This window comes from Gouania willdenowi, chromosome 13 (genome assembly GCF_900634775.1).
Source record: "Gouania willdenowi chromosome 13, fGouWil2.1, whole genome shotgun sequence".
NCBI lineage: Eukaryota > Metazoa > Chordata > Actinopteri > Blenniiformes > Gobiesocidae > Gouania > Gouania willdenowi.
This window is the reverse complement of record NC_041056.1, coordinates 39429789-39718146: the sequence shown is the minus strand read 5'-3', so window position 1 is coordinate 39718146 and position 288358 is coordinate 39429789. Positions and strand designations below refer to the sequence as shown.

The window sequence follows — 288358 nt, the reverse complement described above, 5'->3', positions numbered from 1 at the left end:
ACAGCTCCAGGTGGTCACACACAGCTTCTATTCTATGGTTGAATGGGTGAACAGACCGGTGTTCGTGTTGACGGCCTGACTTCATCGTCAACAAACGCACTTGACGTGCGGATCGGACCGCACTGCCGCACTGGAAAGATTTAGCATCTGTGACGCATCTGTCCATTGACCTTGTATGTAATCTAGACGTACAAACATTTTGTGACGCATCCGGTGTGAACGCTGCATTACACCTTATTCATGCTCATGACAGGTGTCATGTCAAAATAATGTGCAAACGTAAAACTTGAAGTAAAGTGTTACTAATGATCCTTAGACTAAATATATCCTTACATAAAATAGTTCAGACCAGTCAGTTCTAAGTTTTCGAGACCTACTTTCTGGGACAAGGAAAAAAAGTTTCAAAACATCTGATTTCGACCAAATCTAAGAAAACAAAACAAGCTTTACGTAAGAAACGAGACAAGTCACATATAACAACCTCAGATTAACACTACAAAAACAGTTTGAATCCAAGTGCAAAAATGAAAAAAAAATTAACAAATAAAAAGTCTGCCTTCTTTCCTAATACGTATATACTTAATACTCATTAAACCACTCATATACATACAGTATCAAATACATAAAATAAGCACACACCTTAGACCCCCATAATGATGAATAATTATAACTGATTAATCAATAAATATTGTACAGTCCATGATTGGTATTGCTTTAATCAGCAGTAAATGTCATCTTTAATTAATGTAATAACTGATTGTTTTATGTAAAGTTTTCTAATGATCTCTTCCTCCTCAATGTAAGACAGCTAATGCTTTGACTCTGCCAATCAGAATGTATCGTGTAACAGGGCTGGAGGTGACCGACCCGGGACCTGTGGGGTGGGACAATGTCTTTGCACGTTTAGAAAGGGTATCGTCTCCAGACCACAGCTGTATTAGATGTGTCTGTTTATCTATTGACTTGATTTTCTTGTTGATTCATGTTCTGTTTGTTTAAAATCTGTTATTAAACGAATGATTGATTCAAACAAAGCAAAACCTCTGAATGTGTCTCTCTGATGCTTCTCAGGTTTGAGCGTTTTACATTTAGTCCAAAAAGTTTCATTTAGGTCTTATCTACAAGAGCTTTATGTTCCACATGTTTGCTGTGTCCAACATGGCGTGGGTCAAACTACTAATGGGACTTCCTTCAACAATGGCTTTTCTTCATGCTACTCTTCATTTATGGAGCACAAGACTGAGAGTTAACTTATACAACAAAAAGCCCAAAGGCAATGTTTTCAAAATAATATGTTACAAATTTCAACCACTAATAATTGGAGTTCACGATTCAAGTCAAAATTTTGAAAAGTGGTTAGTGTGTTAAAAGATTTACACATGACAATGTTCAATAAGTCTTAACTTTGAATCAGAGCGACACATTTCTTTATATTATTCATGCAAAAATCCTACAAAAGTTATTCCTGACTTGTCCTGGAGGGCTGCTGTTGAGACACCTGAAACCAGGAGGATTCCTGCCCTATAGAGCAGGGGTTCTCAACCTTGTGGTCAGGACCCCATTTGTGGTCGTGAGACACTGGGAGGGGGTTGCCAGATATCTTCAAGAAACTAAGAATATTTTTTTAAACAATTTGAGCCAATTTTTGCTTAGTTTTACCTTTTTCTTGCCACATTTTTGCTACTTCATCAAATTTCAATGCCTTTTCCGTGCATTTTTCCACTTTCAAGACATTTCCGGCACTTGTAAACCCTTTCCACCACTTTTCCACCTAATGTTGCATATGTTGACCCGTTATTGTCACATTTTACCTCTTTTCACCACATTTTTATTTATTTTAGTCAACTTAATCCCAAGACTGTCATGCCCATTATTTGCCAGTTGAAACTAATTCTTCCTACTTTTAAAATTACATCTTCCACATTTCTGCCTCTTTTAGGCCAATATTGACACTTTGAACCCTTTTTACCACTTTTTTGGCCACTCTAATTTGCAACTTTTATTTATTTTTGTAGTTTTTAAAAATCCATTTCACCACCTTTTCCACCGTTTTTGGTCACTAACCATTTTATTTCAGATTAAAACAAAGATTTACATCTTTAAGATGACTATATACTACGGCCCAAATAATAATAAACGTTCCTGGATAACAGTGGATATTATTCAGATGAATAAATAAATGTGGTTATCACAGATTCATAGAACAATGGACCATCATTTTGCTGACTTCATGAATGGACCCCAAAAATCTCTCCCCATTATTCCATTTATAGATGGTCCTGTCTCCACATGACTGTTCTTCAATGTTCATGTCTGTGTTCAACCACCTTTGGGTACAGTTTTTGGGGGTTGTGGGCTGAAATGGTTGAGAACCCCTGCCCTAGAAGACTGTAACATCTCACTAACCAATACATGTGAGGGATCATAAAGCCATTGAGAGGTTGTTGTCTTCGAATCCTTAGATTTCCACTTTTATCAACGGGACGCATCTCCAAAGAACTTCTCAGATGGTGTGAGAGCCAGATGATCCATTAGGACTTTTTCCATCAGCTTGTAGCTTTTTTACAGTTCACCACCTGCTGTTTTCTGCTTCTCTGAGCTCCTCCTCCCTGCTGGGGGCCCTGTGGTCTCATAAGGGCCAGAAAGCATCCCATGGATGTTCCTGCCTGTCCCTGTGGCTCTGTGTCAACACTGCAGGTGTTGCTGCACTCATGCCTCAGTATCTCATCCCACACACACACTTTCAGAATTAGGGGTGTTACTGATGTAGGACCCCCTACTGGCCCACTACTGTCCCCCTGGGACAGATCTGGAGGTCCTGCTGCTAACAGCCCACCCTTAACTTACACTTCACACAGCAGATAAGTCCTTCTGGTATAAGAGCAAAGTAGCAGGGGGCGTTGTGGAAAGAGAAAAGGGTCAATTACAGGTCCTGGGTCATGCAGGGAATGAAAGGGGCAGCAATAAGTCTTTCAAGATGGAAAATTAGCCTTTCTAATGGCCTCCTACCTCCAAACCGAACAAGGAAGCCATGGGGCTTTTATGATGCGACAGAAGGGAAAGTTTAGAATACACTATGGCCTGATTCTCTTCTAGGAGAATTTGGGGCTAAAAGTGGGGAACCAAGCTTATTTGACATGTGGGTATATAAGCTGATTCAGAAGATCAATGTTCCCAAGCTGTAACTTGAGCCCTTTACTTCAAATTAAAAATCTAAATCGCTGCCAAAACAGCAGATTTTGTCCAATCTTTAGCATTTAAATAAATTTAGCAAATAAATGTGGAATTATAACAATACATGACCACCCTCTACAGCCGTTATATAATATCCAGGTAAAAAGTGAAGTGAATTATTTGGGAATTATCATATCTGAGGATAAAACAGCAACTGAAAAAAGATTATTTGTAATAGTGTAAATAAATGTAATTGACTTTAATGTGATGAATGGAGTTATAAAGCTCAAATGGTTAAAAAGTTTTCTTAGCAATCAAAAGTTTTCTCTGTGTTTTTCAGTGACTAGACTTATCTTTGATAAAGTGGGAGGTATAGATTTTTTACTTTTTTGTGATTTTGAGTAAAATAAGTTACCCATAATGCTCTGTGATTTCTATCAGCAAGTTCTTTTCTACTGGAAGTTGATTTTTTAAAACAACTTTACTCCTCATAACACACCCATATGGAACAATCGATACACTGATCAACAGAAAATCTGTTTACGTTGAAAATATTTTTTCAAAAAGTATTTGGACATCTGTACACTTCTTTAATAATTCAGGAAATATATTGTCTTGTGAAAAATTAACAGAAGCAATCCCCGTACCTGTTAAAATAATGGTGAGAGAGGACTTATTATATTCTAAAACTTCCCCTGAACCTAGGCAGCTCCACATTGATAATATTTATTTTTATGATTTAAAATAACTAACAAATGAATCAGACAATTACGAACAAAATATGTTTTCTCTAATCTGACTAAAATCATATATTGAGAAATTTTAAAGCTGGCCATGTAACTATAAGAACTAAATTTAACATTTCCACTCTGTCCAAAAGGTAAAGAATTAAATTTTAAATTAAATTTATCCAACTAATAATTTTACCAGACTTAAATTGAATGGAGAGGTGGAGGGCTGTACCTTCTGTGTCAGTGAAATAGAAGATTTGGAGCATCTTTTTTTTTTTTTTATTGTATTGTGGTTTGTATATTTTGAGAGGAATTGTGGAGCTGGCTGCGACTAAAGGGAATAAACTTATCCACACTAACGGTTGATTGTATTCAATTTGGTTACTTTTCTAAAGATATAAATATAGACTTTGCTGTTAATAATTTCATATGGACAGCCAAATTCTCCATACATAAATGCCGAATTTTTTTTTTTTTTTTAAACATAATTACTTTATGTGGAAAAACGACTTTATTCTGATTGTGAAATCCATGAAAACTTTGATAAATGAGTCTGCACTGAAACTCTGTACACTGTTAGAGCAATTTATGTTAATATAATTTAATTTATGTCCTGACCCCTGTACGCTTTTGTTGATACTATTTTATTTCACGTTCTTTTATTATAATTAGTATTTATTTTATCTTATTTATTTCTCTTCCTCTTTTCAATAATGTGTTTAACCTGTGAAGATGGAATGTTTAAATTGTTTATGAATATGTGCCTATGTTTGTTTGTGTATAATGTTCATTAATAAAAATAAATAAAGAAAATAAAATTATCGAACGCTGGGTTGTCATGACACCGCATCATCACTTCCGGGCGTTAAAGGACAGATATAAAAGGAGACGTGACGTACTATTCAAACTTCGACGCTCAGTTATCTCCATTTATTGGTCAGACGCTACAAATACGTTCGTAGGACAGCTTGTGTCTGAGAAGGAATATTTGGTAAATTCAAGCCAGCTAACGGAGATTAATCATCTAGATGTCCTTAGAGTTAATGAGCACAAGTCAGGGCTACGAGCACACAGGAATACTACAGAAAAACACAGATAAATATGACATAAAGTCACCTGTGAGAGCACAAACACGTCCTTTTAGATTAAAATAAAATTATTACATTTAGTGGATCTCCTTAAAAAGAGCAGAAACGACCACTTTAGATCGTTTTAAAGCAGCTCGGCCTAGTTTTGACGGAGTCTATCATCTCGACTGCATAGGCAGAGTTTGAGATTCTTGCCAGTATATATATATATTAATATATATATACTGTCTAGAGATTTGCGCCAACCACAATGTGTGTAACATATACAATAAAGCACAAATTATTAGTAACATAATTGGTAATGTTGGCTACAAAAATTAGCGACGACGCGTTGTTTTATGTTGTAAATTCATGATAAAATCAGGTCGCTTTGTGCTTCATTTCTGATGCAGTACCATACATGACCTGCTGGTGCAGTGTCGCTTTATCATTTACATTGAAAACAAGAATTGCGCAGCAGAAGAAGAACCATATAGCGTTTAAAAAAAATATTGAAAAAAATAGTTATTTTCTCACAGAAGCTATTAATGATTAATGACAAACAAAAACATAATATAACAATTTGTAAACCTAAAAATAAATCATATTATGCAATGACTCGGCCACCTTACTACTTCACCTCCTGCAACATCTACAGACCATCAACTTTCCTTACACCTGTGGCTAACCTTAAGTTTTACATTGTTTCTATTTCCCATCATGCACTGCGCGCTCCCGGTCCAGCTGTGACTCCTGTTTGAGAACTGACAGAACCAAACTACCGACACACTGACCCATTGACCAACTGACACCACTGTTTGATGTTTATTTAGTTGTTTGTTTGTTTACATAGCTGGTTATTGACCTGTGAGTTTGTTCACCTCTTTATTTGTTTGTGTAGAAGTGTGTGCGCTACATGCTAATGCTGAATGATTGGTTATATACAGACTGATATTGTCTGATGCTAATGTTAAGGCTGATGCTCGGTGCTTTCTAATGTAATACTGAGTCATGAGCTATGTCCAATGCTAACAGGCAATTAGTTGAAGCTAATGCTGACTCATGGTGGTCACAGTGACGTTACCTTATTGCTTCCTCCCATCCAGATGATGGCGCCCACACGAGTGTCGCTGCTCTCGAGTCACAGTGAAAATGCAGCTGACGACCTTCCGTCAGAAGGCGCTACCCCTCAGGACTTGGGGAGGCGGATCCTGCCCTGGAGGGCCTCGACGATGGCGGCAGAAGACGTGTCACCGACCTCCAAGTGTGTAATCTGCCTGGACCACCTCAACAACATGGCGTACCTGGACTACTGCCTGCACCGCTTCTGCTTCCCGTGCATCAAGGAGTGGGCCAACCAGAAGGCCCAGTGCCCGGTCTGCAGGCGGCCCTTTGCCGCCATCCTGCATTCGGTGTGCGGCGATGACGACTACAAGGAGTACACGCCGCACCCAGCGCCCACGCTCACACCCTACGAGGAAGTGCGCCTACGGATAGCGGCTATACAACAAGAGATGGTAGTTTTGTACAACCAGGTCATCCTCACCGTATCAGAGCATATAGATGAGATGTTTGGCCCCTCCTATTCCACCTCCGAGCCTTCCTCTTCGCACACACTCATCTCCGCCCCTCTGCAGCCGACCCATCAGGAGGGGCACCCGGAGGAGGAGGAGGAGTGTCTGATCGTAGGCTACTGGAAGCCAGAGATCATTCAGATCTCCTCTGACTCTGAGGATGAGCAACCGCGGCCCACCGCCGAAGTCCCACCCACCATCCTGCCCTCTACGTCAGCGACATTCACGGAGCAGCCAGACAGGCACTGCTCACATAAACGCCCCTGGTCAGCGGGCACACCTTTCCCCGAGGAGGATCGGCAGCAAAGCAAGAGGAAGAGGAGGAGGAGGGAGTCAAAGAGCACCTTCAGTCTCTCGCCGCTAGGCTCCAACATCTCTGATTCTAAATCTTCACCCACCCTGACCGATGTCCTCAGGAGAAGAAGCTCCACGTACTTCTCCTCCTTCGCCTCCTCTTCCTCGCCCTACCTCCACCACTCTCCTATGACTCTGCCCCTCTCGCTGCCCTTAGCCCCGCCCATCGACAGCCTGGGTGACACACTCCGACCTGAGAAATCCGGAGGAAAGAGGAAGTCCAAGAGCCGCCATCTGGACAGCAATGACCAGGTGCGACGGAAGATGGAGAGCAAAGAAAGGCGGAGCCAAGCAATGCAAAAGTCAGATGAGCAGCCGCCGCCCGCCGCCGAAGGCCCGCCCCCACCATCCCCCCCTCCACATCAGCGGCGTTCACGGAGCAGCCAGACAGGCGCTGCTCACATAAACGCCCCTGGTCAGCGGGCACACCTCTCCCCGAGGAGGATTGGCAACAGAGCAGGAGGAAGAGGAGGAGGAGGGAGTCGAAGAGCACCTTCAGCCTCTCGCCGTTAGGCTCCGCCTCCTCTGAGAATAAATCTCTGCCCACCCTCACCGGCGTCCTCTGGAGAAGAAGCTCCCCGTACTTCTCCTCATTCGCCTCCACTTCCTCCCCCTACCTCCACCACTCTCCTGTGACTCTGCCCCTCTCGTCGCCCTTAACCCCGCCCATCGACAGCCTGGGTGACGTACTCCGAGCGGAGAAACCTGGAGGAAAGAGGAAGATCAAGAGCCGTCACCTGGACATCAATGACCAGGAACGAAGGTAGATAGAAAGCAACGAAAGCGGAGCCAAACAACGCAAAGGTCAGAGGTCACAGCATGACGTAGATCAGTGATCAATAACAAATCAATAACTGATTGATAATACTCTCTGTGTGTGTGTGTGTGTGTGTGGCAGGGAGCAGTGTCGCCCCAGTGTGGTGCACATCTATGAAGGCTCCGCTCACAAACATCACTGCAAACGCCAGCGTGGGAGGAGCGCAGCCCCTGGATTCAGGAGGAGGAGAACCTCTGTATCAAGGATCAACCGTAGCAGTGGAGGCAGTCAATAAGGAAACCAGGCTCCAGGTTTTGATGCATCAGTTTTATCTGTTTATTTTTTAGTTTGCACCACAAGCACCATGTACTTCAATCTCCATTCCACTCTCTACTGAACAGAATGAATGTCCTTATATACAGGTGTACCACTAATTAGCCTGTACCAAGCATGGGGTGACATATAATGTGCATATTAAAAGTACAACATAAATATTTACACAAACACTTCCTAGCAGACATTATCACAAACACTAACCCTGTATTAATATCATTAATCTTATTTACATCTCCTAAATTATTAAACTACATATTTACATTGAGCTACACACATCCAGCTCCCCTGTTCCTAGTCTCTGCTTGGTCTCTCCCACCTGGAACTATAAAAAGGTGTCCAAAAGCCCCGGGGAATTCTTTTACCCGAACACCTCAGGAAAGAGGAAGAGAGCATGCACAGGTAAGCTTTGTTGAAGATCACATTTCAATCACATGCAAAATACCAGAACATATTTAATTGTTTTATCTTTCATGTCACTGCTAAGTTATTTATCAATTAACTGAAATGTATTTTCTGTGTTTATCACTAGATGAATCCTGTGGCCTGAACCATGTGCTTCACCATTTGACCAATAAATTAATTAAACCAATACAACAAAATGTCTCATAATTTCATTAAGCACTGCAGTTTGTCACAGTATTACAATTGACTCTTTTTTAAATTACAACAGTTCACAAGTGTAACAGTCCATAAGTAACGTCACCTCGTCATTACACTCTGTATCAAGGTTTTCACTGAATGAAAGCCAACATTGGTGTTCCTCCAACCTCTGCAGCTACTGCCAGGCTCTCTATACCCTGAGTTGTTGTAGAAAAACACACAGCAAGGAATAGGGAGGCCGGAGCGTAGCCACAGCCGGCCTTGACCCAGACCCACAGCTGGGACTACTCCAGCAGAACCAAAACCAGTGGGCAGTGTAGCTAAATGCTGCTCGGTCAAGGAGTTGTGAAAGCTCAGAGTTCCAGCGCCAATGCAGAGGAAGAGCCCGACTACATGTAGTAAAATGTAGACATATTTACAGTAAATATCTATATTTTTACTGATTTTCTTTCTTTTGTCTGATTTATATTTCTTTATTTTCATTACTTTATTTGCTGTTGTTTCAACATGTAAAGTGTTTTTGAGTTAATTATTATTCCAAAAAAAAAAAAAAAAGGAAAATCCTTACAGTATCATTAGGGTCTTCCCACCCTATTTGGTGCTCGGGCCCTTAATATGTGTAATTATTTAATATTTAGAATGGGATTTTGTTCATTGTTCTAAAAAGAATGTTGGGAATTCCTCATTACCAGAATGGGAAATCCATCAACAGATGTAAGATAAACCAGTGTAAAATGTTTTATTTTTTTTAAATATTTTGCCAAAATGTGTGAATTTGCGAATGTACTTTTGTTTTTTGTAAGAAGACACTGACTTGTTGATACTCTGACTATTATTATTATCATTATTATTATTATTAGTAGTAGTAGTAGTAGTAATAAAAAGCAAATGACAAGTAATCACAGTATTTTTACTTAGTTTTTTTTTTAATTTTTAATTTTTTACAGTTCGAAGAAAAAAGTAATCAACTGTAATTAACAAGAGGCATAGATGAAAAAAGTGACAATGCAAACAATTGAGGGCTAAAACCTACACAAAATTAGTTTTTCTGTGGACAACAAAAACAAAGTACCAAAAGAAATGCACAAAATTAGCCAAAAACAGACAACGTCACTTAAAGTACACAAAAATTACTGGAAAATTTACAAAATAACAAAACAGAATAACTCCAAAAACACACAAATGACTACAAAAATAAGAAGAAAGTAACTAAAACTACAAAACAAAATGACTTTAAAAACAAAACTGTGTTAATGCTCAGACTGGTCTTTATTCTAAATGCTGACATGAATGTTAATCATGTGACCTTCAGACACAATCACACACTTTTGTAGCCCCCACTGTGATAAAAGTCTCATCTCTACAGCAAACGTTTCAGTATAAGCCCCACGCTGGTGGGACTCTAGCCCCATCTTGTGGTCTAAATCAATACTGCAAGTCCTGATGAACTTTAGTTGGTGGTTTTTGTTCTGATTCCAGTAAATATCTACGGAGTACAATCCAGTGGTTTGTTGTCTATGACATTGTGAAATAATGTCAAACAAAATACACATTGTACACATGTGATCTAGCCTAGACATGGATGAAGGGAGGCCTGGGGCCACACAAGGCCCTCGGTCTATTTTAAAATACCCAAAACAACAACAAGAATACACAACATGGTTCTAAAATATACATAAAAACACAAAATAAAATAGAAAATGCACAAAGAGAGAACAAAAACACAGAAAATTACTTCAAAAATACAGAAAATTACTTCAAAAATACACAAAAGCAACAAAAATGTACAAAACAACACTAAATACACAAAAAGGACTCCAAAATCCGTACAGGAGTTTTGAGGAATAAACATAACATGCAACAACAACGACAAAACAACATAAAAGACTGTTAACATATACAAAATTACAAAAATACACAAAACAAAAGGTAAAAACCATAACAAAAAATGCAAAACACTAAAACGACTAAAAAAATATAAATGACTGAAAAATAAACAAAAAATAAAATACACAAAACTTGATACAAAAACAACAACAAATGAGACAAAAACGATTCCATAAAATAGAAAAATACACAGAAAAAACATTTAAAAATTAGGCACTGATGTTGGATGAAAATGACTTGCTCTTCTCACATATGGGACAGGAGAAGGAAAACCTCCTAAAACAAAGCAGCTTTCTTTTATCTCCAAACCAGTGACGTGTGGAGAGGATCATGATTGATTCATTACAAAATTATATGAGATATTTATGATTATTTTTTTTTTTAATATTGTGTATGATCTTACCTTTATTTGTGAATAAAAACCATATGCCTATCCTGTTTATATCAGTGTACTGATACAGACTTGTCAGTGCAACACTCCCATCCTCTGTGTTGCAGAACAGCACTCAGCAATGTGATCCTGTTCACTCTTTAATTAATAATAATCAGATAAACGTTATTTTTTGAGATTATATTTGGCCATATCAATAAAATAATGTAAACAACTCCAGGATGGCCAATCTTATGGAAGCCCATTTAGGCAAGTTAAAAAAAGAAGACGCTAGGAATAGTAAAATAATGATTCTTAAGTCATAATTATCGAATACTGTCTCATAAATAGGACCAAGTATGATACCTAATTATGGCTATCTCAGAATTATAACCCATTTTATTTTTGATTAAAACAAAGATTTACATCTTTCAGATGACTATACACTATGGTGTAAATAATAAACATCCTGGATAACAGTGGAAATTATTCATATAAATAAATTAATGTGGTTATCACAGATTCATAAAACAATGGACCATCATTTTGCTGATGTTTTGGCAATTATATTCATCATCATATCATCAATTTGTCATGTGTGTATACACAATGACTGCATTATATCATTGTACTTTTGAACAGAGACGTTGCTCCTTTGCTGAGTCATAGATTAGATTACCTGCAGTGCCAGTAACAAACAGTCTCTGCTGAAGGCCTCATACCAAAAACTCACCTACGCACACAGATAAGCTGCAATCTGACCAAGGCCAAACTCAAACTCACATGTGGACTGACATGCAGATACACACACACACACACACACACACACACACGCACACACACACACACACACACACACACACACACACACACACACACACACACACACACACACACACACACCAACTGACGCACATGCATTATCAAGACAGATATCAATGCTCCAACATCTCCACTGTTGGGGCATCTGACTCTGTCCTTTTCTTTCATCAGGGTGGGACTTTTCTCTATCTGTATAAAGTTTAAGCTGTGGAACTTTCCAGGACTTGCTGGCCACCTTTCCTTCCTACAGGATGGAACACTCTTTTTTGTACTCTTTTTCATTTAGTTTATAATAAATCCTTTTTATAAAATCATCATGCTTTGATTGGATTTCATCATTCAACCAGAGCACAAATCATGTCTCCAAATGAGGGCAACCGCAAATTTGCCTTTATGGATGGGCCCCAAAAAGCGCTCCCCTGTACCCCCCCTTATAGATGGCCCTGTCTCCACATGACTGTTCTTCAATGTTCATGGTTAGGGTTGGCGCTGTGCCCCATGAACTCTTTTGGACTGCTTTCAGGTTCTTCCATATCCCGAACACCATCAAGTGGGCTTTATAGTTAAAGCCCACTTTCAAGCCCACTTTCAAGACTTACAATTCTGCTTCTCAACCCCCGAGTTCACCACCTCATGGCAGTACCTGGAAGTAGGCATCATGGCCGGATGTACTGTCTCTCCTCTGGCGTTCACCATGGGGTTGGAGATCATCATTCAAGCCTCAAAATGGGTTGTAGGTGGACAGCGGGTCGGCTCTTGTCTGCGCCATTCTCCCCTCAGAGCCTACATGGATGACATCACCACCCTGACCACCACCATCCCATGCACCAAGAGGTTGCTCAGGAAACTGGAGGAGAACATCAGTTGGGTCCGTATGAAGATCAAGCCATCTAAGTCACTCAGCATCTCAGTGGTGAACGGAGTGCTTGCTGACTTGAAGTTTTTCATTGGTGGTGATCCAATCCCCACATTATCTGAACAGCCAATCAAAAGCCTCGGAAGGTATTAAGATGCAAGCCTGAAGGACAGGTACAAGGTGCAACAGCTGCGCAAAGACATCAGCGCTGGCCTACAGTCCATCGATAATACCCAGCTACCTGGGAAGTTTAAGATTTGGTGCCTTCAATTTGGGCTCCTACCCCGGGTGCTGTGGCCCCTTGCAATGTATGAAGTCCCCATCTCAACAGTAGAGAAGCTGGAAAGAGGAGTCACAGCGTACATCAAAAAGTGTCTTGGACTTCCGCAATGCCTCACCAACATAGGCCTTTATGAAGATGGTGTGCTCAAGTTGCCCCTCCCCAGTCTCACAGAGGAGTTCAAATGTACTAAAACACGACTACAGACAACACTGAATGAATCCAAAGACAAAGTGGTGAGAAACAACGCACCAACCTTAGCTACTTGGCACAAATGGACTATAGCAACAGCAGTGGAGGAGGCAACATCAGCTCTCAGATATGCTGACATTATGGGGAATGTCCAGCATGGAAGAGGAGGCCTTGGCCTTAATACCAGCCAACCAGCATGGAGCAAGACAACTGCACCAACACAGAGGAAGATGGTGGTGGAAGAAGTATGCCGTCAGGAGGAGGCTGCAAGGTGAGCCAAGGCGGTCTCCCTTGGCAAACAAGGACAGTGGACACGGTGGGACAATGTGGAGAGGAGGAGGCTCAGCTGCAGAGAGGTGTGGGCCATGGAAGCACAGAGTCTGCGCTTTACCATCAGGGCTAATTTTGACGTCCTTCCAACACCTGCCAATCTCCACTAGTGGTTTGGGAAGAATCCAGCTTGTACCCTTTGCTCCAGGCCAGCCTCCCTCCGGTACATTCTAACTCGTGTAAAGCCAGTCTCACCCAAGGACGTACACGGCGCCACAACCGAGTTCTAAAGAGCCTTGCGGCTGCCTTGGAGGGCAAAGGATTTGTCATCAACTCCCTACCACCAATATCCAACCCCCCATGGACAACTGCCTTTGTTGGTGAAGGGGTGAAAGCAACCAGGAGCAGCTCTGCACCATCAGAGAGAGGCCAGCTGTGCCTAGCACGTGACTGGGCAATGCTGGTAGATATTGGCCAACAACTGGTGTTTCCTGTAGTGTTTTAGAATCTATGTCTGTGTTCAACCACCTTTAGGTATAATGGGGGTCAATCCCCAGTCTCTGGAACCTTTATTTTGGGGGTCTTGGGCTGAAAAGGTTGAGAACCACTGCATTTAAAGTGATCAGTGTTTCCTGAGCAGATCAGCGCCTTCGGACTGAGGATGTAATTCAAATGAACACGTCTGTCAATGTTTAACAAACTGTTCCTCTCAAACCAACGGATTGATGTCCACTTCATTAACAGTTTTTGAGGATGCCAATTATTAAATGTAGTGTGTAGTTGCTGATGTACGCTGTACAGGAGGAGATTGTTAGATAATGAATAAAAAAACTGCACACAATAAAAATCATCTTCATCAGTTTTAATAAAATACAAAACACAAGGCAGATACAAAAAACAATGTAGCTTAATGGACCTTTACAAAAACATTTGCATCATTTTGACAGCTGACAGGTTTTTATATAATCTAGTATTTGATTTATCAAAGGGTGAATTCTGATTCATTTTATGTATCTTAGTTTTGTAACATGGGGTTTCTTCCTTCTGTTCATTTCTTTATAGATGTTGGTGTCACCAACATTTGCTGTGTCAGTTTTCAGATTCACCACTATTGCTTCATATTGTGATGAAAAGGTAAAAAAAGGTAACGACATCTTTTCCCAAATTACGTCTTGTGTCAAAGCAATGACTTGTGATGTACAAGAGATGGCTGTGGACCAGTGAGATCAAAGTGAGCTGAGTTTATTTATTGACTTGATTGGAAAAGACAATGAGAAATAAAGTTCCACAGTGACAGTGAGTTAGTATGTACAACAGGGAGATAGTCAACCCTGTTTAAATGAGACTAGTTTTTAAAACAACAAGAACTAAAAGGCTTCAAGGGAATAAAATGATCAGACCATGAACAGAAAATGCCACTCGGGAGCTCCTTGTTAAACATCCCCTCAAAGACGAGCTCCCTGTTCACCAGGTCCTCCTCTACGTTCTCCAGCGCTCACTGGTGGTCGGTGAGTTCAAGTACCTCCCACTCAGCCTGAAATACAATGGAGGAAGATCATTTTATAAGAAAACTACTGCGGACATTCCAGGAGCTCCTGCATGATCCTAGACTGGTCTTCCCCTGTGGACATTTGATTAGAAAGTTCATTTGAATGAAACCGGAAAAAAAAATACTCTTAAAGGGGACATATCATACTAAATCCACTTTTTTAGCCCTTAAATGCATTTTGTTGTATATTTAGAGTGCTTAAAAGTACAGAAAAAATCAAATTAGTCTCTTCAGGTGCTCCGTAGATATCTTTATATTCTGTTTTGCTCATATTTTTCAATCTGTTTCGATTTTTCTATTCTCTATTACGTTTTTTGAACTATTACATCACAGTATTTGCAGCGGAACTGCCAAATTAGTACATCAAGTCCAGGTCCAACACTTCGAGCAATCGGCCATTTTTATTTCTCGCTTTTATTTTGTAGTTCAGGTGTACTTCATTACACTGTCTCCCAGCATCAGAACCTTTTCAAAGTGCCTGGTTGAGTTTTATTTTTCACGGAAATGTACCCACATCTGTGGGTAAGATCATTTTTGTGTGCGCGAAGCACTTCAAGGATGACTGCTTCATCAACCTCCACCAGTATAAAGAAGGATTTGCCGAAAGACTTTGTCTGATTGAGGGTTCAATTCCTTCTATCTTTGGAGACGATGAACAGAGCACTTCGGTAAGCTGTAAATAACGCTAAAAAGTGTGATAAGACGTCCCTGTCATTGTTTTGTTAGCATTAGCAGTTGCACCGTCTTCATATGTTAGCGCTGTGCGCTCGTTTTAGATCCTTGATGATATAGCCTACATGATTTAATTTAAGTCTAAAGTTTTCATTAGTCATTTCATTTTGTAAATAACCTCTGAATAAAAAGTTTATGCGCCGCTACATAGCCGTATCTCTTCTATCAAACTACAAAAATGGCCGAGCAGGGTGACGTTGAACCGAGAGGGGGCGGGGTATGAAGTGTCTTATTTGCATTTAAAGAGACAGCACCAAAACGAGTTGCTCTCAGAAGCACATCAGAAAAGGGGTAGAAAAGGGGTGGAGCTATAATAATGAGGAATTCAGACCCAAGCATTGCAGTTCCGCTTTATATTGACCATAACTGTATGATTTATATGTAAAAAGGAAGGATTTAAAACCATTATATGTCCCCTTTAAAGGCCGACTGAAAACATCAATCACAGTATTATAACAGTAATGAAAATTAATAAATTTTACAGTAAAATAACGGTAGGTAAACACATTTATAGAGACACTGCTGCCTGTAATTTACTGTTAATTTACATGACAATTTCTTCCAGTGATAGACAGGGTGCGTCTCACGGTACTTGGAGGGATTGGATTTTGAGCAGAAAAGCTCTCTATATTCTGAGGAATTGTTGTGGTGTGGAATTACAATCTCTGGTCTCCAAACTTACTCAAGAGTTATCTGGATTCAGTGAAGGTGTTTGTTGTATGCATCTGTATAGGGACTTCACTAAAAATGAAATCACAGACATCAGCATGTGTGTACAGTATGTTTCACTGGTTAGCTATTTGAGCATTTCCTGTCTCTTAAGAACCAGTATTTGTGTGTAAACAATGAGAATAAACGGTACTGTGCAATGCATGTTTTTGAAGACGAGTGCTTTTATTTTGAAGCGCAGAAACAGCTTTGCTGAAATGGGCGGGGCGTCATGAGCAGCTACTGTAAGACGTCACACACAGCTTTACACACTGTAAACCTCCAAAACAAGAAGAAAAAACACCAGTAAAGTGATACTACGTAAACACAACAGGTAGTGTACAGTAACTTCTGACTCTTCATTAAAGTATGGACTGTTTTACTAAATGTTCGACGGTAAGCTGAGGCTGTTTGTTTACATCGTGTCAGTAGGTAAACCATAGACTGTAAAAAGAATGCACGGGACAAACTCCTGGGTAGATGAAGCTTTTAGTTTTAGAGCTCCCCCTGCTGACTGGCTGCAGTATAGGTTAAAAAACCCGCCTCCTCAATGAAAAAAAAACTGTTCAAAAGTTAAAATACTCGTCACATGATTTTTTAAAAAAAAAATCTAAACTCTGCTGTGATCATTAGTTAGTATCACCCTACATTGTGTTGACGTGCTCGTTTTCCGGTGACGTTTGTTTTAAATAAGTTATTTGAGGTTGAAAAACGGGATATTTTCCTATTTTCCTTTTATTATTATTATATTTTATTATTATCTTTCTTTTCTACTATTGTCCTTCTTTTTACCTTAATTTTTTTTTATTTATTTATTTTAATTTTTATTTATTTATTTATTTTTTATATTATTATTATTATTATTATTATTATTATTATTATTATTATTATTATTATTATTATTATCTTGTTATTTTATTGAGTTTGCACATTCTAGTCTAACTACTGTTTATATTTATACTTATTATCATCTTTTCTAGTTGATTGTTTATTATTGAATGTTTTCACTATTGGAGAGAGCACAGTTGACCGAGTCAAATTCCTCGTGTGTACAACATACACTTGGCGAATAAAGATGATTCTGATTCTGATATTACGTCCAATATGACGATGATTGACAGCTGCAGATCTTGCGTAGCTCTCTTTGTGAATAGCAGTTACGTCATGAAGGAAAGCAGAGACGCCATTTAACTAGATATTTGAGTTGAAATCTATCGTGGTTTTGTACTAACCTTTGTGATCTGAACAAGACGTTGGTAGATATTTCAGCGGAAAGATATTTATGTTTTTTTGGCGTAGCTGGGCTATAGCGTAAGACAACAGGGCAGTACGCTAAACGGGCGGGCCGTGTTACCAGGGCTCCTCCCACCGGATCCCACTGCGCAGACTCTGGCTCCAAATGACGTCAAATTTGCAAGATGGAATCGTGTGTTACATTCTCGTGCAAACGGGGTTAATGAACAGGTTTTAGGAGTTAATAGTGGGCGGTAATGCTCCTTGCCTTGGTTGCCAACTGCCGTAAAACTACACAGAAGAAGAAGAAGCAGCTACAGCGCGCGTTCACTGAGATAAACAGGTTAGCTTCTCTGTAGCTTGATGAAGTTTTATATTGTGTGTGTGTGTGTGTGTCTGTGTCTGTGTCTGTGTCTGTGTGTGTGTGTCTGTGTGTTGTGAATGGATGTTTGTTGTGTTATTTATTTACTGTGTTTATTGTGATGAATCCTTTCAGAAGTGTGTGTGTGTGTGTGTGTGTGTGTGTGTGTGTGTGTGTGTGTGTGTGTGTGTGTGTGTGTGTGTGTGTGTGTGTGTGTGTGTGTGTGTGTGTTGTGAATGGATGTTTGTTGTGTTATTTATTTACTGTGTGTATTGTGATGAATCCTTTCAGAAGTGTGTGTGTGTGTGATGGAGGAGGAAGAGGAGCAGCCATCAGAAGTTGAGCTGAAAAAGGGACGCGATGAGGGACATAAGTTCAGGTTTGACTCTTTTATTTTTTTATCTGTTTGTTTGTTTTTCAGAAAATCTGCACGTTTATGTCTTATGTTTAGCCATCTTTATTTATTTTATTTTGCAACATTTGTACAAGACAATGACAAAGACAACAGTGTGAGATGCTGAAATTGTAATATAAATATGTATATTGCGTGCGTGTAAGTGAAGGGGAGGTAGAAGAAGAAATAATAAAAATTAATAACTGAATTGGAATAAGAAATAAAATAAAATTCAAAGAAGAAAAATAAGGGTTAGGGTCAAATAATTGACGACGGAGAAAAAAAAAAAAAAAAGCAGATACAGATAAATAACAACCATGAAAGGTGTAATTATTAAATATCAATAAGAGAGAAAGAGGGGCCCAACTGAGCAGGCACTTGGAGGACTCAAGAGGGGTACAGGGCAAACTCCCCCCAGACCTCCTCTTCTCCCTGTTCCACCTTTTTTTTTCTTTCGTTTTTCTGTCCTCCTCCTCCTTCCCTCCATCTTTTTTAAAATTCATAACCTATCTCTATCCAGGCCTTCTTGGATACTCTGGCCTGCTACTAGACCCTGTCACAAGACGGCCAACCCAGAGCTGCCAGAACCCCATAAGGAGGGCAGCTTTCAGTCCAGACCCTATTGGGAGGGATTCTGCCTTTTTGTGTTCTAATAGTTCACCTGACAAGGAAGGGCACAAAATTCATGGGAGGTGAAAAAGTGCTGGAAAAGAAGGATCACGTTTATCCAAAGCAGGGGTTCTCACACTTTTTAAATCCAGGAAGCATTTAAGATTAATATTAATAATAATTATGGTTTGGATTTATGTAGCGCTCTTTTCGTGGAGACTCAAAGCGCGTACAAACCATTATTCATTCACACCAGTCACCCACATCAGTCATACAGTTGGTGGTAAGCTACACTGTAGCCACAGCTGCCCAAGACAGAGGTTTCATTTTTTTCAAGGATGCCCTCATAATTCTCACGTCTATTAAACCCAATTTTTTTCGAATTTTGATTGTAATCACGATTTTGGTTGAAACGATTAAATAAATTTGATCGTCGGCACAATGTACATTTAACTCTGTAGTAATGTTTTTATTTTGTTATTTTAAATTATTGGGTTGATTTAAAAAAAAAAAAAAATGTTTAGTATAATTCTTATTTAAAGCTTAATTTTTTCATATTGCACTGCAATAAAAACAGATTTTTTTCTTAACATGATATATTATTGTGACAATATTGATCTAAAATAATCGTGATTGTCATTTTGGCCCTAATTGTGCAGCCCTACCCTGAATTCTATTGGAATAATCTACTCTTAAAATGTTTTACTTTCTAATTAAATATTTATTATCTTTGTAGTAGAAATGAACTAGTCTGTATATAATCTAAGATGTGTTTAATGCAGGGTTTTCAACCTTGGGGTCGCCTGAAATGTCTAGTATTAACAAAATAAAATAATTGATTAATATTGTATTTTTTAATTTGTATAATTATTTTATCTATTATGCACAATTGAAAAAAAAACACATCACAGAAATAGACATACAGTAAAAGAAGAGGCAGAAAGCTCAGCGACCTTAAATGATCTTATAATATTATGATTATTCTTTTTTCAAATTTAAACACTACACATTTTCAAACAAATGTATTGTCTCAATACTCTCACTTTCTCAAATATAAATCCAATTTGTATTATAAAAATGGGGTCGTGGCTGCCTCTCGGCTTGGGATCTTGGGGGCGTTCGGGGGGCTGCTTGGCCGTGGGGTGGTCGCTGGGGGCCCCTAGATTTCCCGCTCTTTCTACTGGCCCGACTGCTTCTTCGGGCCCGGGGGCGGCTCATGGGTTTTGCAGTAGCGGTTCTTGGAATCACATTTGTCATGGACGCACCGGCCTTGGGCTGTGGGATAACACTCATACTGGGCTCAACCATAGACACGTTGTTCCCAAATACCTGTTTTATGGAATTTCCACTCACTTCCTCCTCTGCTCACAGCCACCACCATTATTCCTAAGCCGCACACTGGTCACCAGACTGGCTTGATAACACAACAATAAGCACAATATACACAACCACAATTTCACATCGCATCACTTGAAACTTATTGACTACTCCCCACCCATTCGTTTTCCTATCTTGTATCCCTCCTCCCTGTTAACTCCCCCCCCCCACCCCCCTCACCCTGGTGTAACACTGCCCTCTCTTTTTTACATCCTCCCTTTAATAAAGTATTTACCCTTCCCTAGGGAGGGCTGGTGATGGTCACAATTATGCAATGAAATAAATTCATTTATTTAATTGCAATAATAAAATATGCATTGCTGTTAAAAGATTGCATTTCTTGTAGTGTTAACCTTCAACAGCATGTGCAGACAAGGTGAAAAAAAAAATAAAATAAAGAATGGGGTCGTGACCCGAAAAAGTTTGGGAACCACTGGTTTACTGTTTCATCAATAAACAAAATATGTGTACATCCATTTGCAAAGATATTTGCACGATTTCATAGCCATTCAGAAAGCCATCGCACTTCAGTGATACAACAGTGTGTCGTGTCCATTATGTATCATTTATACTGTACACTACATGTACCACATATGGAGACATAGTAAAATGCTTTAAATATGTATATATATATTCTGGGAAGAAATAGTCATTTTAATATTGTCACAAAAAAAATTTGTATTGTAAAACAATATTTATTTTCCACCTTTATCATTTAGCTGAACTTACAGTGAAATGTAGATGAACTCCAATCATGTGGGGGCACTGCTTACTGAAATTTTGATTTTAACAATTAAAAAGAAGGAACAATTTATAAATGCACTTTATTCATTGCCCAGTCCGAGGAGTAAATCGTTATGATTACTTTTTGGACGGAGTGAAATACCACATGGTCATGGATTTTCAGTAACTTAGATTGAATAAAGAGATTAATATTGTGTGCTGAATATTCAGTCTTACGTATAATTCTTATTGCTCGTTTTTGTAATAGCAATAATTGATGTATGAAAATTTGATAATCATTTCCCCACACTTCAATACAATAGGTGAGATAAGGAAGTACTAAGGAACAATATAACATTCAGAGAGCATCATGGTCCAGAAAATGTTTAGCTTTGTTCATCATTGAGATTATTTTTGAAATGTTACTTTTTATGTCTGATGTGGGCTTTCTATGTCAGTTTATTTTCATTTTCTCATTGGATATTTTCTATTTTTATTTGTATTTCTGGGTTACAATTAATTTATTATGATCCATTCAATTTTTTTATTTTGTTAAAGGTATTGTGGAGGATGCTATTTTGGCGTCAAATTCCAGGTGGATAATCAAGACTATTGGTCCTCCAAATTGTCAATCATTCTGGTGATATGTTTACGTAAGGCCATCGTACGTGCTCGTCCCTAGCTAATTTTCACTTGCTGCGCATGCACACTTTTCACTTACCGATGGCGAAGTGTGACATTGTGGGAAAAGTGCAAATATTTTTTTGGAAAGTAAGCTTGTATGAGCGATGCCGACACCAACTTGTAAACAAAGCTGTGCATGAAGAAAACTAGGCTCGTACACGCTCTCTCGCACACGTTTAATAGGTGCTCCCTCTTGGGAGTGTTGCGCATGTGCATTTTTTCCAAAAGTGGAGAGGGCTTTTCTTTTCTAATCTTCGGGAAAATCTTCCTCTATACCTTTAAGTTCTCCATTTAATGTACTTATAAGTTCATTATAATTATTACTACTGTAGAATATATTTGTGTCATCGGCAAACAAAATTATTTTTCGTCATTTAATTACATTGAATAAATCATTAATATAAAAATGAAACAGTTGGGGACCCAATACTGACCCTTGGGGGAGACCACAAGCAATACCAAGTTCATCCGCTATATGATCACCTATTTTTACATACTGTGTTTGTTCCTGACAAGTCCCAGCCATTCCTCCTATTCCATAATTCTGTAGTTTATTCAGTAAATTTACGTGATTTATTCTATCAAATGATTTCTTTAAATTCCAAGTGCATATTTAAGTTTATGGTGAAGAGAGAATACTTTTTGTTTTTAGCATTTTCACTTCATGTTTGATCCTTTTTACTCCTTTATTTACCGACGGCTTAAAATTAATTCATGCTCTCCATGGTATTATTGAAACTTATTTAATCATTGTTAGTAATTTCCAGAGATGGCTTCATTGTTGAGCTTGTAGACAAAGTAATTTCTTTACATACAAGAATATTTCATCCTTTGGTATTTGAAAGAACTGAAAGTAAGCAGCATAAAGGCTGTTTTCGAAGCCCAATTGTTTGACTCATTTGGGGCTGATTTTTGCTCCAGGAATAAAACCCTGTGTCATGTTTTCCTCCCAGTCAACAGATCAGTCCACATTCTAGTAGGTGGATTAGGTTGCTCAACAATACACATTTCATTCGGATTTAAGCAAAACAATGAGAAAGAACCCTTTGTTGCTCAGCAGCTTGTGAAGGAAAATAGGCCTTTTTTAATACAACGCATGGTTTCCACATTTTTAATTGGCCTAATGTTGAAATGTTTTATACAAGGAGTGAAAGAACATTATTGTGGAACAAAGAGCACTTTTATACAAACTAAGTAGCCATAACCACAGCCAGGCATTGCTCACTTCACTTTGGTTTTTGGTCTGGAGAAAGAAGGACGACCACTCCTCAACTGGGAGCTTTTACTTTTTAAACTCTTTCCCTCCTTCAACACACACGGTTGGTTTTATTTTTTGATCTGAGTGGGGATGGATGAAATCGGTGAGCTTTTTGGCACGCAATGGCGTGGTCGCACAGATAGCATTTCCAGTGATGCCACCCAGTCCACTGGGTCCAGACTAGCCCTGCGTCATCGCCTCCACCAGCTGATGACCTGCGTGGAGGACCTGGACCCCACCCATGAGCTGCATGATAAGATGGTCAAGACCCTTGAAAACGCCTTCTTCATTTGTGGCAGGACGGCTACTAGACCCAAAAAGGACAGCTTTAGGTGGAGAACCATGAAGCCCAGATGTTTATTTTTCTTCTTTTCCTCAACAGAAACAAAGTCTCTCTATGTTTTTTAATGTCTTCCCCCTAGGGTTCAGCATTCTGCTGTATTACTAAGAAACAATAGTCACTTCTGACTTTTGGCCTGAGAAATTTTCCATGAGAACTGTCACCGTTTAGTTCTGAGAGAACTGGAGAAGGAAGACTGATTTACGTTATGTGTAAACTGTCAGTGATGAGTTAGCTTAAGGCGCTACAGCCATGCCTAGAACTCCGTTATGAACAGAACTTGAAGAAGGCCTTTTAGAGTGAAGTTTGTAATCTGTCTTGTGATGCAGTTGGTTTGTTGGTTGGTAGAAGAGGATTCCTATAATATGTTAAGGTTTCATTTATTCAGTTAACTTTTTTCAGGAAATGTGGTGTCTGTTGATCACTTTGATGTGTCCTTATGAGCACAGGCAAAACGGGCTCCTCGGCACACATGGTTTTTAGGATAAACAGGGAAAAAAACCAACTACGATCTGTCACTAGCAATAGCACCAATTTGTGCATTATTAAAAACAAATTGTAGTTTATGGGTTTTATGATGAAGAAATTTGTGAAACAAATGTTGCCACAATACAAACAGTTATAGCTGCAGTATATAATTTTTTTGTGTGTTATTTCGTCAAAAATCCATAATTACCTTTGAGCATATTGTAATCCAAAGTGTTCTGAGTGGACAGTGAATATTTGCTTCTTCTCCTGGTTCTGTAAATGAGCTTTAGGAATCCAGGAGCGTGACGCTGGAATTCTACCAACAGGCCGATCCCATGATCTGTTTTAAGCATTACTATTGGCTGCTCTAGCTGCTCGTTAAAGGTCTATGCGCGTTTACGATCTGAGAGTAGGGAAAGTCCCATGGCATTATATTCCAGCAGAAGCCTCCATCGCGGCTTTTGGAACAGCGGTTATGTGGCAAAGCAAGAGGAAAAAAGAAGACCGAGGTGGAGAAGCCACAGAATAAAGGCACAAACGTGTTCAGTTGGAACAGACTCTGGAGGTCCCTCTGACTCGGTATGTGGGGGACTGCTCGCGATCCGCTTTCAGTCCGTGCGCAGTCTGCCCCACATAGCGAGTCAGAGAGAGTGATAACAGACGGGATAAATAGCTTGTAAACCTAAGAGAAACATCACTAAGTTGGAGAAAACAGATTCATTCATCTGCAGTGTGGATGTGGGGTGTGTCTGCTCTGATCAGTGTGTGAGGAGCAGCTGTGGCTGTGAGCCTCTTACTGTTCTCACAGCAGCGAGTGAATTGTATTTTCATTAGAAAACTCACCAATAACACAAGATAAAGTCCCTACATTTGTTACTAGTTTCTATTAAGAAAAAAGTTGTTAAGCGCTCCATATTTGTGCACATTTGCGCAAGCAATAACAGGACCAGTAAGTTTCATTCAGGAGGGGAGGGGGAGTGTGGAGCCCCTCACAATTCTACAAATTGCAGCTTTAAGGCTCAACCATACTCAGGCGGACACCCGCGAAGCGGAATCCGTCAGGCCAATTAAATGCAAAGCTCAGATTTTACGACCGTGCGTTGGTAGTTGGTGTCACACAAAACACTGCTCGGCACTGTATCAACCTTAATTAAATGTAACACCGTCCTGTATTTTACCGCCTGGTAAAACAGAGCAGGAGCGATGAACACCAGTTTAGAGGAGAGACTGGCAGATGAGCTAAGACAGTAGCAATACCTTTAAAACACGTTCCAGGAATACAAAGACTTCAGATAAGCGCTAAGAATCATGGGACATGTAGGATTTTAATGGAACTACTACGTGGCAGTGCGCCCTAGTATGTAAGCTCTGAGGAGAGCGGACAGTTCACGCAGAGTCCGTTATGTGCGCGGGGTATGCCCAAGTAAGTTTCAGCCTTTAGATGTTGGTTTGAGATATTTGTTAATATAATCATTATTATTATGAGAAATAAATATGGTAAATTAGATTAGATTTTATTATTTGTCATTTATTACCACACAAAAGTACAGAAAATTGGTACCGATTCACAGGTACCGAGTATCAGTTAAAAATGTGAAAGGTACCCATTGCTATCAGGAGATCAAAGTACATTTCCTAAAAAAAGTTGTCTGAATAAATGATACCATAACATATGTTGTTTATTCAGACAAGGTTTGTCAGGAAATGTTTATCTCCTGACGTGTTTCAACTGTTGACTGCCAGTCTTCCTCAGAGGTGATTGCTTTGATGTATCCTACAAGGATCTCATAAGGAAAGCATCAAAGCATCTTCTGATAGCTTCCATGTGTCCCTTTCAGTTCTTTCTGGGCATGGCCATGAAATACCTTGTCTGCATAAACCAAACCTTAACATTTATTTCTTAAAAAGGAGACATGAACTTACTGGAAGATTCTTATCGTTTTAAAGCATATGGTCCTGCACCCAACAGCTTGTTTTTTTTTGTTCTGGACCCTTAGGTTACACATGGTGACATGGAATGTAGCCACGGCTGATCCTCCAAACGATGTGACCTCCCTTCTCCACCTGGACTCCCCAAAGAGCCCAGACCTCTATGTTATTGGGTAAGCAGGAGCACAGACCGTGTAATGACTGCAGGCCTCAGTAAGAGGATGTGTAGCTGATTGATAATCTGTGTGTTTGTGTAAGGCTGCAGGAAGTGTCCGCCGCTCCGTTAAGATTCTTGTCGGACATCACATTCGACGACTCATGGAGCCAGATGTTCATGTCTGTCCTAGCACCACGGAAATATGTCATGGTACAAACTGCCTAGATACAAAAAGAGCACATTAAATTGCCTTTTGTATGAAATGTGCTATACACAGAAATCTGCCTTGCCGTACAGCACCCTCACTATCACCTTCAAAGTTAATGAGACCAGAGAAAGTCAAATGGTGGCCTCAGGCCACATGTACCAGTAGTGGCCCAGTATGGTCAGTGTATGTTGGTGTCATTGGTTTTTTTTTTCTTCAAAAAGGAATATTTAAAAAAAAAAAAAGAAGTGGTTTTTTTGATTCTCATTTTAAAATGTAAAATTAAAGCATTTTTTCTTTATCAGGTTCAAGAAAGGATGAACTAAACTTTAAAAAACAGTTTAAACTAATTCAGTTTTTTCTAAAATAAAAAAATAAAATGTTGGAACTTTCAAAGTAAGAGCGCGTTTGAGGATGGTGTTGTGTAGGAGAGGGAAATAATTTTTGCGCTGCTGTGTAACATTAGTTGATGGACATGGATGAGAAATTATTTTTCCAAAGCAATTAAAGAGTGTCTCAGTGAAGAGGACAGAAAAAACCTCTTCTATAACAAAAATACAAGCCATGATTTTCAAAAATCATGTCATAGTACGGTTTCAACGACATTGTTTTGTTTCTGTCTTCTAACATTTTTATTTTAAGAAACAGAAAATGGAAAATCAACCGTCTTTTTTTAAATATTTGTTTATCCTTTCTCGACCCTGATTTTAAAAAATGCCTTAATTTGAACCATAATTTTTCATTTTAAAATGAAAATCACGACTACATTTTTTTTGGTTTTTAAGGTTATTTTCTGAGTGGAAAATCTAATGACCGAAACATGCACTAACGCAGTATGGAGGTAAAATCAAAAACCTCACAAACCCACACGTTTTACTAATGCTTGTGACAAATAACTTTCACTTTTTAGCGCTATAGCTTTGTGCCATGTGCAGTAGATCCACACACAAATGCGAGTAAACTTTATTAGAAACGTATGTTAGCTTTGCATGAGTAAAACGTGTGAGTTGATGCGGTTTTGGCATGAATTTACCTCCATATCCCAGCTCCAAGCTTGTGAAAAGAAAAAACAAAAATAGAACGCTTTACTTGAAGCACAGGTGTCAAACTCATGGCCTGGGGGCCAAATCCGGCCCTTTGAAGCATCCAATTCGGCCCGCAGGAGAAAGTAAAAATGACAGAGAAAACGTGTCAATGTGTAAATAAAACTCACCAATACATGCAGGGCCTCACAGTTTTCCCGGTGCTTACATTGCATGATTACAGTAATTTTTAATGTTAAACCTTTGAAAAAACCTTAAAATTCTTACAAAATCCTGGAATTTTCCCTGAATGGTTACAATATATTTCCCTTCATTAAAAAGGAATTTGTCACAAAATCTAGGAACTTGAAGGTGAAGATCCTGTTGGGACTGATATCAGTCACTTTTCTGATCTGTGTTTATGTATTCTAGGTGTCCTCCATAAGGATGCAGGGTCTCCTGTTGCTCTTCTTCTCTAAGCTGGAGCACATTGCTTTCATCAGAGACATTCAGACTATGTACACACGCACAGGCCTTTTTGGCTACTGGGTGAGTGGGTAATACACCATTATACTGAAAGGACACCGAAATCATGAATTTATTTTTGGTCAAAAACAATATCATTACCCACAATTCATAGAAAGCACTAGTTCCACACATTGTTGCAGTTATGATAAATGAATGTCCCAGTGACATTTTCACTGGCTTCCTTTAAGGCATGGTTTCTGAACCTTGGGGTCAGGACCCCATCGCAAGACACTGGGAGGGGGTCCCCAGATGCCTTTTCGCACCTAAAGTCTGTGGCCCACTTAAGATCAAACTGCTCCATATTTGGTGTTCTTACCAGAGGTATAAAGAGTACTGATATATCCAACTCAAGTAGAAGCACCGTTACTCCCCCCCCCCTTTATTGTTGGTAATAAATCTTGCCATGGTTCCCTTGCATACATTAAACATCTCATGTATAAACTTAAAAAGGAAGTGACCAAAACTATCACAATTAATTTATATTCCACAAAGGCATCTGTATAAAATAAAAGGTTTGTCAAAAAATATTTTTTGAATAAAATAACACCAATGGATTCAATAAAAAAAAAAAAAAAAGAAATTCTCAGGGTACATTTATGAACTCTAAAACTAAGAAAATAAATGCCATTTAATGCTGTTTTGGTGCTGTGCATTACGTTTAATCTGATTGGTCGTCTATGATGTGATGTATTTGATTGTTGTCTGGTTATTTATTGATGTATTTGTAGTTTCACAATGTCCATTGATCATTTCAAAACAAAAAATATGAATCTGAATGTAACAAATGACTTTACGTCTTTTAAAATGTTCCTAAAAAATTCCCTTGCTTTAAGCACAAGTAAAACTTAAGAATATTTGCATTTCCTGAAGAAAATTAGATTAAATTAGATAGACTTTATTAATTCCTTGGGAAGGCTCCGTCAGGGAAATTACATTTAGAGCAGCATTACAGAAAGAAAAGCTAAGCAGCACACATGGTTGAAATAATATATAAATACAGAATATACGAGAAGAAACCAGAATGTATATAAATAAATGATAAAAAAATAAACAAACAAAAATTGCAATTGAGAATGAAGGTGCTGGCCCTCGTCGCACTGCATTAGTTTAGCATTAGCTAGCATTTGCATTAGCATTAATTGGCATTAACTAGCATTAGCATTACCATTAGCTAGCATTAGCCTTGCATTAGCATCCTCACTTATTACTGATTTAGAAATGTACTGAACAAAGTACCCATAAAAGCTACTCAATTCCAGTAACGTGAGTACTTGTAATCCATTACTTTCACCCCTGGTTCTTACATAGTAAATAATTCATCATTTTTGACGTGTGATTTGTCAAGTTAAAGTTTTTCATCCTTCAGGGCAACAAAGGGGGTGTGTCCATCCATCTGTCTCTCTACGGCCACGTTCTCTGTTTCCTCAACTGTCACCTGGCTGCTCACATGAACTACGCCTCAGAGAGAGTGGATGAGTTCGAGTACATCATGGACTCACAAACATTTGATGGCAAAAAGGCTCAGAGAATAGTCGATCACAGGTGAGAAGATGCACTGAGGAAAAAAATCCACTAAGTCCTGCACTTTTTAAGATTCTCTCTCTCTATCTTCTTTTTTTTTCTTTCTCCGGCAACCTGGTTCTGCTCCTGGTCCAGACTGGTTTTCTGGTTTGGAGACCTAAACTTCAGGATTCAAGATCATGGGATGCACTTTGTTCGCAACTGTATAAACAGTCAAAACTTTAAATTACTGTGGAGTAAAGACCAGGTGAGATCCCTGAGGGGTCTGTGCACGTCATGTGGTTTAACTAACAAAGCAAAAGCCTGACTCTGTGTGTGTGTGTGTGTGCGTGCGTGCGTGCGTGCTTGCGTGCGTGCGTGTGTTTTTCCAGTTGAACATGATGAAGCAAAAAGAGCAGATCCTGCAGGAGTTTGAGGAAGGCCCTTTGGACTTCCCGCCCACTTATAAGTTTGATCTAAACTCCGACACGTATGATAGCAGGTAAATGTTTTATCAATGAGTTCATGAATAAATCACAATCATTTGTCGTTTTTCTGTTTCCAGTAGATTCTATGTTTCACCCCCTCCTTTGTTAAACTTCACAGGTTCTACAGGACATGGTTTGACTTTAAGTAAGAGGCCAAAGCATTTTTTTTTCCACATGTAATTATGTTTAACTGCTCACTCCTATGCTTACTTTACCTCATATCTAACGTATCTAAACTCTTTCACTCACCTTTCCATAAATGAAGTCCCAACGTATTTTAAATAGGGTTGGGCATCGTTTGATTTTGAACGATTACGGTTTTGATTCCGATTCCTAACGATTCCCGATTCTGATTCTTTTAAGAGGCAATTGTACAATGTATATTGGATGTATATACATTAGGGATGGGCGATATAAACAACAAATAAATAAAGCAATTCCAAATTAAAGTGAAAACAGGTTCCTTACAAACACAAATTAAATTGAATACATCAACACTGGAATCTGCTTCAGTAACAGCATTTACCGCTACACATTTAAAAATATGCTGACTCAAACAGCTCATGGCCTAATATTTTATGGAATATATTTGTGCATATGGTTCCCTCCATTAGTGTTAGTTTGTAAGCATATCATTTCCTCATTTATAATGAATTTATTTTCTAAAAGAAGCACATGGAAAGAAAAAATAACTTGAATAGTGTTTTTACTGTTTAATATAAACCACTACTACTGAAACTTATATCTGATAATTTACCATTTACCATTAATTACAGAGAGCAGTGCTAACAGGATACTTTGGTGTAACAGTTAATTAATTGTTACATTAATGTCTTATGGACCAGCTTAGTCTTGTTAATCTTGTTAAATTTACATAAAAAAATATTGCGTTTCACAAGTTGGGACAGATGAATAGTGACGTTAGTATAATGCTAAGTTTTATTTCACACGATGTTTGACATGTTAGCTTTTATCCTTCCATACAAGTGTAAAATCTGACCATGAAGAAATCAGTGGCTCTTTGTGGTTTGATGACAGTAATGATGCGCACTTACATACAGTATGTCATTAATGGGAATTTAACGGTGGGAATGTTTTTGACGATATATCATAAATGATAACATATTGCACATTCTTAATATACATGTATATATTGTATACAGTGTACAATGATCATGTTGGTCGTGCACAACACATCTGGAGATTAATCGATACGATTCGGTATTTAGATATAAATGTGCGTGATGCGAGTGTATCAATTCAGTGTGCATTGGTACAATTTACGGGTGAAATCGAGATGCATCGGTCACTGCGTGCCTGCATTAGTAAAATCCATGGTTGCATCGATTTTTTTTCATCCATCTATCATCCATCCATTTTCTGACCCGCTTGTTCCTGTTTTCAGGGTCGCGGGGTGATTTTTTTCATGTTGTTTTTCATTCTATCCTGTGTTTCCGAGGCACATTGAATGCACCACGTACTTTGTGTTTTGTTTTGAACACGGACTAGCCGGGAAGCACGTTGGTACTGCTGTCACGGTCTGAGTTTACCTTGTGCTGAGATCAATAAGAAAATGAATTCATGCTACTTCCGCTTAGCTTTTTTCTACTTCCGCCGAGCTGATTAAAAATTTAACTTCAAAGCTAAGGTTCAAAGCTAATGTTTCTTGGGGAAAAATGTACAACTGCTCATTATACGAGGCAGGAGAAATATGTTTTATATGCAGTTTTTTATTAATACATGTATTGAGTTTGTATTAAAAAATTGTTTTATAATTTATTAAATGCAGTTTTTTTTTATTTCTTGTATTCTGTTTGGATAAAAAATAAAGCACATGTTGGAAAAAAGATGATTATAATAAAACTTCATACGAAAACATATAATTTTTTTCCCCTAAAAACATGATTATATACATTGCAGTAAATAACAGTTAACCTAATGTAACTTTTATTTTTTTTAAATCAGTATAATCCAGCATGGGTACATCTCAGTACGTAGCAGTCACGTATTGAGATTTTAAGAGAATCTCAGCACGGAGGGAAACTCAGACCGTGACAACGCAACTAAGTTACAACAACACGGATGTCAGTGAGAGCAGCAGCAGCTATAGAACAGATTTATAACACACCTAAAAACTTAAAATCAGCTGTAAAAAGATGGTAAACTTGACAAGAATCATGTGGTTTAAAAAGAATGCTGTGCTGCTAAACCTTAGACAAACTGAGGGGATTACTCGTATCGATACGCTGACCCTGCGGGTTCTAAATGTGAGCAACCCATTCCTGTTCCTTATGTTAAATCTGGTTCCAAATCCCAACTAGGGGTGGGTGATGTGAGAAAAATATCATATCACAATTTTTTATTTGTTAAATCACGATCACTATTTTATCACGATTTTTTTCATTCAAATCATTTAGACTATTTTGTAGTTATTTACCAATAAAACAAACCAATTCACCTTCTCAACATCATCGCCCTAAATGGAGCAAAGGAATAAAAGATCATTTAAGACAAGGTCATTTTCAAATAATTTTTAAAAATGTATGTAAGCAGTTTATCAAACTGGTTCCAAATACAATTAACATCAAACAAAAAGGCTGATGAGTTATTTTAGTCACACAGTCTTTTTACATTGTTTAACTAAAGTGGTGTAGCATTAGCATTAGCAATACTTGCTACATAACAAGGCAGCATATCAGTCTAGTGATTTCTATTTGTTATTGAGGTAACACACTCATATTAATAAAATCCTACTTTAATCAGTGTTTGAACGCCTCATTTCACACAGTTTAGACAATCATATCTATTACAAGATAAAACGTTACTGCTTTGGTTACATTAGGCCTGAGTGAAATGGACCAATATTCATATCTCTAAATATTTCCTCAAAATGGCAATAGGTGATATAAACTCAATTTATTATTTTTTTCAATAGTTTTACAAGAAAAACAATAATGGGTCAAAGTCAGTGGAGAAAAATGCCACAAAGACCCTTTTATTAATCACTAGCAGCACAATAACAACATTTTGTGTCACTTTTGACTTTTTCCTTCATTGTGTGATTAAATTCTGCTGCGGAACTCAGAACTGATGGAGTTTAACAGACAGACGGACAGACATCTGCACTGAGCCTCTGACAGACAGACACGAGCACTAGCACAGTAACTGTGTGTCCGTGCACTGGGGGGGAGGGGTAGCGGAGCGTACTTCATTGTCTGTAACGCTAACATGCTGACTAGCAAATGGTGTGATTTGGCAGAGAAAAAAACCTTTGGATGTTCTGTGTATGAACTACAGACCTATGATGCAGACACTTCTTCGTTGGTGTTAGGCGGTTTCTTCTTCCGGTCGACTGACTGGGTACCGAAAGTAGGAATCAAAATTTTAATATTTGAAAGATTCCAGGAGATTCGGAAAGTTATTCCCTCGACCATTCGATACTCGATGCCCACCCTAGTTTTAGGTTGTGTGTGTGAGTAACAAACAGGCAGCGACAACTGTTGGTTTTTCTTCAGATAACTATCAGATTTGACCCAATTAACACAGTTATTACTTTCTCCAAGGAGGAGAAATATTTTAATCCTCGTTTGTCCGTCCATTAATGTTTGTTAGCAGGATATCTCAAAACGTTCTGAATGAAATTCAGTGAGCTCATAGACAATGTCAAAAGGAAGAACAAGTTACAGTAGATGTTTGGAGGTGATCAAGCAGGTATTGTGGATATAGTATCCAGAACCAGCTTTGGATGTTGTAATGTGGATGTTTGGCAACACCTGCTGCTAACTTAGCATCTCTAACCTTGGTTGAGGTTTGTGCTTCCTGAATGCTTGCCTGTTGTTGCTGAATGTGTGACAAAGCAGTATTTTACTGTCCTGCAGAATGTAGGATTCAAACCTTGTTGAATTTTATTAAATTGGCCCTCATCAGCTTCCGTAGATTTGACTTTTTTAGCAAACCTTCAACTTTTATCACAATATTGTATTTTGAGTTAACTTTCGAAATTTAAACTTTATTCTCAACATTAACACCTAAACTCAAAATTGGCCCAAATTCGGTTTTGTAAATACTATACTGTGGCTTTGCATCAGAAACAATATATACAAACACCGCTTTAGATGTGAACTTAAATGTGTTTCTTTTTTTTGTTTTTCATCAGTGCGAATTTCTGCTGTGAAGATACAGTATAAAAACCTTAATGATGTTACAATGTTGCTCTGGTGAGTGTATTGTGTTTCCCCCCCGTTAAACACATACGTCTTCTGTCCTTCCTCCACCTCTCACTGTCCATTCAGCAGTAAGAAGCGTAAACCCGCTTGGACCGACAGGATTCTGTGGCGACTTAGACCCAAAGCTCCGCCCATCATTGGCCAAGATGACGACGAGTCTAAATCGGATGTCCTGAAGCAGCTGGATGAAGATGAGGAGTTCCCCCTGAAGATCAGACAGGACCTGTACACCAGCAACATGGAGTACGGCGTCAGTGACCACAAACCTGTAGTTGGAGTCTTCACTCTAGAGGTGATGCTCATGAACACTACATGAAGTTACTTATTATACACTCACATATAGTTACCTATTATACACTCTACAAAAAGTTACCTATTATACACTCACACAAAGTTACTTATTATACACTCACATATAGTTACTTATTATACACTCACATAAAGTTACCTATTATACACTCACATAAAGTTACCTATTATACACACATAAAGTTACCTATTATACACTCATAAAGTTACCTATTATACACTCACATAAAGTTACCTATTATACACACACATAAAGTTACCTATTATACACACACATAAAGTTACCTATTATACACTCATAAAGTTACCTATTATACACTCACATAAAGTTACCTATTATACACTCACATAAAGTTACCTATTATACACACACATAAAGTTACCTATTATACACTCACATAAAGTTACCTATTATACACACACATAAAGTTACCTATTATACACTCATAAAGTTACCTATTATACACTCACATAAAGTTACCTATTATACACACACATAAAGTTACCTATTATACACTCATAAAGTTACCTATTATACACTCACATAAAGTTACCTATTATACACACACATAAAGTTACCTATTATACACACACATAAAGTTACCTATTATACACACATAAAGTTACCTATTATACACACATAAAGTTACCTATTATACACTCATAAAGTTACTGTTTATACACTCACATAAAGTTACCTTTATACACTCACATAAAGTTACTGTATATACACTCACATAAAGTTACCTTTTATACACCACACCATAAAGTTACCTTATACACACACATAAAGTTACCTATTATACACACATAAAGTTACCTATTATACACTCATAAAGTTACCTATTATACACTCACATAAAGTTACCTATTATACACTCCACAAAGTTACTATTACACTCACATATAGTTACCTTATTATACACTCACATAAAGTTACCTATTATACACACACAAAAGTTACCTATTATACACTCATAAAGTTACCTATTATGCACTCCACATAAAGTTTACCTATTACACTCACACAAAGTTACTTATTATACACTCACATAAAGTTACTTATTATACACTCACATAAAGTTACCTATTATACACTCATAAAGTTACCTATTATACACTCACATAAAGTTACCTATTATACACACACATAAAGTTACCTATTATACACTCATAAAGTTACCTATTATACACTCACATAAAGTTACCTATTATACACTCATAAAGTTACCTATTATACACTCACATAAAGTTACCTATTATACACACACATAAAGTTACCTATTATACACTCATAAAGTTACCTATTATACACTCACATAAAGTTACCTATTATACACACACATAAAGTTACCTATTATACACACACATAAAGTTACCTATTATACACACACATAAAGTTACCTATTAATAACCACACACAATAAAGTTACCTATTATAATCACTCATAAATTTACCTAATATACACTCACATAAATGTTACCTATTATAACACTCATAAAGGTTACCTAGGATACACTCACATAAGAAAGTTACCTATTATAACCTATTATACCACACACATAAAGTTACCTATGTATACACTCATAAAGTTACCCTATTATACACACACAATAAAGTTACCTATTAATACACACACATAAAGTTACCTATTATACACAACACATAAAGTTACCTAATTATAACACTCATACAGGTTACCTATTAATACACCTCACATCAAGTGTACCTATTATACACTCACACATAAAGTTTACCTATTATAACACAACACATAAAGTTACCTATTATACACTCATAAAGTTACCTATTATACACTCACATAAAGTTACCTATTATACACACACATAAAATTACCTATTATACACTCATAAAGTTACCTATTATACACTCACATAAAGTTACCTATTATACACACATAAAGTTACCTATTATACACACACATAAAGTTACCTATTATACACACATAAAGTTACCTATTATACACACACATAAAGTTACCTATTATACACTCATAAAGTTACCTATTATACACTCACATAAAGTTACCTATTATACACTCACACAAAGTTACTTATTATACACTCACATAAAGTTACCTATTATACACACACATAAAGTTACCTATTATACACTCATAAAGTTACCTATTATACACTCACATAAAGTTACCTATTATACACTCACACAAAGTTACTTATTATACACTCACATATAGTTACTTATTATACACTCACATAAAGTTACCTATTATACACACACATAAAGTTACCTATTATACACTCATAAAGTTACCTATTATACACTCACATAAAGTTACCTATTATACACTCACACAAAGTTACTTATTATACACTCACATATAGTTACTTATTATACACTCACATAAAGTTACCTATTATACACTCATAAAGTTACCTATTATACACTCACATAAAGTTACCTATTATACACACACATAAAGTTACCTATTATACACTCATAAAGTTACCTATTATACACTCATAAAGTTACCTATTATACACTCACATAAAGTTACCTATTATACACTCATAAAGTTACCTATTATACACTCACATAAAGTTACCTATTATACACTCATAAAGTTACCTATTATACACACACATAAAGTTACCTATTATACACTCATAAAGTTACCTATTATACACTCACATAAAGTTACCTATTATACACTCATAAAGTTACCTATTATACACTCACATAAAGTTACCTATTATACACTCATAAAGTTACCTATTATACACTCACACAAAGTTACCTATTATACACTCACATAAAGTTACCTATTATACACTCACACAAAGTTACTTATTATACACTCACATAAAGTTACCTATTATACACTCATAAAGTTACCTATTATACACTCACATATAGTTACTTATTATACACTCACATAAAGTTACTTATTATACACTCACATAAAGTTACCTATTATACACTCACATAAAGTTACCTATTATACACTCACACAAAGTTACTTATTATACACTCACATAAAGTTACCTATTATACACTCATAAAGTTACCTATTATACACTCACATATAGTTACTTATTATACACTCACATAAAGTTACCTATTATACACTCACATAAAGTTACCTATTATACACTCACATAAAGTTACCTATTATACACTCACACAAAGTTACTTATTATACACTCACATAAAGTTACCTATTATACACTCACATATAGTTACCTATTATACACTCATAAAGTTACCTATTATACACTCACATATAGTTACCTATTATACACTCATAAAGTTACCTATTATACACTCACATATAGTTACTTATTATACACTCACATAAAGTTACCTATTATACACTCACATAAAGTTACCTATTATACACTCACATATAGTTACTTATTATACACTCACATAAAGTTACCTATTATACACTCACATAAAGTTACCTATTATACACTCACATAAAGTTACCTATTATACACACACATAAAGTTACCTATTATACACACACATAAAGTTACCTATTATACACTCAGATAAAGTTACCTATTATACACTCACATAAAGTGAATGAACCCAATGTTTTATTCTGTCTGTACGCTACTTCCTGTCCCTAGCTTAGCTTTGCTAATATTATTCATTATTACTCCAGTGGTGGAAATTGACAAATTGACTAGAATGGAAACGTATCTGCTCTGTTGCTGTTACAAAACAGTTACAGATCCAGTGGAAATTAGGGGTTACTATTAATGATGTGATTCCTTTTCTCTGTTATTTGCTGTTCATTGTACTGTGCACCAGTGGTTCTCAACCTTGGGGTCAGGATCCCATTTCGGATCATGAAACACTGGGATGGGCTCGCCAGATGCCTTCAAGAAACTAGAAATATATTTTTTTTAGCAATTTGAGCCAATTTCTGCTTTACTCCCATTTCTGCCACTTCTCCATCAAATTTCATTCGCTTTTGTGCACATTTTCCCCACTTTCAAGACATTTTGAGCACTTATAAACCCTTTCCACCACTTTTCCCCCTAATATCACAAACGTTGACCCAGTATTGTCCCTTTTAATCTTTTTTCACCAAATTTCATGATTATTCTTGCCAATGTACCCACATTCAGGTTTCGTCTTGTCCATTATTTACCAGTTTAAACTAATTGTTCCGACTTTTTAAACTTCATTGCCCCATTTCTGCCACTTTTAAGCCAATATTAACACTTTCAACCCTTTTTACTACCTTTTCTGTCTGTTTTTGCCCACTCTAATTTGCAACTTTTCAAAATCCCATTTCACCACCTTTTCCACCAGTTTTTGTCACTTTTAACCCATTTTATTTCTGACTAAAACAAGGATTTACTTTAAGATAACTATATATAAATAAATGTGGTTATCACAGATTCATAGAACAATGGACCGTCATTTTGCTGACTTTATGGATGAGCCCCAAAAAGCTCTCCCCTGTACCCCCCTTACAGATGGTCCTGTCTCCACATGACTGTTCTTCAATGTTCATGTCTGGGTTCAACCACCTTCAGGTGCAGTGGGGGTCCCCGGTCTCTGGAACCTTCATTTTGGGGGTCGCGGGCTGAAAAGGTTGAGGACCACTGCTGTAAATTGTTAATTATGTATTAATGGTGGTTGAGAATCAAAGGTAAAGCTTAAATAACTGAAAAAAGAAACAAAAAACACATTAGAATAGAGAAAAGTCAGCTAATAAATTCATTGCTAATAAATAGATATTGTGATTCTTGAGCTACAGACCAAAACTATTATTTCTCAACTTTTTCTTTGTTTTCCTTTGTGCAGCTGAGGAAGGTGTACGACACTCCCCTGGTGCGTCTGCAGGCAGAAGGCGACTGGAGTGCTGATATTGATGCTTTGGTGATCTACAGCCGCCTGCAGCCGTTCTCCTCCAGTGCCTGGGATTGGGTCGGACTATATAAGGTTAGTTTAGCAATCTCTAACTGGTTACATGAGCTGCCATGGTGTGAAAGTGTTCTTGATGTCCTGTATTTCAGGTGGGCTTCAGGAGTGTGTCGGACTACCTCACCTACACGTGGGTGAAAGACGACGAGGTGGCCTTCAATGAGGAAATCATGCAGGTAGTGAAGTGTCGTGGTGACCACCACAGTACGAGCTCACATGTGATGGACTAATGTGTTTTCTGCAGGTGTATGTCAGTAAGGAGGAGATCCCTGTGAGAGGAGGAGTGTGTGTGTTGTGCTACTACAGTAACACACTGCAGTGTATCATTGGAATCAGCGAACCTTTCAAGGTGTGTTAGCAGCAAACGTTCAGCCTCCCCTCACACATCCACATTAGTGCCATACAAAATACTCCTTAACCGCTTTTAACGGGCGACCGTGGCTCAGGTGGTAGTGGGTCGTCTTCTGATCGAGAGGTTGGGGGTTCGATCCCAGTACCTGACTATGTGTCGAAGTGTCCTTGGGCAAGACACTGAACTTTAAGTTGCTCCCAGTGGTCGACTAGCGCCTTGCATGGCAGTCCTGTCCCACTGGTGTGTGAATGTGTGAGTGATTGGGTGAATGAGCTGATATGTAAAGCGCTTTGAGACTGCTTCAGTGTGGTGATTAAGATCCTAAAGTTGTTAATAAATCCTCTGATAGGGATGAACTCACAAACAATTGTGAACGGTAGAAGTTGCCGCTTGGTACTGACTCCGGTCAGGCCTTTTTTACGCGCCTGCAGTTACGCACGTATCTCCTGCGCGTATTCTCCGGTCCAGCCTTTTGACACGCCCACCGCTCTCATAAGTCGACCAAAAGCACGTAGTCTGTGAATGAAGGCGGTCTGAAGCAAAGTAGGCGGACTGGCATGTTGTCATTTTTTTTGGGGATGTCTAGAAATCACGGATCATGGGCTTTTTCCAACGCTTGTAAATGTCCTTGAAATCCGTGAAAATGATAAAGTGTACTTTTAATTTGAAAAGCTTTAGTTGAATAACAATGTAACAGGTTGATTTGATCAGATTATTGCAGTGTAAGGATCAGCCACGTTTTTCTGTGAGAACCACAAGTAAAATCTCTCTTTTTTTTTTTCTCCGATACTAACGACAGAGTAAAGTTTGTTTTTGTGGAAAGTCTCATTTTTCCACACGAAATTCAGGCGCTGAACATTCAGAAATGATCAGCGCAGATTAATTGTCATCAATGTTTCACTTAGTTACTCTTGTAGTGGATCAAATGGTGGCTTTACATTGCACACACAGTATGAAAATAGTTGGACATTTTTTCTGGGAGTCTCTTTTTTACAATATTATGAGTCTGTGTGGCTTAAATTGTATCTGAGTCCAAACTTCTAGTGCAATATAATGTTTCACCTTCTTGGGGCGCCGCACTTATTCCAGGTTCAGAAGTGCGTAAGAGGAAAAGAACTTAAGTCACTGGGACAGTGTGCGTAAGGAGAGATTTGAATAGGAACGCCCACATTTCAGGGCCGCTCCACCCAGAGTGGAACTGGGACGAAGGTGTGCATTGACTGACTTACTGTAAGTACAGAGGCAGAATAGCGCGCAGCCAAAAACGGCTCCGCTGCATGGTTTTTCTGACTTACGCGCATGGAAGAATAGAGCCCATAGTGAGTATTGAGCAGGTAGTAAAGGTGGGAAGATATATGGTGCAACAAGATATCACGATATTCAATACGTCCAGAGTTAAAGTTAAATACGAGCATGGTTATTACTGCAATTTTTATTTCTTTTTTTCTTTAACAAAAATGTTCTATTGTAATAATGAGCCCATTATTGTCTAGTGCTGTATTGTCCCATGCACCCCTTAGCCTTTATTTCTTATCACAAGTACCCCTTAGCTCAGGGGTGGGCAACTAATTTTTACCGGGGGCCGCATGAGCAACCCGAGCACTGCTGGAGGGCCACATCGACAATATTTCAATTCAATTCTGTTCAATATGATTTTTGATACACAGTAAGATAAATAATAATTTCATTTAACTTAACTTAACTTTATACAAAAGCAGATTACTTTTGATGGTTTTATTTAAACTCTTAATCCTTATATATTTATATTAGGCTCAGTGAAATTGAAATTAGAAAACAAAAACAATCATTGAATCACTGCCATTTATTTTTAACTTGTTCACACTGTTGTTTTTCCTTGTTTGTGGAACAATATCAAACAACTTAATACGTTTATAGAAATACTGCAATACAACAAACAATAACTTGTTATGTTTTCCACCTCATTTTACCTCTTCAGTGTGAATAATCCAGTCTGTTCTGGGCTTCAACAAGGGCATTGAAATCTGGCTGAATGTCTGAGGTGGCTATGCGAAGAACAGCTGAGAGGTGATCATCAGTGATGGAGGATCTGTGTTTGGATTTGTTGAACTTCATCACTGAAAATGTCTGTTCACATACAAAAGGTCCAAAGAGGACTAGAATCCTCTGAGCATGCTTTCTCAGGTGTGGAAAGATCTCCTTTTTTAGGGAGGAGTAAAAGTCCAGCAGTGAGACTGACCTGAACTGCTCTGCCAGAAGTAGGTCAGACTGCAGTTCAATGAGCTCCATCTGAACATCGCTTGGTGCATTGTCCACATTGTAGTTGAGGGGGGAAGAAACCATGCGCATTTCACTCTCAAGAGTTTTGAAATCTTGAAATCGCCTCGAAAACTCTCCATGTAGTGTTTTTAGCTTGCTTGAGTACTTCTGGGGGTAATCGATCTGATCTGATCGAGCAGATCTTGTGGCTTCCTTTAGTGTTGGCAAGTGGGTCAGAATGTTGTCCTTCACTTGGCTTGAGAGAAACTGCAACTTTCTCATGAAAGCCGTCACTGCACTGTACATCTCATGCACAAAAAGGCCCTTGCACTGCAGTTTGACATTAAGATCGTTCATGAGTGCAGTCACATCCACAGCAAATCCGAGGTCTGCCACCCAGTCTTCATCTGAAAGTTCCGGGATGTCATTTTCTTTCTCCCCACAGAAATACTGAATTTGGTCTCTCAGGTCCCAGACACTTTTCAGTACCTTGCCCAGGCTGAGCCACCTGACGTTGCTGTGGTAGCTTATGTCACCATGTTCACTCTCATTTAACTCCAAAAGTGCAACAAATTGTCTATGATTTAACGCTCTCGCTCTGATAAAGTTAACTGCTTTAGTTACAGTATCAACAACATGGTTCATTTTTAACACTGTCTTACACAACACTTCCTGGTGAATAATACAATGCAAAAATGTCAATTTCTGCACAGGGTTAATTTCTGTCACATTATCCTGCATCCTCTTTAAAAGTCCAACATTTTTCCTCGTCAGATTTGGACAACCATCTGTTGTCACACCTACCAGCTTGTCCCATTTCAGTCCTAACATGTCCAAACACGCATTTACCTCCGTAAACAAGTCATCACCTGTGGTTCTCCCTTTAATTGACTGCATGGCTGCCAGCTCCTCCGTGATTTGAAAGTTTGCAGTTATCCCACGTAAGAAGATGAGCAGCTGGGCGGTGTCACGTACATCGCAGCTCTCATCCAAAGCCAGAGAAAAACAGTCACTCTGTTTTTCAGCTGAAGCTCTAAGTTTCCAGCGATATCTTCAATCCGCCTTGTTACAGTGCGTCGGGAGAGTGACACATTCTCAAATGCGCTTTTTTTCTCGGGGCATATCAGCGCAACAGAGTCCAATATGCACTCTTTAACAAACTCTCCATCAGAAAACGCCTTACTTTTTTTGGCGATTTTGTGAGAAATTATAAAACTATAAAGCTGCATCTCTGGAGGTGTGAAGTTTGGTAAAAAGTCCTTGTTGAATTTTCAGTTTTCCCATCAACGCAGCAGCCTCCCGTGTGCGCTCATCTTCAGACAGATTCTGGTATTTATCCCCGTGCTTGGTCGTGTAGTGGCGATTCAAATTATAATCTTTGAACACAGCGACCTGTGTGCCACAAATTAAGCACACGGCATTCCCTTTTAGTTCGGTAAAGAAATACTTGGCGGTCCATGTCTTTTTGAAAACACGGCATTCGCTGTCCACTTTTCTTTTTTTAGCGTGAGCTGACATTGCGGGGGTAACCGGGGATCACTTCACCTTCGCGCACTTTTTTACTAACTATGCGCGTACTGCTGATTGGCCGTTACCCATGACGTAGCTCAATGGGTGTAACCAATCAGATGGTGCTGTGGGTGTGACGATGCTGGAAACGGTATTGACTGAAGGCGCAAGCAGAGAGACAAGGCTTATCAAAATAAAAGCGGAACCATTTTATTTCACACTCGACATAGATATTTTTTTAATTTTTTTTTTTTAATTTTTGATTGGCCTCAAGCGGGCCGGACAGGAACGTACAAAGGGCCGGATGTGGCCCGCGGGCCGTAAAATGCCCAGGTCTGCCTTAGCTCATGTTATACATGATTCGCGTCTGCAGGCTCGTCTAAACTCTTTTCTGTGTCTCGTTCAACATTAAACTTGAATTTAGGCCTTTTTATTCATTGATTTCTGATGTTTTGCTCATTTTAGAAATTGAACTTCACCTTTTGGTGTATTTTCAAGCGTTGTGCCACAAAGTGTTATTGATGGATGAGAAAAAAGTCTGTGCATGTAAAAAAAAAATCTATAATGTTAAAAAATAAACTGACAAATGTTTATGTGTACCTCCTGAAAGCTATTGAAGTACCCCTAGGGGTACACGTACCCCAGTTTGGGAACCACTGGTCTATATCCTGGGTTCCAAAAGTGGGGTACGGGTACCACCAGGGTTGTGAAAATTGTCATAGGCGGTATGTGACTAAAAAGTAAAAAATGCGTGAGAACTCGAAGATAAATAGAGCATCAGTCAGGAGCCTCCATTTATTGCCACACATGACACACTGTCCTCTGTAAGACTGCCCTCTAGTGGTGACAGAGCAATAATCTCATCAAAAAAGCACAAAATATGGCGGGAGCTGCTTTGCTTTGCTTTGATGCCCATTGACAAATTGAAAAATCTGTTGTATTACCGATATATGTTCAATCAACAAATGTTTGGTAGATTCATTTTTCCAAAAAAAAAAAAAACAAATTTGTTTCTCACAGTAAATACCAGTAAGATCATTAATGAAATAAATCAAGTTATAATACTGAATAAGAGGTTTTATTGTTTACTTAGACCAGGATAGGTACAATTCAGAGACAAATTTCACTGTAGGGCTACATTGTTTATGACATTATATAATGTTTTTAAGTGCACAGTCATGGGGGTACAAGGCTTCAGGTTAAATGTCTGAAGGGGTACGGGACTGAAAAGTTTGAGAACCACTGGTCTGTGGCATCGTATCGTTAATTCAGTATATTGTCCCACACCTGGTACCTAGCCTAGCATAGCTTCCAGGAACCCCATCCATAATCAGGGCATTTTTTAAACTTCCAGCCAATAAACCCTTTGATTGTTTGTAAACATTGTGACGTATTTTGTTGGGCGGGGCTTAGCCTGGAGGCAAAGCCACGATTGTCTTTGTTTTTTCTGAGCACGAGTGTCCGCTGGAATCCTATCAAACTTGAATTTACGTCCACTACCATTATTCCTCCTGTTCTGTCACCCAAACACACAACAAAGTTGTAACATTACTAGCCTCCACTGTCTTTAGCCAGCGACGTTTCCTGTTTCTGCCTCCATCGGCCATTAAGGGTCTATCTGTATGTCTGCTGAAACCTCAGAGTTTAGTTACTATTTAAGTAATGTATTAATGAGTGAAATGATGCTAGATGATAACTGAAATCTGCTTTGTTTCAGGTCCATGAGTCTAAGGTGGCTCTAGAGGAGGGTTTGTTACCAGAGAAGATCAACCATCTCAACCAAAGTGTAGCAGGTCTAAACTTGCAGTGAACCTAACTCATTAAAACACACAGGAGGGTGTGATAGAGGCCACTTATCAGCCATGGTTGGCTTAGTCTCCTTTAAGTTACTGGTCAGGGAGTGGGTTTAGATCTTTTTCCTGTTACACATCCTAGTTCTCCACCATCTGAGGATGGCTGCTGGTATCTGGCATGAAGGAAGCTGGATTAATTGACGTGTTTTAAAAGATTGTGGAATAAAATGATTGTCTTTAAGGTCTCACACAGATCTGTAAAGACAAGAAAAGGTGAAGAAGAAATGCTGGCGCACAGGCTACGTTCAGACAATTCAGATATCAATACGTTGCTAATGTAGGATCACCAATAAAAACGGCCTGTGTCATGTTGGCTCCTGTTCCCTTCCCCCTCACCTAGGTGTAACACTGCCCTCTCTTTATACTGTATATCCTCCCTTTAATCAAGTGTTTCTTACTTTCCTTAGGGAGGGCTGATGATGGACACAATTATGCAATAAAATACGTACATAACAAAAAAACAAAACATGCATTGCTGTCAAAGTAGGAAAAAAAATTCCCTGGGTCGGATTTGAAAAAGAAACTGTCAAACTGTCTCTATCAGATCAGATACAGATCACATACTGTATGGGTCGCATGTCTGAGCGTCTTATTCTTCTTATTTTAATTTACTGCTGGATTGATTGAAAGGGAACAGATCAAATTAATTGGATTTTTAGTAGTTTTATTCATATTAAATGTAATAAAATGTGTGTTTTCAGAGATATGTCGTATTTTAAGGCCTATTTGTCCAAACTCCAATAATCTGGTTTGCTTCTTTAGCCATTTTTTCCTTTGAACATTTAAAATGCTGACTGAAATGTGTATATGTAGCGATTTATTGACAGATGTTGAGGGAACGTTCTTTTCTACGTACTGTTGTGAAAGAGTGATGGATTTAAATGTTTCTGTGTGTGCAGATGTTTCCACATCATAAACACACATGCCTCTGTTTTGAATTGACTACTGTAAAAAAAAAAAAAAAAAAACCTGCTGCTTTATCTTTTCTTTTAGTGTTTTATTGGACGTCATTTATTCCTGGAAGACTTGAAACTGAGTGATTGAATAATGGTAATAGTATTTTTCTGCTTATTTCTCTTTATGCTGACTGTGCCATTTAAGTGACTAAAAGAGGATTTAAAAAGGCAGATTGTGGTGACATAATGTGTGTTTCTAGGTTGTATTGGTTGTGAGCAGAGTTGGAGTCAATTATAATTCTAATCGCGTAATTAAAAAAAAAAAAATATTGCTTTTCTGATTGTAATTAAATTGTGATTGAGTTCAGATAACTGACTTTGTAATTGCAATTAGAATGACAATTCTATAACATTTACAATGTAATCAAACACAAACCTGAGCAACCATGTCATAGTTCTATAATTAATAATTATTCAATTATGTTTAATATCAATTTTTCCCACTTCCTGTCACTTCTCTTCAGGATCATTTTATCATTTAAAAAGATTTAAATTTAGGGATATACTGACGCCCACACCAAAAATATTAATAGTAATATTTTCATTGATTAAGAAGCCTAAAAAGGAGATGAGAAACAAATGAGATGGTGGATAAAATATGTTTTATTGTATTTTACAGCTGACTTAAGACATGAGCCGTTATCATAGGAGATGATAACAGAAAGCTAACACTAGAGGAAAGGCAGGGGTGTCAAACTCATTTTAGTTCAGGGGCCAAATACTGAGCAGTTTAATCTCAAGTGAGCCACAGATTTTATGTGGGAAAACAAGTCATTTCAACCTTATTATCTGCTAGTTTAAACTGACAAACAATAAGTGACGGATATCAGTCCCAACAGGTTCTTCACTTTAAATTTACTAGATATTGTGACCAATTTCTATTTATTTAATGGAAATATGTCATAATTTGAATGATTTTGTAAGAATTTTGAGGGTTTTTTTTTAACTGTTTCACATTAAAAATTACTGCCATCATGCGACAGAAGCATCAGGAAAACTCAGCCGCTGCAAATATTGCTTAGTTTTATTTACACAGTGATTCATGTTTTCTCTGTCATTTTTACTTTCTGCTATGGGCCAAATTGAATGCTCCAAAGGGCCAGGTTTGGCCCCCGGGCCATGAGTTTGACTTGAGTTTTCTTTTTCTTTTTTTTTTATTAAAGGCCCATTAATTGTGATTAATTGTAATTGAGAATGTAATTGTAATTGACTTTCAGGGTAAAAAAAAAGGATTGTGATTGGAAAAAAATACTGGTAATCGTAATTGAGTTTTAATTGAACATGGATATTTGAAGGTGTAATTGTAATTGAAAAATGTAATTGACTCCAACCCTGGTTGTAAGTATATTAAATCATTTGTGATTTTAGACCAACCAACCCGTCTGTTTAGTAAACTGGGATAGTTTACTGGTCTCACGCAGCCAGATTGTGTTTTACTCTATTTTATTGAAGTACATTCAAACAGACCAGTGTACCCAATGGATTTGCTGGTTTTGGACTCAGAAGTGCCTTTCACACAAATAATGTGTTTAGTTTCCTGCACTTTGCTGCTTAAAGTCGCTGCTTTACATGTAATTATAGATTATTTATCTTTGCTCACCAATTTTAGGTTTGAAATATGACTGTTTTCAGAAATGAATAATATTCATATTAGTTTGCTGTAATTAATAATTAGTCACTGTGACTGGGTTTGTAAAGGAGTTGATGTCATCATCTAAGCTGTTTGTATTTGTGGTTAATGTAATGTACCATCGCCACAGAGCAACATGCGACTCTGGCACATGCAAATAAAAACTTAAAATCACAACGTTGCTTTTATTCTTTTTCCATTGTCATGTTCATAATTTACAGTGAATTCCTGTTATAACATGTTTAGGTTTTTTTTAGGACATTTATTTTTAAATTTACTTTGATCTCCTAGCTTGTTTTCACTGCCCACTTATGAGTCGTTTCTGGGCGTGGTCAACTTGAGAGTTATAGGGACACATGAAAGCAATCAGTAGATGCCTCTGAGGAAGACTGACAATACCATGTGAAAAACAATCATGTAATTGTACTTTTTCTAAGAATTTTAATTTTAGAAGACAAATTGCAATAGTTTACAAATCAGTAAAACAACACGAAGGGAACAAAGACCAAAGTCAGGGAAAACGTTACTAGTAAAGAAAAAAGCAAATACAGGCATCATGTTATTATTCATACAAAAACAGTTATCTTTTGTTTTTCAAAAAACTTCATCAGTATTCATTTAATTAAATTCGATTAAGAAAAAAAAGTAGATTTTGGGGGCATATTGTGATTTATGAATATGGAATTTTTGCCATTATAATATGATGAAAGATACTGATTCAATAACATTTTGGTGTTAATACTTGTATACAAAATCCTGAACTGCATTTCAGAATAGTGATGTAATGTAAAATTGTTTCAGCTCCATTAAAACAAAAAGTGCATTTAATCAGTTACTCTTATATCAGCATATTTGGAAATTAATATGTTACAGGGTTACATAATGTGTAAAGTTTTTAAATGTACTTCCCTGATTTTATTAGCTGTATATAATTGAAAGGACCATAACCACTAAGTATATTTTCAAAATGTGATTTCTAAATTGCTTTACCTCTGGGTGTAATTTTATTGTGAAAAATAAAATTTATTTTCTCATTAGTTTTACACCACTTAACATTAAACACGGAATTTGTGTTTGCATATTTGATACTTTAGGTGACCTCTAAAAAGTGAAATTGTACCTGAAGGGACAGTAAATGTTTTAGTGATAAGACAAAAAAAACACATCATAAAAAGATGATGCGCCTCTCAATCCATTTTTAACTCTATACACTTTGGTTTTTAACAGTAAAGCTACCATTATTCCCAACTATATCATTACGTGCTTCACTTTACCTGCGCAGCCATACGTAATTGCGTCACATCCGGTGTTTACCTGTGCCAGAAAAAGCGGTTGTCACAGCAACGCCTTCTCCATAAACAACCGAGGGTCTTTAAACGATTTAATTTGGAAATGCTGTAAACAACAACAACAACAACAAGGTTTGTCTCTGAAACATGGCATGATGTGCATCGGGTTAGTTTTCTGTGAACACCGTAAAAATAAATAAAGGTATATATAGTGTCAGGTTGGATTTTTTGTTATTATCTTGCAAAGTTATACCTTCTTTAACCTGAAATCCGAATTGAATACGACCTAAATATACAGATGCAAATCAAACGTTATTATATATAAATATCAATGTGGAATTAAAATGAACACGAAATTACACTAGATGTCACTTTAACGACATAAAGACGTCAAACCGGTATCCACCGTATTGGTTATCATAGCTCGCAATGCATCATGGGGCGCTTGAGTGTGCGTCGTGTGCCCACCATGTACAGCCATAGACATAATATACGTGTACACCTCAAACTATACACTTTACATCCGGGTATTTCTCACGAATCTCTGACGTCAGAGGTTCGAGTAGTATGCGCGGTTTAGAAGTTTACTAGCAAAGAGGAAACGAACCAACAAAGAGCTCATTAATCAGTCCTGTTTGTTATAAACGTGAGTTGTACGTTACAGACGTCAGACATTGGTGACAGACGGACATTAGGAGGACAACAAAAGAAACATTTAGGTGTGTTTTCAGGTATTTATTTACATATTGTGAATGCTTGTATTATTTGTTGTGGAAAAGAGGCAAGAGTCTATATAACAGTTTTAAACAATTGTATTTCCTCACAAATTATCATAATTCAAGAAGTTATTTGGCAGTGGCTATCCGTATCAATATTCTGACATTCTATTCGTACGCAGCGCCCCAGTTTAGGTCACGTGATAGGTTAGTCATTGGCCAGTTTAGGTCATGTGACTAAGACTAAACCTTACCCTAACCCCTACCTTATAAATTGTTGCAATATTGGGTTATAACCTAACCCTAAACTTAACCCAAACCCCTAAAACGCTGCGTACGTGTACTTCGGTAAACGTACTTATCGCACTAGATGTTGTCCGTACGGCAACTGTACAAATAGACACTGTCAAAAATATTTGTAATTCGGGAAAACTTAAAAAATAAGAGAAAAGCAGCAAAATATGTAAAGAATTGTCTACAACAAAATATAACCGACCTATTCAGATTAAGAGTAAGTTTATATGACATAAAATGAACCCAATAATACACAATAACTATCTGTGTTGTTGTTCATTTGATTAAATAAGAAACATGAATTTTAATCACAGTTATGTCTTAAATCATTGGTTCAAAAGCTTTTTTGGATCGTGACCCAAATTTCTGGCGATCCAAATAATTTTTTCTGGAACAAATTTATAATCGTGTTTGTTATACTATGTAATAAATACAGAGCAGCTAAGATTAGTGAACAAAGTGACCAGATATACCAGCTCACATATTTTCATACTATAGATTTATTTATTTTTTGATTTTGTTTTATTTATTCATTTACGCATGAGGAAATGTCAGAAATCACTAAAGTAGGTCTAATAATGTCCTTTTTTTGACCCCCCACCAAAGATTGCAGATACCCTCAGTGAGAAATGTTTGTGACTAAAGGGAGTTTCTTATAATATTGTAAATTTAGTTTCTTAATTAGTGAGATTCCAGAATCAAGTTAGAAAATGTTTTATAACTGGTTTCTGATAATTAATCTAATCAGTGATTAGATTTTCCATTATTGCTGATTATTGTTCTATTTAACATCATTCAGCTATTTGACTTCTCTTGTGATTAACACCTCACAGCATCTTCAACACTCTATAGTGAAATTAACCCTCCTATTATCCTTGGGGTCAATTTAACCCAATTCAATGTTTATCATTTAAAAAACAATAGTTTACTCTTTTTCTTTTGCCTCATATTTAATGATGGGTACAATCGATTAAGCATAAAATTATCATGATGATATCTTTCCAATGGGCTGAACACATGTTGTACGCATTGACGTTCCTCTGGGGTCAATTTGACCCCACGCTTTGTTAGCTGTGTAAAACTTGTCTGTCTGTCTGTGACCTTACATCCTCATTGACCTGATGGTGGCGCTGAAGGTCAATGAGGTCATATCATCACCACAACCAATAGCGTTCACACTCTAGTGCTCATTAATGTTGTCAGTAAATTTGAGAAGATTTGGATGAAAACTATTCAAGATAAAATTAGTTTTAGAAGTTTGTCCTGATGGTGGCGCTAGATAACAGGTCAATGTGTCATCATCAGGGCTTTATTTATGTATTCAACAAATAAACAAAGTACCTGACACAAAAAGTTGGTCAACAATGTTCTGAAAATCATTTTCTAAAATGTGTTGGTATTATTTGAGGATAATAGGAGGGTTAAGAGTTGGAGAGTTAGATACGCAGTGAGCAGAACAACACAGATGGATGTATCAGTTCAGCGCTGCATGAAAAACCATCAATAAACTTTGTGTCTCTGTGCTCAAAATGATGTTTTCACAGGTAAAATGGCTTTTCGGGATCACTGTGCGCAGCAGCGCCGAGATAAAAACCTCCTGAGAGACGAAATCCTGCTGAAAAAGTCTGAACACATGAGGAAAGAGTGTGAAGGTCTCGTAGTGAACACTACCAGAGCAGGTCAATGCATGCTGGATGACGACAAAAATGGACTCGGTAAGTGTTTAAAAGATGAACGTCTTTAATAGTTACCGGTGACAGGAATTGTAACACTTGTTTTCTGCTGATTTTAAGATCAACGTGTGAAAGAGATCGAGTTTGTAAAGAGTGAGATGGAGCATAAGATGGAGGAAGTGACATCAGAGATCGATGAGCTCATCACTCTGCAGAGCAAAGTGACCAATGCTCGATATTCAGCAGAAAAAATCCTGAGAGTTACTATGTTCTGCATGGAAGAGAGGTAGCATCCATCCATCCATCCATCCATATATATATAATCAATCAATACATCCATCCATCAACCAATATATCTATACAGCCATCCACACATCCATCTATCTATCTATTAATCAATCAATACATTTCTCCATCCATACAACAATCAATCAATGCACCATCCATCCATCCATCCATCCATCCATCCATTATGTGACAAAGAGGAGATTTGTTGTATTTGTTTTTGCTGCGTTCAGTCATTGAAGTCTGAAATAGGTTTTCAGACGATCTTTAAGCAGTTCCTGTTTCTTTATTTTGTAACTCACAGAATGAAGCGCTACTTTTCTGAACTGGTGCAGGATGATGTGGACACCGAGCTGAGCAGGGAGAGGAACATTATTGAAGGTGTTATTTCCCTTCTGCAGAACGTGGACGAGCAAATCACTGAACAGATGCGGTAGGACGATGCACTGATCCGACCAAACAACTCCACAATCATCAACACTTTTATGCTGCGTATTATTTTTGTTTCAATTTAAAACCTTTGCTCTTTATTTCAGTCTAAACAGATCAGCCAAGTTCCATTTAGAGCAGGATCTAAAAGGGAAGCTGGAGGCTCAGAGCATCGACCAGTCCTGCTCTGTCATCAGGGACCATTCCATCAACACTCTGTCACTAAATAATGCTCCTCCAAGGTCAATCTTTCGTTAAAAAATCATAACTTGTAACACTTTACTTGAAATTGTATACATAAGGCTGACATTACGCTGTCATTAGCATTAATCAGGTGTTACGAAGGCTGTCTTTAAATGTTGTCCGTTACCCTAACCCCTAACCACACTAGATTCCTCCACCTAGCCCAAAAAATGCCAACATAGCTCCAAAGGTGTCATAATTTAGTGAATGACACTAAATAACTTTCATTAAGTTTTAAGTTAAACCTGCATACAGTATCTAAGTTTTTTTTGGCATCATTTGGTCAAAAATCCATAATCATCTTTAAGCATGTTGTAATCCAAAGTTAATAAATCCAGGAGTGTGACACTGGACTTCAGCCAATCAGAGATATTTCTACAAACATGTGTGCTCCATGGGCTGTTTTGGGCGTTACTATTGGCTGCTCGACTGAAGTCAGGTGTGTTCACGTACCAAGTGCAATGACGGACCCATCGGGGTGTTAGACACAACAGCTACACAGCAAATGAATGGCAGCAGCTGCTGCTCAGGGCAGTAACTACAGAGTGATATGTACATTCATGTCTCGAAAACACCAGAAAAAAAGATAAAGTTCATACATTTGTCACTAGTTTATATTGAGAAAAAAGTCGCTAAGAGCGTTCACAAAATACACCGCTAAGGGAAGTTCAGTTTCGGTTTTGCTTTCAAAACGGAGTGGAGGGAGGATTCTATATACTGCAGCTTTAATGACAGCCTTTATGACACCTTATACATGCTAATGATAGATAATGACAGCGTCATTTCAGCTTTATGTATAAAACTTCAAGTAAAGTGTTACCACATAACTTTCATTATATTCTAAGTTAAGATTTTGTGTTTGATTTGCTAAATGGAAATCAAATGTGTTTGTTCTTGTAGTGTTCCTGTGACTCCCCAGCAATGGGAGAACAAGTCAGACCTCATCATAAAAGAGATAGCTCTACACAAGACCAACTCTCTGTCTCTTCGAGCTCTGGTCAAGTCGGTTCTGGGGCAGACAGCGGCCGACATGCAGAAGCAGGTCCAAGCCACGACAGAAGCCTTAGAGCGGAACGTCAAGGACATGAAGTTCACCAAGAGCCAGATAGAGAATAAAATACACAAGGTAGGACATAGAGCAAAGAACGTAGAGCAGTGACACACGTTATAGAGCAGAGAACGTAGAGCAGTGACACACGTTATAGAGCAGAGAATGTAGAGCAGTGACACACATGTAGAGCAGAGAACATAGAGCAGTAACACGTTATAGAGCAAAGAACGTAGAGCAGTGACACACATGTTATAGAGCAGAGAACGTAGAGCAGTAACACGTTATAGAGCAAAGAACGTAGAGCAGTGACACACATGTTATAGAGCAGAGAACGTAGAGCAGTGACACACATGTTATAGAGCAGAGAAAGTAGAGCAGTGACACATATGTTATAGAGCAGAGAACGTAGAGCAGTGACACACATGTTATAGAGCAGAGAACGTAGAGCAGTGACACACATGTTATAGAGCAGAGAACGTAGAGCAGTGACACACATGTTATAGAGCAGAGAACGTAGAGCAGTGACACACATGTTATAGAGCAGAGAACGTAGAGCAGTGACACACATGTTGTAGAGCAGAGAACGTAGAGCAGTGACACACATGTTATAGAGCTAAGAACGTAGAGCAGTGACAATGTTATAGAGCAAAAAACATAGAGCAGTGACACACATGTTATAGAGCAAAGAACGTAGAGCAGTGACACACATGTTATAGAGCAGAGAACGTAGAGCAGTGACACACATGTTATAGAGCTAAGAACGTAGAGCAGTGACAATGTTATAGAGCAAAAAACATAGAGCAGTGACACACATGTTATAGAGCAAAGAACGTAGAGCAGTGACACACATGTTATAGAGCAGAGAACGTAGAGCAGTGACACACATTGCTCTTGTAATGTGAATGAAAAGGTATGAATTTGCTTTGGTCAGCAGGTTTCTCCTGCCAGCGTTCACACTGTTGTGGGAATAATTCATAGTTTCTGTTGTGACTTTTTATTTCTGCCCAGAAAATAAAGCACAATATTAGACAATTAAACCGTTATTATCTGAAACACGTGTCAAACTCAAGGCAAAATCTCATCCTTTATATCAGTGGTTCTCAAACTTTTCAGCCCACGACCCCCAAAATAAAGGTTCCAGAGAGTGTGGACCCCCACTGTACCTGAAGGTGGTTGAACACAGACATGAACATTGAAGAACAGTCATGTAGAGGCAGGACCATCTATAAGGGGGAATAAGGGGGAGAGATTTTTGGGGTCCATCCATAAAGTCAGTAAAATTATGGTCCATTGTTCTATGAATCTGTAATAATCATATTTATTTATTTATTTATCTGATTAATATCTTCTGTTATCCAGGAAGTTTAGTATTAATTGCGCTATAGTATATGGTCATTTTAAAGATGTAAATCCTTATTTTAATCAGAAATAAAAGGGGTTAAATGTGGTTTTGAAAAGCACCAAAACTGGTTAAAAATGACAAATTAGAGTGGCCAAAAAGACAGAAAAAGTGGTAATGCTATTTAAGAATTTTAATTATTTTATTTCAATTTCAAGATAGATATATGGTAAATCTCAAAGGATCTAGCTCGCAAAAAATGTTTTTGAAATGCAGATGTATCTGTATCATATTTGTATTATTGTATTATTGTTATAATCTATCTTATTTTATTTTTTTCTACTGTAATGTGTGCACTTGTATTTAATCCTTAAGTCTTTTACTTAATTACTTTTTTCCCTTTCTTTCTTTGTTTAGTGTTTATTCTTTTTATTTGTGTTATTTCTTGAGGGCCTGTAACACAAGTAAAAGGATAAATAAAGTACTTCTGATTCTGATTTTACTGTGGATACATTTCTAAAACAATATTTGGTTTGCTTTAAGTCAATTGTATTAAAAATATTATATATTTATTTGATTAATGTTTTTCTCCCAAAGGAACATTTTTTTCTGGATTCACTGCATTATTAACACTAATGTGTTGTTTTTGTTCCAACCAGATGAATTCTGAAATGTCAGACCATGAGAGGATGAGAGTGAACCTACAAACAGCCATCACACACAATGAGCAGCTGCTGAGTTTGGCTGAAGGTCGTCTGGCAATGCGTAGCCAGAGGCCTGGGATAGAGAACTGTCACGACACAATGCAGACACGCCTCCTCGCTGAGGTCCAACGCTTCAACGCTCAAATCAGAGAGTAAGACTGGCTCGCTCTGTAAAAGCCATACATGATTCTGACTGGTTGATATATTCTCTCCTCACACCTCATGTGTTTGTGTTGGCAGTTTGCAGAATGCCGAGGCCCAGTCCAAAGAGCATCAGACGGCCCTTCATATTCGTCAAATACAACTACAGGAGTCCGTCAATCTTAAGGCCAACTCCATCTACATCGATGAGGTGATCTGCATCCAGCAAAGAGAGTCTATCCTCATCCCCACTGTGTGAGCAGCAGGAGAAGGAATCCAGTAACACAATAAACAGTTTGCTTTTGGATGCACAAAGTATCGTCTGTTAGTTTAATTGCAGTAGGATCATATCACTAAAAACACACAATACAATAGTCGAGACACAAATGCAGAGATTCATGTTCAATAGCTGTATTTTGAATAAAAGATAGATAATAAAAGTGCAAACATGACGAGTTCGTAACTTCTCTTTAAGCTATTACAGTTTTTCACGATTGCTGAAATACTAAACCCCATTCTCTGAACCAAACTCTCAGTGGCCTAAACACATTTTTAGAATCAAACACTATTTTGGCCAAACCTTAAACACTGTTCAGGCACTTAGACTCAATATGCAAAACTCATCTGCTCTTTTTTGCATAACCTTCCCAGATAGCACACACGCACAGATGATGGCCTCCGTCGGCATTTTTTTCCCCTCAAATCGGTGATGCCACTTATAAAATTGTAGAACTGTAAAATGTCACTTCCATGAAGCTGTTTTTGTGCTGGGGCTCTTTTGGCTATGCTGCTGAGAATGCAGTTATGATCATGAACTGTCTCTTTATTTTGTCCACACATAATAAGCTATTTAGTGGTAGTATATTGTTGTTTTTTGTTGTTTTTGTTATGATATTGCCATATTCCTATCAGATTTAAGTAAATACTCGACTATGGATATGGAGATATTTATGCTAATTGAATGATCTGAGCTAAATGAAGGTAAATATAAGCCGTAGAGAGGCATCATCTTTAATCCATCGACCAAACGCCGACGTCTCCGCGACCTCTGCCCACTGAGCAAACGCTCTCCATAATACGTCTCGCCAATGCAACTTCATTCGTCGTGCCGACGTTGGCGAGATGTGTGTGTGCTATCTGGCTTAAAGAGTAACTACATGTTTTGGGATCACTTTTGTGTCACAAACAAGCACCGTTAGCCCCGCCCCCTTTATAAAAACTAGCACCTTGGGACTCTACATTCTGTGGTGAGTAGGATTGAGAGAAGAGGGAATAGAGACGTATAGTGAGTAATGAGTAGCTTGTTAGCATAGCATAGATTGTTCATTGGAGATTTTATAGTATAGACTGGGTGTGTCTTAACTGCTCCAAGAGCCCCGCCCAAAAACAAGGCATTTTTTGAATTTCCCTCCTAGTTGCAAGTCAGGCGAAAGCATGGGTTTAGTTACTCTTTAAACACATTATCAGTCACTAAACACATTCCACACTGATACACTTGTGTGGCAAAATTGAAAACACTGTCCAACATAGCTGTGATCTTTTACACACAACAACTGAAACTTGTATGCACATTTCTAATGACGTGATCAGACCAGTTGGGCAGGATAAAAGCCAGTTCAGGGGGAACATATTTTTTTTATCTTCAAAGGATAGAAACATACAGAGAGGCAGAGGAGTTTGGTGGACGTGGATGAGGAGGAAGAGGAAGACCTAGAACAAACAGCACAGATGTAAATTTGGGCAACTCTCTCTCTCTCTCTCTCTCTCTCTCTCTCTTGGACGAAGATAAAAACTGGATTGCTCCTTTACCTTTGAAGTCCTCTTGCTTGCTTCTTCTGAATAATAGAAACCAAGCACTGTCTAGGCTGAGCTCACTTAGACGTAACTTGAACAAAAACGCTCAAATGAGAAAACAGTTCTCAGAGTTTATGGACAAGCTGTTCGAGAACAATCATACAGAGATCTTTCCACCCATCAACAATGACACTGAATGCTGGTATCTGCCATTTTCGGGGTATATCATCCCCAGAAACCCGGTCAGATACGGGCCATCTTCGACTCAAGTGCCGAGCAATTTGGTGTGTCACTCAACTCAGTGCTTTTAACAGGTCCAGATCTCAATAATACCCTCCTCGGTGTGCTGATACGATTCAGAGAAGAGCCGTCGCTATCCAGCAAATATTTTACGGTTTCCTAGTCAGACCAGACCACAGAGACTATTTGATGTTTTCTGACATAAGGAAAATGACTTGTCAAAGGAGGTGCAAGAGTACCGCATGCGGATGCATGTTTTTGGAAATAGCCTGTCAACAGTGGTCGCTATCTATTGCTTGTGGAGAGCCATTCAGAACGGCAAACCAAAGTTTGGATCAGACACAAGGCACTTTGTTGAGAGACACTTCTATGTAGATGACGGGTTGATTTCTCTCCCCAACGAGTCTGCAGCCATAGATCTCCTCAAGCGCACATGTGCATCCTTACCGAGTCAAATCTCAAACTCCACAAAGTCGCCTCAAATAGTGTTTTAGTCATGCAAGCCTTCAAGCCAGAAGACCTGGCTGGCATTATCAAAGACTTGAGTCTCTGCGATGACACTCTTCCAGCTCAGAAAAGTCTGGGCCTCTGCTGGGACATAAATACGGACTCTTTCACATTCAAGATAGCTGTTAATGACAAACCCTACACCAGCCGCGGGGTTCTCTTAGTAATTAACAATATCTATGTACATAACCACGTTCATCGTATACGTCAGTCCACATCTCCTGAACAGTGGCACTACGTCACATCAGAGCAAAACCCAGTCGATCTCGCTGCCAGGTCAATACCTGCATCACAACTCATGGACACTATGAGGTATAAGGGACCAGCTTTTCATTACAAACTGCCTGAACCTAAAACACACAAACCCTTTGAGTTAATCGATCCTGAAGTACACACTGAAATCAGACGAGTCGTTACTTTCGCGACAAGCATTCAGAAAAATGGACTCCCGCCAGAACGCTTCCAGCGTTTTTCAAACTGGAACTCACTGGTACGTGCCCTGGCACTCCTAATTCATGGAGCTCACTCTCACTCATCAAGCAACTCAACAAATCACTAAAGTAGAGGCAGGCATCGGTGTAGCAAGCCACACATCCCAGATTCCTTGTAATACAAGTCCCAGCAAAGCAACTGCGATCTAACAGAGGTACTAATTTCATTGCAGCTAGTGTGGAGCAAGGCATGGCACAACCAAACAAGAACCCTCCCAACATTGTCAACTATCTTCATGCCAAGGGTTGCACATGGCAGTTCAATCCCCCATATGCATCACACATGAGGGGTGTCTTAGAAAGGATGATTGTAGTAACTCGCAGAATACTGGACTCTATGCTCCTGCCAAACAAGCATACTTACTGTATCTGACACATGAAGTGCTTTGTACACTAATGGCTGAGGCGTCGTTGATAATCAATGCAAGGCCAATCTCAGCAGATCCTTCCTAACCATACCTACGATGTCCTGCAATGATCTTGACCCAAAAACAACACGCTCCTCCTCCACCAGGAGAATTTTGCGAAAAAGACTGATTCAAAAACCAGTGGAAGCAAATGCAGGCAATTGCAATCAAATTCTGGAGCCGCTGAGGAAACGATGATCTCAACACCCTCCAGTCAAGGCATAAGTGGCATACAACGCACCATAACCTCCAGCAAGGAGACGTTGTGCTGTTGAAACAAAATCAAGCACCCAGAAACGAATGGACAATGGCTATCATCACATTTACCTTTTCGAGCAGTGACGGAAAGGTCAGGTGTTTCAAAGACTTACTTGTGTCCTATCGCCGATGTTGTTATGCGCTTGGAAGCTGACGAAACTGATAACAGATGTTAGTGGCATCAGTAATGACAGGCGGGGAGTGTTCCGCCCATGGTAAAGGTGTATTTCACAAGTGTAGTCATTAAAAAGTCCTAATTCATCTGTAATATTAATGCATAAACGGTTAAGATGTTAAAATAATTTCTACACAGTCAGCATTGGTTCATCTGTATTTTATTTTGAAGGTGCAGCCTGTTGTTGCAAAGCATTATGGGTAACAGAAGCTGTATTATGTCGGAGAACAACATGGTGCTAGTAAGCCTCCTCGTGAATGGCCAACCTGCTCCTCCTGTGTGTCAACTTTTTATCAACACCTTTCAGAAGCAATGACTGTAAGTTATGTTTATGCAGCTTTATAAGTGTTTTAAGAGTCAAAGTATTTAACATTTGATATTAAAAGGTTTTTACTCTTTTTGAATAAATAATTGACTCTAGCCAAATGCATATGAGTGACATATATTCATATATGTATGAACGAGAGGCCCTGATTTAAGCAATAACACCATGATGTTTTCCACAAGAATTTGGGAGTAGCATTATATTCAGACTCTGTGTCTACTATTTCCATCTTTGTGCAGTAAGACATATACTGATCCGTGGACTGGATACCAGACGCTGTATCTGCTGGTGTCAGACAGGCTTGTATTCCAGTTCTATTTGATTAATAGACTGTTCTCTCCATACTGTTGTCCAGAGTAAGTTGATTGCTTATATGTTGACATACCCCTGAAAGATATATACGTTTTTCCACCCCCAAAATGAGCTCAGAGCTTGCTATAATCCAGCCAGCATACTATCACAGGTCCCTCTTTTTAACCTGTATAAGATTCTGTTTGTATAATAAAACTGCCTATTATTTACAAGCAGCATCGGCGTCATGTGGGGGCATTCGTGGGCAGTGCCCCCCAGCTAACCTAGTGTCCCCCCCCACACACACTCTTCCCGGCCACAACAATGGAGCTTTTTATTAAAGATATCTGATTGGCTATCAACTGAATGTGTCCATTCACTGACAGCGGACGGGAGTCTGCTACATAGATATGTTTAACGTTTGTGCTATTGAACGTTTCCTAGAGCTGTTGTAATGTGTATATGTCTATGGCCTGCTCTGTTGATTCACGTGACGTCACTCACATTACTGCATCGCGACAAAGCTAGAGCGCTAAATTCAGGCGGAGAGCAGGAAGCTTGAGAATCTGCCGTCTGAAATCATTAAAATGCCCATATTTTGTGGAGTTTATATATATATATATATAAAAAAGGAAAGGAAAATAGATTTTATAGAGTACCAAAGATTGTCGTTCACAAGGGTGAGAAATGTAAAAAGCTCGCGGAACATCGCCGTAAAAAGTGGATTTTAAACCTACGTCTGTGGTCAGGAGGAGCAGAGTCTGCTGATGCTGTAGCAACCACTTCATAAGGTATGTTAGCGAGCTAACTTTGTTTTTATGGCTGTGTTTATATAGCATTAGGAATCCATGTACCCTTTGTTCTTTGGTTATTCCGTTTTAAAAACCAAATCAAAATAACAAATAAACAGTGGTTGTTTTGTTTTTGTCATTTAAAACCAAATACAGAAAAAACAGATAAACACCGTTTTTCTGTTTTTTTTTTTTTTTAACTTGCTCTGTTTGTGTGATATTTATGGAGAAATTAGAGCAAGAACTGAAGTTCGCTGCACCTGGTTTCCCTCCCCAGGTCATGGACCAGGTCTTCTCACACAATAGAACTGTTTAGGATTTATTTCAGCAGTTTTCTGGTCCTGCTCATGTTTTCATTCAGTCTGTGGATGTTTTAGCTCTTAAAAAGCTCTAACTACACTGTAGTTTTGTTTTGCGGTGTTACGATCCAAAGAGTATCTAAATAAACTGATGACTGGCTATTAACTGTGAGGCTGGTGTGAGGAACAACAGATGTTAGAACTTCTACCAGTTGACACTTTTGCAAAAAAATTACAGCTTTTTTTAGGGTAGTTAAAAGAAAATATTTTGCACATTATAAAAACCGCTAACAGCAGCTGTCAACACACACGGAAGTTGACCATAAGAAATGAGATGCACAAGTAGAGTTATTACACCACATATGTGCATGTTTTACGTAACATCCATTCTTTGGTTTTGATTTATTTATGTATTAATAACATTTCAATTCACCAGTAATGTGACTTATGCGTTGTTTCTTTTCATGTCTGGACCGGGAGCAAAAGTCACCAGATTATCTGGATACTATTTGGACCATAACACTGTTTGGTAAAGTTGGCAGATATTCACAGATTCAGACTTCCAGCATCAATAACTCTTTAACGAAACGTCATCGACACACAAACAACACCTCTGCCATCAGTGTGAGGTGGACAACATGATACGAGATCATTTTTTATCAAACGAAGAATAAAAGTCCGTCTGTCACTCGTTCTGTGCGGTGAGAATAAAACAGGAAGCTGTCGACCGAGTTTCCCTTAAATATCCAAATATCACACAAACAGAACCAGATTTAATTTTAAAACAGGAAAACGCTGCTTGTTTAGTTTTTGTCATCACCATCCACACCACAAGATGCAACATTGCCAAGTATTAGACTTAGCCCATGAGCTTTCTAGCTTAGAGCACTGTGTATTAACAGAGCATTGCTGCTCCTAACGTCCTAATTAGCATATGAAAAATCGTAAAAAGGCACTAGTTTTAGCCTTGTGTGAATGCAACCTTTCTTTGCATTTATTTACACAGCATGGTGCTAATGTATATCTTATTTGTTATTTCAGTTTCACTCGTCATTTTTACGAGTCTGCAAAACCTGAAGCTGTCTGTAATAAAAGGAGCAAAACGCTCAGTTCAAAATGGAGTTTGGCTTACTGTTGATCTACATTCACATACACAGAGTATCCAACGCGTTGTGATAACAGTATCGTCACATTAACAGCAAAGTTCTCAGGTGCAGCTTCCCAATTCTAAATCCTTCGCATTCATTTAAGGCGACTGTAGAGTTGACATTTAACCTGAAACACACATAGAGAGGGAGGCAAGAGGATTTAGAAGCTTTGAAGGTATACATTCTAAATTCCGTATGATCGTGGAATGTCACCTGATGCCAGTGCAGCGTTTGGAGAGGAAGAGCCAGGTCACAGTGCGGGCAGGAGCCGATCTGGGTCGGGTCAATGGCGTCAGTACGAGGACGGGCCCCCAGCCTGGAGAACTCAGTGTCGTCTTTCTGTCCAGTGGCCTCAGAGCACTTCAACTGGTTAGTGGAAGTCAGAGTTGGGGTTAATCAACTTTTTAAAATTAAAATTACATCTTCAATTATTCATGTGCAGTTGCAACTCAATTACTATTACCGTGACCAGCATTTTTTTTAAATTACAATATTTCTTTTCCCCCTGAAAGTCAATTACAATTACGTTCTCAATTACTAAAGTTCAATTACAATGAATCACAATCACTTTCCTCTTGTGTTAGCTTTCTGTTAGCATCTCCTATGATACAGTAACGGGTTGGTTTTGTCCCATGTCGTAAATCAGCTGTAAAATACACAAAAAAAATGATCTATCATCCAATTTGTTTTTAATCTCTTTGTTTCCTCGTTAGGCTTTTTATTAATGACAATACTGGTATTAATAATTTCGGTGTGGGTGTCAGCATACCCCTCGATTTAAATTTCTTTTAAATGGTAAAATGATCCTAAAGAGAAATGTGAGGTAGTTGGTAAACTTGATCTGAAACATATTTGAATAATTATTAACTACAAATGTGTAAGAAAAAAAACTTTAACATGGTTCCACAGGTTTGTGTTTCATTCAATTGTAAAATACAGTTTTTATAGAATTTCCATAACAATTACAATTACAAAGTATCTAAACTCAAATACAATTCAATTGCCATTAAAACCCTCAAATATTTGTCCCCTTACAACTAGTATTATAATTTCATCATAATTGTAATGAATTGCTAATTACGAGATTACAATTATCATTGACCCTGACCCTGGTGGCAAAGTATTGCACACAACAACACAACATGTTGTGACCACTTTTTATAAATGATGTCCTGGATAAAATATGGTTCTATATGACAATGTAGCTCCAAGATTAGCCACACGGTGTGAAGATAAAGAGAACAATTCACCTCATGCTCGTATATTTCCTCAGGTGGAAACAATTTCCGGCAAAACATACAAGTCACTGGTTTTTCTGTAGAAAGAAGGAAAACATCAGTTTAAAAAGAAAGGAACAAAAGTTATTCATTGATTCTGGCTTTTCCTTACGGACACTGTGCTTCTTCCTGACAATCGAAGGAATCTTGGAAGTGTTTTTGGAGTCAGAGCAGGTGGAGTCGTGCTGGGGCTGGTCACACAGTTTGACGTAGCGACCACAGTCCAAGCAGCGCTCAGTGCGGCTCCCACAGGCTAAACAATGCTCATCCAGCTGCTTCCAAGGTAGCTCCAGCTCACAGAAGCTACAGCTCTGCAGACGCTCCACACACTCGTTCTCCTGACACACACAGAGTCAGGCTTAGCCAATAGTCAGGCTTAGCCAGTAGTCAGGCTTAGCCAATAGTCAGGCTTAGCCAGTAGTCAGGCTTAGCCAACGGTCAGGCTTAGCCAATAGTCAGGCTTAGTCAACGGTCAGGCTTAGCCAGTAGTCAGGCTTAGCCAAAAGTCAGGCTTAGCCAGTAGTCAGGCTTAGCCAACGGTCAGGCTTAGCCAGTAGTCAGGCTTAGCCAATAGTCAGGCTTAGCCAATAGTCAGGCTTAGCCAATAGTCAGGCTTAGCCAATAGTCAGGCTTAGCCAGTAGTCAGGCTTAGCCAAAAGTCAGGCTTAGCCAGTAGTCAGGCTTAGCCAACGGTCAGGCTTAGCCAGTAGTCAGGCTTAGCCAATAGTCAGGCTTAGCCAACAGTCAGGCTTAGCCAGTAGTCAGGCTTAGCCAGTAGTCAGGCTTAGCCAATAGTCAGGCTTAGCCAACAGTCAGGCTTAGCCAGTAGTCAGGCTTAGCCAGTAGTCAGGCTTAGCCAGTAGTCAGGCTTAGCCAACAGTCAGGCTTAGCCAGTAGTCAGGCTTAGCCAATAGTCAGGCTTAGCCAGTAGTCAGGCTTAGCCAGTAGTCAGGCTTAGCCAACGGTCAGGCTTAGCCAGTAGTCAGGCTTAGCCAGCGGTCAGGCTTAGCCAGTAGTCAGGCTTAGCCAAAAGTCAGGCTTAGCCAGTAGTCAGGCTTAGCCAATAGTCATGCTTAGCCAGTAGTCAGGCTTAGCCAATAGTCAGGCTTAGCCAACAGTCAGGCTTAGCCAGTAGTCAGGCTTAGCCAGTAGTCAGGCTTAGCCAATAGTCAGGCTTAGCCAACAGTCAGGCTTAGCCAGTAGTCAGGCTTAGCCAGTAGTCAGGCTTAGCCAACAGTCAGGCTTAGCCAGTAGTCAGGCTTAGCCAGTAGTCAGGCTTAGCCAACAGTCAGGCTTAGCCAGTAGTCAGGCTTAGCCAATAGTCAGGCTTAGCCAGTAGTCAGGCTTAGCCAACAGTCAGGCTTAGCCAATAGTCAGGCTTAGCCAACGGTCAGGCTTAGCCAATAGTCAGGCTTAGCCAGCGGTCAGGCTTAGCCAGTAGTCAGGCTTAGCCAAAAGTCAGGCTTAGCCAGTAGTCAGGCTTAGCCAACGGTCAGGCTTAGCCAGTAGTCAGGCTTAGCCAATAGTCAGGCTTAGCCAGTAGTCAGGCTTAGCCAGTAGTCAGGCTTAGCCAACGGTCAGGCTTAGCCAATAGTCAGGCTTAGCCAGCGGTCAGGCTTAGCCAGTAGTCAGGCTTAGCCAAAAGTCAGGCTTAGCCAGTAGTCAGGCTTAGCCAATAGTCATGCTTAGCCAGTAGTCAGGCTTAGCCAATAGTCAGGCTTAGCCAACAGTCAGGCTTAGCCAGTAGTCAGGCTTAGCCAGTAGTCAGGCTTAGCCAATAGTCAGGCTTAGCCAACAGTCAGGCTTAGCCAGTAGTCAGGCTTAGCCAGTAGTCAGGCTTAGCCAACAGTCAGGCTTAGCCAGTAGTCAGGCTTAGCCAATAGTCAGGCTTAGCCAGTAGTCAGGTTTAGCCAGTAGTCAGGCTTAGCCAACGGTCAGGCTTAGCCAATAGTCAGGCTTAGCCAGCGGTCAGGCTTAGCCAGTAGTCAGGCTTAGCCAATAGTCAGGCTTAGCCAGTAGTCAGGCTTAGCCAGTAGTCAGGCTTAGCCAACGGTCAGGCTTAGCCAATAGTCAGGCTTAGCCAGCGGTCAGGCTTAGCCAGTAGTCAGGCTTAGCCAAAAGTCAGGCTTAGCCAGTAGTCAGGCTTAGCCAGTAGTCAGGCTTAGCCAACAGTCAGGCTTAGCCAGTAGTCAGGCTTAGCCAATAGTCAGGCTTAGCCAGTAGTCAGGCTTAGCCAGTAGTCAGGCTTAGCCAACGGTCAGGCTTAGCCAATAGTCAGGCTTAGCCAGCGGTCAGGCTTAGCCAGTAGTCAGGCTTAGCCAAAAGTCAGGCTTAGCCAGTAGTCAGGCTTAGCCAACGGTCAGGCTTAGCCAGTAGTCAGGCTTAGCCAATAGTCAGGCTTAGCCAACAGTCAGGCTTAGCCAGTAGTCAGGCTTAGCCAGTAGTCAGGCTTAGCCAATAGTCAGGCTTAGCCAACAGTCAGGCTTAGCCAGTAGTCAGGCTTAGCCAGTAGTCAGGCTTAGCCAGTAGTCGGGCTTAGCCAGTAGTCAAACTAAAACAATCAAAGCTTTCCAAACAATAAATAACTAAAAGTTTGATTGTAAATTGTAAGGTTATAACAATTCATCCTTTAGATCGATGAATTAATTGATATTCCTGATCTAATTACAATGGTCAGTGATCAACAAGTTGTCCTTCCTGATGACACACGTGGATCTAAAATGTAATCAATCGATTGTAATTTTTGTAAGAATAGCTTTTAATAATAAAGACATTATTGTCTTTGATGTCACGCATCATACATTTGACATTAAATACTGTCTACTTATTTTTATATGTCGTGTGTGTGTGTGTGTGTGTGTGTGTGTGTGTGTGTGTGTGTGTGTGTGTGTGTGTGTGTGTGTTTGTGTGTGTGTGTGGCTCAGACTGCAGGAGTGTTTGTAAATAAAGTAGAATTATTAATTTAGTTAAATGTTTTTCCTCGTATAGAGCTATGACACTGGATCTGTTGTTACTACTTAAAATAGTGAGTACCAATAGGCAGTGCCTGTAGAATTGGCTGCAAGTATTTAAATGGTTTTGTCTAATAACAATTGTCATGAATAAATATGACACGTTTTGCAGGACGTAAGTTGAAGCAATGATTACTGATGTTATATCATTTTCAGCTTGTCTGCGTTTACAGCAGGTCAACATGAATAATTCTGTTTGTTTTTTCTACTACACAATCTCGATCAATGGTTCCCAAACAGGGGCTCGTGTACCTACACGAGCACATTATTTAAAAATAATCAGGAAACGTTCCTAGTTCCTTTTCACGATATTTTTGGACAAATTCACCACAAACTAACATAATACTATTGCTCAATAAAATACAATATGTTCTTGTAATTTATTGAAAAAAAAATAGTTTTTGTTGTAAAGGCCATTTAATCACACTTCTGACAACAGGAGACAATAATTAGCAACATTTTATAAAGGATCACATAAAAGTTGCATGGTATTTTAATAATTATAAAAAAAAAATCCACTCATTGTTTTAAATTTGTAGATTAAGCCTGAGGGAACCAATGTTTTGAACCATAGTGACACAGATGGAGTTTAGGAGAACCCACTGTTCTACAAATGAATAAGCATAAAAAAATTACTTATCAATAATTATCATAATAAATTATGATATAAAGGGGTACACAAGACAAAAAAGATTGGGAACCACTGCAATTAGGTGTTGGAAATAAAACTGTATTGACCAAAAATTACTTTTACATTATCTGTATAAAGTGTATATTGGCCAAAAATCCAAATCGTGCATTCCTAATATGAGGAGAATGACAGGATTGCTTATTAATTATAACTTGTAATTAATAATATATAAATCGGTCATGAGATATTAAGGTAATAGTGTTGAATAAGACAGGGGTTCTCAACCTTGGGGTCAGGAGCCTATTATGGGTTGCAAGACACTGAGCGAGGGAGTAGTCAGATGCCTTCAAAAAATTAATGTTTTTTTTGTTTTGTTTTTTAACAATTTGAGCCTATTTTTGCTTATTTTTATAATGAAGACAGCTTTACATCAAACTAGTAGTTTATGTTAAAAAAACAGACTCATTGAGCCCCGCCCCCTGCTGCTCCTGCAGCCTTTGGCAGATTGCCAGTATGCACCGCAACCGAGCAAAAAGAGCCAATCAGAGTCAGGATTGTGTTTGATGGACTGTCTGACAGTTGTTGCTCACAGTCCCCGCCCCTTTCCGGGGCTTGAGCGCCGTCTTTTTCACAGTGTATGGTCTGCTTGAAAGGTAATTCTGTAGTGCATGTGTTGTTTGTGTGCGCACAGCAGCCTCCGTGTGGACTGCTGTAAGTGACACTGTGTTGTTGCAGCTGAGCTGTGTGCATATTGAGAGAGAAGTGATGCAATAACATGCTTTTACCAGAGCATGTTATATCACTGTGATGTTGCTGTCGGACTAACGTTAGCTTGCTAGCTCCTCTGAGGGAGGGACTTTGGAAAGTTTGGAGGCAGGGCAAGAGAGCAGCGGGGAGAGAGGGACATGAGAGTTGCGGACTCCACCTTTAAAACAAATCATAGCCAGGCACTCACCTCATGATCCTCTAGATGGCAGCGTTCCATCTTCTGGCTACATTGAGAGCACCTCACCTTCAGAATACAAGAATAAATTGGACATTCATTCAACGGTGTGTGTGTGTGTGTGTGTGTGTGTGTGTGTGTGTGTGTGTGTGTGTGTGTGTGTGTGTGTGTGTGTGTGTGTGTGTGTGTGTGTGTGTGTGTGTGTGTGTGTGTGTGTGTGCGTGCGTGCGTGCGTGTGTGTGTTGTACTTGTGTGTGCTGCTCCTCTCTGTGTTGTTCCACTTGTTCACTGGGAACTGTTTCACCACAGTCAGGACACAGAGATAAGAAACGACTGCAGTGCATCTCATGTAGAGCAAAGTTCTCCTCAGCAACGTCCTTGTGACTTTAGAACAGAAACACAGGAAGGTTGGTGTGTTACATTACAACAGATCAAAACCTCTTTGTATTGTTGATGCACTAATACCAGAGTGGATTATTTTTCTATGGTAAGACTCATCTTTACAGTATTCATTAATTTTCACTTCAAACTGTAGTCGTTTTAAAATTAATGATTTTCTTTGGCCTAATTTTTGTGATTAAGCATAAACTCAAGATTGATGATGAGTATAATGTAATCTACAGTGATTCAATAAGTATTTCGACCTATCAAAGAACAGACACGTTATATAATCTATCCGTCTAGTTCTACATCCATGGATTACGTTTATGTTCCCATTACACTGAGGCTGTTAAATATTTAATCATTAATTTTCAGCATCTACGTTCCTTATTTTTAATGGTGTTGAGCAGGCTTGTGGTCAAATACATTTCTCAATTACAGCTACATTTTCAATTATCAGCATGCAGTTACAATTACAGTGAACAACAGGTTTTTCTAATTATATTTAAATTACAATTATATTTATTTTCCGACTGTTAATTGCAATTTTGTTCTTAATTACAAAAGTTCAATGTGCCATAAGGCAGTAAAGGTTACAGATGTAGCTTACCTTCATCACTATGACTGTTGCAAATAATAAATACTATTACTGTGGGTGTCATGAAAAGCTCTTTACAAGTTTTTATAATTGTCATTTAATGGCACAGCAAAACAATGTATTTGTTTTAAATGTCAGGAAGAAAACATGCAAAACTTAGTTGTGAATTTTGTGTTGTTTGATAAAATCTGCCAGTGTTTGTTGAACTATTTAGAAGCTGAAAAAAGACTATGACTCTTAAATAATTTAAAAGCTTTAAGTTAGAACGTGGACTATTAAAGTGTCTAAGTTATACAAAAACAAGGATTTTTACTGCTTTCACGCAATAAAACTTCTAAAAGAAATTCTTAGGCTGTGTATTGACATCTTTAGCCTCCTCACATGTCTGTTGAATCAGTTTTGTGGTTGCTATCACGATTTATACTAATTAGTGCTAGGATTAATTAATTCTAGAATAAAATGAAACAGCACGGAATCTTACTCATTTCATGAGTTCTCGGTATACCCATAACACTAGAAACGGGAGAACCAGAAGAGACGTTGTTCCTGTGTTTCAAAAACACCTGATGGAAAACAAAAGCCCAGTTGTGTGCAAATTGTGCAAAAAACAGTTTGCCGATCACGGGAGCTCTTCTAGCCTATATGCTAGCACCTCAATGCTAAACATGTAGCAGCTACCACCTCAATGCTAAACATGTAGCAGCTACCACCTCAATGCTAAACATGTAGCAGCTACCACCTCAATGCTAAACATGTAGCAGCTACCACCTCAACGCTAAACGTTGAGGTGGCAGTGGTTTACACCGTAGGGACATGGGTTGGGAACTGGAGGGTCGCCGGTTCGTACGGACCAAAAGAACAGAAGTTGTTCTGGTAGCTGGAGAGGTGACAGGACACTTCTCAAGCACTGCCGAGGTGCCCTTGAGCAAGGCACCGACCCCAAACACTGCTCCCTTCATTGTAAAGCGACTTTGAGTACCCAGAAAAGCGCTATATAAAATTGATGTATAATAATAATAATAATAATAATAAACATGTAGCAGCTAGCACCTCAATGCTAAACATGTAGCAGCTAGCACAGACACTTGGACAGTGCTAACTGTGAGCAGACAGTGTCTCCAATCCACACTGACACTCTCAGACAGGGTTCAGAACCAAAATGAATAAATCCATAAGTGACAAATGAACAAAGTCAGTGATAAATAATTGTAGTGACAGTCGACCACTCTGTGGTAGAGGATGTGGGCGGGGCTAGAAGCCCTGCTACAGATAGCATCGTCTGACCCAACTTATCATCTGCTATGTAGAAAAACTATTCTAAACTAAATTCATCATTTTCATCAGTTGCTCTGTTCATTTCATGCCACAGATATTCTAACTATTTTTGCAATGTTAAGTTTCCACTTCTCTGATTCTCTGAAATTTTTTTTTTTTTTTTTTTTTTTATTATTTTTGATACAAAAACACATTTGTTTTAGAAAGTTAACAAAAAGTCCTGAAAAGCATGAACATAGTTTATTTAAATTAAACTTTCTGCTTTGTGAACAATGCAATCATAATATTCTTTATTTGTATTGCACATTATAATAGCACTCAGTGATGAAAATAATAAACACTATTTTGTTGTTTAAGCTCATTTATTGTTTTCATTTACCAAAATCCAATTAAATTATAAAAATGCTGCTTCTCGTGTCAAATATTGTTTGGAGATTAATTGCGATTCATTAATTACAAAGTCTCTAGTTAATTAGATACATTTTTTAATCAAGTCCCACCACTAATATGTATTCAAAAAGGACAAGATTACTGAATTTTATTAGCTGTATTTGTGTCTAATATGGAAGTGTAAACAAAGGAAAGCACCTAAAATGTCACGTGATGTTTGATTCCTGTCATCATGTCACGTGTTACCTGAACAGGAAAATATTTATTGGTAAAGAGAAAGTGAGATATTTTCAAAGCAAGATATTTTCAGTCGGTTTAACTTAAAAACCTGCTGCTGGTAAAATGACGAATGACTGATTTTAACCCAGTTACAGTTCACAAACCTATAATCAGTGACTGTACTTATGAAACGTTATTCTTTTAGAGCTTAGTTCTTGTTTTTTAAAGGATATCAGACACTCTATTTAATACAAGCATTGTTTTGTTTTGTTATTATTTTATTATTCCCGTTGAATAGCTATAATAAGAGCCGTCTAAACATCTTATTCTGATCTGGATTAAATGTTATTTACATTCACAGATATGATCTGACATATTAATGTAATGTCTCACCACCAGCTACAGGTGTGTACTGTCCCGTTTTTCTCCATGATTCTTCTGTAAATCTTTCCACTGGGAGCAAAGATCCGAACGTCTCACTGTGTTTAGTTTCAATAAAAGTGAAAGTGAAAACGTGCTTCACCACGTGTAGTTTCACAAACCAACCACTGCGAGGCGCTGCTGCGCGTTCTGCTTAGAGCTGTTTAAACTAGAGAGAGTTTGAAATGATTGATATATTGATATATTTTAGATACCATTGAAAGAGCTCTGGGACAGACTAGGAAAAAATGAGTCTGACAGGTGACTATCAATGATCGGTAAGTGACAGCACAACGAGTCAGAGGAGGATTAGCATTAGCAGCATGATGCTGTTGCTTTGTCCAGGAAATCCATTGCAAATACATGAAATTAACACTATATATACATGAATACATAATATTTACAAATTCAGAATAACTTCACTGTCTACCTTTTGTTTTGCAAAGGGCAGAAATATATCTTTAACTTGCAGAAATCTGAAAAAAGGGCTCATTAAAAAACACACCACACCCAGACAGGACACATTGAAAACATATGTATTATGTTTATACATATATGAAAATAGATTTTTACGCTGAACTTAAGCACCAAGATTAATTCATTAACTAAATGTCACAAAGTCAGAAACATGAAATACTTTCATACATGGTGTGTGTGTAGTTTCCATAATGGTTTGCAGAAAAAGAGTGAAATTGTAAGACTTTCCAACCAAACCAGAGAGGAGAAAGAAATGGTTTTAGCCAAAGTTGAATGTGTACTTTTAATCTTGACCATTGAGTAAAACCTAAATTTTAGTCATAGAAATAAATATTCTTTTTTTACCTTTTATGTTTACTCCTGGTATTAATAAACTTTTATTCCATCGTTTGAAAGCACTGTCTCTGCCTTTTTTTTTTTTACAAACTTATGTGTGTCCTTTGATATTATTATTGCCTTAGTTATTTTAGCATTAGTTATTTTAAGTTCAGTCCCTCCTTGGTCACATTTATATCTGTCCTATATCTATCCTTTAGCTTTACTTTTTATTATTATTAAATAAAATAAACATGAATGTGTTCATAAACAGCAGAAATCCCCTGTTTACTTCAAGCTGTTGGTTTGCTACTAGCGTGGTGTTGGTTTGGAAGAATAAAAGTAACTAAATACACTAGGGGAACTGAAGCATCAACCACGCAGGCGCAGGAGCGTCGAAGCGTGACGTCACGTCCGCAGGACTGCACTGATATTCTGCTCTATGCTCCCTTAAAATAACTTCAATAATCTCTAGAATTCATCATTTTCTGATCCCAAATTCCTCTAAAATACAATTAAAGGATGACATTAAAGGCCGGTTAGCTCAGTTGGTTAGAGCGTGGTGCTAATAACGCCAAGGTCGCGGGTTCGATCCCCGTACGGGCCACTAACTTTTAAAGCACGAGATGAGTGTTTCTAAATGGAGGTTGGTGGCACTGGTCGTTATGTCTTATTCTCACAGGAGAACTTGTCTGATGCGTTTGGTGTGAACGCGCCGAAAACAGCAGATGTACATTCACAGTATATGGTGGAAGCGTCAGAGGTCCCACTGCGCTCTCCGCTTCTCCTGTGCAGCGCAATTTGAAGCTTTTCGCGCAGCGGACACTTTTGCCATCAATCCAGTGCCTCCCAACTTGGCCGACGCTGGAGTTAGGATTCTTGAACTTTTGGGGCCTATTGCGGCGCGTCGACCAATCAGGAGCGTTCTCCAACCGTGACGTATTCAGAATAATGAGAAGAGGAAAAAACCCTAACCGGAGACAAATGGACAGGCGCTTTTCTGATGGAATAGAACACCTGTAGTTGGTGTCCTGGTAGGAGATGCGAGTGCCGTCAAACTGGGCACGAGAGAGATGGAAGTAGCGCTGAAAGCGACTTTCGTCCGAGCTCAGCTCTGGTGAATCCAGAAACGGTGGCGAGGCGCAAATAAAACCAAGCCACTCTCTGGATAATGTAGAGCCGATGAACGGGGGTAGGAGGCGGCGTGTTCAGCAAGGAACTCCAAACTTTATTCTCATTCACTCACACTTCTCTATAGCCCTCTAACATCACAGTGCACACACTGAGTCACACCAAAATACATTCAACACAATGTTCCCACCATATCACAGTCACTGGGTGAGTTATGAACGTAACTCATCGCCACAATATCATCCATTGTATGAACACTACCAGTAACAGAGAAGCCCCTCCTGTTGACGCGCGTCCCGAGCATCTTCGACGTTGGTGACAAGCGTGCGTATTCAATGAGCACAAGGCGCATGTTGTGAACGTACTGTGAGAGTGACATCACTCTGGGGAGACTCAAAGCATGCAGGGAAACGTATACAGGTACATCTCAAAAAATTACAATATCATGAAAAAGTTTACTATTTTTTGTCACTCATTTCAGAAAGTCAAAACCATATATGATATAGGCTCATGACACAAAGAGTGAAATATTTCAAGCCTTTATTTCCTGAAATTTAGATGATTATGGCTTACAGATAGTGAAAACCCAAAATTCAGTGTGTCGGAAAATTAGAATATTACATAAGATCAATAATAAAGGAGATTTTAAACAAAAATGTAAGGATTCTGAAAAGTATGTTCATTTTTATGCTGTCAATACTTGATTAAAAAAAAAAAACATACTTTTGTATGAAGGCTGTGTTCTATTGATGTGAATATCAGATGCTCTGATTGTGCACTTTGTGCTGAGTGTGCAGGTTTCCACAAGAAACACACTCCACATGTGACTGCTGTCATCCTCATCCTCACTGTGTAACATTTGAATAAATACAAACCATGCTTGTCATTCTTTTGTGTTTGGATAAGAGAGCTTTATGTAGCGGTCAGTAGGGGGCTCTCTTTTCTCAATTAACTAGGTAAGACCACTTCCTGCCTACTGGAACCTGCTGCTGGCTGGTGACAGGTGTGTTTTTAATTGCTCCCTTTGTTTTTTAGCATTTTAACCTGCTGTTTAACACATCCTTCTGGTTTTAGAGCTATTTCCCCCCATTGTTTTGAGCAATTTGAAGGTAGGACAGGTGTTTTAATATTCAGTTTATACTTTGTGTATTTGGGTTTTAACATTTATCTTTTAATTTCAGATTTTATCCTGCTACTGTTTGTTTAGAGTTTGTTTTTTAGGGTTTCTTTCTAGTTAAATCTGAGTGTATTTGATATATTTTTGTAAATTGTGGAAACCCTATTTTAGCTCTGCACCAGTAAAGTTATACAGTCTCTGGGTCTTTTAGGTCTTAGAGTTGTTTCCCTTGGGTGTGCTTGGGAGGGGGGAGTTGGCCCTTATTTCTGTTTTGCACTTAAGGCTTTTATTATTTAACGTGTGTTTGTGGGTAGAACTTTTTGGTTTGTTTGTGGTGGAGCTACTTCCTCTCAGCCGTCCTTGCTTAGTTATGTTTTAATCTTGTTTTATTTTTTCAGATTCTGTTTGGTCCTGGCTCAGGGGCTGTATGGTTTTATATGAATGTGTACTTTTAATCTTGACCATTGAGTAAAACCTAAATTTTAGTCATAGAAATAAATATTCTTTTTTTTACCTTTTATGCTTACTCCTGGTCTTAATAAACTTTTATTCCATCGTTTGAAAGCAATGTTTCTGCCTGTTTTTTTTTTACAAACTTATATGTGTCCTTGGATATTATTATTGCCTTAGTTATTTTAGCATTAGTTATTTTAAGTTCAGTCCCTCCTTGGTCACATTTATATCTGTCCTATATCTGTCCTTTAGCTTTACTTTTTATTATTAATAAATAAAATAAACATGAATGTGTTCATAAACAGCAGAAATCCCCTGTTTGCTTCAAGCTGTTGGTTTGCTACTAGCGTGGTGTTGGTTTGGAAGAATAAAAGTAACTAAATACACTAGAGGAACTGAAGCATCAACCACGCAGGCGCAGGAGGGTCGAAGCGTGACGTCACGTCCGCAGGACTGCACTGATATCCTGCTCTATGCTCCCTTAAAATAACTTCAATAATCTCTAGAATTCATCATTTTCTGATCCCAAATTCCTCCAAAATACGATTACTCGATGATATTTAAGGCCGGTTAGCTCAGTTGGTTAGAGCGTGGTGCTAATAACGCCAAGGTCGCGGGTTCGATCCCCGTACGGGCCACTAACTTTTAAAGCACGAGATGAGTGTTTCTAAATGGAGGTTGGTGGCACTGGTCGTTATGTCTTATTCTCACAGGAGAACTTGTCTGATGCGTTTGGTGTGAACGCGCTGAAAACAGCAGATGTACATTCACAGTATATGGTGGAAGCGTCAGAGGTCCCACTACGCTCTCCGCTTCTCCTGTGCAGCGCAATTTGAAGCTTTTCGCGCGGCGGACACTTTTGCCATCAATCCAGTGCCTCCCAACTTGGCCGACGCTGGAGTTAGGATTCTTGAACTTTTGGGGCCTATTGCGGCGCGTCGACCAATCAGGAGCGTTCTCCAACCGTGACGTATTCAGAATAATGAGAAGAGGAAAAAATCCTAACCGGAGACAAATGGACAGGCGCTTTTCTGATGGAATAGAACACCTGTAGTTGGTGTCCTGGTAGGAGATGCGAGTGCCGATGCGGGTCAGCAGGTCGTCAAACTGGGCACGGGAGAGACGGAAGTAGCGCTGAAAGCGACTTTCGTCCGAGCTCAGCTCTGGTGAATCCAGAAACGGTGGCGAGGCGCAAATAAAACCAAGCCACTCTCTGGATAATGTAGAGCCGATGAACGGGGGTAGGAGGCGGCGTGTTCAGCAAGGAACTCCAAACTTTATTCTCATTCACTCACACTTCTCTATAGCCCTCTAACATCACAGTGCACACACTGAGTCACACCAAAATACATTCAACACAATGTTCCCACCATATCACAGTCACTGGGTGAGTTATGAACGTAACTCATTGCCACAATATCATCCATTGTATGAACACTACCGGTAACAGAGAAGCCCCTCCTGTTGACGCGCGTCCCGAGCATCTTCGACGTTGGTGACAAGCGTGCGTATTCAATGAGCACAAGGCGCATGTTGTGAACGTACCGTGAGAGTGACATCACTCTGGGGAGACTCAAAGCATGCAGGGAAACGTATACAGGTACATCTAAAAAAATTACAATATCATGAAAAAGTTTACTATTTTTTGTCACTCATTTCAGAAAGTCAAAACCATATATGATATAGGCTCATGACACAAAGAGCGAAACATTTCAAGCCTTTATTTCCTGAAATTTTGATGATTATGGCTTACAGATAGTGAAAACCCAAAATTCAGTGTGTCGGAAAATTAGAATATTACATAAGATCAATAATAAAGGAGATTTTAAACAAAAATGTAAGGATTCTGAAAAGTATGTTCATTTTTATGCTGTCAATACTTGATTAAAAAAAAAAAACATACTTTTGTATGAAGGCTGTGTTCTATTGATGTGAATATCAGATGCTCTGATTGTGCACTTTGTGCTGAGTGTGCAGGTTTCCACAAGAAACACACTCCACATGTGACTGCTGTCATCCTCATCCTCACTGTGTAACATTTGAATAAATACAAACCATGCTTGTCATTCTTTTGTGTTTGGATAAGAGAGCTTTATGTAGCGGTCAGTAGGGGGCTCTCTTTTCTCAATTAACTAGGTAAGACCACTTCCTGCCTACTGGAACCTGCTGCTGGCTGGTGACAGGTGTGTTTTTAATTGCTCCCTTTGTTTTTTAGCATTTTAACCTGCTTTTTAACACATCCTTCTGGTTTTAGAGCTATTTCCCCCCATTGTTTTGAGCAATTTGAAGGTAGGACAGGTGTTTTAATATTCAGTTTATACTTTGTGTATTTGGGTTTTAACATTTATCTTTTAATTTCATATTTTATCCTGCTACTGTTTTGTTTAGAGTTTGTTTTTTAGGGTTTCTTTCTAGTTAAATCTGAGTGTATTTGATATATTTTTGTAAATTGTGGAAACCCTATTTTAGCTCTGCACCAGTAAAGTTATACAGTCTCTGGGTCTTTTAGGTCTTAGAGTTGTTTCCCTTGGGTGTGCTTGGGAGGGGGGAGTTGGCCCTTATTTCTGTTTTGCACTTAAGGCTTTTATTATTTAACGTGTGTTTGTGGGTAGAACTTTTTGGTTTGTTTGTGGTGGGGCTACTTCCTCTCAGCCGTCCTTGCTTAGTTATGTTTTAATCTTGTTTTATTTTTTCAGATTCTGTTTGGTCCTGGCTCAGGGGCTGTATGGTTTTATATGAATGTGTACTTTTAATCTTGACCATTGAGTAAAACCTAAATTTTAGTCATAGAAATAAATATTCTTTTTTTACCTTTTATGTTTACTCCTGGTCTTAATAAACTTTTATTCCATCGTTTGAAAGCAATGTTTCTGCCTATTTTTTTTTTACAAACTTATATGTGTCCTTGGATATTATTATTGCCTTAGTTATTTTAGCATTAGTTATTTTAAGTTCAGTCCCTCCTTGGTCACATTTATATCTGTCCTATATCTATCCTTTAGCTTTACTTTTTATTATTAATAAATAAAATAAACATGAATGTGTTCATAAACAGCAGAAATCCCCTGTTTACTTCAAGCTGTTGGTTTGCTACTAGCGTGGTGTTGGTTTGGAAGAATAAAAGTAACTAAATACACTAGGGGAACTGAAGCATCAACCACGCAGGCGCAGGAGCGTCGAAGCGTGACGTCACGTCCGCAGGACCGCACTGATATCCTGCTCTATGCTCCCTTAAAATAACTTTAATAATCTGTAGAATTCATCTTTTTCTGATCCCAAATTCCTCCAAAATACGATTACTCGATGATATTTAAGGCCGGTTAGCTCAGTTGGTTAGAGCGTGGTGCTAATAACGCCAAGGTCGCGGGTTCGATCCCCGTACGGGCCAAACTGAATTTTGATCCACTAGATGCCGGTGTCATGTACCGAGTTCACGTCGTACTGAAATTGTATATGCTTATATATGTGCATGCGCACTACCGGAAAATGAATTTTTTGCTAATTGTAATTCATTTTTGTTTATTTTTATGTTTTCAAAGTGAATGAACACGTGTTTATTTGTTTATTGGATTATAGATCCCAATATAGATCAAAATCAGAAGTATTTTATTTATTGCAGGAGGAAATTACTTGTGAAATATTACTCACAAAAGTATTACAAATAAAAAGAATAAACTCTAAACTAAAAAAATGTACAACATATATTAAAATAAGATAAACGATAATAACAATACAAATATACAAATAAAATACAGATACAGTATACAACAATCAAAGGTGTGAGGTTGCAGTGATGCATTATACAGTTTCATCGCTACAGGCAGGAATGATTTCCTGTGGCGTTCTGTTGAGCACTGTAGTTGGATCAACCTTGTGCTGAAGGTGATCCTGTGGTTGACCAGCACATCACAGAGTGGGTGGGACTCATTGACCAAGATGGCCTTCACCTTGAACAGGCTCCTCCTCTCTGTCACCACTGTCAGAGAGTCCAGTTTCTTCCCCACAACGTCACAGGCCTTGCGGATGAGTCTGTTGGCGTCTCCGACCCTCCGTCTGCTCTCCCAGTAAACAACAGCATAGAGGATCGCACTCGCCACCACAGACTAGAACATCCTCAGCAATTTTCTGCCCATGTTGAAGGACCTCAGCCGTCTCAGAAAATAGAGGTGGCTTTGGCCCTTCCTGTAGAGGGAGTCAGTGTTCTTCACCCAGTCCAATTTATTGTCATACACCACTTCCGGGTATTTGTACTCCTCCATAATGTCCACACTGACCCCCTGGATGGAGACAGGGCTGACAGGTCTCTTGGTTCTCCTCAGGTCACAGGTCTTTGTCACATTGGCCATGGTTTCATGATGTTTTTTAATTCGGACTTATTTATTCCGAATTAAATCATTCTGAGTTAAAGTGCTCTGCTTCGTGTTTACATGGAAAACAGGTTTATTCCGCTTTAGGTCTGGGGGTTGGGAAGGCTCTGATTGGACAGGGGGAGAACGTGATGTATCACGTCTATCAGGAAAAAGACACAACAAACCATTTATTGAGAACTGTTTTCACCTTTATTTTGAATGTAGTTTTGAGGCAGCAGCTCGACAATAACACACGATTTCAGTTTGGACCATGGAGCGGAAGGAGATACGACCTAATCACCGGTAAAAAAAAAAAGCCCAGTAAAAGTCTGGAAAACAATCACCAGGAATACATATTAGTTCCCTGGTAAAGATAGATATGTCGTCACCCGCCGGTCAACGCCACAAAATGATCCGAATGAACTTAAAGTGGAATTAGGCAAGTGAAGAGTTTACAAGAAAGAGGAATTTTCTAATTCAGAATTAAAAATGGAATAAACCAGCCACCTAATTCGGAAATAACTTTAATTAGGAATTAACTTTAATTTAGAATTAAATTAGCATTAGGTATTATGTGTTTACAAGGTCAGGTTAAAGAGGAATTAACTTTTATTCCGCTTTAAAGAGGAATTAAAGCTCCCATGTAAATGTGGCCATTGAGCTGTAAATGCTTCAGCTCACTCCATGTGACAAAGCTGTCCACAGCAGCCCTGTACTCCACTTCATCCCCCTCCCTGATACATCCAACCCTGCAGAGTCATCTGAGAACTTCTGGAGATCACAGGTCTCAGTGTAGTAGTTGAAGTACGTGGTGTAGGTGGTGAAGAGAAAGGGGGAGAGGACAGTCCCTTGAGGGGCCCCAGTGTTGCTGACCACTTTGTCAGACACACAGTGTCTCAGGCGTACATACTATGGTCTGCCAGTTAAGCAGAGCTGCCAAACCTCACACTTTGAGTGTGACAGTCACGCAATTTGACGCATTCTCACACCACACGCCACACTTGACATTTCTCACACTTATATTTCCCCATTCAATACTCTAGTTTTTTTAATGATAATGAACTTTGGTCCTCACGGCTTGCCGTAGCTCAAGTAACTCTGATTGACTGACCGAGATAACCAATCCATGTCTCCTTGTGCCTAAATCTAAAAAACCACGGCAGGCATCACACAATAATGAACCAATCAGAAGCAACGTAAGGCGGGTCTTGATGAGCAGTCTCTGACACCTCTCACAACACTCACCGACTCTTCGACATGCTTTCAAAAAGTGTTTCAAGTAGACAGACGCAGTCGGAGATGGTATTTAACTACCCAATTTTGTTCGCTTTATATTGCTGTGTGTGTGTTTGTTATAGTGTTAGTTTACTCATCTAAAAAAATAACATTTTGTGTGTGTGTCTCTTTCTCTCTCACTCACTCACGTGTGTATAAGGGCGTGCGATCTGATGATATTAGATCGTTAAAGATTAAAACATGAGATCGTAGAACCGTCTGTAGTTCACATTTTAACATACACAGAACATCCAAAAGTTTTTTTTTCTCTGCCAAATCACACAATTTGCTAGTCAGCATGTTAGCGTTACATTCAATGATTAATTATTAAGCGCTTAAACAAGGCAGAAATGACTTTGACCCATTATTGTTTTTCTTGTAAATCTATTGATAAAAAAAGTAATGGTTTATATCACCTATTGCCATTTTGAGGAAAAATATTAATATATGAATATTGGTCCATATTACCCAGGCCTAATGTAACCAAAGCAGTAATGTTTTATCTTGTAATAGATATGATTGTCTAAACTGTGTGAAATGAGGCGTTCAAACACTGTTTAAAGTAGAATTTTATTAATATGAGTGTGTTACCTCAATAACAAATACAAATCACTAGACTGATATACTGCCTTGTTATGTAGCAAGTGATGCTAATGCTAATGCTACACTACTTTAGTTTAACAAAGTAAAACGACTGTGTGACTAAAATAACATGTCAGCCTTTTTGTTGGATGTTAATTGTACTTGAAACCAGTTTGATAAAGTGCTTACTTACGATTTAAAAAAATATTTGAAAATGACCTTGTTTTTTTTTTTTTAAATAAAAATAAATTAAAAAAAAGAAAAAAAAAGAAAATGACCTTGTCTTAAATGATCTTTTATTCATTTTTTCCCATTCAGGGAAATGATTTTAAGTAGGTGAATTGGTTATTGGTAAATAACTTTAAAATAGTCTGAAAGATTTGAATGAAAAAAAATCGTATTGTGATTTTACAAAGAAAAAATTGTGATGTGATCTTTTTTTTCCCCCCCATATTGCCCACCCGTGTGTGTGTGTGTGTGTGTGTGTGTGTGTGTGTGTGTGTGTGTGTGTGTGTGTGTGTGTGTGTGTGTGTGTGTGTGTGTGTGTGTGTGTGTGTGTGTGTGTGTGTGTGTGTGTGTGTGTGCTAGTCATTAACTTAAATTAATTAAAACTCAAGACATTCATTCAATTAAAAATCACTTAATGTTTTTTACATGATTATCTTTTTAATGACTTCCTTTCTGTTGCAGACAAGGAGAGCTGAGGTAAAGGTAGCACTGCCTTGGGCCACAGTGTTTTAAGTGGGAGCCTCCTGCCTCTGTCATCATCAACATCTGTGACAAACACCTACAACATGAGACATGTCCCCAGATAAATGATGGACAGTTGGTTGAAATGAAATACTGACAAATAAATGTATTGTGTTGCTCCCTCCGAGTTCAATCAAGGCTCAACTTAGTTCGTTTGTATTAAACAGCCATTTATTAACACGTCTTTACATGTCGCATTCCATGCCGTCAGAACTATGAAAATAAAATACAAACTTTAATTAACTAATGAAAAAAACACACACATATTACACATTTCACAAATAAAATACCTCATTGGCCGCATCAACTCCAAGGGAATAACTGAATTCTTCTTAAATGACAACCTTTAATGTCGTTTTATCCACATCTCTCAGACACCTTGTGCTGCTCTGGAGTGCCACAGCTACATATTTCCCCCAGCAACACAACAAAGCGGAACAAAAAATAAGCTCTCCCCCTGAATCTCTCTGTAACATGAATGTGTAAATATGAAATGTACCACTAAACTGAATATGAAAACTACTAACCGCCCTTTATGATAAAAACTCTGACGGCAGCTACATATTGTGTAAAAATTCTTGTTTGTTTTCATTTCTAATTTAGCATTAGGAGGCCATAGTGCAGGGAGAGCTGCTGGAATGGAGGTGAGAACATCTGTCTGAAGGTAGAAATCAACGTTAAAACAGGACAAAGCCATGTTAATAAAGGACACTTTTTTTTTGCAGGAATACACCAGAGGGGTATTCCATAAAGCGGGTTATGTTCAAACTCTGAGTATGTTCAGGCTCAAATGAGGGAAACTCTGAGTATCTCATTCCTAAACATGAGGTATGTTCTCTCTGAGTATGTTACCATGGCAACATTGTCCGTGAACTAAACCTGGTCGCTGGCAGGTTTTATCAAAGAAACCCTGGGTTTCTACCTGGCTCCGCCCACCTGAACACCGTTTCTGAACATTTTAATAAACTTTACTACTTTTCTCTGAAACACATTAGTAACGTCACACACCACAGACGTGTTCACATCATTACTAATGTGTTGCTTTACATTTTGTTTTTTTTTTTTTTTGTGCAAACGGTAGTTTTCTTTCTAACATTGTGGATATAGATCATTATGTTAAAGTCACTGAGAGGTTGATCTACATTAAAACATCTACTGACGTCTTTAGTAAAGTTCACTGAATACAAACCTGTGGATAATATAAAGGAGGAGATGATAATTTAATTAAATCCACTTTTAAGGCTCGAGTGTTGTTTTATATTCTTATACAGTTAAATCTGTAGATCATGCGTCTTTGAAGTTATGATGGCTCAATGAACTGTGACGCTGCGCTTGAAAGTTACGAGTTTCGTGTTAGCGTCCCCCTTCAGTGTTTATTTTATGACATTCTTTAGGACGTTGAGAGGACTCTGGCGACAATATTACATAAAAAATCAATATAATTGATTCTATATCAAGCGGCATTTACTGTCTTTATATCCAGTGTAACAGGAGGGCTCTCTATGCAGACATCCTATGCTGCTGACACGTCTACTCAGACACATTTTATTCATATTATTCACCGCTCGTCATGTCACTGAAGCAATAAAGTGATGAAGTGACCAAAAAGTGTGACTAATTACGGGTGATTTAAGCCACTATAGTCACTGAAGACTGAACACACCTTTAGAACAGGCTCATATTCCTCAAACACCAGCTTATTTCACCCATTAGGGTGAATAAATCACTATTTTCCGTTTGGTTGCCATGGCAGCTCGATTAAATCTCTAATCCATTGATGATGGCTTTTTGTCGCGCGCGTGCACGTAAGTAACCCAAGGTTTACATACTCAGGGTAGATTAACCCACTTCATACCAGCTGTAATGGAATCCGATACCCAGAGTTTCCCATCGCAGGGTATGTTGACCCAGAGTTTATGGATAGACTCAGAGTTTGTTAACCTGCCTTTATGGAACACACCTCAGGTCACCAAAGTCTCACTCTTGTCATTGTCTGAAACTTGGCAGCCCTGAGTTAAGTAATCCACAATCCAGGACACAAGGGAGGAGTCAACCTGCATCTCTGTCAGCTTCTCACCCCGTAGAGCCGAACGGATGTTGTTAAAAGCACTGGAAAAGTAAAAAACATAACTCTCACAGTGCTCGCCGGCTTGTCCAGGTGAGAGTAGACATAGTTGAGCAGGCTTATACAGGTACAGCTAAAAAAGTTAGAATATCATGAAAAAGTTAAATATTTTTTGTCACTCATTTCAGAAAGTTAAAGCCATATATGACATAGGCCAGGGGTCTGCAACCTTTACTGTACAAGGACACATTTGACCTCATCTCACCTGAAGCCGAAAAAAATACCTTCTCAATGAAGACAATACAGTGTATTAAATTCTATACAGTTAAAATTATACAGAATAATGTTGGATTTAAAATGATTTGATATATATTGATCATGTAAATGGCAAATTCAAAACAGTTTAAAATAAAAAAAACAATAATAAATTGACATCAAGAAATAAAACATTATCTTGCATCTTCAAATTCTTACACATTTCAGTTTACATGAACACAATGTTATATAAAGAAAGTTTTTCTTAGTTAAAAAGTAATTTTAGAACACATGATCATGTGGTCAACACTTGTAATTTCTTGCCACACAAATGAATCTGTTCCCACACAATTCAAATCTGTATTTTCTTCCAGAATAGGGTTTTTTTTGTTGGTTTAGTTATCTTACCAGTAGGAAAATGCTGAGTCATTGCACAACCTGATTTATTTTAGGTTAAATTGTTATATCTTAATTTTATTTATCATTAATCAATAATAACCTCTGTAAAAAAAAGTAACTTTATTTCAATAGTTTTTTTTTAAAACTATAGGGAGCCATTGCATATGAGTCAAAGAGCCACATGAGGCTCCAGAGCCGTAGGTTACAGACCCCTGATATAGGCTCATGAGTGAAATATTTCAACCCTTAATTTTTTGAAATTTTGATGTTTATGGCTTACAGAAAACTTAATATTCAGTGTCAGAAAATTAGAACATTACATAAGAAAAATAAAAAAGAATATTTAAAAAAAAAATGTAAGGCTTCTGAAAAGTATGTTAATTTCTATGCACTCAATACTCCTTTTTTTAAATAAATTTTATGTAGTGTTATAGTTTTCAGAGACACTATATTTGGGGTTTTCATTTTCTTTAAGCCATAATCATCTAAATTTCAAAAAATAAAGTATTGAAATATTTTTCTGTGTCATGAGCCTAAATCATATATGGAAATGAGTGACAAAAAATAGTAACGTTATTCATTATATGATAATTTTTTTTAGAGTCTCCTCAGAGTGATGTCACTCTCAGACTAGTTCTGCTGTGAGAATAAGACATAACGACTACCAACCTCCATTTAGAAACACTCATCTAGTGCTTTAAAAGGAAGTAGCCCGTACGGGGATCGAACCCGCGACCTTGGCGTTATTAGCACCACGCTCTAACCAACTGAGCTAACCGGCCTTAAAGATCATCGAGTAATCGTATTTTGGAGGAATTTGGGATCAGAAAATGATGAATTCTAAAGATTATTGAAGTTATTTTAAGGGAGCATAGAGCAGGATATCAGTGCAGTCCTGCGGACGTGACGTGACGTCACGCTTCGACGCTCCTGCGCCTGCGTGGTTGATGCTTCAGTTCCCCTAGTGTATTTAGTTACTTTTATTCTTCCAAACCAACACCACGCTAGTAGCAAACCAACAGCTTGAAGTAAACAGGGGATTTCTGCTGTTTATGAACACATTCATGTTTATTTTATTTATTAATAATAAAAAGTAAAGCTAAAGGATAGATATAGGACAGATATAAATGTGACCAAGGAGGGACTGAACTTAAAATAACTAATGCTAAAATAACTAAGGCAATAATAATATCCAAGGACACATATAAGTTTGTAAAAAAAAAAAATAGGCGGAGACAGTGCTTTCAAATGATGGAATAAAAGTTTATTAAGACCAGGAGTAAGCATAAAAGGTTAAAAAAGAATATTTATTTCTATGACTAAAATTTAGGTTTTACTCAATGGTCAATATTAAAAGTACACATTCATATAAAACCTTACAGCCCCTGAGCCAGGACCAAACAGAATCTGAAAAAATAAAACAAGATTAAAACATAACTAAGCAAGGACGGCTGGAGAGGAAGTAGCCCCACCCCAAACAAACCAAAAAGTTCTACCCACAAACACACGTTAAATAATAAAAGCCTTAAGTGCAAAACAGAAATAAGGGCCAACTCCCCCCTCCCAAGCACACCCAAGGGAAACAACTCTAAGACCTAAAAGACCCAGAGACTGTATAACTTTACTGGTGCAGAGCTAAAATAGGGTTTCCACAATTTACAAAAAGATATCAAATACACTCAGATTTAACTAGAAAGAAACCCTAAAAAACAAACTCTAAACAAAACAGTAGCAGGATAAAATCTGAAATTAAAAGTAAGTAAATAAGTAAGTAAGTAAGTAAGTATTTATTTATAAAGCGCTTTTCGCAGATAAAATCATAAAGTGCTGTACACAGAAACAATAAACATACATTTACATCACATGTGTAGCATCATAAAAGGGCAGTAAAAATTAAAATAAAATCTTGTTAACTAAAAGCTTTTTTGAAAAGCGAAGTCTTCAAATGTTTTTTAAAAGTGTCCACGCAGTTCATCTCCCGGAGAGACTGGGGCAGACCATTCCAGAGTCTGGGGGCTGCAGCCTGGAACGCCAGGTCTCCTCTGGTTTTAAATTTAGTTTTTGGGAACCTTAGTTGACCCTGACCTGAGGATCGAAGGCTGCGTCCTGAAGTGTAGGGACACAACATGTCTGAAATGTATGGAGGAGCCTGGCCATGCAAAGCCCGGAATGTTAGAACCAGTATTTTATATTCAATCCGGAAATTGACAGGGAGCCAGTGCAGGGAGGAAAGTATCGGGGTAATGTGTGATGTTCTGGGCGTACCGGTCAAAAGTCTGGCAGCAGCATTTTGAACCATTTGGAGTTTACACAGGGTCGACTTATTAAAACAGGTAAAAACTGAGTTACAGTAGTCAATGCGGGACGAAATAAAAGCATGGATGACCAGTTCCAGATCAGGTTTGGACAGTAGATGCCTCACTTTTGAGATATTTCTCAGATGGTAAAAACAGTTTTTAGTCAGTTGACGACAGTGGCCCTCCAAAGACATCGATTGGTTAAACACAACCCCAAGATTTCTGATGCTGGATTTCACTGATGAACCCAAATCACCGAGAGAGTTCTTAATAAGTGGGATCTTTTTATCAGGGGCGATGATCAGAGTTTCTGTTTTGTTGGGGTTTATCTGGAGGTAGTTTGATGAAAACCAGTTTTTGATGCATGAGATACAGTCCAAGAACTCAGGTAAAAAGTGAAACTCTGAGTCATTAAAAGAGCAGTATAACTGGATATCATCAGCATAAAAATGATAAGAAACATTTTTAAAACCACGGATCAACCGACCAAGAGGCATCAGGTACAATAAAAACAAAACAGGCCCCAGAACAGAGCCCTGGGGTACTCCACATGACAGGGTGGACACATTGGACATTACATCATTAAAAGCCACATTAAAAGTTCTACCATTTATATACGAGGCAAACCACTGTAGTACAGCACCGGAAAACCCCATTTCTGATTTGAGACGATGGATCAGTGTGTTGTGATCTACGGTGTCGAAAGCAGATGTTAAATCCAATAAAGTTAAAACTGTATAGCGACCAGAATCAGCAGCCATCATCACGTCACTGGAGACCTTCACAAGGGCAGTTTCAGTGGAGTGGATCGACCTAAAACCAGATTGATATTTATCATAAAGATCATTATCTTCCATGATTGATGTTAGCTGCTTGGCTACCACTTTTTCCATCATTTTTGACATGAAGGGAAGCTTAGATATGGGCCGGTAGTTTATAGGCTGACCTGGATCAAGATTAGGCTTTTTGAGAATGGGATTTACTAGGGCGTGTTTAAAGTAGCTGGGGACTGTGCCGGATTTAAGTGAAAGGTTGATCAGTTTCACCAACCATGGACCGACTTCATCAAAAACATTTAAAAGCAGTGAGGTTGGAATAATATCCACAAAAGATAAATGTTAAAACCCAAATACGCAAAGGATAAACTGAATATTAAAACACCTGTCCTACCTTCAAATTGCTCAAAACAATGGGGGGAAATAGCTCTAAAACCAGAAGGATGTGTTAAACAGCAGGTTAAAATGCTAAAAAACAAAGGGAGCAATTAAAAACACACCTGTCACCAGCCAGCAGCAGGTTCCAGTAGGCAGGAAGTGGCCTTACCTAGTTAATTGAGAAAAGAGAGCCCCCTACTGACCGCTACATAAAGCTCTCTTATCCAAACACAAAAGAATGACAAGCATGGTTTGTATTTATTCAAATGTTACACAGTGAGGATGAGGATGACAGCAGTCACATGTGGAGTGTGTTTCTTGTGGAAACCTGCACACTCAGCACAAAGTGTACAATCAGAGCATCTGATATTCACATCAATAGAACACAGCCTTCATACAAAAGTATGTTGTTTTTTTAAATCAAGTATTGACAGCATAAAAATGAACATACTTTTCAGAATCCTTACATTTTTGTTTAAAATCTCCTTTATTATTGATCTTATGTAATATTCTAATTTTCAGACACACTGAATTTTGGGTTTTCAATATCTGTAAGCCATAATCATCTAAATTTCAGGAAATAAAGGCTTGAAATATTTCACTCTTTGTGTCATGAGCCTATATCATATATGGTTTTGACTTTCTGAAATGAGTGACAAAAAATAGTAAACTTTTTCATGATATTGTAATTTTTTTTAGATGTACCTGTATACGTTTCCCTGCATGCTTTGAGTCTCCCCAGAGTGATGTCACTCTCACGGTACGTTCACAACATGCGCCTTGTGCTCATTGAATACGCACGCTTGTCACCAACGTCGAAGATGCTCGGGACGCGCGTCAACAGGAGGGGCTTCTCTGTTACCGGTAGTGTTCATACAATGGATGATATTGTGGCGATGAGTTACGTTCATAACTCACCCAGTGACTGTGATATGGTGGGAACATTGTGTTGAATGTATTTTGGTGTGACTCAGTGTGTGCACTGTGATGTTAGAGGGCTATAGAGAAGTGTGAGTGAATGAGAATAAAGTTTGGAGTTCCTTGCTGAACACGCCGCCTCCTACCCCCGTTCATCGGCTCTACATTATCCAGAGAGTGGCTTGGCTTTATCTGTGCCTCGCCACCGTTTCTGGATTCACCAGAGCTGAGCTTTGACGAAAGTCGCTTTCAGCGCTACTTCCGTCTCTCCCGTGCCCAGTTTGACGGCACTCGCATCTCCTACCAGGACACCAACTACAGGTGTTCTATTCCATCAGAAAAGCGCCTGTCCATTTGTCTCCGGTTAGGATTTTTTCCTCTTCTCATTATTCTGAATACGTCACGGTTGGAGAATGCTCCTGATTGGTCGACGCGCCGCAATATGCCCCAAATGTTCAACAATCCTAACTCCAGCGTCGGCCATGTTGGGAGGCACTGGATTGATGGCAAAAGTGTCCGCCGTGCGAAAAGCTTCAAATCGCGCCGCACAGGAGAAGCGGAGAGCGCAGTGGGACCTCTGACGCTTCCACCATATACTGTGAATGTACATCTGCTGTTTTCGGCGCGTTCACACCAAACGCATCAGACAAGTTCTCCTGTGAGAATAAGACATAACGACCAGTGCCACCAACCTCCATTTAGAAACACTCATCTAGTGCTTTAAAAGGAGTTGGCCCGTACGGGTATCGAACCCCCGACCTTGGCATTATTAGCACCACGCTCTAACCAACTGAGCTAACCGGCCTTAAAAGTCATTGACCAATCGTATTTTGGAGGAATTTGGGATCAGAAAATGATGAATTCTAGATATTATTGAAGTTATTTTAAGGGAGCATAGAGCAGGATATCAGTGCAGTCCTGCGGACGTGACGTCACGCTTCGACGCTCCTGCGCCTGCGTGGTTGATGCTTCAGTTCCCCTAGTGTATTTAGTTACTTTTATTCTTCCAAACCAACACCACGCTAGTAGCAAACCAACAGCTTGAAGTAAACAGGGGATTTCTGCTGTTTATGAACACATTCATGTTTATTTTATTTATTAATAATAAAAAGTAAAGCTAAAGGATAGATATAGGACAGATATAAATGTGACCAAGGAGGGACTGAACTTAAAATAACTAATGCTAAAATAACTAAGGCAATAATAATATCCAAGGACACATATAAGTTTGTAAAAAAAAAAATAGGCAGAAACATTGCTTTCAAATGATGGAATAAAAGTTTATTAAGACCAGGAGTAAACATAAAAGGTAAAAAAAAAGAATAATTATTTCTATGACTAAAATTTAGGTTTTACTCAATGGTCAAGATTAAAAGTACACATTCATATAAAACCATACAGCCCCTGAGCCAGGACCAAACAGAATCTGAAAAAATAAAACAAGATTAAAACATAACTAAGCAAGGACGGCTGAGAGGAAGTAGCCCCACCACAAACAAACCAAAAAGTTCTACCCACAAACACACGTTAAATAATAAAAGCCTTAAGTGCAAAACAGAAATAAGGGCCAACTCCCCCCTCCCAAGCACACCCAAGGGAAACAACTCTAAGACCTAAAAGACCCAGAGACTGTATAACTTTACTGGTGCAGAGCTAAAATAGGGTTTCCACAATTTACAAAAATATATCAAATACACTCAGATTTAACTAGAAAGAAACCCTAAAAAACAAACTCTAAACAAAACAGTAGCAGGATAAAATCTGAAATTAAAAGATAAATGTTAAAACCCAAATACACAAAGTATAAACTGAATATTAAAACACCTGTCCTACCTTCAAATTGCTCAAAACAATGGGGGGAAATAGCTCTAAAACCAGAAGGATGTGTTAAAAAGCAGGTTAAAATGCTAAAAAACAAAGGGAGCAATTAAAAACACACCTGTCACCAGCCAGCAGCAGGTTCCAGTAGGCAGGAAGTGGTCTTACCTAGTTAATTGAGAAAAGAGAGCCCCCTACTGACCGCTACATAAAGCTCTCTTATCCAAACACAAAAGAATGACAAGCATGGTTTGTATTTATTCAAATGTTACACAGTGAGGATGAGGATGACAGCAGTCACATGTGGAGTGTGTTTCTTGTGGAAACCTGCACACTCAGCACAAAGTGCACAATCAGAGCATCTGATATTCACATCAATAGAACACAGCCTTCATACAAAAGTATGTTTTTTTTTTTTAATCAAGTATTGACAGCATAAAAATGAACATACTTTTCAGAATCCTTACATTTTTGTTTAAAATCTCCTTTATTATTGATCTTATGTAATATTCTAATTTTCAAACACACTGAATTTTGGGTTTTCAATATCTGTAAGCCATAATCATCTAAATTTCAGGAAATAAAGGCTTGAAATATTTCACTCTTTGTGTCATGAGCCTATATCATATATGGTTTTGACTTTCTGAAATGAGTGACAAAAAATAGTAAACTTTTTCATGATATTGTAATTTTTTTTAGATGTACCTGTATATGTTTCCCTGCATGCTTTGAGTCTCCCCAGAGTGATGTCACTCTCACGGTACGTTCACAACATGCGCCTTGTGCTCATTGAATACGCACGCTTGTCACCAACGTCGAAGATGCTCGGGACGCGCGTCAACAGGAGGGGCTTCTCTGTTACCGGTAGTGTTCATACAATGGATGATATTGTGGCGATGAGTTACGTTCATAACTCACCCAGTGACTGTGATATGGTGGGAACATTGTGTTGAATGTATTTTGGTGTGACTCAGTGTGTGCACTGTGATGTTAGAGGGCTATAGAGAAGTGTGAGTGAATGGAGAATAAAGTTTGGAGTTCCTTGCTGAACACGCCGCCTCCTACCCCCGTTCATCGGCTCTACATTATCCAGAGAGTGGCTTGGCTTTATCTGTGCCTCGCCACCGTTTCTGGATTCACCAGAGCTGAGCTTGGACGAAAGTCGCTTTCAGCGCTACTTCCGTCTCTCCCGTGCCCAGTTTGACGGCACTCGCATCTCCTACCAGGACACCAACTACAGGTGTTCTATTCCATCAGAAAAGCGCCTGTCCATTTGTCTCCGGTTAGGATTTTTTCCTCTTCTCATTATTCTGAATACGTCACGGTTGGAGAACGCTCCTGATTGGTCGACGCGCCGCAATATGCCCCAAATGTTCAACAATCCTAACTCCAGCGTCGGCCATGTTGGGAGGCACTGGATTGATGGCAAAAGTGTCCGCTGCGCAAAAAGCTTCAAATCGCGCTGCACAGGAGAAGCGGAGAGCGTAGTGGGACCTCTGACGCTTCCACCATATACTGTGAATGTACATCTGCTGTTTTTGGCGCGTTCACACCAAACGCATCAGACAAGTTCTGCTGTGAGAATAAGACATAACGACCAGTGCCACCAACCTCCATTTAGAAACACTCATCTCGTGCTTTAAAAGTAAGTGGCCCGTACGGGGATCGAACCCGCGACCTTGGCGTTATTAGCACCACGCTCTAACCAACTGAGCTAACCGGCCTTAAATATCATCGAGTAATCGTATTTTGGAGGAATTTGGGATCAGAAAATGATGAATTCTAAAGAGTATTGAAGTTATTTTAAGGGAGCATAGAGCAGGATATCAGTGCAGTCCTGCGGACGTGACGTCACGCTTCGACGCTCCTGCGCCTGCGTGGTTGATGCTTCAGTTCCTCTAGTGTATTTAGTTACTTTTATTCTTCCAAACCAACACCACGCTAGTAGCAAACCAACAGCTTGAAGTAAACAGGGGATTTCTGCTGTTTATGAACACATTCATGTTTATTTTATTTAATAATAATAAAAAGTAAAGCTAAAGGATAGATATAGGACAGAAATAAAGCTCTCTTATCCGAACACAAAAGAATGACAAGCATGGTTTGTATTTATTCAAATGTTACACAGTGAGGATGACAGCAGTCACATGTGGAGTGTGTTTCTTGTGGAAACATGCACACTCAGCACAAAGTGTACAATCAGAGCATCTGATATTCACATCAATAGAACACAGCCTTCATACAAAAGTATGTTTTCTTTTTAAATAACACTATATGTACACATGGATCCACCTGCAGCGTCTGGTTTTGGTGAGTTTTTCATCCTCCGCTGACAAACTGATGCATGACAAACATTCATTGAACACAAACACTTCTTTTTAACCATTATGTGTTTGTCACTCTGGTTTCTGTGTAGCAGGGAGTGAAATTGGATGAAAAAGCTTAACCTATAATGCGTCAAATCCTGAGAAAAACATCCATAATAAGCTTCTCTTCCCTCCAAAATGTTCACAGTTTTCATACAAAAGTGGACACATGTTGAAAAGCTTACAAACACACACAGTGACCAGAATAGAGGGATGCATTAGAAGTGTGTAGCTCTGTACAGCCACCAGAGGGCAGCAGAGAGACACAAACCCCAGGAGAGGTTGGTCAGTCAGTCCATCAGTGGAGACAGGGATGCTACAGGTGTCACTCTGATCTCCAATGGTTCAAACTAAACATACTGTACCTCAGAGTGTTTGTAGCCTGGCAGATACTGTATGTAGCAACATTAGGCTAAGACTTCTGCAAGAAAGCATGAACATTTGTAGAATCAGGGTTCTCACCAGGAATTTTTCACAGCATAGAGGGATCGCGTGGTGCGTGAGCGAATGCCACTGGAACGAACAATTTAAAAAGGTATAACTCTCTGAGGGCTCACTTTAGTGACGTAAAGCCAAAGGTTATTTGTTGAAATGGTAAAGGTGATGATGAATGTAGTTAGAGTTAGCCATGCTTGGTATAGGTCCTCCACTAATAAATACTCAGACACTCTATAGACAAGAAATAACATTTTATTCAAAAAACTAATTCCAAGACACACTTTTCAAATTTAAATGAGGTTTGTGTCCAGATTTGTGTCCAAGTGTTCAAAATTTATTATGATGGTACCGATTAAAAAAGGGAAAAAACCAATAGAAAAACCCCCCTACACTGCTGAAAACCCAGTGTAGGGGCAATGTCCCTCCGTAGGGCAGTGGTTCCCAAACAGGGGTATGTGTACCCCTAGGGGTACAGGAGCACATTGCAGTGGGTACTCAGAAAGATTTAACAATGAATTTAAAAATAATCAGGAAATGTTTCTATTTCTATTTTTAAGCTATTATTTGAATAAATTCACACAAACTAACAGTATTATTGCTAAAAAAAACAACTATATTTTATTATAATTTTTTTTAGCAGGACTATTTTAGGCTGTAGAGGCCATTTTTATCATGCTTCTGACAATAGCTGGGTCTCAGTCACGTTTTTGTTTTGTTTTTTATAAATTACACTTTAAATTACATTTATTGTTTTGAATTTGTAGATTAAGCTTTCGGGAACCAATGTTCAGGGTTTAGGAGGGTCCGCTGTTCCACAAACGAAAAAGCATATGAAATTAAGGCCCCTACACTCAACAGCACTGGCGCGAACTGGATATAATCTTCCTGAGAAATAAATGAAAATGGTTATATTAATTTTTGTTTTGATGGTGATTTCAATCAAATTGTTCACCCTTTAAAAGGCATCTTTGTACAGTTACTCAGTTGTGGATGCAAAGAAATCGTAATTTTACCTTTTTTATGTGTAAAGTGCTTTGGTGGCCATCTTCAATCTTGCTCTGGGTGATATTTACAGTATTTTATGCTATTTTATGACAATCCTTGTCCCCAAAAACCTACATTTTGCCACAGAGATCATGTTTCTATGTCTAACAGAACCAAAGTTATAGTAAGATTTAATTTCGCAATACCATGGCCATCTTGGATTTTGCTCTGAGTACACTGTATAGTATTTTAAGATATATTATTGAATTCCTTGACCCTGAAAACCTTTATTTCACCACTGAGATCAAGCTTCTATGTCAAAGAGAACCAAGTTATGTGAGAAAATGTCCGAATTGGCAACACGGATGGCGCCATCTTGGATTTCTTGATTTTGAGTGGGAAGTGTTGGTTTGCCAGTATGGATCCCATTAAAAATGGATCCAGCATACTTAAAACCCTTCCATGTACAAATTCTGATGCTTTCTTCCAGAAGTGAACATGTTTTGACATCTCTGCCAGGCTGTTGTGTTTGATGTTGAAAAGCTGAGGAATAAATGGAGAGGCATGCAGCTCCCACACGTTACACACATGAGATATAATCTAAATACAAAAATAGATGATTTATCGAATAAATATGAACTTAGAAAAATAGATGTCATTGAATTTAACACAACTGCTGTTCATGTGACTTTTTCTTTTGATGGACTGGCACAGACGATGGTTTAAAAAAAGGGAATATACAGCGTGAATATAAAATATGAGATAAATGCAGGTGTAATACACTGTTCTGAACATAAGCATGATGCACTTCCTGTTCTGGACCAACCAGAAATCACCAAACAGAGCATTTATCCACAGGGTTCATTGGGGAGCCTTTCGGACAGTGGAAAACTCTGGAAAACTCATCGAACTGAGAAACACTGCCGATCACTCTGTGAGGGGAGGAAAGAGAGAAAGATATAGAAAACATTTACATCAATATTATCAATATTATAGATTATCCCTGAGCAGGAGAAAAACTACAGAGCTGTTAGAGTTCATGCCATGATTGTAATTTAGACATTTAAGTTTATTGGCACTAAGTGTAGTTTGGACACACAAACCTACAATGGGATGCTGGGTTGGGGTCAGTTATAAGTGTAAACACGTAATAGATCATTAATTCATTCATTATAAATGTAATTTTTGCTTTTGTAATCATAACTGAATTGTAATTGAGTTTAGATAAAGTCTGAATATATATAAGAAAAAGTTTGTATATATATGAAAAACCCGGGCGCTATCTTTGTAGTCATTTCTATTGCTGGAGACAGAAGAGGTAAAGACAAGCAGACACTGTGCATTTATTTTTAATTGTTGTACTCAGCTCCAGCTCAAACTCATGTTCTCACACCTCTTCTGTTTCAAACAATTCCGAGCAAATGGGCAAAAGTTGCAGACAAAGGCTGCAAGGGGGCTTTTTAGAGAAGTGCTGCACCTCGTTTTGTCCACCCCACCTTGGTAAAGTTGGCAGATATTCACAGATTTGGACTTCTAGCATCAATAACTCCTTAACAAAACATCATCGACACACAAATTACACCTCTGCCATGAGTGTGAGGTGGAAAACATACTACGAGATCATTTTTAGTGTGTGTGTGTGTGTTTACCTGTAGTGCTCTGGTGCGTGTTTGTCCGTTAGCAGCTGAAGGTAGATGGACTGGGATCTCCTCTTCATGCACCAGTTCTAAACAGGAACACCATAACAGTGACTGATTATTTTAACCACACTGATATTAAAGCTACTTTTTACTTTTTCAACAATAAACATGAACGAAACAAAGCGTTTTGTGAGAACAAAGCTGTCGTTGGATTCCACAGTGAATGAATATTAGTTTTATACAGTAATAACAATCCAATAAAGGAGCAATCTCAATCAATACACGTCTGAAACAAATTCAATGTGTCTGTGTGAATCCGTGTATCATTCATTCATTTGTTTTTCATTATGTAACAAAAACATGAAAAACAAAAAAAAAACACTTTTTATTTGATATTTGTTTCCAAAACCAAAATGAAAAAACGGAAAACGCCTTGTTTTTCAAATTCAAGCTCTTCTGCTTCGGTACAGAAAACGAAAAATGGAAAACGAACACCTTTGTTTGTTTTCTCCATTACCGATTTGCCAAAGTACGTGACCCGGAAGTGAAGCGTTACACATTCCGCAATATCTTTAGCTTTGCAACACTTAGGAGTCTCTAAATCCTCCGAAATGTCCGTGAGGAGGTTCTGTGTCCAACACTAGCTAAAGCAAAACGGACACGTTTCTGATGCACGGTTGGAAGCAGCGATCTTGTCATGCCAAACTGCCGTTAGCATAGCCGTTAGCATCGGATGAGAGTACACTTCCGGGTCATGTACTTTGACCAATTGGTAATGGAGAAAATGGATAAAGGAGTTCGTTTTCCATTTCACACAATTCAATTTTCACACAACTGGGCTTTTCTTTTCCATCGGGTGTTGTTTTAAAAACTAAAAATTAATGTACACAAAGCACAGCAACGACTTCTTCTCAGCTTATCCCGTTTCTTGTGTTGTAGTCTGTGCATCAGTATTATGGTATACCGAGAACTTGTAAACGAGAATGGATCCGTACTGTTCATAAGTGCAAAAAAAGGCTGACAACTGCATTATTTTTCTGTAATTAATTAATCGCAAATAAAGCGTTAAAGTCCCAGCCATAATTGTAACATAACAGCATGTTTGACAATGCCTTATCTAAATGCATGATCTGCTGTTAGCTGGTTAAAAACACAAAGATCATACTTGTTGTTGTTGTTATGACTGTAGTTTGGCTCACGCTTACAGTAGGTGATATCTAGTAGTGGCTACAAATGACTTGGTTTAGTTTTCCAAGGAGATTATTTTCTGTGTATTTGTTGACGTTTTCTGTGTATTATTATTATTATCTTTTTTTCTTTTTTATCATTTTGTGTATTTTTGTTGTTGTTTTGTGGGTTTTTGGGAGTCATTTTGTGTTTTGTTTTTTTTGTCTAGTGTATTTTATTTGTGATTTTGTATTTTATGCATTTACTTTGAGGTGCAATACAACATTAGAGCAAGGGTCAGTGGTCCACGTCTATTCTACGCTGTATTTCTATTCCTCTAATAATGACGGTTTCCTCTCACTACAGTGAGGATCACACTGATAACTTCTGTCTGTGCTGATGCATGGCAGTAGTTTGAATATGTAAATGCATTGTATACCTGTGCGAAGGCGATGAAGAGCAGCTGCTCATGAGTGTATTTGAGGCCGGGGAGAGGCCTCTCTGGGCCATGTTCTCTCACCCACTTCTGATACGCCTGAGGAACACATGGAGAACACAGTGATAAGAACACACCACATACACAGGAAATCATAATTTTTATTATTTTTCTAAATCCTACCCTATGCTCCTTTAAAATAACTTATAATCCTGCAATGTTGAGTTTATTTATTTGTCATTGCACATGTTACAAAGCAATAGAGCAACAAAATTACATTTCAGTTTCATCCCATCCAAGAAAAGATGAAAAGACAAAAACACATAACATGGAGTACAGGAGCAGGAGAACTGCAGTTTGCCACCAGGGCGGCGCCCTTTATTTAGATGAGAAATGGGATAACAACAACAATGGGTAAGAAGAAGAGGTAAAAAAAGGCAAAAACCTTGACTCTTAATGAGTCATTATTAAATACTTATTAATGCCTTATTCTGCATGGCCTTAATATACAACCAGTAAACCATTAACTAAGAGTTTTCCCTCAATAACCTCAGAATTATTACTTCTTGGTACCAAGTAAGGAAGTTGTTGTAGATGAATTACAATCTTAACATGCTAGGGTTAGGATTAGGGTTAGGATTAAGGTTAGGATTAGGGTTAGGATTAAGGTTAACCCAAACCCTAACCCTCTTTGAACTGCGAGATTGCCACTAAGTGTATAATAAGGCATTAATAAGTACTTAATAATTACAAATTAAGAGCCAATATGTTACTAATGCTTATAATCAACTAACTAATGGTTAGTAGATGTTCCCTAAACTAAAGTGTTACCAAACTTTATAAAAATCAGTCAGTTACAAACTGAGATATATACATTTTTCAAATGTGAATAATGCTGAGATATGGTTATTTTTAAGTTTCTTAATGGACTCTTCCATGGCGTAAGGTCTGTCTTTGGTTACTTTTCATATAATCCAGCTAACAGACAAACAGTCAAATAAATAAACACTTGTGAAAATATTACCTTCTCGGTGGACGTCATGTAAACAAAAAAAAACAAAAAAGAATAACTGTGTTCTCTATTATTTGACATCTTCATCCTTTCTGAGTGATTGACAGACGCAACTCGCGAAAGGCAGATACCCCTGTTACTGTATATAGTGGAAGATATTAATTAACAGAAATATTATAATAAGACACGTTCCTGCTCAATTCTGAAATAGAGAAAATATTAGACACTTTATAACCTTCAACATTGTATAGGTTTGACAAACATTCACAATTAAGAAATAAAAAAAAAATGCATAACTGTTAATTACACTACATGTGGTGTTAAATTCTGATGACATATGAAGACATGGTAAAATAAAAAAAGCATGTGCAGGTTCTTCAAATATTAATGCCCATCAACTTAATGTTAATTGTTGTGTTTTCAGTGTTTGAACTATGATGTCATCATGAATCACTTACAGTGTACGACAGCTTCAGCCCCCCCATGTCTGCGATGTTCTCCCCCAGAGTCAGTCGACCATTCACCTGGAAACACAGGACCAAGCAGCTCTGTGACTGTCTGTGAATGATCTCTTAAACATATATATATATATATACATAGTACAGTATAGTGTGTTTATCGTATTTAGTGAGTTTCCAGGAGTTACAGTGAGTTTGAGTTTTTTTATACCAGAGCTCTGTATTTGGAAAGTATTAGTCAATGAAGGCCAAAGAAACATGAACATTAATCCCACCTACAGATACTTTTAGATTAATAAAAAAAACTATTTAAAAAAGTTAAACATACTGTATTTGGTATGACATATTAACCTAACACACCGATCTGCAGTGTTAAATGTAAAAACTGTCACTGTTTCATAGCCGACATATTTTGAACATTTAGGTATTTTTTTCCCCCCATTTTAGATACATTCATATCAAACAGCATGTTCTACATCAACGTTAAAAATGTTTACACATGAAAAATAAATTAAAAAAGTAAATGTTAAATCTGAATTTAAAAGTTAAATTCAAATGTTAAATCTGAATCTAAATGTTAAATTGGTTGCCAAGTGTAAAGCTAAATGTTAACATATTTTACAAACTTAAATTAGTTTAGATTTAAATATACATTTTACATTTAGAATTTATATTTAACATTTAGATTTAGATTTAACATTGTGGGTTAGATTTAACATTGTGGGTTAGATTTAACATTTCAATTCAAGATTTCAATTTAGATATGAAATTAACATTTAGATTCACATATAACATTTAGATTTACATTTAATATTTAGATTTAACATTTAGATTTAAATTTTACAACTTGATTTACATTTAGATTTATTTTTCAAGTGTACACATTCTTAAAAATTATATAAAACATGAGTTTTTACATTAGGCACCCCATAGACTGAGGCACAAGGAGAACCTGCAAACCCCATACCCTGTAAGCTTTTATTTTTGTAACATTTGTACAAACAGCATAATACAGAAACATTTATTCTGAGATAATTGAATTCATCAGTCGTTCATATGCCACTTCTACTTTTTTTTTCTTTTTACAGTGAATGAAAGTCTGTCCATCTCCGTCCCAGGGCTACACCTTCCTAATTATGGAGTTATAATATCCTATTAAACACACACTGTACTGAAGTCATAACGTTTACATTTACCTCCTGTTGTGATAATACAAATGAAAAACATACTATATTTTCAATGACAACACATGTGCAAACACTGTGCAAAGGTGGTTTATTTCATGTAATTGAAGTGTAATAATGTGGATTATTAATATACACTGCTCAAAAATGATAAAGGGAACACTTAAACAACTCTAATTTCAGTTACTTATATTTCTTGGAAATCAAATTGTCCAGTTAGGAAGCAAGGCTGATTTTCAATTATGTATTATTATTATTATGATTTTATGTACATAAATGTAGGTGATGTATTTTCTGTTGTATATTTATAATTTAGCTTAAATAAAGAAAAAGTATATTTTATCCAATCATTTGATTAATCAATGGAAAAATTGATATAATACTTAAATAAAATTTGTAAGAACAGACAACAGACTGAAATGAGAGACAATTAGGAAGAAACGTCCTATACAGGAATGTATGTGTAGGTGTCTGTCCTCATCCTTAGTGGCTGCACTGACAGGGCTGTAAACACTTCCTCTACGGCCGCACGTTTATAACACTTTTTAAAGACAGTGAGATATTTTTTTTTTTTTTTTACTGATTTCAGGATATAATCTTTATCTTGCAACAGCAAAGAAGAAATGCAAGAGTTTCTCTTATTCAGCAAGTTGATGCTGGGAGAACACTGGGTATGATATTTCAATAACAAATAAATGCATAACTACCGACAAAAACAACACACACACACATTACTGCTAAAGTCATCATGTGATGGAGAAGCATTTTTTGCACACATTTGTATTTGTATGATCATGGTAAAGCTTAAACTAAGTGTATGCAAGCTTCTATCAACAGAGAAAATAACACGCTCCGTTTTCCATCCTCTGTTACAGTATACACTTTAAACTAAAACCTGGCCCTGAAAGAAAATTTTAAGTATATTTTGAGTGAAATCATCCTTTAATAACTACGTAAGTTGATCATTTAAACTGAAAATACAGGTGGTGCTGTCTATGATAAGTGCTGTGAACATCAGCCCTGTCAGTGCTGCAGACACATATTACTGGATTTCTTTTGCATTTTGCCATGCAGTGTTCTCACCACTAGAGGGAGCATGAGGCTGTGTTCATGACCCACTATGTGGCTCAGGTAGTGCAGCTCATCTAGGACAGTGGTTCAAAAACTTTTTACAGTCCCGTACCCCTCCAAACAGTTAACCTGAGGCCATGTACCCCCTGCTGCTGCACACTTAATAATGTAATGCAGAGTTTTTCAACCTTGGGGTCGTGACCCCATGTGGGGTCGCGTGGAATTCAAATGAGGTCCCCTGAAATGTCTAGTAATGTACAATAATTAAAAAAATACTGGTTAAAAAAATGTTTTAATGATTATTCTTTTTCAAATTATAACATCACACAAAACCATCTTAAACTAGAAAAGCACTCGGAGAACGCAGACCTCCGTCAAACAGCTCAAGCTCAGCTAACACGCTCCGGTAAACTCAGGATCACCATGACTGCCTGTCAACAATGAGCTGTGTTACCATGACAACCTGTCAACATCAATGGGGGAGATATATATATATATATACACATAAATATATATATATTTTCTTTGGTAATCCAGAACATCACCAACATTGTATCACAAATTTCTTTTCTCATTTATCAATTTCCCTGAAAATTTCGTCCAAATCTGTTCATAACTTTTCCAGTTATCTTGCTAAAACAGAAGTAAAAGTAAAGTAAAACATAACTTTCCGCTCTGCGCTTCGCACTTGGCGGTGGTAATTTAACTGTATTCTATTCTTTCACTTTCACTAGTTAAAAGATGGCACATCTTTGTGCACTAATTCTGGCAACAACAAAACATCAAATACTAATTCTAGAAAGAAAAAAAAAAGTCTCTGGAGACGCCGATAATTTGTGATAATAAAATGGGGTCAAAACCCAAAAAAAGGTTGGGAACCGCTGATGTAATGTAGCCCTACAGTAACATGTGTCTCTGAATTGTATCTATCCTGTTGAGGAATAACATATAATATTTAAAAAATAATAATAATCTGTAAGGAATGTAAATTGATAAAGCAATGTAGCCCCTCGTCATATTTCAGCCTTTTTGAGGAGATTGTTTCTCAGTCACCATGGTTACTCTTACATTGACTAATGTGTAATTTGTGGTAATGCATTAAGGCTCCTGACTGCTGGTCAATTTATATTCCAGTTTCCAATCTACATTTTTCATTCATGTACCCTTATGACAATTTGCGTACCCCTGGGGGACCTAGGATCTATGATGGTGCATCAATACATATTGTGGGAAGGTTTGTTGTGTCCGTCAGCATGGGGGAAAAAACCCTTTAATGTCTTTTAAACCTTAGTTAGGGTGACCATATTTTAATTTCCAAAAAAAGAGGACACTTAGATGGACCTTATCATACTCAACGTTTTCTTGAATCTTGCTTGTAACGCAAACTGCAACATAATAAATAAAAAGGTTGTTATTGTGAATAAGGTTTTTTTTTCTTTAAATCTCTTTTTATGGCAAAGACGTAAAAAAATCTAAAATCAGTGGCGACTCCAGTCAATCACCTGAATTATACATTATAACTGTGCTTATATAATATAATATATATAATATAAACCTTCTTAAAATCTCTCAATCATTGAAACAATATGAAAAAAAAATCCTCCTAGAAATCAAAACTATAACAACAGTAAATAATCATTAAATAAATAACCTTTTTAATTAAATCCACTGCTATTTGGTCACTTTTAAATCAATCTTTCACTTGGATTTTCCTCACGTGTGACGATTTTGTCAACAGAAAGTGTCATTTTTAATGATTCTGTCATGTGTGAATAAAATTACTGTAATGAACTATATTGGCTTTAAAAAGCAACTACTTAACTTTCAGAAAGTGGTGGATTTACTGTCTTTAGAAGGAACGTGTTCCCTGAGATGTGATTAAAGACATTTTCATTAATTTGTAAAATATTTGACCTTAGTGCAGAATGTGAAGCAATACTTGTTAAAGGTGAAACTGTTGTATTGCACCTGTGTTAGCTTAAATCAGGGATCACTAGCCTTTCTAAAACTACAGTATGAGCTCCTTCATAGGTTCTGAATAGTCCAAAAGGCTACCAGTTAATTACTAAATTTAATCGAAGGCTAAGATAATAATAACATTTTTCATTTTCAACATGCAACACTTTATTTCTCCTAATTTATATGTTTCATTTTCATTACATTTAACAGAACATTTTAATCTTCTTATTTTACTGCTACGAACAAACAACTTTTAACTAATCGCGTAACACAACATTTGTAAAATGTAACAATTGTGTCATATTTTATATGATAAATAACAAACCCACACACCAGATCTGAAACACTTAAAACATTTAAATGTTTCAGTGAAAATGAATTATTAAAGATGGTAATTTATTACTAAAACTGTATCACCTGCAGCATTATTTAACTGTATTAAGTACAAACTACATCTGTCATACTGTATGTATTTATATTTGTGTTTAACTCCTGGAAAGATGGAGTTCATTGGTGACTAGAGCCCCTGAGGGCCCCTCACATGGTCCATGTGTGGGCTGAGATTTGAAAGTAACAACTTGAAATTTAATTTACCGTTTTGAAACTGAATTAGTAACTTTAATGTGTATATTTTCCTGTTGAAAAAAATCACATTAGTACTTTCCAAAAATTCAATATATTTCTGCTTCTTAAATTCAGATTCACTGCAGCAATTTCATTTCACTACACAGAGACACACTTATGGTCCACGAGGTTGAGCAATATATATTTGTTTTTTTATTAAAAATGTTCAAAAATAAAAACTCTCGATGAGGAAAATAAACTCAACTTCTAACTTCTTCAAAAGCAAAAAACAAAACAAAAGGGGGTACATTAAAGGAAAATAAAAAAAACTAAAAATTGCAAATGAATAAATAAGGTGAATTTGAATAAGGCGATCCCATGTGAGATGGACATACAATTATACACTGAACAAGAATAAAAATGCAACACTTTTGTTTTTGCTCTCATTTTTCACGAGCTGAACTCAAAGTTCTAAAACATTTTCTATAAACACAGATATTGTTCACAAATGTGTCTAAATGTGTGTTAGTGAGAACTTCTCCACCTCACAGGTGTGGCTTATCAGGATGCTGATTAGACAGCATGATTATTGCACAGGTGTGCCTCAGGGTGGCCACAATAAAAGGCCGCTCACAAAAATGTCCAGTTTAATCACACAGCACAATGCCACAGATGTTGCCAGTTCTGAGGAAGCGTGTAATTAGCATGCTGACTGTAGGAATGTCCACCAGAGATGTTGCACGTGAATTGAATCTTCATTTCTCTACCATAACATAAGCCATCTCCAAAGGTGTTTCGGAGAATTTGGCAGTACATCCAACCGCAGACCACGTGTAACCACACCAGCCCAGGACCTCCACATCCACATCACCTCCATCATTGTCTGAGACCAGCCACCCAGACAGCTGCAGAAACCGTCTCAGGGAAGCTCATCTACATGTTCTTCGTCCTCATCGGGGTCTCGACCTGACTGCAATTTGTTATCATAACTGACTTAAGTGGGAAAATGCTCACATTCGATGGTGTCTGGCACGTTAGAGAGGTGTTCTCTCATGAGTCCCGATTTTCACTGTTCAGGGCCGATGGCTGACAGCGTGTGGCATCGTGTTGGTGAGCGGTTTGCTGATGTCAACATTGTGGATGGAGTGGCCCATGGTGGCGGTGGGGTTAGGGTATGGGCAGGCGCATGTTATAGACAATGATGGCATTTTGAATGCACAGAGATACCGTGACGAGATCCTGAGGCCCATCATTGTGCCATTTATCCACGACTATCACCTCATGTTGCAGCATGATAATGCACGGCTCCATGTTGCAAGGATCTGTACACAATTCCTTGAATGGCCAGCATATTCACCGGACATTAAGGATCACGTGATCAGAAATTGGGCCCGATCACGTGGTTTCAGACTCGATCAGAATCGGACGTTATCTCCCAATCAGGACTCAAATATATCTGTATATTTATTATCATTATAGGGGCGGGCAGTATACCAGTTCATACCAAATACCGGTATATATTTTTGTTATGATATACATTTTTCATATACCGCTGTACCAGTATATTGATTACACAACGTTCGGAACGCTGCGCTGCGTCAGACCGGAGCCTTTTCAATGTTGCACTGCGAAGGTAAACAGTAGCGCTGTGGTTACCATGGTTACGGTGTAAATGGCTAAGAAAGCTCTGAAGCTGCAGAACTCGTAGAACATGATGACACAGAAGAACTTGTGTCAAATAGAGGAGGAGCCATGTCTGTTGTTTGGTCGGCAGAACAAGTTGGATGCAGAGCGGAGGTGGAGAGTTCTCAGACATTTGTGAATAAAGGAGTTCAAAATGTATCGTTAGCCTCTCTGCTAACTAGCCTGATGCTAGTGTGTGTGCGCACTGTGCACAGATGTTTGAGAGCGCGTTTGTCGGCTCCGCACAAGTGTTTGTTTGCGCGTGTTTGTGTGTGCGGGCCAGTGTTTGTGTGATTTACGTGTGCGCGTGTATGTTTGTGTGTGAGAATAGACCACATGTGTCAAACTCATGCCCCGCGGGCCAAATCCGGCCCTTTGGAGCATCCAATTGGGCCCGAAGGAGAAAGTGAAAATTATAGAGAAAACATAAATCATTGTGTAAATGAAAATCAACACTCCTGGTGCCTACAGTATGTCACGTGATTGCAGTCATATTTAGAGTTGAAAAAATATCCAGCAACTTCACACACCCATTGAAGAGGACTGGACCAACATTCCACAGGCCACAATCAACAACCTGATCAACTCTATGCCAAGGAGATGTGTTGCACTGCGTGAGGCAAATGGTGGTCACACCAGACACCGACTGGTTTTCTGACCCCCCCCCATAAGGCAAAACTGCACATTTCAGGGTGGCCTTTTATTGTGGCCACCCTGAGGCACAGCTGTGCATTAATCATGCTGTCTAATCAGCATCTTGATAGGAAAAAGGTTAAAAATTCAAATTAAAAGAATAAATTATGAGTCTGAAGTTTTTTCAGGGCTATATGGTCACACCCTCAACGGCCGTGAAGGAGTTTTTGTCGACGTAAACAGGAAATCCATGAATCAGTGATTGATTACTCAACCTCGCAGACTACAAGTGTGTCTTCATGTAGTGAAATTGAATCATTGATTTTTGGAATGTACTAAGATTAATTTCAACAGGAAAAATACAATTTCAAGTTACTAAATCAGTTTCAAAACAATAAGTTCAATTTCAAGTTGTTACTTTCAAATTCAATGCCGACTATTCAAACTCAGTTTCTAGTGGCCCAAATCTCAGCCCATACATGTGGGCAACCTGGTGGTGACCCCTGGCCTACAGCAAACTAGTCGTTATAAATGTGCAAAATGTTCCACGTCTCACATACATCCGAAGACGTATTGATTACACCATTCAGTCTATCAATCACAGTCCAACATGTTAGAGATAGATACTGTCTCACTGATGTATGGCTTTCAATATAAACCTAATCACAGTGTAGACCAACCATGAACCCATATATCTGAATCACACTCTTGTCAATTTTTAATGCAAAGATGTGTGTGTGTGTGTGTGTAAACCCACTCTCTGGTTGTACACGGTGAAGTTGTCGTACAGCTTCACTATGCACTCTGCCTTTTTCTGGAACTTTCTGTAGGAGTCCTCGGTCCACCACTGTTTGAGGTTGCCGTGGCGATCGTACTGGCCCCCTAGGGACATGAACCATTGCATCACTAAGATGAGGGGGCGAAAGGGCAGGGGGAGGATGAGTGTTAGCATGGAAAGAACACAACCTGCAACTTTCTCTCTCAGTCAAAATAACTGCCCTGCATTTAAAAGCTCTAGTTCTGTGGTCGTCACAGCTTAATAGAACCAGGAGTCTGCAATGCACGCACACGTGGATTCTAACTAAGGGTGTCATCCATTAGATCAATGAATCGATTTATTTTCCTATGATACAACTACTGTAATTTGCGGCGTATAGGACATTTTTTTTTCCTTTAAAGTTGAGGGTGTGGCCAATGTGACGGTACATTCTATGTGTGGATGGACGGAGAGGTGTATCGTCTGGTTCCAGTAAAAAGCTGTAAATGGACTGATATGCAGACACGGGGCAGCGAGGAGAAGACTTCATGTGGAGATGGACACTGATCAGAATACACGGAAACGTCCGTTAACAGGAGTACAGCAACCGCCTACCTGTCTGTCCTGATTGGTCGAGTCGTTTGAAGGGTACTCTCATCAGCCAATAGGGTGCAGCATATGTCACAGAGGGACCTTTACGTTAATTTTCTTTGAAAATTGCCAAATTATAAGAATGTGGCCAATAGAGCGGTGCGTTGAATAGCCCGTACATCAATCTGTGTTCAGCAAGCTGGCCTTCCCACTGAGCAGACCGACGTTGAAATGATGTGATGGCCTGGAGTTGAGAAGAAGTCTTTGGCGGGTGCAGAATGATGAGTTTTTACAACACCTTTTTCGTCTGGATGTCCGAAAACGACGTATTCTAGACATCCCAAAAGACTGATAAAAGTGGCCCATGGTGGGTTCGATCCCTAGACCTTATGCTCTCAAGCACTCTTCCTTGAATCGTTGAATAAAGCCAGTTATTAATCTTTTCTATCCACATCATTTTTCAAAGGTACATTGTCAGTTATTTGAAACGTTTGCCAAATTAATTGTCTGTTTGTATGACAAAATACAGCATTAAAATACATTTTAATAACTGTTTTGCACTGTAAGAGCATACAATACCGTTCATTTTGGGGGTATTGTAATGTTTATATGCAATTTTGACGTTCTTGTTGTGTGTGCATTCGTTGACCCGATGACGTCCGAAAAAGACGTCTTCTCAACGTTGTTTCAACGTTAACTTGCTCAATGGGAGCTCAACATTAATTATTTCTTAAAAAAACGTTGATGAAGTAGACCTGAATATATACTTAGTGACTGTGGATAATACTGAATAATGATTTTTAATAAACAGAAGCACATACACACGCATGTGTCTGTGACTGAGTGTGGAATTGCAAGGTTGTTTAAATTTCATATGTAAAATTGCTTCAAACGTTGAACGTCATATCAAGGTCCAGATGACGTCGTGGTCAAGACGTTCAGATGCCGACCTATTTTGAACGTCATATAGACGTGCAGATGTGGTCCAGACCGACCGATGCATTATGAACGTGATCTGGAGGTCCGTAGACGTCGGATGTTTAGTGAGTTCCGGATGACCTTAATCAATCTTAAATTGTTTTAAAGGGTAATCAATCGATTGTATCGATACAAGACAATAACTCATTGGATTTATGCACGGCGGACTTTATATGAATATGTTTATTAAAGCTCTTTTAATACTAAAGACGTCACGGCTAACTGTTGGCTGTCTGTGACGTCACGCGGCACGCTAGCAGACAACAAACACAACCGAGAAGCCGCCGAGCGAGAACTTGATGGAACCACCTTTGGGTCCAGTGCGTGGAAACACTTTGGCTTTAACACAGAACAAGTAAATGGTAACTAACTGTAATTCAAGTAGGCTACAAATATAAAAAAAACAACTGTGGTATGTTCATCAAACTGTCAAATGACATTTTTCAAAAAAAAAATAATTTTAGCTTCTAAAACAGATTCTGGTTCTGTTAAACTTTTGAATTCTTGAAAAAAAATGAATCATAAATCTATAAAAATGCTCAGTATGTTTTATTAAAATAAAGTGCTATCAACTTCCAGCTAAAATGCATTGAGGAGTGAGGTAGTTTAACAAGGTCTGATGGTGCGTTCACTGCTATGTATATGTAAGCGCAAGTAAATAGTTTTTTGGCTAAAAAACATGATTAAAATATTGGATTTGGACATTTTTTGGCTCGATATGACAATCGCCCGATGAAATATTGCAATGTATTGCGAAATCAGTTTTTTCTTACACTCTTATTTTTTTGTATTTATGTCATTTTTTTGTGCATGTTTTTGTTGTCAGTCATGCATTTTTGGAACCCATCTGTGTATTTGTGTGTGTGCTATGGAAGTCAATTTGTATAGTTTGTTTGTATTTTGTTGAATTTTTACAATTTGTGTATTTTTGTGGCTCTCGCGCTTCCCAAAAACATAGTATTTGAGGCTTATTTTCCCAAAATCGCCTGTTTTCTAGAGTTTTGGAAAACAGGCGGCCTACTCATGCATATTCATGAGTGGGCGTGTCTATAAACGGGACACTGACTTCCTCCTCTCCTCACGGTGACGTAGGGCCAGAGGACGGCCCCCCCTTCTCCCACCCACTCCGTAGCCGAGCTCATGCTGCTTTATAAACATGAGACAGAGAGTGGGGGGCTGAGCTTCCTGGAGGCGCGGCTTCTCCAGCTCAAATTTGTCATCAAATTGGAGCGAGGTGTTTGTGCTCAGCCTGCAGTAAGAAAGGAGTAAATCACCCTCTAACTAAAAGAATGAAAAAAACACTTTGAGCATGTGAATGAAGCCCTAATAGACCTTTATGATGTTTAAAACACAGAAAAGTTGATTTAGCGTAACACGGGCCCTTTAAGGTTGCAGACTCCTGGTATGACGAGTTATAGCTAGATTTCAGCTCATACAGGCTCGTTACTTATCAGTAAAAGTCATTTATGATTGAGGGCAGCGCTTTTGACTGGAACCCAAAGTTACAGATTGTGGTTTAACATTCATAAACATATATTAAGATAAAACAATAAAACCAAAAAGAAAATCCGGGAGGTTGTAGCGATGTTTTAAGAGACAAAACTTAAAATGGTGACGATGTGTTTGATGTTAGTTTTAAAGTACTTGGAAAAAAAAAAAAAAAAAATGTTTTTCATTCTCACCCCAGTCATCGTATCCGTGCGTCAACTCATGTCCAATGATGGCTCCAATCCCTCCGTAGTTTAAAGACCTGGAAGCACCAGAACAGAACAAAATGTTATCTAAAGGCACTGAACGTCATCCTTTTAGTTTAAACACTTTTCTGTGGTTATGGTTGGAGATGTATAATCAAAAAAATATTTTAGTCTGAAAATGTGAACATTACTCAATGATAACCTGATTTTGATCTATTAACTGCTCTGTTTTTTGTAAATGGAATGGTAAATGGACTTGATTTTATATAGTGCTTTATCCCCACACTGAAACAGTCTCAAAGCGCTTTACATATCAGCTCATTCACCCAATCACTCTCACATTCACACACCAGTGGGACAGGACTGCCATGCAAGGCGCTAGTCGACCACTGGGAGCAACTTAGGGTTCAGTGTCTTGCCCAAGGACACTTCGACACATAGTCAGGTAGTGGGATCGAACCCCCAACCTCTCAATCAGAAGACGACCCTCTACCACCTGATCCACGGTCGGCCTAATGCTTTGTCCAATGCTCTGTAGGTTTGTTCAATAATAAAGATGGGATGATACAATACAAGATATTGGGTTGGGTTCACATGATCAATACGATAGAATACTTAAAAAAAAAAAAAACCCCAGAAAATTAATAATTTACTTAACAATTATTAATCTATTACAATTTCTTTGTCTTTTTAATGTGCAAAAACTTAAAGTGCCACTGCCAGACTGACAATTCCTGCCTGTCAGAAACTAGAAGCACACACAGCTAATACAGTATATATTCATCATGACATCCATAGACTGTTTATGGTTCACACCATAGACACTTTCTTTGCTGATAGAAAAAGAACAACAATAAAAGGTAGAGAGAGTCAGCATAACAATAACAAACCTTTCGATTGTAATGAAACATACATTTTTAACCTATTGGTGTCCCTGAATCTGCTTCTGGTTGAGGCTTTTCCTTCCTTGGATCACATTAGATCCCGACCCCTGCAGTCTAGGAAACCACAAAGATCTGCAGTTTTAGGGTGCATTCACACTAATGGATTCTAGAGCAGTTAAAACGCTCTAGGATCTTAGGGTCGCTCTTTATTTGTGCGATGTGAACACGCTAACAAAGTCTAGAGCGGATCAAACAGACGAATCCTAGAGCGATTGTTTCTGTTGGTCTCGGACCGTTTCCAATCAAAGTCTAGAGCGATTAGGAGCGCCGTGAACACAACTGCTCTCAGAGCAGATCAAACACAGGAAGTATTGGCGATGACGTAGAGAGCACGGCAACATCGCAGAGCCAGCGACAGTGCAAAACAAGGCTTTAAAACCACCAAAAACACAGTTCCATTGTTGAATGTTTTAAAAGAACAAATGGAGAGGACAGAAGTTTCTGAGCACTCTGGCTTTGACTCATAGATGAGAGCCTCTTCTTCAGGGTTCTGTTTCTCTGCCTAGAGCAGTCACTACTACAGGAACATAGTTAAGTTGATAGCTCATGTGTGGAGCAGATCAGAAGCTGCTCTCTGAATGCAAACCAAACCAAAATGATAAAATGATCACCTCTCGTCCACCCATTGGACTCGAGTCCAGGACTAAACCAGTGTGAATGTGCCCTTAGAGATGCTGTCCCTACTACGGCGTCTGTCCATTACAGTGCAGTCCTTGTCAAACTGCCTTGTCTTGTACATTTTGAGGACATGCATTTTCCTAAGCTGTGACATTATTTTAACTTATGAGTGTTTTACTTGACCTGATATTTGCCAATTCTGTTTCCCACGTTACTGTTTCCATTTGCTTTCCTGAAGCTATTTAAAACCAAGAGGAAAACCTTCTGGTTGGGTGACGGAACCTTTCAAAATTGTAATTTGTTAGTCGGGAATTCTGTTCAGCTAAGCTAGGTGAAATAAAACAACAAGCTGCAATGAAGATCCAATTTCATTATCATGCTGAGATGGGTATTGAATAAAAATCAGAGTAATGCTGAGCTTTTCTTGTTCACATTGATTGGAAAACATCAATTTCACAATTAAGGCAAAATTCTGCTCTAAGACTTTCAGCAACAATACCAACACAGATCAACATTTCCCAAGTTGCAACAACAAAAAGAGACTACTTCCACATTACTTAATGATGTTGAGCATCACAGCTTGCACGCAACGGTGCCAACCTTCTCTTTGATTCTAGTGTGGGGGTCACTTCCTGTCCTTGACCTTTCAAGCCAACCTAAAACCCTGTCGCTGCCTCAGGGCAGATATAGAGAGAGATGAGAGGATGGACTCTGAGCTCTACACATGGCTACGTCGGAAAATGACTTTCTGACAGCAAGTCAATACACTGGCTCACTCTGGACGCAGTGGCTCGCTAAACTAACTGCCTGATTGAAGCTTCATTATACTCTAGATGATGGTGGAGCTTGTATGTGTGTGTTATGTGTGTGTGTGTGTGTGTAAAAGAGAGAGAACAAGGTTGTTGGAGGTTACACACACACACACATCAGATAATTGTGGCTATATAATCTGCAACTTTAAGAATCTCACATTTATTTTTGTGTAAATCTTTGTGCGTGTGTGTATTGGTTTGCTGGGAACTAGGACACCCAGGGGCCTTTACCATTAGGGGACGTATATGTCCCCAATGTCCCCTATTGGAAAAAAAAGCCAGTTAATTGTAAAACCTCCATACGGGCCTCAGACCAGTCCTGATTGGCCCACCACTGCCACATGAAAGAAACCTAATCAAAGTGCTGACTCACACATAATGCAGACACGCTTCATTCCCTCCCATCACTGCTGAGAGACACTCTCTGACGTGAAACGCTCCAGCTTGGAAGACCACAGCCCACACTGAGGCAAGGGCATCACTTTGTTTTGAAAGGTGTGTGTGTGTGTGTGTGTGTGTGTGTGTGTGGGGAGACAATTACTATTAGCAATTTCAAGTTTAATGTGATTGCCATGTATTGAATAAAGACCTCTTGAGAGCTAGGCCAACACTTTAATGATTCCCATCCCACCCAGGGGCGCTGCCAGGGTTTTTGGGTCCCCAGGCCAGTGGAACATTTGGATACTGTTTTACTTAAAACTATGCATTTTAATTATATTTTTGACTATTATTAATTGGTAGGGGGTACACTGAAAATACAATGAAATTAATTTAGATTTAATTATTTGCTCTATATTCCAAAACAATCTATTTCTTTAAAAATGTATTGGTTTTTGAGATTTCACTAGAAAGTTCAACATTTCAGTTCCAAAAAAATGAGAATTTTTTGGCTATATTTTGTGTATTCAGGCTTTAGGAGTTCAAATTCGGATTGACATTTGCCTGCATTAATTAGTAACTAAAACAACAATAAAAATCCAGAATTTTCTTCAGTAATATGTGCTACTACGGAGAGCAAAGTGAGCTATCTTAGAAAGTACATATAAAATGAATGTTTCAGAAACCTTTCCATCACATGAACCACTAACAGACCCACCTTGGCTATGGAAGAACTGAAGATCAGATGAACTGAACCACTTCACATAAAAAAAGAGGGGGGGGGGGGAGGGTTGAGAAATGTTTCCAATACAAATAAACTTAGTGTTACCAAATACATTGTAAATAAAATATATGTGTGATCGTGCATTTATAACAGAGTGTTAAATGGTCTACACACATGTGTGGTTGGGACAAAATTACCCTTGACAAAAAGTAGGAGGGGAAACATCTCCCCGTCCCCCCTAAATTGACGCCCATGCACCGAGAGGTCGTACAATGTCCGAGGATGTGGGGTCAGGATGCTGAGGAACAGGTTACAAATTTTTCCATTCCAAAGAAAACAAAGTGAGTCTACGACATCACAGTCTACTGCTTAAAATGTGGCAAAGATGGGCCGGCAACGCAAGAAATGCAAAAATAAAATTAGCTTGCTGTTTAATATGAATTTGCGTTAACATCAGCACAGTATGTGTATATGAAACCTAAGATAAACCTAAAAATGTTAGAAAAAAAATGCTGTACAAATATTAAAGATCCAGTATTATACTATTTTTCACCCATCTCCATTTGTTCTAAGAACCCCAACAAAATAGTATTTGAGCTTTAATTTCCCAAACTTGTCTGTTTTACAGAGTTTTAGCCTCTGAAAAGTCCCTTTAATGACGCTTCTAAAAACAGGCTGTTTGGTGGCCTTCATGCATATGTATGAGTGGGCGTGTCTATAGACGTGGACTTAGTGCCTGTCTCTTGCGAGGGAGATCAGTGATCACCAAAGAGATTTTCTTTTGCTAGCCATACACTCTTGTTATTGTTTTCAGCCAAAAAACTGCACATTACAGTAAAAATCTCACTAAGCTGCTCAGTCACTTTCTTCTTCTCATCTCTACTGCCCACAGAAATAGTGCATTTAAGGTGATAATCATTTGTTTTGTCCAACCGCTGCGTCGCATTGAGGCACAAACACGTCAGATCATGTCAAAATCGATACAAGGCGATATAACGGCTACTAAAAATGGAACTACTCCCTGGCGCTACTCCGTGGCTGCTCCTCAGTGAGGGGTTAAATGTAGAATATTCATTATACTTTATAGTATAATGTATATTCTATATTAAACGACAGTGCTTGTTTTACCTGTGAGGTAGTTTGCGAGGGAGGAGCTCATGTTCTTATAGGGTAGGAGGAGCCAGGATTGTCAGGAGGAGGAGTTTCCACTTTGTGACATCACAATGCGAGAAAAATCCTGGAATAACGTGGAATAACAACGGAGGCAGGAGACATAACTTTTTACAACTTTGGTCCTCTGAATAACCTGAATAACCCATTGCTTTGCATGATGCTGTGCTCACTTCCTACAGTATGTGCATTTGCAACACCCTGAGGGGCGGGGCTGAGCTACTTGTGTGCAACACAGAAAAATTACAGGTAATTCCCCAAATCTTGGTGTAAATCCTCATAAGAACAGGTGAGAGAAATCCAACACATGTCTACGCTGTCCTACTTTAGAGCTCTTGGTGGACAGTTAAATTGATCTGATCAGGGACCTGCAGACAGGAGCAGGGAAATGCAGAGGCTGGGTTTGGGCAACTTACTGTGGAAACTCTGGGTTGTAGAGAGTGGGCTGAAGGATTCCGGCAGGAAAGACTGGAATACAGATAAAGAATCACGTTAATGAAAGAAATGGAAAAAACAGACTGAAATGTGAGAACTGACAGGAGAACAATGTCTTTAGAGGGAAAGTATTTGGATTGAAGCTTCACCCATGTCCTGATCAAAACTCCATCTAACAATGTCAGATATGAAAACAACAACACGTTGTTCAGCCAATGCATTATAACTCATTATTAGGAAACTTAAAGCCTCACAAAAGACTGCTTCATAACAACAGACAACTTCCACATAGAGCTGGATTGGTCAAACATCTGAACCCCTACTAGCACCAACACATTCACTACTGCTGTCTGCATCTCCACTAACAGCTGATTAAAGTAAGAGATTATACTTTTATACTATTTACCTTAAACTACCCTGGATGGCTGTGTGTGTCCTTCTTTGCCTACAAGATGAACGTCTTTCAGATGCTGTCTTTGCTTTCTTTAGGAACGGTGATTTCACTCACTTATTCATTTCTATTCTTCTCAACGAAAAAAATACCACACACACACTCATCAATCATGATGTTAGGAGAGGTGAACAATGTTAATGATTGGGATATTTTGATAATATGGTCAATGTTCTGAGCTGAGAGTTGATGAAGAAATACTTCAACAGCAGATTTGACCCAGAACGGAACTGGAATGCTTCCATGCTGCACCAGAGCGTCTGTAAAACTGAGCCAGTGTTCTTAGAGTGCACACTGTGGAGGCTTTTTTAACATTTGCACTGAAAGTCTGCTTAGTATGGGTTGGTGAGAACACAAAGTCCAGAACGGATTAGACAAGGGATCTCTAGAATTTTGGCCATACTGGGCGTGTTTCCACTGGAATTAAGAACTCCCACAGTGGGCTGACTGACATCTGCAGTGCATGTAAAGTAAAAAACACACCATAAATCATTAAGAAACGAGTTGTAAACAGACGTAAAGCATTAAACAGCGGCAAGCACGTGCAGAGGTCACAGTAATGGATTACAAGTACTCACGTTACTGTAATTAAGTTGCTTTTAAGGGTACTTGTATACTTAGTATATTTCTAAATCAGTCATTTTCTTGTACTTGAGTATGTTTTAAAAAAAGTAAAGTAATTTGTTACATTTCTGCACCCTACAGTTAGAAAATATTATTCTTTATGAATATTTATGTATTTCCATTGTCAGCCATGACATTTTAAAATCCACACTGTATGATCTGAGTTACAGTACATGCCATGAATGCAAACTGAGCCAAATCAAGGTGATAAAATAATCAGCTGTTTTCAGCCCATTGGGCCTGAGTCCAGGACTAAATGTGTGAAAGTAGCTTCAGTCTGCAGAGGTCAGCATCTATCAAAGGTTCAGGTTGGCCATGGGGTCGATCCCCCAGTAGAACTACTGTAGCTCAACCTGCTAGAGCTGCCAATGATGGCTCTGAAAGAAAGAGATTGGAGTGTGTTTTACTGTTTGCTGTGGATGGGAGTGAGCAGCCAAACCGTGGCCCACCTGCTGATAAATGGACCGTGGAGCCACCGACGGAGTTGCCTGGCCTAATGAATCAAGTGTAGAGAGGAAAACGATGCAGGTTTTAAATTGTAACCTAATCTGTTCGGTAAGGCATTTTATCAGTTAGTAGCGCAATAGTTCTGAACAGTGAACAAAAAAAAAGTTGAAAACTTCTCGCAACTGAATTCAGCTCAGGTGAATATTTGCCACTTTGTCTGTTACAAAGGACTTCAGTGTAAACAGAGACAAATGTCTTGAAGGCACCAAATGTTTGATAAATTAAATGTTTTAGAAACCTTAGGATTTTTGAAAAACCATCCAGGTCTCATGAATGGTTTTGACCTTTGACCCAAGATGGCTGACTTCCTGTTTGGTTTTGAACACAGTCATTGTCAGTGCCCAATCCATTCGTAGGCCTGATCGTTTCAGATCCTTTTAACGTACGCGCGAAGTAGGGATGTAACGATTAATCGTAAGGCAGTTAAAAATCGATTCATATGTATCACGGTTGATATTGATTTTCTGAAAATTGAATCGCAGTCCTTTTTTTAACCAGCAGAGGGCGCTATCCACAAGTGTAGGCGGCGGGCGGAGTCTGCTAATACTTTCTTTCTGGCCACCTTCTACTCTTAAATATGTTAATAAATGATTTATTGCCCCTTTAGCACCGAAAGAATATCTGTAATATTACTTGAATATCTGTAAAAGTCACGTCTGCTAGCATAGCTTCTCTTCTTCACTGAAAGATATCTGCATGCCAACCGACCACTGTGTTACCAGCGCCCTCTGCTGGTCCAAACAAATATGACGTAAATCAGTGTAATCACGTTTTTTTTTTTTAAAGTCCAATTGTTAAGGCACAAAATACATTTTCAGTTGCACTTTTAAAAAGAAAAAGAACTATTATGCAGTTTTGCATTGTTTATTATAGAACCAGAATTTAAATTAATAGGCTTCATTTTCATTTCTATTATTCCTTTATTTATTTCATTCAAGATTTATTTTTAGTTAAATTGCATTGTTTTGAATAGTTTATCATCGATTCTTTTGACAATGAAATATAAAATGAAAATAGTACAGTATTTTATAAAAATTTGTCTACAGTCCCATTTTGTAAAATAAATCGTGAGAGAATCGTATCGTGAACCCAGTATCGTGAATCGAATTGTATCGGGAGTCGAGTGAATCGTCACATCCCTAGCGCGTAGACTACGTCACTTACTTCAGTCGCAATCTTTACGACAGAGCTCCTGGGGCGTGATATCTTAATGTAAACTGACCTTACGGCATTTGTTCAATATTTTAATAGTACACATGTAAATATGTGACTGTTTTTGTGGTGTTTTTAAATGTTAATTTAAAAAAGAAAAGACAAAAGAAAAACCACCATATCTATATGGTTTCAATCTTTTAAATAGGGCACAAACTGCCGTAAAATAGGCCGACCGGATGTAGTTGTGTTTCGTGCATGTGTTAAAAGGATCCAAAACGATAAAGCCTGCAAAAGGATTGGGAACTGACAGTCATAATGGACATTATTGTTCATCCCGGGGTCAATAATGAATGTGGTGAATTTTGTACGCATCGGTCAAACCTGTCGGTGGGGCGGTTCTATCGCATTTTTTGCATCTATAATGTACGTGCATTATAGACGCCTCCGATATCTATACATAGGCAATATTTTCCCTCCTGCTGGGGAATGAATCAACTCGTCCTACAGACATTATTTAATGTCTGTTTTATTCATTTGTTGGTTTTGTATTTTGATGTACATTTCAAATAAGAATTCATATAAAGTATGACCTAAATGCTGTTCATTTCCCACAAAGACTGCCAAAGAATGATTTTGATCATCCCTGGGGTTTTTGAGGTTAAGAAGGCTGATGAAATATAGAAATATATGATGTCTTCATAGCAGAAACCCTGAGGAATTTCTGTAGTTGGAAAACAGTGCAGACGCCAAAGCTGGAAGAAATAAAGACCAACTCTGCCATGTGTATCAGGCTCTGGGTCTTTGGGTTTACATCTATATCTTTAATAGTGCACCCTGTTAAAACACTGTTGTATGGTTAGTTAGTTCTGGGGTCCTCAACCTTGGGGTCAGAACCCTATTTAGGGTCGCGAGACACTGGCAAGACATTTCCACAACCATTATTGTCATTTTTAACCTCTTTTCACAATATTTCATGCTTAGTTTTGCCAATTTAACTATATTCACGATTTGTCATGCCCATCATTTGCCAGTTTAATCTAATTGTTCCAATATTGACACTATGAACCCTTTTTACCACTTTTTTTGTCCATTTTTGCCCACTCTAATTTGCAACTTTTGAACAACTTCTGTGGCTTTTAAAATTCCATTTCACCACCTTTTCCACCATTTTTGGTTACTTTTCACCCATTTTATTTCTGATTAAAACAAGGATTTACATCTTTATAATGACCATATACTATAGTGCAATTAATACTAAACTTCCTGGATAACAGTTGATATTATTCAGATAAATAAATGTGGTTATCACAGATTCATAGAACAATGGACCATCATTTTGCTGACTTTATGGATGGACCCCAAAAATCTCTCCCCTGTACCCCCCTTTATTGATGGCCCTGTTTCCACATGACTGTTACTACAGTAGGGGGTTGTGTGCTGAAAAGGTTGAGAAGCACTGCTCTAGCGGATAATGACTTGTTTGTTTGACTTCACTTTTTTATTTCATAATTACTTTAATGGAGTTTGTTCATGTGCACCTTTTTTGCCCTCTTGTGTGTTTGCGCTATTCAAGATTTGCTTTCTACAGTCATTTTATTTTCTGGACTTTTGAGCACTATTCCAACCTCCTCCACACCAACGCCTACACATCCCTGACAAGATCTAGTGTGCCTTTATTTCCTAAAATGCCCACCCTAGCTTTGAAGAATTATGATGATTTTTGAAAAACGCTGTTAAAGAGGATGCAGGAGTGAAGGGAAAAAAAGAGGAGGAGCCACACTATGTATAATAGAATAGGAAAGATAAATAATATAGTGTCTTGGTTAAAGGGAAAGTTCACAGGGCTGTGATGACTGTGTTTGTCCGACCTCTTCTGTCCTCAACCATCAGTTTGCGAGTGCATCATTGATTTTCCTGCAGGAGATTTCATTCATTCAGCAGTGCAGACACACACACAGATCTCTTGAGACGAGGGGAGGGATCGTTAACATGGTGAAATGCAGGGGGAAGGTGTTACTGCTGTCGCTCCTCTCGGGGGAATAATGAAAATGTACAGGTGAAGATGGAAGCAGAGCTTGACTGATGAGAGGGCAAAGGTTTGTTCACCCCCTCAAGCAGCTGTCCATGTTTGAATTGGTTGAAAACACCAACAACAACAACTGCAACACACTTTCTGTAGCGGTGGACAATATTCACAACAGAAGTCTTCCCTTTCTGTCCAAATGGTATAAATATTCTAGTAATCAAGCGATCAAAAGAGATCTAAACACATGATCTAATGATGCGTTCCAAGCAATTTTGAATTTGCGAGTGTCCGACCTCGTACTTGAAAAAGTGACTTGGAACGCCACCTAAAGTCGGAGATCGGAAAAATTGTGAATCTAACATTAAGGCCATGTTGGTGCTGCTGATGAACTCGGTTGAACACAAAGATCAACATACAAGACAATATCGCCTATATTGAGATATAACTAGATTTTGTTTTTGATATTGTTCATAGAGTACAGTCAAACAATGTTCTTTTCAATTTTTTTTTTTACATTTCTGAAATGCATTATGCTTATTTTGTGTTAAAGTACTTGTTTTAGGAGTTGCTGCACTCTACTTCTCAGAACAGCATGAAAAACACAGTTAGATGATCACTGAGTGCTTCTTATTATTATTCCCCTAAACAAGCTACACTACAGAACTCACTCACATGTGCTGTCCCTTATAGGAGAAAAAGCCAGCTTTCCTCACACACACACACACACACACACACACACACACACACACACACACACACACACACACACACACAAGAAGTTTTAGTGGTAAATAATAAACAAGTTTCAGAGCAGATTATCAGGAAAAATTCACTCTTAACAAACCTCAGACCACGGGATCTTTTTCAATGGACCACACACACAGTTAGGGTCTGTCACTGGTTTTCTTATTACGCGTTCATTGTTCTTCCTGTTTGAGCATTTCTGACAGATTTGGACTTTTGCAGACATGAAAAACAACACAAGAGCTGCAAAGTTTGATATGCTGTGAGTCAGCTATCAGTGCTGAAACTTTGGTTCATATTCTTGCACTTTATTCTAAGGCCAGGGGCCAAATCTGGCTCTCAAGAGCATCCAATTCGGCCTGCAGGAGACAGTACAAATGAACATGAATTATTGTGTAAATGATCAATAATTCAGTTGTATGTATCTCAAATTCACAATTTTTGTGAAACTCCACAATATTTTTAGTGGCTCACATTTTTTACATGCTTGGAGTAAAATGAAGTAAATCTTAAAATCGAAATTATTATTGCCGAAATAACTCTTCAGGAACAATAATTTGCCGAAGAGTGAATAACTCTGTCCACCTAAAATCTGTGGCTCTCTTCAGGTCAAACTGGTCTGTATTTGGCCCCTAAACTAAAATGAGTTTGACACCCCCGTCCTAAGGACACATTTACCTTTAATTTAACATCCCACCATTAGGTGACCTGACGAGATGATCTGTGTTATCTGCTTCAGCTATCAGAGGCCATAATATCATTGCTGACGTATATTTAAATGAAAATCATAGAATCAAATAAGCAAAACTCACGAACTTACCCATTTGGTTCTTGTTTGGGAGGTAGTAGGCATTAAGGGCCTGTGGGGGGAGGAGCCACCTGGACACACACACACATACACACACACACAGTCTTAAGCCTCGTATCAACCTTCTTGAATTAAAGTCAGATCTTGAGCAGAATCCCAAACCCTTTGAAAGCCACCTGGTGAGAAACATTCAGTGTGTGCGGTCCCACGACCAAAGTTCCCTCCTGCATATTGAACACACACACTTTGGTTGTTGTAATCCACTTAAAGCCATGGGTCTAATCCATTGGCAGAGGACGGCTAATTCAAACAAATGTGAGAAACTCTTGTTGTGGGAGTTTCAGAGAGACGGCTCGGTTGTGTGTGAGCATTTCTTCATATAATAGTAAATTGACAGAGTGACAGACACATAGACACTTTCCCTTTTTGCTCACAAAGCTAATAGAAGTGTGTGTGATTTCAGGATGATGCACAAGGGCTAATACTACAGTAATTTTCAAGTGTATGACTAATGTGTGTAACGTCTGTCCATTGCAGAGATGCTCTCAGTCCATGTGGGCAAAGAAATATTTCAGAATAATAATGTGCATGTCCTGCAGCACTTTTCTTGCTATCTGGCTGCTGCAGATAAGTAAGTCAAATGGTTTTTCCAGCTGCGTGCGTTGATTTAGTGTTTGTTGGTCATATTCAGTACCACAGCAACAAACACGCCCCAAAAAAAGAAAGTGTCACAGGCATGTTAGGTGACATTAGTGAAGCTTTCTTTGTCCTTAACCCTCCGATCACCCCTTTCAGTGTTTATCATTCAAAAAATAATAGTTTGCTTTATATTTCATGACTTTTCCTAATTTGATGGGTGAATTGATTAAGTATAACATTTTGAGCTGTCACGCATTAATTGCAATTAAGGCTAAATACTAAATAAAATACTATAGCCCAGTTGTGCAAATTGTGCAAGAAAGAGTTTGCCAATCACTGGAGGTTTTGTAGCCTCCACTATCGCCTTAATGCTAAATATGTAGCAGCGAGCACGGACAGCTTGCATGGACACTCAGACAGTGCTTACTGCAACATGCTGCGAGCACGCCATGTCTCCAATCCACACTGGACAAGATGGTTCAGAGCCAAAATGAGTGACAAATAAAGAAAGTCAGTGGATAAATATTATTATCTGAAGGAAAGAAAAAGCAACAATAATGGCATTGCTCAGAAAAGTATTCTTACTGTTTTTGATGAGCAAACTTTATAGCACTATATATGGACCTGTTGTTTTATTTCATTTGTATTTTCTTGTATTTGGAGAATGACAAAAGTACATCGATATTTCCCCCGATGGTCTAAACTAAAGGTGGCAGCAGCTCTTGGGCCTAGTGTCAAATACAGAGGAATGTAAATGGTTTAAGTCGAGGGATGTAACGATTCACTCAACTCCCGATACGATTCCATTCAAGATACTGGGTTCACGATACGATTCTCTCACGATTTATATTACAAAATGGGACTGTAAACAAATGATGATATAATGTACTATTTTCCTTTTATTTTTCATTGTCAAAAGAATCCCTTGATAAACTATTCAAAACAATGCAATTTAACTAAAAATAAATCTTGAATGAAATAAATAAAAGAATAATACAAATGAAGAAGAAGTCTATTAATTTAAATTCTGGTTCTATAGTAAATAATGCAAACCTGCATAATAGTTCTTTTTCTTTTTAAAAGTGCAACTAAAAATGTATTTTGTGCCTTAACAATTGGACTTTTAAAAAAAAGAGTCATTGCACTGTATTTACATCAGATATTTGTTTGGACCAGCAGAGGGCGCTAGTAACCCAGTGGTCAGTTGGCATGCAGATATTCTTGCAGTGAAGAAGAGATGCTACGCGCTAGTAGACAAAACTAATAGAAAAACATGACTATTACAGATATTCTTTCGGTGCTAAAGGGGAAAGGAATCATTTATGACAATGTTTAAGAGTAGAAGATAGCCAGAAAGAGAGTAGTAGGAGATTCCGCACGCTGCCTACGCTTCTGGACAAGAGAAGGATAAATAGATATTGCTGCTGTTTAAAAAAAGTACTGCGATTAAATTTTCAGAGAATCGAAATGAACCGTGATACCTATGAATCGATTTGTAACTGCCGTACGATTAATCACTACATCCCTATTTAAGTCTGTAAAAAAACAATAAGTGACTTTATAAAGCCACTTTGTTATATATCAATATTTTGATCTGCCACAATAACGTAATTTATTTAAATAAAAATACCTAAAGCTGACAGCTTTTCTCAGCAATTTTTGGTGAGATTAAAAACAAAATGAATAAGATAACTAAGATAATTAATAGCAGCATAATTAATTAATTATAACATAATATTAATGAAATTTATAAATAATAATTAAATTCACTCAATTTTTTTAATCTTTTGACAGCACTAATAAAATTGTCATGTACCGTAATTTCCGGTCTATAAGCCGCTTCTTTTTTCTCACGCTTTGAACCCTGCGGCTTAAACAATGACGCAGCTAATTTATGGATTTTTTTTTCCAATTTTCAAGCTTCATGCCACCAAAAAATTGAGCTCCGTCACAATAAAACAATGAAATTCCCTTTAAGGTGGACCTATGAAACTGTTTACATTAAATCGTTCGTGCTCCCACTTAATCATTCTGATCAGTCATTTTTTCACACACCCTCATCAGAGCAGCTTGTATATAGTAAAAGTCAACAAGTTTGTAATAGAAGGAAACAAACGATCACCGCGTTAGTCTTGTTCAGCAGCGATCGGTGCTCTGGACACTCAGGCTGATGGAGAAACTTACGTAAGGAGGAACGACAGACGGAGACAAAGCAGAGATACTGACTGTATGAAGGCTGTGCTGATCTCTGCTCCGTCTACAGTAAAAATCAGCCAGTTCATAATACAAAAAAATATGGAATCACCAATCTTTAAGAATGTTAATTAAGTCGTTTAATTCTATACAAAAAAAGTATATTTCACTCTATGTGTAATGAACCTATGTCACATTTGACTTTCTCTCTTGAAAATATCCTCTCAGAAAAGGTTTACTGTCAATGAGATTTTGTAACAGCTCTTTCACAGTGAAAGTGACACAGAGGATTGTGTTGAGGAGGACCATGATTTTGAGGCACTCTCATCTGAAGTAGTAAATTAATGTTTTTGAGAGGAAAAGGGGGGCCACCGACGTCAATCAATTTGGTAAATTTGGTGAGAGTCATGAATGTGCACCTCAAATTATAAAAGATTTGAATGACAGATTTTCAAAAAACACCAACTCTAAAAAGAAAGTTTGACCCGATGGTGGCGCTGTAGGAAAGGTAATAGCGTCACCACAACCAATAGGGTTCATACTCTTGTGGTCATTAATCGTTTCAGTAAATTTGAGAAGATTTGGATGAAAACTTTTGAAGATAAATTAATTCTAATTTCAAGGTTGTCGTGATGGAGGCGCTAGAGAACAGGTCAAGGTTTCATTATCAAGGGGTTATTTATGTATTCAACAAATAAACTAAATGCCTGGCACAAAACCCTGGAGTCAGAATGTCCCTAAGGGTAAAAGGTAGAAGGTGTTATAATAGGAGGGTTAATGAGTCTGAGTTGCTCCACCATAGCCTGGATGAATCCTTGATGCCATCATCATGTGTAACTGCTTCCATACTTACGCCGTCTTGTCTACTTCTTCATGGATTTTCTTGACAGAAAGCTTGATGTTGAACTTGATGCTGTTGAGAATGTTCTTGAAGTAAGTCTTCTCATCCACATCAAACTGCAAACCACAGATATAAGAGTGAGAACACTTTATAAATGTAGGAAATAAACATATGAAACGATATGTCCGGACGTCCAGATTTTAAAAACTCATGAAAATGTCCGCGTTTCCCAGGGACCTTGAACGCATCTCAGGAACATGTTATTTTCTGCTAATATTTGATCTGACCAGCAGTTTCTGAAAGCTACGGAGTTGTACCATACAGCACACTTGACGGAATCCATAAAGATGCCGACATCATCGGACACAAGGCAGAGAGAAGACAGAGACCAAAGTCCAAGATGGATTGAAAGAAACCAATTTCCGGGGGATTTAATGAAAAACTTTTAGCAAGAAGATCCTCCTGGTAGATAAAATCTCCATGGAGGTTCAGAGAGGGGTTTGAAAATGAAGGAGCCACTGGGAGAAACTTAGAATGTAGGAAGTAACAAAATAACTTCAATTTCTGGATAAATAAATGTTGTTCAGCTTTTCTGTAGCTATAAACTTTACGTGTGAACATTCATGCTTTTTAAACCTTATGGACAATAACAACTTATGTATTTGCGATATTGTATTTTGTCATTTCAAAGTAAATACAAGAAAAGTGTCTCTTTTTTGGAAATCAAAATATGGTCCCCCAACAATGAAAGGGACTACAGCTGATAGTGTTGTCATAGTCGAGACCGGTCTTGGTCTCAAAACCATATTTTGTAGGTCGAGGTCTTGTCTCGGCCTCAGATATATAATTAGCATTAACACTAACGATGATAATTAGTAACACATTAGACCAGGGGTCCCCAACCTTTCTGAAACCGTGACTAACTTAAAAAGGTAGGAAATGTTTCAACATAAAACGATTTATTTCTCCTAATTAATGCAGTTGTTTAATTTCCATTCAATTTGATAGAAAACCACTTTAAGTTTTTAAACATATATTCATACAGCAGATCTGCAACACTTAAAAACATTGTCAGAAAGTTTCAGTGAAAATAAATATTTAAAAATGTGAATTTGATGCTATAACTTTATCAGCAGTATTTAACGTTACTAAGTACTAACTTAAAATAAATCAGATTTCAGATGGAGCTCATTGGTGACTAGAGCTCCTGAGGGCACCTCACATGGTCCATGTGGGCAACCTGGACACCCTGAATTAGATGGTCAGTAAATGCAACAGAAGAACATTTATCTCTTTACAGAGGGGGAAGGGTTTAATTTATTAATACATTTCAATGATTTACAACAGGCTGCACAGATGTGTGTATAAAAAGTTAATTTTGTTAAAAAAAAGTGTTATTCCTTATTAGGAAAACTTAAATAATTTAGTTCTTAGTTCCAACAAACTTCATCAAAACACAGTATAATATATATATATATATATTTTTTTTTTAATTGGAACGTAATTATTGCAACGGCATTTACGATTTTGAAAATGTTTAAACCACGAGAAACTTCTTGAGCGTAATTATTGTGTCTGTCCTTTAATCTTTCTTTTTTCCATTCTCACTTGCTGCTGTGTTGGTAATCACTGACTTCTCATCCTCTTTGTCTCAGCATTAGAGTAAAAAGCTGACTTTGATGAAATAAACCTGTGGTAGATGGCAAGTTGTAGTGTAATATCTAAAAGAAGAGATATCACAACAGAATCTGAAGAGATAAAAATGAGTCCACTCTCAATGTATGGTATATATCCACTTATAGATGCAGATTGAATAGGTTGTATGTTGGAACATTTTTTCGTCACAACTGCATAACATTCGGTTGCATAAGTGCCTCCATTAAAACCTAAGAAGATCCTCATCCTATTGCCAGAGTATGAAACTAAAAAATGATGACGTTGTCCTACAGCAGGGAAACAAACAGCTGTGACCTGTTGATGAACAATTAACACACAGTCACTGTGCTAGCTGTCATTAGAGAGTCATTATGTGCAGAGATGTACTATTATTTTCACTCACAGATACATTTTGCTTCTAGAAACAGATTGAATTGGTCTTGTCTTTGTGTGGACTGAATGAAACTAAGACCTCAACTACTAATAAGCTGCTAATTCAGTAGAAAGTGCTACTCCTAGATGAAGTAAATTGAGAATTGGCTTCGCCCTCACTAAATTACAGTACCTCAGTGCAGTGTTCTCTTCTGTTAATCATACCCAAAACTGTTTCATTTTTTTTTAGTTGAAGGTCAGACAATTAGAAAGCTTTATTAAATCCCATGGTTACAGATGAAAAGAACATATTTTCAAAAAGGAAAAGGTCTTTGACAACCATGGCCCACCGCTCTACATCACTGCTTATATTCATAGATGAGCCGTCGCCAATCAGGACTATTCCATTGTTGCCCTAATATAGAACAATGTTAGTGAGGTTAAAACACTCTAAGATTTGTTTGTCCAGAAAGTTCACCTTGTTATGGCAAAGTAAACATGTGAATGATGTCTAGGGCGGATCAGGTGGATGATTTCTAGAGTCTTCGTTTTGGCCAAACTATACTCAGCTCAGACTAAACACAGTAAGTGTCAAAGATGATGTAGGCTACGTTCACACTAGGGTGAGATGTGAGCACAATAATAAGCACAATAAATTGTGCTTATTATGTTGTGTAATCCAGCCAGAATGGTGACAAGTGTGAAGCTTAGCTATAATGGTGGTGGCTGTGAACAGGGGGAATGAGTGAATGGTAGTACCTAAAGCAGGTATTTGGGATTAACGTGTCTAAAGTTAAGCCCAGTATGAGTTTTATCCCACATCCCAAGGCGTGCCAGTGCATCGTATACCAGTATATGTGCAAAAAAAAAAAAAACCGCTACTGCAAACCCAGGAACTGCCCTGGGCCCGCAGATGCAGCCAGGCCAGCAGAAAGAGCGGAGGCCAGGGAGCCCCAGGCAACCCCCTCGAGGCCGAGCAACCCCTCAGATGCCCCCAAGATCCCAGGCCGAGAGGCAGCCACCGCCCCCCACACACACATCCAAGGAAGCCCCAAGCAGCCGAGCACCCAGCGCATCCCCCCACCGACCCCAACCCCCAACCCCAAGGCCCCCCGCCAGCATCCAGCCCCCCCTCACCCACCCAACCCCCCGAGGGAAGGGCCCAGAGAGCCCCCCGCCCGAGACCCCAGCAGAGGAGCCAAGGCCCCCGCCCAGCAGACGGCCAGAGCCGCGCAGAACGGGCAGCCCAGGCCAGAAGGACCCGGAACGAAAGCAGCACCGAGAGCAGCGCCCCCAGGGACGACAACCACGCCCATAGTCGCCGAGGGCACCATGGGGATGCTGCAAGCTGCCCCGCCGGCCCCCAGGCGCACCGACCAGGAACCCCAGAGCGCGCCAGATCGCCTTTCCTTGATGCCGCCCGCGCGATGCGCCCCAGACGCCCCACCCCGGAGCGCCAAGCAACCCCGCCCCAACCCCGGCGCAGACGCCGGCACCCCCCAGCGCGCCCACCCCCCACACCGGCGCGGCAAGCCGCCCCGGACCCACACGCCGCAAGGCACGCCCCCAAGGCAACCAGGAAACGAGACAAGCGCCAAGCCCCACTCGCAGGGAAGGGGCACCCCCACGCCCCACCAGGCCGGCACCACCCGGAGAGACTCCGCAAAGGGAGCCCCCAGCAACACCCCTCCACACCCCCCAGAGACCCACCGCCCCGCCACGCCCGACCGCACCCCCGATCCCCACACGGTAGCCCAGCCATCAACAGACGGGCCGGGCCCCCACCCGACAGGCTCAGATGTGTGAATTTACCCACCACCCTGTTATGGTGCCTCTCCATTCCCCAATGGAGAGGCACTTCCCTATCCCCTGAGTGAATGTATGTGTTTAGTGAATGTATGAAGTGCTATTAAAAAAGGGTGGATGGAGGGGAGTGGTGCTCCCCATCCAGCCTATGTGTATATATGTGTATGTGGTGCAGTAGCTCCGGAGGGTGGAAGTGTTGGTCCCACGCTCCGGGGGGTGGTGTGTTGAGGTGTAATTAAAATTGGAGGGATTAGTAGGGCAGCCAGAGGTGGGAGTGCCACCCCTGCGCCACTACTTAGTAGCGCAGGCGGCGGCCCCCTCCACCCCCAGCCCCACCATCCAGCCCCCCAAGGGTTGGGTATGTGAGTGTGGTGCAACAAGTGGGTGAGCCAGACCAGCTGGGAGTGAGTGATGTGAAGTGTCCATGTAGGAGGCCTGTCTGGTAGGAGCCCGGCCCGTCCGCACGGCGGGCCACCAGAGAGGGCAGACGGCGCAGACGGGCACACGGCGCCGCGGGCCCCAGAGACGCGCCGAGCAGCACAACCGGAGACCCCCCGCGGCACCCCCTCGAACCGCGGCGGCCATACGAAGCACGGGCTTTACCACTAAAACAAACACAAATATTTATAAGGTTTTGCTGTCAGGTTCGGGTCAAAGCTTGAAGGTTCATATCATAACTCAGGGGTCACCAACAAAGGACCCGCGGGCCCCAGGTAGCCTACATGGACCATGTGAGGGGCCATCAGGAGCTCTAGTCACCAATAAGCTCCAAAGTCGTACGCTAAGATCTGAAAGTACGAATGGTTGATAACTGAGGGCCGGTATGAATAAACTTGTAAAAACTGAACTAAAAAAATAACATCACAAGCTGCCTGAAAATGACAAGGATGACAGGCTGAGATCTAAATAATCATTTTTATGTCCTTTCCCTTGGAGTGGTCATATAATGATGGTTGATTACAGCTGTGTCAGCATGTTTTCTGCTAATGTCCATAGATGCACAGAGATGTCAGATGGTAAATCTTTACTCACGTAAAAAACGATGATAAAATAGGAACCAGGGTTAGGGTCAGTTATAATTGTAATTGTGTAGATAAATAATTACAATTGTGACATAATTGTAAAAAAAAAAAAATCTGTAAACCAGGGGAATTATGTCTTATACATACATAGTTAACATTCATTAAAATATGTATCAAGTTTTCGCAATACCTGTCAGTTCTCTTGAAGATCATTTTAACCTTTTAAAAAAATAAAACAAAATCTAAGGGCATAGTGACAGAAAAAAGGCTCAGACGTCCACATCAAAAAAATCAAAACTAATATTTTCATTGATAAGGAAACCTAACAAGGTAATCAAGAGAAGAAATACAAATTAGATGATAGATAATATTTTTCAGTGTATTTGACAGCTGACTTATGACATGGGTCAAAACTAGGGTGAACGATTTTGGGAAAAAATCTAATTGCTATTTTTTCTCGAGATCTCGAGATAACGAAACAGTAAATCATTGCAGGAAACATGATTCAGTGTCACAATGTCAGAGGAGTAGCAGAACATAGATCACTGCATCAGGACTTCAGTAAAGTTAGAAAGACCCAAATAATGTCTCATTCTAACCGTTATGAAATAGCCAATGTGCTACAAGCTGCAACGAGCTGATCTTCAATACGATTATTGATCAATTCAGCAGAAAATATCCCATTGTTTCCTATGAGCAGCTGACACTGAGACGTTGGACAGGGATCGTCAACAAAGTGCAACCACCGACACAATAAATATTGAATATTCAATATGTCTGTGATCATGCATAGCAACGTTATCATGGGGAAAAAAGTCTTGTTATCTCGAGATAATTATCCCGTTATCACAAGAAAACAAAGTCTCGTTATCTCGAGAAAAAAAATGTATGAAAGCATGGCCCTTTAGGGCTTCCGTACAATTGCGATTTAATATGCAATTATTTTTTAAAGGGCCTCCTGTCATGTATTTTTCAATGAACACAAACAATAAATCAATCTGTTTCACAATAAACCATTTCAGATTTATTTAAACTTTAAATAAATATAAAATGTACATTTTAAAGAACATATTACAACAATAAAGCAAACAAATCTGTGGCTTTACCTCTTCAACATTAGTGATGGTGTTAACTACTATACTACTGGTCTTATTAATCCGGTACTTTATCGATACCCTTATTGATACCTTATTTTTTTTTAAATCAATAGAAAAACACAAAATATATATATATTAAAAAAAAACAATAAATGAAAATCAATCTGTTTATTTTTTTTTTACATAATTAACAATATTGCACACAAAATAAATGAAAAATACAAAATAAATAGTTTTAAATAAAACACTATAAATGTTTGAATAAAACAGTAAAAAATACTGTATAAATAACTTTTTTATAATAACAAAACGCTGAACCAACTACGTAAACAATACAAATATTCAAATCAAGCATATCAAACATAGCTTAACAATGAAAAATTGTTCAAAAGGAGAATTAGTGAGCTGTGTTCTGATGGTTGCTGCTGCACTGGCTCGTGACAACAAGGCTTACTATGTTGATTTACACTTGTTTTACCATATTCACAACGTTTTAGCTGTAAAATAATATATGATCGCAAGTCACGACTACTACTAAACGTTGCCGGCAGCCGAGGCACGGTAGCGACCGATGTGCAGGAAACCTATGCAGCCTTCGACTGCTACACCGAGACGACCCAGCGGCCCACGAAGCAGCGAGTTTTCCTGCCAGCACTCACCGCCACTGGAGGAGACGTAGGCGGCGCGACCGACGGCAGGAGCATGGCTGCAACAGAGTACTATCGGCTAGGCTAAAGGTTAAGCCATAGAGAACCCCGCACAGCACACACACACACACACACACACACACACAACTCATCTGGTTCTGTTGCTCTGGTTCTGCAGCGGCACACACTTTTCTGACTCAAAATCACAATAGCTGCTTAAATAGCCATGTGTTTTACTGTAGTGTGCAGCTTTTTGGCTGAAAACAATAATAAATGTGTAGATAGCGTCGACAGACGTGCATACTCATGAAGCAAGGCGAAGAGGCGATGACTGTGTACAGAAGCCCCTCCCATCAGTCTGCTCCCCATACAAGTTCTTAAGGAGGACTGACAGGCAGCACGGCAGTATCAATGCTGGTCTGAGGCTTGACGATTAACGCGACCTTAAAAATACCAATAACTGGGGCGGTGTTTAGCTCAGTGGGCAGAGTGCCCGCCCCATGTACAGAGGCTATAGCTCCTCACCTGCAGCGGGTCCAGGTTCGATTCCCGGCCTGGGACCCTTTCCTGCGTGTCATTCCCTGCTCTCTCTAACCCCCTTCCTGTCTAGCAACTGTCATATAAAGGCCACTAGAGCCAAAAAAATCCTTTAAAAAAAAAAAAAAAAAAATACCAATAACTGGGCCGGTAAGGACGTAGCATGTCAGTACAAAAAAAGAACAAAAAAATTGCATTTTATGAAACTGTTTGCGAGAATATCGCAAATGTGATTAATCTTTCAGCCTTAGTCAAAACTGCCCCGGTATCATAAGAGATGCTAACAGAAAGCTAACACAAGAGGAAGGTTAAGTTTTATGTTTTTTTTCCTTATTAAAGGCTCAGTAGTTGTGATTAATTCTAATTGAACTTGAGTAATTGAGGACGTAAATGTAAATGACTTTTAGGGGAAGATTAATTTGAAAAAAATTGTTGGTCATTGTAATCATAATGATATCCCTGATAGTAACGATGCAAAGGCTCATGACTCACTCCGTACTCCTGATCGATGAGCTCAGGTTTGAGCAGGAAGTCTGGGTAACCTGTCATCACCATCATGTGCTTCAGCTGAGGGAGGAGAAGAAGAAGAAGAAGAAGAAGAAGAAGAAGAAGAAGAAGAAGAAGAAGAAGAAGAAGAAGAAGAAGAAGAAGAAGAAGAAGGGAATTAATATGATCCACAAACACCTAGACTACCAAACCACCAAACACCCAACCCACAAAACAACAAAACCACCAAACCAACAAACACCCAAACCACCAAATATCCAAACCAACCAACACCAACGCCAAACACCCAAACCACCAAACACCCAAACCACCAAAACGAACAAACATCCAAACAACCAAACACCAGAACCAACAAACGCCAGATCCAACAAACACCCAAACCACCAAATATCCAAACCACCAGACACCCAAACCACCAAAATTAACAAACACCCAAACCAACAAACATCCAAAACACCAAACACCCAAACCAACAAACACCAAAACCAACAAACACCAAAACCACTAAACACCCAAACCACCAAACACCAAAACAACCAAACATCCAAACCAACAAACATCCAAACCACCAAACACCCAAACCACCAAAACTAACAAAGACCCAAACCAACAAACATCCAAACAACCAAACCAACAAACACCAAAACCACCCAAACTAACAAAGACCCAAACAACCAAACCAACAAACACCAAAACTAACAAAGACCCAAACCAACAAACATCCAAACAACCAAACCAACAAACACCAAAACCACCAAAACTAACAAAGACCCAAACCAACAAACATCCAAACAACCAAACCAACAAACACCAAAACCACCAAAACTAACAAAGACCCAAACCAACAAACATCCAAACAACCAAACCAACAAACACCAAAACCACCAAAACTAACAAAGACCCAAACCAACAAACATCCAAACAACCAAACCACCAAACACCCAAACATCCAAACATCCAAACATCCAAACATCCAAACAACCAAACCAACAAACACCAAAACCACTAAACACCCAAACCACAAACCACCAAAGACCAAAACCACCAAACAACCAAACCAACAAACATCAAAACCAACAAACACCCAAACCACCAAACACCCAAACCATCAAAACTAACAAACACCCAAACCCAAACCACCAAAACAACCAACACCAATAAACACTCAAACCAACAAACACCAAAACCAGCAAACAACCAAACCACCAAACTAAAAAACATCCAAACCACCAAACACCCAAACCACCAAACCACCAAACACCCAAACCACCAAACCACCAAACACCCAAACACCCAAACCACCAAACACCCAAACCACCAAAACGAACAAACACCCAAACCAACAAACATCCAAACCACCAAACCACCAAACACCAGAACCAACAAACGCCAGATCCAACAAACACCCAAACCACCAAACATCCAAACCACCAGACACCCAAACCACCAAAATTAACAAACACCCAAACCAACAAACATCCAAAACACCAAACACCCAAACCAACAAACACCAAAACAACCAAACATCCAAACCAACAAACATCCAAACCACCAAACACCCAAACCACCAAAACTAACAAAGACCCAAACCAACAAACATCCAAACAACCAAACCAACAAACACCAAAACCACCAAAACTAACAAAGACCCAAACCAACAAACATCCAAACAACCAAACCAACAAACACCAAAACCACCAAAACTAACAAAGACCCAAACCAACAAACATCCAAACAACCAAACCAACAAACACCAAAACCACCAAAACGAACAAAGACCCAAACCAACAAACATCCAAACAACCAAACCACCAAACACCCAAACATCCAAACAACCAAACCAACAAACACAAAAACCACTAAACACCCAAACCACAAACCACCAAAGACCAAAACCACCAAACAACCAAACCAACAAACACCCAAACCAACAAACATCAAAACCAACAAACACCCAAACCACCAAACACCCAAACCATCAAAACTAACAAACACCCAAACCACCAAAACTAACAAACACCCAAACCAACAAACATCCAAACAACCAAACCAACAAACACCAAAACCACTAAACACCCAAACCACAAACCACCAAAGACCAAAACCACCAAACAACCAAACCAACAAACACCCAAACCAACAAACATCAAAACCCACAAACACCCAAACCCCCAAAACTAACAAACACCCAAACCAACAAACACCAAAACCACTAAACAACCAAACCACAAACCACCAAAGACCAAAACCACCAAACAACCAAACCAACAAACACACAAACCAGTTAGCAGCCTAATGATGTGACTAAGAACCAATGGCATATTTGGCTTCTAGAGTGGGCTGAGCTCCCTCTGGAGCCGCTGGAGGTCCCCTAAAGGTTACTGGTTTTACAGATGCATGTCTACACACACACACACACACACACACACACACACACACACACACACACACACACACACACACACACACACACACACACACACACACACACACACACACACACACACACACACACACACACACACACACACACACACACACACACACACAAGCATCTCAGCTAATCAAGCGAACCCAATGTAATAGGATTACAGGGAAGCTCTTTATACTTGGCTTGGCTTTCTAAAAGGATTATAGATTGTAAAAGTATTAGAGGAAATATCTTGCTGTGCAGAACCTAAATCAGCATCACAAAGACTATTCTCACTTCTCAATGTCAAACGTAGATACATTCAATCAAACACCTCCTAACCAATCACTGAATCGAAGCCAAAGAGAAGAGATTAGGACGGAGACACAGTTACTGGTCAGGTTGGATGTGAAATGCGTGTTAGTGAGTAATTGAACCTTTGCTCTGGCAGCATCTTTGGTTGCTTCGTCCATCCAGTCCAGCTCCTGCAGCCGAAGGTCCAGAGAATGCTTTATGTCCTCTACCAGCTCCTGTACCTGGAGGGAGAAGGTGTGACAGTCAGATATTAGTGTGCTCCAACTTTACTCAAAGAAAGTTTAGTATTGTGTCTAACGTATGGAGGAGGCAACAAACAACTTATTTTGCCCTCAGGACGTCTTGAATACAGTGGCATGCTTTTATCAGGGTTGGGATCAATTATAATTGCAATTGCGTCATTGATAATTAATTACAATTATGGCATAATTAGAATTGTAATTTTAAAAATCTGTTGCTGTTGTAATCATAATTAAATTGAGTTTAGATAATTGACATTGTAATTGCAAAAGAAAATTCTATAAAAATTGTCAACAATAACATTTATCAAAACTGTTTCAAATTAATCTTTCCCACATTTTACCTCTAATACCAAAAAGAATAAAACCTATATTTTCATTGATTAAGAAGCCTAACAAGGTAATCAATCAATCCATGTTTTTCCTGTATTTTACAGCTGATTTAGGACCCGTTATCACAAGAGATGCTAACAGAAAGCTAACACAAGAGGAAGGTTAACTTTATTATGTTGTTATTTATTATTATTTTTTGTAATTGAACTTCAGTAGTTGAGAACGTAATTGTAATTGACTTTCTGAAGATAAAAAATACTGTAATTTAATTGTAAATGGAAAAAAATGCTGGTCACTGCAATTGTACTTGAATTGTAATTGAACATTGGTAATTGAAAATGTAATTGTAACTGAAAAATGTAATCGACTCCAACCCTGGCTTTTATATTCTTACAACTTGTTTGCAGAGGTGTAAAGAGTACTGGTGTATCCTGCTCAAGTAGAAGTACTGTTACTAAAGTACAAGTACAAGTAAGTCATACATAGCTCAACTAAATAGCACTGAAAGTAAAAGTTACCAGTTACTTTCACCCCCCACATTTATTTTTGGTAATGAAATCTTGTTTCCTTGCATACAATAAACATATCATGTATAAACCTTTAAAAAAAAAACATCAAAGAATTAAATTCAAAGTTAATAAAATTCTCACGCTCTAAGTATAAATACATTAATGAACTCTAAATCAGTACCATGCCAAACGTGCCATGTGGGTAACAACATAATAGATAGAAACCACAACCTGAACCATAAACAGTTATTGGGCGTCGATCAGAAATGTGGATTATGTTCAATGTGCCTCCATAAACTGCTGACCTGAAATCACTACAGTACTGTGGTTTAAGGTAGCAATTTTTTTAAAAATAATTTACTATTAGTAACGGTTGGGTGTAGAAATGTAGCAAGTTACTTGTTTTAAAACGTACTGAAGTATAAGTAAAATGACTGATTTAGAAATATACCCACAAAAAAGCACAAGTACCCGTCAATTACAGTAACGTGAGTAATTGTTATCAATTACTTTCACCTCTGCCTGTTGGATATTCGCCCATATACTGTATGTAGATGGACTGAAATCTTTATCAACATGTGCTGACACCTTCATCTATTAAAAAAGTGATTTGAGTGATTTTTGTTTCCGTGTCCACAACCAACATGAAATCCCATATTTGGAATAATCCAAGTACAGATGAACACCTGCTTTGTCATTCTGCAGTAAAACTAAACCCAGTCATGAATGATGAATGAAGGCAGAAGGCTTGTAGGAACCTTACTTTCTGATTATTATCTTTATTAGAACAAATCTCTCACACTTGACACATGAGCCAGTATTAGATTGTCAAAGACCAATTTAATATAACCCTGCTGGTCATGTTTTAGTGCAACGTCAAGTGATGCTCCAACTGGTAGTTTGTTTTATCTCTCTATGAGTTTCACTGAGATAAAAACTAAAACTACACCACTGTTATTATTTAATGCAGTTTTCTTCTAATTATTTTCCTGTTTACTTCATTTTGGGAAATATTGTCCTCAATATTTGATGTTTTTTTTTTTTAACAGACTGAACAGAGTCCACTGTACGATTCTGCTTCAATAGTGTAAAGTAAGTAATTACTTACAATTATGAAGTAATTCTAATTTAACTAATAATTGAAAAAAAAATGTTGCTGTTTTAATTGTAATTGAGTTCAGATAATTGACTTCGTAATTGTAACTGTCAAACAATTTATAAAAACTGTCATTTACAATGTAATTAAACATAAAACTGAGGTTATAGTTCTATGGTTTACACATAGGCCTATGTAGTAAAACATTATTAAAATGTTACATGTCAAGTTTACCCATTAGTTCTGTTAAGGATCATTTTTCCATTTCAAAAAAAAAGTTGAAATCAAGGTACGTATATAGAAAAAAGGCTCATACGCTCACATCAAAAATATTAACACCAATATTTCTATTGATAAGGAAGCCTAACAAACTCACTAAGAGATGAAAAACAAATTGGATGATACATAATATTTTTTAGTGTATTTTTCAGATGATTTAAGACATGAGTCAAAACTGAGATGCTAACAAAAAGCTAACACAAGAGGGACAATCAGTTTTAAGGGGTCATTTATTAAAGGCTCAGAAATTGTGGTTAATTGTAATTGGACTTTAGTAATTGAGAACATAATTGTAATTGACTTTCAGGGGGAAAATAATAATTGTAATTGTAATTGGACAAAATGCTGGTCAACATAATTGGAATTGAGCATGGATAATTGAAGATGCAATTGTAATTTAAAAATGGAATTGACCCCCAACCATGGAAGTAATAGTGTCCTGATCTGATGATGATATTGGATATCGGTCCAATATCAGAAAAAACGCCCAAAACAAAACAAAGAAAGAAACTCCTCCTAAAAAACGAGTACAGTATTGGATTTAATAAAACAGTGTGATTGGCTCTAGTACCCCCTTTCTCTTTTTTATGAATCCAAGTTCCCCCTTTGTCCAACTATAACATTTTGCTTAGAAAAGTGTTTGAAAACAACTATAGATCATAATAATGGTATGAATGAGTGATAACACATATTTTAAAGAATGTCATTGTGTAACTCAGTAGAAAGAAACAGTATATAGTGCAGTGGTTCCCAATATTTTTTGGATCGTGACCTAATTTTGATATCAATAATGATGACCTGGTGACCTCAAAGACACTTTTTTTCCTAGAATTAGCTTTTGATCGTGTTTTGATGGGAATATTTTTTTTTTTTGCTGCATTTTAGTTTAATTAGATTTATATTTCACAAAGTGAAAGTACATAACTATAGGCAACCCCACATGGGGTCCCGACCCCGAGGTTGAAAAACAATGATTTGATGGTTTCTGAATAGATTTATTTCAATAGTTTTTATCATTTCCAGTCATTTCACGTCAGGTGTGGGACAGACTGACACTTTGTCCATTTTTCTCTCTCAAGTACCCTCTGTAGTGCCAGTGCGTATCCCTACGAGTACACGTACCCCCATTTGAGAACACTGATATATAAAATGAAACATCTGAGGACTAAAAATCAGAAATTGACTGACAGGAAGTTGCCCTGTGTTCCTAAACTTGACGTTTCTTTCTCCATCCACTGGTGGATACTGTATGTCCAAGACGTGTTTTGCCCTTGAATCCTCACTGCTTTGCTGATTGGTGCTAACAGGATTTCTCATCTCTGAGCTTTCAGCTTCTGAGACTCATTAATTTCTTCTCTTGGCGAGCGAAGCAGCCTCAGCGAGTGGGAGGAGGCTCTCCACGTCGCTGCCAGGCTTTAGGGCTGAGAAGTCTCACATTGATAATAGCTCGGCCACTTGTATCACCACCGATTGCTGTCTACAAACAACACACAACCAACATGGAAAATACCAAATTTACACAAGGCTTACACTATTTATCACACGTGTCAAACTCAAATCTGGCGCTTTAGAGCCTCCGAATTGGCCCACAGCAGAAACCATAAATCATTGTGTAAATGAGCAACTAATTCAGTTGTAAATATCTCAGTTAGATATAACCAACATACTACACAAATACGCAAATTCTATGAAACCACAACATTAGCAGGGCTCACATTTTTCCAATGCTTATATTACATGATGGCAGTCATTTCTTTTAATTGTTGGAAAAAACCCTACATTTTTCCAAAATCCTGCAATTTTATTCACATTATTTCACAAAATTCCCCAAATTACATAAAAATTGGGCACAAAAAAAAAAAAATGTAAGTGAAGATCGTGCCGGAATTGATAACTGTCACTTTTTGCTTTGATATTATCAGTGCCGTACATATTTTATAATTTATTTATACACTCATTGTCCTGAGCAGCCCACCTAAGAGAAACCGCTAGACAAAGTAGAAAAAATACCGCTCTGTATTTGGCCACTGAATTAAAACAAGTTCTGATGAACTACAGCTGGGTCTGCAGAGCATCTCAACGCTGAATAGCATGTAACACGTTACCCCCCCCACCTTTCAAAAAGGTCTCTGAGAACACATACACTCATAGAATATACCAGGCACCCTCGTAGCTCGATCCGTTCACGAATAACAAAGGAGTAGCAATTTTAGTGTAATTTAAGTGTAGTGTACACAAGAAGAAGAAGAAGAAGAAGAAGAAGAAGAAGAAGAAGAAGAAGAAGACGGGCCTAATAAGTTTGACATCTCTGCTCTAAATCTACACAAGACAAGCTTTAAAGCAAAGGTAATGAAGCTGAGTGGATTTTTAAACTACTGAGATACTCATTAGTTACTCCGTTAAAAGACATTCCATGTTACATTACATTACACATGAGGTTCATTGCATCTAACTTTTAGAATGTGTTTTTTACAGCACTAAGTTTCAATCCCGTAAACCACAGAACCCAGAACGTGCCCAGTCGTGTCACTCTTGCTTTAAAGCTGTGTGCCGTGGCAGACATTCACAGAATTGTGACAGTAGAAAGGTGACAGCCTTATGTGGCATGAACCGTGTAGGATGGACAGTGGGATGATGAGAAGAAAGCGAAAGAGAAATGATGAAGGGATTAAAGGTGGAAGTACGAGGTCACAGAAGGTAGAAATCCCATTGAAAACCATATCCCCATGCCCTGGAATGATGGAAGGTGAAGCTGAGATGGGAATAGAGATGACACTGGATTAAGGAGGAAAGTGGAGGAAAACACAGAGTCAGGGTAGATAAGATTAAAAAGCATCTCTGCAGCACCTTAGAGTCCAAACCTTAGAGAGAAACAGAGAACTCTCATCAGATGTGCTGAAATACAGTAGGGCACACCATTAAACATGTTGGGTGATTTCTCTCTTTTCGTCCTTAAGGCTGCTTTCACACTGGTTTTATAGCATCACATTAGTTTAAAAAAGCTGCATGTGTGAAAACAACATAAAACCTGTAGTTAGCAAACGGGCACGATGTTTACTGTATGCCACGGTTCCCTTACATACAGTAAACATCTCATGTAAAAACTGAAAAAGGAAGAGACCAAATCTACCACAATTGGAACTAAACTTATTTTCCATAGATGCATCTGTATGAAATAAAATGTTGGTCAAAATGGACAATTAATATTTTTAAAGAAAAAAAAGACCAATGATAATGTAGTTAAATGAACTCTAAAACAGTGCCATGCCAAATGTACCACGAGGTAGTGTTGTGGTGGTCAAGACCGGTCTTGTTCTCGAGACCAAATTTTAAAGGTCTTGGTCTCGTCTCGGACTCTGAAGCATTTTGACTTGGTCTTGTCTCGGACTCGGGATTTTCCGTCAAGACCGTTCGAGACCAGCACTAGTTCCTGCTATTTTTAAACTTTTTTATAATGTGATAATAACACGGAGAAGAACGGGATAAAACAATCCTTTATTCATTATTTAATCCACCCTGTATAATGACCACAACCTTCCTTAATGTGACTGAGTGACGTGTGTGACTACGGTGTCAGTTTGGACCGCGGAGCGCAATGGAGATATGAACTAATCACTGGTAAAAATCCCAGTAAAACTCCAGAAAACAATCACCATGAATAAATATTTTCTCCCTGGTAAAGACAGTAGCTCTAATAACTGGTACTACTCTCTTTCTGGCCGCCTTCTACTCTTAAACATGTTCATAAATGATACCTTACCCCTTTAGCACCGAAAGAATATCTGTAGTATTACATGAATATCTGTAAAAATCATGTTTTTCTATTAGCTCTGTCTGCTAGCACATAGCATCTCTTCTTCACTGCAAGAATATTTGCATGCCAACTGACCACTGGTATTATTCCTTTATATATTTCATTCAAGATTTATTTTTAGTTCAATTGCATTGTTTTGAATAGTTTATCAAGGGATTCTTTTGACAATGAAAAATAAAAGGAAAATAGTACAGTATTTTCCCAAAAAAAAAATATATATATATATTTTTCAGTCATTTGTGTACCGTTCCATTTTGTATAATAAATCGTGAGAGAATCGTATCGTGAACCCAGTATCGTGAATCGAATCGAATTGGGAGTTGTGTACTGTATATAAGTAGAATGTGCTTATGTCATGGGGGCTTCTCTCTGATAACAGATGCTCTACATACAAGATAATACGTACAATGAATGTACAGAAACTTATCAGTACAATGTTCAATGCAGAGAGTTGACATTTTTTGGTGTCATAATGCCATATGTGTCAGATAACAAGTATTGGATTATATCAGCGTGCATCTAAAGTCTCCAATTTTGGTTTTATTGGATTTATTGAAGCAATTTTTGAGGTCTTCTTTTTTTTTGGCAATATTTTATTTACAAAATAAACTCCAAAATGACAACACAGACAAATACAAACAAAAACAAATACTACATCCCCCACCCCACTCCCTTGCTCATTCACAAATAAATAATAAGAAAAACTTATCAAAGAAAAACAGACAAATGCTACAATTTTGACACAATAAGGCTAGTTAGTTTACAAATGTATACCTACATGGTCCAAATAAAGTTGTCAAATATTTAGAAAAGTTTTGTATGACTTCCTCAGGCTGAATGTTATTTTTTTCTAACGGCACACATGCTTTAGTCTTTGGATTATTACCCCATGGGTGTCTTAAAACATATAGAAAAGCTGCATTCTTTCTTCTACCTTGTGTCTTGTTTCCCACCTTACTTCATTACAACTACTCTATGTTGTCACAATTTTAAATATGTTCCAGTTTATGATGATAAATGTTTCCTCACTTGTTGTGTGTTCATTGTCAGGTGATTCAGTGCACACCACAGTAGTAGCAGTGATGTTTATCACCCACCTTAGCCTTGCTCTGTGAGGAGAAGTGCTGCTGGACGAACAACGCTCCCAGGGCCATGCCGAAGTGTTTGTTGGCCTGAGTGAGGCAGAGTCGGCCCAGCTCCAACTGCTGCTCCGTGCCGTCGATCTCTCGGGAAAACTCGTGGATGGTGCTGCGGAAGGCGGTGGAAAGGTGCTCGCTGAGCGCTGCCACGATTCTCCACAGCATGTAGTTGTGGAGAACCCTGAAAAACAAAGGAAACAACACGTGATAGTCGTACTTTTCAGAAGAATTAGAAATAAGCCTGAGATTCAAGGAAAGTGACCAGCGTGTTTTAGATGTTTGGATGTTACTCTCTTCCAACACACAAGTAAAAACTCTTCTCTCAACTAACAGGAGTAGTAGTGCTGGATTTTTCTGCAGCATTTGATATAATAGGGTTATGTTAGGGTTTTTCTGAAGCTGCATTACAGTGGACTAATAATTATTTAAGTCAGTGGTTCTCAAACTTTTTTGGTTCAAGTTCCCCTTTTCTCTAACTTTTGAATCCAAGTACCTCCCTTATGTCCGACTACCACGCTCAGAATTCTGTGAAAATTCAAAAGAATCCCTTGATAAACTATTCAAAACAATGCAATTTTACAAAAAATAAATCTTGAATGAAATAAATAAAGGAATAATACAAATGAAGAAGAAGCCTATTAATTTAAATTCTGGTTCTATACTAAATAATGCAAAACTACATAATAGTTAATTTTCTTTTTAAAGTGCAACTGAAAATGTATTTTGTGTATTAACAACTGGACTTAAAAAAAAAAAAAAAAAAAAATACAGTGCACTGTATTTACGTCAGATATTTGTTTGGACCAGTAGAGGGCGCTAGTAACCCAGTGGTCGGTTGGCATGCAGATATCCTTGCAGTGAAGAAGAGATGCTATGCTAGCACACAGAGCTAATAGAAAAAACGTGACTTTTACAGATATTCATGTAATATTACAGATATTCTTTCGGCGCTAACACTTCTATTAGACAAGAAGTGTTGTCTGTTTTTAAACAGCCCTCTGCTGTTTAAAAAAAGTACTGCGATTCAATTTTCAGAGCATCGATGTGAACCGTGATATGAATCAATTTTTAACTGCCTTACGATTAATCGTTACATCTCTAGTGATAACACATTTTAAATATTCTCATTTTGTAAATAACTGGAATGAAACTGTATTTATTCCTCCTGAATAGATTTATTTTATAGTTTTTATCATTGACTGTCATCTCCTCCTAATGTGGGACCAAGACTGATCCTTCTTATGTGTTTTTTGGTGTAATTTTGTTGTTAATCATCTGTTCTTTTTTATTATTCAGTATATTCTTCTTTTATTTTGGGTCTTTTTTGTCATTTTTGTGTGTTAGTGATATTATTTAAATTATTCTATCTCAATGTGTGTGTTTTTGGTGTTTGGTTGTTTCTCATGTTGTTTTGTATGAATCTCTGTTATTTGTGTGTATTTTGTAGTGATATTGTGTATTTTTCCTCTCATTTCTTGTATCTTTGTTGTCGTTTTGTGTGTTTCTGGTAAGAGTAAGTATTTTTCTCTCTTAGTGTGTGTGTGCGTTTTTAGTGTCATTTTGTGTGTTTTGTTGTTGTTTATCTGTTCTTCTTCTTCAGTATATTCTTCTCTTATTGTGTGTGTTTTTGGTGTCGTAAAATTCAGTGTGATTATAATTCTTAACTACAAATAAATATTATAAAACCTAATACGTTTAATGCTTTAATTTGTTAACGTATCTCTTTCTCAAGGACCCCATGTATTGTCATTGCGTACCCCTAGGGGTACACGTACCCCCATTTGAGAAACATTGATGTATGTGACAGGAGGCAAACTGTTTATTTTAATGGGAGTATTTCAGATGTAAAGCTTATAAACAGGGAGTGCCTCAGTGAAGATGTCTTGGACCACTTTCATATACAATTTTTAGAAATTATTTTCCATCTGTTTTAGACAAGGCTCATATTGTAATGTATTCAGATGACTCAACTGTTCATCTGTCAGATAAAATATAAATATTGTAAGTTAGAGAGAGAATTACAGTTGCTGGTAAACTGGATCATAAATAAACTTGCATTGAATGTCTCAAAAACAACATTGGAACTATACTCATTGTTTTTATTCTGAACCAAGACTTCAGCTAAAAATAAATCAGATTTCATTAAAGCAAGTTGAGGATTGCAAACGCAAAGTCTCGTTGGGCTGCCGACTGCCTCCTATTGGCTTAGAGGAATGTTCAAAATTAGCAGGAAATGCAAACCTCTACGCTCTGTTAAACTTAAAGTAAACATCAGTTCACTACACTTTGTTTAAACTGCTGACACTGCAATAAGTCCAGACGAACACAATTACAGAAACATCAATACATCAGTAGTAAGCAATCATTTGGAAGTTTCTTATGCACTGTAACCAAAGGTTAAATGATTTTTAAACATTTTGTGGCAAACCTTTAGTGACAATAAATCAAAGTGGATTTAAAAGCAGAATTGTCATGAAAAGCTTTTTTTTCGGGGGGAAGTGACTTCTACTGTTACTGTTTCCATCTGTCTTAAACTGCTGTTTTTCCATCTGTCCTAAAAGCTCCTTTAGAAAGAAAAGTTAGGCTGAAACCAAGAGGCAGACGATGATTAAGAGTGAGGAGGGAGAAGTGGAGGGAGGGGGGCAGTAGTTTAAGAACAGCTCCCTGTAATCCAGACTGACTCACAGTGGAGAGACTGCACAGTGTGAGCAGAAACATCAAGCAGGAGGAAAAAATGGATCATTCATTTATGTATTCAAGCTGTGTCAACTCCCCCGAGATGATGGAGCACCGTGGTGTCCCTTTGCCCCCACTGGGTGCACACGTCTAATCCTCCTACGGGGACAAATGCCCCTTTTCCTACTGAGAGGCACCATGCAAACCTCGAGGCATGTTGTTGTTCACTCCAGCTTTTTTTTTTTCCTAATAATGTTCCCCATGCGTGACAGATATTAAATAAAAAGCTCCCAGGAAACACGATCCCCAGGTCCTGACAACAAAACACTTGTGAAGGGAATTTAATTGAAGAGAAAGGTTGGAGGTGGAAGAGGAGGGGAATGAAATAAATGAAGGACCTGAAAGCTATCAGCTAATCAACACGTGTCACATGTTTGGCTGCTGCAGTCATTTTGACGACTTGATCACTAGATTTGTTACACAATCCTCACTTGAACAGTCACATCTGCGCTCGTCTTAAAGTGATATTCAAATCCAATCCATGGGAGTATCTACCTGAGTTTGAACCCACCAGTGCATGGAAATCAGACATTTCTCAGCTCCCAGTGTGGGAGGAATGGGTGAACTGTGTTTTCCTGGAGGCAAAATGAGGAAAAGCAATCTTTTTGAGTAACAAGTAGATTCTTTACAAACAGCTGCAGCCTTTGTTAGAATCTATTCCTTTGCTCAATGAGAGCGTTAGATTTGTTTTTTGTTTAAAAGTTATCGTGCGCTGATGGTCATGGAGTCATTTTTCTGTTTGATTCAATAGTTCTGGATATATTTGGTGTTTTTTCTGTTTGTATTTCTCTGCCCATGGGTTAAAGTAGGTTCTTCAGTCATACTAACGTACTATTCATACTAAGTTTGACATCAAAATGAATATATAGTGCGTTCACATTAGATAGTATGAAAAGATTGAGTATGCTACAAATACCCGGATGTATATTATATGGGGACATTTTTTAAGATACACAGGGCACACTAGTCATACTCAACCACCCCATGATGCATTGCGAGCGGAACGTAAAATCATCTTGGGACTGGTGTCACAGTCTGAGTTTACCTCATACTGAGATCAATTATGAGCATGCGCACTACCGGAAAATACATTTTTGCTAGTTCCACTGTGAGTTTTGCTACTTCCACAATGCTGAGATTGAAAATTCCATTTCAAAGCTAATGTGTTTGTATAAAAAAATACATGTTTTATAATTTATTCTTTGAATTTTTTCATTATGATTACATGTATTGTGTTTGTACAAAAATATATATATATGTTTTATAATTTAGTCTATGCAGTTTTTACAATGATAAGCTGTTGTATTCATATAAATCTGATCATGACCATCATATTTTTTTTTTTAATCACAGGTCAATTTTTTATCAAAAAAAAAATGCTTAAAATATCAGTCGACTGACTGATAAATTTATTTAGCCTTATTTACTGACTGTAAATAGGGCTCTTGTTTTAAAGTTAACAGGAAGTTTTGTCAGTAGCACAATGGAGGGTCTCTAAAAATCTCAGAAATGTTGGAATTAAATGTTTTCTGTGAGTTTTATGGATGAAATGAGCACATGTTGATATTCTGCTTGGTCACTTTCTCACTTCGAATGTTTTCAGAACTTTCAAAGTAAAGGTGGAGAATCAACAGAGATATTTATCCTCAGTGTGTTGTTTTAGAAGTATAGCTCAGTGTGAACGGTCATCATGTTTGCTGAGTATATCTCTTGTCTATATGAGATGATGTTTGTTCTTGTTTATTCCCAGAATTCCCCATGATATCACCTCACTCTGGATTCAGATCGTTCCGTGTAAGCACCAAAATAAACATCTGCCACTGTTTTGCTGCAAATTTCAGTAAAAAAAAAAAAAATAGCAATGTGTTGGGGAGTCACTTTGGCAGAGTTTTTGGGGCAAACACAAAAAAAACTGTAAAAACACTTGTATGCATCATCAACGGGACTCCAATGTGCAAAACTTTTGACGACAATGTCAACAATACGGTGATTACGGAGGAAATCAAAACTAACTTTCTAGAGACGTTTTCAACCTTTCAACATAATTTCCCAGCAAATTATCTTTGATTTATTGTCTTAATCTGAAAAAATGGCTGAAAGAACCCTAGCTGTCCATTAATTTCAGGATCTACTAAGGGTGTGATGTCACGATTCATCTATTTGATCGATGAATCAATTTATATTCTTACAATCCAACTACATCGATCTGTGCTCGGCAACTTGGCTTTCCAATGGACACATTTGGGGTCCAGTGTGTGGAAACACTTTGGCTTTTGCAGGACATGTAAAAGTCAATTAGGTTTTCTCATGGTTACAGTGTAATAAAGGTAGCAAAGTCAAAATGCAAATAAGCTCCTACAAAAATGAGAACAGACTGAGGGTATGTTGTATACTGTACTTATGTAACTGCATTATTATACTAAATGCTGTGTTTCTGTTTTATTTGTTGTTGTTTTCTAAATACAGCATCAAAACTGTGAAGTAAGATTACAGTCAATTTGTCCGTTGCTCGTATAAGCTTTCTCACAACGTTAGAACACCCACGTTCCCTGCTTGGTTGCACGTTCACTTAATGTATGTCCACATGCACTTTGCATGGTAATGGAGTCACTGCACAGTTAAATATAAGCGGCATCAGAGAGACCAGTAGGTTTTAATCACCACACAGCTGAGTGAAGACTCATTAGCTGAATGGATTCTAATGGGGCTGGTTAAGGAGATCAAATGGCACTGTCCCTTCGCACTGCATCAACACATTACTGCACGTAATGAACCCGTGGGTAATGGAGGAAAGACGCCTACCTTCATTCCAAACCCAACCAAAGGTGGAGGTTGGAGGTTTGGATCCCCTTGTGATGGGAATCATGGATCATTGGAGGTCTGCTCATCTGACTAATGGAATTTACTTTCACCACAACACCCCAGCAGAAGTAAGAACTCTAGCAAACAAATGCACATGGGTGAGGATTACTACACATCAAAGATTGATTAAAGGGTACCTGTAGTAAAAATGTATACAACAAAAAATGTGTTTAATGTATTACCAATAAACAAAATATGTACACCTTTAAAAAAAAAAAAAAAAAAAAAAAACATTAGAAGGACATATTATATTGGGCATACACTATGGAGTCGCCATTTTGGACAGGATATGACGCACTTGTGTTTATCGGCCTGGCCTGTTACTTTAAATAACTGGTGCATTGTGGGAGGTAAAGGCACAACAGGTCTATTTAGATTAGATTGTGGGAAGTGTAGTTTTTATCTTGGTTCTCAGCGTGAAGCAGCCGCGTGTATTCTCTCTCTCAGTGATAAAGTGCAGCATCCAGATTACGAGGGCATTAAATATCACCTTTCTCACCAACTACCTGCTTCTTATATGCCTTCCTGTGCCGACTCAGCATGCAGAAGTAGCCTAATGGACAGAGCTGTTGTTACTAGCAGAAAGGAGCCATGGCTGAGTAGTTAGGTGTTGGAAGTGCACAAAAATGCCTAACAACTGTGATGAAAGCTGCGTGAAAGGCTATCTGTTCATTGACGGGATGATGCTCCACTACCTCGGGTCCACTAGCTCGGGTCTTAACCAGAACAAAGAGGTCAGAGCACATTACTCCAGTTTTAAAGTCTTTACACTGGCTCCCAGTCAGCCTCAGAATAGACTTTAAAGTTCTGCTGCTGGTGTATAAATCTGTGAATGGGTTTGGTCCAGAATACATCAGTGACATGTTAGTCAGGTATGAACCCAGCAGGTCTCTCAGATCTATGGACACAGATCAGATAGTGGAGCCCAGAGCTCACAGTAAACATGGTGATGCTGCTTTTAGTTGTTATGCTGCAAAGAAGTGGAACAAACTGCCAGCAGAGCTTAAGTCAGCATCCAATGTGAACATTTTTAAATCAAAGTTAAAGGCACTTTTTTTCTCTACTGAGTATGATTGAGAGAGAGATTTTTTGTCATGTTGTTGATGTAATGATGATTTTACTGATGATTTTAATTGATTTTACTGATGTTCTTATTGATTTAAATGTTCTTATTGATTTTAAACAATTGAATGTTTTATCATGTAAAGCACATTGAGTTGCCTTGAGTATGAAATGCGCTATATAAATAAATTTGCCTTGCCTTGCCTTGCCTTACCTCTGAGGATCAGCACCCGACGGCGCCCTAACAAACAGCTAAATTCTCCTGACAGAGTTCATCATTTAGCCACAAGGAAATAAAAGGGAACAAGCTGGTGGGGATGCGGTTAGTGCCATGACAGCCGCCAATAGTATCCCTTGTAAACAGAAACGTAGTAGTGCTCTGAACAAGTATGTTTACAAGCTACATTGAGACTTTCTATGAAGAAATTCTGTCGAGACTGCATCTGATTTCAGACATAATTTGGCTTTGTGCCCATTAGCTTAGACCATTAGCATAGCGAGCCGATCCCTCTCATAGCAGCTCGGCTTGAAGCGGTCCTCGCATACCACCCAATTTCGTCCAAACGAAAATGTTTTAAGTGTATATCCCGTACCAATATTATGGAGCCAACATCTGGATAACTCTGAGTTAGTGTTGTTATTTGACTTAGAGGCACAAAAAAATGTTTCTGCTGGGTTCTTCTCTTGTTACAACCATTGGATTTATATTTATTCAGAAATTGTAGACCAACAGAACACTGGTGCCTAGCAACAGCTAACAGGAATCAACAAACGTGCGTCATATACTGTCTCCATATTTTATGCCCGAAGGTCTAAAATCATTCTAAAAAATCCTTTTAATGTGTATTTTTATGTAAGAAGGTTCACAAATTTTGTTTATTAGTAACACATTAAACACATTGTTACACACATTTTCACTACAGGTACCCTTAAATCATAAATGAGGACTCAGTGAGGAGACGTGTTCTCATGAAAGAGTAATGACAATGCTGTGAAGGCTGACTAAGGGGGAATACATCGATTCTAAATCCATTGATGATAAACAGAGGACTGAAGAGGAAGGTTGTTGCAGTGGATTTCTAATAGTTATGAATGTCCGTTGTCTCCCTTTGTCACTTTGTCCCTCTTGGATTGCAGGTCAGGTCACATCTTTGCTGATAACTTACAGGTGAATAAAAGTCAACAGCACAGACAGCATGGAGACAAGGCCGTAGATAACACACAGCCCTGGGCAGTGTGAGACTATGCCTCCTAGGATAAAAACAGACCAGATGAAAGGAGGTTAGACTAGAACGATGCCTCGAAGTGGACTGTGTTGGATCCTTAGCCAGCTGTCGTGTTTAACTCTGGTGCAAGTATTTAAAAAAAAAAAAACTTTATCGCCTTTGCTGATGAAATTTGTCTCATCATTTTTGATATTCATCTACTTTCATTAAAAAAATAAACCACCATAATAGATGTAAAGATGCATGAAATTGACCAACACCAGTCAACCGCCCAGTAGTTGGGGGCCTCTGCTCTATACAGTCATCTGGGTTCATTGATAGATATGTGTCATCTGTATAGTGCTGAACAGTCCAATTTAGAGCTCTGCAGAAATAGACATAAGGTAAGTAAATAGAGGCTGAATAAAAAGGGTCCAAGAACAGAGCCCTGAGGAACCCCACAGGACCTGTCATATTTTTCTTAATAAAATTAATGTATTTCATGACGTTAGAAGTGGACACAGGATTTAAAAACATCTACTTCATAATGGAAAGGCCAGAGCAGCATGTGTTGACAGAAAAGAGGGCTTAACATCACAAAATCTAGTTCTTTGTTTGTATTTTATCAAATTATCGTAAAGTAACTTGCACAGAGGATCAGGAAGCAGAGAAATAAGACGTGTGTATGAGCCTTTTCCATTACCCCATGTTACCTTTTGGGTGTTCTTTTATTTAATATTAGGACTACATCGTTGACTGACACAGTTTCAGATTCAAACACACACAGAATATGAATTACTTTAACTCTGAGTGTAATTATTTCAACATCAGATGAACTTTGTAGAATCTTTAACAAACTGTATTGAAGATTAGTCTTTCACTCTTTAAGAAAAGAAAACAAAAATTGAATGATGAGTTCATGCCCTGGTTTGTGTTATTCCAAGTGTTTTTCAACCCATGTGGGGTCAACTGGAATTTAAATGTCTAGTAATTGCTAAAAAATAAATAAAATAATTAACAATAATAATTAATATTATTGATTAACTTTTGAATTATTATTCTTTTTTGAATTAAAAAAACACAATCTTGAACAATTGTGTTATATACATTTACTTTCTCAAATATAAATCTAGTTCAAATAAAATGCAGTATAAAAATATCTGAATTCGGGAAAAAAAGTCTTTGTGGTCGCCAGAAATTAGTGAAATCAAAATGGAGTCACGTTCCAAAAAAGTTTGGGAACCACTGTGTTATTCCCTTGTTAGAAGGATAATTAAAACGTTTGTTAAACACATTTTTCAATACCATTAACAAAGTGTACTTTATATCACCTTCTTCTTCAGTGAATAAAATGGCACTTTTTTATTATTCTGGCATTATTTGTTATAAAACTCTTTTAATGCCTCGGGGGGGAAAAGCCTCTGATACTAGAGAGAAAATTATGAACCTAGTCAGATGCTCCAGATATGTACAAAGTCAATCAGTGGTGGCAGGATGCAACGCGTAGACTCGGCATCCATGAAATGGTGAAATGAGGCCGTTTAAACACCAACAGCACAAACTGGCGAGTCATGAAATTACTAAAATGTCATAGCGGGTTATGCTTCCGCGCAGACGGACATGTATTCTGTCCCAAACAAAAAATGACACCGAAATAATCTAACTGCCTGTCACCGACCGAGTCAGCCATGCGTGAGGCCTGAGGGCTGTTGCTGTGTGTTTGTGAAGAGCAGTGGCCATTGGAGAGATGTCAGCAGTAGAATCCAACAGCCAGACGTGCCCCCCCCACACACACACACAGTGGTTGTGTGTGTTTCAGTGTGTGTGTTTGCGCGCACACTTCCGTCCATGTGAATCCGAGTCTACAGGAGGTAAAAAGGTGTGGGTGTAGATCAATAACAATCTGCTGCAGAAGTGGAAGTTCACCCACACTGTCTTAACACACACTCTCTCTCACACACATACACACAAACACTAATGCAGGCATCTTGTGACATTGCATTATCCTACTTTGTAGTCACTGTAGCTCACATACAAAGAAGAATTGCTTACTCCAGCTGAAGAATTGCCGCGCCCCAAAAACTACAAAAATCATGCATCTCTGCTCATTTTCCATACAATAGCCACGCTTACATGAGAGCTTAAATTCCCCTTTAATTCAGAATAAAAGTTAAATCCTCTTTAAACTGACCTTGTAAACACCCTAAAGTAAACTTTAATCTGAATTCAGTGGCTGGTTTATTCTGATTTTAATTCTAAATGAAATAATTCCTCGATCTTGTAAACATTTAATTCCACTTTAAATTAATTCCGGTCGTTCTGTGCATGCTCGTCCTGTCGTGATGACACGCTGGTGACGACAACATCCAAGTTGGCAGCCCTGACTAGAGCTGAGACTATTTATTAAATAAGAGCTATAGAAGACATAGATATATAATGAAAAGAGTGGATGGACAGAAGCATAAACATGAGGACATTCACACGGACATATTACACACAAACACACGGACATTGGCAAACAAAACAGGCGTCATCGGGGAGATGAAGCCTTGCACCAGGACGGGTGACACTAAAACCTGAGACATTCGGAAACATTTCATAGACATATTGGAGACAGAGTAAATGCAGGCCCCGTACTGCATGCACAGACTGTAATATCACAAAGTTATCATTGTACCTGTTGTTAGAGCGACTATCTTTACCAGGGAGTAAATATTTATACCTGGTTATTGTTTTCTAGAGTTTTACTGGGCTTTATTTAGTGGCTATTAGTTCCTATCTCCCTTCTCCTCCTCAGCTGACCAAAGTGAAACAGTTTGTTATTGTTGAGCTGCTGCTTCAGATCCTGCCGGAGCACCTCCCAAATTTTGACCGGCACTTATTTGATTGGATCCAGCATCTCGTTTTTTTTCTTCTAGCACCTCATTTACTTTTAGGTGTTTTGATTAAAGTATTGTATTTGGACAGCTCCATCTTTTCTTGAGTTGAAATCACAGGAAATGTCATTGTATACACAAAACTGAATGCAAAACTGAGCGCGAGTGAGGAAAAGAGGGGAAAGTCAAGCCACACCCACGCTACGTTTAAAGTGTGATTTTCCGCAAAAATGTGTTTTATCAGGTTGGAAGACGGTAGAAAATGAATAAAGAAGGCAGTTAGTTTTTTTAAGCCGATAAGTGAAACTAAGCCATAGGTAAAGAAGTCTGAAGTTGTTTGTGTGGATATTGCGGAGCAGCAGCAGTTAGCTTAGCGAGTAGCAAAGATGCTAATGCAAGAGCAGACAGGTCACAGGAGTGTCCTGGTATGGACAATGAGACCAGACTTGGCTTACGAATGACAAGGCAGGCCTAGGCTGTGAATTATGTAAGAAAGTTGCGAGGATCTTTTAGACAAATAACAGGGTAAGTGCACTTTATATTTAAATTTTCTGCTGTGCTGCTGATTCATTAGAAGTGTGATGTTTAGTGTCCTTTGTGGCTACTTCAGCAGTGATTTTGCGCTGTCCTTGGTGCTGAAACATGGCAGATTTGACAGCTGTCACTCAGAGTGAGAGACGGATATGCTGCCAGACATTTTAGAGCATTTTCACTGATTTAGAAGACCCTCAGAATATTTTGTACTATGACTATGTAAAATCTGACTCTCTACATTTATTATTATTTTTTATTTTTTTTGTTTCTAGCTTGTTTCATTCTTCCGTAATCAGCAGTTGAATAGGTAAGTTTTACACAAAACACCAGTTTCTGAGCTGAGAAAACAGGCTTTTTCTGAGAAAACCTTTCAGTGACTTTGGTTGTTGATCGTCTTCTCTCACGATCGCGACACTCTCGATAATCGACTTAGGTCCACACATGATCTGCTCAAGGGTGCGTTGCTGTAAGCTGCTGGGAGCTTCACCAACAACTCTTGTAGAGCCATTTTCTGCCTCATAAACTCCTTTGCTCTCCCTCTAACCTCTGCCCATCACAGGTGATCTCTCATCAAAAGGTGCACTGCTGCCACCTACATGGCACCAGTTGGTCACTACATCATAGTACAAGGTCAGAGTGTCTCCTAGCAACCCCCGTTGAAAAACACAATTGAAGTACAGTACATATATGTCAATGGCAGTGAGCGGTTGGATTTGAAATTATGTATATGTACGTCAATGGCAGTCAATGAGTTAAGGCTGATTCATCATTATTTTATTAAACATTCAGGTTAATTGGTTGCTTGTGTTCACGTGATATTATTGGCCCATTTAGTTAGCAAAAGGTTCTTACATTTTTTTAAATTCCGTGACATTTTTCTCTCTCTCTTGGTGCCGGAACAACACGCGGCCGGTATTCTGGGACCTGATGATTTACACATTAAGCACTGGTTGTAGCCGAAAAGAAAAAGATTGCTGTGTGCTTTCTCCGATAAACGTGACTACGTCATGTTCACCTTCTGTCTAATCAGAACCCTTCCCAACCCTCAGACCTAAAGCAAAATTTAATAAAGCCAAATAAAGCTGTTTTCCATGTAAACCTTAATTTGGAATTAATTTTTCCATGTAAACAGAAAGCAGAACACTTTAATTCCAAATTATTTAATTTGGAATAATTAATTGTAGCTCACATCCATGCAGTGCATTTACACACAAACGCAAAGAAGAATTGTTTACTGCAGCTGAAAAAGTTAAGCACCCCCCAAAAAAACACCCATACATCTCTGCTCATTGATTTTCCATACAATGTACTGGGCCTCGCTCGCTGGCTCTGTTGCTTAGTAACTTTACCTCTTTGATGTGGTCTTGATGATGTCAGACACTTTTTGTATGTAATCAGTGGCGAGAACCACCAGCTCTTCATCCTCTGAAAAGTTGTCATGGAAGATTCTGTCCAATAAACGTTTCCAGTGAAGCTGTGAGCAAAAAAATGACAGTAGGTTCAATTTCACACAACCATCACCCCATCATCGGAATTACTGTCTTGGTAAATTCATTTTAAGTGTATACATTCTAGGTATGGGAATTTTGAGAAAATAAAATTCCCATACATTGTGACCCCCATTTGAGCTCTGGGCAGTGTGAGACTATGCCTCTTGGTATAAAAACAGACCAGGTGAAGGGAGGTTAGGAAAGACAGTGGCATTGAAAGCGACTGTGTTGGCTCCTTAGCCACCTGGTTTGCATTGAATTTGTAACTCTGGTGCAATTTTAATTTTAATTTTTTAAACCCTCCATTTCTGGTCTTTTGTGATCAAATTTGCCTCATCATGCTTGATTTTCATCTACTTTCATAATAATCTGCAATAACAGATGTAAAGATGCATGAAATGGACATCTCAAAGATGAGAGAATTATTATTGTATGCAAACAAGAGTGGAGATAATAAACAAGGCAGCAGAAGAAAATACAGAAGAAGATCGCAGACCAGTTCCGTCCATGGACCGAGACCGGGCCGCGGCCCAGTAGTTTGGGACTTCTGCTCTATATAGTCATCTGGTGTCAGTGATAAATAAAGTTGTGTGTCATTGACCCAAGGTAAGTAAATAGAGGCTAAACAAGAGGGGTCCAAGAACAGAGCCCTGAGGAACCCCACAGGAACTGTCTTATTAAAAGTTTTCAATACTTATAAAAATAATACCACTAATCCAAGTAGTGAAATTATAGGAAGACTGTTCCATTGACTTCAGCTCGAGTTTGAAATCTGGACTACATAATTTTATGATCACCAGTTTGAGAAACAGCACTTAGATCCAAAGGGATGTTAAAGACTTATATTATCACTTGAATAACAGCTCTCATTAATGTAAATATTATTTTTATTTTAAATATTTAGTATTTATCTTAAGACCTCTTTCTCAATGATCGCGGCCACAGTGTTGTGATCAAGACCACTGGAGACCAAGACCAAAACAAGCCAATACCAAACCATAAAAATCAATTTCAAAAATGCAGATTTTGATCTTGGCAAAGGTTTGTGCTCTTGTTTTATTCATGTTAGGACACTGTTTCAACTCCATGGTGAACCTTATCAACTGAAACACAAAAACGTTTTCCTGGTTGTTTGAACTAGATTTAAATTAAATATAATATCCCCCCTTAAATTCCTCTTATAAATGCTGAATAATTTCTGTATTTTTATTGCTAATTAAAGATCTGAACATGTTAATAGTCCACAATGTCTGTAATTTTTTAATAAATTGGAGAGTAGAAGTAACGAGTGTGTGTTCGTGGTAGTGTTGTGAATGATTGGCATTGTTATTTTTTTGAATGATTAGTGGTTATTGGCTGTAGTGTTTTCTGTAGTTGTTGTAGTGTGTGTGTGTGTGTGTGTGTGTGCGTGTGGTGTTCCAGAATAAAGTAGCTCCGTGTAAGTCCAAGTCATTCATAATTCTTAAGTGTCACCATATTACCACAAAGTTTTGAAATGTAAAGTGTCTCCAGTTATGATTTTGTCTTTAAGTATTTCATTACCATTGTAATCATGACTTGTCAACTCAACAAGATCATTTCAGACACATTTGCAGTTTGATGAGGTTTTAAAGGTAATTAATGTTGACACAATAGTAATAAATTAAAACAATCAAAGAGCTGAGAAGTGGAATCTATCAGACTTTTTTTTTGTTTTGCGCATTGAATTGTGGGATTTGAAGTAAAGTTCCTTTAAAGGAGCATAGGGCAGGATTTGAGAAAAAATAAACATTCATTTTCATTTTTTTTTGTTAATGCTAATGGGTGATGAAGCGCTCTAAACCAAAGACAATGAGTCCACATACATTTCTACCTATTGCTTTGGAAAGATTGTGCAATACATTGTGTACTGCTTTTCGGAGTCTGATTCTCCTGCCCAGTTATGCGGACATGGAGTCAAATGACGCTGATGGTGATGACAAATGATGCTGGTGCGCTTGGAGAGCCATCCCAATAACCCGGAAATTTAAAAAAATGAAAGAAAAGGAAGAATTCTGCAGCGCAAACGACACTATGTGACTGAACCCGAACACCAGTTTTAAATATCTGTTACGTGCTCTGTTGTCTGTCTGCCACATTTCCTGTCCCAGCAGGCCACGCCCTTTTCCCCACCCAGCTGAAGCAGGTGCAGCTGATCAGCCCCTGATCAGCTGGTCTTGAAAGGCCAACTGGAGACCTCAGTCCCCAGAGTGGATGGTGAGCACTCATGGTCTGTCTTGTTGAGCGTGGTTGAGCGTGGCTGAGCGTGGCTGAGCGTGGTTGAGCGTGGCTGAGCGTGGCTGAGCGTGGCTGAGCATGGCTGAGCGTGGTTGAGCGTGGTTGAGCGTGGCTGAGCGTGGTTGAGCGTGGCTGAGCGTGGCTGAGCGTGGTTGAGCGTGGTTGAGCGTGGCTGAGCGTGGTTGAGCGTGGCTGAGCGTGGTTGAGCGTGGCTGAGCGTGGTTGAGCGTGGCTGAGCGTGGCTGAGCGTGGTTGAGCGTGGCTGAGCGTGGTTGAGCGTGGCTGAGCGTGGTTGAGCGTGGTTGAGCGTGGCTGAGCGTGGTTGAGCGTGGCTGAGCGTGGTTGAGCGTGGTTGAGCGTGGTTGAGTGTGGTTGAGCGTGGCTGAGCGTGGCTGAGCGTGTGTGCTCTTGGTACTCCTGTGAGAGGAGGGTGCTTGTCTGAGGAACGTTTATGGTTGGTCGTTTATGTTGGGAGGTGTTTTTATTGAGAGTTTGTTGTAAACCTTTCTCTTTTAGTTCAACAGTTAATATTTGATTTGATGTAGTCTTCTTTTTGTTGTAATAAATAAACAACCTAATTTCTGCATAATTTATGTTTCCTTGTGTTTTATCCTGATTTTATTAATGTTTCTTTCCCTTACTAACTGTCATATTGATTAACAATGTGCTATTTTTCATCGATCACTATAATGAAGAAGTAAAAAGTTATTCTTAAAAGTAGTGCATTACTTTTTGGTGTAAGTAGGAAGTAAGTCAAGGAAGTAACTTAATTTTTGAATGAATACGTAGCTCAGTTCAGCAAAGTGGCTGAAAAGCATTGATCTAATCTGGATTTATTTTATATACTTATACCATAATTTCTATACATTTCCTTTTTTTCTTATTAGTACCTTTCACTATTTCCTCACTCTCAATTTCAAATCCCATGTTTGCGATCTTTTTAGTTTCTATATGTGAAACTTTCTATGAGTACGAGAGTTTCTCTCATGCTTCTTCACTTTTCATCCATATCTCAAACATAAATTCTTTTCTACCTCTCAGAAGACGCTTTAGAAAAGATCTTTCTCTTTGTCCCTGATGTCTTACTTCCAGCTTTTTTCCTACCTGGACCATTATTAACAGCACCCGCCAATCATATTTCACTGCTTCCCCATCTCTCCACCTGCTTTTTACTTTCTGTGCCTCAATCTGCTCAAATAATCAACCCCCCCATCTCCCCCTCCATTTTTTCCCCACATGCTCACATTGGACCACACCACTTAAAATGCTCAGTGTGAATTCAAACCTTAATCCATCACATCTCCTTCAATCCAAGCAAAAACTCAATTGTGCGCTCACATAGCGAGTACTCACACTGGGAGCAATGCGCTGCAGCTGTCTGAGGGTGATGCGGTTGTACATGGTGCTGATGTCCTTTCTTTGGTCGTCGTATTCTGACACAGTGATCTGAAAAAGAGGAATTTTAACTGAACTCTGCAGAACTGTGTTCACATTAGGCATGCAACAATTCTTAATAACATATTGAACCGTTTGGTACGGCATCCACGGTTCAATACTGACTTGTAAACTGCGTTTTTTTGACGGTATAGTATAGACTCCACGCATTGTATGTCACTCTAAATTGGCTTTGCCTGTGAGTCAGCATCCAGGGATGAGGAAACCCCATCAGTTACTAAACCAATCATAACGAGCTAAAGTTTTGTGATGCTAACAACAACAACAACGTTATTTACTTTTATACAACAGTTAGTTCCAAGTAATTTTATTGGATGACAGACATTCCAAGAGTGCTGATATAGAGCAACAACATCACCAGAGGGGTTTTCCATAAAGCAGGTTATGTTCAAACTCTGAGTATGTTCAGGCTCAAATGAGGAAAACTCGTGAGTATCTCATTCCTAAACGCGAGGTATGTTCTTCTCTGTGTATGTTACCATGGCAACATTGTCCGTAATCTAAACCCGGTCGCTGGCAGGTTTTATCAAAGAAACCCTGGGTTTCTACCTGGCTCCGCCCACCTGAACACTGTTTCTGAACACTTTAATAAACCTTAACTCATATTCCTCAAACACCGGCTTAGGGTGAATTAATTACTCTATTCCGGGTGGTTGCCATGGCAGCTCGAGTAAATCTCTGATCCATTGATGATGGCTTTTTATCGCGCGTGCACGTAAGTAACCCAAGGTTTACATACTCAGGGTTGATTGACCCACTTCATACCAGCTGTAGTGGAATCAGATACCCAGAGTTTACCATCACTGGGTATGTTGACCCAGAGTTTATGGATAGACTCAGAGTTTGTTAACCCTCCTTTATGGAACACCCCTCTGGACTTCTTATGGATCATATCACTCCGTTGTACAGCTGATCTCAATACCATTAAGTAGGCTTGGGTGGTAATATGGTAATGCCGTAAACCGCGGGGTCATAAAAATAGCAACAGTATCAGCTTCAATATCGTCATAAAAAATGAAAAAAATGCAATGCACTTCCCAGTGACTGCGCAGGGTCCACCCCACACACACAGGTGTCAGAGAGTTATGCATATTCATGAGTGGGCGTGTCTATAGACAGGACACTGACATCCTCCTCCCCGCATGGAAATGTAGAGCCAGAGGACAGCTCGCCCTCCTCCCACCCACTCCGTAGCCGAGCTCATGCTCAATGCGCACATTTGTGGGCATGTCTGTTTACATGTCAGTCACGTCAGTGATAATGTCAAATTTGTCTTCAAAGTGGGAATGCGTCGTAATCAAATTGGAGCGAGGTGATTGGGCTCGTCCTGCAGTAAGAAAGGAGTAAATCACCCTCTAACTAACGACTGAGGGAATAAATGAAAAAAAAAAAAACACTTTGGGCATGTGTATGAAGCCCTAATAGTACTTTATGATGTTTAAAGCACAGAAAAGTTGATTTAGCTTAACATGGGCCCCTTAACGTCAGCTGTGTGGAACATTTTGCTTTCATTGTCAAGTCTAATGACAATAAAAACTGTCTGTAAACATTGTTTTACACGTATCACCTGTTTAAATAGAAACACTTCCAACGCGACTTCACGTCAGCGGCTCCATCACCCAGTGATATCATTGTGTGCAGCAGGATGACCAACAGGTAACACTGTTAACCAAAGACCACCAGTCCCTCCCTCCCAGTGCCTTCGCTCAGACATACTTCACTTGTTCAGAGAAACACAATAAAATAATAAAAGCAGTAGGTGTTCATCGCCAGGGATTTACAGCCAATTTCAGCTCTTAGAAATGTGGGCTACGTTATCTTTTAAATACGCCGGATCATGTTACAAAATAAATGTCCAGCTTAAGTTTACTAATGTACAGGTTTATTTATTGGAAGCAATGATTTTTTGTTTATTATTAATTTAAATTTTTTATGAACATTTCCCTAGTTTGTATATGGGCTTCCAGGGTTATTATATTATATACAGTATGTATTTTATAAAGTTTTGTTTCAAAGTAAACGGTTTATAGTTTAAAAGTTTAAAAATAGTTTATAGTTTCTTAATCCCTTGCTGTTCTTTAAAATGTAATTAAATCACTTTAACGGCAGAACCAAACTGATCAAAACATCAAGGTACAGTATGTATTGAACTGTGGGCTTGCACATGAACACACACACACACACACACACTGTTGACCTACATTGGCCAGTCTGGTCTCCAGCTGTATAATCTCCTTGGACTTCTGAGTGGCGTTGTGAGCCCCCAACATGCTGAGCAGACGCTCCATCAGAGCTTTGTACGCTGCCAGGATCTACACACACACAGTGACATTGGTGTCAACAGACAGGGTAGGGATCAATTACATCTTCAACTATCCAAGTTCAATTACAACTCAATTATGATTACGTGAACTGGCCTTTCTCCCAAATTACAATTAAATTTTTTATTTTCTGCTTAAAAGTCAATTACTATTAGAGCTGTCACTTTAATGCATAATTTATTACAGGAAAAAATAACACACTAAATTAATATTTATGATGTTATTCATATTTTTGTGTAGGAGTCTGAACCTTTTTTGTGTCTGTATATACTCCTCAATTATTATTTGTTTAAATGGTAAAACGACCCTCAAGAAAAGTGACAAGTCGTGGAAAAACTTGACATGAAAAAAAATGTAATAATTGTTAACTACGCATGTGTAAGACATAGAACTGTAACATAGTTCCCCAGGTTAGCGTTTAATGACATTGTAAACGACAGTTTTTTATAGAATTACAAAGTTAATTATCAAAGCTCAATTACAATTGGATTATGATTACAACAGCAACACATTTTTTCAATTTAGATTACAATTATAATTACGTCATAATTGTAATTAATTACCAATTACGTGATTAGAATTAGAATTGACCCCAACCCTGTCCACAGACAGGAGGCGCTGCCTCGACATCATCAGCAGTAGTCAGGGACAAAAGGTGACATGTGGCAAAGAGCAGGAGACAACAGAAGCACAGCAGGTGATGAAGGGGAACAGCTGGATTGATGAAGACGAGTGAGAGAAGTGTCGGCAAGACAGATGGAGGAGAACTGGGATTGAATAGTGGATAAAAAAGAGCACGGATGAGGACGGAGAAGGAAAACGTAGTTAAGAACAGAATCAATCAACCATCGGTAAAAAGTAAAAAACAAACAAACCAAGTAACAGAGGTGTAAAGAGTACTGATGTATCCTACTCAAGTAGAAGTACTGTAACTTCATTTAAAATGTACTCAAGTAAAAGTCAGTCATAAGTAAAATACTCAAGTACAAGTGAAAAGTAGCTCAATTAAATAGTAGTTCACACCCCCACGTTTATTTTTGGTAATAAATCTTGTCATCATCTCATGTATAAACTTAAAAAGGAAGCACAGCAGGGCCACAAAAATGTGACTGTCTGATCTGACGGCCACATTATCAATAACGTTCATGTACTAACAACCAATCTAAACATGAGAACATTTTTTTAGTTTTTAGTCATTAAGTGTGTTTTTGGAGTGATTGTGTGTATTTATCTGTCCTTTTGGGAATTTCTGCTGGCATTCTGTGTATTTTACAAGTCACTAAATTTGTTTTTTTTACAGTAACGGGAACACTTGTAATCCATTACTTTCTCCTCTGCATAGTGAAACATTACAAACGAGGAAGAACAATAGAGAGAAACACAAAGATGAAGAAGCATCGTGACCTTCACGCTGTCCTCGTCCTGACCCAGGTATAGACTTCTTTCAGGCAGAGTGAGCCCCTCCTGGTCAATCTGTAACACACACACACACGCACACACACACACACACACACACACGCACACACACACACACACACACACACACACACACACACACACACACACACACGTGTTGTTAAGCTCTCAGCAGCCGCTATTCATTAAGTTACTTAATATTTTAATACTTTGAAATAATGCTAACATTTAGAAACCATTTAACCAACTATTCGCTTAGCATTTAAATTATGTATGACATCCACTAAATTATTCATGTACACGTATCTATGTTCTCAACGATCTAATGCTACTATAGTTTTTTTCATTTTTACTTGTGAAAGCAACCTGAAGAAGATCCATAAGGCCTCATTGTTTCTGATTTTTAAGGGTTTGCAAAAGTATAGACAGTGATGATGAATATAATGTATGTGTTTATTGCCATTGAGCATTACTGCATTTTTGTCTATTCTTGCACATGTAAGAGAATTGTAGCGTTCACTAGAGGCACTTTGAATACTGTGCTGGTTGTGATGCTCTACTACTGCACGTTGTCTTATTAAAAATATCATTTCTTTTATTTGTTAAACCTTAATTATGAAACAACAGCCTTGCACCGTTGTACAGGGCTGTAGTCTGATAGGGTTAATGCAGTTAATGTATTCATATTTCAATAAACACAACTTATATATGATATAATATTATTAACTTAATAATGAATTTGTTGTTAATAAGAAGTAATAACTGACTGCTAGAATCACGTGTCATTTAGATATAAGTTAAGGTTTCCTTTATTCAGAAAATGTATCTAGTCCTGACATGTTTTGACTGTCAACTTCCAGTCGTCCTCAATGGTGATATGCTTTTATGTATTTCTATGATAATGCATAGACATGCTTTATCATAGGGATTCATCAAAGCATATCACCTCTGAGGAAGCCTGGCAGTTGAAAGCCAAAACAAGTCAGGAGATACATTTTCCTGAAAAATCTTGTCTGAATAAAGGAAACTTTAACATAAAATTACTGGAATTCTTCATTTAGAGTTTGTACATTTACAAATACAACTTTATAACATAACCAACGACCCCTAAGGAAACGTCCAGCATTATTTTTAATGGTTCTGTTTATGAAAACACCAGAAATGTGTTAGAAAGTTAGTTTGGCAGAGTTTTGGCGCCAAACACAAGAAATCATGTTAAGAATGAACTTTTTTATCTTTAACCGATAAACAACTATCATCCCTAACAGCTTTAATACAGCGTTTCTCCTATAATACAACATGTTAAATGAAATTTGAATAATCCAAAAAAAAACAGCACACACTCATCAACAACAATGAGAAAAGAATAAACTCCTTTTTATATCTGTTAACATTACACAAATGTCTGTGCTACAGGTTGGCAATGATGGAAACATCAACACATTTTCAATGTAAATCAAATAGTGGTAGTGACACAAAGCTACTGGAACACTTTTTAATTGGGTACATACAGTATCTCTCTGTTGTAATGATGATTGTCTGAAACATATGTTAATAACTTAACTCTTGACCTAACTTTTATTTCTGTTCTGATATTTAGTGAAACCAGCGACTCCCAAAATGAGTATTTTAATCAACAATTACCTATAAAACAGAAATATATAGATATAGGCAATATTGTAAATGAAATCTCGATATATCTTGAATCTCAATATATTGCCCAGACCTACTAACTCTACAAAAAGGTCATGGCATTCAAAAGGCATACGTCAAAATGTCCTGGCATATGTATTATCTCATGATCTCTCACCCTGATGGCATTCCTGGAGGAGTTTTTGTCATCCACGTTGACGGTGAGGGAGAAGAAGACGGCAGTGCTGTACACGCCTTGTGTCCTGTAGAGCAGCTCGTTGAAGTCTGGTCTTTGCAGGGCCCCCTCCCTCTCCCATCCAGCAGCACCAGGAGGGGCCCCGGCCAGGTCCCACCCTCCACAGCTGTCTAATACCTCTGTCATGGGGTCAGATCTCAGCTTGTCAATCTCCTGGATGTTGACACAGGATCGGTAGAACTCTTTGACTTTCCGCTCCGCTGAGTCCGGCTCACGTCTTCTTATCGGCTCCAGTAGGAGGCGCTGTAGTTTTTCCTCATTGTGTTCTCCGATAGCGGTGATGATGCCATAGCTTAGTTTGTCCTCAGGGATGCCGTGACGTCTCAGCCAACCACCGCAGGCAAAGGAATAGAAGTCCTGGCAAGGCTGAATGGTTGGGTCAATATTGGCTTGGACGAAGCGAGCTGCCCTCAACAGGGAGCGCTTCCGTTGGCAGTCCTGTCGACACTGAGGATCCTGTTGGGCATCCAGTGAGATATATTTGAGTGCTAACATGCTCCCCAAGATGACACACATTCCTGCTGCAAAGACCAGGGCTGAAAGGAGGCAGATCTCTCTCCGGCTCCATCGAGGTAGACCACCTCCACTGCTGGTGCTGCTGAGATCTTTGCTTCGATTGTTGGACCAGGTTCCTCCACGACTTCGCCCTACATGACGGTCCAGGCTGCCTCCTAGATGGAGGGTCATACCATTGCTGAGGATGTCACTGCTGTAGCGACCGCCGTATTTTACTTCTTGGAATTCATCGTAGTGGGCAGTTAATGAGTATGTTTTCTCCATGGCAAAGGACAACTTTATGTGTCAGGAGGAGATTCAGTTTTCTGGAGGGAGAGACACGTGATGTTTTTACAACAATGTCATGTCTTCTGCGTCAGTGACCAACACAAAAACTTCCAACAGAGTTTGACTCACTGAAGTGATGGCAAAGGCCTGTGGGCCTTCTCAAAGCAAAGTTGCTTTTACTTTTTCGATTCCGATTGAACACGAGGAATGTCGTGAGTCCCACTTTGTTTTTCCTCATTCTTTTTCTTTTCCATTTGTTCCTGAGCCCTTCTTCTCTCCAACCACCTACAGGTGAAGAAAAAAAAAGATAGAGATGAGCTGTAAGTCGAGACAATGTAAGACAGAGGTGTCAAACTCATTTTAGTTCAGGGGCCAAATATGGACCAGTTTGACCTCAAGTGGGCCGTAGATTCTAGGTGGGGAAAAAAGAACAACTTAAACATTATTGTACCCTAGTTTTCAATATCAGTTCAATTCACTTGAAAAATCTTGATTTCGTTACCAACCTATTGTGTAATTTAGAGGAATTTTGTGGAATTAATTATTAGAAATTACTAGATTTGTAAATGGTCAATGGACTTGATTTTATATAGTGCTTTATCACCACACTGAAACAGTCTCAAAGCGCTTTACATATCAGCTCATTCACCCAATCACTCCCACATTCACACACCAGTGGGACAGGACTGCCATGCAAGGCGCTAGTCGACCACTGGGAGCAACTTAGGGTTCAGTGTCTTGCCCAAGGACACTTCGACACATAGTCAGGTACTGGGATCGAACCCCCAACCTCTCGATCAGAAGACGACCCACTACCACCTGAGCCACGGTCGCCCTTTTTTGTGAAAAAAATTGAGAGTTCTTTCCACAATTTGCAATTAAAAATGACTGCATTCATGTGATATAAACAAAGGACAAACGCAAGACCCTAAAAATATTTGTGGAGTTGCTTAAGTTGAGATCTACAACTAGGTTATTTGGTAATTTACACAATAATTCATGTTTTCTCTGTCATTTGTACTGGTACATTTTTTATTTTGTGTTTTTGTTGTTGTGTGTTGTTGGTATTATTTAAATGATTCTCTCAAAGTGTGTGTGTTGTTTGGTTGTTTCTTGTGTCGTTTTGTATGTTTCTCTGTTATTTTTGTTTATTTTTTCTCTCATTAAGTGTTTGTTTTGTGTGTTACTGCTAAGTATTTTTCTCTATTAGTGTTTTGGTGTCATTTTGTTGTTGTTTGTCTGTTCTTTTTACTATTCATTATACACATCATCTTGTTTTGTGTGTTTTTGTTGTTGTGTTGTGAGTTGCTGTTAATATTTAGTATGATTATCATTTTTAACTAAAAATAAACATTATAAAATACCATATTTTTAATGCTTTTGTTTTTCAATTTTCCCCCTTGTCGTGCCATTGCGTACCCCTAGGGGTACATGTACCCCCATCTGCTGCAAAGGGCTGGATTTAGCCCCCAGGCCTTAAGTTTGACAGATGTGATGTAAGAAAACTAAATCTAAAACACAAGTTTAGATATTAAACAAATGTTTGTGCATCAGGTGTTTAAAAAGAGAGAGAGGTATGGCAATCACCATAACTAATGCAACTCCTTCACTCAAACTGGTCCTAATACCAGAGCTTAATTTGGGTGGGACCAGGATCCGGCACCTCCCAGATTTTGACCGGCACTTTTTTTGCTTTTAGGTGTTTAATTAAGTATTATATTTGGGCAGATGTGTCTTTTTTGAATTGAAATCACTGGAAATTTCATTGTAAACACAAAATTGAATGTAGACACCGAGCGTAAATGAGGAAGAGAGTGAAAAGTCAAGCCCCGCCCCCACGCTACGTCTAAAAGGTAAAAAATGGCTAAAAAAGCCAGTTGGAATCAAAGAGCTTTTTGAAGCCAATAAGTGAAGCTAAGCCTGAGGTAATGAAGTCCAAGCTTGTTTCTGTGGTTTCTTTGCTGTGCAGCACAGCAGTAGTTAGCTTAGCGACTAGCAGCACCTGCCACCGGACCGTGCCGTGGGAGCGGGGAGACTGGGGCGTGGAGGGCCCCCGAGTGCACGTATGAAAGCCAAACAGGTGTAGGACGGGGAACATCCAGCTGCGGTCAGGCCGGTCCCTCCTTCTCTTTTAGCCTGGGTGCTCTAAGTGGGCTGTGCCGGCGAAGCTGCAAGTGAGGCTGAAAGTTTACCACTTTGAGATGGCGGGGCGGGCCAAGGAGGCAATGGAGGCCACAGGCTGCGCAGCCCGGGCAGGAGTGATGAACGCGTCATCTTCCTCATCCTCTCCTGACACGAGGATGTCAGAGGAGATAGCAGCCAGGTTGAGCTGGGAGCCGCCGTGGTGTCCATCACGATGCCCGCCTCTTCTCACGCTGCAATGGGCGCGTCGTGAGGAGGAAGGAAGGGGTCCTGCTCAAACAAGCTAGCTTGACACGCTAGCCTCCTGGCTCTTGGTGGTGAACGTCACACTGTGTCGAAAAGAGCTGGGAACGTTGAGTGCCATGTTACAACCCCAGACAACTCGAGCAGACCTTATTGACACATTGGCAAAAGTGGGGCCTCAGGGCCTCCAAACCCGTCAGTGAGAGGGACATTGGCCTCCATTTCTGCATTGACGCAGGCAGGAATAACAGGTAGATAGCTTGATGCTACCATGTGGCGGCTAGGAGATGCGCTAGTCGTGATGCGGACCAAGCTTCTGGAAGCTTGGTTGGTCAACGCGTGGCAGACCATCAGGGATGTTGGGGGCAGCTTTGGAAACTGAGCCATCAGCTGGTGTGCGAACGTCAAAAGTTCCAGACAGTGGCGTCAAACCGAAGACAGCGCCGACCAAGCGGAGAAGTAAGCGCTGGATGTTTTTGACCTGGTGTGGTCCACAAAAAAGCAAGTGCGTCCAACATCCTATCAGCATTTGTCGACAAAGGCTAAAAACATCCGCCTGTGGACAGTTGAGCTGGTAGGAATGATGTGAGATATGCTTAAGAGTGAGAAGAGGTGTTTGAATGATGTGTGTCGTCTGCCTCCTCCTCTTATAAGAGGTGGGAGGGTCCTTGGCGGACGGACACGTTTCACCGGCCAATCAGGATTGGCAGATTGAGAAAACTGTATCTGAGGGCAGCAGATGGAGTGTGCATCCCATAGTGAGACATCTCACAAAATATTATGAAATAGACTCTAAGAGACAGGACACAGGAGGACTATCCAGGGGACATGAGGAGGACTCAAGATGAGCTGCTACTATTGGCTTATGAAAGATAAGACACGCAAGGATACAAAGTTCTCCATGGCTGTTTTTTTTTTTTTTTGGCTATTTTGACAAATAAAATGTAAGCACACATTCTGCTCTGCTGATGATTCATTTGAGGAGTTATGTCCTCATGTTATGGGTGTAAAAGTTTGTAAATACTTTGTATTTATAGGTTTTTGTGTTTTGAAAGTTTAGTGACCTTTGGGGTTAAATTAGCGGTGATTTTACACTGTCCTTGCTGCTGAAACTCGGCAGATTTTTACAGCTGTCACTCAGCGTGTGAGGGACGGATGCCCTCCCTAACGGGCGATTGTCCCTGCTTCTTTAACGCTGATTGGTTGTTTGTGTTCACGTGATATTATTCACACATTTAGTTAGCAAAAGGCGCTTTAAAAGGCGTTTGCTCCGGGACATGATGATTTACAAATGAAGCACTGCCTAATACTGTTGTGAAAAGTAAAAACATTTCTAGAACATGATGAAAATATCACACGCCTTTACTTTTGTGCTTCCACCTCCAAAGAAAAATCAGAGTCTGAACTGCAACAGAAGCTGGTTTTCCATTACCCTTGGAAATGCGCAGAATCTAAATAGCGCAATAAAAACAGGAAAAGGTAACACCTGAGGTGCATCTGAATATTCCCTCCTATCTCCTTTCCTATCCACTTCTCAATCCTATCTCAATGCTTCCTTTATAACCTCCTTTAGCTTAGGAAACACTGATGCATCCTTTACCAAAGGAGACCAGATAATGCTGACCCACAATCCCTTCCTCATCAGAGCGTTTACGGAAACTCACGATGACATAAAACAGAGCACTCTGTCATTCAGTAAAAAGGAATCAGAGACATTTTTAGCCACATTGTTTATTCCTCCCTAGTGAGGCGTTCAGGGCACGTTCCTCCGGACAGAGACCTCGAGGAAGACCCAGGAGACTATGTCTCTAGGATCCCCCCAGAAGAGCTGGATGAAGTGGCACGGGGAGAGGGAAGTCTGGACCTCCCTGCTAAGGATGCTGACCCCACAACCCGGCAACAGATAAGCGGAAGAAAATGGATGAATTAATGTTTTATTCAACATATTTCTTTCACCTAGGAAAGCTTTGTGTGGTTGTATATTTGTGTGTCTACAATGTTATGTAGGGTTATATTTTGCAACCAAAATTCTCAGTAACATTCATTTAGTTTCACTTTTGTTCCTCGTAGCCTGGTAGCCTCTTTTCCTTTGATTTACATTCAAACCTTGTGATATTTGAGATTATATCAGCAGTCAGAGGCACAGGGGAAAGTGTTATAAATGCTTTATGTAGTTCATGTTTTCACCACGGCAGACGTCACTAACCTTCACTGCCGTCAGATTATTACGTTACCTCGTGGAAGTGCATCTGATGGTCAAAACAACATGATGGCCTTTCCTTAACTCCTTTGGGAAGTCTCCTAACACATTTCCTTAACCCTGTGACGTCATCCACAGGGTTAAGGAAAAGTGGATAGGAAAGGAAATAGGAGGGAATATTCAGACACTGCAGGAGGAAGTTAAATTGGAGACAGATGGACTTTTCTGTCTGCTGCACAAACATTTAATAATGTAGGAAACTAAATAAACAAATAAAATGTTTTTTTTGTTTTATAAAAGAAAAAAAAACTTTAAAACCTAAAAATTTTTCCCCTTAATTTAATATGGCATTGAGTTCCGCCCCGAACTGTGGACAGAGAGCCAATAGCATGCCGATGTTGAGCAACGTTGAGCTCTGCCTCAAACTGCGGACTGTAGTCAGGGATACTTCAATCAGTCTGTACCATTTGAAGATGATCTACCGACCATCATCCAGCAGGTCTGACCTCCTGAGTAGCGCTGTGTCACCACACTCTCATATTGTGCCATCACTGCGTAAATTACGCATCTGATCAGCTGATTCTGGCCTGATGCTCCTCCCATCAATGCGACACCAGAGTTTAACGGTCAAAACATCACTGGAGCGGTGCGTCCATTAAGTGCACAGCATCCTCTCTCCACCGCAGCATCACCAGACTCAACACATGCACCGCCGCTGGTGTGCAGCTTTCTCTCTCCCTCACACACACTTTACTCACACTTTATTTTCTCATTCAGTGGCTGTTGATATTGACTATTTAAAAATATATATATATAAATTTCTTACACTAGAAGGTTAACTAGCACATTTTTTTCCATCTCGACTGTATTTTGTGTCAACATTTACTGCAGCGGATCTCTGCGTGTGCGTTTGCACCTGCTTGTTCGTCGTACTATTTTCTGGTGCTAAAACAATCACAGCAAACAGTTCCAGATTTGCGCCCCTTAAGAGATCCGGTTACTTTACATATTCATTAGAGGGAAACGCGCTAAATGTATTGAGGGTGCATTCTGACGTGCTGAAGACACGTAGTCCTGATTCCCTGGAGTTTGTACTCCTTATTAGTGCGTGGAGTGACATTTGCAAGTTTTAATATCCGTAAACCTTTAGTGAATCCGCCCCTCAGTCCCTAACACACAACATGGTGTTTTATTTTGAAGAAACCGGAAGTACACATGACGAAGTAAGGTGAAAAGCCATTCTTTTATTTTTTTTTAAAGTTAAGATATATCAACGTATTGTTTTATTATTGAATACATAGTTGAATGAAACGTTGATATATCTTAACCTTTAAAAACAAATAGAAAGTAACAGCTTCAAACTTAATCGTGTATCCGAAGCAGCACATATTGACATCATGTGTATTTCCAGTTTCTTCAAAATAAAACGTCAAGTCATGTTCTACAGACTGAGGTGGTTTCATTTGATGCCATTTAGTCTGAAAACTTTTATTTTAAAGCCTTAGGCCATGTCATTTGAGGGTATTTGGTTTGACAAATGAAATGACAGGTTTTTTCCTGATACATCACTCTGAGTTACCTCAGCCTCAGAGCTCAACAACAGAGAGCTCTCCTAAAACTATAGACATATAGTAAATGTGTAAATGATGAAACTCTGAATTCACTGTAATACTTCCCATGAAGAGCATCTGAGCCAATGTCTACTCTATAATATGTGGTCTAAGATGTCTATCTCTGTTTATTAGGGTAAGTGTAAGGATATACTAAACTAACAATTCTATTTCAATCTCGATTTTTTTTTTTTTTTTTTAAAGAACCTCAAATCATGCATTGCTGTCTTACAGAGATTGCACTTCTTGTACTGTTGACCTTTGACAGCATGTGCAGACAAAGTTGAAAAAACACAGATTATTATTCTTTTATTTAAATTGACCAAGAGTGTTTTAGCAATTATATTCTCTTCTTATAACCTTCTTGCAAACCTTTGGAACCTTTTGAACTCATTTATCACCATGCAAAGTTGAACAAAAATATAATTCAATCCAAAATACAGTGGAAAAAACAACAATTTTTTCTTAAGGTGTGTGTGAGTGTATGTGTGTGTGTGTGTATCTCTGTGTGCGCGTTGCATGTCACTCGTGCCGACGGTTCAGGCTTCATTTCCATTGTTATACCACGGGTTCGGACGTTGTGCGGTAAATCAGGTGATGTGTTTCTATTAGTGCGAGAAAGACGCACAAATAGACGCTGACTCGCCTCTACATTCGGGATGGGGTCGTTTCTCCTTTTTTTAGTCCGATTAAAGCTCTTCTCCCGTCGCTGTTTTTGGTTCAGCCCTGAGTGTGCGGCTGAACCAAGACCGTGAAGTCTAAACAGTCACAGCACCCCCTATTGGCTAAGCAGAGTATCGAAACACATACTGTGATGTATCCATTTTAATCCCCTCTTATTTGCATCGATTTTTAGCCGATTTAGGATATATCCTTACGTCCCTACTGTTTATAGACCTACAGTATATGTATTGTATGTGATGGCTAAACCTTTCAAAGTCAATGTGAAATAGTCGATGATAAACAGGCATTTGAAGGCTGTCCCAGTGGGAGTTTCCAAAGCTGACACGCAGCTGTGTTTTCTCAGGAAATAAAACGGTGAACTTGCTTAAAGCTGAGAGGGCTATCTGAGGGAAATAGATCCCCACTTGTTATCTCCACCGGGAATAAAAAACTTCAGCAGTGATGTATTTAAAATGCTTTCCCTCCCCTAATGCGAGTGTTGGATGTTGATAAGAAGGAGAAGGAGAGGGAAAAGGGAAAATATGTAAGAGCGATTAGGTTCAGTTTTTAGAGGTAAATGGCTTAGTGGTGAATTTTTCATCTTCTGACAGGCAGTAATACAAATCTTGTACCAATATGCAGAAGGATGATGAGTAGGTTAAAGTGATATGCATTTGCAGGAGGATGAAGAATTGACCAAAAGAATGCTTGGAAAATGGAGCATTAGTCTAGCACTCCAAAGGAATGGTGTTCCAATTCCAGTAACAATAACTCAGGCTAGAATATCTGTTATAACAAATGCAAACTCATTTGGTTGGGTTGCTAAGTGCTCTCTTGGGAAATACTCAAACATTTCAAACAAGATGATTGTCAGGGTGTTATTCATATTTAGAGCCAATGCATGTCACAAAAACCCCAATGACAATGAGGAGGAGTGAGAGCAGGTGAAAGACAAGTTCAAAAAGCTGAAAACTCCAGTTTAAATCATCTGAAGAGTTTTCTCTCCAAACTGGAAACTCATTGGATAGAAAGTAAGAGTGTAGATGGAGGTTTAAAATGCATTGTCAATTTTAGACTTCAGAATATTGATGTTCTGTTTTTATATAAAAAAACAACTGCTCATATAGAAGTATTTCTGCTGAAAACAAATGTATCTGGTATGAAGTAGTGCTGTTGGTTGATTCTTGTGCAACTCTTGACATTTTAGTCAGTGTTTAAATTTTGCGTATTTTGTTGTAAAAAAACAAAAAACAAAAAAAAAACTAGGGTTTAGTTACACTTTTAATTTCCAGCCCTAACACAGGTCATTTAGTTACTCTTTACAGTGTAATTAAAGCCCAGGTTTTTACTGACCTGCCACAAGGAGGAAATTAAAAAAATGCCTTGATTATGGGCGTGGCTCCTTGAGTAGTTAAGGCACACCCAGTCATAGCAGCCCCACCCCCACAGTGACGTCACTGATCCAAAAATACGTCACTGATCTAATCTCAGCCAGTAGCAAAGTTTAATTGCAATAGCTGGTGTTCAACCCATGAAGGCCAGTCACTCTGACATTTTACAACTAAAAACACTAAATGTAAATACTTTGACTATAATGTGAAAAATGGGACTAGGCAGTGACGTCACTAAGCTGTTTTATACTGAGCTAAAGATATGATTTATTTAGTCACGAATACAATTTTCTTTGGAAAAAAAAAAACCCTACTTTCCAACGGTCCTTGAACACCCCTCAATTACTGCACAACAACAGAGCAACATAATCTATGTATTCTCCGGCATCTGTGAGGCCAGCAACATTAGAGTGACCAAATGTCCGGAGTTACCCGGGGATATTTTATAAATGAATACATTTCTTTCCCAAGGAACGTGAACGCATCTCGGGGAACACGTTTTTAAAACACTGTAACTCGGCTAATATTTGCTTTATCTGTGAAATTCCACCAGTATTCTGAAAGCTAAGGAGTAGCCCACTTATGCTTAATGGAAAGACCCGAATAAAGGATAAAGAACAGTCAGATAACAACAGGGAATGAAGAAAGGCAAGTGCAGAGTGAAAGTAAAAAGTTAAAGGTCCTATATCATGTAAATACACTTTGATGAGTTTTTAACCTTGTTACAATGTTAACTCCTCATCAAAAACACCCCCAAAATATAATTGGGATTCCTTCCTTCATCTCTGAGTTATCCTCAATAATCCTGCTCTCTGAGCTGCTTCTCTGCCTTCTTCTGAAAAACGAGAGGTTCAATCAAATGCTAGTGACGTCACTAGCATTCTGAACCGCCCCCTCCAGGAAGTGCCTGCTGCTGGTGCCGCGCCTCCACAGTTAACATACACGCCCATTCTATCTGGTGCTAGACTAGAGTAATGCGAGCGGCGGAAGAACATCTGTTTGAATGGTCATTGTCCTTTCTTATCCAGTCTACACAGGATAAAGAAACAGTCTTTGTTTTTGTACCAAACGATAATGTGTAATTTGTTCAAATTTCCTAAAGTGGAGCCGACTCGCCAGAAGTGGTTGGATTTTATCTCTGGGAGCACGCGACACACCATCCAGTATCCGTCAGTTTGTGACCGTCGCTTTACAGAAGACTGCTTGGTGAACCTTGGCCAGTTCCAAAGTGGATTGTCCAGTAAATTATCAAATTGGAACGATTCCCGTAATAAAACCCACTGATGGAGAGGCCACAGCCGTAAGTAAAATAAACTAGCAAAATGTTAGCCATACTTACTTCTTCCTCTTTATATTTGAAATACATTCTTTGGAACTCTTTACAAAGTTTGGTGGGCGTGCCTGTTGCCCATTCTGCCAGAGCTCTAGGGCTACGTCATGAAATGGGAGGTACTCACACGGGGAGAGGCGGCGCTCCAAGAAACCGTGCGTCTCAACTTCCGGGTTGAAAGAAAATAAGTCATATTTCTTAATAAATTACTATTTTATTTTGCAAAATGTAAAATATTATCCGTATGCGGCTGTAGTTGATTTTGGAAGGTCTTAATAACGCATGATATAGGACCTTTAAGTACAAACAAGATATGAACAGAGAAATACTATCCATGTAGAGCAATAGTTAATAGTACAGAGAGATAAATCAACAAAGAAAAACAATAAGGGTGGGAAAAAAGTATTGATTTTACAATTTATCGCAATTTGGGTGCCAATTTTAACTAACTGACAATCATTGACGTCTTTAGACGTCATTTTCTTTTAGTAACATTGACTGACAATGACATCTATAGACTCCAATTATGTTTTTTAGTGGGAAAGGGTGCAGTAAAGCCTTGTAGACAATATTTTATTGAGTCAGCAGGTGGCAACAGTGCTCATTGGATGCCCGATCACAGGTAACAGTAGTAGAAACCGCGGCTACTTTGTTTGATCTGACCGTGATCTCAGACGAGGGTAGGACAACGGTGAGGAGAGCAGGAGAAGATCGAGAGAGAATGGCAAAACGTGGAAAACCAGATAAGGCAAAATACAGGCAATTTACACTTGAACAGGTTTTGGTTAGCGGTGGTTCTCGTAGTAAGAGTGTTGGACGAGATGATGGTGATCATGGTGGAGTAAAAGTATCAAGGAAGCAGACAGGTGTTCCACCTAAAAAAGCCGCCAACAAGCATGCTAGGGATGCTAACCCCCCCGACAGAGTGCTGGTTGCAGGTAAAAATTATTATTTTGCCATCAAAAGCTCTTTGTGTTTTTTTAATGGTTTATAGAAGGAAACCACTGTCCAGATGTTTGAGGTGTCACTAAAGCAAAAAACATTAGCTTCAAAGTCACTGTTCTGCTTGTTATGTTTCTTTTCACACAAAGCTTGTTTTCTCGGTTTTTTGGTCAGAAACAGCTGTTTTTGGTGAAACCAGCCTATGTTATACTGCTGATAACTAAAGAATGGAAAAAAGTGGAAATAAAACATTTTTTCCTGATGAAAGAAGATAGTCTAATCTTTCCTTTGGTGGTTTCAATGTTTACATAGTCATAGCACACAATATTATGTGGGTCTTGAAAGATCAGTGAAAATCATCAAAAAGGCCTGGCGATAGGGGGTTGGCTGCTCTGAAAATGGCTGGCAGCCAATGAGTTAATAATGGATTCTGCTTCCTGGTACCAATAGATTTTTTATTGCATTTTTCACATTTTCGTGGGCGACCACTGGGTGGCGGTAATGCACTAACAAGTGAGCGCAAACAAGAGGAAGACTTGCAGCACAAAGAGGAGTTGCAGCAGCTGGGATTTCCTTTTAGCAAACAGACCAACAACCGTGATTAAACCTGCACCTGTATGATTTAAATCTAAAGTATAGATATACTTTTGATAGACTCCATGGCAAATGTATTTAGACATGACCAAAGCTGTATTAAACTCTGCTCCGGACAAGTAGCGTCTTGTGTAACACAACAAACATCACTGATCATCTTGTCCGTCACCATCCGGACATGAAGCTAGAGCAAGAAAAGACACCGGCAGCAGACCAACAGACCCTGGATGGAATGTTGAATTAACTGATCCAAGTAATGAAGCCAGTCAAGGTGTCTATGTGCGTTATGTCAGATGAGGCGGAGCCAACCCTGTCCATCATAGCACCGCGACACGCACACCACCTCCAAGCTTCACATGCACGCCAACAGAGTGACCATCAGCATTTCTAATAAGTTTAAATTTACCAGTTTTAAACGGGACAAAATGTGTTACATTTAATTATATTTTATCCTTGCTGTCCACTCCTTTTCCCTGGAGGGCGGTGTGTGCTGCTTCGCGGAGCTGATCAGCTGTGTGCCGCGGTGCGCACGTCAGCTGCAGCTTGTGAAATGATGTCAGACTTCTGTCCACATTGGTCAACTATTTTAACACTGTGTCCAACGTAAAGCCACAGTTGGATCCACTACAGAGTAAATAACAAGTGGAACATTGATGACAGAAGTGAATGAAATCAGACTTACGTTAGTATGAGGGGAAAAAGAGATTTTAACTGTGGCTCAGACAGAAAAATGCAGCTGATCTTCACACTGTAATACATTGTGACGTCTCTTTTGGAGCAGCCTAACTATCACCATGGTGACCAGCTCCTGTTTCTACACAAAAACCTAGACACTCAGAAGCACTAGTTAATGAACATTAAAAGTTTCAGTTGACTAACTTCAAAAAGTTGTGTACAAATGTGTTGTTTTTTGTATATTATTTACCTCCTTTCTGATGAAGGTTTTATTTTATTTATTTTAGTATAAATAATAATAAATCACTGAATAAATAATGATAAATCACTGAATGACTGTTTTTTGGAACTATGACAAATTTCTACAAGTTTAGGATTCAACTTTTGTGTTTGGATAAGGAAATAATCATGATAATTGTCACTGTAGAGTATAATTGTAAAATCAGAATCACAATTTAAATGGAATCGGTAGGGATGTAACGATTTACTCAACTCCCGATACGATTCAATTCACGATACTGGGTTCACGATACGATTCTCTCACGATTTATTTTACAAAATGGAACTGTAGACAAATTTTTTTTTTGGGGAAAAAAAATTGAAAACTGTACTATTTTCCTTTTATTTTTCATTGTCAAAATAATTCCTTGATAAACTGTTCAAAACAATGCAATTTAACTAAAAATAAATCTTGAATGAAATAAATAAAGGAATAATACAAATGAAAAAGAAGCCTATTAATTTAAATTCTGGTTCTATAATAAACAATGCAAAACTGCATAACAGTTATTTTTCTTTTTAAAAGTGCAACTGAAAATGTATTTTGTGCCTTAACAATTGGACTTTAAAAAGGAAAAAAAACCGTGATTGCAATGATTTACGTCATATTTGTTTGGACCAGCAGAGGGCGCTGGTAATACAGTGGTCGGTTGGCATGCAGCTAATCTAGCAGTGAAGAAGAGATGCTATGCTAGCAGACAGAGCTAATAGAATAACGTGACTTTTACAGATATTCAAGTAATATTACAGATATTCTTTCGGTGCTAAAGGGGTAATGAATCATTTATTAACATATTTAAGAGTAGAAGGCGGCCAGAAAGAAAGTATTAGCAGACTCCGCCCGCCGCCTACACTTGTGGATAGCGCCCTCTGCTGGTTAAAAAAATTACTGCGATTCAATTTTCAGAAAATCGATATCAACCGTGATACCTATGAATCGATTTTTAATTGCCTTACGATTAATCGTTACATCCCTAGGAATCGGCATCCAATAATGGGAATTAAAATCGAATCGGGACAAAAAACCAGTCCTAGAAAACAGTTACTTTTCTCACTTGTATTCACTTTTCTCTGAAATAGCTTGAATGGAACTTTTAGATGTCTGGGGATAAGCAGTACAGCAGATATGTAGTTATTTAAAGCAATAATGAACAGCATGTTTTTGTTTATTTAGGTAAAGCATTATGAAAATTTTTGCATGTATAATAAATAGGGATGTAACGATTAATCGTAAGGCAGTTAAAAATCGATTCATAGGTATCACGGTTGATATAAATTTTCTGAAAATTGAATCGCAGTACTTTTTTAAACAGCAGGGGGCGCTATATATATTTATCCTTCTCTTGTCCAACTGCTCAGGCGGAATCTCCAACTACTTTCTTTCTGGCCACCTTCTACTCTTAAATATGTTCATAAATGATTCCTTACCCCTTTAGCACCGAAAGAATATCTGTAATATTATGTGAATATCTGTAAAAGTCACGTTTTTCTATTCGCTCCGTCTGCTAGCATAGCATCTCTTCTTCACTGCCAACCGACCACTGGGTTACCAGCGCCCTCTGCTGGTCCAAACAAATATCTGACGTAAATACAGTGCAATGACTGTTTTTTTTTTTTGTTTTTTTTTAAGTCCAATTGTTAAGACACCAAAAAACATTTTCAGTTGCACTTTTAAAAAGAAAAAGAACTCTTATGCAGTTTTGCATAGTTTACTGTCGAGCCAGAATTTAAATTAATAGGCTTCTTCTTCATTTGTATTATTCCTTTATTTATTTCATTCAAGATTAATTTTTAGTTAAATTGCATTGTTTTGAATTGTTTATCAAGGGATTCTTTTGACAATGAAAAATAAAAGGAAAACAGTACAGCTTTTTATAGTTTTTTCCCCCAAAATAATAAAGGAATATTTTTCAGTCATCGTTTGTCTATATTCCCATTTTGTAAAATAAATCGTGAGAGAATTGTATTGTGAATCCAATCGTATCGGGAGTTGAGTGAATCGTTACATTCCTAGTAATAAAGCATACAAAAAAAAAAAATTTGCTGCCCATGCATTTCCCTCTGGGCTAAGCCCCAGATGTTTGAGAAGCCTGGAATCACCCATGGGACTAGGATCAATAAACTACATAAATTCATACCTAATCATATATGTATTCAGCAGAAAAAAATGGTTTTAGATTGTACTAACACTTTAAGCAAGACGCTCCATTCAGAGTTGGTTCCAAATGAAGAATAGTTATGTGATGAGAAATCTATTGCTGTGTGTGTGTGTGTGTGTGTGTGTATTATCAGGTGTATGTGGTGGTAAATAAAGTAACGTGTAAGTGCAAGTGAAACCCATATAATTATTTTATGCCAGTAAAATTAATTTATTTTCTAGTTTGTGGTCAGTGCTTCCACAAACATGATGAGATAAAAACATAGCGCTAATGAGGTCAGTCGTATTTCCTGTCAGAGCACTGCAGTAAGTGTCAAAAAGGCTAAATACGCTTGATTTATAACGTGCTTTAATTAACATTGAAGTCACCACTAATGGTGACAGAGCTGCAATGCAAGGGCATGAATCTATCATTGGAAGCAACTTAGGGTGTGACACACACACTGTTTATGGCACAGGTAACAGGTAAAGCCTTGGAATCAAACCTCTGACCCTTCGCCTACCTGCTCCACACAGACAGAGGGGTCAGTTCAGCTTTATACCTGTTAAAAGCACATCACATCGTGGCTGATGTCATACCCCAATGAGCCACGGAAATACCTCACAGGCAATATCAGGGTTCCTGCCAGCGCTGTTTAGCATAGGGGCCCCCTACGATGATGTCACCCCTATGGTGTGTTTCAACCAGTGTAGGGGGAATAAAAATATTTCTCGTCTATACAGTATGAGTCTTTATTAGTGGAGGACCAATGCCAAGCATGAGTAACTTTGTAACTACATTCATCATCATTCTTTATCAATCCAACATATAACTTTTGGCTTTAAAGTAAGGCTGGAACAAAACTTTAGCTTTATTTCACAAAACTTGGTCAACAGAGGGTTATAAATTTTAAAATTTTCTGGGGAGGGGAGATGTCTAGAAAATGTAGCGAGGCAACGTCAAATTTCACTCATAATCTTGTTCAAAATCACACGCTTGGCGGTATTTTACTGAAAATGAAATAGAAATAGTAACAGTATATCACACAGACTAAACCCTCACATACATGTTAAAGGACCATATCACACAGTTCCATGGGGGGTTTTTGTCCGTAAAACACATTTTTTCTGGTGTAATCTCAAGTGATCAAAGAGAAACCTTTCACGCTTCCGTAATTCATCTGAAGTATATAGATATTAAATAAATAGCAGTAGTTACTTTATTAACTTTATTTTGCATGTTTGCTACATGTTTTGGGAAGATAAATAGCAAGTAGTACGTAGTCAACTAAACCGGGAAAATCAAGAAAACAGAAATGGGCAAATAGATGCAGAAATAGGTAAACTCTGAAGACACACACACACACACACACACACACACACACACACACAAACACACACACACACACACACACACACACGCACACACACGCACACACACACACACACACGCACACACACACAGATAATTTTTTTTGCTTTGTTTTTCTGCTTATTTTTTGTAGTTTTTAATGCTAATTATTATCTGAGCTTAGAGGGCATTTGAAACAACTTCATTGTTAATGTTATGATAATTAGTTAAATAAGCAAACAGTAGCACTGTGTATCGTAATCAAATCGAATGGTGAGGTTCCTTAGATAACTATTTTTTGGACTATTTTTTTTTTCCTTTTGTTTTTTAAAGGGATTTTTGTCAGTTTTTCGGACACATTTTTTTTCTGTTTTTTATGCTATTTTTTTCACCTGTTTTTTAGAGGGCATTTGAAGCAACAAATGCATGTATTTCTTTGTTGAGAGCAAACATGGCCAGCTTGTTTGATAAAAAATGTACTTTCAATGGTTTAAGAGCTAGTTCTATCTTCAAGCCATAATATTGATGGCATTACTATTAGTCTATGGACTTAACAGAAGGACCTGACTGCTGAAAACACTCGGAATGGGTAGAAAGTTGATGTGTGTGCAGCCATGAGTCGCCAAAGGATGGATCTTGTCGCTCAATAATTCAGACAAAAATTAGCACAAAAAACACAAAAAATTACTCTGAAAAACAGGAAATTTGTCTGAGAAACAGAAGAAAAAAGCCCCAAAATCTAACTAACATAATAAAATATTCAAAAAAACATAGTTTTTTTTTTTTTTTTCTCAAGTGAACGCAATGCTTTTCCATATTTATCCGTCACTTTCACATAATTGTAATAAAGCAATGAACCTCAGTCCCAACACAAACATACATTTTCTTAAACAAATTGCAGCACACAGGCTTATATTTATTACTTATGTTCCTTCAAACAGATGGTAACTGGACCTTAAATCCATACAGTAAATTAAAAGGCAAACACTGAAGTGCACCACACACGATTAGTGAGTGGACGTCCAGTGCACAGCTAATGGATTGGATGTTGTGGGTACCATCACAGAGAAAGGCCTGTGTGATAAATGGCTATATACAGGACATGACAGGACTTAATATCTGTGAGACGCACACACACACACACACACACACACACACACGCACGCACACGCCATTGTTTTTTCACTGGAAAAATAGAAAGATATAAAAAACACCTTCAGAGCTACTTGTCAGACCAACACAATCACTTATTCCCTAAATAATGGTTTCAGATTTATGGCTTTTTCACTTCCAATGGTCGTGTGGAGGGTACCAATGAAAACAATGCATCTTTAGTTATAAATCAAACACCATCTCTTTTTAACTTAAAACACATTCATTCTTTTTGGACGTGTGTAGCTTTAGGGTGTTGTTTTTTTTTTCTTTCATAAAGAACAAGAAAAGAAACTTGTACAACTGTCTCTGTACTCATCCATGCAGAAATAAAATGCATTTAAGAGAAAGTACTCACTGTACCCAATAATGTTCTGTCAATGGAGAGCAATGCTAAATGCAGATGCTGCTGCCTCAAAATTAAGTTGGATTTCAAAAACAAGACAAATAACGCCCTTTATGATTGAAAAAAAAAAAAAAAAAATATATATATATATATATATATATTTTGATGTGGCATTTTAAAAAAAAAAGCATCGAAAAGAGAAGGAAATTGTGAAAAAGTGCTTAAAACACTTCTGCAAACATACAGTAGTTCTTTGGTCATTACTGAGCCTGGCACGTCTTGAATATTGTTGAAAAGTGCAGTGTTTGTATCAAAATGTTACTGTTTATCTGCTTTCTAAGTCAGTCCAACTGTAGACAACGTTTCCATTACATTATTTCTTTCTTTATTCTTTGTCTCAAACTTCACGACAGAATCAACATCAAAACAATAAAAACAAAACACTGAATACGTTCTAATCACTATACAGTGAAAAACAAACAAGAAATAGATTCAATAAATTGTACATATGTATCGTTCACTATTCGTGATCAACTCTCAACATAAAGTGGTAAACACATGTCCATTCCAGTCAAATACAATCTAACACAAACAGTGAACAATGCTGTAAGAGACACACACAGAATAATAGGATAATCATCTCCTTACTCGTTTTGCGTGTGAATTAGTTTGTATTGTTTATTGTTGTTATATCACTGAGTTTTTACAGGATTTTAAAATATTATCAAGTTTGTTACATCATTTTATCCCACGAACAGAAGTGCACAAGGTTTCTCAAGTTGTGTGGACTTTTGGATGAATCAAGTTAAATGGGCAGTATTGTGAAAAAATCACTTAATGTTTTTGCTACAGTGATATACAGTACATTCATTTATCCTCATTCAGAGGGACAAAGTTTAAAAAGTTCTGTTTTCTCCCTCCCTTGTTATTCCACATTTTGTAAAAATTCAGCTCAAAACGGGCGAGTTGGATTTTTGCCACAATATTACTCACAGGTAAAACAGACGTACAAAGCACAGAATATACAGTACATTATACTTTATTGTCATATATCTAAAGCTACATACATCTCTGATTTAACCCCTCCCTGAGGAGCAGTGAATAGCCACGGTGTAGCACCCAGGGAGGGGTTAGGGTTAATATAAGGGACTGATCAACATCCCACAGAGTTTACGATTACAAGCCTGCTCCCTTAACCACTAGTCCCTTTATCCACAGATAATAGATTTACGTTCAGTATAAAGATAATCCAGCATAAAGATAACCCAGTATATAGATAATCCAGTATATAGATAATCCAGTATAAAGATAATCCAGTATAAAGATAATCCAGTATATAGATAATCCAGTATATAGATAATCCAGTATAAAGATAATCCAGTATATAGATAACCCAATATATAGATAACCCAGTATAAAGATAATCCAGTATATAGATAACCCAGTATATAGATAATCCAGTATAAAGATAATCCAGTATAAAGATAATCCAGTATATAGATAACCCAGTATAAAGATAATCCAGTATATAGATAACCCAGTATATAGATAATCCAGTATAAAGATAATCCAGTATAAAGATAATCCAGTATATAGATAATCCAGTATATAGATAATCCAGTATATAGATAATCCAGTATATAGATAATCCAGTAAATAGATAATCCAGTATAAAGATAACCCAGTATATAGATAATCCGAAGCACAGTGTGAGCACTAGGGATGGGTGTCATTGACAAAAAAAAAAAAAATTTATCTCTATAATTTCTGGTATTTTTCACGATAACAATAAAAATCATGATAAATAAAAACTATAAATAAAAAATAAATAAAAAATTCACAACTTAGTGTAAACAGGTTCTTTACAAACACAAATAAATGTGAATACATCAACATTAGACACATTAAAAAAGGCTACAATATCTGCTGACTCAGAGAGTTCATGAGCTAATATTTTATGGAATATATTTATACATGTGGGTCACTCCATTAGTGTTGTTGTTTGTAATTCATTTATTTCCTGACTTGAAAGAAAATTACTTTAAAAAAAAAAAGAAAAAAAAAGCACAAATTACTCCATTAGTGTTTTTACTGCTGATGAATCTTGTTTCATTTATCTGATAATGAGTTACATAAAGTTATGATTGATAAATAACTCTGATTTCCTATAATTAAACCAGATCAAACTGATGATTTAATCATTCAGTATATTTAGTTGTAATAATCTCAATAGTTACATTAGTCTAATGGGACATGTTTAGCTTTTATTCTTCCATACAAGTGTTAAATCTGACCATAAACAAGTCGATGGCTCTTTTTACTTGGTCTATTATTCCTTATATGGAGTAGTTAGCGTTAGCTCTTAGCCCAGTCTGTGTGTCAGTGTGTTAGCTTAGCATAGTTAGCTTTAGTTGAGTTTCCATTTCATAATCGTTGCTACAGGTTCATCTCTGTACCCACGTTTGTGGAACTTTGGGTGGATCTGATGGAGGAACTTGGATCGGTTCACTTTGTTGGATGATTGTCTGGTTTTAACCAAGTAGTGGTTCATGATGTATCGTAGCACGGCAGCTTCTGGTCACCAAGACGAGCACCTCACACACACAGATGGCGGTGTGTGAGGGAGGCTGTGGCGGTGCACGGCAGAACTTCTGTAAAACAGCGTTCCGCTCCAGAGAATAATAAGTTGTTGACAACAAACGGGCAGTTTTGGCCGTGGAACAGCTTTTTTTGGGGGGCATTCTTAGCTAAATCGAGGGACAAATGGCCTGTGGCCTTCGCTAATTTCCAACATGAGAATTTATCGTTTATATCATGGGATGACATATTCTTATCGGTGAGAATGTTTTTGACGATAAATCATAAACGATAAAATATCGCACATTCCTTGTCAGCGCTCACAACCACTTCCATTTTTAGTCAATGTTATATCGCCTCGTATCGCCTTTGACATGATCTGACATGTTTGTGACCCAGTGCAACGCAGCAGTTGGACAAAACAAATGATTATCACCTTAAATGGACTCACAATCCCAATAGCTGCTTAAATATCCGTGTGTTTTACTGTAATGTGTAGATTTTTGGCTGAAAACAATAACAAGAGTGTGTGAATAGCAAAAGAAAATTGCTATGGTAATTGTTACGACCCCCTCCAGGATGTTATGCCAAAAGGCTCGAGGGGCCACAACATAAATGACGTCGGACAGAAATCAAAGGTATTTATTAACAAAAGTAGCAACACAACAAACTAAAAGGAGACGCTGGCTAAACTAAACAAACGTAAGGTGGACACTGAGCAAACCCTATACAGCGCCGTCGTCTCAACGTCCACCCTCTAAACTATAAAACTTACTAAAGACTAAAACTACACAAAGACGAAAACAGGACCACCAGAAATCTCCATCCAAACTAAAATAACAAACTTACAAAGGAGCAGAAGAACTCTCCACACGTGTCTGATGCTGCGCCTCCTTCCTTCTGGTCCTCTAAGCTCCTCCTCCCTCTCCACCTGATTACTGATGTGAATCAGGTGTTTAGGTGAGAGGGAAGCACCAGCCGTAACAGTAATAAAGCTGTGGCATGAAGTATGCGTCTGCAGACACGCCCACTGATGCATATGCACGAAGGCTCCAAAACAGCCTGTTTTTAGAAGCGTCCTTTTCAGAGGCTAAAACTCTGGAAAACAAGGGAGTTTGGGAAAATCAACCTTAAATACTATGTGTTTTGAGTTCTTAGAACATATGGAGATGAGAGAACAATAGCATAATACTGGACCTTTAAGGGATGTGATTTAAAAAAAAAGAAAGGGGATTAGTGTGGTCTATAACCCACATGATTAATGATCCTTATAATTCTTAATTTATAATGAGCAGATCTGTTGTAGATTTGATTTATACATATTACCCCAGACTTCAACGCAGTAAGATACTGCAGGCATGGCAGGATCATTGAGCAGTAAAGCTTATTTTAGTACTAAATACTTTCTTTATTAATTATTCCAAGATTCCTTGACATTTTTGAACACAGATGTCTTCTGTATGGTTTCCAGCCAAGCTTGTGGTCGAGTTTTTAAATAATATGGAATACTTTAGGCAACCGTGTTGAATGTTTATCTGTGAGTAGGGGTGTCCTGATCCGATATTGATATCGAATATCGGCCTAAAACCTCCGATATACGCACTCCAATAAGTTTTTGTTGTTGTTGTCTCCGCCCTCAGTTGTTCCCACCATATAATGACACTAAAAAAAACTGAAGTCAACTTGAATTGCTGACTATTGTTTTCTGTTTGAGTAACATCACTTGATCAATCTTTTTCTAACATCCCACACAGCAAAGTAAGTAATAAAAGTATGTATGATTCGTGCTGATATCGGATCGATATAGGTATCGACCAATACGCAAGGTTGCAATATCGGTATCGTATCAGAAGTGAAAAGACCTGCTACATCCACCAACCAGCAGGAAAAACAGACCGTATACAGGAATGCTGAGCTAACATGATGATCATCCCTGTGATGATTATTTCTGACAGAACAATAACAATGCACTCATCTGACGCCCCACCTCTATAAAGTGTCAGTTTAACTGCCTACAGCGCAGACTTCATAGATCTTTATTTTGCTTCTCAAACAACTAATGATACCTCGTCACAGAAGATCAATGAGTAATCAAGGAAAATCCATACGTGAGGGCCTCCGATGGGTCACGTTCCCATAACCATTACGGAGAGTCTGCAAGATGGATGATAGTTTTCTTAGGCTAAATGTTGGATGTCCACGGTGGGAGATTAGTTGTTGCCAAACGCTTTAATGTGCACTAACTTGTTATTACGCACTGAGGGAGTGAGAGCATGGTGGAAGAAGTTCAGTGTTGTTTGTTGGTTCATTAATGATTTATTTATTTTGTTTCTTTGTTTATGTATTTATTCATTTATTCATTTTATCTAAAAAAAAAAAAACTATAGCAAAGCGTATATTACCTATAGGTTTCTATAGAAGACTTTATACCTAAATGTTTAATGGGCTCTACTTTAAAAACATACAAACTAAATACAATATTTTCTAAATGAAATACAAAGCATTATCTTAGCTGTCCAGATCTTTTAGAATAGTGGTTCTCAAACTTTTTTTTGCTCAAATACAAAATAATATTTTGCTTAGAAAACATTTTAAAGAATCTAATTTTTTATAGAAAAGTGGAAAAAAAACACTTTTTAGTGCAGTAGTTCCCAACCTTTTTTTTAATTATGACCTGTTTTGATATCAAGAAGTTCTGGTGACCCCAAAGACAGGTTTTTTTTTAAAATTCGTTTTTGATGTTTGAGCTCAGGTTTTTTTTTTTTTACTGCATCTTAGTTGAGGTAGATTTATAAGTGAATTTATAGAAATACAGTTGTTTAAGATTGTTTTTGTTTTTTTTAAAGAACAACAATTTTAAAAATCTATTTTTTTAAATCTATTTAAATTTCCCATAAATTTCAGGTGACCCCACATGGAGTCCCAACCCCAAGGTTGAAAAACATTGATTTAGTGGCTCCTGAATAGGGTTGGGTATCTGTTGGGTTTCATCGTTAAACGGGTACTTTAAAAAAAAAAAACTATTAAACCGCATACACTTTTTTCAGGGCCAAATTGAACACAATATTACCTTAAATAATGTATATATATACATATATATATATTTATAGTAACATAGAAATAATATAAACAAAAACATTTAAATAATATCAAATAAAACAATCATGTATTAAACTATATAATACTGGGGACGAATATTGTTATGATTTTATTTGTCAATAATTATTAATAGCCTTCGTAAAATTTCAATATATATATTTTTTAAAGCTATAGGGAGCCATTGCAAAAGAGTCAAAGAGCCACATGTGGCTCCTGAGCCACAGGTTGCAGTAAACCCCTGAGCTAGCCAATCTGTTGTATTCCTGTGTAAATGTAAAACGGTGCCTTTTAAATCTGATGTTAAAGCTTAAGTTCAACCTTTTGTCTACAAACATGACTTACTATGAGCTTAACATTAAACAGAAAGTCAGCAGACGCTGAGTTGGAGTATAGACATACTGTACTGTAGCTCATAGTTGTTGTCACACGTTGAATGGCAACGGTGTTTGCTAGCTTGCCATTAGCTGGCACATTAAATACTAGACTAAACCGAAGAGGAAAGGATGCTGTGTCATCACACTAACAGCGCTGGGAGCGCGACTCACTTCAATTTGTCTGGGGGGGTCGACACTGGCTGCTGCTGTTGTTGACGTGCTTTACCCCGGGTCACGTAGGTTAGCAAACACGGTGCATTGTTGGGCTTTTAAGTAAACTCCATGTGGTCTTTTATCCTCTCGCTATCAGTTATGAGCAACGGGTGCGCTGAATCTGATGAGTAGTGGCACTGACGTCACAATCAACAACCGGGAGGGTGGCGGGGCACCGAAATGTTCGTTCTTTTTCGGTCTGGTTACTACCATTTACGTCAGAACCGGTGCCATATTGGTACAGCGTTTCGGTAACAAACCCTACTCCTGAATAACGATTAGTCTCAACATTGTCGACAAAAATCGAGAACAGAATTTGTTAGCGATGCATGTACTGTAATTGTCAACAATTGTCAGTTACGTAATCGCCGTGTTTTTCAAGCTGTGGACCGAACTTTGTTTTTCATGAGGAGTGGCTCATCCCATCTTTGCTCAGAGCTGTATACACATTACGGACATGATTAGCAAGAAATATATCGTCAGAAACATTCCACCGGTAAGAATATGTCATCTTATGATAGAAATGATAAATTCCCATGTTGGAAATTAATGAGGGCCACGGACCATTTGCCTCATTTTAGCCAAAAATGTCCCTAAAAACCTTGTTGTACCAGACAAAATTGCTTTAAGTCTTTCGTCAACAACTTCTTTGTAGTGACATTACCGGGTGCTCCGCACTGTTGACGCGCTCACACTCAGTCGGGCGCTGCTCGTCTCAGTCCACCTGATACATCACGCACCACTACTTGGTGAAGACCAGACACCCACCCAACAAAGTGAACCAGTCCAGGTTCCTCCATCAGATCTAACCAAAGTTCCCAGAAACACGTTGTTGACAAAGATGAACCTGCTCAACTAAAGCTTGCTAAGCTATCCCACAGAAACATAAGACTGAGCTAAGCGCTAATGCTAACAACTTCATTAAAAGAATAGACCAACTAAAAAGAATATACGTCTGACTGTCATTAAACCACAAAGAGCCACTGATTAACAGAAAGATGTTAAACTTTTATGGAAGGATAAAAGCTAACATATCACACGTCGTGTGAAATAAATGTTAGCAGTAAACTAACGTCACTATTCATCTGTCCCAACTTGTGAAAAGCAATATTTTTTAATTATATTTCATGTGATCCCATTAGACAGTAATGTAAATATTTTGACTATTACACCAGATATTACACCACTATTACACCAGAACACAAACCTGTCAAGTTTTGAATTTGAAAATAAGGGAAATTTTCTGGCGCCCACTACGAGCCGTCCCACCCGCCCAACCAAGCTCCAGTAACACTTATATTTTAAGACAGATGTACAAGAAATCTAAAATATCCACTTATCAACCACTTACTAAATACATAATGTGATTAGAATCTGGTAGCTCGACCTTTATTAACATTGAAATGCTGTGAACTTTCCTACTAGGGCTGGTGATATGAACCAAAACTCATATCTCAATATTTTTTCTCAAAATGATGATATATGATATAAATCTAGATAATTTTATCAAACAAAGTCTGACCAGAAAAACAATTCTGGGTTAAATTTGCTGATGCAAAATGTCACACAGGGACATTTATTAACAAACAGCTGATCAATATGTGACACTCATTAATCATCTAACTGAGCTTTACACGTTGTTCTGAGAAGTAAAAGCAGCGACTCCTAAAACTAGTATTTTATATACACAATAAGCTATAATTAATATATACAGTATATATATATTGATACATGAATTATTATAGTTTTCTATATCGCCAAAATAGAAAACTCGATACATCTTGAATCTCGATATATCGCCCAGCTCTAATTCCTAAATTATAAAACAGTCTAAATAAAAACATAAATGTGTATATGAAGCACATGTGTTTATTTAATATACTTACAGTTTATATACAAGTCAACACATATTTACTGTTAATTTCACATTGTTTGTCTTTAAGTTAGACATTAACATTTTATTTTTATTAGATATTTTCTTATAATTTCTCATGCTCACTCATATAGTTCTCTGATATTCACTAATGACTTATTAGACACATTTATTACAGACTTTACATTATTTAACACTTTTTGAAAGGAGTGTATAGTTGTGGAGCTTGTGATTGGCTGATTTTTCATGGTGACTTACGTGGTTCCTTCTGCTGTGGTAGACGCTATAATATCAGTTATTAATCTTACAGAATGTGTAACTGTGTCCCATCCTGATGGTCTTTAGGAAAATAAACTCTGTCTCATTTTACAACGTATTTACACCAGTTCTTTGGTTTTTCACTAGAGCGTCTTCATTCATCATCTCTGTTCTGAGTTGTTTCCAGGTTTGTTGCCACTGTCAGCACTAATCTCATGAGAACTGCCACTCAGGCCATTTCAGGTGGAAGTTCTCGTGAGGCTAGTGACGCTGTTCAGTTCAGTAAGGAACCTTTTAATTATTATTACATTAAAATACGGGATATTTACGGGAAAATACTAATACTGGACAATGGCGGGAACGAGGGGTAAAAATACGGGAGTTTCCCGGCTAAAACGGGATACTTGACAGGTATGACAGAATATCCCATTAGTAATGTTCTCAGTATATTGATGATTAAATCATCAAGTCTGATCTGGTTTAATTATAGGAAATCAGAGAAATATTTAGTAACCATAACTTAATGTAACTCATTATCAGATATAAAATAAACTAAATTCAACAGCAGTAAAAACACTATTGGAGTTCATTTTGCTTTTCATGTGCTTTTTAATCGCTGTTTAATTTAATTATAGATGAGGAAATAAATGAATTGCATACAATAACACTAATAAAGTGACCCATATGCAAAAATATATGCTATAAAATATCAGCCGATCAAGAATAGCTCTTTGAGTCACCAGCTATTGTAGCTGTTTTTTTAAATGTGTAAATATTATCACTGAAAAACATTCTAATGTTGTGTATGTACTGTATGTACTCAGTCTAATATGTGTTTGGAAGGAATCTGTTTTCACTTTAAGTTGGGAATAGTTTTATTTATTGTTTTTATTTGTCGTAACTTGCCCTTTTTTTTAGCAACATAGAGCAAAAAAATTGGAGGATTTATCATCCGATTAGTCAATTGAGTACCCCCTATAGTACCATGTACCCCCATTTGAGAAACACTGTTTTAACTGACCAAGAGTAATACTTTAAATACCAATAAGGATCAATACAATACAAGGGATTGGTATGTTTGAAGTGATTTCAAGTAAGACTTCTGTATACTTTGGTGCACAAATATTAGATTAATTATTGAATAGGCATTTTAATATTGATGAAGTTTATATGTGTATAACAGCAGGAGTTACGCTAATATGTAACAACAAACTCTCAGCAGACACACAAGTATGAGTTTAAACTGGGATGTTCACTTCACGCACCGAGCAACAGAAGTGCAAAGCATTAAACACATCGGCCCTCATTTTAGCAACCTTGCGTAAAAACAGGTGCAAATTTGAGTTCACATTTGGTCGTATGACAGGACCAACCTGTGATTTATGAAATATTTGTATCTGACCTATCCCAGCGTACAAATAAATCCAGCAGCCAAATTCAATCATCAATAACATGTTACACCCTCCTGTTTCGGAGGCCCCACCCACTGAGGTCAAACAAGAAAATAAACTTTTCCAAGATGAAAATCGGTATCCTCACATCTGAGGTGGAGCAAAACAAAGATGTGCTTTTTGAACGTGTGAAAACTGGCCTTAAAGAAGCACATTCATGGTAAACACTCTGTGCAAGAGGATCAACTACTGAGCACAGACGTCTGCCCCCCTGTGTGCACTGAGAACAACTTCACAACAGAGATTCTGAAGACACACACAAATATATGATGCTTATATCGACCTCAGTCCTCACGCTTTAGCCAAAAAATATCACGTTAAAAAAGATTAACCATTGAAACGCTTTTAAAAAAGCTTTAAAAAATGACTTAAATGTTGTCCCTTGTCTGTGTTTAATATGCCTTCAGCCAATCACATTCCCAATTAAATACTGCAGTACATTTGTAAACGTTTAAGGAACTATTTACATTTAAAAGCATGAATGAGGTCCTGTTTCCTCCATACAGCCCCCAGTGATGTGCTCATTCTCCAAGGCAGAGCATAGCAGCACGTTCCGTGTGTGTGTGTGTGTGTGTGTGTGTGTGTGTGTGTGTGTGCAGTGGCGGTTTTTGATATCGGCAACCGCCCAGGGCAGCAATCTCTAGTGGGCGGCACAAGAAAAAAAACATTACTTTTATATAGTGCTGCTGGGCTGACTGAGTGCCCATCCTCATAAATTATGACGATGTTGAGGTATGTTTGTGCGTTTGAAACACACAAACACACCTCGACATTCACCGCCACGTCACACAAAGGTGTCCAAACACCTGGAGACGTCAGCGTGCGCCGACCGGCTGGAACACGCTTTGTTTGCAGCCTCGAGCGCATGCAGCCAGAGCCCCTTCAGAAAAGAATGTATTTAAGGTTATTCGCTGTACGACGCGCATGCAGTGCACCGTGCAAGTGCGTTAAATGGTTCTCAGTGAAAAGTCGGCTCCAATCGTGACTCTTTAGTAAAGAGAGAAACATGTATAAGAAATAGAGAAATGAGAGGAAAGCGTGAGTGTAAAGAGTCAAGCTACTTTGAAAATAATCTTTTTTTTAGACTTGTACAGTATAATTAACACCTGTGTTAATCCTTCCTGATTATTCTTGGTGGAATGAGCTTCTTCACATCTGTGAAAGTGTGCTGTGGTATCTGCTGCAGCTATTCATTTCAAATTTGCGTTAAACGTTGCTTTAGAGAACAACAGTGTGTAAAATGTTGACAGAAATGGTTAAACGGAGTCAATAACAATGAGAAGTGGAACGAGGGACATTCCTGAAACTAGAAAACATCTCCTTATCTTTTAAGGCTTTTTTTCTCACTCGGTGCAGCATCTGTTTCATATTTCTCCTGAACGCAGTCGTTTCTATGGCCTCTTTCTGGTGATTAATAGGGTTCATCAAATTGTCTCATCAAACTTACAAATAAATAAATAGTTTTGCCATTTTGTCCTTTTCAGCTTTGCAATAAATGTAAACATTATTTAACAAATAATCAGATAAATTGTCATCAAATGTGTCCAAACTATTATTGTATTTATTTATTTAACTCTTATCCATTTAAATTAAACGTTTTTGGCTAAATAATAATAAAGGACAAGCAGTTTGGCAGTGATAAGCATAAACCACACCATAGGTGAAAAACAAACATATGAAGACATCATTTATGACTTTGCCTGCAAGGCAAGACGGGTACATTTTTAGTTTCAACAAAGCACTAAAAAAGTGATACAGAATACAGATTTTACAAGCTTTAAATTGCCTCACTTTGTAAAATACTTTGTTTTACTTGTTTTGTATATAGTTTTCTTGAATGTTAATAGTTGGAAATGTTAAACCATAATTTATTCTAATAGTCTACTAAGCTATGCACAGTTTACCAGCCTTATGTTACATTACTTGTTATTGTTATTTATTGTGAAGAAGAAAGAAAACCATAATAAATAATAGCTTTTCATTTTGGCCCAGTTATTAGTATGTGGGTTTGGGGTGTGGGTGGTGTTGGTGAGGTCGGAAGTTGGTGGAGTCAGATCCACCACTCTGTGTGTGTGTGTGTGTGTGTGCGTGCGTGCACTGGGTGAACCTATATGCTCCCGTAGTATATATATATATATATATATATATATATATATATATATATATATATATATATATATATATATATATATATATGCAGTATACCAGCGGAGAAAAGTAAGTATTCCTTGAAAGGAAAACCAAAAAAGTGGTAAATGTAATAACATGGCCTTTTATAAATTGATTTTATTTTGTTTAATGTGTTTTAATAATGCTATTTCATCTGTTCTAAATGTGTGTCGATTTTGCTGCTGCACCATAAATCCACTCAGATTATTGTACATGAGCTCAGACCTGATGTAAGGTCTGACCGTAGCGTACGATTACGTCAGAATTAATAAACACCAAAGCTGGCGTGAATATGGTCGAACACAAGTCATACGCTAAGATCTGAAGGTTCGAGCGCTTGATAAATGACGGCTAATTAACTTAAAGAAACTGCTGTACTTATTTTCAGTTTAAAAACAGTCACATGATTAAATTTATTGATGCAAATCTTCCCATGCAGTCGGAGCAGCTCATTCCCCTCCATGCATTTTCACCCTGAGTAGAACTAGCCTCACTAACTGACTCAACAGTATTTTAAATTTACAGTAGGAAAACTTGTTCCATGCTTTTCTTTGGCAGTTTGTGATAATTTGGTGTCCCTTAAAATTGCAGTTTAGCAACAAACCCTGAGCTTTATCTTCTCCATCTTTGCTCAGGCGAGTAACGTCACTTAAATAGGTTTATTATCCCTGAATCAAAGCCTACCCCCAAAAGCTTCCCAGCTCTCAGAGGGGCTGAGTGCTGGGACTTATCACCACCCACCAGAGGCTGCAGTAGAGCACCATGCAGCTTGTATGAACCACACACAGCTCTAAGGTCCTGCAGACTAATAGAGACACTTTCTGACTCTTTAACTCAAGCAGAACCTCTTTAATGTTTTTACTCATGTTCATTTGGTTCTATATTTTTCTCCCTTGTTTTAAATGTACTACTGTTGATTTTACATTAAGAATAGAGAGTTCCTCTAATGGTCCTCCTGTTTCTCACTCATCCCACCGACTCACTGCTCCATCTTCTCTAACCACACAGACATTTATTCTGAAGGAGTTTACATGTTCCTCTCATAAATCACAATTGACATGGAATAGCCTTCGCATAACAACAAAGTATTGTGATGAATGTTTGTAACTTTAAATGTGAACATGAAATTTCTAAATCGTGTTGTTTGTTTGGGACTTTTTAAGTTAAGTGTTGAAGTGTTAACATTAAAGTAAGTATTTGGGTTACAAATATACATTAGACAATATGTTTTTTTTATTATTATTATGTTGTACTGAGTTGCCATCACAGTTGCCAAAATATATCAAAATGTTTTTTTTTAAACAAAAACATTTTAGTAAATGTGCTTACGTATTTAGTTTTTACTACTGATTTAATGTTCTTCTTGAATTTTAAACTGTTACGTGTTGCACTTTTTAATCATGTAAAGCACATTGAATTGTCTTGCGTATGAAATGCGCTATACAATTACATCTGTCTTGCCTTTATAGAGCAAATAATAATAATAATATAATAATAAATGGCACAATTAGTGATTCATCACGTCCCGTATGTCCTAAAAAGTTATCTGTGTTCTTTTCGCTTTCTGTACAACTTCTCAGGCTCCTAATAAAATGTGACTTTAACGATGGTTTCTCTGAACAACTGGAACAAGCTGCGCTAAACCCAAGTCCATGGTTGGGGAAAAGTGTGCGTAAATACGCGCAATCATTGCAGTGGAATGTGTTGTTACTTTAATGTTTTCCGTGAAGCACGTGGATGTTAAATAGTCATCGGTAAAGACAGCAGACAGCCAAGGCACGTGCGTGACCACATTCCGCTGGCACGTGAAGATGTTTTAATGGTCGGAAGCTAAACTTGGTCTGCATGAAGCACCGCGGGTTCACACACTTCCATCCACTGTCTGAGCAGCACAGGACGGTCAGTGGAAGTCAAGGTGTGTCCGTCACACGCACACAGAGCTTTCTTACCTTCACCTGAGGCGGCGGGACGGGAATCACCGGAGGAGAGTTTGGAACAAGATGATGAAGAAGGAGAGTCCGACTGGATTATCCACCACCACCACCACCACCACCACCACTCCTCTGAGCCTCAGAGTCTGAGGTGTAGGACTCACACATGCACGTGTACACGCACACACACACACACACAGTGTCTGTCACTGCAGCTCCAGCCTCCGATGTTAGAGAGAGAGAGAGAGAGAGAGAGAGAGAGAGAGAGAGCTACCTGATTGAGGCACACACACACACACACACACACACACACACACACACACACACACACACACGTACATAAGTTGTGTTAAAGTGAATTTGTTGCCACTAAGCTGGTCACACCCCAGCATCCACGTGTCCAGTTTCCAGTTCTCTGCACCAGTGTGTGTTCATTTTTACAGCAAATTTCATATAGTTTTAGTCACAGTGTTTTAGTCAACTAATTACTACTCTTAATAAATAACATTTTAGTCGACTAAATCTGTTACAGACACAGTTGACTAAAATATACAGGATAAGTTTATGCATTTAAAAAAAAAGGATGAAATTACCATTGTTCAACCTGTTATATGTTAGTATTATCCATCCATGCATTCATTCATCTATCCATACATCTTCTTTTGCATTTCTGTTGCCGTGTTGCGGGGGCTGCATCCTGAGCAGAGAGGCCAAGACTTCCCACTACCTGGCCACTTCTTCCAGCACTTCCTGGGGGATCCTGAGGCGGTCCCCGATCGCAAGGATGTGCCCGGCACGCCTCACTAGGGAGGTGTCCGGGGGGAATCCTAATTAGGTACTCAAGCCACTTCTTCCGGCTCTTCTCAATATGGAGGAGCAGCTGCTCTACTCTGAGCCCAGATGACTTAGCTTCTCACCCTATCCCTAAGGGAGAGCCCAGCCACCCTAGGGAGGAAACTCATTTCGACCGCTTGTACCCGTGATCTTGTTCTTTTGGTCGTGACCCAAAGCTCATGACCATAGGTGAGGGTAAGAACTAAGAACGATCGGGTTGATGAAGAGTCCACATCACTGCAGACGCTGCACCAATCCACCCGTTGATCTCTCGCTCCATCCTTTCCTCACTTGTTAACAACACCTCGAGGTGTCTGAACTCCTCCACTTGGGGCAGGATCTCACCCCCAACCCGGAGAAGACACTCCACCTTCTTCCAGTCGAGAACGTGGGCTCGGATTTGGAGGTGCTGATTCTCACCCCGACCGCTTCACACTGGGCTGCAAATGATCCAGTGAGAGTTGATGGGGCCAACAGGACCACATCATCTGAAAAAAGCAGTGATGCAATCCTGAGGCCCCCAAACTGGACCCCCTTAATGTCCTGGCTGCACCTACAAATTATCTGTGACAAATTGGGCTTGGTTTAACCAGAATGTTGACTGTTATGCTCTGACCAATAAACCAAACCAAATGGTTTTGATAAATGTACCCGGTACACAGAACATTTTAGTCCATAAATTTGACACTGAGTGACATCAATGTCCTCCAAAATTCCAAAGATAATAATGTTTTTTTTAGCCATCCATCATCCATCTTCAACTGCTTCTCTGGGTCGGCTCACCAGGGCAGCATTCTAAGTAGAGAAGCCCAGACTTCTCTCTCCCTGAGCACAATATTGCACGCAACGCAAAACAATTGACCTCAGGAATCTCACTTGCTTTATATTTAGCCGTATTACTCGTTGGTAAATGAGAGCGTTTTGACAACTTAGAAGCAAGTATTATAGACGTACATTATGACAAATCGTAGCAGACAGATGTGTGGGCTTAATCAGATGGGTCAAAATAGCCGAAATGTTAAGGTGATTGGACAGAAATGCGGTGCCGCGTAGAATTCTGAGGAATTGGCTGAATTTACAATAATGGCCGCAATCGCAACATCGCAAATTTTTGCAGGGACTGGTTTAAAGTATGAACTGCATGCATTCCTGAAGGGACCCGTGTGCGCAAAAGAAAACAGGTCATATGGTGACGTGTAACCCTCAATTTTCAGCAGATCCATAAATGCTCCAAACCGCAACGCAGTTGATAGGTTTCCATTAAAGTCAATGTGGCCAATTCCACCACATCCGAACCTGCTGCATCATGCCGGAGCGCTCTGCAGAAAATATGCAGACCTTCTATTTCTGAGCATTTCTGGACAACAGATAGGATAAACAGTATCAGTGCCTCGCTTCCACACTCCTTCTCTCATTGACTGAGGTTACCCCTGACCAGAACGTTTGGCCCAATCCAAGCACTTTGACCAAAAAATCAATGGGAGAAGCAGTATCAAAGTTGGAGCCCTGTCCAGCTTCCACACTCCTTCTCCCTGACCTCCAACTTTCTTCAGGCAATAGGCGGGATTGGATCATATTTCACATATACATTTTGGTCTTATATATGGTTGAATGAAGATCTCCAGGTCAGGGCCGAGTGGATTCCTTCTGCTCCAAAGACACAATCAACTGTTTGTATGGCTTTGTGGTTCTCTTTGTTTTGACTACAAGTCGCTATATCGCACAATTACACGTGAAATAGCAAGATCTCCTGAGTCCTTGCTGCAACAGTTACACTTCACAGATGGAGGCAGTGGGGATTGACACGCTGCAGTTACGCAGCGGAGACGATACGGAGCAGATGCACATCCAGTGGAAATCTGGTGTTAGGTAAGGCGAGCACTGTGTTCATGAAAGTAAATATGGAGGCGTCTCATTTTGATGTGTGAGGAACTATTTCTTAATTCTAAGACCTCCCTCTCCTTCCACTGTCCACTCTGTCCTCCGCCGTGGCCATTTGTCCTCCGTCGTTTACTCCAATCCGTACCATGTGTTTCAGGGGAAATGACAAGACAATAATCTAAACATTACTCTCCAGGACTGGAATTAGGAATCCCTACTTTGTAATAATATCCACAGGCCTTTGAAACACACCTTTTATGTATAAGCACAGCATGTTGAAGGCACACCCTGAGCACAGTGCCAGTTCACTGTAGTATCAATACAAAACATCAGATAACTGCAGGCGGGGAGCTGCAATCGGACTGCAGTAATCAAGCTGAGAGGACTTTAATTCTCTCTCCATCCACTGGCCCAGATTTTCTATGTCAATATTAATTATCATAACTATAATACTATTTATTTTACAAGAAGATTAAACTTACCTGTCTGGCTTTACTGCAACTCATTCCTTTGGGAACGTGAAGCCAATAATAATAATAACAACAACAGATTTATTGAGCCCAGCAATCAGCACATTCTCCTGCTCCATATGTCATAGCAGGAGAATTCACATGACGTTGCCTCATTTCTAAATGAGCAGGCAGCCTTTTCTACTGATTAATACATTTTGCATCTTGCAGGACCACCGTATCACAGTCTATTTCAATAATTCATATGGTCTACTCTAAACAACCACGAGACATTAGGCATTGGGGGAAAAAAAAGACCCACAAACCAACTAATCAAACCAAAAGGTCGACTAATATTATTATGCAAATCAACTGTGTAACTACCTGGCCATTTCATTTGCAGAGTGTAGGGTGAGAACAAGGAGAGGCTTTTAGGAGGAGAGCTTTGGTAGTTTCAGAGATACATTTACAGTGTGCATTTATCAGAGGTGAAAGTAATTGATTACAAGTACTCATGATACTGTAATTGAGTTGCTTTTATGGGTACTTGTACTTTTTTGAGTATATTTCCCAATCAATAATTTTACTTGTTCTTCTACAAAAACAGCTCATGGAGCACACTGTCTGTAAAAAGATCTCTGATTGGCTGAAAGGTCGCGTCACACTCTTGGATATCAAAACTTCATATACAGGATTAAGAGAAGGTGCAAAAGTACACTCTCCTATCAGAACACTTTGTATCACAATTTGCTCAAAGAGGATTATGGATTTTTGACCAAATAAAGGCAAAAAAAAAAGAAAGTACATACTGCAGCTTTAATAGTAATTGAATTTTTAAAAAATGCATTTCAACTCTTAAAAATAAACTCTAATATTTTAGTTGACTGTATCTGTAACAGTCAACTAAAATCTTAATTTAAGCAGTTGACTAAAACTAGACTATAACTAAAATAGTCCTGAGATGAAAGCTCTGGATTACAAGTACTCATGTTACTGTAATTGAGCAGCTTCTATTGGTACTTTTTTTTTTTAAGTATATTTCTAAATCAGTCATTTTACTTGTACTTAAGTATGTTTTAAAAGAAGTAAGCTGTTACATTTCTACAATGAACCATTACTGAGTAAATTATTATTTTTGTTTTAAAATGATCAACAGACATTGTGAAACTACAAAAAATGAAATGACCAGACAACAATCAAATGCATCACATCATAGCCGACCAATCAGATTAAATGTAATGCACCGTGCCAAAACAGCATTGAATGCCGGTATTTTTCTCAGTTTATTTTATCTTTATATTTTATCTACAATTTATTTTATTTTGAACTGAATTTTTAGTTTTATTCTATTTAAAAAAATAATTGTACATTTTGACAAACCTTTTATTTTATACAGACACCTTTGTGGAAAATATATTAAGTTCCAATTGTGCAAGATTTGGTCTTTCACAGTTTATACATGAGATATTTACTGTATGAAGGGAAAGATTTATTAGCAACATACTATTTAATCAAGCTACTTTTTACTTGTACTTGAGTGTTTTATGTATGACTTACTTGTACTTGTGCTTGAGTACAGTTTCAATCAAGTAACAGTACTTCTACTTGAATAGAATATATCAGCACTCTTTACAGTTCAGTTATTGGGCATGTAAAGTTATTCAATAGGGCTGAAGGTCTTAGCTGACAATGATCAAACATGCAAACAATTCAATGAGCCAAAGTAAGAAAATGAGCAAATGACAAGTCGTTAGTGAGGACAGCATGAATGAAAAGGAAGAAAACGTTGTCATTACCAAAGGTCGATAGTTCACATCTGCTGCAAAGATTCTTAATTAATCAGACACAAGCCATTGTGTCGCTGATTTTGGCTTTTTAGACAAAAACTTGTGGTTTTAGTAAAAGATACTCATGATGGAAACTGTAGTTTACATGAACTAATTCACAGTTTAAAGCTTTAGCCTAAAGTCTCAGGTGATGTTTGTGAACGTCCAGACTTACATTAATCACTTATTAAAGATTAGGCTGAAACATGACAAGCACATAATGTCAATGTCAGGTTTATTTATATAGCACATTACAAAACAGCTACAACTGCCCAAAGTGCTGTACAGCAAACATTATAAAATACAACGTAAAAACAGTCACAAAATATACAGCATAAAACAATAATAATAAAATACATGGGAAGCTGAACCACTCCAGAGGATCATTTCATCAAACCCAGCTCAGGGTTTAGTCCAGCTGCGTTAAGCCGGGTTTTAACTGGAACAGCGGTTTCATCAACGAGAAAACACCTTGGTTACCATAGTAACACAGTCCGTGGGTCAAACCTGCTCTCGACCAGGTTTAAGCAGCAGGCTTGACTTAAGCTGCAGACGAACTCCCATGAAACCACATCATCATTAATAAAGATATCATTTAGTGATGCTTTAAAACACTCAATAAAGATCTACAAAAAGAAAAAGGAGTCAAAAAGAATTCTGTTAGACTTTTTTTCAATATATTTTAAAAGGAAATTAAACAGAATATCATGGAAAATGATTAAATATGATTTTAAATTAAATGACGATAGAATTATTATCCTATTTTATGTTTAATGTGTCTTGTACTTTTTAATGAGATGATCACAGTCTCCGTGTGTTTAAACCTTCAGTAATAAATACGGATACGTGTGTATCCATCGCCTCCGTTTACAGCACGGTATAAAAGTCCATTAAATTATGAGAGATTAATAATGAGAAAGCTGTGAATATACAGAGAGGGAGGGGCTTTTCAGGGACAGTCACAGGGCAGAGGGAAGGCTCCCCAATGACTAAAATACACGCCGCTGTGCACGTACCTCCCGTGCATGCTGCTCACCTGCACCTGCAGCGTCTGCAGTGTTGGATATGACATCCAGCAGCGCACACAGCACTGCTGAGCTGCTCCTTCTGTTCATTTGAATTTAATGTTTAGTGCTGAGTTCAAGTCTCACAAGTCTCGTAAAATAAAATGATATATTATTTAATTGTGAGTTACAGCATCATCTTTTTAACCCTTTACTACTTTTAAAATGTCCGTCACTTCCTGTTGGTCTCAAAAAAAAAACTGCAGCACATGCGCCCTGAAGTCTCTAATCATTAACTCTGTGATCGATCTCGTGGGTCTTATGAAGACGAGCACTTAAGCGAAACACTGTCAGCTGGCTTGGCTCAGCTGGGGAGCTCCCAGATGAGAAGAGTTTGATGGAATGATGAAAGCCAGCGTGGTCACAGACGGCTTAGCTAAATCAGGTTTAAACCGTAGGCCTGGCTCTACTAAGAACACTTTGATGAAATACCCGGTGGTTAGGTATGAAAATGTGATTGTCTGACCTGAGGGTTCATGCCAGCATTTAGAATAATTACTAATCTGAGCATTAACAGGAAAGAACAAAGGGGTGTTGTGTGTTTTTGTTGCCATTTTGTGTATTCTTCTGTTATTTTATGTATTTTTGAGTCATTTTGTGTATATTTGTCATCATTTTGTGTGTTTTCAGAGTCATTCTGTGTATCTCTGCTCTTGTTTTGTTTCTTAATTTAAAAGTTTAATAATCATTCTGTCATTCTCATTTCTTGCTTTTCAAGTCATTTTTGAGTATTTTTGTTATTGTTATAATAATATAATTTCTAGTGTTTTTGTGTTTCTTTTGTACATTTTTCGGAAATTTGTACGTTTTTGGACCCGTTTTAAATGTTGCTGTTTGGTATATTTTGTTGTAACTGTATGCTTTGTTGATTTCTGTTGTGTTTGTGTATTTTTACTGTCCTTTTGCATAGTTTGCTGTAATATTTCAATTTTATATGAAGTTATTTTGTGTGTTTTTAGAGCAGCTTAGTATTTTTTCAGTTCTTTTTATTTTTTTACAAGTCCTTCTGTCTTTGTCATTTCTTGCATTTTAAGTCATTTTTGTGTATTTTAGTTGTCATTTTGTCTTATTTATGCGTATTTTTATTATTTTGTTTAATTTCTTGTATTTATTTGTATTTTTTGTTGTCATTTTGTGTATTTTTGTTGTCCTTTTGTACATTTTACTGTAATATTTCTATTTTTGTGTATAAATTAGTCTGAACAAGAATATTTACAACATGCTTATCATTTTTATAGTTTAACATTCAGGAATTCTTTATCTGTGTCACTCACGAGCTAACTGCAGATTGTCTGAATAGAGTTTGATTACCTGTTCCTCTATATTGAAACATTTACACTGGTGCCAGTTGGCGCTGGGAAAGAAACTAAAACCTATATATACTGTATATGAGCAATAGATAGTGAAACCTACACATAGGCAATATAAATGGAAGGCTCACTAATCACAGACAAGTTCACCTGCTGTAAACAATACTTTATCAACTTTTAGAACATTCAAATGTGTTATCTTGCCTTTATTAACCACATACAAGTCTATGGTTGTTATTTGAATTCCTATAGTCTATTATTAAATAATCAGAGCGTGTGATAATTGCAGAGAAACATCTTATCTCTACTGTATGCAGAGATGGAGCCTCTCAGATACACTGGGTAAGATTGAAATCAACTCCATTGTTTTAGAGTGAAAAGGGTTCAGGTTAAATCTGACCTAAAGCTTAGTTTATGTTTCTGTGTCACGTCGAGGCCGTAGCTACACGAAGCCCTCTGCGTCCACGCGGACCACAAGGGCTAATCTCCGTCAACTGTATTTTTTCTGTCGACACTGGCATTGTTTCACTTTTTGTGCAGCGGTGCGAGTGGTGTTTCTACAATGGATCAAAAGTCGAGGTGAGAACCCATGCAGACCAAAAAAGTCAGTGTTTTATTATTTTTTTCATGAATGCACCGCCAACAGTAGACAGTGATACACTTTTATGTTTACAGTTTGCACATGCTCATATTGAAGAATAAAATGCATGTTTGTTTTGATGGGTTTTTTTCCAACACACACATGGATAGGTAGGTAAGTATTAATCCCCAAAAAAATGTCATTTCATATGGAGGACGAGGAGTGCCACAATTAAATAAATAAATACACCGTTCATTAATAAATGTACATTTCTTTTTCATTTTCATTCTGAAATGTATTAAGTATAAATATTTTCCTATTTATTTATCTATTTATTTCATGGTCTGGTGTTGCAGCACTTGATGAATTTGTCAAACTCGCTAGTAACAGTCTGGGGCAGTTTCCTAACACTTGATTGGTTACCTGCACATTGAGTCAAGCTAAATCGATCCCTGAAAAAGGATTGAGGCAGAGCTAGTAAACATTATTCTGATACACTGGGTGGTGCTCTACAATCTGTAACATTGGTTTTGTTCTAGATTTCTGCTTCTACATTCTCAGCAAGGACTAAAATCTCTCTCACCACCTCACCGGAAATCATCCTCCATTGTCGTAGCCACCACGATTGGAAAGAGTGAAGACCAAAGCAATGGATTTGGAAGGATTGATGTTAATCCCGCCCCCAGAGATTGTGACACGCCAGTTTGACTGATAAAATTAATTCATGAAGTGCTGCAAAACCAGACCATGAAATAAATGGTGAATAAATCACAGAGTGACGTGTTTCCTCGACACGGAACTTCAATTGATCAACCACATCGTGACGTCATCTGCATAGCTCGGGATGCAGAAGCATAAAACAGGCTTAAGACGGAAGATCAATGAAGGAAACACACAGGTCAATCTATAGTCTAGAATCTAGAGCAGTGGTACTCAACCTAAAATAAAGCTTCCAGACACCGTGGACCCCCACTCTAGCTGGAGGTGGTTGAACACAGACATGAGCATTGAAGAACAGTCTTGTGGAGACAGGGCCATCTAAGGGGGAATAGACCATTCTCACAACTACCGTATTTTGTAGTGTTTTAGTTGTCGAGACCGGTCTTGGTCTCGAAACCAAATTTTAAAGGTCTGGGTCTCGTCTTGGACTCTGAAGCATTTTGATTCGGTCTTGTCTTGTCTTGCCCGGACTCGGGATTTTCCGTCAAGACCGTTCGAGACCAGCACTAATTCCTGCTATTTGTAAACTTTTTTATAATGTGATAACACGGAGAAGAACGAGATAAAACAAACTTTTATTCATTATTTAATCCACCCCGTATAATGACCACAACCTTCCTTAATGTGACTGAGTGACGTGTGTGTGTGTGTGTGTGTGTGTGTGTGTGTGGCTACGGTTTCAGTTTGGACCGCGGAGCGGAAGAGAGATAGAAACTAATAACCGGTAAAAATCCCAGTAAAACTCCGGAAAACACTCACTGGGAATAAATATTAACTCCCTGGTAAAGACAGTAGCTCTAACAACTGGTAAAATGATAAACTGATGATATTACAGCCTGCACATGCAATACAGGGACGCACTTACTCCGCCTCTGGGTCCTAGGGCCTGCCGTCCGGTGAAGCCTGTTTCGTTTACCGAGGTCCGTGTGTGTTTAATAAGTCCGTGTGTGTCTGTGTGAAAGTCTGCATGTTTATGCCTCTGTCCATCCACTATTTTCATTACATCCATGTCTTTTAAGGCTTTATTACATAATGTCGGCTGTAGTCCGGGCCGCCGCCATCTTGGATTATGTCGTCACCAGCGCGTCATTGCCGCCATCAAGCGCAGAATGACTCAAATAACTGTAAAGAGGTCTTATATTAGTTTTTAAGTAATTTTTTTTTTTTAAAGTGGTGTTTTTTTGTGGCTTTAGACTCCAATTACATTTATGTATAAAATATGTTTCCCACAATATAACTATTTTTTATAGTTTCTGTTTCCACTGTATCCAGAATATTAATAATCTTTCTCAACAATAACTATTGATTGATTTGTCACATGACTGTTCCAGGGCTTGAGTTTGTTTCATTTAGTTTCACATCTACCTGTAGCTCTATGTTTTTTACACTGATGACAACTTGTTTGTAGTTTTATTTCAGAAAGTTTCACTTTTACAGTTACAGCTGGAAACCTTTGTTTATTGAATATCCTAGTTACATTATAGCAACCAAATTAAACTATATCAACTAAGTGAATTAATAAAAATGGCCAGAATCGGAATCAGAATCGTTAAAATCTAAAACTAAAGAAACAATGTTATTTAACAGTCGAACCTTGTCATAATTTTATTTATTTACATATCTTTTTAAATTTAAATTTTTTTAAATGTTTATGGTCTTGGTCAAAAATATGGCAAGAAAAAGTGATGATTGGTAAAAGTGTGGCAGGTTTGGTGTAGCTGCAGAAAAAGGGTAAAAATAAGCAAAAAATGGGCTCATATTGTTTAAAATAATGTTCTTCGTTTCTCTAAGGCATCTGGTGAACCCAGACATCAGTGTTTTCTTATTCACAATTGTGATGATAAAAACTATGTTTGAGATTTGAGGTTATTTTTAATACTTCAGTATTTTTTTTTCTGCAAATGTCATTTAATTTAATCTTATTTAATTGTTTTACTAAGCTAATTTTACTTGTATTTGAGTAGTTTTTGATGAGGAGTAAATGTACTTTGACTTTCTTGTAATAAAGAGGAGTTCTTTGTCCACCTCTGCTAATCACCTACAGATGCTTCAAACTCTGGTAGTTGATATTGAATTTAAAGATGAAAAGTTTACCATTTAAAAAAAAAGGACTGAACATTTTAACACCATCCAATGTGCCATTTGTTGATGTGATAAAGATGGTGGTTCTCCACATCCATCAAAGTGTCCCTTACGTCTAAAAGCACAACCACCGCTACAGGCCTGTTTTCGCTCACTTTATTTATGCCCTTGACTAAATTTGACTTTGTACAAAGTGTTTCACACTGTCCTTTGCTCAGTTAATTTACCTTTAGCTAAGGGCCATTTCATCCTACGCTACCCGTTCCTGGGTTCATTTGCCTAACGGGTGACAATGGTGAGGTAAACGAGGCGAGCACATGTTTAGGCTCAGCCAAGCACTGGATTTGGATTCAAACAGGACACAGAACAGTTGCTGCCCTAAGGTTGAGAATTACAGCAGATAACTCAGCAGACACAGGAGGAAAGGAGATGTGGAAGCTAAACCACAGCGACCAGGAGCAGATGAGCCCAGATCAGTCACAGGATTTGACCAAGGGGGGGTTTGGGTCATTGTTCCTCAGCACTCTCATTCATTCTCAATATTAGGACATTATTCATACACCTGCTGCCACAGGGACGGGCAAGGGACACACATTCTCTTCTGGCTCAACCGCACACACACAACAACAGGAAGTTAGAACTCTCACAGAGGAAAGAAAGCCAATCATCATCAGACTAACATCACCTTAAAAAGAAACGTGATATTTACAAAGCTGTATGCCTTATAGTTACACTACTAGAACTACTAACTGATTCCACAGACTTCACAAAAACATCATAGCCAGTAAAACCAGCGACGCCCACGCCAACAACACACTCTAAAATGGCTCTAATCGGATTAGAGTTTGCCTTAAGGTGCCTCACTGGGGGAGCTCCACTCAAGATGGATGGATGCGGCTGCCTAAGAGGTACAACAACTTAAGATGGGGGGGGGGGGGGGGGTGCTCATGTCTGTTGGGCACCTGAGCCTGACCCCATCCCATGTGTGCACCCTCCTACATCTTCCACTCAGACAGACTAATGGGAAGCTGGGAGCTTCATTTATATTCCTCAGCCCCCTACTGGTTCCTACCCCCCCCAAGAGGAATTACATAGATGTGTTTGTGTCCGTATGTGTTCCTCTTCTTTGGTTCTTTAATGAAAGAACTTTTGGTTAATTATTTGGTGAAAGTGTCAAAGCTTCTCACAGAGAGATGGTTGAAATAGATTCAGTTTTCATTCAGAGTTTGTTCCTGATAAATTTCATTTTTTGTTTTTTATAACTGATCCATCAGAACACTGATATGCAGTGACGTGCCGTGACCACTAGGGTTGGGTCCACCAATTACAATTTCATATGTTTCTGCTGGCAAGTGTTAATTCAATTCAAATCAACTTTATTTGTATGAAGCAATTTACAACAAATCATCTCAATGCGCTTATCAAAATATAAAATTCATAATAAAGAAAAAACCCAACAAGATCCACATTGAACAAGAATTTAGCCATCTAACAAAATCAACATCATAAACACCATTAAAGAAACATAAACAGTTATTTAATATAACCTCCATACTCTCCCAACAAAATATATCTCATGACACGACAGCACATCCATTGTTTGTGTTGGAAACACAGAAACATGGAGAAAATGACAACAACAACAACTCAGAACAGCCTCAGTGAGGAGCATCCACAAAGCCAAACCTTCCTTTTGTTCCATTCACTGTGAAAAGTATGAAACATTTTCTGATCTTACCTTTGCTGAAGCTCTGGTAACTCAGGTGTTGGTCTCCATCTTTTAAAAGCTGTCGTTTTTCCTCAAATAAAAGTTTCTTTCAAACTTATAGGTACTGTAGGCTATTGGAAATAAAAAGATAAATCATTTATAATTATATTATAATTAAAACTAATAATCAAAATATCAGTTCACCCTTGGGTAGGCACTGCCTACCTTGCCTACTCTGACGGCACATCACTGCTGATATGATAAATTAAACTTTAAATAGATCCCAAAATTACCATATTACCACATTTAGGGGGTCATCTATGATTATTTATGTCTTGGAATCTACACAAAAACCTAAAATAAATATTGTAATCCTCCTGGTGGGAATGGAGGTATGACAGGTGGGGCGTGACAAACAGGGACATTTTCAATTAATGGAATAACATAACAAATTAGACTTTGAAAAACATGTTTTCCATTTTCATTTTCTTATGCTTTTTATGCATAACAGTGCAAACAATGTTTCATTTCCTGTATTTTTGGCTGCTGCACTTTTACATTAGTTTTTTATGCAGGTGATTAGTTACATGTACTATGAAATATGATGTTACTTGTTCCCTGTCAGTTAATTTAATAAACTGAATTTCATTTTTTTCTTTTCTACTGCACCTTTAATCTAGTTTTGTTTAAAAGCAGTCATTAGTTTAATCTAATTTTTGATTTTTTTTCATTCATTATGAAATATGATCCTTGTTTTGTTTTAGTTTAATAAATTAAAAAATGTGTTATTTGTCAGGATTGTTTGGGGGGCAATGGGCGAAATGTGGGGCTTGAAAGTTCACCTTCGTTCAAAGTGGTGAACACCCAAAAAAGTTTGAGAACCACTGATTTAAGGCATTCCTTGGTCAGAAATATAATAGTGTTGTGATTGTTTACAAGTTTCACAATGGTGTTTATGATTTATTTATTACCAAGTAATTACATTTAATTATGTGGATTTGAAAGATGATTTGTTGCTATTGGAGACACCACTCACCCCCTGAGCTACTCATGATTCTAATTTAGTTCATTTCTAACACTCAAACTGATTTGTGTGTGACATTTAATGATGGCAAAAAGGCTTTATGTGGGCAGGGTGATATATCGATATGTAGTGATATATACAGTAGTATGGGGGATATTATCGGCCCACTCATATTATCGCCAAATACTTGTAATACTGTTTTATATCAGTATCGTTTTTTTCCACCATATTGAAAATGTGTTGCTGTTTGAGAAAACACGTAAGATATAAAATGGCCATTTTTCCATTACTGATGTTCAATTAGTTTTCTTATCATGTACAGATGATGTTTATTTACGGCATACGTACATCCAGTGGGGTGGGGGTATTGTATTAATATGTTAACTCCGTGGAGAACTGTTTGTGGTTCTCTTTGTATTGACTACAACTCAATATATTGTGTGCGAGATCTCCTGAGTCCTTGCTGCAACAGATATGCATCACAGACGGAGGAGATGGCGATTGACAGACTGCAGATTATGCTGCAGTTACGCAGCAACATTGTCTCGAACATTGGTTTCCATAAACATTAATCGACATGAACTAAAAAAAAACAAGTGCATTTAAAAAAACAAAAACAAAACAATGCAACTTTCATGTGATTACTTGAATAGTAAGTAAATACCATCTCCCTTAAAACATGGCGAAAAACTATTGTCTTCTATTGTCAGAAATGTGACTAAATGGCCTCTTTTTACACCATACATTAACCCTCTTTCATTAAATAACAAGAAATTGAGCAATATTATTGTTAGTTGAAGGTACATTTTCTCTTAAAAAAGGGCTTAAAAATGAACTAGGAACATTTAGATTTTTTAAAAAAAAGTATTTATTTATGATTCCAAGTACCCCCATAACGTGCTCCTGTACCCCTGCTTGGGAATCACTGCTCCATTCTGTGAAGCCTACAGTCAATGCCACGCTCCAAATCTCCAAATAATCTTTCCCAAACCAGAGCATGAATGGAGGCAGCCCCCACAGGTTCTATTTACCTTACCCCTTGCTTTTTGAGTCATCCTGATGAGAAGGACACCAACATGAGTCTGTAGAAAATACATCACAAAGGGTTCTTTACAATCACGCTCCCCAGCGGTGCAAACACTGAGGAAATGTTTCTCCAACAAACATTTGGTAAAACATGTTGACCTTATCAAGGTGCCAATACACAAAAAGCAGTCAATCCTTTCGTTCAGTGGTTCTCAACCTTGGGGACAGGAACCCCATTTACGGTCATGAGACACTAGGAGGGGGTAGCCAGATGTCTTCAAAAAACTAAGAACATTTTTTAAACAATTTAAGCCCTTTTTTTTTTGCTTATTCTCACCCATTTTTTGCAACTACACCCAACTTGTCACATTTTAATCTATTTTCACTTTTTGTTATATTTTTCCTTCTTCTAATGCATTTTAGCTACATTACTCCTGTTTCTGCCACCATCAAATTCCAACACTTTGTTCTGCACATTTTCCACCTTCAAGATATTTACTGTCCCGTTCTCCCCTCCTCCTTTTCCTTTGCTCTGGCGCCTGCTCTCCTGCTGGGTTGGGCGTTGGGGGGCTCCTGTCGGCTCGGGGTACTGGTGGGGGGGGCTGTGGCTTTCGCCTGGGGGGCGGGCTTGGCTACGTCGGGTGGGTTAGCTTGGGAGTGTGCCCGTCGGGGGGCCTGGGGTGGTGGGGTTTGTGGCTTCTGGCCAGGGGGGGTCTGGGGTGAGGGTGGCTACTGCTCGGGGGCGGTGCCTACATCCTGGGTCGCTGGATGGCGGGGTGCTGCCGTGGGTCGCTCCGCCTGCCTGTTTGGGCGCCTCGGCTTTGTTCTCTTGAGCGCACCGTCGCCCTGGATATCGCTAGCGCGGTGCCCCCACCCCCAGCCCCCCCTTCCCCCTTTGGATCACTTGGGGGACCGCGTGGGCCGGTGTGCGGTGCCTGACGGAGGTGGGGTGGGGCCTTGCCCGTGCGGGGGCCCCCCCTGGAGTTGTGCTGGGTGGGTGTGTGGGGGCGCGGCCTGTGGTTCTTTCCCTGGCGGATCCGCGTCGGGGGTGGTTGGTCTGTTGGTTGGTGCGCCGGGCCCCGTGGGTGCTGTTCCGGGGCGGGCGTTCCCCGGGGGTGGGTCTTTGGTTGGGGTGTCTTGGGGAGCGTTCTCCTGCCGTCCACCCGGGAGCTGGCTGCCGTTCGGTGTGGTGCTGCGCTGCCTTTGGCGGGGTGGGGCGGGTGGCCTGGGGCCCGCCGTCCTCCGGACTGTGCTGGCGTCGGGGGGGTGTCTCGTGTTGGCGCGTGTGTGACCCGGGGGAGGCCTCCGTGGGGAGGGGGGGCTCTGCTGGTGGCACTTGGTGTCGGTTGACGGGACCTGGCTGGGGGTGCTTGGGTTCGCCCGCTTGTCGGTTGGTGAGTGGCGGAATGGCCCTACTTGGGGAGCCCCGTGGGGCCGACGTGGTCTGGGGGGTGCCGCGGGGTGGGTCTCCGGCCATGCTGCTCGGCGGTTAAAAGTGTTAAACAATGGGTCAACATATGTGACATTAGGTGGAAAAGTGGTGGAAAGGGTTTATAAGTGTTGAAAATATCTTTTTTTTCTTTTGTCTGCACATGCTGTCAAAGGTCAACACTACAAGAAGTGCAATCTTTTTTTAGACAGCAATGCATTTTTTTTTTGTTATTGCAATTAAATAAATTGCATTATTTTATTGCATAATTGTGACCATCACCAGCCCTCCCTAAGGAATGGTAAGAAACACTTTATTAAAGGGAGAATATAAAAAGAGAGGTCAGTGTTACACCTAGGTGAGGGGGAGGGGGCAGGTGGAGGGGGAAGAGAGCAGGGAGGAGCGATTCAAGGTAGAGAAATGGAAGGGTGGGGAAGAGTTTATTACTATAAAGTGAAAGTGAGATGTGAAGTTGTAGGTGTGAGGCTTAACTATAATGGTGGTGGCTGTGGGCAGAGGGAAGGAGTGAGTGGTAATACCTGAAACAGGTATTTGGGATCAACGTGTCTAAAGTTAAGCCCACTATAAGTTTTATCCCACAGTCCAAGGCATGCTAGTGCATCGTAGACCGATGTATGTGCAAGATACTGCCACTGTAAACCCAAGCGCTGCCCCGGACTCGAGGACGCAGCCAGAATAGCAGAAAGAGCGGGGGGCAGGGAGCCCAGGCAACCCCCCTCCACCGACCGAGCAGCCCCCCAGACGCCCCCAAGACACCAAGCCGAGAGGCAGCCACCGCCCCCCACATACACACCCGAGAAAGCACCTAGAATCTGAGGAGCCGGCGCACTCAACTACCGCCCCCAACCCCCAACCCTAAGGCCCCCCACCAAGCAGGGGCCACCCCACGCCGCACCCACTGGTATGCAGGAGCGCGGCCCGCACCACCCACCCCGGAAGACCCCCCGCCAAGCCCACCGGTCCCCAAGAGCACCCCCCCGGGAACGGGAACCCCCAAGGGCGAGACCCCGGGCGAAGCCCCCCGGGGAGCACCCCCCCAACCCAGCCCACGAACCAGCCACAGTCAAGCAGGACCGCACAGCCCCACACGGCGCAAGGACAGTAGCCCAGGCCCCGCCGCCCACCGGACAGCGTAAGCCACAAGGCAATGCCACCCACCGGCACGCGAGCTACCGGCGGCCGCCACCGCAGGAAGGAGCCACTCCAATGGCACCCACCCAGTGCAGAACAGCAGTCCCCAACTAAGGGCGCCCCGGACCCACCCACCGATCCGCAGACAGCAGGACAGACCTACCAGACAGCCGACGGCAACCACAACCACCGGAACAGCTAGTGCCGCCCCCCAGCAAACAGCATCATCTCGAAGCGCCAAGCAACCCCGCCCAACCCCGCTACAGACGCCAGCACCCCGCAGCGCGCCCACCCCCCACACCGGCGAGGCGGGCTGCCCCGGGCCCGCACATACCAAGGACAGCCCCCAAGGCGACCAGGAGACACGACAAGGACCAAGCCACACCCATAGGGAAGAGTCACCTCCACTCCCCGCCGGGCCGACACCGCCCGGAGAGACCCCGTGAAGAGAACCCCCAGCATCTGTGCAAACAAACAAAAAAAAAAAAAAAAAAAAAAAGATATTTTCAACACTTTTCCACCTAATGTCACATATGTTGACCCATTGTTGTCACTTTTAACCTCTTTTCACCATATTTCTTGCTTATTTTTGACAATTTAACCACATTCACTATTTGTCATTTTTAAACTACTTTGTCCCAATAGCAAAGCCAATATTGAAACCTTAAACCCGTCTATTTTTGGCCACTCTAATTTACAACGTTTAACCAATTTCTGTGATTTTTAAAACATTTAAAACCCATTTTTATTTTCGATTAAAACCAGGATTTACATCTTTAAAATGACTATATACTATGGCCTAAATAATACTAAACTGGATAACAGTGGATATGAATCAGATAAATAAATGAATAAATAAATAAATGTGGTTATCACAGATTCATAGAACAATGGATTATCATTTTGCTGACTTTATGGATGGACCCCAAAAAGCTCTCCCCTGGACCCCCCCTTAAAGATGGTCCTGTCTCCACATGACTGTTCTTCAATGTTCATGTCTGTGTTCAACCACCTTCAGCTACAGTGGGGGTCCCCGCTCTCTGGAACATTTATTTTGTGGTCGTGGTCTGAAAAGGTTGAGAACCACTGCTTTAGTTCACTGTGTTTTACTGTATAGATTTATTTTGTTCCTTATCATGGAGTGATTTTAAATCCTCTGATTTCATTAATTGAAGCAAAATTGTATCCTATTCACTGTATGTACTGGTGTGTGTGTGAATATCAAATCATTTGCCGACTGATAGGATCCAAAGCAAGAGTATTAACAATGAAAAGACTGAGGCTCACATCTGCCTCTTTCTCATCAGTTTCCCTCCTTGTGTGGATTATTTCCTTTCCCTTTTTTATGCTTGAGTCTGAGTACAGTTCAAGGGTGTGTAGCTGGTGATAACACGGATCAATTACATTTTCCCAGACAACTGAACTCCGTCTATCAGTGAGTGTGTGTTTGCTTGAGTTTTTCCATCAAATATTGGGGCAAATAGATGAGATATTAACATCTGTGAGGGTTTCTCTGCTGGAGTTCCTCCAAAATGTTGAGCTGACTTCCTATAAAGTAACTACATTAAGAAAAGATATTTGTGGGGGAAAAAATCCCACTCGATCCCCTCAAGGATCTCAGGAAATCCTTGGACTGCATTTTTAAAACTGCTGCCGTAAACAACCTAAGCAACTTAAAACTCCAATAACAAGCAGGCTCGTCCCTAATGAGTCACATTCAATAATCACTTAATTAAAGATTTTGGGAGAAAAAACTCCTCTCAACACTACGGATGAAATAGATCGCTTTGCAAACAGCTGCACACGTCTGTAACTTCATTTCCAGCACATTAACATAAAATCAAACATTTTTAGAAATGAAGAATTAGATCAAAAATCCCCACGAAGCCATGGACGAGAACCGCAGTGAAAAGCTTGAAACAATGTCCGTTCCTTTTTCCTTCTTTCTGGTTTCTCTTCTCCATCTTTTTTTATAATTTCTTGTTTAGTCTCAAGTGTCAGAAACCCCATTACAGTAATTAAGTCAGTAGACCCTCAAAGAGCTGTGCTTCAAACAGCCAGCGAGAGAAGGAAGTGTGGACGGGGAGAGATATGGTGGGAAGAAAAGAGATGGATGGAAAGGGCTTGATGGCTCTGAAGAAAGGGGAGATGAAGAGGATGAGAGAGCGTGGAGGAGGAGGAGGCAGAACAAGCGTGAGTCACTACACAGCAAACAAACTGGGAAGGAAATCACAGCAAACGACTTAAATGTGCACATGGAGCCTGTTCCTGTTAGTCTGCAGCAATGTTTCCTCTTTACAACGTTGTTCAAGTCATTGCCAACACATGATGGCGTTTCAAAGATGACTAGAAAAAACCTCTGCTGAACACACTGCTGACAAACTTTAAATACTTGTTGTGGTGTTGGTCATGTTACTGCAAGAAATAATTACTCACTTAGTCTCACCTTTTGTGTTAGTGAAACAAGAAGTTTCCACCACTTAGTGACATACTGTATAAACATTAAAATGAACTAAACTTTGAATTGTCCCATAAGGTTTGGTTTGGACTAAAGTACCAGTGATGTGCCGTCAGGGTAGGCAAGGTAGGCAGTGCCTACCCAAGGGTGAATTGATATTTTGATTATTTGTTTTAATTATAATATAATTATGAATTATTTATTTTTCCATTTTCAATAGCCTACAGTACCTATAACTTTGAAAGTGTCCGCATTTTGTGCGTTTCATAGCCCAAATTTCTAAACAGCGCTATTTCCTGGAACAGCTGCACAGTCTTTTTTTTTCACTCAGCTGTAAGGCAGAGGGAGGCCACGCCCCCTCCCAAAGGCACGTTGCTCCTCTGCCTCCATTCTCATTGTGTGTTTTTACGTGTTTGCGCATGCGCAGTCAGGTCCCCAAGATACGTAAGTTCACAGTACATTAGTGAATAGATGCCACGTGACCGCTGCTGCTACGTTCTCTAGCTAGTGGGCGGGATAACACTATAGTCAGGATGACAGCGCTAGAGATGATAGAGAAACTTTTTTTTGAGGAAAAACATCAGCTTTTAAAAGATGGAGACCAACACCTGAGTTACCAGAGCTTCAGCAAAGCTAAGGTCAGAACATTGTTGGTACTTTCTACAGTGAATGGAACAAAAGGAACAATTGGCTTTGTGGATGCTCCTCACTGAGACTGTTCTGAGTTGTTGTTGTTGTCATTTTCTCTGTGTTTCTGTGTTTCCAACACAAACAACAGATGTGCTGCCGTGTCATGAGATATATCTTGTTGGGAGAGTATGGAGGTTATATTAAATAATTGTTTATGTTTCTTTAATGGAGTTTATGATGTTGATTTTGTTAGATGGTTAAATACTTGTTCATGTGGATCTTGTTGGGTTTTTTCTTTCTTATTATGAATTTTATATTTTGATAAGTGCATTGAGATGACTTTGTTGGAAATTGCTTTATACAAATAAAATTGATTTGAATTGTTTTAACACTTGTCAGCAGAAACATATGAAATTGTCATTGGTGGTCTCGGTTTGCAACGTGCCTACCCAACCCTAGTGGTCACGGCCCGTCACTGGAAAGTACAATGTATATTTTAGAACATCCTCAGGTCTCAGAGTGAGGTCTCAGGTATCAGAAAAACCTCTGTCATTTACCTGACCAAATGGACTCATGACTCAGCAAAACCTCCGTCAAATCTAACGGCCTCACTTATCAAACCAAGATCCATCAAATAGAACGGCCTCAGGCTTCAAATGAAAAGTCTTCAGACTCAAAGGCCTCAGGCCTTAAAACTCGACATGGCGTTTTATTTTGAAGGAACTGAAAGTACACATGACGAAGTAAGGTGAAAAGCAGTTATTTCCTTTTATTTTTAAAAGTAAAGATATAGCCACTTATTGTTTGATTTATAAACACATAGTTAAATTAAACGTTGATATATCTTAACCTTTAAAAATAAATAAATAAGCCTGAGGCCTTGTTTTGATTAGTGACACGTGTAATTTGATGGTGCTTAGTTTGACATGTGAGGGCGTTAGATTTGACAAATGACAGAGGTTTTCCTGATATCTCACTCTGAGAACTGAGGATGTCCTAAAATGTACACCGTACTAAAGGTAAGTTATCACTGCAACCTGAGTCAATATAATGAGTCTTTTTCATTGTTATCATCACCATTGTTAGATCATATATCTGATTGGCAAAGATGTAAAAAGTACTAATATATCCTACTCAAGTAGAAGTACTGGTACTTGATTAAAATTGTACTCAAGTACAAGTAAGTCATACATAAAATACTCAATTATAAGTAAAAACTCTAATAAATAGTACTCAAAGTAAAAATTACGGGTTACTTTCACCCCCCAAGTTTATTTTTGGTAATGCAATGGTTCCCTTACATACAGTAAACATCTAATGTATAAACTTAAAAAGGAAGAGACCAAATCTTTCACAATTGGAACCTAAGTTATTTCCACAAAGGCATCTGTATAAAATAAAAGGTTTGTCAAAATGTACAATTCTTTTTTAAATCAAATAACACCAATGAATTAAATTCCAAATAAAACATTCTCAGGCTCTAAGTATAGATACATTTATTGACTTTAAAACAGTGCCATGCCAAACCCCAACCTGAACTGAAGAAAGTGATTTAGCATTGATCAGAAATGAAGAACATAAGGATTATGTTTAATGTGCCTTCATAAACTGCTGACCTGAAGTCGGTACAGTAATGTGGTTTAAGGGATCAATGTTGAAACGTAGCAAATTGCTTCTTTTTAAACATAACTAACTACAAGTAAAATTACAGGGCAATACTGATAAATGCTACTTAATTACAGTAATATGAGTAATCTTTTACTTTCATCTCTGCTGATTGGTTTCTGAAACAGGTAAAGACCACCACCACAAATGAAAGTAGATACAGCAGATGTGACTGCACATTTCTGACAAGCAATCGACTATTAAAACTAAGTTTTGCTCACACATCATCAACAACTAAAACTACACAGCCCCAGACATGACAGGGTAAGTAGGGTTGGGCATCGTTTTATTTAAGAATTCTGATTCCAATTCTCAATTTCGATTCCTGTTCTAAACAATTCTCGATTTTGATTATTTGAGTTTTGCAGGTCAACAGGTCCTGTTCAACGGCTGCAGCAGAGGGCTGTACTACACTTCCTCATTTAGTGGAACAAGTGAACTCATTGGGTGAACTCATCCTATAGTAACTCCCTAAGTTCATCATTTAAACCGTAAAAGCCGCGCTGTTTATGACATGGCCCTCTCTCCCCTGTCAGCCGCTCCGCACGCGCGCACACACACACACACACACACACACACACACACACACACACACACACACACACACACACACACACACACACACACACACACACACACACACACACACACACACACACACACACACACACACACACACACACACACATTTCATTCATTTTTTTTTTCAATGTGGAGGAGATAAAATACATAAAACAAACTAAAAAAAACAAAAAGAAAACAAACAGAGCAAGCTGGGCGGAGTAATACAAGCCGCGGAACCAAACTAGTGCTGGCTTTTAGGAACCGAAAAATAATAATAATAATCTCCGTACCTAGCCATAACATAATCCAATAAACAAATGAAACACATGTCCGTTCACTTTGAAAACAAAAATAAACAAAAATGAATTAATTTTTTTTAGCAAAAAAAATCATTTTCTTTAACTTAAACTAGTGTAACTCAGTAAAATTTTGGAGGTGGTAATATTGTAATACAACTATGTTATGTTTTTATGCCTGTAACTAGTAATATAAAATGTATTACAGTTTTAGAGTAACTTGTCCAACTCTGCATGTAACTTAATTTATAAACATGTATGGTTTGATTTCTTTGCATTTGTAAATGACATGGGTTGTTACCAACATCTGGTGAATATTTAATGTCTAGAGCACATGTAGAAATAAATGTACTGAGAAAAATAGCGACGTGTTCAATACTTATGGTAGGCAGGGTTGGGGTCAATTACATTTTTAAGTTACAATTATGTTTTCAATTACCAATGTTCAATAACAATTAAATTACGGTTACAGCTACCGGCATTTTTTCCAATTACATTTCAGTTATAATATTTTTGAATCTTCAGAAAGTAAATTACAATTATGTTCTCAATTACTCAAATTTAAATTATATATATGTTCTCAATTGAGCCTGAAATAAAAATATAATAAAAGTGAACCTACCTCTTGTTAGCATCTCTTATGATAACGGGTCCTATCAGCTGTAAAATACACTATCTGTTATCTATTATATATACAGTATTTGTTACCTTGTTAGGCTTCCTAATCAATGAAAATATAGGTTTTAATGTTTTTGGTGTGGGCATCTGAGCCTTTTTTGTGTCAATATATCCCTAGATTTAAACTTTTTTTAAAAGGTAAAATGTGGGAAAACTTGATATGAAACATATTGTAATTATATGTGAGGAACAGACATATGTGTAGAACTGTACAATAGAACTGTAACATGGTTCCCCAGTTTTGCGTAAAATTATAATTAACAATTTCTTATAGAATTTTCATGGCAATCACAGTTTAATTATGATACAACAGCAGCATATTTTTAAAACTACAATTACAATTATAATTATTGCAGATTAACCAGCTAACAGTCAGCCAGTAAAGGTAGGTAATAATAGGAAATGGTCTCCACCTGTCAAAACAAAAACAAGGCAAGGACAAGTGAGAGAACATGAAATAACTTCTGAACTAAAACCTGCACACAAAGCAAGAAAAATGAAACGTGACTGATCTTTGATAAACCAACAGCATGACCAGCAGACCTACAAACAAAGCTTTTGTTGTGAATGACAGCCTGAGGAATACAAGCTATGACAATACCTTCAGGGTATTACAGCCCCCGACACACACACACACACACACACACACACACACACACACACACACACACACACACACACACACACACACACACACACACACACACACACACACACACACACACACACACACACACACACACACACACACACACACACACACACACACACACACACAAACACTGTTTTTTCATTTGTTTTTGGAAACTCTGCATAAAGACTATAATGTGACCTTTGTGATTAAAACTCATCACATTCTGGACACTTAACAGTCCCACAACATATTACTGATAAAAGACTAAAGTCCCAATCTGACTCAGTTACCATCTTAACCCTCAGAATGTGAACAATTGTGTTGTAAGTAGGGATAGGAATCAAAAACCGGTTCTTTCTGAGAACAGTTTTCCCAGTAATCCAATTCCTAGGAATCTTTTGTTTGCTTGTATTTCATTTCCGCTTATCAGTTCCTCTTACGTCGCAAATACTTAACGATAAACTCCTCCTGTATATTGTGTTTATGCTAGCACCAACTCAAGCTCTTTCCACCATATAGATGTTTGCTGTCCACCACGTAGAATCCACCTCCTCCACCCACAGCTGTGCTGTCCTCTGTGCTGTGTTTGTAGCATCTCTGTCTGCTCACTTCCGGGTTCTGTACACTCACGCTAAAGTTGCTTCTGCACAAACTTTTCTTCCTAAATCAACAAACTTCAGCAACAACACACACCTCGTCAACAGTTTATGTCCTCATAACAAGTAATCAGAAACGGGAGACGGACTGGTACTGATCGTTTGCTCTTTCACACACACACACACACACACACACACACACACACACACACACACACACACACACACACACACACACACACACACACACACACACACACACACACACACACACACACACACACACACACACACACACACACACACACACACACACACACACACACACACACACACACACACACACAGTCAGTCAGTCAGTCAGTCAGTCAGTCAGTCAGTCAGTCAGTCAGTCAGTCAGTCAGTCAGTCAGTCAGTCAGTCAGTCAGTCAGTCAGTCAGACAGACAGACAGACAGACAGACAGACAGACAGACAGACAGACAGACAGACAGACAGACAGACAGACAGACAGACAGACAGACAGACAGACAGACAGACAGACAGACAGACAGACAGACAGACAGACAGACAGACAGACAGACAGACAGACAGACAGACAGACAGACACACACACACACACACACACACACACACACACACACACACACACACACACACACACACACACACACACACACACACACACACACACACACACAGTCAGTCAAAGGAGCACTGTAAATATTCTCAAATGTTTGTAGCCAAAATGTGTCATACTGTATGTTCGAATCAATAAGCAGTATCGATAATGGAATCGGAATCAGTAAATTCTTATCAATTCCCATCCCTAGTCTTAAGGTTAGTCCTAAAATCAACTTCTGACCAGCTGAGTGTGCACCGTGGTTAGGGTGAGGATATATTCAAAATAGCATCTGTACTATGCACTACAAACTCATTGAGTATATACTGTCTACTATATATTATACAGTAATTATGATTAGGATGATGACCGTTCCCACAGAAGTTTATTTCCAAGTTTCCCAAGATGCATTTGGAACCTACAATGAAAAAAACTTGCAGCACACTGAGATTGGAATTTTCAAACTAGAATTTTGAATTTTCCGAGTTGTCTTGAACACAGGATAATACTCTTGGGCGAAAGACAAAGACCAGGTTGTCCAGCAGTAGGGGCGATTTTTGGCTTGCCTTTTAATGTATCTATATTGGATTTCTACTTCCAGTAAGAGGGCATGTGTTAAAATAATTAGCCAAAGTTACAAAAAGGTAAAAAAGCCTGAGACCTTTTTTGTTCACTATGACGGTGCTTTTTCCAGCCCATGCACAAAGACATCTGGACCATTAAGTGAAATCTTTTGCCACTTTGGTAAGAATCAAGACATGCTGGTATCAGAGCATTTCTTTAAAAGGGCTACTGATCTATCATATGTGGCCATATATTACCCTTTGCTCAGTGCTGTGGAAAAAGTTCAGGAAAAGGAAGTACACATTTAACAGAAGAAATACATGTGGTTGGTTGGCTGTTTGGGACCAAACGCTAACAAGCTTAGCAAAAATGTGTCACCCCCTCCCAGTCATGTCCTCTCATGGCAAACTTGCTCAGCTGCTTTAATTTTATTGAGCCCAAGGGTGACAAGAGCATTGGGCATGCATTCAATTAAGCTTTTATCATTTAGATGGAGGTGACGGTGTTGAATGCTAAATTAAAATGTGTCGCAGCAATCAGTTCCCAACCAGAGGCGAGGGGAGTTTACTATCATGAGTTTGAACCCCCATAGATCAACATCACTGTCTGATATCAGGAGAACTTGGCCAAGTCGACACCGCTCGACTTGTTTGGGATGATAAGTGCAACAAAACAGCATAAGTAAAATAGCAAACAAGAAACGAAGCTGAAAAGCAGCTGCACTTGTGCGATTGGAAAAGACAGAGTAGATTAGCGGCTGGCAACCCCAATTCTCTAGAAGAGACACAGGAGCTGAGTGGATGGATGTCTAAAGGACAGGTGTCAGGGCTCCATGATAGAAAGAGGAGGAGGGGAGGAGTTACAGACAGGAAGGGGGAGGGTGTTTAAGGACTGGAGTCTCAGTCCTGTCCATCTACATTAATATTCTGAGCTCATAGTTTGAAAAACTCCTCCTCCTCCTTCTCCTCCAAGGGTGATGTCATCCCTATATGGATCTTTTGGTCTGGTGCCACAGTTGCTTGGGTTTCTGTCACTGTCACCATCAGCATTCGCTCACATCCACTTAGCCTCACAGCGACCTACATCTTAATGCACATTTACCACAAAGGACACAAATATATCTGTTTCACGAGATGGGTGGAGTTAGGAGGCAGTGGTAGAGCGAGCAGTGATCTAGTCTGTACTGTGTGAGCCGCTAAAGCCAGAGAAGCTTTACGGCTTGTTTAGATTCACTAGCTCTGCCACTTTCAACTGTGTGGTGGAGGGCTGTTCCCTCTCTTAATATATCTGAGTGGTTCCAGTTGCCACTACCTGCACAGGGGATGGTGGTGGTGCCATAAATCATTACAAATCATTATAGATTCATAGCCGGGAGTTGGAGGGTTGCTTGGCTTGAGTATTTCTGACAAAGACATCAGCCACTCTGGATTTTATGCAAATTACAGAACACAACCAAAACAGGTGCCGGGATTGTAAAAGTTGGGGCGTAATAATCAATGTAGCTTCAAACTGTGAGCCGTTGGTGACCAACAACAAGGATAACGCTAACTTATTCACATCTGCTGGAGAGAAATCCCACCTGATCTTCTGCACGCTGAGTGTGTGTGTGTGTGTGTGTGTGTGTGTGTGTGTGTCTAAAAGTGTAAAAAGACAGGAAAAAACAACTGAGTGGGAGGAAACAGTGACAGTACACTGCTTTAATATCAGCTGTCACTTGATTAAAGAGGTCATCTGAAAGTCAATCACCCCCCCCTTTCTCTGTGACCCACCCATATAACCCCCTCTGCCCTCCCCCCACCTTCTCTGTCAGGAATTATAACAAGAGGCAATTAAAGCCAACCTGCCATGCGACTAGGACTTCTGGGCTCGTAATTTTTAACTCACAGTGATTAAAAGCAGCAGGATGGAGGTGAGGATGGGTAGGTCCTGGCTGCCGATGACGAGGGCGATTGATTGATGTTCAGAGAAATGCTCGGGCCAAGATCAGGTTGCGGGGTGTGTGACAAAACTACCTGATATGGGAAGAGGCTGAAACCTTGGGTGTGATTGGAAAAAGTGTCGCGGGGACAAGGAGGGAAAATGGAACAAATGGAGGGTGAAAGACAGATTTGTTGTTTGTGTAAAGGTGTGGGTGTCTAACGTGTCAACACGGTCCCCAGGGAATTCCTAACAAGATGACTGAGGTGAACTAATTGTGTCTGTTGTGCTCTCTGGTACAATCAATCAATTAGACCAGATAGTGTACCTGGGGGAAGCGTGCGTGTGTGTGTGCGCTTTCCCTCAGACGAAACACATTCTTACCAACAGGAGAGCAGGTTTAGGCTTTTAGAAAAAACCACAGATGATTTTTCTCAAATAGGGGTACGTGTACCCCTAGGGGTAGGTGATGGCACGACAATGGGTACTTGAGAGAGACAGAGAGGACAATTTACAAATAAAAACATAAAAAAAATGGGGTTTCATAATGTTTATTTTTAGTTGAAAATGATAATCATACTAAATACTACCAGCAACTCACAAACCAACCACAAAAACACAAAATAAGAGCAAAATATACTGAATAATAAAAATAACAGACAACAAAATAAACAAAATGACACCAAAAACACACTGAGATAAAAATACACACAAAACGACAACAAAGACTAAATGAGAGAAAAACACACAAGATCATTACAAAATACACAAAAATAACAAAGAAACAAACAAAACGACATAAGAAAGAACCAAACGACACCAACAACACTCACACTGAGATAGAATCATTTAAATAACACCAACAATGCACAAAAACTACAACAAACACACAAAAAAGAAAGTATACTGAATAATAAAAATAACAGACAAAATGACAACTTATTTACAAAATGAGATTCTTTAAAATGTGTGTTATCCCTATTTCATTCCATCATTATGCTCTTTTGTTGTTTTTTCCACAGAATTCTGAGCAAAATTTTGTAATCTGACAAAGGGGTGACTTGAATTCAAAAGTTAGAGAAAGTGGGTCCTTGAGCCAAAAAAGTTTGAGAACCACTGATATAGAGTGAGAAGGTGGACACAGGTAAACAGTTTGGTGAGTCTTTTCTTCATTTGCACTTATACATGACTTATTTATCACATCTTTAGAAATGATGCTCTGGTTAAAATTAAACCAGCTCATTATGTATGTAGCCCATTGGCCTAATGGCGCGTTCACACCAAACGCATCGAAAGCGTTGAAAGCAGCAGATGTACATTCACAATATATGGTGGATGTGCTTCTGGGGAGCGTTAGAGGTCCTGATGTGCGTCCTGCGCCTCCTGTGCGTCCTGCGCCTCCTGTGCGGCGCGTTTTGAAGCTTTTCGCTCGTTGAATGCTTTGGACATGCGTCCGGCGCTTCCAATGCGGCCGACGCTGGAGTTGGATTGTTGAACTTTTGGGGCAAATCACGGCGCGTCGACCTAACCGTGACGTATCAGAATAAAAACACACTAATGGACAGGATCTCTTCTACTGGAATAGAGAACCTGTAGTTGGGGTCCTGGTAGGAGATGGGAGTGCCGATGCGGGTCTGCAGGTCGTCAAACTGGGCATGGGAAACACGGAAGTAGCGCTGAAAGCGACTCTCGTCCGAGCACAGCTCTGGTGAATCCAGACACGGCACTGGGGAAGAAATAAAGCCAAGCTATTCTCTGGATAATGTAGAGCCGATGAACGGGGGTAGGAGGCAACGTGTTCAGCAAGGAACTCCAAACTTTATTCTCCATTCACTCACACTTCTCTATAGCCCTCTAACATCACAGTGCACACACTGAGTCACACCAAAATACATCCGACCGGAAACACCGCCTTCTCAACGCAATGTTCCCCAACACTTCCTGAGCATCTTCGACACTGGTGACAAGCGTCTGTATTTAAAAAGCACAAGCATCCAACTCTGCGCGAGGCACAATTTTGACGCATTTGATGTGAATGTATCATAATACACTCTCCTGTCTTTTTATTATCAAGGCAAGATACTTTGCAGTGAAATATACTGTTTAGGTTTCTTCTCTATACCACCAGTTCTTATGTCTGAAGACCCGTTGCATGTTTGCTGCATGTCACTATGACTCAACACCCACATTTTGTTGGTACCAAATCAAAACTCAGAAATCACAGTTACAGGGGTTGACCAGTGGTGTGAATGCTAATTGTCCAAACAGCTTGCACCAACTAAACTGATGTACGGGGTACACCCAGCCCGAGGATAAAATGTCTACTCACATGCTTCTGATACTCACCTACACGTGAGCTGTTTGCAGGAACAGCAGGCCTGCTGCTAAATTTTACTTGACTATAACTTGGAATAAACTACACTGAGAAATAGAATTAGTCTTGTTATCTTTCCTTGAAGCTGTTCAATTAAAAGATCCAAGAAGAAGGTAAAGTAAAAACCCTACAGCAGCATTGCAGACATTGTAGTACAGTAGGAAGTTCCTATATAGTTGCTTAATAAAAGCAGGCTTTTCACACAATACAATTGAAAAAGCGAGATCTTAGTTGTGCTCAGGTCGGGCTCAGACAGAAAAGTGCTCTACACTCTAATAAGAATGTCATTGGTATAGTAATAGTATGGCTTTCCTGCACCTCAGTGCTGAACAAAGTGATTCACACATTTCACTTTAGTGGTCAGGTTCATAATTACTGGCTCTGTTCCCACGTTTAACTACCATTAGCTGGACCGAACGGTCAGAATAAATAAAAGTAACATAAATAAATAACACACACACACACACACACACGCACACACACACACACACACACACACACACACAGAGAGAATTAGATGAAGACAGAATAAACAATAAAAGTGGATGGCATCCAGACAAAATAATCAAAGAGTTCCCAGTGCATTTCTTCAGCCACTAAATGGCCACGATTACATGGGAACTTAAATTCCTCTTTAAAGCAGAATAAACGTTCATTCCTCTTTAAACTGGCTTTGTAAACACTTAATTCCTAATGCTAATTTAATTCCGAATTAAACTTAAATCCAAATTAGGTGGCTGGTCTATTCCGATTTTAATTCTGAATTAAATAATTCCTCTATCTTGTAAACACTTAATGCCTTCCTAGGGTAATTCAGGTCGTTCTGCGCATGTGACTTGCCGCTATGACACGCTGGTGATGACATAATCCAAGATGGCGGCCAGACTGGAGCTGAGACTAATCTATTTAATAAGAGCCTTAGAAGACATGGATGTAATGAAAAGAGTGGATGGAACATTCACACGGACACGTGGACTTATTACACACACGGACATCAGCAAATGGAGAGGCTTCATCAGAGCACAAAGCACCAGAGCTACACTTAAGACACGCAGACCATTATAAAATTATTTTTTCTCTCAACGTCCTGTGTAGTGGAGGCAGAATTACTGTTGTATTAACCGAGTCCCGGCGTCAAGAGGGAGCGTGAGGGGGCAACGCCCCCCAATGCAGTGTTTTAATTATTTTTATATATTATTTTCAAATTATGATGTGTCAAAACAACACAAAACTCAGAAGAAACTCCACTGATTCTAAAGAACAGTTTTGAAACTTCAAATTCCGAGTTTCCAGTGGTCCTTTAACCCATCACGCACCTGTTTACGTTATGTCGTCAGTGCATCATCCCGCAGCAAGGAGTAGCCTGTAGCCAGCAGCTATATTTGAGTCTATTCTGTGTGAGCGTAATGGGAAATACAGCTTTGGACCACATTAGTGAGAATTTCCTGTAGGCCAACAAAGTGAAACCACGACTGGATTTAACAAACACAGAAATAGTTGAGGGACAGTTCATAGTAGCACGAGAGTTTCTGAAAAACAGGTGCACAGGCCAGGACGAGGAGAAAGTGACTTTGAGTCAACTTGTTGCAAAAAAATACTTGGTATTCAGTGCCATGCCAGCGGTAACAACGTTAACACGCACTAACATTCAGGACATCAATTGCTATGTGCGAAAACTCATTCACCACTTTGAAGAACGTATTTACCGAGCACATCGCAGCATGTTGCATAGACTGTAAGTCTACTGAAGGTAAGAGCTGGTTATTTTATCATCTGTATTGTAGATGATGCTACTGTTTGTGTTTGTTGCCAATGTGGTTATTGATCATACGCGGTTGGACATCACATGTTAGATTAGCGACGTCTGATCTGTGGAGTCTGTTTTTATTTTACCTGACTTGTTTCTTGCTTCTGATTGGCTAGTGCGGTTAATCAAGTCTTCATCTGTTTCTTAATGGTTGGGTTAGAATGTCGTTGTGTTAGTAAAGGAGGTATGAATACTTGTGGCAGTGTGTTATTGTAACTTGTTATCACGTTTCTATGTGGTTTATATAAAACAGTTGGGCTGCATAAGTTTTCTATATGCATACACGTCATCGCCCCCCCTCGGGTTTCAGCCGCCCCCCCTACTGTACTGAGCTGGCACCGGGACTGTATTAACTGACTTCTATTTCCCTTCTCCTGCTCTATCTCCTTCTGCTCCACGTGTGGAAGTGAAACAGTGTGTTTTTGTCGAGCAACTGCTTCAAAACTACAATCAAAATAAAAGTGGAAACAGTTCTCATGTGGTATTCTATGTTGGAGCTGAAAATAAAAGGTTAGTTGTGTTTTTCCTATAGATGTGAATACGTCACGTTCTCCCCGTCCAATCAGAGCCTTCCCAACCCCCAGACCGAAAGCGCTATTGAATAAAGGCGAATAAACCGGTTTTCCATGTATACTTCAATTTGGGAATTACTATTTCCATGTAAACATGAAGCAGAACACTTTAATTCCGAATTACTTAATTTGGAATGACAAATTCGGAATTAAAAAGCATCATGTAACCATGGACACCGTCTCTAAAATGTCTCAGTGTAAACTTCAGGGAACAGCTGTAAACTAAAGGAGGTGAAAATACAATAAATGCACACAATGTTAACAAGGTATGGTTTTAGCCTCTCATCTTCTAACTTTTGACTTTTTACATTGTGCATATTGTATTAAACTAAATCTGTAACATCAAACCATAGCTATTATTCTGAACACTGCAGCACCAAACCATATATTCTCCACAGGTCAGATTAACAAAAATAATTTAAAAAAAATGTTTCGAGGCGTGGTTGATAAGGGGAGGTTCAGGTTTAGGTTTCTGACTGAAGTGCACCAAACCATTTGACAATTTGGTCCATGGACTTCTTTTGTCTTTAGGTTTTCTGACCAAACCATGACACAAGAAAAAGATCAAATGGATTCAATAAAAGCATGATAAAACATGGTCATAATGGTACGGTCAATGTGTAAATGTGCAAGCTTCCTTTGACAGTGTGAACAATGCTGTCCCTTTTTACAAATCAAATTTCAGCTTGCTGGGAGTGAATGGACTTGGCCGTGTATTTAAATGACATGATTTCACACCCCTTATACTGTGATTTAGCAGAAAAATGCTGCCGTGCATCTCTGCTCCAACTCAAAAGTAGCTACACTCAAACTCTAAGAGGTTTTAAAGGGGCAGTATTATGAATCATTCACTTCAATCCCTCCCTTTGTTATTCCACATATTGTAGAAAGTCAGCTCTAAATGGGTGAGTTGGATTTTTCCCCCAATATTATGTGATAACGCGAAAACTCCTCCTCCTCCTGAGAACCCTGGCTCCTCCTGCCCGACATAAGATAGTGAACTCCTCCCTCTCAAACTATCTAACAGGTAAAACAAACAACTCTTTAATATAATATAAAAATAATATAACATAATATATAAATATTATTATAAAAAAATAATAATAATAATAATATAGAAAATACCTTATAATGTATTGGCGTATATGTAAAACTACATACACAAAATGTGTCCTCCGCATTTAACCCCTCCCTAAGGAACAGTGGACAGCCACGGTGTAGCGCCCAGGGAGTAGTTAGAGACCAGGTAGATTAGAACCAGTGAGCCTACGATTACAAGCCTGCTCACTTACCCACTAGTCCCTTTATCACAAATAATATATTTACATTTAGTATATAGATAATCCGAAGCGCAGTGTGAGAGCTGACAATCAGTCCCATTTTTAGTAGCCGTTATATCACCTCGTATTGTCTTTGACATGATCTAACGTGTTTATGACCCAATGCGACGCAGCGGTTGGACAAAACAGTGGACTATCGTCTGAAATGGACTATTCTTGTGGTTGAAGGTGAGAATGACAAGAAAGTGACGTAGCAGCTCTGGTGAGTGTTTGAAACAGATGACAGACTCTGCTGCTGCTGTGATAAACACACCCTGAAGCAGCGTTTGTCAGACTCACAATCACAATAGCTGCTTAAATAGCCATGTGTTTTACTGTAATGTGCAGTTTTTTTTGGCTAAAAACAATAACAAGAGTGTGTGGATAACAAAAGAAAATTTCTAATCTACCTCTCCAAGAGCGAGGCATGAAGTCTGTGTTTACAGACACGCCCACTCATGCATATGCATGAAGGCCCCAAAACCGCCTGTTTTTAGAAACGTCACAAAAGTGACTTTTCAGAGGCTAAAACTCTGGAGAACAGGTGAGTTTGGGAAAATAAATCTCAAATACTATGTTGTTGGGGTTCTTAGAACAAATGAAAACGGGTGAAAAACAGCTTAATACTGGACCTTTAAATTGTGTTAATGATCCACGTGAATCCAAAAGTATGAAAATAACAAGTTTTTATTTCCAAAACACTATGTGTGCTTCTAGTGGAGGAAGAAATGGTAAAATAGGGCTTATTCTTTAAAAAGCTCGTCCAGGAGAAAATAAACAACACAACATTTCTCTCTGAGTTTAAAGAGAATTTGAGGTGGTGTTTGAGCAGTAGCTGTGTGGTTGTCATTGGATTTTAGACAATAAGCATGTTTGAAATGTCTAGAAAGAGTGTAGTCTGTGTGTCATGAAGTATGTTTATTATGTTACGTAGTTTCTAAACACTCAGACAGTGGTACATGAGAAACATCTTTAATCTTTGATAAGGACAGAGAGGAAGAGCATCCTCACAGAACGACTCCCTGTGACAGCCAGGATGTCAGGATGTCTATAGGTAGACACTCTGTCCCTTTCCCTTCAGACCTTTTTATACTGTTTCTACCACTGACTCAGTCACACCTCAATGCTAGAAAAGGAAACTGATGAACATAAAAGACTCTTTCCAGAGGTGTAGAAAGTACTGAAAAGTCATACTTAAGTAAAAGTGGAAGTCTCTCACTGAAAAAATGACTTAAATAACAATTACAGTTGCCAATGACAATATTATTTGCACTTAAAGCTGCTACCACATGAATCCGTTTTATAACTCTACCTGTAGGCCTATGTCATCCAAAGGTTGTTCTCATTAAATTATTTGACAGAGATTTACTCACAAACAAATGTGGAAAGTTTGTTTTTCACTTTATCATAAAGAAACAGGTTGTTGACCAATCGTCATGTGATTTGAACTTCATAAAAGTTTTGTGCATTGCATTGTGAGATATGGAGTTTAAAAGTGTCTTTAAGAAGTGTTTGTATTTATGTTGTTACTGTGATTGGACTGTGTTGGACTGTGATGTTCACTGCTCTCTGTTATGGGATGTTTCTGTGGAACACACAATTTTAACATCCACCATTTGTTTTGTCAACAATATTCAACCCACATTTCCCCCCAAAAATGTACAACATCTAGAAAACAATAAGCAGAGTTTAAAAATCAACAATAAAATTATTATAAATCTCCGTCTCAATCATACGCAGTAGTGAACAAATGTGCCTTTAACTTAGATTTAAAAATGTTCACATGTGATGCTGACTTCAGCTCTGCTGGCATTTTGTTCCACTTCTTTGCAGCATAACAACTAAAACCATGCATCAATATGTTAACTGTGAACTCCACTATCTGACCTGTGTCCATAGATCTGAGAGACCTGCTGGGTTTATACCTGATTGACATCCAGTGTAAAGACTTTAAAAACTGGAGTAATGTGCTCTGACCTCTTTGTTCTGGTTCAGACCTGAGCTGCAGCGTTCTGAACCAGCTGTAGATGTTTGATGAAGACCATTACAATGGTCCAGTCTGCTGGAGATAAAAGCATGGACCAGTTTCTCCTGATCTTTCTGAGTCATTAAACCTTTCACTCTGGAGATGTTCTGTAGGTGGTAGATTGATCTGATGCTGAATGTCAGATCTGAGTCAATCAGAACACCAAGGTTTTTGACTTGGTCTTTATCTTTTAAAGATCCAGACTCAAGATACTTGCTGACAGCAGTCCTCTTTTCCTTGTTACCAAAGACAACCACCTCCATCTAAGCAGTCACACAACACCTCTTTGGGACCATAGTCATCGGAGTTTATCCATCAATTTTCTGACCCACTTTGCTGGTGCCTATCCCAATTGTCAATGGGCGCTCGAGGGGGTACACCCTGGACAAGGTGCCAGTCCATTGCAGGACTACATACACAGAGACAGACAAACACTCAGACTCCCAGTCACAACTACAAGCGATCTAGAGATGCCAAGATAACCTCACACTCATGCTTTTAGATGGTGGGATGAAACACACGCAAGCACGGGAAGAACATGCAAACTCCACACAGAAAGAAATCAAGCACCCAAAAGCTTGAATTAAGGACCTTCTTGCTGTGAGACAGATGTGTACACCATCTGAGTTCTTGTGTGTCATCCACGTAGCTCTGATAATCAACCTTACAGCTCTGCTAAAGTTGATCTAAAGGAAGCATATCAAGGCTGTCAAATTTAAAGTTTCCAATGCTTACGAAATAACTTTGCCCCTCCAAATAGAGCAGGTTGCCTTCTAATCCCAGGGTTAATGGTTCAGTCCAAAGATAGCCCTGTCCTATGGTGCCCTTGAGCAAGACACTGAATCACCAGCAGCTCCTGATGGGTCACAATGGGTGTTTGAATGTGTGTGAATAGGTGAATGAGACAGTGAAGAGCACTTTGAGATTATATGTGTGCTATAAGTTTATTTACCATCACTCCCCATGCTTCCATATGTTTTCTCCAGTACTTTTTCATCCCACATTTTCAAAACATGAACGCTAGGTTAATTGGACTCTTAAAATTGCCCATGGGAGTGTATAAGTGATTGTGTTTGCTCTTGTGATGGACTGGTTTCCTGTTCAGGGTGTACATGTATTGTCTGTATGTAGCAGTAAATACGCACCAGCAGACCCGTGACTCTGAACACAGCACGTGCACTCAAAAATTAAAGAAATTCACTTTGCCATTTAGGTTAAGAAAAATAATGGTTTTCATCATAATAATAATTTAAAAACTTTTTAAAGCTTTGATTTAATGGTTTTAAGCAATTGAGTGATTTGAAAAATGTAAGAAATTTAAATTCAGACTTATTAAACAGGTTTTGAACTCCAATCTGCTGCATGTTTTAGATGTTGGCCTGCTTCAACATGCCTTATTGCAGTAAGTGACCTAATACATTATCAGGCCACTGCAGAGCTGGATGATGACATCGACTACTCGTTTCATTCAGGTTGTATTGAAGCAGGGAAACGCCTAAAACCTTCAGGACAGCAACCCTCAGAAGTTTAAATTCAACAAATGTCTTAATACAAACAAATTCCCTGGTTCAGGAAAGAAAAATCAACAAACAATAAACACAAACAAATCCAAATAAATGTATCTGGCTAAAACACTTGTTTCTGTGTTTGCTTTATAAAATAGACTCTAAGAGTAGAACAACAGAAAAAAACAAAACATTTTATCTAAGACGTGAGCAATTGGAGTCTCTATAGTGTCCGGTCTGGTGACACTCTTCCAGTTGACTGATTTAGAAAAGATTGTGATTGTATACAGTGCTTCATTTGTAAATCATCAGGTGCCGGAACACATGCCGGGTGTTGTTCCCGCAGTAAGAGAGACAAAATGTATATATATTTTTTTTTAAAGCAGCTTTTGCTCACTAATTGGGCCAATAATATCATGTGAACACAAACAACCAATGAACCCAAATGTTCAGTAAAAGAATGATGAATCAGCATTAAAGAAGCACGGACAGTCACCCGTTACGGAGCACATCTGTTTCACTCTCTGAGTGACAGCTTTCAAATCTACCAGGTTTCAGCACAAAATCACAGCTAATGTAGCCTTGAAGAACACAAAAACCCACAAATACAAAATATTTACAAACGTTTACACCCATAAGCCCATTACTCCTCTAATGAATCAGCATGTGCTTACCTTTTGTTTGTACAAAACAGCCATGGAGCCCTTTGTATCCTCGCAACTTTACATATTTCCTAGCCGAGGCATTTCTGTCTTTCATAAGCCGAGAGTAGCAGCTCATTTTGGCTTTGAACTGAGCCTCTGTCCAAACTTCCCTGGTCTCATGATCTATTTCAGAACTATCACCACCGTCTCCTTCTCTTCTTTCTATCCCTGAGTCCTCCTCATGTCACCTGGATAGTTTTCCTCCTGTGTCCTGTCTGTTGAGGGCAGGTTCTCCTGCATTAGCATCGTTGCTACAAGTGTTGCTACTCGCTATGCTAACTTCTCTTCTGCTCCTCGACAAAGGTGGTCGCATTTTTCTTTGCTCTCTGTCTTCCCACCCGTATCTGTCCTTGCTGCTGCTTATGTTTTGTCTGGCCTTGTGAATCTAATAGGAGCCTCTCTTTGAATCTCATCCCACACTGGAATTATGGAATTGATCAGTTGGTCTCTCAATGCAATTGACCACATTTTTTCAACAAAGATCGTGCAGTGGTGAGCCTGCATGTCCAAGCGGTACTTTTGCAGCTGAAAATGCACTCGATCTTGGAACAAGTGGCGAGTTGTGTGTCTGCCGATGCTACATGATTGGAATTAAGCTAGCAGGCATGCTGCTGATTGGAGCTGACAGCTTTTTGGCCTATTGCAAAACGGAGCGAAGGGATTATATTTCAACGCCTCATTGGCCGTCTGTCCACCCTTCCTCCCCCCCAAGCTACAGGGATGGCGAGTGAAGCGTCCACAAGAGGCTGCATGTGCACACCCACCAGTGGCTTTCAATCCTTTCCTCTCCTTCCGCCTGGTGATAGTAGTTACTTCCCACAAAGAATTCCAGACTAAACCAACCTTGACTTGTAGGGGTGTGATTAGGAAAAACTGTCTGTCTAGTTCAAATCTGAACAAAGTTCATATATTGGACTTCTTTTGCTAAAATCAGGGTTTGTCCAACACCAAATTTAAACAAAAAGCTCTTCATTAGCACACTTGGTGTTAGCATAGCGGAGTAAGTAATGAATCATATCGTCTGACCTGCTGCCCTATGTTTAGAACATTTGGGTAAAGAGAAGAGCAAGTTACTGAATGGTGAGTTGGATTGGGCGGCAGGAGGGGACGCCACACACGCTGCAGGCAAAAGTGGCCCAAATCTGATTTTTTTGGGGGGTGAAGTGACCAGGTCAGATTTGTTTAAAAGCACATCCTTGTGCACTGCATTCTTGGCAATTCTGCAGCAGCTGCTGTAGCAGTGAGCGCAGCTTCAGTGCTGCAGGACCATGAAGCAGAGGAGGATAGGCTTAAAGCCATCCACTGTTTCTGCACAAGATCATGGACTGTCCTTATCTTTGATACCTGAATTATGTAAATAGATCCACTAATTCTGTTGCGCACACTGCGCCTGTTTGGTTTGATGTGCGCTTGTTACCCCGTACGTTGATCAGTTTTGTTGACTTTACAATTTTCTTTGTTAATAAAAGCAGGCTTATCACTAAAACAAACGTAAATATTTTTTTTTTTTTTTTTTAAGGATTTTTTTGGCTCTAGTGGCCTTTATATGACAGTTGCTTGACAGGAAGGGGGTGAGAGAGAGCAGGGAATGACACGCAGGAAAGGGTCCCAGGCCGGGAATCGAACCTGGACCCGCTGCAGGTGAGGAACTACAGCCTCCGTACATGGGGCGGGCGCTCAACCCACTGAGCTACACACCGCCCCAAACAAACGTAAATATGTCATTTGTATCAGAACACGACAAAAAAATGCAGCTGCATCCGCACTCTGAAGCAAAGCCTGAAGGTTCACACCATAACTGATCTGTGTTTAAAAGCATATCTGCACCGCAAAAAAGCCAAAACAGAAATATTTGGCTCTTTTTATCCTCCTCTGCACCTGTTCATTCATTCTTCTGTTTCCACTGCACAGAAACTTTGAGACAAACACGTGATGGAGACTCAAACTGTTCACACCGGATATTGATGCAGGTCACATTTAAATGGTAATGTGACCAATGAGCCTGAGTAAGCTTTGTTCCTCTGTGGTTGTTGAAGCTTGTGTTGCATGGGTGCCAGTAATGGTAGTGAAGGTTAAGAAAGGCCTGCAGAACATTGCTTGTTCTGTGGTTTCCTAAAGCAGCTGATCACCGGGTCTAAAGGGGCACAGAAGAAACGTGGGGCATGGAATGAATTTGTTGTAACCGAGGAGGAAGGAGTTTGGTTCTTACCAACCCTCAGACATTTCAGGGGGAGTGGGCATCAACTCACCAGTTCAGTTTGCTGTGGGATATGGAAATTGCAAGGATAAATACGTTTTGAGGGTGGAAAAATAATTTTAAGCCGATCCCAATCTCACCAAATGAGAAACCTGAGCAGGCAGACTTGGGGCGAGGTTGTCCAATCTCTGAAGTCGTGATTGTGCAACAACTCGTTTTTCAACAGTCGGTACACTTCTGCAACATTCCTCCTTCTCAGCAAACCGAGGGCATGAGGACCTTTTCCATATAGTGAATCATAAAATACTTTGTGTCAAAAGATGCACTGGATGTAGATAAAACTTCTATTTCTAAAATGTTTTCTTTTCTTTACGAAGGAAAGTCCAGCAGATAAAAAGAAAACAGTGTTTAAAGAATGAAGACAAACGATTTAGAAAGTATTTCCACAGTATGAAAAATGGCATTCTGTGAATAAAGGTACATCTATTTATTATTGCAGCCATGTTGAATTTATAACCTCAATATCTTACTTTGACATGCTTTCTATACACAAACAAACAAACACGAGCACAAAAAAGGGAAGAAATGCTAGTGTTGACTTTTATTTTTTAAATACATTTTCTTTCATTCCCTTTCTTTTTCTATTTTTCTCAAGACTCAAAGTTTTTTTTTTTTTTTTTTTTACTTCAAATCATCAGGCCCAATCAAAGAGTGTGAAATCAAGAATAATTGGTTTTTAATGTGCTACCCCCTGACAAAGCCAAGCCACAATGCTGCATACAACATTCTGGAAAGGAAAACGTCCATGTGTCGCCACATTTCTGTTTCCTCTCAGAAAAGCAAAAGAATCAGTACTCCTAACAGTCCAACAAGTATTCACAGGGGAATGTTCAAGTATCCCCAAGCAGCTCCTTATCATCCTCATCACCTCCACAATGTGTGCATGTGTGTGTGTTACTCTGACAGTGTGTGCATGTTTTTTTTCTGCAGCTTGTAGCTGGGTAAGCCATGAGCAGCTTAAAGAGGCCAGTGGGACATGTGAAAGCTTAACCTGATCCTTCCCTCCACTGTAACACCCCCATTTTACACAAGTGTATGTGACGAGGAAAAGGCAACAGACCTGTGATGGCTTTTGAAGCTGCTGATCTTGTCTGGGAATTATTGAAAATGTTGGAGCAGTGAAGCCGAGCAGCATCATTGTTAGAAGGCCAGAGGTTTGCCCTTTCTTAACATGTCTAGGCTCAATGAGAGCCCAGAGACGCACTGTGGAAGGAGATGTGTGTGCTTGTGGGGTATCTTCTGTGTGTGCAGTCCATCTACAGTGTGATATACCGAAATAGATTCATTGTTTCCTCACGGTTTTCAGGTAGCAAAAACAAATGTTATCGTAATGAAGTGTGGGAATGTGCGTACTACGTCAGGATGCACCATGTGACCATCAATAGACATGACTTGGTCAAAGGCTGAGCGTAGGGTGATTGCTCCAGAAGAAAGTTGTCCATCAATGAGTTACTCAACAAAGCCTTCGGTGGGACCCAATCACAGTCACCGGACGGGCCTATCTTACCACTGCAGACAGCACACACCCCCTCTCCTAGCTGGCTGTAAAGGCATCTCCCCTCCAATCCATCAAATGCTAGCCAGTCTTTACCCAAGATGAGGAGATGCCCTAGGAGTGGGCTTACTGCCACATCCAACCAAGGGCAGACTGGCATACGAGGACACCGGGGATTTCCACGGTGGGCCACTGGGTCAGGCCATGAGAAAGGGAAAAAGAAAACATACCTTTCCCGCCATCGTCCCGTTTTATTTCCCGTAAATATCCTGTATTTTAATGTAATAATAATTAAGAGATAATTAAATAAAAACATTCTTCTGTCTCTCTAAACTGAACGCCGTCACTAGCCTTGCGAGAACTTCGACCTGAAATGGCCTGAGTGGCAGTTCTCACGAGATTAGTGCTGACAGCGGCAACAAACCTGGAAACAACTCAGAACAGAGATGATGAATGAAGAAGTTCTGGTGAAAAAAACTAAGAACTGGTGTAAATATGTTGTAAAATGTGACACAGAGTTTATCTTCCAAAAGACCATCAGGATGTGACACAGTTACACGTTCTGTTAGATTAATAACTGAGATTTTAGCGTCTACCACAGCGGAAGGAATGACGTAAGTCAAGATGAAAAATCAGCCAATCACAAGCTCCACAAATATAAACTGCTTTATAAAGTGTTAAAGAATGTAAAGTCTGTAATAAATGTGTCTAATAAGTCATTAGTGAATACCAGAGAACCACATGAGTTAAAAGAAAATGTCTATGTTAATGTCTAACTTAAAGACAAACAATGTGAAATTAACAGTAAATATGTGTTGACTTGTATATAAACTGTAAGTATATTAAATAAACACGTGCTTCATATACATATGTTTTTATTTAGACTGTTTTATAATTTAGGAATTAGAGCTGGGCGATATATCGAGATTTAAGATGTATCGAGTTTTCTATTTTGGCGATATAGAAAACTATAATATTGCATATATCGATATATAAAATTGTATTTCTGGTCAGACTTCAATCAAAATAAAATTATCAAGATTTATATTGCATATCACCATTTTGAGAAAATATATTGAGATAGGATTTGGTCCATATCGCCCAGCCCTAATAGGAAATAGGAATGTTCACAGCATTTCAATGTTAATAAAGGTCGACCTACCAGATTCTAATCACATTATTGTATTTATTAAGTGGCTATTTTAGATTTCCTGTACGCTTGGTGGTGGGTCAGCCACATTTTATTGTATTAATGACCTGTTTGCATTAAAATCTCTTACTGCTGTAATTATTTTACTGTAGGCTACTTAAGGGTTGAAGTTAATGAAAAGTTAATATGATTATGGTCCAAAGCAACATCAAATGCAGTTGTTTTCATCAAGGAACATAGAACATATGTTGCTGGCTGGCTGGTTCCCCACACCGCGCATGAAGTGGGCCGGTCTGTCAATAACTCCCGGGCCACTCCCACCCCCAGTCCCTCCCTGCATCCAACCTATGTTTTTGGCCAATGTGTTGAATCCACCTTCACAATAGGATGTGTGAATATGATGCACACATCTAATTTACACCGATGCATCACACAAACCGCAGACCGAACCAGGCTCTGATGGATCATGGATTGGGAGCATTTGGAATCCACCAAAGCCTGGTGTATACGCCCTCTGAACTTTAGTGGTACCCAGAATGTTCCTCCAGGACCAGAGGAGGGTGTAAGAGGGCTCCGTGACCCGGGAAACGTGGGCCTGATTCCATTAACTCATTCACTGCCAGCCATTTCCAAAGCAGCGAACCCCATATTGCCAGGCGTTTTAGATGATTTTCACTGATAATTCAAGATCCACAGAATATTTTGTACTATGATAATATGAAATCTAAAACTCTTTACTTTCATCAGAAAAAATAATTGTGTTTCTAGCTTGTTTTGTTCTTCTGTAATCTGTAGTTTCACACAAATTGCCAGTTTGTGAAAAAAAGCCTTTTTCTGAAAAAACCTATTAGTGACTTTGAAGCAATTTTTTTGTGCTTTAATGACACCTCAACATTGGTTTACTTCTATAAAACTACAAAAACAACACTGAAACCGGGCTTTTGATGGCAAAATTATTATTATTTTGCTATCTGGGTCAGAATTGAATGGTTTTCTTACTGTATTTTGACCTTCCTCCAAGTCTCTCCCCCCGTTATTCTCCTCACACGCAACTTCCTCCTCATGACAAGTGTCACCGCTTGCTCTGTTTTTTTTTATTTTTATCGTTTTCTCTCACCATTGCGACACTCTCAATAGTCCACTTCGTTCCACATATTCTCTGGTTGAGTGTGAGCTGCTGTGAGCTGGTGGGAACTTCAGCATCAACTCTCATAGCACCATTTTCTGTCTCATAAACTCCTTTCCTCTCCCTCTGAGCTCTGCTCATCACGGGTGATCACTGATCCAAAGGTGTGCTGCTGCCACCTACATGTCACACCAGTTGGTCACTATATCATTGTACAAGATCGATATTCACAGGAGAGCTTTGTCACAGTGTTTCCTAGCAACCCCACCCGAAAAAAACAATTGACGTCTTTGGCAGTCAATAAGTTAACGAATACTGTTTAGGAAGATGAACCAGGCCGATGGGCCCGCTCCCTTGTGGGGAAGGAGAATATGTCAGTGCATGCCCTGTTGCTGGGGTGCTGAAGTCGGCTGCAGCAGCAACTCTCCTCTGGCACCGGTAGATCTCCAGATCTGCTGGCTGTTGATGCAGGACCCACTTCTCCGTCTCCTTCAGGAGTCTGACCAGGAAGTGCTCCAACACAACCAGCTGGATAATCCCATGCTCCCCTTTGGCCTCCCCTAGATACAGCCATCCTGCCATCGCGTCCTGTACTTCCCGGGCAAGGGAGTCAGTTTGTTTTGAAAAGTGGAGGGGACAATTAATAATAGTAAAAGTGACTTTTGAGAAGTGCTTGGGATGATAAATGGTTTACTTTAGGTACGGCTAGTATAAAATGTGTCTGTTGTGTTCATATCATGTTATAAGTGATTGTCATGTATTGAATGAAAAGATCTAGAGAGCTGGGCTGACACTTTTAAATGAATCACACCCAGGGGCGTTGCCAGGGTTTTTGGGCCCCATGAAAAGAACCCTTACTAGGTTCCCCACAGCCAGCCGTTTTATGAGCATTTTAACTATATTTTTGACAATCATTCATTAGAGAAGTACTGAAAATACACTAAAATTCATTTAGATTCAGTTATTTGCTACAAGACTGATGCTCTATAGTCCTAAACCAATCTCTTTCTTTATAAACAATATAGATATATGCAAAATCTCATGAAAATGTTGATAATTTTTTTTTTTTATAAATGCTGTATCCAATGTAGAGCTGAGCCGAACATGATCAGGCGGGAACCTTCATCATGCTGAAACTCGTCATCAATACATTGGCAGGAGTGGTTGTCGTTGGTCTAAACTACAGAACCTCATCTGTGCAGGGAAGTCAAAGTGTCCAGCTGTGCTTTGCCCCTCTGTGCGCTACATGCAGCTGTGCAATGCGCTTCTATCCTCCACCGTAATGAATTTGTCGTTTTACCTTATACTCTAAGATGTTTCATAAATAAGTCAGAAAGTCTGGGTAGTGTCTTCAGAAGCATCAGAATTTTCTACACTGCCTAAATAAACAGGGTTAAATGGTCCACACATGAAGGCTTTGTGTGTGGTGGAGACAAAATGACCCTTGACAAAAAGTGGAGGGGACACATCCCTCCGTCCCCCCTAAACTGACGCCTATGCTCCCCAGCCTACATGAATGGCTGCTCCGCCAGCTCGAGGCAGCAACTTTGAAACCAGTGTCAATGGTCCTCTATGGCCTGGTGACTGCCTCAGGGAGACCATTTAAAAAGAGCCGAACAGAATATCTCTACATAATAAAGTGTGATTTAAAAAAAAATATATAATATATCTTTTAATGTAACTTTTTTCATCCTTTTTTACTCATATATTTTTGTCTTTTTGATTACTTTTTATTTGTGTAATAGATCAAAGTGTTGCAGAAGTAAGAGTAAAGCTCTCAAGTAAAACAGTAGAAATATGATAATAGGCTATATATCAACCCTAAAGACTCTTTATCTCAGTAAAACAGATGTACTCTCAGTCGCCCAATCCAGAAAGCGCCTGCAAACATAACTTCCATTGGTTTTTCTCAGGCTCTACCTTCTGTGATTGTTGCTGTGTCCATGGCAACCTACCTAGCTCTTGTTGCCATGTTTTACTCAATGGGGTTTTGCCTGCCAGCGGTGTGTCCGCCAGTCGATAGCTGTAAATGGTGTAATGAACAGACTATGTGAAACAAGGCCAGGGGCAATGCCACTCCATAGATAAGAGGGTGAGAGGGGAAAATGCTGACGAGGTTGAACATGGATGCAAGCATATGAAGTGGAAAAATCGCTCTTTAGTCCAAATGGGAAGAATGTGAGACAAAGGTAACTAACCCTGTTTGGATTTACTTACATTTGCATACAATGAATTTATAAAGTAGCAGGTGGAAAAGGAAAAAGGAACATTTTATACCTGACTGCTGACTGCAGATCAAACTTTAAACACATTATACACTAATCCTTCTTTTTTGGAATCATTTGCAAAAACCTTTCTAGAAAAAGGATACACTCATTTTTTTTAAATCTCATTTCACCTTCAATTTTGGTCACTTTTTACCCATTTTTATTCCTGATTAAAACAAGAATTTACATCTTTAAGATGACTATATAATATGGCGCAAATATTAATAAACTTCCTATATAACAGAGGATATTATTCAGATGAATAAATAAATGTGGTTATCACAGATTCATATAACAATAGACCATCATTTTGCTGACTTTATGGATGGACCCCAAAAAGTTCTCTTCTGTGTGATGGCGAAATTGATTAATTATATTTACTCATATATTTTCCTCATATGCTTACTCATATACTGTATTTGATCTTATTCAAATATAATGTCTTAAGTTGAATACTTTCCATGTCTTTTGTCTTACTCTTTCTGGAAGGTTGGTTAACTCGCTCTCCCAATACACATCTTTATCAAAGGCCAGACACGATGACTTCCACAAACACACACTCTCTCTCATACACACCCATACACACAACACACGCACACACATTTCTACGCTCATCTGCGAAATGACCCCCTCTCTGCTTTTCCTTTGAACTGACCCCCTGTCTCTCTGCCTTTGCATTCTCACCTCTTCAGGGGTGAAGGGTAGGAAGTGGAAGTGGGGTACAAATGTGTGTGAAAGGAACTTTTGGTCTCTCTCTTCGCGCTTCTCCTCTGGCCAGAGGAGACCACCTCTTTGTCTATCCCGCTTTGTACCTTTTAATTTAGTTTAGATTAAATCATTTTTTATTACTTCATCATCTCTCCTGTCTGGTCTTCATCATTTATCACCGCAGAGTGTGTTTTCAAGTCAAAGACGAGGAAACCGTAAATTTCACCGTAACACCTGTAACCCCCCTTATAGATGGTCCTGTCTCCACATGATTTTTCTTCAATGTTCATGTCTGTGTTCAACCACCTTCAGGTACAGTGGGGGTCCCTGCTCTCTGAAACCTTTATTTTGGAGGTTGTGGGCTTAAACAGCATGCTTGCTTATGACAGATGCAATGTTGCGATACCACTTGTACCACCAAAGATATTAGTTGTTGTGTCTTAATATTACAATATCTTGCCGCACTATATATGGTCCCATCCTTAGAGCTAAGTACTGACATAACATCACAGTAGTGGACTCTCCCTGAGGTCAGTATCAGTATGTCAATGTAGCAGAGGTGAAAGTAACTAATTACAAGTACTCATGTTACTGTATTTGAGCTGCTTTAATGGGTACTTGTACTTTTTTGAGTGTATTTCTAAATCAGTAATTTTACTTGCACTTAAATGTTTTAAAAGAAGTAAAGTATATTGTTACATTTCTACACGCAACCGTTACTGAGTAAATTAATATATTTTGTGATTATATTGAGACCATTGAACACAGTGACGTGCCGTCAGGGTAGGCAAGGTAGGCAGTGCCTACCCAAGGATGAAGTTATATTTTGATTATTTGTTTTGATTATAATATAATTATAAATTATTTATCTTTCAATTTCCGATAGCCTACAATACCTATAAGTTTGAAAGTGTCAGCATTTTGTGCTTTTCATAACCCAAATCGCTAAACATCGCTATTTCCTAACCGCTGTAAGGCAGGAGGAGGCCACACCCCCTCCCTAAAGCACGTTGATCCTCTGCCTCATAGCGTGTTTTTATGTGTTTGTGCATGTGCAGTCATTTCACCAAGGGGAAAACCATTTACGTAAAAAAGGCAGCTCTCTGGGCTGCCTTTGCATGTAACTGCGCTATGCTAAATGCTATACCTAAGTTCACAGTGCATTAGTGAATTGATATCACGTGACCGCTGCTGCTACGCTCTCTAGCTAGTGGGCGGTACAACACTACAATCAGGATGACAGCGCTAGAGACGATGAACACCTGAGTTACCAGAGCTTCAGCAAAGGTAAGGTCAGAATGTGTTTCATACTTTTCACAGTGAATGGTGCAAAACGAAGGATTGACTTTGTGGATGCTCCTCACTGAGGATGTTCTGAGTTGTTGTTGTCATTTTCTCCGTGTTTCTGTGTTTCCAACACAAACAACAGATGTGCTGCCGTGTCATGAGATATATCTAGTTGGGAGAGTATGGAGGCTATATTAAATAATTGTGTATGTTTCTTTAATGGTGTTTCTGATGTTGATTTTGTCAGATGGCTAAATGCTTGTTCATGTGGATCTTGTTGGGTTTTTTCTTTCTTATTATGCATTTTATATTTTGATAAGCGCATTGAGATGACTTTGTTGTAAATTGTGCTATACAAATAAAGTTGAATTCAATTGAATTAACACTTGCCAGCAGAAACATATGAAATAGTCATTGGTGTTGACATTGGTGGTCTCGATTTGCAACCAGTGTTGGGAACGTTACTTCGAAAAAGTAATTAGTTAAGATAAGGATAATCCATGTCATTGTGCAGAAAAAGGAATGTTTCCTTTAATATATTCCTCTGCTCCATTCTCCTTGCCAAGTTGCCCTGCGGATCACTGGTGTCACTGTAATACAGTTAAAGCTGCACTCTGCAGCAGCTGTAGCCAATAGGACGTGTCTGCAGAGCCGGAGGCTCCAGCTTCAGGGCTGCACTCTTCTTCTACGGCCACACTTTTACAGCACTTATCATAAACAATGTTGGGAACGTTACATTAAAAAAATAATTAGTTATAGTTACTCACTACTTGTTCCAAAAAGTAACTGAGTTAGTAACTGAATTACTCTAGTATAAAAGTAACTATTTACCAAGGAAAGTAACTATTTGCGTTACTATTAAAAAAAAAGTTGCTCTATGTCAAATAATTCACATTTTTTAGATGCGTGTGTCGTGAGGTGCTTCATTAACTTTGATGTGGACAAAGTCTTCACTCTTGGATATAATGAACACTTCACATACACGTTCTTGTCTTTGACCATAATTAATATAAAGTAGTGTTTGTATCGTCACCTTAAAAATGACAACTTTTCATCAGACTGATCCACGCTCACCATCTCTGCTGGTTCATCAAATCTGCTCTGTGTGTGTGTGTGTGTGTGTGTGTGTGTCGCGTGTGCTGGCACGTCGCCTTAGCCAATCATAATCGCTCACCTTGTTTTTCACCCACCTCCTCACAACAGCTGAGTCAGAAGCCGGGGATGCTTTCGGATAACATTTTATTCAATCAATGCATGTAACGCACTGCATTTAACGTTCAGTAACGATAACGGTGTTGTAACGGCATAAAAAGTAATTAGTTAGATTACCCCGTTACTGAAAAACAAACGCCGTTACATAACGCCGTTATTTTAAACGCCGTTATTCCAAACACTGTTTGCAACGCCCTGCCTACCCAACCCTAGTGCTCACGACACGTCACTGATTGAACATAATCCACATGTTCTTAGTCCTGCCATTTCTGATCAACGCTCAGCTTCTTTCTTAGGTTCATGTTGGGGTTTCTACTCATTATGTTGTTACCCACATGGCACATTTCAAGAATTGAAATTCATTGATGTTCATTTATTTAAAAAAATGTTTGAACAATTGGACCTTTTATTTTATACAGATGCTTTTGTGGAAAATAAATGAAGTTCCATTAAGTGCAAGATTTGGTCTCTTCCTTTTTAAGTTTATACATGAGATGTTTACTGTATTCAATGGAACCATGGCAAGATTAATTACCAAAAATAAACATGGGGGAGGAGGGGTTATATGATTGAGCTACTTTTTACTTGTACTTGAGTATTTTGTGTATGACTTACTTGAGTACAATTTCAATCAAGTAACAGTACTTCTACTTGAGTAGAATATATCAGTACTTTTTACACCTCTGCAAAGTAACACCAACAGTCTCATCCACTGTCATAGTGTTTTCTGACTTCACACGTTACACAGCTAAACTACACATCGCAAACACAAACAGCAACATTTGACAACTTCACTGAACACACAGATGAAAAAGGAAAACAATCCTTGGTTTTCCAATCCGTTTGATCTATACCTCCTCCAATCTCCTTTTCTTTTCTTTCCTCTGTGCAATGTCTCCATATCTCTCTCTTTATCACTCATCTGTCCATCTCTTCTTACATTAATGTAGCAGCTCCAGCCATTCTCCTCTTCTCATCCAATCTTCCCTCCCACCTCTCCCTTTGCCTCATTCTGTATTATTCCCTCCCGTAGCCTGATAAGTTGAGCAGAGTCCATCCTGGGTTGTAACCTCCTCACACCCCCCGCCTTCCCTTTGTCAATCCATCTTTTCAGGAAAACATAAATACCAGTTTCCTATTACATCAGTCTGATGAAGCCAGCAGCCAGGCATGATTACATTACCACTGTGTATGTGGAGAAGTGTGTATGTGTGTGTCTACGTCAATCAATCCATCACACTTTATTTGCTCTTGGTCCCTTTGGGAAAACGTGTGTATACTGATGAGTTTGTCTGGATATCTTTACCTTTGTCCTTTGACAACATGAAGCAAGAGGAAAGCAGTGTTTTATGTGTGTGTGTGTGTGTGTGTGTGCAGACTCCCCCAAAAACACAGTGGGAATATCCCAACGCACACACAATGAGTACTCGTTCTTATATTTATATGTCTGTGCTTGTAAATCAGGCTGATGGCTGCTCTGATTAAATTGTATGTGTGCCCCCCCCCACCCCACCCCCAACCTGAAACCACCACACCAACTCCCTCAATGTGGCTTTTGTTTTTATGCTTCAGACTATAGACACAGAATGACAGAGTCTGTTTTATGTGAGTTATAATCTGATAATATGTCTTATAAATAATAAGATATGGGTTTTAAATATTTATTTAAAATTGTTCAAAGCATATTATTGCATTGGTAATTTACATGATCCCCGTCACTTGTCGGTCATCGTGAGTTTCTGGGAACGCTCGGATGAGCGCGTCCCATTAAATGTTGTCGCTGCAAGGAATTGTGGGTCAGCATCGGGGCGAAGCTATGAGTGGGCCTGGGTGTGCACAGGCCCACTCAGATTGACAGATTGCCCACCCAGTGAGATTCATGAAAAAAATAAAAATAAATAATAATAATTCAAATTTTTGTGAATATGTTCTGTAGATTAAGAGCTTTGTTCTAGATTTATTAGGCAAATTTCTATGTAAAATCTGGAGAGTAAAGGAGTGCAATGGTAAGTGGAACCTTTAGCACTGTAGTTGTTTAGTCCCGTAGTGGATGCACTTCCTGGTTCCTGCTGTGTTTCTTCCTCTGAGACTCCACTTTTATTTTACAGATTTAATCTTTTTGTTATTGTGGTCGCCACGCCTGGGACCGTTAACAAAAACAAACTTCATCCTTAAGGTGATTGACCGATGTCCGTCGCAAAACTGAAGTTCACCAGCGATCAGAAAGCAGGTTACTGGAGCTATTGGACGATGGCTAAAGGGCTAAACAGTTATCTTTGAGCAACTTTTTCAAAAAACCTGGTCAGACTGTGAAATTTAACAGAACAGATGTCCAGTTGTGGAGTAGTGGTCTCTACTATATATCCACTCATAGGTATAATATTCATACCATAAGCTAATTTACAGTGGCCTGGCAAATTTTGTTATAGCCTATCAAAAATCATTAACATACATCTCATATCAGCTTTAAAAATAACAAAGTCATCTCAAAGTGCTTAACAAACTATAAAGTCCATAGTAAGAAAGAAAAAACCGAACAAGATCCACATGAACAAGCATTTAGCGACAGTGGGAAGAAAAACTCCCTCTTTTTTATGGGAAGAAATCTCCAGCAGAACCAGGTTCAGAGGTGGAGAACATCCACTTCCACTGGTTGGGGTTAGTGAACAGAAGGACCAATAGAATAGGATAGAAGGATAGAACATCAGAGTGTTCCAGACTAGTTGAGCCGTGAACCATTGATCAGTCCTTTGGTAAAGGATGCATCAGTGTTTCTTAGGCTAAAGGAGGTTATAAAGAATTGAGCCTCCTTTCCTCATCTTAAATAAAATTGGAACGCTCCTTATCATGGCTGCCTCTTTAACACTTCCTGAGGTGAAGGAACAGTGGATAGGAAAGGAGATAGGAGGGACTATTCGATAATTTAGGGAAAAGGACATCGCATAATTTACACAATCAGACGCACTTCCAACAGGTGATGTAATAACCTGACGGCGGTGAAGGTTAGCAACGTCTGCCGTGGTGAAAAAACTGCTGCTAAAATCACATTTATAACAATTTCCTCTTTGCCTCTAACTGCTGATATAATTTAAAATATCACAAGGTTTGAATGTAAATCAAAGGAAAAGAGGCTACCAGGCTACGAGGAACAAAAGTGAAACTAAGAGAACGTCACATTGAGAATGGTTGCTCACACTCACCTTCCACTCACAAATCAACATGAATCCAAACAAGTATGACTTTATGAAATTGTTACATTTATGATAGATATAGGCCTACATAACGTTGTAGGCATACACAACTGCACAAAGCATTACTAGGTGAATAAAAAATATGTTGAATAAAACTTAATGTGGCTAAAAATGTCTCTTGTTTTTAACCAGAGTGCTCTGTTTTATGAATACTCTGATGAGTGGGTCCCTTAAAATGTTGTCACCGCAAGGAATTGTGGGTCAGCATTGAACTGGTCTCCTTTGTAAAGGATGCATCAGTGTTTCCTAGACTAAAGGAGGTTATATATTTCCTTAGCTTTGACAGAATTGGATGACTCCTTATCATGGCTGCCACTTAACCACTTCTGAAGGAAGGAAAAGTGGCTAGGAAAGGAGATAAGAAGGAATACTCAGACGCACCTTTTCATTTTCTGTACTTCCTGATCCAGTATTGGATCACAGTAGTGACGTGCCGTCAGGGTAGGCAAGGTAGGCAGTGCCTACCCAAGGGTGAATTGATATTTTGATTATTTAATTATAATTTTTATTTATTTTTTTTTTAAATTATAAATTATTTATTTTTCCATTTCCAATAGCCTACAGTAGCTGCATTTTGTGCATTTCATAGCCCAAATTACTAAACAGCGCTGTTTCCTGGAACAGCTGCACAGTCTTTTTTTTTTTTTTGCTCCGCTGTAAGGCAGAGGGAGGCCACGCCCCCTCCCAAAGGCACGTCGCTCTTCTGCCTCCGTTCTCATTGCGTGATTTTACGTGTTTGCGCATGCGCAGTCAGGTCTCCAATGTGACATCAATTTACACGTAAAGGCAGCGTAGAGCGCTGCCTTTGCACGTAACTGTGCTATGCTAAATGCTATACGTAAGTTCACAGCACATTAGTGAATAGATGACACGTGACTGCTGCTGCTACGTTCTCTAGCTAGTGGGCGGGATAACACTACAGTGTGGATGACAGCGCTAGAGACGATAGAGAAACTTTATTTTGAGGAAAAACGACAGCTTTTGAAAGATGGAGACCAACACCTGAGTTACCAGAGCTTCAGCAAAGGTAAGGTCAATGTTTCATACTTTTCACAGTGAATGGTACAAAAGGAAGGATTGGCTTTGCGGATGCTCCTCACTGAGACTGTTCAAAGTTGTCATTTTCTCTGTGTTTCCAACACAAACAACAGATGTGCTGTCGTGTCATGAGATATATCTTGTTGGGAGAGTATGGAGGCTATATTAAATAATTGTTTGTTTCTTTAAAGGTGTTTATGATGTTGATTTTGTTAGATGGCTAAACACTTGTTCATGTGGATCTTATTGGGTTTTTTCTTTCTTATGAATTTTATATTTTGATAAGCACATTGAGATGACTTTGTTGTAAATTGCTTTATACAAATAAAATTGATTTGAATTGAATTAACACTTGACAGCAGAAACATATGAAATTGTCATTGGTGGTCTCGATTTGCAACGTGCCTACCCAACCCTAGTGGTCACGGCACGTCACTGGATCACAGAGGTTCCTGGTGCTCATTCCGGTCTGTATGTCCCACAAGTTCAAAGGCGACACAAGGAGACACAAGTGAGAGAATCCTTTTGGATACATTTCCTTTTAGCAGCGCTCTTGGTCCTCTCCGAATATACAGTAGCAGACTTGTTTAATCAAAACAGCTCCTGAATAAAATCACAAATGTACCTAAAGACAACGACTCAACCGTATTTCTTTGTTTTCAGAACATGAGGGTCCTGTAGTACGAAGCTGGATAAGTACATCCTGGATATGTCTCCATTAGCTTCACCTACCCAAACATTCTCCGTCACAGAGCAGCTGTACTATGAAGCAGGTTATCAACATAATTCACTTACCCCTGGTGATTCCAGCCTGGCGACGTGCACATTCACAAAAAACGCACCGTCAAACCAATCACAAACACAGAGAAACCATGCAGAGCACCTTGTGTCACAATTGAGGAATTTAAAACCATAATTCAGACCAAAAACAACACTGTTGCTGCAGAAAAAGCAGGAAGAAAGGAATGCAGGCAGATAACTGATTAATGATTAAATTTAAGAGATTCTACAATATTGATTGATTCATTCCAAATGGATCTAGGTTGCTGAGGGGGACGGAGAATGGTGGCGAGGTGAAGCTTAAGCCCTGTAAGAAGTTAACCAGCGTCGTAGTACAGCACACATGGATTAATCCAGGAAGTTAGCGCAATAAGAGGAAATCCAGCTTTGTAGTGCAGGCCCGAGAAGTTCAATGTTGATAAAAAATCCTTCAATATGGGATATGATCGTGCAAACATTTATCCAATGGGATTCAATGGGACTTGCACTAAGCAGTATATTGAATCAAAGTTAAATGATAAATCATTGTGGTTTCTAAGAATCTTTTTGCTGATGCACTGATCAAACTATGATAAAAGATGTGTATGGCCCTGCTACTTCAACCACATGTCGACATGAATAAAATGTTTTGCAAAATAACCAGAATAACAGAAGAGTTCCAGGGTCCTGCTGGTACTCTGTTCAGTAATGGGGGGACAGATCAGATTATTTACTAAAGTGTCTGGGTTCTACATAACGTGTCAGTCATTAGTCCTCTATGCACCATATATGTATGTATATCTATGTATCCCACTTCATTTCTGTATTAATTATTGATTGATGTTGTTGAAAATAATTTTAGTGAATACTCTTGATATTAAATTTTAAATGTATTCTCTTTGTCCCAAAATTATCATTTTTTAATATTTTATAATTCCAATGATGGCCAAGACTATAAACTAGAACCTCCATGGAAAAAAGGTTTAAATAAGCAACCTTTATTTTGTATAAATTTCACATCCCAAAAAGTTGCTCATCTGTCTTCACAACATGAACTTGAGTGACAAGCTTTTCTTAATCCAAAGGATTTCTTCAGATATCAACAAACATTTTGCTGCTATAATAACTTTAACTTTTGTGGAGAGGCTTTCAACAAGGTTTAAGAGAAGCGTGGCCATTTCCAAAACAATGAAAAGGACATGATAAAGCCAGGATGAATATAGAAAATAATAGCAAAGTCATAACAGTAGTTATGCCATAGTTCAGCATTAAAAATCACAGCTGGGGCCTTTTTACTTATGTTTTCTGCTCTTAGGAAATTCACTTTTCAGTACAACATTAACAGTTTGTAGGCAGGCATATATGAGGGGGCAGTCAGAGATCACCATATGTACACATCATGCTCCAGCACTTTGTTTGCCCTGTGCTTATAGTAACAGTGCTTTCTTCATTGAATTGGGTTGACCCCCCCAGGGGTCGGGAGCCTTGAATTGGAAACACTGTGTGCTACTGACTAGCACCGCTAAATGTGCTTTTTATTGTGGGTCTTTGATGAAGTGAGCAACTGTTTGGTGTTTAATTTTTTAAATATTTTTCTTCATTGTTTTAAAAAAAAACAATAATAATCAAACTAAGTTTTTAACTGTTACAATATTATTTTTGTATTTTAATACAAAGAAGTGGCCAAACTCAGCTCTTTAAAACATCTTTTAATCCAAGGTAAAGACTAATTTTCTCCACTGCGTATGACTGAGAGGGAGATTTTTAATGTTTTTTTTCTGCTGATTTAATTTTCTTATTTATTTTAAAACTGTCGAATGTTTTCTGATGCAATTTTTAATCATGTCAAGCACATTGAATTACATTGTGTATGAAATGCATACAAATAAATTTGCCGGCCTTGCCTTAATATTAAACAAATATTTAATAATTGTAATGGTAATAATAATATAATAATGATAATTGTAATTGTGTAAATATTTCAGTCTAATTAGATTGTGAAGAGCTGTCAGAGGTAAGAAGCAGCTCGCGAGCCAAAAAAGTGTGATTTAAATACTATGTCAGTCAGTTATGTTTGAGGTTATTTCGACACAAAATGGAATGCTTTGAAGATGTTGCTTGGAATTTGTACTTGAAAAAGCCGATTTCCGAGTTGTTTTGAACGCAGCATCAGCTGTACTGTTATAGGCTATATGTGGACTTCCGGAGGAGTGCTAATTACTCCTCTGGGTGGCACAAATCTGGTCAAAAATCAGTATAATGTCCCTTTAACTATTCAAACTTTGCAAAGTACACTGAAGTCACTTTGGTGGCCAAATGCTCACCTGATTTGATTGAATAAAGAATGTGTCTGGGTCTGCACTGCTTAGGGTATCCAAACATGTAGAAAAGACTTGTGATTATAATCAAATTAAATCAAATTCACATAATTGTTTTTCCAGGTGTGTAATTATGATCGGCTCAAGCTCTGAAACACCTTTTCATCTTCCTCTTCAGCTCTTTCCTCTTAGACTTACTGCAAGAATTGTGAGATTAAAAACCCAAGCAGATGGGTCTTCACCCACAGCACCATTGTAATGTCTGGGTGCTTGATCACAGTTGGCGCCTGAAGTTGGCATTTGTAAGAGTGACATGGTGATGTGAATTTTAATATTCTCTGTATTGGGTTATACAGTTATTCCATTGTTGTGCTTTAATAATGTCGGGTTTGAAAATGAAGAGCTATACATTGACGACTCGTGTTATTTTCTTGCTCATCGAATTCTCCTTCACCTGCTCCTTCTCTGTGTGACAAAGTGTGTGAAATTGAGGGCATTTAGTGCAAACCCACACATTATAGCTCATGATGTGTCATCTGTGCATGTGATTCCAGATCAGACATAGGCAACTGGAGGCTCTCCGTCTAATTATGTGCATCCCCAAAACAAAATTATAATTCATGAAGTTGGAAGTTATATACAATGACTCGAAAGACACAAAAGAAAGGAAACGAAAATTCACAATATTGACAAGAAAATTGTGAAAAATTTAAACTTAAAAAAAAACCGCACCAAGAAAACCCACACAAAAGGACTAGAAAGACAAAAGTCTTTGTTCTTTCCTGTATCAATGCTCAGATTCTAAATGCCAACATAAGTTTTGACAATGTGGCCCGCTCTGATAGAAGTTCCCCATCTCTGTTCTAGATGATTCCCTCCTTCTGAATCCAACTGGGTTGTAAACATTTTGCTTAGCTGCTCTAATTGTGATAATCTTGTTGAATTTGTAAAACCAAATTAGATTTCTGAGCAGAGGTTGTGCTAGACTTCTTCATTGTCTGTCATTTTGACTGACGGGGTCATAAAAATCATTCAACTTTTCCAAACATGAATGTTGCCGGTGAACCAAGAATATTTTCATTTAGGATATACTGTACATATGAAGTGATACTAGATATGCTCTGGACTATTCACAAAGTTTCAATTTGTATGTGCACTGAAGACGCACTTAAAAGAACAAAACAGACAGTGGCCTCTTCCAATCAGCAACCCATACCTACCTCTTCCAGTTTCTTTTTTTGGTGTGTTTTTTCATTTTTCTTTATTGCGTTTGTTTTTTGTGTGTTCTCTCCTTTTCATTTGTGCTTTGCACTTCAGGGCCATCGTAGGTTATTGACTTTTAGGTTAGGTTTCTTTATTTGTACCAGTTGGTAAAATTGTTTTACAGACAGAGAGCTGACCTCTCATGACTGTTTTGATGTTATTCTGGAGGCTGAAGCTACGTTCTGCTGCCACACTGGAGACGAGGATTACAAGGTCCACTTCAGCCAAAGTTTAGAAATCAGAGGTTATTTATCCAAGGAAGAGATCAGGAGGCGACTAGATACTGTGAAGGAGGGGGTTTCTGATCCGTAAGCACTCGCTTTAGCGGGACGAAATCCTGCAACATATCTAAATAATAATGTTACTCACCACCAAGTGGACAGGGGTGTGGATAGCAAGCTGTTAAAATTACAGATGGCCTTCACATTTTAGATTCTAGAAGCTAAGTTTCATAGGATCAGAAGAGAACAAAGACCAAGGAAGTCATTGTGTTGGTTACCACACAGTGACGTGCAGTCAGGGTAGTCAAGGTAGGCAGTGCCTACCCAAGGGTGAATTGATATTTTGATTATTAGTTTAAATTATAATATATTTATAAATTATTTATTTTTTTATTTCCAATAGCCTACAGTACCTATAAGTTTGAATTGTCAGCATTTTGTGTGCGTTTCATAGCCCAAATTACTAAACAGCGCTATTTCATGGTACGGCACAGTCTCTCTCCACTGTAAGGCAGGAGGAGGCCACGCCCCCTCCCAAAAGCACACGGCTGCTGTGCCTTTGTTCCCTTAGCGTGTTTTTAATTGTTTGCGCATGCGCAGTCAGTTTTCCAAGATGAAAAGCATTTAAGTAAAAAGGCAGCTCTCTGCGCTGCCTTTGGATGTAACTGTGTGATGCTAAATGCTATACGTAAGTTCACAGTGAATTAGTGAATTCATAGAGCGTGGCTGCTGCTACGTTCTCTAGCTAGTGGGCGGGATAACACTATAGTCAGGATGACAGCTCTAGAGACGATAGAGAAACTTTGTTTTAAAAGATGGAGACCAACACCTGAGTTACCAGAGCTTCAGCAAAGGTAAGGTCAGAAAATGTTTCATACTTTTCTACAGTGAATGGTACAAAAGGAAGGCTTGGCTTTGTGGATGCTCCTCACTGAGGCTGTTCTGAGTAGTAGTTGTTGTCATTTTCTCCGTGTTTCTGTGTTTCCAACACAAACAACGGATGTGCTGCCGTATCATGAGATATATCTTGTTGGGAGAGTATGGAGGCTATATTAAATAACTGTTTATGTTTCTTTAATGGTGTTTTACGATGTTGATTTTGTCAGATTAACACTTGCCAGCAGAAACACAAGGAATTGCCATTGGTGTTGACATTGGTGGTCTTGATTTGCAACGCCCTGCCTACCCAACCCTAGTGCTCACGGCACGTTACTGTTACCACAGGAGTGAGGGGGTCATGCCCCCACCTCTGGACTCTGAACTGTAGCAAGCACCAGAAGAACAACAGAGTTAGATAGAGAAGGACATCTTTGGCCTCCAGAGCAGTCTGATGTGAAGGAAGCAGAGAACCTTATTTATTTATTTATTTATTTTATTTATTCAGTTCATTTCCGACATGGTTGCATTCACAGAAATTCATTGATCGTGCTAGTAGCTTTACATGTATCAGGATTATTGACTCTGGGTTATTGATCATGTTGATAAATCTAGTCATCTGACTGAGGTGATGAAAAAAACAAATTGACAAATCGAGGTTCTCTACTTTCTACACAGCAGACTTACTCTGAACATGTGTGTCTCTCTCTCCTTCTGCGTGTGTGTGTTTACACGTTTACTAAGTCTAGTTCCCCCAAAAATGATTCTACACAAGCATTCAGGTTAGAAGCATTTAAGCTTAGCTTATAGAATCAGTGTACAGAATCTTACAGAGCCAACAGTGTAAAGGGGTGAGAACAGGGCCGGTTTTAGACAGGCATATATGAGAGGGCAGTCCGAAATGTTAGATGGGCATCATATGTACACATCATACTCCAGCAACTCCACAGGAGCACTACACCTTTTAAAAGCTCTGAAAAATCAATGCATTGCACAGCATTAACTCTTTCTTTGTGAGCTGGAGTGGAAAATAAATAACCTGGCTTTGTAAAAACTGCTGTGATTAAATCAAACAAAGTAGTGCAAAGCTGCCTTCAAAGTCTTATCGCTCCGTGGCCACGCTGAAACCTGACACCACACTGTCTGGCTAAGTCTTGGCTCATTTGCATACTAACAGTGATTGGATGTTTACTGAGGGCTAGGTGGAGGTGTGTCTGTGTGTGCTTACAGTGGAGGGACAGAGAAAGATGAGAGGAAGCTGATACTATATTATCTTCATGTCCCCTTTTTGGAAGATTTTTCCACCACTTCTAAAACTTTGATTTGAAGGGGCAATACATTTATATGGAGGGGGGGGGCGTTGCCCCCACTTGCCCCTGCGTAGAGCCAGCCTAGGGTGAGAAACTCTTTACTAACCCTTGTGACTGAGTTCTGTAATTACGTTTCAATAAATGCTTATTTGCTGCATATTTGGTCTGTTAGCAAACAAATGTAATGCCAGCAAGTGAGGCTAATGTAGCAGTGATGTTCCCTAGAGCTGCATGGAAAACGTGTAGCCAATCAGGCGTGTTGTTTGGCCCCAGTAGGAGGAACGTTTTTAGACTCCAGACAGTGTTTACTATCAGAGAGCTAAAGCCAGCAGCCACTTACTCATGATGTAGATATGGGAAGGTATAGAGCTTTTATCCTCAGGGTACCTTAAGGTGAATGATTTGTCAGACACGTGGGAAAGAGATAAACTGTTAAAACTTTGAAGATTTTAATGCAAACGTCTGCCTAGCTCCAAAAACAGAAACTGGACCTGTTTAGATCTAGCCTTCAAGAGTCTTCATTTAACATTTAAAAGTTGTAAACATTTTAATTTAGTTTAGTCAACGCCTCCTAATGGAAACCAGTTGTTTAGTTTTAGTTACATGGAGTTTATTCAGGAATCAGAACTTTATAGTTTAGTTTTAGTCAGCTAAATTACATTAACATTTTAGTCGACTAAATCTGTTAAAGATATAGTCGACTAAAATATGAAGAACAAGAGTTTATGTATTTGTTAAAAATGAATTTCCCATTGATCATCTGATAGGGGATGGTATTAATGTAAATACACAGATTTGACTTGATCAATATGTATGATTGCATCATTTTGTCTCATCAATTTGTAGTTTAGTTTTTATCAGTCGGCAAACGTCAAAATAATTTGATATATTTTTTAATCATATGTATTTTTTTAATTAGTCATAGTCCAGTTATTGTCACTTAAAAAAATGTAGCCAACAAAAAGTATGATGAAAATTTTCAGTCAATAAACTTTCCACTAACAGAAACAATATGATCCAATTTCTGAATGTTCTTTCGTTTTAATTTAATATTTTAGCTCTTACAGATGAACTCAGGCCAGGGTTACGATTTTTTAATTTGGAATTAGTTATTCCGAATTAAATCATTCAGAATTAAAGTGTTCTGCTTCGTGTTTACATGAAAATAGTAATTCCGAATTGAGGTTTACATAAAAAACAGTTTATTCGGCTTTATTTAATTCCGTCTGAGGGTTGAAAAGGCTCGGACGTGAACGTGTATCACGCCTATCACGAAAACACACAACAAAACTTATTTTTGGCTACAAGATAGAAGACCACATGAGAAGTGTTTTCACTTTTATTTTGGTTGTAGTTTTGAAGCAGCAGCTGGACATAAACACAAGGTTTCACTTTGCTCCACGGACCAGAAGAGAAATAGGAACTAATCGCCGGTAAATAAAACCAAGTAAAACTCGGAATAAACAGTAGCTCTAACAACAGATACAATGATGAACTTGGTGATATTACAGCCTGTGCATGCAGTACGGGGCCAAATTTCCTCTGTCTCCGGGTTTTAGTATCACCCGTCCGGTGAAGCCTGCTCCATTTGCCAATGTCCGTGTGACTATGTGCACGTTTATGCTTCCGTCCATCCACTCTTTTCATAAATCCATGTATTCTAAGGCTCTTATTAAATAAATAGTTTCGGCTCTAGTCCGGGTGGTCATTTTGGATTGTGTCCTCACCAGTGTGTCATCTCTGCAAGTCGCGCATGTGCAGAACGACCGGAAATAACTACAATCGGATTTAAGTGTTTACAAGATACAATTCTGAGTTAAAACAGGAATAAACCAGCCACCTAATTCAGAATGAAATTTGCATTAAGAAGTAAGTGTTTACATAGTCAGTTTAAAGAGGATTTAACTTTTATTCTGAATGAAAGAGGAATTAAAGCTCCCATGTAAATGTGGCCAGTGACTTTTCGTAGCAACGAACAAGAGCAAAAAGAGGGAAAGCTTCACACTTGGGAGCTTATTCTAACCATAATCACTCCTGAGGTGAATCTTGTCTGATCTAAAACCCTAAAACGTACTAAAACTGGAATCATATTGTAAGAGAGCATGTCTGTGGCTGATACCACAGCTCAATTTTTAACCACAGGACAGAGATGTAGGAGACCATGTCCCCCTCCCTTCTTTTTCTTTCACAACCCTGAACAAATGGCCAACAGGAATTTATGACCAAACTGTTTGTTTTTCCCCTGTCTTTTTCAAGAAGCACATGGCCAAACCCTTTACTTTAACAAAAACATTCTAAAAAGTGGACACAAATTTTTGATACAAATTGAAATGTAATTTTCTACACTGTCTTCAACTGTTTATCCACATGGAAACCCTTAGAATAATTGTAGTTACAGTGTTTTTAAGGAATATCTCCTGGTAGAATTTCAAGCAGTATATCATGTTTAGCTTCAAACTGACCAGAAAAAAATGATCTATACTCTCATCTTGCTATGAAGGTTGTAATCGAACTGTGTTCTGAGTTATTTTCAAATTTGTTTTTCCAAAGATGTTTCCATTCAAACTCATAGAACACACCCACATTACAACCCACAACCCACGATTCAACCAAAGCAATCTGATTGGCTTTTGCAAAATTGTCGACCAATAAGAACGCTTAAACCCAGATACAGTATGTAATCACCACTGTAAGACCAAAATTCAAAATCTTTGGTTTTTGGACGGCGCTGGTCGCATGGGCCATCCCCATCGCGATGTTCTATTTTCTTTGTAACCTTCTCATCTTAATCTTTTAACAAAGAGTGCACGTTCCAAAGAAGAAAAGCCTCTGATTCCAAATGCAGCTCCAACACTGAGGACCAAGACAAGAACCAAACCTGTTTTAGATTTATTGTGTAAATAGGTTTAACTTGCTTGATTAATACATGTTTATACTTTCACTATTTGCAATATAATAGGGTTCGTTATAAAGAGTAGATAGATTGACAAGAATTCACACCCTGGATGACTATATACAGTATATATCTCTTAAGTTAAAATTAACATTAAAAATGATGTATTTTTAACCAACTGTGTTCCTAATTGATGTATGAGGAGACATTAAATGGAATTCACTTAAATGGTCCTTTGGATTCAAAGTGCTTTATGCTCCATCGCATTCACCCAATATTTCTGTGCTTGCAACGATTTCTGAAAACCTTTCTTTTCCCACGCCACTTTCTACAGAAATCTTGCATGAGGCCCCTGGTCTCCAAGGACTGCCATGCATTAAGGTTAGAAATGACTGTGATCAAGTTTGGACAAAACAAGAAACAAATTAACTTTTTTTCCCCCATACTTTTAGGTAATGTTTCTCAGTTAATAGCTGTTTATCTGTGTCATTCAATCAGTGATTTCCTCTGTTTTGTCCTCCTCCTTTATGCCTGTCAATTTCATCAGCTCACTTCCAAAGCTATGGGGTGCTGTAGTCTGTCCTGCCATGCTTCAGTAGCCCCAGTGGCGTCAAACACAGCATCAGTAGGTGGTACTGTGGATCATTCTAACTGTCAGGCCGGATGATCAAAATCTCAGAAAACTTTGAATTTTGACTGAACAAACAATAATAAAACCTCTGTTCCTAACTGTCCAATCACTTCCTCGTCAATAATTTAATTCAGGAATCATTTTAGCACTTTTGATGACTCTGGATATAAACATTAGTAAACTTATGGAAAGTTAAATGATACCAGTACTGAATTTTACCTGGAAGCTTGATGAGAAGATCATATATACTGTAATACCAGAGGGTAACTTTCTGTAAAAATTAAAAGCTGTGTTCAAAATATCACACTCCGTACTAAAATCAATGAGTATATACTGTTTACTATATACTATAAGGGTGATTAGGATGATGAGCGTCCCACTGAAGTATACTTTCATGCTTCCCAAGATTAATTTGAAACCCACAATGACAAAAACCTGAATCACACTAAAGCTAAATATCTCTGTTGATTCTCCACCATTGAAAGTTTTGAAAACATTTTAAGTGAGAAAGTGACCAAGTAGAATATCAACATGTGCTCATTTGATTCATAAAACTCACATATACACATTTCATTTTGAAGATTTTTGGACCCCCTCCATTTTGCTACTGACAGAGGATCTGGTTAACGTCAAAACAAGAGCCCTATTTACAAAAGCGTTAAAAGACTAATGGAAGACAAGAAGAGATGCTTTTATTTTGAAAAGGGAATGTATATGTTTTTTTTTTTGCTTCCAGTCAGTTCCAGGACAATTTTACATCATGCATCATGGGGCGGTTGAGTATAACTAGTGTGCCCACCATGGACACTTAAAAAATGTCCCCATATAGTGTACATCTGCATGGTATTTCTCGCATACTCAATGTGAAAGCACTACATACTAATTTTGCTGTCAGATTTAGTACAAGTAAGAATGTGATTTACAACATGACCACTGTGTAGCAGCCAGGAGTAGAAAACACCCACTCAACCAGCAGACACGGTAGCCACCATTTTGCTAACTTCAGATGCTTGTAGTGACGAAATTTTGCATTTAGTTGTGGCTCTGCCAATGAACACTTCTCCAGTCCATTTTCTTTCTCTGAATTACTTCAGTGTCCTCCCTGACTTTTTTTACTAGTAAGTCCATCCTCCCTCCTACTCACTGACGTTGCACAGCACAATCTCTATTATGTCTTAAAGGAGCATAGGGCAGGAATTGTGAAAAAATGTTCATTTTAAGTTTTTTAATGCTAATGGCTGATGAAGCGTTCATAACCAAAAAGAATGAGCCCACACAAATGTCTCCCTATTGCTCTCAACAGACTGTGATGCATTTTCTTCTGCAATTCACGGCCCAAATTTCCCGTGTCATTTTGCAGACATGACATCAAATGTCACTGATGTGCGTTTTTGACTCCTTGGAGAGGCGTCCACTCTGCCAGATATAAAGTAGTAAAAGAAGAAGAAGATGAAAGAAGACAAGCACAGTGACCCAAACTACTGTTTTTTTCCACGGAGGGAAGCGCGAAGGTCTTGCTGTAAACAGTCACATGAACGGAGAGTAAATAAATAACCATGTCATATTTGAAGTGCGGATCGAGCCGCATTTTCGTTTTTCCGAGTCCGACCCAAACTCAACAGTTAAAATAGAATTTTTTACTCATACAAATTACATATTTAGTTTTTTTTTTTTTGTGGTAAGCCCACAATTATTAACAAACAACTGTTAATGTCAACATCAGATCAGTGCACGAGGTAACAAACGAACACAGTGAATCTATTTACATAATCCATGTATCAAAGATAAGGATAATCCGTGTTCTTGTGCAGAAAAAGGGTTGTATGGACAGTTGATGCTTCAAAGCTGTTCTCCTCTGGTCCATGCTCCTGCAGCGTTGAAGCTTCACTCACAGCTACATCTGTGGCTGCAGCAAAAATGGAAAGAACGCTGCGCGCAAGGACACTAGTGATCCTAGCCCACCAACAGTTCTAACTATCTGTCCACTTATCTGTCCTCTTTTGTGCACCCTTATCAGGATCCTGGCAGTGCTGTTTTGAATATGCTGGAGCTTCTGGATGCTCTTGCCAGAGATCTCGATGAGGAGTGCATTGCAGTAGTCCAACCTGGAGGAGACAAAGACGTGGAGGAGCTTCTCTGAATCTACCAGGGTGAATGAAGGGCAGAGTTTGGCAATATTTTTGAGGTGGTAGAATGCAGTCTTGTGGAGGTGATTGATGTGGGTGTCATAGTTGAGCTGCTGATCAGTTTTAACACCCAGGTTGGTGACAGAAGTGGAGAGGGGGATGTTTTGGCTAGAGAAAGTGATATTGATGATGAAGGAGGAGTGCAGGGTATGTAGTGTGCCAATGAGGATGACTTCAGTTTAGGAGCAGTTTAATTGCGGAAGGTTGAGATTCATCCACGCCTCTATCTCTTCCAGGCAGGTGGTCAGAGTGGATGTTGGCGGGGGGGAAGAAGGAGTGGGGGTGGTTTTTATTTACAGCTGTGTGTCATCAGCATAGCAATGGTAGGATAACCCATGCCTGCTGATGACACTGCCCAGAGGTAGCATGTGGATGGGAAAAACGGTGGAGCCCAATACTGAGCCCTAGGGGACACCACAGCTGACATGGTGGGTGTGTGACTTTTCTTTGCCAAAGGCAATGTATTTGGTTCTGCTGGTGAGGTATGAGGTGAACCAGTTATGTGTATTTCCTGTATAGGGAGGATATAAAAAGGGAGAGCAGGGAGGAGAGACTCAAGGTAGGAAATAAAAAGGGTGGGAAAGAATAGATTATTTTACAGTGAGGGTGAGATGTGAAGTTGTAGAACATATTGTGCTTATTATGTTTGTATTATGTGTAATCAAGCCAGTATAGTGACAAGTGTGAAGCATAGCTATAAAGTTGGTGGCTGTGGACAGGGGGAATGAGTGAGTGGTAGTACCTAAAGCAGGTATTTGGGATTAACGTGTCTAAAGTTAAGCCCAGTATGAGTTTTATCCCTCATCCCAAGGTGTGCCAGTGCATCGTAGACCAGTATATGTGCAAAAACCTCTACCGCAAACCCAGGAACTGCCCCGGGCCCGCAGATGCAGCCAGGATAGCGGAAAGAGCGGGGGCCAGGGAGCCCCAGGCCACCCCCCCACGGCCAAGCAGCCCCCAGACGCCCCCAAGATTTAAATGTAAGACAATCGCAGGAGGAAGTTGCAGGTAGTGGGATGGGGGACAACTCCAGGTCCTGTTGGTGGATGACAGCTAGGCCACCACTGTGGCCAATGCTGCGGGCTGCATCCAAGCAACTGAAGCCAGGGGGACAGGCTTCATTTAGGGCAGAGTAAACGTTTGGCTGGTGCCAAGTTTCTGTCAGAAACATGAAATCAAGTCATTTCTCCCTGATGTGGTCTTCAATCACACTGGATTTATTGTTGACAGACTGAGTGTTAAAATGTTTGAATTTTACCAATGACTGTAAGGTGAATCTCTGTACAGGTCGCAGAGCAGTAAAATCTACTCCGCGCAGGCTGGAATCCACTCCATGAGATCTATCCAGCCAAGAGTGCCGAGATCTTGCGGCATGTCCTGTGTTAGTGTTTGCTGGGAAACGGTGCTCCGATAACGTGTCAGGTGTGCAACAGGTGACCAGAGAGACGGGATGTTTGTCGCAGAGTCGCTATGAGGTTTATGGACTGTAATTTTTGGCTGGAGCCTCTATGAATGTAACAAGGACGGCAGAGCTCGCTGATGATGGGGTTGTTAAATCCAAGAATGGTTGCAGAATTTGTTTGGTGGAGTTTCGACCTGGAATATCTAAACACCATCATGCTGGCCAAGGAGGGATGCTGTCTAGCCTCACTGACTGTTGGCCAGATGTAGCTCCAGGTATTGGAAGGGAGGAAGGCTTTCCATCTATGTGATATGAACCAAAAGGCTCTTTTCCCGGTGAGGCAAAGTTTGACAGATGGAAGACATCTGAAGCAGGTAGATGCCTAGCGACCTAGCTAACAACAACAGTAAAACGTGGGATCACATGTCTCGTAAAACTGTAGTGCAGGGCTTGTAACACTAGCTTAAAGTATAAAAGCACAGAAAGAGTATTCTAACCGTCAAGAAATATCAAACAATTGCAGCCAGAGAAGCAGCAAACACACAGCGCCAGCGTCCTCTGTGCTACCTCCACCTATCTGATCTTTGCCACATACGTTCCTGTTAGTGAACATCGAATGTAAACAAGGATTCTGAATGAAAAAAAAAAAAAATCTCCCTCTAGGCATACTTAAAGTTGAACGACCAGAGGCTCAATAATTTTACAAATGAAGAAAAAAAAAAAGTAATAATAGAAATAAAACAACATTAACAAAAATGTAGAACGGTGCACTACAAAAGTCTAAATAAAAAAGAAATTCTGAGAAATCAGGTAAACACTCCACCGGAACCAATGAGTTGGCATCATATCCGGTCAAACACGGCAGCACTCCATAGATTATATTTTAGGTATGAAATCATTTAAATAAAGTACCTAAAAATGTTAAAGCTGTTGGAGATTAAAAGCCTGAATAAATGTAAGATTATTTTCTCAAAAAAAAAGATTAAATTGGCCACTAGAAAATTAGTTTTGATCTCCACTGTAAACACTTATGTACATTGTCAGAAAAGTTTCACGCATTGCATTTTGGGATGTGTTTTTATTTCATTCTTACTGTGATTTCTTGTGTTTGGCCCAGAAACTCTGCCAAAGTGACTTCCACACATTTCTGTTTTTTCATGAACTAGAAGTTGCAGAAAACAATGGAGGATGTTTTTTTTGCACGTTACAAACTGATCCTAATGTGGCCAAAGTTGAATGTCTCGCAGAGGGAAGTGATATCACAGAGAATACCAGAAACAAACAAGAATAGAAATTGAATCAAGTGAATTACTGTCCTCTTTGTCTGGTAATGAAACAATAAATCACAGCAGGATATTTAGGGACACGTGAACAGTGCAGGGAGCAAAACGCTACTCTGAGAACTCATGGAAACAGGGGCCTATGTCTTTATCTGATAAGAAATACACAGTTTATGTTCTATGAATGCATAGCGTTAAATGCACAGGTAAAAAGTTAAGTTGCAGAGTTTTTCCAGCCCCAAGAAAGAAACTTAACTGATGTGACTCACTTGGTTGCATTAAACACAACCAGTTACGGTACTCTGTGGGCTTCCACAGGCAATCACACGCTCACTAACACACGTGCACTTCAGCACTAACACTTCACATACACACATTAGCACAGCCACACACTGAGAAACCAGCTACACACCTGCCTTCCTTTCCTCCATCAAAACACACAGACAGCTTCACACAACGCCTCGGGCACAAACCGAAAAGACTAACAAGATGAGGCCCCCTGTAGACGACGCGTGTCAGAGCAGCTTTGCCTCAAGAAAGCTATTGATGTTACACACGGTGGCTCAACTCACACGTAGAAACGAGGCAGTGAATTAATAAGGAAGGACCAAAACACGTCCTAAATGTTCATAAATGCTGCACAGTACTTAGAAAGAAAGTATGCAAACAGAAATCAGACTTTAAACAGAGCACCATGCTTTATATGTGTTTTTATAAAATATAACTGCAATATCTGCCAAATGTGGCTGATTTAAAGAGTAGCTAAACCAGCTAAGTGTGTATTTACAGACACATCTAAGCTATAGAAGTGTATTCTCATGCAGTCTGTCTTATATGTGCGTGGTCGTGTGTGTCCGTGTTATCGCTATGTGCGTGTTTGACCCTGAGTTGTGTCTGTAAGGCTGTGTGTGAGCTTCACGTCGTGATTGTGTGTGTTTGTAGTAGTAGTGACACATTTTAGCTTCTGAACTCCTTATGTGTGTGTACAGACACATCATTGTGTTTATTACCATCTGTCTCTGCGCACAGCGGTGTGGGATGACACAGTGGGCGTGTCGTACTACTACAGCAGTAACGCCCATAAACAAGTCATTTTTTGAATTTCCCTCCTAGTGGCAGCTCAGCAGAAAGCAGGGGTTTAGTTCCTCTTTAAGACATTTTAAGTCACTCCCATAAATAAAACTTGTAGTCTACACCAGACATGGACAACTGGCAGACCATGATCCAATGGTCTAATTTAGTGCGATCCCCATCATAAACGTACAAAACAAAAATAAAAACACACAATTTACTCCCATCATACTCCTATCATATGATGATAACTGCAATAAAACGTACAGAAAAACACACAAAATGACAACAAAAATGAAAAAAGCATCCTTAACTACAGAAAAACGACATTCATAAAAACAACAATGAAATGATACAAAACACCTCCAAAAAACGTACGGAATTACAGAAAAATACACTAAACAACTACAAAAAGTATCGTCACTGTAGATCTTTTAATACTGGTGTTTCAAATGACCTTGACATCAGTCAATTTCTCTCTTTCGTCACCTCACACAGATGATGAGGTTTATTAAAATAATCAATAACCCTGATACATAAAAAGCTACAGGTTCTCTTCTTCCTTCACAGAAGACTGCTTTTTTTTTTTTTTTTTTAAATGTTTACACATTTAACAAGTCTGATTTACCCCAATAAGGATTCTACACAAGCAGACACTGACAGTACACAGAAATAACAGAAAAATAAACAAAATGACAAATAAACACATAAAATGAATATACAAAAACTCCAAAAAGCACACAAAACAACAAATGTTTATATTTAAATCATGCTGCTGTCACTTTTATTATGTTACTTCAAAACAAATGGACAAAAAACTGGTGCTCTGGTTGTCGACTGGAATGCTTTTGTTGATGTGTACATAAATAATTTTTAGTTGTAAAAGAGAGATCGAGGGAAATTTCTCCATTTATTAAAAAAAAACTTATAAAAACTTTACACAAGCTAAATATTTGTTATTTATTGTGTATAATGTACTTTGAGTTTGGCTGTTGAGTGCAATCATTTACATTTAAAGGGCTAAAGAACTTTAAGTTAAATTTTAAGAATAAAAAAGTCTTTTTGTGGCACTTGAACAAAAGGAGTTAATGTTACTACAGAGACCTTCTGCTTTGCTCCCAGTCTTTATTTTAGTCAGTGATTGGGTTGTTTTCTGTCCACTTTTGCTGCAGTGATTGACGGAGCCTTAGGCTATCTTGCTCTGGATACATTTATAATGAAATCATCATTTCGACCTTTGCTTTGATTACGTCTTTATTAACAATATTAGAAGGCAAGGCAAGGCAAGGCAAATTTATTTGTATAGCGCATTTCATACGCAAGGCAACTCAATGTGCTTTACATGATAAAACATTCAATAAGAAGTAGTTTGATTATTTTTTAATAATGAAAGGAAGTTATTTTTGCACAACTAACTTGCTGCTTTTATTAGCATTGATCTTTCTACATATTACAAAAATCCACAATAATAACATTGAATTAGTAAATTTTCATAAAAAGCTAAAACTTTTGAAGCTGATACACAGACAACGGAACAATATCATCTGTTTTATTTTCAGTGTCAGGTTTGAAAAGGTTTCTTATGAAAGTATATCAGCAAAGCTACGTATTTAGAGCATGATGTGGGCATGTATGAATAATAATATGTATAGGAAGTGGATAAAGGCAGTTTGGATGAAGAGTCATTTACTTTAAAGTGACTTTGAGGTCCCAAAAAAGCACTACAGTATATAAAATTGATTTATTTTTGTTATTATTATTACTTATTTAATTTGAAAATCCTGATGACTTTTTTCAATAATTGCACAGTTAAAATTTCGGATTGCAAAGTTTAATATTCAAAATAAAACTGAAATCATAATAACACAACTATTACAACCAAGTGTTAAACATATCCAAAAAGTACGAACTCGAACTGCGCACACACACACACACACACACACACACACACACACACACACACACACACACACACACACACACACACACACACACACACACACACACACACACAGTTGTGCAGAAATAAGGAACACCAAAGTGGAGACAGGATGAAGAAGGCTGTGTTCTAAATCGCATACTAAAGTACTACACACTCAATGAGTATATACTGTATACGATGTATGATTAGGATGATGAGCGTTCCCACTGAAGTATACTGAAGTTTCCAGTGACGTGCCGTGACCACTAGGGTTGGGTAGGCACGTTGCAAATCGAGACCACCAATGACAATTTCATATGTTTCTGCTGTCAAGTGTTAATTCAATTCAAATCAATTTTATTTGTATAAAACAACTTCCAACAGTCATCTCAATGCGCTTATCAAAATATAAAATTCATAATAAGATCCACATGAACAAGTATTTAGCCATTTAACAAAATCATCATCATAAACACCATTAAAGAAACATAAACAATTATTTAATATAGCCTCCATACTCTCCCAACAACATATATCTCATGACACGACAGCACATCTATTGTTTGTGTTGGAAACACAGAAACACGGAAAAAATGACAACAACTTAGAACATCCTCAGTGAGGAGCATCCACAAAGTCAATCTTTCCTTTTGCACCATTCACTGCAAAAAGTACGAAACATTTTCTGACCTTACCTTTGCTGAAGCTCTGGTAACTCAGGTGTTGGTCTCCATCTTTTAAAAGCTGTCGTTTTTCCTCAAAACAAAGTTTCTCTATCATCTCTAGCGCTGTCATCCACACTGTAGTGTTATCCCGCCCACTAGCTGGAGAACGTAGCAGCAGTGGTCACATGGCATCTATTCACTAATGTACTGTGAACTTACGTATAGCATTTAGCATAGCGCGGTTACGTCTAAAGGCAGCTCTCTACACTGCCTTTTTACGTAAATGGTTTTCATCTTGGGGACCTGACTGCGCATGCGCAAACATGTAAAAACACGCTAACGGGAACAGAGGCAGAGGAGCAACGTGCCTTTGGCAGGGGGCGTGGCCTCCTCCTGCCTTACAGCGAAGAGAAAAAAAGAAAAAGACTGTGCAGCTGTTCCAGGAAATAGCGCTGTTTATTAATTTGGGCTATGAAACGCACAAAATGCTGACACTTTCAAACTTATAGGTACTGTAGGCTATCGGAAATGAAAAATAAATAACTTATAATTATATTATAATTAAAACAAATAATCAAAATATCAATTCACCCTTGGGTAGGCACTGCCTACCCTGACGGCACATCACTGGAAGTTTTAGAAGATGCATTTGAAACCTACGAGGACAAAAAACTAAATGACACTGAAGCTAAATATCTCTGTTGATTCTCCACCTTTATTTTGAAAGTTCTGAAAACATCTTAAGTGAGAAAGTGACCAAGTAGAATATCAACAAGTGGTAATTTGACCCGTAAAACTTACGTAAACAAATTTCATTTCAAACTTTCAGAGTTTTCGGAGACCATTCATTGTGTTACTGACAAATCTTCCATTTAACATCAGAACAAGAGCCCTATTTACCAAAAAGTAAAAAAAAAAAAAAAAAAAAAATCCAATTTAAAGACAAGGAGATATGCTTTGATTTAGAAAACAGGATGTTTGACTTGTAGCTTGAAGCAAGTTCAGGACCTTTGATCAAAACCTTTGATGGCTTTAATCACCTTTCTGATTTTCGAAGTACATGGTGTCAGATTAATGAATTTAACAGCCATTCATAAATATAGGTCTTGCATCCAACACTGCACTGTTAAAGTACCTCACAAATTCATATTTTTGTTCTAATCATACATGTTTATTTGGTTGTGTTATAAAACAATCTTGACAATAAAGTTGAATCTTTATAGATTGAAATATTCCTCTTAGCAGCCTGTTCACTTGGATGATGTGCTACACTTATGGTAGTTATTATGAGTTTGCCAAAAAAAAAATAGTTATGGTTTAACCCAAACGTCATTGTTAGTCATAGCGCCACCTATTGGTAAAAGGAAATCATAGGCATTATATTTGCACAGAACATTGCAGGAAAGTCAAATAGCGTCTCAACAAGTTAAAATTTCTGCCACACCCCAACATGCAACACACCTCAACGTGTGCCACGTCCCGACAAGCGTGTGGTTGCACGAGGGCCCGTTCAATGCTGCTTGCAGCTTTAATTATTATTATATTTACAAAAATATATCGCAATTTTGAGGGCCTAAACACATTTCAATTCTCATGAAAATTTGAACACACATTAGGATTGGTGAAAAAATTGACATTTTGGGGGACTTGCACATGTGAAAGGCAATATGACTCAATAGCGTCCCAAAATTGGCCTTTTGGAATGTAATTGCTCCCAGCTGGGACTGATGACATCATCACTGTGGCCATTTACAGATATACGTCTTGCATCCAACGTTTCAATACCCATCATTCCTTGCTGGTATCCTTGTGAACGCACACAACTGTGGAGCTCTTAGTACCTTTTTTCTCAATAGAGAGTAGTGACAAATGTAAGGATTTTGACTCCGTCCACATGGAGATGGGTTTTAATGTAAACAGTCTATTGTTTACGCCTTGTGTCCACATGGCAAAGATGAATTGTAAACCGAATACAATAAGTTCTGAAAACGGGTACCGGAGTAGGAACTTCCATGAACGCCACCCGCTGGCTCGCCGTGTGAACGACGTATACACATATTCTGCAAACAATGATGCCATAGCCCCACCTCTATCTTAACCTGCATGCGTGACCCCCCACAACAACAACAGTAACAATGGCAACAATCTCCTACCTCTTCTTTTGTATGTCCTGTTTTTTCGTTGCATGAGTTTTATGCGCATCCTCTGTGTCTGCTTTGGTGTATTTCTGTGGCAGCGTTACAGCGCTACATACAGGCCTGCTATGTTTACTACAGCATTCACCTTTTTGCCTGGACGCACACATAATTACCTGTTTTAAGGTAAAGCATTTTTATTTTGTCTTCAAGTGGACAAAGATTTTATCTAATGTTATTGAAGAGTTTTCTGAAGTTTTAGGGACATGAACGCACGCATCACTCACTGGTGTGAGGACAGTAAGAGGCTCACAGGTCCTCCTCTGTCACAAAGCTCATCCCAGTAGAGCAAACAGACTCCTCATCCACATGTAAATGTTCTCTCCACCTTGGATATGCTTCTCTTAGGTTTACAAGCGTTACGTGAACGCGCATTGACTTCAGTCAAACACCCATAACAGCTCATGGAGCACTCTGTTTGTAGAAAGATCTCTGATTGGCTGAAATGCAGCGTCCACACTTTGGATTACAATATGCTCAAAAGTGATTGTGGATTTTTGACCAAAAGACTCCAAAAAAAATATTGCAGCTCTAATCTAATAAAAACTAAACTAAAACCAAGCATTTTCAAAAAAAAAAAAAAAAAAAAAAAAAAAAAACTAAAAAACTACTGTCTGCTCTAAAAAACTAATAACAAACTAACTGGATTTAAAAATACAAAGTCAAAACAAAATAAGAACTAAAAGTAATGGAAAAAGCCTATAACTAATATAACACTGGTACTGATATCATAAAAAAGTTGTCTACTACAAACTCTGAGTCCCATTACATGTTTTCTATCATCCATGTCATTAATAATCTCATGTTCCTTCATGTCACCACTGAATGTTTCCTCTGGTGTAGAACAGCCTGGTGTCTCCTCCTCTAGAGCTTCCCCACAACAGTTGAAATCCAAGTTGATTTCAACTGGGAGAGATGGGTGGACCAGAGGCTGTGTGTGTGTGTGTGTGTCTGTCTGCTGGCTGTTGGAAGCCATGCTGTGATTTCACTCTGTAACAGCCGCCAAGCCTTCAGCTGCCTGCCATTACCCTCTGTTATTACCATGCACCAGTGAACCCACTGACGGACCCCACTACTGCCTGCAGTGTAGGAATGTATGATGTATGTATATATATATATATAAGGATGTATGTTTGAGTATACACACACGTGATATAAAGATAAATGTCCAGCATGATGGAAGTGCTTACATTTGAGAGTGAAATGATGCGAGTATGAGTCGATCCCTGACACGTTAATGTCCATGTTTTCTTTTAAACATTAAAATAAATGAAGCATTCAACGTTTAATGCCATTTTTCATGGGGAACTGGCAGTAGCAGAAAGGTAGGAATCATCGAGAGATACGTGAAATTGAAAAGACTTTTGACTTGATGTGGTTTTAAGCAAAGTTAACAGAACTAGATAAACTTCTGATTTCCTAAAGTCTTTATACAGTTTATACAGAGTTTGATATGCAGCAGAGTCTGCATTTTAAATGTAAAAAATCACAGATGATCAGGTTAATTTAATTGTAAAGGCTAAAATCCTGATCACGATTAAATTTTTATTAATTGTGTAGCCTTAGCTGATTCCATACAAGTCTCGCAATTTACATACTGCAGCTTTAAGATGATCCTTAATCAACTGTTTATCATTTCAAATGTTGGTTTTAAAACCATTCATTGTGCAGCCCTAACCCTCACCCTAGTACACGTCCATATAAGGTGACCATCTACAGCTTTAGCCAACACAGAGCATATGAAGTGTGATGTTTTACTTCAAACGGAACACAATTGCTGACAAGTCGATCTTAATTTTATGCTGTTCTTGACTTGAAAAGAACTTCTCTTCACTGGATGTATTAACTGGACTTCAATCACTTCTTTCTTTTTATTCAAAGTATTGTTTGTAGGTATGTACTCAGCGTAGGTGAAAAACAAAATGGAAAATACACATTTCTTGAAATTTAATTTTGCTTATCAACTTTGTAACCTTGTCCACTTCCAATGTAAGAAACTCAAATTTAATGAAGCACCTCACAACGACACACGCATCTAAAAAATCTGAATTCTTTGACATATAGCTACTTTTTTTTTTTTTTTAACAGTAACGCAAATAGTTACTTTCCTTGATAATGAGTTACTTTTATAATAGAGTAATTCAGTTACTAACTCAGTTACTTTTTGGAACAAGTAGTGAGTAACTATAACTAATTACTTTTTTAATGTAATGTTCCCAACATTGTTTATGATAAGTGCTGTAAAAGTGTGGCCGTAGAAGAAGAGTGCAGCCCTGAAGCTGGAGCCTCCGGCTCTGCAGACACGTCCTATTGGCTACAGCTGCTGCAGAGTGCAGCTTTAACTGTATTACAGTGACACCAGTGATCCGCAGGGCAACTTGGCAAGGAGAATGGAGCAGAGGAATATATTAAAGGAAACATTCCTTTTTCTGCACAATGACATGGATTATCCTTATCTTTGATACATGGATTATGTAAATAGATGCAATGAGTCTCTTGCGTGCACTGCATCCCTGTTTGTGTTTTACTTTCACTTGTTACCTGTGCCCTGATCTGATGTTGACATTAACAGTTGTTTGTTACTAAAATCAGTGCTTACCACTAAAACAAATGTAAAAAATATGTCATTGCTTATGCGTCCCGATCCGCACTCCAACTGTGACACGCGTACACACAGTAGTTTTGTCCACTGTGCTTGTCTTCTTTCAATCTCCAAGCCGTTTTCTTCTCATTCTTCTTTATTTCCAAGCCATGTCGAGATTGCGCACCAGCGTCATTTGACGTCATGTCCGCAAAGCTGCGTGGGAAATTCACGCCCAGAACAGCAGTACAAAATGTATCACACAATCTTTTCAAGCTGTTTAAAGAAGTTGTTCCCCTGGTCTGCCCATCTTTGCTGGAGACAATAAATATATCCCTATCAATAGGCTACGTGCCACAGTCCTTTAAAGTAGCTGTAATCAAACCCCTTCTCAAAAAACCTACTCTTGATTCCAGCACTTTAGCAAACTACAGGCCTATATCTAATCTTCCTTTTATTTCAAAGATTCTTGAGAAAGTTGTGGCGGCTCAGCTCTGTGAATTTCTTCAAAACAACAGCCTGTTCGAGGACTTCCAGTCAGGCTTTAGAGTTCAACACAGCACAGAGACTGCTTTAGTTAAAGTAACTAATGATCTACTCTGGGCTTCAGATGAAGGACGACTCTCAGTGCTGGTTTTATTAGATCTTAGTGCAGCTTTTGACACTATAGATCACTATATTCTACTAGAGAGATTAGAGAAATTACTTGGAATCACAGGGACTGCCCTAAACTGGTTTAAGTCCTACCCATCTGATAGGTACCAGTTTGTACACGTGAATAATAAGTCTTCTGTGTACACTAAAGTAAGCTACGGGGTTCCTCAGGGCTCTGTGCTAGGTCCAATCCTCTTCTGTATCTATATGATCCCCCTTGGTAATGTTATGAGAAAATACTCTGTTAACTTTCACTGCTATGCTGATGATACCCAACTGTATGTATCAATGAAGCCAGGTGAGACATATCAGCTATCTAAACTTGAGGCCTGTCTAAAGGACATTAGGGCCTGGATGGACCAAAATTTTCTTCTTCTCAACTCAGACAAGACTGAGGTCATTGTACTGGGCCCACGACACCTTAGAGAAACCTATGCTAGCCTAACTGCCCTAGATGGCATTAATCGGGCACGAAGCACAACTGTTAGAAACCTTGGGGTTCTATTTGATCAGGATTTATCCTTCAACTCTCACATAAAACAAACTTCAAGAACTGCCTTCTTTCATCTCCGTAACATTGCTAAAATCAGATCTATCCTGTCTCAGGGCGACGCCAAAAAACTAGTCCATGCTTTTGTTACCTCTAGACTGGATTATTGTAATTCTCTTTTAGCAGGCTGCCCGAGCAAGTCGCTTAAGACACTTTAGCTGGTTCAAAATGCTGCAGCACGTGTACTGACTAAAACTAGGAGAACAGATCACATTACTCCTGTATTAGCCTCTCTGCATTGGCTTCCCATAAAATATAGAATAGAATTCAAGATTCTTCTTCTCACTTATAAAGCCCTAAATGGACAGGCACCAGCCTATCTCAAGGAGCTTGTAGTGCCATACAATCCCCCCAGAACACTACGCTCTCAAAATGCTGGACTACTCGTTGTTCCATTTGTCTCTAAAAGTAGTATAGGAAGAGGAAGAGCTTTCAGTTATCAGGCCCCACTTCTCTGGAACCATCTACCAACCACGGTTCGGGGGGCAGACACCCTCTCTACCTTTAAGGTTAGGCTCAAAACATTCCTCTTTGGTAAAGCTTTTAGTTAGGAACCAGCTCATAGCTCATAATTAAGATGCAATAGGCATAGACTGCCGGGGGGGGGGGTCTGGCATGCTCGGTTGGAGAGAGGTTGGAGAGGGCGTTAAGAGAGAGGTCATTTAGGCTAGAGAGGGACCGGAGAGGGTCCCATTCCTCTCTCAAACACTCCCTCTATGTCTGCTTCTTCCCTTGTGTGTTTGCTCCTGTACTCCTTCTGGCTTTTGTCTTGCAGGTCCGTGGGATCCTCAGTGTGGAGTTACAGAGTCTCAGCGGCTCTGTCTCCACCCTCTCCTCTGCACACACCCAACACAGCATAACGTGGATGGCTGTTCATCATAGGAATGGGATCCACACAAGGTTCCTGCTGCTTAACAGAAGGTTTTCCTTGCCGCCATGATGAATTCATGTTGGGTGTGGGATACATATGTATGTGCATATACGTATATATGCATATGTGTGTATCCATAAAATGAAGAGTCCGTCCTTAAGACTGCTCTACTGTAAAGTGCCTTGAGATACCATTGGTTATGATTTGGCGCTATACAAATAAAGATTGATTGATTGATTGAAGGCAATAGGTAGAAATGTGTGTGGGATCATTGTCTTTGGTCTAGAGCGCTTCATCATCCATTAGCATTAAAAATGTTTTTAAATGAATGTTTATTTTTTCTCAAATCCTGCCCTATGCTCCTTTAAGTGTCCACACTAAACAATGTTTAGGTCCAAGTTTCTCGAGTTTCACTTTTGACTGATTTGTCCAAGCAACAGAAGTTTATATGAGTCATGAACTCTTTCCACTGTAGCGACTAAGCATGCACTGCCATTGTCCCAGTTCACCCATAGTGACTGGTTAGTGTCATTAAAAGAATCAGGTGTGAACATTCACAAGTGGGAGGGGCTTCCACCTGGCCGCTTCCCTGCTTAGCAGGAGGAGGTAGGCAGTTCTGAAGAACAATACACCTTTTCGCAGTGACATCATTTGCCTGACAACCACTATTTACACTATTTACCGCAGACAACACGAAGGTTTTGCTCAATGTTGTATGAATATTTCAGCAGATTAGAGCCAAAACCCAAGCACCGATATGAAGGGAAGTTAGATCTGGTCCTCCTCAAGGTTCATGGAAAAACGATCCGACAACATGGTCAGATCTCCAATGGCCTGATATTTATTATTAGTTCATTAACAGCGCTGGCGTCTACACAATGAAAAGATGAAAAGCTTAGATGCATATATTTTCTTTAAGGTAGGCTTATGTATGTGTTTTTGTGTCTATATAGCCCTGTGTCATCATGATAATTGGCTCGTTATGTGATGCTAGGCTAGCAGCGCTAATAATATAATAATAATATAATAATAATACAGCCTAAATTAAAACATAAATGAGTATATGAATCACATTTGTTTATTTAATATACTTACAGTTCATATACAAGTCAATGCATTGCATATTTACTGTTAATTTCACGTTGCTTGTCTTCAAGTTAGACATACTAGCCATAAACATTTCAGTCATTACTGAATAAATTATAATTTAAATGTAGGATAATTCATAATCAATGTCATGAAATCAGTCAGGAATAAATTAGATCCCTTAAATACACAACCTACCATTAACGTAATGTCTACTGTAAACATACAAACACTTTGATTTTGGGCTCCATGTAGTTCCATCTACGTTTGTTGCCTCAGTGCTTGGATCCATAATTTCAGTTTCTGGCCTTTTTCTGTCAGTATTCTGTAAAAGTCTGTCTTTTCCTTCAGCCAGGCGTGGTTATGATACTATACTATACTACAAGTATACAAATGCTACGCAGGATTTGGGCTTTATACGACAAAAATCAGCCAGACTGCAAAATCAGCGGTAAATAGCGGTTGTCAGGCAAATGATTACCACTCTTAAAATGGCGGCGCAAGTTGCTGAGTCAAGTGCTGATGTCACAAGAAAAGGTGTATTGAACATTCAAACTAAATTAGGGCTGTTAAAAAACACAAAGAACATAATGTTTTCATCCAATAACACACACAACACAAGAAATGTTAAAGGTTACGCTTTACTATCCCTGAGAGAAACATGATGGAATACTGTATTTACAGTCCCCAAGACTATGTAGTGTGAGTACGTACATTATCACTGTTTACAATAAAATAGACTTTATAAAGTCTCTGTGCTCAGTACACAGGCAAACTAGGGAATAAGCACTAAATAATGTATTTAAGTGGTTTTTTTAAATTGAGAAATAATATTTTTTGTTGCTTATTTCTGCAGTGGGTTCCTATTCCCAAGTCATAATGTTGTTTACCTGGTGAAGTCGTGTGTGTCCAGAGACTGTATCGTCTTCTACAGCATGGATGTCAAACTCCTTTTAATTCAGGGGCCAAATACAGACCAGTTTAATCTCAAGTGGGCCGCAGATTTTCGGTGGGGAAAAACAGAACAATTGTAACATATCATTGTGCCCTAGTTTTCAAGATCAGTTCCATTCACTTGATTTTGTTACCAATTTTTGTGTAATTTAGAGGAACTTTGTGGAATTGTTTGTGAGAAATTGCAAGATTTGCAACTGGATTATTTTCTAATTTACACAATAATTAATGTTTTCTGTGTCATTTTTACTTAACAAAGGTGAGGTAGAATGACACCAAGTAAAAACTTTTTAACAAATAATAAAAACAGAGGATGTAGAACAAGAACAAGTAAAAAATAGTGAGACATCTCATTAAATATTGTTAGAGAACTGTTCGTCCTTGTCCTGAAAATAGCTTTGACAAAAGTTGGCCTGACTGAAGATACATTTCATCAACAGGATTATTGAGTATAAATATATATAATTATATCTCAATAAAAGCAAGGAACGTCTGTGTGCGTGTGTGTGTGTGGAGCGAATATCTCCCCGACGCGGTGTGAGTTCGACCTGAAACTTAGTCGACGGCTTCCAAATACCCCGAGTGTGTGTATCTGTTATTTTGGAGTGATTTGGTCATTTCAAAATGTTTATTTTAATTTTATTTCACTTCTGGACGGCAGCTTTTGACCTCAGAATGTGAAGGGTCGCTAGCACACCATCTATGTCTATTTCACTGCACAGCTCCTCACCCGAGCAAGAGTCACGTGTGCAGCCAGAGCCAATCGCTGCGCACACAGCAAAGTAGACACGGAATGTAAACACGAGTGAGAGAGAAGAAGATAGTTTTATACGGAGAGGGGAGAGGAGCGTCTGAGCAGCTGTGTTTGCACTGATAAACTAGCAAAGCTCTGAAGTCTCACTTATTGGGCCTGATGTTAGTCACTGATGTTCGTGTGTGTGAGCCGCTCCTCCTCCACTTCCTCCTGTGCCATGCTATTGTTAGCGTCTCAAACACAGGAGCTCTCTGAATAGATTGTTTGAAACCATCAGCCACTGATGAGTCTTTTGTAGACATGTTTCCCATTGTTTAAACCCTATAACTGTTGTTCAATAACGCGCTGTTTCACTGGAGTCGGTATTGAACTCAACCTGTTCAATTCTCCATCTGGAAAACTGCAGATTCTGTGTCATGCTGTGCATGGAAGTTAAGCGCTGACCACTCGGTTCGAAGGTAAAAAATGATTTTTGTTTTTTTAAAAAGGCAGCCGAATAATAAATAATACTTTAATTTACTTACTCACTCATGTAGTTTAGAGCTTTACGCTTTGTTTTGCGCAGTTTTGTTACTTTTCTGACTGGCGCTACAATGTCTATGGAGTTTGGTTATCAGTGTTTCAAACATTTCACAGAACACACACGGTATTTATTTAAATATACTAAATGAGTAAAATAAAACACAAAAAATGCACAAAAAGACAACTTAAATTATAAAAAATACACTACTCCAAAAAACATACAAAAAATATAAAAGTGAGTTAAAAAAAACAACAAACACATTTATCATAATCATGTCCCATAGAATTAAACCAGGGAAATCGCACACGCTGTTTTATTTTGCACCCGCAAATAAACCCCTTAATAACACTACAGAGTATGTACACCTCTTTGTACATCCAACCTTCAAACACATACTCATTTGGCCATAATTAACTCTACTTAAGCTCCCACATGAATGCATACTTCTGACGGGCTCTGTACTGTATCTATTTCACTGCACAGCTCTCTTCTGGTGCGTGCCAGCTGAGTTTGGCCCTGATCTCGCTCCTGTGGACTTCTCTTTTGAGGAAAAATATTCTTTTACTGTTCCTTATTTGGTGATGATGTCGTTTCAAAACGTTAGTTTGACCGTACTCTATTTAGACCGGACGGACTTCACCAGGAAGTGATTGACGGCAATGGCTGCTGTGTTGAAAGCTACAAATTTCTCTGCAGCGCGTGTGAGAGAGAAAAAACATATATGACAGAAAAACACACCAAAACGACAACAAATATGAAAATGACTCAAAATACACTAAATTAAATACTTATACAAAAAATACACTAAAATGAAAACAGAAATGCACAAAACTACACTAAAAAACAAACTAAAATACACAAAATTACTCCAGAATCACTTTACAATGGCAACAGAAAACAATAATTATATGAAAAATTCACAAAAAGACAACTGAAAGATAAAAAACACACAGACTCCAAAAAAACATACATTACAGAAAATATAAAAATGAGTTAAAAAAAAAACAAAACAACAAACACATTTATACAAAAAACACAGAAAAACACAACAGAAAGAAAAAAAAAAATACACGACTCCAAAAAACATACATTACAGAGAAATACAACAAAAATATGAAAATGACTCAAAATACACAACACTAAATATTTATACAAAAAATACACAAAATAACAGAAATGAAGAAAATTACACAAAATGACTACAGAATCACACTACAATGGCAATAAAAAACTATGATTATACAAAAAATGCACAAAAACACAACAGAAAGATACTCAAATACACAGAATGACTCCAAAAAACATACATTACAGAAAGATACACCAAACAAAAAAATCTAAAAATAACAACAAACACATTTATCATGCACATGTCCCGTGAAATTAAACCAGGGAAATCACAAATGCTGTTTCACTTTGCACCCACAAATAAACCCCTTTATAACACTACAGAGTACAGAGTATGTACTCTTTGTATATCCAACCTTCAAACACATACTTATTTGGCCATAATTGACAATTGTATTTAAAGAAACCATGAATAATAGTCCATTCCAATCCCAGAACATAAATTAGCAGAGGAAAATAACGTGATGTCAGATGTGCATTAAGCACAAACTGTTCTAGTTTCTGTTCTAAATTGCATCAACATTAACAGGAACAAATATTAAAACAAGTAGTAAAATGCTTCTTAAAGTTTTAAAAACTCTCCTCACACACACACACGCGCGCGCGCTCGCACTCCAAACCTACAGCCAGCTGCTTGTTAAATACAACTGCGACAACAACACTTAACCACGGAACAACATCAGCTAAGTAGTTAAAAGATGCTTTGAAAGGTTAAAACTTGCCGTTGGGGTTAAAGAGCTTCCTTCACATTCTGCTAGTTGGGGGGGGCTTTGCTCTTTGCAGCCTATGTCTGTAGCAGCCTATGGCAGCCGCTCTGTATATGAAGTGGATCGGCGAACTCAGCAGCGCGCATCAGCCGATGCCGATGCATGAAAAACACGCATATTTATTGGTCTGCCAATAAATCGGCCTGCCGATAAATCGGTCGATCACTACTCTAAAGGGCTGGATTCGGCCCCCGGGCCTTAGTTCGACACATGTGGTCTACAGATAAATTTCTGTAAACTGGACATGAATATTGGCCCTATAATTCTATACAGTTATCAAATAGCGCAGGAGAGAGATGAGACATCCTACAGTTTTCCCCTCAAAAGCCAGCTGATGGACACTTATCGGAGTAGAACACTAATTCTATTAGAATTGAGACTGCTTGTATGTTCCCTGGACTTTTTCTTGTGTTTGTTGGATTCTAAATCAATTAGCATGACAGGTGTCCTGAAGGCTGTCATTAAGTGTTGTTTGTTACTCTAACCCGTAATCCCAGCCCTACCTAACCCCACTAGATACCTCCACCTAACCCAAAAAATGCCAACATAGCTGCAAAGGTGTCATAATTTAGAGAAAAACACTTAATGACGGCCTACATGACACCCTATTTATGCTAATGACAATGTAATCTTAGCCTTATGTATAAAACTTCATGTAAAGTGTTACTAAAATGTATATCTCCATTATTAATCATATACAGTAGTAGGTCCAAATATTGGGACACCCCCATAGTTTTTAAAAATCTCAATGAAATGCACGACTCAGATCCGATCTGGATGAAACTTGGTCGGGTAATTGACGAACCAACCTGACATAACTGGGTCAATTTTCATGAACACTGATTAATGGCAAACCAAGATGTGAATTTTTTAAATTATGCAAATGATGAGAGAGAGATTTTTAAATTTTTGAAACTGATCCAGAATCAGTACCCTAATTTCCGGACTATAAGCCGCTACTTTATGCTTAAATTGTGGATTTTTCCCGGTTTTATAAGCTTCACGCTGTCACAAAATTGAGCTCCGTCACATTAGGCCAGGTGGAACAATGAAACTGTTAACATTAAATCATTCTTGTTTGCACTGAATCATTCTGATCACTCATTTTGTCATGATGCACATCGCCTCAACATAGCAACGATGCAGAGAAATGTTGTCAGAGAGAGAGAGAGAGCGTGAGTGCCCGCTGCAGCAGCAGCAGTGGGGATGAAGTAATAGTCAGCCAGTTTGTAATAGAAGGTTAAACAGCATAAAGTTGTTAAATCACCGCGTTAGGTTTGTTCAGCATTGATCGGTGCGCTGGACTCTGATGGAGACGCTTCCGTAAGGAGGACGGACAGACGAAGCGGAGACCTGTATCCAGGCTGTTCTGATCTCCGCTCCGTCTAGATCAGGGGTCTCAAACTCAAATTACCTGGGGGCCACAGTAAGCAGAGTCTGGGTGAGGCTGGGCCGCATCAGGTATTCCACAAAAAAAGGTTGGTAAAAAAATAAAATCTACAAACAATTCTTTAATTTCAATGGGTTCTTCTGAACATGAAGTGCCCTGAACATGAATGCAACATTGACAAACATAAACATTTCTTCTGAACATGGCTTCTCTTGCCTACTTCCTGCTGCCAGAGACCTGGCAGCGCTTCCTCTCACATAGCTGAGCTACATTTGGCTTGAGAGAAGAAATAGTCTGTGCTCATCACCAACCTTTCTCTTCACTGCAGGCTTTGAACATGATGTGATGTCAGCTAATTGCTGTCATTCTCCTAATAAAGTTTTTTTTTCTTTTTTTTTTTTTTTCTTCTTTCAAGCAATAAAGTTAAAGTCACATGTTAGCCAACCAGACGCATGGAGATTTTCATTTCCATGCTTTTTCTTCCGGCGACCACAAGGTGGATAATGAATCACTCAGCAGCAATTGCCTTTCTTTTTGCGCTCAATGTTCATGTATTTTGTGATGACATGAACTTCATGACATTTGTAGATTACTATCTGTCGGGACAGTGGGAAATTAGCCGATTATAGCCAATATAAACCATGAGACGCAGCCACAGAGGCGTTATTTACTGGCTTTTATTTTCTACAATAACCCCATGGAGTCAGCTGTATGTTCCAGCCAATACCGATGTTTCGTTGACTATAACCGAGGCGGGTAGGTCCCCTATGAGCTCCCAGCCTGGGAAGCGGGACGGCGGGTGCGAACTGGCTGGGTGGGTGGATCCATCGGAGGTGTGCTTCCCTCGGTGTCATCGTCAATGCACAATGCTGTAAAGTGCTATTTATATTGTAACAGACTGGGTCCTGTTTAACTGAGTTATGTTCCACGTCTAGTTTATTCAATGTTTAACATGTGTTGTGGTTTCCCATGGCATTTGAAGCATCATTGTTACGTGCAGCTTTCTCTGCCAATGTTCATCTTTGTTTACATCTGTTTTGCGTGTTGATTGGCTTGGAGACTGGGGAAGGGCGGGCATAAGCGGAGAATGAGGGGTAGATAATGCTTTAACAACTTCCATTAAAGGCTGATAAACCTTTGATGACGGCTCAAGTCACATCATTACAATACAGTATAAAACACACGGCCCGCACTACATTTTCACATTGTCCTGCGGGCCACAAATTATCGTCCGGCCCGCGGACCGCGAGAATGAGACCTCTGGTCTTCAGTAAAAGTCAGCCAGTTTGTAATAACAGCATGAAGTTGCCAAATAACCACGTTGGATTTGTTCAGAAGCAATCATGTCCATATTCTGACTGTGATCGCTCCGCGGTAGTTCACGGTAAGAAGAGCAGACGAAGCGGTGCATCAGTCTGGTTCCAGTAAAAAGTGACCATAAAAAGCTGTAAATGTACTGATATGTAGATGTGGAGCAGTAGAGAGGAAACTTCATGTAGTAATGGAAACTTATCAGTTGAAACGTGGACATTTCCATGAAACCTAACTTGAGTACAGCAGCCCACCTACCTGCCCGTTCTGATAGGTCGAATTGTCTGAAGGGCACCCTCATCTGCCAATAGAGTGTGGCCTAAGTTAGGCTGCGGCATTTGTGTGGATTTTTCTTAGAAAATTGCACTTTATAGCCTGGGAATTACGGTATATTGACTTCGATCCCCTCCAAAATGTAATGGGATCTTCAATGACATGTGGTCTATCTTTGGTTAAAATTCCTATATGCCGATGACATTATTACTTCCTTTGCGGAGGTAATTTTATCACGTGAGACAATACCTTCAACTCAAAAAAAGTTTTGGAGCTCACAGCAGACTGAATACCACCTTGAAATCACAAAATGCATGATTATTGTATATTCAGTCTGGTTTAGGATTACTCACAGTATGGTGTATAGAAGAATAATCATTAGGGATGTAACGATTCACTGAACTCCCGATACGATTCGATTCACGATACTGGTTTCACGATACGATTCTCTCACGATTTATTTTACAAAATAAGACTGTGGAAAAATGACTGAAAAATATTTCTTTATTTTTTGGGGATAAAACTAGAAAATACTGTACTATTTTCCTTTTATTTTTCATTGTCAAAAGAATCCATTGATAAACTATTCAAAACAATGCTATCTAACTAAACATCTTGAATGAAATAAATAAATAATACAAATGAAGAAGAAGCCTATTAATTTAAATTCTGGTTCTACAGTAAACAATGTAAAACTGCATCATAGTTATTTTTCTTTTTAAATGTGCAACTGAAAATGTATTTTGTGCCTTAACAATTGGACTTAAAAAAATAAAAGTAATTGAACTGTTTTTACGTCAGATTAGTTTGGACCAGCAGAGGGCGCTGGTAACCCAGTGGTCGGTTGGCATGCAGCTAAGTGCAGTGAAGAAGAGATGCTATGCTAGCAGACAGAGCTAATAGAAAAACGTGACTTTTACAGATAGTCACGTAATATTACAGATATTCTTTTGGTGCTAAAGGGATAAGGAATCATTTATGAACATATTTAAGAGTAGGGCGGCCAGAAAGAGAGTAGCAGGAGATGCCGCCCGCTGCCGACACTTATGGACGAGAGAAGGGATAAATATATAGCGCCCTCTGCTGTTTAAAAAAAGGACTGCGATTCAATTTTTAGAGCATCGATGTGTACCGTGACACCTATGAATCGATTTTTAACTGCTTTACGATTAATCGTTACATTCCTAATAATCATACATAGAATTATTAAATGTGTATAGTGACACAAGTGACTCTTTTCAAAAGAAGCTGCTTGTCGTGTGTTCGTCAGTAATTTGATTTATTCAGCAGGTCTAAGTTATGACTTCACCACCAAAACACGAATGCTTCAGGAAGAACTAGTCCCAACCTTTTGATGACATGACATGCAGTGTTTGGTATCCAAGAAACAGATTGAAATGCTGAAATCTTTGGATCTCTCTGTCAAAGCCTGGATCTAAGGAATCAGCACACATCACATGTTGGCCACAACTGTTAAATACATTTTCAAAAGCTTGAGTATTTGACAAATCTCAGACCACAGACATTTTCTGTGAAAGCATGAATAGTACAGAAGAAGTGTAGTGGCAAACACAAGGCCTTAGGAATCAAAAACATAGGAGAGCATGAGTTTCTACTTAAAACTAGATGTCATGCAGCTAAGACAAAAAATCTGACTAAAACTGAAATCAAACAGCTAACCCAGGCTGACCCAACAAGACATACGGTGTCTCCTGGTAATCTAATCTAATTCCACAGTTTTAATGAGCTTGTGTGGTCCCACCTGCAGAAGGTGGCGAACAGATGTGCCTTTGATAAATTCCTACTGCTACACCTGTGCTCTGAACATTAACCTCTAACAGGGGTGAGCGACATTGCAGCATTACGATCTTAAAGGTTCAGATAACATGTAAAGAAATCTGGGTTCACTCGACCAACAAAGCAGTGCAGAGAAGAACCTGCACCTCATCTGTGGGGATGCAGAAAATGTCAACACATTAACATGTACTTTAACACGCATGTCTGAAATAAACAGTGACGTGCCGTGACCAATAGGGTGATAAAAACCTTTCCCTAACCTAGGAAATACCCTAAAATGTTTTTTTTTTTCTTATATGTATTTTTAAAGGTGGAATTTGCTGTGTTAAATGTGTTAAAATGAAGAAAAAAAAAAAAGATACGCCAGAAGTGAGATTCGAACCCACATCAGAGAAAGGAAAAATGATTGCGTTTAGCACCTAGACCACTTGGCCATCCTAGCAGGAAAGGTCCAGCAGTGACGGAACCACGCATGCGCAAAGGAAGTACCGGAACTATAGTCAGGTTTGTAAAATTTTATGATAATTTGAACTGATACGGTACTGAGACCCAGCACCTGGGAATCGGTATCAGTACGTGTCTTTGTGTGGTAACTGTCCGTACCCAATCATTTCGTGGCCTGATCTTTTCGAATCCTTTCAATGCATGCGCAAAACACGTCTACATCCAGTTGAACTATTTTGCGGCAGTTCATGTACAATTTAAAAGGCTGAAACCCTGCTATTTAAAAATAATTAGAAATTTATGTTTCTTGTATAGGACGTTGCATAAAATAGTCTGCAATTTTAATGTAAATTATATACATTTTGTTATGTCAGCTGTATACATGTTTATCAAAACATAATAGAAACATAATTAAAAAAAATGTTTTAAGTGAATTTTGATTTATTTTGGGTTTTTTTACTTCTTTTTCTGTTTGTTTTTTGATTGTCAATGTTGTGTATTGTGTTTTGGTCCATTTTTGTATACTGTGTATCATTTTGTGGTGGTTTTTCCTTTTTGTTTTGTTTTTTTTTTTAAATTAACAATTTAAAACGCCACAAAATTGTCACATATTTACATGTGTACTATCAAAATATTTAATAAAATTACATACATTTACACTCAAAGTTTACACCCAACATATTTATTTCTCAATATGTAAACTTTAACAAACAATATGAAACAACATCCAAGTGTTTGTATTGTAATATCATGTTTGTTGCACAAATTTTGTCAACATGAAAACCTTCTCCTACAACTACGCAGTGTTTTTTCTTAATAATACACACAAGTCGTCTGAAGGCTCTGCTTGGCATCATCGTTGCGACGTGTAAATGAAAACAATCATTTACATTAACCCAGTGTTTCTCAAACTTTTTTGAGTATTACCCACTTTGAACAAAAGTAAACTTTAAAGCCCCACCCATGCCCATTGCCCCCCAAATAATACAAATGTTCAAATTTAATGAACTAACATGTAACAAGTAACACCATATTTCATAATAAATCAAAAATAAAATTATCACTTGAATAGTGTATTATACATAAATCATTATTTTCTTATTTTACACAAGGAATGATTAGATTAGATCACTAATCATTATTTATTATTTATATTTCCAAGATGGCGCAGAGCACAGACGCTGCGGCTCATAGCTCTCCCTATTTGT

General features: G+C 38.8%; 4 protein-coding genes and 5 non-coding genes across 17 annotated transcripts; 5 read left to right on the top strand and 4 right to left on the bottom strand.

Annotated features, from left to right (window-relative positions):
* Nucleotides 1-16476: 16476 nt before the first annotated feature.
* LOC114474715 (inositol polyphosphate 5-phosphatase K-like) lies at nt 16477-45201 on the top strand. 5 transcript variants are annotated; one of them, XM_028465190.1, is made up of 14 exons: nt 16477-16593; nt 18145-18232; nt 25704-25808; nt 25894-26002; nt 27452-27568; nt 28914-29089; nt 29204-29315; nt 29440-29549; nt 29654-29680; nt 33831-34053; nt 38878-39015; nt 39090-39173; nt 39242-39346; nt 44814-45201. In XM_028465190.1, exons 2-14 carry the CDS (start codon nt 18162-18164, stop codon nt 44904-44906), a joined length of 1470 nt encoding a protein of 489 aa, XP_028320991.1. In that variant the 5' UTR covers nt 16477-16593; nt 18145-18161; the 3' UTR covers nt 44907-45201. The 5 variants fall into 5 exon arrangements, with proteins under 5 accessions (XP_028320991.1, XP_028320989.1, XP_028320992.1 ...); XM_028465188.1 differs by having other exon boundaries at nt 33828-34053; XM_028465189.1 differs by lacking the exon at nt 16477-16593 and adding an exon at nt 17605-17835 and having other exon boundaries at nt 33828-34053.
* A 3648-nt stretch (nt 45202-48849) lies between these two features.
* Nucleotides 48850-56011, top strand: tekt1 (tektin 1). 3 transcript variants are annotated; one of them, XM_028465227.1, is made up of 8 exons: nt 48850-48951; nt 51377-51549; nt 51628-51793; nt 52097-52225; nt 52329-52463; nt 53365-53590; nt 55514-55710; nt 55799-56011. In XM_028465227.1, the coding sequence occupies exons 2-8, from the start codon at nt 51384-51386 to the stop codon at nt 55956-55958; spliced, it is 1179 nt and encodes a 392-aa protein (XP_028321028.1). In that variant the 5' UTR covers nt 48850-48951; nt 51377-51383; the 3' UTR covers nt 55959-56011. The 3 variants fall into 3 exon arrangements, with proteins under 3 accessions (XP_028321028.1, XP_028321027.1, XP_028321026.1); XM_028465226.1 differs by lacking the exon at nt 48850-48951 and adding an exon at nt 49352-49555 and having other exon boundaries at nt 51379-51549; XM_028465225.1 differs by lacking the exon at nt 48850-48951 and adding an exon at nt 49355-49543 and having other exon boundaries at nt 51379-51549.
* A 5843-nt stretch (nt 56012-61854) lies between these two features.
* On the bottom strand, nt 61855-71669 carry LOC114474600 (XIAP-associated factor 1-like). Of its 2 annotated transcripts, XM_028465017.1 has the most exons (7): nt 71544-71669; nt 68536-68671; nt 68300-68356; nt 63815-64040; nt 63676-63740; nt 62639-62791; nt 61855-62552 (listed from the first exon to the last, which is right to left on the bottom strand). In XM_028465017.1, the coding sequence occupies exons 1-7, from the start codon at nt 71579-71581 to the stop codon at nt 62520-62522; spliced, it is 708 nt and encodes a 235-aa protein (XP_028320818.1). In that variant the 5' UTR covers nt 71582-71669; the 3' UTR covers nt 61855-62519. The 2 variants fall into 2 exon arrangements, with proteins under 2 accessions (XP_028320818.1, XP_028320819.1); XM_028465018.1 differs by lacking the exon at nt 61855-62552 and having other exon boundaries at nt 62649-63071.
* A 1226-nt stretch (nt 71670-72895) lies between these two features.
* On the top strand, nt 72896-72969 carry trnai-aau (transfer RNA isoleucine (anticodon AAU)). Its single transcript has one exon. It is a non-coding gene; the product is annotated as a tRNA-Ile (tRNA).
* Nucleotides 72970-75627: 2658 nt separating this feature from the next.
* On the top strand, nt 75628-75701 carry trnai-aau (transfer RNA isoleucine (anticodon AAU)). The gene has a single exon. It is a non-coding gene; the product is annotated as a tRNA-Ile (tRNA).
* A 2676-nt stretch (nt 75702-78377) lies between these two features.
* On the top strand, nt 78378-78451 carry trnai-aau (transfer RNA isoleucine (anticodon AAU)). Its single transcript has one exon. It is a non-coding gene; the product is annotated as a tRNA-Ile (tRNA).
* Nucleotides 78452-85446: 6995 nt separating this feature from the next.
* trnai-aau (transfer RNA isoleucine (anticodon AAU)) lies at nt 85447-85520 on the bottom strand. The gene has a single exon. It is a non-coding gene; the product is annotated as a tRNA-Ile (tRNA).
* A 7055-nt stretch (nt 85521-92575) lies between these two features.
* On the bottom strand, nt 92576-92649 carry trnai-aau (transfer RNA isoleucine (anticodon AAU)). Its single transcript has one exon. It is a non-coding gene; the product is annotated as a tRNA-Ile (tRNA).
* Nucleotides 92650-94276: 1627 nt separating this feature from the next.
* ecel1 (endothelin converting enzyme-like 1) lies at nt 94277-197376 on the bottom strand. 2 transcript variants are annotated; one of them, XM_028465747.1, is made up of 19 exons: nt 197290-197376; nt 166401-166556; nt 165411-166309; nt 163589-163657; nt 162065-162175; nt 159762-159854; nt 156012-156136; nt 143346-143568; nt 136101-136199; nt 133239-133313; nt 125622-125725; nt 121949-122007; nt 115603-115654; nt 110529-110596; nt 107278-107402; nt 99427-99492; nt 97960-98055; nt 96363-96439; nt 94277-95645 (listed from the first exon to the last, which is right to left on the bottom strand). In XM_028465747.1, exons 3-19 carry the CDS (start codon nt 166266-166268, stop codon nt 95546-95548), a joined length of 2400 nt encoding a protein of 799 aa, XP_028321548.1. In that variant the 5' UTR covers nt 166269-166309; nt 166401-166556; nt 197290-197376; the 3' UTR covers nt 94277-95545. The 2 variants fall into 2 exon arrangements, with proteins under 2 accessions (XP_028321548.1, XP_028321547.1); XM_028465746.1 differs by having other exon boundaries at nt 165411-166556.
* Between the last annotated feature and the right edge of the window lie 90982 nt (nt 197377-288358).

Excerpts from the sequence above, each read along its gene's own strand:
- tekt1 (XM_028465227.1), top strand. The coding sequence starts at position 51,384 with ATGGCTTTTCGGGATCACTGTGCGCAGCAGCGCCGAGATAAAAACCTC. Across the intron at positions 53,591-55,513 it reads TAGAGAATAAAATACACAAG|ATGAATTCTGAAATGTCAGA; the intron begins GTAGGACATAGA and ends TGTTCCAACCAG. Across the intron at positions 55,711-55,798 it reads TTCAACGCTCAAATCAGAGA|TTTGCAGAATGCCGAGGCCC; the intron begins GTAAGACTGGCT and ends TTGTGTTGGCAG.
- LOC114474600 (XM_028465017.1), bottom strand. The coding sequence starts at position 71,581 with ATGGAGAAAAACGGGACAGTACACACCTGTAGCTGGTG. Across the intron at positions 68,672-71,543 it reads GTACACACCTGTAGCTGGTG|TCACAAGGACGTTGCTGAGG; the intron begins GTGAGACATTAC and ends TCTGTTCTAAAG. Across the intron at positions 63,741-63,814 it reads CAGGAAGAAGCACAGTGTCC|AAAAACCAGTGACTTGTATG; the intron begins GTAAGGAAAAGC and ends TTCTTTCTACAG.
- LOC114474715 (XM_028465188.1), top strand. The coding sequence starts at position 18,162 with ATGGAGGAGGAAGAGGAGCAGCCATCAGAAGTTGAGCTGAAAAAGGGA. Across the intron at positions 29,090-29,203 it reads CAGAGAATAGTCGATCACAG|ACTGGTTTTCTGGTTTGGAG; the intron begins GTGAGAAGATGC and ends CTCCTGGTCCAG. Across the intron at positions 29,316-29,439 it reads TACTGTGGAGTAAAGACCAG|TTGAACATGATGAAGCAAAA; the intron begins GTGAGATCCCTG and ends GTGTTTTTCCAG.
- ecel1 (XM_028465746.1), bottom strand. The coding sequence starts at position 166,268 with ATGGAGAAAACATACTCATTAACTGCCCACTACGATGAATTCCAAGAA. Across the intron at positions 122,008-125,621 it reads GAAGAAGTAGACAAGACGGC|GTGGCTCCTCCCCCCACAGG; the intron begins GTAAGTATGGAA and ends GTGTGTGTCCAG. Across the intron at positions 98,056-99,426 it reads GGCTGAAGCTGTCGTACACT|GCGTATCAGAAGTGGGTGAG; the intron begins GTAAGTGATTCA and ends TGTGTTCCTCAG.